At 43.3% G+C, this 288,358-nt stretch overlaps 5 protein-coding genes, 2 long non-coding RNA genes and 1 pseudogene across 24 annotated transcripts in view; 1 reads left to right on the forward strand and 7 right to left on the reverse strand.

Annotated features, from left to right (window-relative positions):
• Nucleotides 1-28,585: 28,585 nt before the first annotated feature.
• LOC307217453 (large ribosomal subunit protein eL31 pseudogene) lies at nucleotides 28,586-28,998 on the reverse strand (annotated as a pseudogene). Its single transcript has one exon. The product of its transcript is annotated as a large ribosomal subunit protein eL31 pseudogene (transcript).
• A 23,599-nt stretch (nucleotides 28,999-52,597) lies between these two features.
• CYP26A1 (cytochrome P450 family 26 subfamily A member 1) lies at nucleotides 52,598-67,136 on the reverse strand. The gene is made up of 7 exons (XM_079977371.1): nucleotides 66,421-67,136; nucleotides 66,082-66,306; nucleotides 64,248-64,544; nucleotides 63,970-64,119; nucleotides 59,737-59,871; nucleotides 54,909-55,061; nucleotides 52,598-53,342 (listed from the first exon to the last, which is right to left on the reverse strand). The coding sequence occupies exons 1-7, from the start codon at nucleotides 66,751-66,753 to the stop codon at nucleotides 53,001-53,003; spliced, it is 1,635 nt and encodes a 544-aa protein (XP_079833497.1). The 5' UTR covers nucleotides 66,754-67,136; the 3' UTR covers nucleotides 52,598-53,000.
• A 10,957-nt stretch (nucleotides 67,137-78,093) lies between these two features.
• LOC307217446 lies at nucleotides 78,094-81,257 on the reverse strand. The gene is made up of 2 exons (XR_013839599.1): nucleotides 79,101-81,257; nucleotides 78,094-78,863 (listed from the first exon to the last, which is right to left on the reverse strand). It is a non-coding gene; the product is annotated as an uncharacterized lncRNA (long non-coding RNA).
• A 733-nt stretch (nucleotides 81,258-81,990) lies between these two features.
• On the reverse strand, nucleotides 81,991-95,099 carry CYP26C1 (cytochrome P450 family 26 subfamily C member 1). 2 transcript variants are annotated; one of them, XM_079978586.1, is made up of 7 exons: nucleotides 94,423-95,099; nucleotides 93,778-94,050; nucleotides 92,843-93,067; nucleotides 91,857-92,132; nucleotides 89,470-89,625; nucleotides 85,926-86,489; nucleotides 81,991-83,696 (listed from the first exon to the last, which is right to left on the reverse strand). In XM_079978586.1, the coding sequence occupies exons 2-7, from the start codon at nucleotides 94,012-94,014 to the stop codon at nucleotides 83,298-83,300; spliced, it is 1,857 nt and encodes a 618-aa protein (XP_079834712.1). In that variant the 5' UTR covers nucleotides 94,015-94,050; nucleotides 94,423-95,099; the 3' UTR covers nucleotides 81,991-83,297. The 2 variants fall into 2 exon arrangements, with proteins under 2 accessions (XP_079834712.1, XP_079834711.1); XM_079978585.1 differs by having other exon boundaries at nucleotides 93,778-95,099.
• A 3,910-nt stretch (nucleotides 95,100-99,009) lies between these two features.
• Nucleotides 99,010-201,516, reverse strand: EXOC6 (exocyst complex component 6; the record flags this gene model as incomplete). Of its 14 annotated transcripts, none has more annotated exons than XM_079978603.1 (24): nucleotides 201,233-201,515; nucleotides 176,519-176,690; nucleotides 175,386-175,433; nucleotides 175,201-175,291; nucleotides 173,918-173,963; nucleotides 165,806-166,010; nucleotides 165,264-165,422; nucleotides 163,887-163,955; nucleotides 160,274-160,357; nucleotides 160,122-160,168; nucleotides 159,325-159,445; nucleotides 157,732-157,803; nucleotides 157,374-157,471; nucleotides 156,691-156,796; nucleotides 155,546-155,655; nucleotides 152,884-152,995; nucleotides 151,951-152,085; nucleotides 146,529-146,708; nucleotides 141,080-141,109; nucleotides 134,647-134,788; nucleotides 129,807-129,880; nucleotides 102,053-102,165; nucleotides 100,944-100,955; nucleotides 99,010-100,203 (listed from the first exon to the last, which is right to left on the reverse strand). In XM_079978603.1, exons 1-24 carry the CDS (start codon nucleotides 201,352-201,354, stop codon nucleotides 100,074-100,076), a joined length of 2,478 nt encoding a protein of 825 aa, XP_079834729.1. In that variant the 5' UTR covers nucleotides 201,355-201,515. The 14 variants fall into 14 exon arrangements, with proteins under 14 accessions (XP_079834729.1, XP_079834727.1, XP_079834732.1 ...); XM_079978601.1 differs by lacking the exon at nucleotides 201,233-201,515 and adding an exon at nucleotides 197,889-198,045; XM_079978606.1 differs by lacking the exon at nucleotides 141,080-141,109 and having other exon boundaries at nucleotides 201,233-201,514.
• A 40,839-nt stretch (nucleotides 201,517-242,355) lies between these two features.
• Nucleotides 242,356-257,060, reverse strand: HHEX (hematopoietically expressed homeobox). Its single transcript, XM_079977100.1, has 4 exons — nucleotides 256,635-257,060; nucleotides 246,562-246,740; nucleotides 245,548-245,598; nucleotides 242,356-243,380 (listed from the first exon to the last, which is right to left on the reverse strand). Exons 1-4 carry the CDS (start codon nucleotides 257,008-257,010, stop codon nucleotides 243,147-243,149), a joined length of 840 nt encoding a protein of 279 aa, XP_079833226.1. The 5' UTR covers nucleotides 257,011-257,060; the 3' UTR covers nucleotides 242,356-243,146.
• On the forward strand, nucleotides 248,958-251,198 carry LOC307216554. Its single transcript, XR_013839144.1, has 2 exons — nucleotides 248,958-249,555; nucleotides 249,989-251,198. It is a non-coding gene; the product is annotated as an uncharacterized lncRNA (long non-coding RNA).
• Nucleotides 257,061-270,572: 13,512 nt separating the features above from the next.
• Nucleotides 270,573-288,358, reverse strand: part of KIF11 (kinesin family member 11) — a 21,738-nt gene continuing 3,952 nt past the window's right edge. For 2 of the 3 annotated variants that reach the window (XM_079978589.1, XM_079978587.1), the window contains exons 3-22: nucleotides 287,457-287,554; nucleotides 287,298-287,376; nucleotides 286,565-286,750; nucleotides 286,345-286,469; nucleotides 284,780-284,870; nucleotides 283,663-283,905; nucleotides 282,657-282,752; nucleotides 282,402-282,490; nucleotides 281,252-281,339; nucleotides 280,512-280,700; nucleotides 279,290-279,497; nucleotides 278,960-279,132; nucleotides 278,115-278,237; nucleotides 277,676-277,834; nucleotides 276,594-276,721; nucleotides 274,907-275,186; nucleotides 273,206-273,428; nucleotides 272,957-273,087; nucleotides 272,464-272,580; nucleotides 270,573-270,894 (exon numbers count right to left, since the gene is read on the reverse strand). In XM_079978589.1, coding sequence (XP_079834715.1) covers nucleotides 270,769-270,894; nucleotides 272,464-272,580; nucleotides 272,957-273,087; nucleotides 273,206-273,428; nucleotides 274,907-275,186; nucleotides 276,594-276,721; nucleotides 277,676-277,834; nucleotides 278,115-278,237; nucleotides 278,960-279,132; nucleotides 279,290-279,497; nucleotides 280,512-280,700; nucleotides 281,252-281,339; nucleotides 282,402-282,490; nucleotides 282,657-282,752; nucleotides 283,663-283,905; nucleotides 284,780-284,870; nucleotides 286,345-286,469; nucleotides 286,565-286,750; nucleotides 287,298-287,376; nucleotides 287,457-287,554 — 2,952 coding nt within the window. In that variant the 3' untranslated portion in view covers nucleotides 270,573-270,768. Of the gene's footprint in view, nucleotides 270,895-272,463; nucleotides 272,581-272,944; nucleotides 273,088-273,205; nucleotides 273,429-274,906; nucleotides 275,187-276,593; nucleotides 276,722-277,675; nucleotides 277,835-278,114; nucleotides 278,238-278,959; nucleotides 279,133-279,289; nucleotides 279,498-280,511; nucleotides 280,701-281,251; nucleotides 281,340-282,401; nucleotides 282,491-282,656; nucleotides 282,753-283,662; nucleotides 283,906-284,779; nucleotides 284,871-286,344; nucleotides 286,470-286,564; nucleotides 286,751-287,297; nucleotides 287,377-287,456; nucleotides 287,555-288,358 lie in introns of all 3 variants that reach the window. The other variant, XM_079978588.1, reaches the window with a different exon arrangement.

Below are 288,358 nucleotides of genomic sequence, written 5' to 3' on the forward strand. Positions count from 1 at the left end.
CCCATGGACTGCAAGAAGATTAAATGCATCCATTCTTAAGGAAATTAGCCCTAAGTGCTCACTGGAAGGACAGGTCCTGAAGCTGAGGCTCCAATACTTTGGCCACCTCATGAGAAGAGAAGACTCCCTGGAAAAGACCCTGATGTTGGGAAAGATTGAGGGCACAAGGAGAAGGGTACGACAGAGGACGAGATGGTTGGACAGTGTTCTCAAAGCTACAAACATGAGTCTGACTAAACTGCAGGAGACAGTAGAAGACAGGAGTGCCTGGCGTGCTCTGGTCCATGGGGTCACGAAGAGTCGGACACGACTAAACTACTAAACAACAACAACATTTGCATAGTCATCTAGACTTAGATTCATGTGCCTTAGGCTCATCCATTAAGTCTATTGGTATTTTTCCATGGTAAGTGCCCAAACATTGAATTGCGTTCTACAAGCTTTTGCTCAGAGTAGATCCCTAAGTAGGCCTAAGTTAGTCAAGGCCATTGATTTCAATGAACCTATTCAGCGTGAAATTTAGTTGAATACAACTCATTGTTTCAACAAAGTGGTTGGGGCTCCATATTGCAATTATAACGTAAGTACCAACCATACATTGGGTGGAGATTTAGCACTGCTGTAGGATCAAATCACATGACCTGGCTGAACTGTACACTTGACTCTCACCCATCACTGCTGCAGATATAGAGTAGTATTTGCCACACCGCAAAGAGCATCAGAGCTTAAGTGCACTAAACCCTGCTGGATTGGGGCCATACCGCCTTGCAACTTTCTTTTAAAACTGTGCATGCTGCTAAGTGAGACAGATATTGAATAACACAGAATGAAGCAAGAGAGTATCAGCAAGTTCACAGGCAGCAGAGAGATTTAAAGTCCTAGCGATGACTTGCTGCCTTGCGGCAGATTTTAACACCTATTTGCACCTCCCAAGGATTACAAAATATTTCAGGACCTACTGATTTATGATTTGGATGGTCCTGGAAAAGCACCAATATGCAATAATCTGGGACTAGGAGCACCATGTTTCCTGTGTGCAACACTTTATTTACAACTTTGAGGCCATGTTGTTTTTTTAACATACTTTCGTTGCCAAAATGTGTCTGTACTGCAAAGATATGGCAAAGATATGCCAAAAGTTGCAAAGCACAGCCCAGCCAATTCCAAGCTGCTATAATTACCATGAGTCACAGATCAAGCAGAACTATTTGTTTTTTTACTTTCTGAGGGAGGACATTCCCACCTTTCTGACCCATTTAAGGTCATATGTCTGCACTATAGTAAATTTGGGGGGGGGGGTTGTAGTCATTACTGTTGCCACCAGAGCTTGTGGAGAAGCTAGACAAAGGTAAAGAATTTACAGAACCAACAATATAAAATGTGTTTGACAGTGTTTAGTGCAAGGAAGAGGGAAACAATGCAAGATATTTCTGTGCGTATTCTGGAACTTTGTTAAAAGATTCACATGGTTGCTTGTTACAAAGCAGAATTATTATTACCTTCACAGTTTTAAATCTGAACCAAGTTACACCAACATACATTCACGGTCCTCTTGTTGACTCCAGCTGACTTGCTTGGGAAACAGAATCACGTGACACAAGCAAAAAGAAATAGGGGTTATCACAGATGCTGCATTAGTGGTAGGCGATGTAGTTTTATGCAACAAAATGAGAGAAAATTCAAATGCAAGCATAGTTGAAGAGCTGCATATGATCAGCTGCAACGCAAATGTAGAAAAATCACCTGATGTTTAAGAAAGCCCCCCCCCATCGTGTGTGTGGAATATTTCCCTCTATGTGTCACAGAATAATTATTGTATATAACAAGGATGGGGATTCTACAACCATCCAAAATTTTGGACTCCAGGAAGCAGACACTTTTGGTTTAACTTGTTTTAATGCAGTTCTCGGCCACATTAAATCCTGAGCTGCGTTCTCTAATTAAAATTACCAATGCATTGGTAAACAGCATGTTTCAGAATCAGCATTTTCACACAGCAATTTAGTTAGACCTTATTAAATTCACCATCCATGCTTTCAGACAGAATACTTGACAGTTTGGATTACCTGTAGACATGTGTTTGTGCCAATTCGATTGAGAAAGATTAAGACCAAACCTGACAATGCATAAATATTTTCAAATTGCAGCTTGTCTTGTTGGCAGAACTTTGCCTATGTCTTTCTTTCTTTCTTTCTTTCTTTCTTTTAACATGATCATATTTTTAGCCTCCTGGGCAAAAAGCAAAGTCAAGAGTAAAGAAATTGGCAGTTTACATTATAGGTCTTAATAATATGATTCGATTTTCAAGTCAGATTATGTGGTCTAGTTTAGGATGAAATCTCACTTTTCTGCAACTCATGTACACAAGATGGAATGGGAAGGATTTCTGGGATCTGTCGCCAGGAAATTATGATGCACAGATGTGGAAGACATAGTAGCATCAGGTAAAAAAAGGGCGGGTAAAGGTAAAGGACCCCTGGAAGGTTAATTCCAGTCAAAGGCGACTATGGGGTTGCAGCGCTCATCTTGCTTTCAGGCCGAGAGACCTGGCATTTGTCCACAAACAGCTTTCCAGGTCATGCGGCGAGCATGACTAAACCACTTCTGGCACAACGGGACCCAGTGACAGAAACCAGAGCACACGGAAGCGCTGTTTACCTTCCCACCGTAGCGGTTCCTATTTATCTACTTGCACTGGCTTGCTTTCAAACTGCTAGGTTGGCAGGAGCTGGGGCAGAGAAATGGGAGCTCACCCCATCGTGGGGATTTGAACCACCGACCTTCTGATCACCAAGCCCAAGAGGCTCAGTGGTTTAGACCACAGTGCCACCCGCTCCCCCCTAGCATCAGGACATGCAGTTAGTGCAAAACAGTGGAATGTCTCCCTTTAGCCCACTTCAAATATTTGACATTTATATTAACAACATGTGAGCCGGACCCTGCAATGAAGAGCATGTGAGCTTTACATCCCAGTTGCCATGCTGGTCACCGTCCATGAATTGGTCACCCTTCAGAAATGGAACATCTCCTGTACTGAGGGAGGCTCCCCCTTGTGCACTAGGACTTTTGCTTTTTGTGCGTTTTTTCAATGCAACAAAATAAATAAATAGCTTCATTGCATTAGTTTAGTGGAGAGGACTTTGGTTAGAGGCATAAAAGCCTTGTTGTTTTTTTTTTAAAAAAGTCAGTTTCTTGTCTTTGTAGGAAAGGTGAACAGATTTAAAATTTATCCAGTATTGTTTTTCTCTCTGTTGCATTGAATCCAACATTCTCGGCCCTCAAGCCATGCATTGGATCCCCCTGGTCTGGTTCTAATCCATTACTCTTGGTTCCACCACTAATCCATTACCACTTGGTTCTCTGGACCACTGCAGTTCTTCTACAGTTCTTCTACATCAGGCATGTCCAAAGTCTGTTTCGGGTGTACAGTCCGGTTAAACCTGGCCCCTGTGGCAGTTTATTTTCTGAGGTAAAATCCTAAAAAAAACCTCAACAACTTCACTTCAACCCTAAAAAAAGCTCAACTTTGGTTGGCCCTTTGGCCAGCCCTCACGGCCCTTCACTTCAACAAATCTGGCCCTCTTTGAAAAAAGTTTGGACACCACTGTTCTACATGGAGATGTAATTCTGTGCTTCTTCTGTCTTTTCACATATATTTCTCAGTGTCTTCTGAACATACTGTATTTGCATGCATGCACCATTTCCTGCTATTCCTCAGTTGCCTTATTGAACACACAGAGCCCCTTTGGTACATCTCTTGTTCAGCTGCATCTCCGTATCTGTTTTCAGCAGGGTTCAGTAGAGCTAATCTCCTCCCCCACAATGCTTGTATTAGCTGGAGAAAGGAGCAAATCTGTTACCTTTACAATAACAGATCACACAGATATACTTACCCAGGCGCAGATCCACACTTCTGAACTTAAGCTACCGATGCTAGGGCTTGATATATCTCTGGAAACCCCCCACGCTTGTGCAAACAATACACCTGGGGATTTCCATGTACTTGAAAAAGCTCAGCGTTCAGTTTCAGCAAATTTTGTGGATAAAAAAAATAAACTGCCATCACCCTACAAAATGACATCTTTGTTTGCATTCTGATTGGGAATAGGAATGGTGTCATAATAGTCAGTTTGCTCATTCTTCCAACACAGTACAGTGGTACCTCAGGTTAAGTACTTAATTCGTTCCAGAGGTCCGTTCTTAACCTGAAACTGTTCTTAACCTGAAGCACCACTTTAGCTAATGGGGCTTCCCACTGCTGCCGTGCCGCCAGAACACGATTTCTGTTCTCATCCTGAAGCAAAGTTCTTAACCTGAAGCACTATTTCTGGGTTAGCGGAGTCTGTAACCTGAAGCGTATGTAACCTGAGGTACCACTGTAGCAGGAAATAAGAGGTGTGGGTCTTGCAATCCATCGCCCATTTCCAAAGAGACAGTTCTCTAAAAGGATAGACAAAGAAATCTGGAATGTGGAGTGCCTTCTTGTACCTGGACAGGTTGTTTTTCTCCCTCTAGCCCAGTATTCCCTACTATAACAGTACAGTACTGGCTCTGCAGGATTGAATCTTTCCTATTTCCTCTGTGCATTTGAGGAATCTGGAGTCTTCCAGACGTTGTTGGACAGTCAATGGTCAGGGATGCTGGGAGTTGTAGTTCAACAGCATCTGATAGGCCACAGGTTTCCTATTCCCGGTATACTGATTGGCTTTTTTACCTGGAGATGCCAGATGCTCTAAGTCTTTCATGACAGACTCTCTGTTGTTTTTTTCTGCAGCAGACTAACACAGCTACCTCTCTGGAAACCATATAGAGAAGAATCCTTTTGAAAAAGGCAGAAGTCTTAAGGAAGGCACACTCTTTTTTGGGGGAAAAGGCTAATCTCACCAACAGAGGCATAATCTTTCAGGGAAGCACCTACAATTCCTTTCTCTTTAGTTGCACCAGCGCCTTTCAGGTTACCTGGGTTTGAAGTCATAGCACAGTAAACAAACTACTAAACACACCATTATTAACGCAATTACCAGATGAAATTGAAATATCCTTGACTTGATGACATGCTGTTGTAATTCTCCTTTTGAAGTCGGTAGGAAGCAATTCATTCCTTAATGGCGGTGGGTGGGGTGGGGGCTGCACTGCAACCAGGGAAGATAAATAGAAAGCACTCTAAAGCAGTTTTCTTTGATCATTTGTGCAGGTGTCCTACCAAGCTAAATGGTCTGCAAATCACACCTTTATACCTCATTTTGCAAATATATATATATATATATATATATATATATATATATGGGGAAGTCAACTGATTCACACTTTAGTCCTCAGATCAGGCAGAAACCAAGTCTGCAAACAAGTAATATTGCACAGATCACCCACAAATTTGTGTAGAATCTCAGTTCACAAACAACCTGCTGGAATACTGCTATAGAGAGAGATGCAAACATCAAACTCTAATCTACCAAGTACTAAATCCAAGGTCCACTTTCTCACTATATGTATGCATCTAGCATACAGGAGCTGACTTTCTGGCTGTAGCCAGTTGGCCGCACACCTTGGGAACTCTGCAAAAGTGTTTTAAATTGAGCTTTTTTAATTCAGAAGATATGTCTGCATAGAAAACTTCTGTATTTCCTTTTCCTCCTTTGCACCACCGCCACCCCACTTTCAGGTGGATCATAAGCTCTCAGTAAACTTCCATTATAGGTTGCCAAATTATAATATAAGTCATTTCATCATGTCTGTCACGTTTCTCCTGCACCTTCTACTCTGGGGCTAGCAATAGCTCCACTGCTTCTTCTGCTTCCTGTAAACTAGAGGCATCTTCTGCAGATGGGCTATTTAAAGTGATGGGGAGATCAAAGAAGAGTTTCAATGGCTAAAGGATGGCACTTCATTGTGGACAATTATTAGCCTCTTCCGAGTCCCTGCTGCTATAATCGGTTGCCTCAGCCTAGCTTTCATTACTTCTTCTCTCTACATCTCTTCCAGTTCCTGAACTCTGAAAAAAGAGAGAGGGAGAAACTGAAATCTCTGCAAAAGAAAAAGAAGAATAACTGAAATCAAGGTGGAACCTACAAATTAAACAGATGCTAATTTGCAGTCTGCTCTGCAGTCTCAGAAACAGGATTTTTTGTTAAGAGAACTGACTTCCATTAACACTGAATAGCAGGCTGCTGCAGACAGGTGGCAGTTGTTGTTTTTCAGAGAGTTGAAAACAGTTTGGGAGGAGGATTGCTGCTCAGAGTGTGTGCAGCCACCCCACTTTGACCTCCGCTCAACAGATTTGGCCTGTGTCCTTCTGAACATTTGAAAGGCCTGCTTGATCAGATGTGACAATGTGTCTGCATTGTGGAAAACAATCCCTCCCTCAAACCACAATCCCCTTTTAATGAACAGATAAGTAAATAACTAGTGTTCTGTTCCAAACAGGCCCAAATATTCATTGCTTTATTCAGAACCTGGCAGGAAAAATAATTACAGGGTGCTTATAAGAACATTAGCATCCTCTGATCAATTCCTTTGGTGACTCAATGGCTTTATAACATGTGGGAGGTCAGCATAAAATTGTCAGAGCTTCCACCTGCAACAGATCCCAGTGGAGTAGTTTTAGAGGGACTTGCAAGGGACTATGGAGGGAAGGTGCAAACAAAGTACAGGGTAAATAGAACTCCTCTCATATTTCTCTGAAAGCAAGGTATATTTCAAACCGTGTATAGAGTGTTCAGGGAGTGGTTGTACTTCTGATGAGGGACACATTCTGCTCCTTCTGTCCACCTTTGGTCCCCACCCTGCATCCAGCTTTCACCCATGGGTCCTAGAAGCTGTCAGGATGCGACAGTGGCCACAGCTTGGGAATTGCTTCAACTGGCTGGCTAAACCAGGTGAGGGTGGCTGATAGGACAACTCCTTGGAGAGTTAGGCTCTGATGGATTGAGTGAATGAGACCAGGGCTTTTTTTCGCCAGAACTTGCCAGGACTCAGTTCTGGCACCTCTCAGGTGGGTGCCATTGCCATTCTATAAGAACGAGGAAGATGTTATTGGTGAGTTCCAGGCCAGCACCTCTTTTTCTAGAAAAATAGCACTGGATGAGACCAGTAGTGGGTCAAACAGTCAAGAAGGTGATTGCTGCACATGCTGTAGAGGAAAGTGAGGGGCAGATGGGGCTCATCAACCTGGGAAGGTAGCCCATCTCGGAGAAGCAAAACTCTGGTAGTAAATGTCTGTAGCTAAACTAACTTGTGGGAAAGGTTTCAGGAGTAAACCCCAAGGGAAAATCTGTACCCACTGCCTTGAACGACATCTTCGGGAGAAGAAAAGGCTAAGAAGTCTGGCAACTCCTACAGCCAAAGTCACGCAAAACTGTATCACCAAGGGCAACTGCTCCACAATTAGGAATATAAACAAAGAAACAAACAAATTACAGAAGTAGTCTTTTTCTTTATCATTTGTTTGATAGAAGCAACATCAACTTGTGAGTCAACACCCAGACACTGTTTCAGTACAATCAATGTTTTTCTCCACAAAGGGGCTTAATCATTGAACTGTACAATGAAGTCTAAGCAGTATATAATCAATAGTTTAGAAAAATGGGCAAATGTGTCCCTGTAAGCCTATATCCCAAGGGAAGAACAGAAAGAGGCTCAATTTGTTAGTCTTCCTTGTTAGAGAAGAAACACTGTACCCAAACAGCGTCTGGGTGTTGACTCACAAGGTGATACCTAAACAGTATAGAAATCTTTTTATTTATGTGACTACAGCGGCAAGAATGTTACTTGCCCAAAAATGGAAAGAAGAAGAAGAAGTCCTGATGAAAGAAGAATGGATACAAACCTTATGGAATATGCAGAAATGGTGAAATTTACCAGAAAAATAAGAAATCAAGATAACAAACTTTTTATAAAAGAATGGAAATGGTTTATTGAATAGTTGCAAACAAACTGTAAACATGATTATTGGCAGGATTATTGTAATAACCTGCAGTTTCATAACAGCATATATTTAAAGTAGATGGATAAAAAAATAAGTCAAGTTAATAAGTTAATTTAGAATATGCAGGAAATGTCCAAAATAAATTTAAGGGACCGCAGAAAGAGGAGAAAGGAAGTCGAGTTTTGCAATGTTAGAATGATTGTAAAATGACTGAAATGTATATAAATGAAAATCATAAATAATAAAAAAAAAACTATATGCCATTAAAAATTGTACTTTTTGCAAAAGAATCATATGGTTCAGAGTTGAAGTATGGGTGAGGAAACCTGTAGCCCCCCTGTTGTTTTTGTACTAAACTTCCCATTATTCCTAACCATTTTCTATGTTAAAAACATAATCTTACTTGGCTACAAATGATTGCCAAAGAAGAAAGAAGGAGGAGGAGGAGGAGAACTGTCAAGCTATTTATTATTTCCACTTTACTTTAGCATTAAGTAAGGGTTCTGGTCAAGATCATATTAAATTGTTTTAACCTGTTTTTAATATTGTGTTTTAATTGCTGTAACCCACCCTGGGACCTTCGGTTGTAGTAGTAGTAATAATAATTATAATAAATAGGGGGAAGTTGATCTTATAGAAACTCCTTTGCTCACCCATCATATTGGAATTAGGCTGCACATAGTATGAGCACATGACCCCCCCCCTCTCTCTCTCTCTCTCTCTCTCTCTCTCTCTGCAAAGAAAATGTAAATATTGCAGACATTGCAGTTATCAGTGAGCTGCTTTCACAGCAATTCCAAGATGGTTAACTGTAAAGTGACTGTAAAGTGACCAAAACAGAAGTGACAGCAGTGCAGAAGCAACAGCAGAAAATCCCGTTCAAATGCATTGATTCCTGCCAGTTCCCAGATCTTGAAGTCAGGGGTGACATTTGTCTTTGCCAGGACAACAGTTTGGTTCACTTTGTGGTTCGCTCCAAGTTAGAATTTATATGCTTGCAAATCCCATAAGTGGGATGTTGGATTTTAAAAACATTGTATTTAATTGTTGTTTTTTCAAAATAGCTCTTCTTTTTTAAACTTGTACAGTGAAATCCTATGCATGTCTGAGGACAACTAAGGCCCCATTTAATTCAACAGGACTTACAACCAGGTAAGTATATTTTAGGGTTGTGAAAATCCGTTCACAGAAGTTGTTGAGCTTTCTTTTTTCTTTTGCCAAAGTTGTTGAGCTTTTTAGAGTTTTTGAGCTATTTTTAAGGAAATTCAGAAACATCTAGACTTCCGACATGGGTTGCCATGCATCTAGATTTTCCTGGACATTTCAGCAATTTCTGCCCGGACACGGCTTCCGACTGCCATATTACACCTTTGTCCAGGTAATTCCGGGTGTGTGGTTACCCTAGTTAGCATTGCAGGCTCAGTAACAAAAATATATAGTAACAAGTGGGACCTGCAACAAAGCATTGCAATGTGGAGGACTTCTGTCCAGAATTCCAGCCGTGCCTGTTTTTAGGGCACACCAATCCATTCTCCCACCTGACTTTTATGATTTCCCTCCAACTGTCCATCAGCATTCCATGATCACTGAACACAGTCATCATTTGACTGTTTTTTTAAGGATGTCACCCTGCCTTATTGTCCCCCTGCTAAAGGGGGGGGGGGGGGACACCACTGTTGAAATCTTCCCTATTGTGTAGGACTACAAGAAGTTCTGTTAGGAGTAATTTAATAAATATTGTAAAAATGGAAAGGAAGAAATGATTTGTTAGAAAATATAAAGGCAATATTAAGTTAAGAATTGCAGGAGAAATAATTAAGATGGAAGACTATCAGAGATGCTGAAGGAAGTCCAAATAAGGATATGTGTGTAATAATTTGTGTGGTATGTCTTTAAAATTTTTGTATGCTAAAAATTAATTTAAAAATCTTTTTAAAAAAGAAGAAATCTTCCCTATTGTGAATTGGATGGTTTCGCATTAGCTATATAAGGATCTACACTCAACTCTGAATTTTAGAAATAGAAGAAATGATTAAATTAAATATACATTTTTTACACCCCCCGGCTTATGGCTCAATAGAAGGACACTTGCTTTGCATGCAGAAGGTCCCAATGATCAGAAGTATCATGGCTGGGGCATTGGCAAAGCCATGATGTTATGACAGCCGCCTGTCCTGTCCCAGAACCAAGCTACCTGTGACACGATTGGTCAGTTCACTGAAACCATGCCTATTGCTCTGTCAGATTGCCAGTTGCATTGCTAGAATGCTCCACAACATCATCCAAGTGACCTCAGTGGGCATTTCAATTTCAAATATTCTGATTATTTCTATTTTTAGTTAAGTATTTTTTATTTCTTTACTTGATTTAGGGGAAGACTGCTGCTCCCCTTCTGTGCCCCTGGCTACACCCATGGGCTGGGAGGTTGAGAGAACCCTATCCAAAACTTTGGAGAACCACCAATCACAGTACACAGTACGAGCTTGACAGACCAATGGTTCAATTTAATGTAAGGCAGTCTCATATATTATCGCTGCCACCATCATCACCATCATCAATTCCCTTCTACACAGTGATATCAAGGCAGTGTGAAAAAACAGCAAAAAACAACAGCAACCATAAACCAAAACCCCCAGTTAAAATTTAAAAATACAAATTTAAAACAAAACAAATACAAAATCAACGCTCATGGCAAAGACCCATTCCTCCAGCTGGGCAAGCCTGTTCCTGACTCCCCGCCACAAAACTCAGAGTGACGTGCTTGGGGCTATCTATTGGCATGTTCCTTGTGAGACAGGATAGGCTAAAAGGTTCAAGGTCAAGGATTTAAACTTGGCTCTCCTTGATTCCAAGTCTTCCATTTCACCGCACTGGGATCTTCACCTAATTAATTGCTTTCATAGAAACTGATCTTCAGACATACCATGTTGTGTTGTGTGCGTGTGTTTTATTTTTTTACAAGCATGTTCGACTTAAAAATGAAAACATATGTTGGTCGATTCATAGGATGTATATATTTCCTCCATGTCCAACGTGCATGCATCCCTCAGTTCTTTTGTGAATTCATGGGAGACCTTATACGGTGCTGTGTGTGGCTTGGAGTCTACATAGCAAAGATGTTAAAAACAGAGACTGTATAATACAGACAAGAAGCTGCTATCACCAGTTCGCCAATGATGGGCATTTCAGAATGTCTGCAAGCCCATCACTTGTGCTGTGAATTGCTAACTAATAAGAAAGCAATAGGTTTACCTGGAATGAATGTGAAGCTCTGTAATCTAGCCCACACGAAGACTTGTCTCAGATCTCATGATGACGGACACTGCCAAGAACACGCAGATGAGGTCTGCTGGCTCACCCTCCGGTGAACTACGCACTGCCAAAAGCAAACACATCGATTAAATAGCTACAATGGGTTTTGGCAAAAAGACTGACCCAGAATGCACAGGGATAACAAATATTCAAAGCTGTTACATTCACCTTTTAAACCCGCTTGACTTAACTGTGTATGGTAACAAGTTTGAGCTGGAAACCAACAGCATATGACAGTGAGGGTTTCTACTCCTCCTCTATTCCTAAAGGTGACATTTTAGAAGAACACACTTGTACTTGTTCTTTATCTGCAAAGTACAAAGCATGAAGAAGAGACTCATCAAACTACTGTATTTAGCAGTATTTAATTTATTGTTAAATTTTATAACTAAAGTTTACTACCAAATGTTTAGCTTCAGAGCTAAATTCGGTTTATTACTCCATTTAGCAAAGTCACAGGTGCAAGGTAGGTGGCTCGAAGTTTGTGGATCTTACTTGCTGAGGTTGATCCAAATGCTTTTGATCCATCTTTCAAAGCATTGTCTCGTCTGGTGTTTTTATGACATCTGGCTACAATTTTAAAACGGTAGTATTTGTTTAAAGATAATAAGAGGAATGAATGGGAAAATAATGTCTGTAGTATGTGAATCTGCATATGCAAAACAAAACAAAACAGAACCCAGAAGCAGTTTCTGAACCAATTTTTTTAAAAAAAATAAAAAACAGTAAACTAAAAAAATATATTCTGCAACTTAAAAAAAGAACAATTTCAAAATCATAAATGCCACCATTGTCGGGGGAAGACCCTTTTATCTGGCATTTGAAAGGCATAGCTGTACAGTGTTTCAAGAGCAAACATGTGTCCTACTTTATAGAGTACAATATTCTGTTCAAAGGGTTCTGGGAAGACAGTCCTCTGTTTGAAAAGCCCAATATTTTAAGGTCTAAAGCTGACTACACATGACTTAGCCACAATCCACACCAATCCTATAATTTATTGAGAAATACCGTGGTTTTGATGCATTTCTCCCAAAACCAGCTTCAATATGATTTGAAAATGCAAGCCATATGAAGACATTCACATCGCCTCTCTTGGAAGAAAGTAGGTAGGTCACCTGCTTACAGTCAGCCCACTATGTTGCAGTGTATTTTGTATTGAAATTATAGCAATTATTCCTAGATTTGCATCTATGCATATGAAAATTGTATGCAGATCTGTGTCCTGTTTTGCCCTCTGTTTTAGTAAAATGGTCAAGGGACGCGGGTGGCGCTGTGGGTAAAACCTCAGTGCCTAGGACTTGCTGATCGAAAGGTCAGCATTTGAATCCCCGCGGCGGGGTGAGCTCCTGTCGTTTGGTCCCAGCTCCTGCCCACCTAGCAGTTCGAAAGCACCCCTAAGTGCAAGTAGATAAATAGGGACCGCTTTATAGCAGAAAGGTAAACGGTGTTTCCGTGTGCGGCACTGGTGCTGGCTTGCCAGTGCAGCTTCGTCACGCTGGCCACGTGACCTGGAAGTGTCTTCGGACAGCGCCGGCTCCCGGCCTCTTGAGCGAGATAAGCGCGCAACCCCAGAGTCGGACACGACTGGCCCGTATGGGCAGGGGTACCTTTACCTTTACCTTAGTAAAATGGAAGTGGTCGTCATCCTATTACTCCCTTCCCTCCGCAATCCACACCATTAAAAATGGCTTTAGCTTCAGGATGGAATCTGCTAAAGGCACTCATGTGTGTGTGTGTGTGTGTGTACGTACACACACACACACACACACACACACAGGCACTTCCTTGTTAAATTATTACTGTGTTACCCTGAACTGTAAGTGAACCCGTTTTGCTTGTAAAAGAAGCAGCTGTTCTTGCAATTGAAACCATGGTTCATTACAAACTGACCTCGAATCCAGGAGTAAAACTTCCTCCCCTTTTACTACAACTATTCAGACGTGGTCTAGTTATAAACAATAATCAAAATCAGGATGAAACCTGACTGGAGGGAACTCTGTATACTTTTTTGGCAGACTTACAACAGCTCTTGTATCACCGAGGGCGATACAATGTTAAGTGACCCTCAAACATTCCCTTCTCAAATGTAGTAAGTCTGTGCTGCCAACTCTGGGACAAACAAAGGCCAATTGTAATGAATCCTTAAGCATATAAGTATAGAAACACTAATTAACACATTTTTCACATTAAACATTTGCAGAGGTTCAAGATAAAATGGGGTCCTCCAATTGTTTCCGTTGTATAACATTCTGCCTGCGATTTGAAACTTTGGAGGGTGCACAGGTCTTCCATTTGTTATCGTGGCTCTCTTATTTTATGTCCAGTCATTATTAAATATATCAAAATATTACGAGTACAGTGGGACTTTCTGCCAGGAAAATGCATCTAAGATTGCAGCCTTTATCTAGTTACGCAATTCCTAAAATGAGCGCTGCCTTTTAGAGGGACATCAAGTTTGTTGTCACTTTATAGAAACTTTTTGAAAGTTGAGTCAGCCCATTCCTTTGTTGTGCCTGAGCCAGCTAGTGATATAGCCTCTTCCAATCTGCCCAGGCTCCATGCTATCTTGACTGCATAGATATAAAAGCAGAGATCTGCTAGCATTTGCTGGTTTATCAGGGGGCCAAAATCAACTGCCCTAGAGAGTTTGATGTCCAGAAATGATGAGATCACAACACTTGCTTGAGATACTTGTGGGCACATTTGGTCTTTTGAAAGAATGCCCTGAGCATATTCTTCTCTGGTAGCTTCTTGTCCCTTCCTCTGGCTCACACTCCCCACTCTGCCACCAGGAATAGTATGCACAAACACTTTGCTTTTCCATGGGATCTGGGTGGGAGTCAGATCCAGTAGAATTCAAACGGATCTCTTTGAATTTGCATGACTTTACAGCGAATCGGTTGGGTTGAACATCTTCCACAAATAGCACCTCCAAAATACCCATTCATTTATATTGTTTGAACCACCCACTGTACTAACACATTCATAGGCTTTATATTTACATTTTAAAAAAAAATAAACTGATGGTGCTTGTATCATCAAAACACTATCAAACCGTTTGTCACATAAATGCAAAACTGAACAACATACACAACGTGACAGGCTGTATGTAATTATATGAATTCTTTCTTAATTCTTTTTTAAATACAATTCAACATGTCATATCAAAATATGTGGTTCTGTAGCCCAACTTAGTATATAAACAAAATATATTATAAGAAATTAGTGTCTAGCAGATTGACCAGCAAATACAATCTGTTCAGTTTTTATGTTGGTCTTGTAATGTTCCATGGGAAGATGCTTTTAAGAATTCTAGCATTCTTTGTATGCAGGTTTCAGACGAAAGACTTAGAAGAGTGCCAAATAAGAATTTTTAAAAAGAATTCATACAGTTACAAACAGCTTGTCATGTTGTGTATGTTGCTCAGTGCTTGTATCATCTGCAAGGTACCGGTATATAAACAAGCCTTACAAAGAAAGGGCTAATGGGAGGAGGGGCTGGATGATGGGGGTGAGAAGCAGAGGTGTGGCAGTGGTAGTAGTGCCACTGGTATTGCATTGAGAAGTGGGAAACTGAATCAGAACTTCAATGATACTGTGGAAGTTGATACTCCTGAGAAAGACTTTAAGGAACCTTAAGGAAAGGCTGTTGCTCAAAGGTAGAGCATCTGCTTTCCGCGCAGAAGTTTCCAGGTTCACACCCTGCCATCTCCAGGGAGGGCTGGGAGAGACACTTGTATGAAATCATGGAGAATCACTGCTAGTCAATGCAGACAACAATAAGCTAGACAGACCAGGGTTCTAACTCATTGTTCCTAAGAGCTGCATGAAACCTTCAAAATACTGTGTACACATATAATATTATAATGGGTGTGTCTAATACCTGAAGCTGATAGGAGCTTCTGGAGACATCTTGCAAGAACCTGGAAGCTACACCTGCAGCCATGCACCCCCAGTAAGTGAGGTGTCAGCTGGGAGAGGGAAGCAGCACCTTTCTGTGGGGCCTCAGGCAGCAAAATGGGATGTACCGCCCCTGCTTGCACACACTCTTTTTGGAATCCTTTTGTGCTTCCCAAAGCCCAAAATGGTACATCTTACCATTGCCCATGGGATAATGAATAAGGTCCCTTGATGAAATCATCTGAAGTAGGCGAGGAAGAGGAAATAAAGGGGGGAAAGTAGAGCACACACCTGCTCCTAGGTTACGATTGGAAGGTCTAATTCATAGGATTTCCTTACAAAACATTGCAGAACAGGAAGTGAGGAAACCACTGCCTTTAAAACATAGTAATGCTTTCCATTGGCATCACTTATTTCTGAGACACAAGAAATCACAGGGACCAGACATGGTTATTCCCACAACTATCTTTCCACCCATCAATCCTCCAAGTGATGGGCAGGATAGAATGGAAAGTTGCCATTTCACTGACCAGCATCACATGATTCATTGTATTCTGGAGTGCCATGGGAAAGCAATAGGGCTATGCACCGGCTTTAGACAAATCCCAGACCCAAAACCAAATTGGTCAATCTGGGAAGTACCTGGAGCTGGTCAAGGTAGCCTTGGACCACCCAGAGTGATCTGGGGCTGCCGAAACAGGAGTGATTGACTGACCATGTGTTTAATGGGTGTTTAAAACCCTAATTAAACATGTGGTTAGTAGCACAGAGAAGGGTAACAAGGAGACACAGGCAGAGACTTTGTCCTGTCCTCCCCCCGCCACTTCCACTCTGCCAACTGCATGTTTAGTCTGGTTATGTGGCTGAGAGTGATTGGGAAAAGAAGACACAGGTGAACCACATTGGGGAGAGGGACATGCACAACCCCCCCCCCAAAGCAACAAACATATGATTATTCAGGAAGGCCAGTAGATTGGAGAGTTTGTGCACCCATATAGCCAATCCCCACCCTAATTTTTCTCCATTTTTAGGTTATTGTGAACCCTAGGGCTGACTAATCTGCATTTATTCATGGTGCTCTAGAACACACCAACTAGGATTTTGGAACAGGACCATCACAAACATTATGGAGATGATACAGGCCGTACATTCATTATGCATGCCTCAAATATGCACTTAGTCATAGCAAAGCTCCCCTTCATTCAAAGCCTCTCTGTTATAACAAGGGACATGATGAATCAGCCATCTTGTGGTACAGACATTGAGCCTTCAAACAACTCCGCCTTTCAGATTCACTGAAGGGCCACTGAAAGGCCAGACCAGTGGACCTGTCAGCAATGGTGGAAGGGACCTGCCAGAAATTCATCATTATGAGAAACTAGCCTCCTCCCACCTTCCAGTGATTTTAAGCCAATGCATGAAGTCTTGACAATGGCTGACATTTAGGAAAGCAGATCTAGCCAATTAGACAAAGGACAGGTCAGGGTGACAGATACATAATCTAGAGAAAGAACTTCTTGGAGGAGGAGGAAGATTTGGGTCTCCCCTAGTGGAAAAGCAATCACTGACCCATAGTGGGGAAAACAGATATCCAGGATTTTAGTGTATCTGCGATTGTTCAGTAGTATGCCTAATTTTTTATAGATATAAAAAAAACTATTGAAAGCCAGAGAGGCATGATCTTCCTAACACAGGTCTTATTTCATACCCCAAATATGTGCATTTTTCAGAGCTTGAAAACATTTTAAAAACATTAGTAGAAACAACCAACCAATGGCAGTTAAAACCATCAGTGCGAAAAACAAAAAGACAGAGCATAAGATGTGAAGTAACCAATCAGAGAGTAGTAAAAACAACAGCAAAGTCCATTCATAGGACAGTCGTACCTCGGAAGTTGAACAGAATCCATTCCAGAAGTCCTTTCGACTTCCAAAACGTTTGGAAACCAAAGTGTGGCTACTGATTGACTGCAGGAAGTTCCTGCAGCTAATCAGAAGCTATGGAAGCCCCGTCGGACATTTGGCTTCCAAAAATAGTTCACAAACCGGAACAATCACTTCCAGGTTTGCGGCGTTTGGGAGCCAAAACATTCTATAACTAAGCTGTTTGAAAACCAAGGTATGATTGTATTGTTAAAATACAAACGGCTCAAGCAAATAGGACCAACTTTTCCCGGTCCCAAAGAAAAAAAGAAGGTCTTGCCAGGATGTCTGTGTCAGCCACAAAGAGGTTTGCACATAATGTTAGGCCAAACCATGGTTTACTGAGACTGTACAAATGTGAAGACTCCAGGGGAGAAGTTCACAGATGCTTTGCTCTTCTTTGGTTCATTTTACCGCTGTGCCTCACTGGGCTATGCCAAGGTTTGGCTCAGTGTGTTGTCATGGTTAAGCTCTCTCTTGGCCACAGCTTGTGGTTAGGTCTTAGCCACAAGTCCAGGTTCAGCACCGGATGGAAGCAAAAAGGACTAGGGTGAGTAAGCCATCGTTTGGCTTCCTATGGCATGTGAACCAGACCAAGAACTGCTTCCCATTAGAGGAGTAGAGCAGAAAAGAATTCTGGAAATTTCTAACATGACGTCACTCAACATAAGCCTCTTTTTATGGAGGAAGGTTAGGTAAGGAAGATACAAAGGCTGTGTACACATACCTGTTGACCCTGGTTTGGGAACAATCTACTGTACATCTCTCATGTAGGCACCCTGTCATTTCTTACTTGCTTTTCTGCAAACCAGCTTCCATCCAAATTGAGAAGAAGAACTGCCTTGATGTATTTTAAGCCTGTAATGTGTCCACAGCTGAAGTATATGAACAGGACAGATATGAGGGACACTTTCCTCAGTGGACTCTTGCTGCTTGCCTTGGTTTCTGTGAACGAAAGCTGGAGTGCTGTCCATAAGTTGAGTGGTTCTTTAATATTCTGGAAATATTCAATGCTTCGTGTCTATAGTTCCATAAAATTTAATCTGCTTTATGAAAAGGGTGTGTAAAAAAAAAAATTATTGAATATCAGAATGTTCCCTGAAATTTTGCCTGAAGCATGACCAACGGGCTGAACTTCACTGCATGTAATGCTTTGAAGGAAAATGTAATGAAAATGATATATAGATGGTATATGACCCCAGTTAAACTTGCCAAAATATACCATTTGTCTGATAACAAATGTTGGAAATGTAAAGAAAATGATGGAACATTCTTTCACCTCTGGTGGACTTGCCCGAGAGTGAAGGCCTTTTGGGAAACGATATATAATGAGTTGAAAAAGGTATTTAAGTATACCTTTACTAAGAAACCAGAGGCCTTCCTTTTGGGTATTGTCGACCAGAAGGTGTTAAAGAAGGACCGAACATTTTTTATGTATGCAACAACGGCAGCAAGGATACTCATCGCTAAGCACTGGAAAACTCAAGATCTACCGACACTGGAAGAGTGGCAGATGCAACTGATAGACTATATGGAACTAGCCGAGATGACCGGCAGAATCTGAGACCTGGGAGAAGAGAAGGTTGAAGAAGATTGGAAGAAATTTAAGATTTACTTAAAAAAGCATTGTAATTTGGTTGAATGTTAAGATGGAGGCTAGATCATAAATAATTGACCACCACTAAATTAGATGCAATTAGGATGATAAGTGAGATTGAGGGAAAACCATAAACCTTTGGGAGAACTATTAGATTATATTCTAAATGAATGGGACATAAGAATGTAAACAAGATGATAAATTGCGGGCAAGAATTGACAAAGATGCAAGTGGGAGCGGAAGACGTGAGGGAGTCCAAAGAAGTTAAGAAATTATGTTATGATATATGTTACATTGTTTATTATATTTGCATTTATGTTTAAAAATCTTAATAAAAATTGATTTAATAAAAAAAAAGAAATTTTGCCTGAAGCAAAATTCTAATTAAATTTGGAGTCACCCTATCTGATCCCTAAAATGTCATCCAATTTTGCACAAAGTGAAATTTGAATTTAGAGATTCTTCTTCAGGAAAAACATCTGAATAATTTCAAGTGAAAAGATCAAGGGTGGTTTTTTATTTTGTTTTGTTTAGAACCACCAATGATTTAAGATTATATTTTGTTCTTAGAACAACCCAGGAATGTCCCAAGAACTTATTCAGTTCTTCGCCAGTATTTCAGTCAAATATCCCAGGAAAACATTAAGGATTTGCCATTCAACTTCAATGCTGGTTCCAGTTTTGAAACTGCAAAATGGTCTCGACTTTTCTCTCATTTTAATGTAATTCACAGAGATCCTCCGATACAGATGCTCTCCCTCGGAAGCTTTCCCATTTGTCCTTCCTTACAACAACAAAAAAGTGGCAAGAGATGTATTTGCTACAGACATCTGTTAGGCCAGTAGAGATGCTAGGATGTGTTTTCCCCCTGCAATATTTACTGGGTCGAAAAGTGCTTGTCTCTCTGTCTCTCTTTGACCCCAAACCTTGGCAAATTCAGCAGACCATTTTACTTACAGTAAAAGCCTTCGTTTCATCTTCTCCTCCAGCCAAACAGAGGGCTTCTCTATGAAGAATGAAAGACTGGTTCTCTGAGGCTCACTTGACATAGGAATGAACCCATCAAATATGGAAGGTAAAGACAAAGAGTGTTAAAACAGGGGTGAAATGTTGCAAGGAGCGTTTCCCCTTAATGAATTACTGGGAGATTTGTAGCAGGCCAGCCGGGGGAACTCTTTCAGCATGTGTATCCCAAAGTGTCATGGGCTTGCTGCACTATATCCTTGCTGCCCTTTCCATGAACTGGGCAGTTTCCTTTCACCAGTTGATTTCCACTTGTATTCTAGCAGCTGTCTACAATAGCAGATATTTATCTTAAATAATTTGATGCCTTTTTGAGAATTTGTGCCAGCAATTTTTTTTAAAAGCTTTAGAAGGAAATAGCCAATCTGGGTGCACCCGGGTCATAACAAATTGAAAAGGGAAATTCATGAGAGTTGCATTGCTCTCCATGGACAAAGAGAACAGTGCAAGCAAAGTAGTAACTTTTTGCAATCACCTAGCGTTCAGAAGGCTGGAAACAAGCTTCCATGTTCCACAAAACTCCTCTTCAGCTGTAAGCATTCACAGCAGAAAACTATGCAGAGAGAGTGTGAGTGTGTGTGTTACATATATACATCTGTACATCTGCATATACATTACATGGACCATTGCTCCATGCAGTTCAGTGTTATCATTTCAGACAGGGATCTCTCCCGGCTTTAACTGGAGATGCTGAGGATTGAACCCAGGACATTCTGCATGCAAAAGTGATGCTCTACCACCAAGTGACAACCTTTCCCCATGTATACATACATAACCAGTGAGAGAGGGAAGTCAACATTACAGTCGTACCTTGATTTTCAAACAGCTTAGTTCTCGAATGTTTTGGCTCCCGAATGCTGCAAATCCGGAAGTGACTGTTCCGGTTTGCAAATTATTTTTGGAAGCCAAACATCTGACATGGCTTCCGCAGCTTCTGATAGGCTACAGAAGCTTCTTGCAGCCAATCAGAAGCCATTTGACTTCCAAGGTACGGCTATATAATATTGGGCAGGTGTTAAATCAAGTGGCCTAAAAAACCAAAATATAAATAGTTTTAATGGAAAGATGGAGGGGAAGAAAGGCAGAAAGTGAAAGAGAGCTTCTACAGGATTCATTACCACTCTACCTTGCTGCCAAGCCAATGAACTGTCATGGTGGACTGAATGGTATGAAATGTGAAATATATTGAGTTGGGTCCGGACTAAGCTGCACTTAGATCCCATTGAAATCAACATGAAAAGTTAGGGTGGTGTGCAGCTAATTTGTTCTGCCAGTGCAAGGATTATCCCCACCTCCTCACCCATGCACCTCCTCAATCCATTCTGGGAGTTCCCCAACCCTCCACAGCAGCTTTGGGAAGAGTGTGTGAGGGGTGAGAGGAGAAAGGCAAAGTTCCATTGTGGATAGAATGGGCTAGTTGAATAATCCCCTTCATCATTACTTAATGTTAACCCTACTGAGATCAGTAGGAACTAAGTGCAGTGGACTCAACTGGATTGGTAAAGAAAAAGCATTTCATAACTGGACACTATGTGTACTTTTCTTTGTTTGTTTGTTACACAAGAAAAGCTTTAATAAAAATGATTTTTACAAAACTTGTAACAATAACTATAAATCAGAGATGGGGAACCTGTGATAGGACTTTGATCTACACAAAATCAGACTCAGGACCGGCCCAGCCATGAAGTGAGATCTACCACTTGGTCACCTCAAGCGGTAGATCTGTCCTCCTCTGTCCCCATTCATTGCCACCTCCTCCACACCCAGTCGTTCCCTTTGCCACAACTTGTCACCACCACAAAAATTACCTCTTCAGGACAGTGACATGTAGAGGCAGAGGGAGCAGCCAGGGACAGAAGACGAGGCAAGGGCTTTTTCTGTTTTGCCTGAAGCAACGAAACATCCTGGGCCAGCCCTGATCAGCCCTGATCTCATAGTAGAATCATTCCAAAGTCATGTGACTGGGATGTGGCTGCACACATTACTGCTACTGTACAAGTCTCCTGTGGCACAATGGGTCTTGGTGTCTGGCTGTGAACCAGAAGGTTGGTGGTTCAATCCCACCTAGGGATGGCCAAGGGCAGGGTTCCTTGCATTGCAGGATAGATGATCCTCGGGGTCCCTTCCAACTCTATGATTCTAAATGCTGCTCCATTGTCACATACGGATCACGTGGAAATAGGCTAAAATGTCAAAGGAAAGGGGGGGACCCATAAATGGCTTTGATCACACGTACATGCAACTGTTAAGGACATTCCCCACACAAGGAGTACAGAAATGAAACCTGCCATACCCCAGGTCAAATCTTTCAGATGAGTAATATTTAAACAGTAAAGGTGAAGGAGAGAAAAAGTCATGATGCATTGCTTCCCAAACATCAGCAGATTGGGAAGGTCAAGTTCACCTTAACCACGGTATGGGTGAGGTCTGGCTGCCTGATGTAAAATCAAAGGATCAGAAGGTGGTTTTTTGCTTTCTATATAGTCTGGCAGACGCAAAGCTGTGGACTGCCCTCTCCATAGAGGTGTGTCTCGCAAATTTTGCCATGTACTGAAAATGCACCTCTTTACCCTGCCGTTTGGCTATCTGTCTGTCTGTCTGTCTACCTATCTGAATGAAACCACCCTGTTTTAATCTTGTGTTTTTATGCTTTATCATTTTAAAATATGTTTTATATATTTATATATTCAGGCTTTTATAATCCGCAGTGGGACCTGATAAAGAAAAGCAGGTTTTAAAAAAATGCAACAAAATAATAAACAAACCAACAAACCAAAACCTCAAATAGGTATTGCCAAGGCTCAATCCAGTAGAGGGCAGACAGACTGCCAGTCTCTGGAGTCTTCTGTCTCAGCTGATCGTCCTTGATGTTGCTTCTGGTTTATCTGCCCTTCCTGAATAAGCAAGCAGTGAGAGGAGCGAGAGGAGTAAGAAGCAAGGCCAGCCATTTGCACACTTTGTCCTAGGAAGTGTTGTTGATTGGGCACAGACGAATAGACAAGCAAATGTGCCATAGAAGAAGAGGTAGCCACACAGAGAGAGGGAGAATTTCTTCTGCAGATGCACCCCCCACCACTCCCCAAAAAAACCACCACTGGAATCAGCTCCGTACGTTCTTAATAAAGCATTGCACTATATTTTTTCAAAAGCATTTTCCTGCAGACAGTCAGGTTGTGCATCCATAGCAGTGACCAGAGGAGGAATGACGTCTGAGAGGAGAGCAGAGAGGAGAAATGCCATTGTGCATCTGCAGCAGCACAACTGGACACCTTCATCTGCCCCAGCTGCAGCAAAACATGCCTTATCGGTCTCTACAACCATGGCTAGTACTGTAAACTTCCAACAGTTTGACTTCACCCCAAAAGGCACACTCCTCCGTTGTCTCCCAAGACAGACAACAAAACCGCTGTAGGAACTGCATTGACCTGCACTGAAAGCACCTATGTTATGTATGAATCTGCCTTATTCTGAGTCAGACCATTGGCAGCATAAACTGGGAGTGGGACTCCAAGGTTTCAGACAAGCCCCTTTCCCAGGTCTACATGGGGAGCTAAGTCTGGGGCCTTTTGCATGCAGAGCATAAGCTCTGCCCTTGAGCTATGGTCTCCTCCCCTGACCCAGAAGAATGCGTTTTCATTGTGACCTGGAAAAGGAGGAGATGGCCAAAGGCAAGGCTGACGGTTCTTGAAGAGGAACAAAGTACACAATGTTCTGGTGGGCAATAACACTAACAGTCCTCCCCACCCACTTCCTGCCTCTACACTTGTATCCAATATATGGGCCTCAGCAGAAGGAAGGAGAGTGAAAGGGGAGGGGAGCGATATAAACCCTCTCCCAAGTACTCCAGCTTCCTCCCTCTTTCTGTCAAAGGAAATATCTTCTTCCTAATAAGAAAGAAGCTCTTGAAGGAGGGCAGAAACCAATGAACAATGGGTGAACAGGAAGCAGGAATCTCTGAATGATGTGAGGCCTTGCGAGTCTCAAAGAGAGCTTCTCCTAAGACTACTTGCATGGTTAGTAAGTGAAAGTAGGCAAAATATTATTGAATATTTCTGCTGGAGCCAAAACTAAATTGAGAAACATGGAACTGGAAGAAGAAAGCTGAGCACCCTGGAGAAATGATTCATAGAATCATAGACTTGGAAGGGGCCATGAGGGTCTTCGAGTCCAGCATGGGGCTTGAACCCACAACCCTGGAATTAAGAGTCTGGTGCTCTATCAACTGAGCTAATGAGGAGAAGTCATGTGTTGAAGTACTCCAGGAGATGAGTAGCAGAGTGGATTCAAACTCTGCTACTCATCTGCAAAGGAGGACTACTTTTCCGTTGCACACTTTGACATAGCAGCTTTGTTAGATTTGAAAATGGGGAAAAATGGATCAGAGTGTGTTTAATCAAGCCCATACTGAGGAGGAGGACAGGGAAGAATGTAGTTTACCTAAGGCTATATCTAGTATGTTTGTGGCAGAGGTGAGATTAAAGCAGGAACATGCTCCCATGTCTGCTAGCACAATACTCAGTTCGACATAATCTAGCGTAGGCATAGGCAAACTCAGCCCTCCAGATGTTTTTGGACTACAACTCCCATCATCCCTGACCACTGGTCCTGTTAGCTAGGGGTGATGGGAGTTGTAGTCCCAAAACACCTGGAGGGCTGAGTTTGCCTATGCCTGATCTAGCGCTTCGCTGTTGTCTCTGATGCTACCAGCATCTTTCATTTGTTTATATCCTACTTTTGGGAACAAAGTTCTTCCAAAGTGGCTCACAAGTTTTAAGAAATGAATTCAATTAAGCATATGGCAATTAAAGCATAGTGCATAGTAATGAAAACCAGTCCAAGAAAGAAAGTCTTATGAGATAATTCTGAGAGATAGACAGAGTATGGCAGAGCTCTCTAGATGTTCATAGCATCATAGAATATTAGAGCCAATGGTCATCTAGTCCAACCCCCTAAAACACAGGAATCTCAGCTAAAACATCCATGACGGGTGGTCATCCAACCTCTGCTTAAAAACCTCCAAGGAAGGAGAGTCCACCACCTCTCATGGGAGTCTGTTCCACTGCCGAACAGCTCTTACTGTCAGAATTTTTTTCCGAATGTTTAGTCGGAATCTCCTTTCTTGTAACTTAAAGCCATTGGTTAGAGTGCTACCCTCCAGAGGAGAAAACAAGCATGTTCCCTCTTCAGTGTGGCAGCCCTTAAGATATTTGAAGATGGCTATCATATCTCCTCTCAGTCTCCTCTTTTCTAGGCTAAACATACAAGTGCTCCTTGTAAGGCTTAGTTTCCAGAACCCTTGATCATCTTGGTTGCCCTCCTCTGCTCACGTTCCAGCTTGTCAGCATCCTTCCTAAATTGTGGTGCCCAGAATTGGAATGTTGTTTGACTCCAGCTCCTATTAACCCCAGCCAGCATAGCCAATGGCCAGAAATGATGGAATCTGTATTCCAGCTATACCTGGAGGGCCACAGATTCTCCATCACATATTCTAGCTGATTACATGGCTCTTCTGCACAGTCATGGAGAAGAAGACCTTAGACAGGTGTGTCTTGAGATGCAGCAGGGATGAAGAAAACTAACCCTGCTGTCATCTCCTCTTCTATGAATGTATCTGGTCGTCCTGGAACTGAATTAAGTTTCCAGTCAAAATCTTGGCACAAGTCTTGAGAGATTTGGTTTCATTTCTTTCTTTCTTTCTTTCTTTCTTTCTTTCTTTCTTTCTTTCTTTCAAACTCACAAATTGCTTTTTTCAATTGCTTTTTGTCTCCTCCACATTTTTAAAAAATGATGATGGTGAAAGAAAAAGGGTGTCCCGTGACTGAGTTTCCTGACTGAAGCTCCATGTACCATTGTGTAACTGTTCGGTTCAAGAGACTGTATCACTACAAAACATGGATTCAAACGTTTTAAACAAATACACAGTGTCATGACCCGTTTGTTTGGATACTCTATGCTGTCCCAGACAGGAGGGAAGCCATCGCTGAGCCCGTGAGGCATACAAGACTTCACAATTTATTAAGAAGATTAGCTGGGTTTAGCTTGTGCATTAAGAACTAGCCACTGAATGTGTGTTGTTTTAAACCATTGTGAGGTTATTGGGTTCTTTAGAAAGACCTGTTCTTTCTTCCATAGTTTGACCTGGCAAAACCATCTTTAAGTTAAATAAACAATTAAAGGCGCAGAGTAAACAAAGGCACCCTAATATTGCAGGAGATCTCATCTCACCTTCTTTCTCCCCCCCTTCTCCCCCTGCCCCCGTCCTGCTTTTGGGGCTATATTTGTAGAACAGCCTGCTGTGAAATGACAAAGTTCATGGTTCATCTGAACTTTTGAACTCAAATGAGTATTTGACACAGCAAAACAATCTAATGTGAACCTAACACAAAGTTTTCATAGTTTTAAAACCTGGCTTTCAGTTCTTTGTCTGGGGCAATTGGGTAGGAAAGTTCTTTATTGATGTTGTAAAAACTACCCATTTAATATCAGGCAGTGAGAGGGAGAGAGAGGAGAGAGGGGAGATCAGTAGAACCTTAGCATTTCTGAAATAGTGCTGGGCTGGTAGATCATTGAACTCTACCTGACCCCATTATGAAGGCTTCCTCAGGACAAGTTGCAGCAGCATTTGTGACAAGACCAAAGCTTCCTATCCTATTTCAAATGCTCCAGGCCTGGGAGTTAATGGTAAATGATATATTCCCTTTAAAAAAATAAAAAAATGTACACACTAATCACAATTGCCTAGTGCTGAAATTCCATGTATTTAGTTCTCTTTGGGGGACAGAATAAAAGGGGAACGGGTGGACAAAATGCACTGTCATGTGCTTTGCTGACATCTCATAGTAAATGATTCCCCTCGCCTTTCTCCAACCCTTATGTTGGAACTTAGCATTGAGCGAGGCATTCTGAAGGCAGTGAAGATGGGCATGAAAGTATGTCCAAACAAGGCTTGTTGCAGTCTTCTCTCCATGCAATCTCCCTAGCCCCCTCCCCACAACTAACGGAGAACCAAAATAAGAAAAAGAAATACATGCCAATTTGATTAATTTCCACAATCCATACAGGAGCATATAATCGACTGCATTCCATTTACACCGACTGCTCATTTGTTGACTGTGTACAAACCAGGCACTGAAAGCACATGACATTAAAGCCTATAACTTTCCCAAAGAGATCCTTGAAACCATAGTTTGTTCGGGGTGCTGGGTAAACTACACTTCCCAGCAGGGATGCCAACTTGAATAAAATAGAGGGGCAGGTAAGCCCCGCCCCACATAATCGATCACATGACACAGTGCACACACATCATTTGAATGGCAATGCCCATCAACTTGGAGGGGGGCCTCAAATATTTTATTGGAGGGGCTGAAGACCCCTCGGCCCCTAGGAGTTGGCTTCTATGCTTCCCAGGATTTGGCAGGGGAAAGCTGTGTGCTTTAAATTCATGGTATATACGCAGCCACAACAATTTAACGTGATGCTGACTTTTCAGAACTCAATGGTGACTTAGGACCAGGTTATCTCAGAAAGACTGCGGTGCCACCCACATCCCTACCACTGAGCCTCTTGGGCTTGCCAATCAGAATGTCAGTGGTTTGAATCCCCGCGACAGTGATGAGCTCCCACTGCTGCGCCCCAACTTCTGCCAACCTAGCAGTTCAAAAGCATATCAGCACAACTAGATAAATAGGTACGGCTGTGGCGGGAAGCTAAACAGTGTTTCCATGCACTCTGGCACTTGTCACGATGTCCTGTTGAGCCAGAAGCGATTTAGTCATGCTGGTCACATGACCCGGAAAGCTTTCTGTGGACAAACGCCGGCTCCTTCGGCCTGAAGCGAGATGAGCACTGGACCCCATAGCTGCCTTTGACTAGACTTGATCATTCAGGGGTCCTTTACCTTTACTTTTACCTATCTCAGAAACTGCCTGCTCCCATATGAACCCATGCAACCTGTAACATGGGCCTCAGAGCCCTAAATAAATCTGTATGGTTTACATTTTCTACCATGCTAATGTGTGTTTGAGTCTGTACAATTGAATTAAATGAATACATAATCTAGGATCCTCTGTTGCTACTGCTACTGTAAGAGTACAGGGGAAATATCACAATGAGAAGTAATCTAATTCTCTGCAGTCATCCAAGTTCATGACCTGTCTCTGAACTGACATGCACGGGCAAAAATTTGGAAGTATTAGTCATATAACACATAGTTACTCACACATTCTTTAAGAAAAAAATCTAACTATTCCTGGCAAGCATTTAAACAATCTATGAACTTGTCCTTTTCAAAGGTAAACTTGTAGCACAAGTATGACACTTCAGAGGAAACTCCTCATCATGAAAAAGTTTGGAAAATAAATCAAAATCAATAGCTGTTGTTGTTTTCAAATTGCTGATATGTTACATTGCTCAGCCAGCTACTATATATGGGATTCTTAGAAGTCCTATTTTAAAGAACTCAAGGGCAAAAGCTATTGGAGCAAATCAGCTCTGATTTTTATCGAAAGGAGGCTTATAGATAGTTTTTGCGCGCACACACACACACACACACACACACACACACCAATGTCCTTTTTATTGTGCATTCGTGAGGATGATGGCTCATGGTGGTTATGTGCAATCATACTGTATCTAACAAGCATGGACTTACTTTTCCCTCCATCAAATGCCGGCAGGTACACCCCAGAACAAAGGGCAGGGATACAATGGTGTGGAGCTTCCATTCATGGAAGAAGATTTACACTCCTGGAAAGACCTCTTCCAGGAGTGTAACTCTCCTTCTGTGAATGGATACTCCTTCCATTCACAAAGTGGCTCTATTGACTCCCACTCAAAGATCTAAAATAAAGATCATGATGAGGACCAAGCCCCTTTGCTTTTAGCACATTAGTTGCAACTTAGCTGAGGTTTTTTTTTATGTCATAACATTTTTATTGTAATGAAAGATTAGTTTTCATCCACATTAACAGTCTGTAGGCTTTTGAAAGTGGTAACTGGCACATATGTGACCAGTGTATACAGTTTATTAGGCGAATTCCCATCTTCATTGCGTTTTCTGGATAAACGCACACGGATACGATAAGGAACATTCCTTACTGCTTTTGCTCAGACAGCCTTGTTCAAGCGGGTGTCAATGCGTACATCAGGAGTCCCCATCGCCTTCATTGCAAATTTACGGATCTCCTTGAGAGCACGAGGAGCCCACTTCTTGAAGCCCAAGCCATGGATCCATTTGTGAATGTTTATAATATATTCCTGAGTAACCACCTCATTGATGGCTGATTGTCCTTCTTTTCACCACCTTTCTTTCCAGGAGCCATCCTGCTCAAGACCAGACCAGAAAGCCTTAGCTGAGCTTTTGATGTTGGTGGATTTTAGGCCTGACTAACTGTCTGGAGCAGGGCCGGATTTAGTTTGATGAGGCCCTAAGCTACTGAAGGTAATGGGGCCCTTTATATGTCCAGCTGTCCTTTGTCAACAACAAATTGTCACTGTTTTTTTTTGTTGTTGTTTTTTTGTATTGAATATATGCTATATGGAAATTGATGGACCTAATAAGTCTCTAAAGACATTTGCACATAACAAATAGGAGCCTACACATCACAAAACACTGTTGCTGTATGCAGGTTTTATTTTGTTTTTTATCTTACATTTTGGAAATGTACATCCAGTGTTGTTGTTTTTCCTTTAAAAAATTTTTGGGGGGCCCAAGAGAGTGGGGCCCTAAGCTATAGCTTGTTTAGCTTATACGTAAATCCAGCACTGGTCTGGAGGAAGAGTTTTTGATGGAAACTTGTTCAAATATCCTGAGAAGGAGCTCCTTGTCCTTTGTTTCTCTTTCTCTTTTACAAAAATGTCATATTGACATGAATACTAAGGCAGACGACTTGACAATGACTAATGCTGGATAGAGGGCACCCTTCCATCCCCCCTCGTAATGCTCTGTGGAGACTGAGAGCGGTGTGTCAAGGCCACTTCCAGTCTGAAACTGCTGCGTTCTCCATCCTACTCAGGAAGCCAACCTCCAACCTTGCCTCCTGCCCTCTCCTGCTCCACCCTTTCAATTGTCCTGGGACAAGCATTAGCAGCTTATTACAGTAGCCTCAATCAGATACAGCCCTAAAATGAGTGGCTACCTCTGTTCCAGCATGCTTTTTCCAAATAAAAGCCGTAACATGGAGGAAACAAACGGGGCAGACAGTGGGCTGGCAGCTAATGAAAATCTTTATCGAATAAGCAAATAAATATCCAGCTGCCAAATCCTGGTGGTTTTTTTAAAAAAATAAATCCGTTCTACCATTTAATCATTTAGAGAAACATTACAGGTACTTATGATTTCATCGTGCAATCATCAGATGGTGAACTTTAAAATTTGTTCCTGCTACAGCTGTTCATGGGCAAACTGTTCTAGGAACTACTGGCAGGCGGGGTGGGGGTTTTGCAGGAAAGTTCGGCTTCAGAGCAGGAATGATGACATCATCTGGCAAGTGAATGCAGTGATAAGGAGGCTTTCAAGTTCAAGAGGCCGATTCGCACAGAGGAAGTAAAAGAATGAGGTAAATAATTGTCCAGAGGTTTCTTCTCTTCGATGGAATTCTTACTTCACCCTAGCAGTTTAAATAGTAACACTTAATGTAATGTTGTAAATGGATATATGTATGGATTTATTGGTGTGTTTTGTTTTTTCTTTTTCTTTTTTGTTTGTTTGTTTGTTGTTTTTCATTTTGGTTGGCTGATATGTGTGCGCTGGTTTATATGTGTGTGTTGTTTTGTTTTTCAACTTGTATTGAAAATCAATAAAAAATAAAAAATAAAAAATAAAAAATAAATAGTAACACTTCTTTGCAAGATGGTTTGCATTACTAATTAAAAGCTCACTGGAGAACTCCTTGTTAAAATTCAATGTGTTTGACAGGTTGGACTTTCGCTGTCGAAAGTAAGGACCACTGAGTTTAATGGAGCTTACCACAAATCAACTGTGCACAGAATTGCAGTTGCGTTGATCTTACAAAATTGGAGGAACTGCTGCCTGCATTTTTGGACCGCCCTTGAGACTGTGGTTTTGGCAGGTCTCATAAGGTGCCTCTGCACTTTGAAACTGATCACTGGGAAATACTCTAACTCTTCAAATGGGATGAGCCTCTCCAATGATATGGAACTCCTAGACAGCCTACAGCAGGGGTAAGCAACCCAAGGCCCATGGGCCACAAGCAGCCCACGGGGGTCGTTTAACCAGCCCATGAGCTGCCTCTGACCAAGCTGCCCATTTGGCGAGTCCCTGCATGCTGCGCTAAACTGGCACAGTATGGGGACTTGCTTCTGTGGCGCCGGAAATCGTCTCTGTGCAGGCATAGACACAGGCGCATGCACAATCCGGCTCACAGAGGGATCTCTGCTGGAGTGAACCAGCCCAGGCGAAGTAAACCTTGCCAACCCCTGGCCTACAGTATGTAGAGAATTGTTGATATTGCATTATATCAGTGAGCCATCTAGCTCACTTGGACCACTCTCTAGGAACTGGGAGTGTCACACAAAAAAGGGGCAAAAGATCACACAGATTTGCATGACATCTGCATTTATGTGTTGTATATTTTTGACTTATATGCAAATTTAGAAATAGCTACCATAATCTGCATTGGAATACAGCTGTGACATGGTGACCTATGTGCCCATTCAGTCTGCTCTTTGGGTGCTGTAATGGATGACTGTGGGACACATGGACATGCTCATTGGAAGAGTTGAATTCAAATCTCATCAGCATGACCGCATAAGATTGCTTAACGGAAAATGCCAGGGATCAAATCATGTCACTCATACATGCAATGATGCAAAAGCTTGCACTGAGAAACTGCCACTCCTTCTGTCCTATAGTTCGAACTACTAGTATACAACCAAAGGTTTTGAGGAACCTACACTGTGAGCACAATGCTAAAAGCATTTCTACCCATTTCTCACACATACCACCCCACTCCCAGGCTGCAATTCTATACATGCCTACCTGGGAGCAAGCCCCATTGAACTCACTTGGACTTTTGAGCAGGCATGCATTAGATTGCAGTTAGTGGAACACAGCCCAGGTGAGAGCTGCCAGAGGATTATAGCTGGTTTTATTTTAATAACAATAATAATTTTATTATTTGTACTCCGCCCATCTGAATGGGTTGCCTCGGCAACTCTAGGTGCTTTCCAACATAAATAAAAACATTTTTTTTAAAAAAAAAATGTTCACTTTTCTGTACTTCTCTAAATCCACATGACCCACCCTTTTTTTTAAGTCACAGAGACGGTGTCCTCGCTTGTGGTGTAAGGCTGCAATCCACTTATTGGGAGTAATTCAGTTGAACTCAGCAAACTTACTTCTGAGTAGGCATGTATAGGATTCCACGGCAAGTTTCTCGGGGTATCTAGTTCCCCACCTGCATTTATTCTCTCTGAACACCTTGGGAACCAAACACTTCCTTGCTATCTTATTGGTTAAGGGCACCGTCAAGTTAAAAACAAAACACCTTCGAGCTATTGGGATCCTTTTTGTTAATCTTTCGCCCTAATTCTCCTCTGAAAAGTATTACTCCTCATTTTATTTAAGACATACACTGCTGAACCAGCTGTGTCTTTTTAGTTGGTTCTATATAAAAGGGTTATGTTTCAGGCCTCTTCAAAGCGCCCAGGAGGCTGGCGTTCCCAGGCGGCTGGGTCTCCCTGCCTTCTCCCTCCTGTGTTCCGGTTTGCTTGCAGAACATATAATTCTTTCAGGCTCACAGCGCATTGTTTGCTGTCAAAACAGCTCTCCCAGCCCCAACCGTTCTCAGGCCCGAACATCCGGCAAAGATTCTTTCCCATGGGGTGATATTACAAAAGGGTAGTATCAATATTTATTGCCCCTTTGCTACATCTTTAATCCGCATGTACCTGGGGTTCAGATTCCCACTCCAGGCTTGCTGTATCACCTGCTCCTTTAACACCTTGGCTTACAGTCTTTCTCCGTTTGATCACAATCCCTGCCAGTCCGGGGTCTGACTTGCTCCCTCTAGCATGTGGTTAAAAAGCCATTGGTTCTATTTAACTTTTGACGACCGCTTCCTCTTGCTTGCCCTCTGTGTGTGACTCAGTTTCCCCAATAAAACATGGCACCTGGGCCCTCAATTCCCTCCATCACAGGTGTCTCCTTAACCACCTTCATAGCTGTGTTTATCACTCGCTTCCAGAGTTTATGTTTTGGGTCTTATGTCTTTAGAATATGCCTTAACAGAGAAGGGTCACCGTTCAGTGACAGAAATTATGCTTCTCAGGTGAAATGCCCCTGGTTCAATTGCCAGCATCTCGGCCTGGATTTGACCCCTGTCTGAAACCCTGGAAAGCCATTTTCAATCAGAGGTAGACTGCGGGTGGCAAACATTTTCAGACCAAAGGCCCATCTTCCCTTCTGGGTAACCTTCAGGCAGGGGCAGAAGAACATGCCAGTGGTAAACAGGGCAAGAGGCAGAAGTGGCCAGAGCCATAAAGATGAATTTTACTGTTTTTAAAATGTATTTTTATTAAATATTTTCTTGATTTACAAAGGTATGTGCAATGTCTCTCTGAATTTTACTTTTTATGCAGTAGCAGGTTGGTTTCTTCACGTTTGCACATTCCTCTTTATTATCTACCCAAGCAAAGAAGAAACTATTATTATCAGTATTACATTCACACCCCATATGTATTTTATTATTTTATTTATTGCATTTATATTCCACCTTTTTCTTCCAAGTTGCTCATGGTGGTGTACATGGCTCTTGTATCACCCTGTTTCATCCTCACAGCAACCCTGTGAGGTAGGTTAGGCTGAGAGGCAGTGACTGGCCCTTGGTCACCCTGTGAGCTTCATGGCTGAGTGGGGGATTTGAACCCTGGTCTCCCAGGTCCTAGTCCAATACTCCAACCATTACACCACACGGGCTCACAATATCACTACTTGGTGGCAGCAGGGGGGAAGGGAGAGATGCATCAGAACTTTCAGTTCACCCTGGTTCCCACATTGCTGGCAGGGCCAGTGTGAAGCCTGCACAGCTAGCACTCCAGGATAAAGGTAAAGGTAAAGGGACCCCGACCATTATGTCCAGTTGTGACCGACTCTGGGGTTGCAGCGCTCATATCGGTTTACTGGCCGAGGGAGCCAGCGTTTGTTCGCAGTTTTTCCGGGTCATGTGGCCAGCATGACTAAGCTGCTTCTGGCAAACCAGAGCAGCGCACAGAAATGCCGTTTACCTTCCTGCCGGAGCGGTACCTATTTATCTACTTGCACTTTGACGTGCTTTCGAACTGCTAGCTTGGCAGGAGCAGGGACCGAGCAATGGGAGCTCACCCCGTCGCAGGATTCGAAACGCCGACCTTCTGATCAGCAAGTCCTAGGCTCTGTGGTTTAACCCACAGCGCCACCCGTGTCCTTAGCACTCCAGGATAAGTGTATGTGTGTGTGTGTATATATATATATATATATATATATATATATATATATATATATATAGTTGCAGCACAATAAAAAAAGAAACAAGAAACAGTTACATATCTCTTGTGTCACTGTTACAGTATTGGAAGGAATTGGTAAGCATTTCAGATCATCAGACAGTTGTTTTACTGATTGTTCTCCAAAATAAGTATTGAGATTTTGGGGGTGGTGAAGAGCTTTCATTTTCAGAGGACATTTTCTCATTTCCCTATTCCTGCCACTGCCCAGCTAGGAGAACAGCAAAGACTTTTCTTATACCTGTACATTCTGGGTGCAAAAGTGGGAGGCATTCAATGCCCTTTTCCTCCACTGCAAGTATCAGCATTGCCCTGCTACTTCGCTTCTTGAAAGCAGTCACATTAAATGCAAAACACCTTAACAGACATGCAATTTGGCTCCAAGGTAAAAGTCCCGGACGTGCTTACTAGAGAGTAAGCTCCATTGAACTCAGTGTGTTTTACTTATGAGTAAGCATGTCTACACACTGCATATCTGCCTCGTTGGCACACATCTGTCTAGACACACATTGTCTCTGTCAATCTGCGCCAAATGATAGGAAGATGAAGCGGCAGAACAACTCTTCTAGTGTAACCTCCTGCATCATCAACTCATGATAGTTGCGTAGCAGTTCACCATGTTCCAATGGCCTGGTGACAAAAGACACCTCCTTCAAATCAGTTTCAGTTGCACAACCAAATACCACAGGAGTGGGGAACCTTTTTGTATCCTGGGCCATTGAGGATGTGTACCCTGGAAAATAAGGTAAATTCAAAAGACAGCCTTGATATCAAGATGGACAACCCTCTAAATTGCTACCATCTACTGAGAGATAAACTCTATTCGGGCTCAGAGGGACTTACTCCCAGGTATGTGCATATAGGATTGTGACCTGAATTTCCTGCACAGGCTACATATTAATATTGAGGTTTCAAGTGTGAAGTAAAACTTACGTAAATGACTAGGCCATATTATTTAATCTTACAATTCTATGTACAAAGGAACATGCTTAAACATTTCTTGGGTGTTTGCGAGAATTTGTCCTCTCATTTTGGTACCCAAAAGGTCAAATGTTGACATCTTCATGATGGCAATTAACATGGGTAAAGTACTCCAGAAAATAGATTAAACATCCTTTTTTCATTATCCCTTAAACATTTCCACCTTTCATGGGGATGCCAGAATGGCCCATCTCCATAAGTGAATTAAAATGTGCTGGAAGCAAAGTACACACACCAAAGGTGTTCACTTAGCAATGTTTTAGCACCTCCTTTAAGACTGGAAAATACATTTCCACCCCTGAAGGCAGCATCTTTCTTAACATTTCTTTTTCCAGATAAATCCTGTTATTGTCCCTGACTTGGGCCACAGGTGCTGAAATGCAATTCAAATTAACAAATGGAAAATACAAATTATATCCTCTAATTATGCTAGGATTGGGGCCAGGCTGGCAGAACTGCTATCAGTATCCTACACACAGCTAGTAAAGGTAAAGGGACCCCTGACAATTAAGTCCAGTCGCAAACGATTCTGGGGTTGCTGCGCTCATCTCACTTTACAGGCCGAGGGAGCCGGTGTTTGATTGCTTCCACAGACAGTTTTTCCAGGTCATGTGGCCGGCATGACTAAGCCGCTTCTGGCAAAACCAGAGTATGGCATGGAAACGTCATTTACCTTCCCGCTGGAGCAGTACCTATTTATCTACTTGCACTTTGACGTGCTTTCAAACTGCTAGGTTGGCAGGAGCAGGGACTGAGCAACGGGAGCTCAGGCAAGCCCAAGCGACACAGTGGCTTAACCCACAGTGCCCCAGCTAGAAATTGCAAAAAAGGAATAACAATGGCAGGGACATCTTTGGAAACACCTCAAGTGGCAACCAATCAGGGATTGTGCTAACACTGCCACCCATACACAAGGGGAGCCAATGAAATAATGATGGAGAGACACCCATCTGCCTTTCTTAACCTTTGCTCCTTAGATGTTGTTGGACTACAGCTCCCATCATCCCTAGCCAGCAAGGCTAGTGGTCAGGGATGATGGGAGCTGTAGTTCAACAACATCTAAGGACCAAAGGCTGCCCTGCATCATAACATACAGCAGAGCACCATAGCACCCCGCTCCATCAGCCCCCAGTGACTGGCCCAGCAATGGCCACATGACTACAAGACCCCAGGGATCCCTACATTCACCTCTCTGGTCCACCTATGCTTTCTCTATCCTCTTCCAGGATTTTCTAGCAATGGTGATTTTTGACTTGTACTCTTACCATTCTAGTTCTTAGTTTATATTTAGAAGACAGCCATTTCCACTTAGTTGCATGAGGTTTCTACAGAAGTTTCAATCGATAAAGCTCATAAAACAATTAAATCATTTTCTTCCTTTTTCTTTTTTTTCTACCCTGGCGTAGCAACAGCCTTAAAGTAAAGCTGTTGTTCTGGGAGGAGATTCCAGAGGCACAGCTATTTCTTCCTCCTCAATGCAATGTGTGTGTGTGTGTGTGTAATTTCAAGGCATACCCAAGCCATCAGGCACACCTAAAGTAGCTCCTTGGATCCCAGCCAAGGGAGGGAGCCTTTGCAGAAAGCTTATAGAGACAGAGTGCTTCTTGTGTTAAGTATTTCCATCAGGCAATAGAGATAATGGTGAGCATTGGACTGGTACATGTGCAGGGGGCTGGACTGAGGAGGAATGGTGGGGGCTGCCCCCCCCCTTCTCCTGAACCTTCCTGAGGAGGACAGTATTTAGAACAGTGGTTTGCAGAAGGACATAGTTCAGAGACTTCAGAGGGTAAAAGCTGGGAAATACTGGGAGAGAAGTAGCAGGAAGGAGAAACACCGGGGAAGAGACAGCTGACAGACTCTGTGTCTTTGTAGAGCATTCCTGACCCCCCCCCCCCCCAGGACTAGGTGTACAGTGAGAGCAGCCAAACAGAAAGCTCTGAGACAGAAAGCCCAGATCAGCCAGCACAGGGATGACGTCGAATAAAAGAGACGGAGGGGGTTGGGCTTTACCCAGAATAGGGACTACATTTCTTTGTCTCCCTCTGTGAATACTGAATAAATTATGTGGTAAGGACTTTTCTTGTTTACCTGCTTTTTTGGCTGCCACCAGGGGAGGGATAGGATTCTCTGAACCTTGACAGCAACAGGGCTTCCATATGTTTTATTGTTTCTTATTCTTTTAGGAGCACAGTGTGTTTAATGGTTCTTCTTACTTGGCTTCTGTTCATAACCATTCTGTATAGAGTTGGATATAGCAGCACCTCTCTAGTTCCTGTTCTCACACGGCTTACCAATTGCCCATGGAAAGCTGTTGGGTTGAAATAAACGACAGACGAGTGACAAGTGTCATATGGGAGGCATCTCTTGAGCATGTCTCGGGGAGTCCCTTTTATTGAATATTACAGCATTGCCACATATGTGCTTGTTGCTGATTGGTTAACACAAATACAATGCAAGGGTTGCATATAGGCATTAATCATCAATAGATTAAAGGCTGGGAAAGGGAACACAGAATTAGGCAGGCGTGAAAACCTCCTTATTAAACTATTACTAGTGATTAATATATAGCATTCATCCGTAGATGTGGTCAACCAAGCACTAAGAACAGGTCAGGATGCAATGTCTCATGAACTCAATGTGAACTGAACATTCTAGGGTGATGAAGGAATGTCTCAGCTTAAAATGGTTTAGCCAGAGTCATGTGTAGAAGCAAAACTTCCCATCAGAAAGCCCATGAGCAGGACACTTGCTTAACGGCCATCATCACCCAACTGTTGTCCTCCAGCAGCTGTTCGTCAGCAACATACAGCTTCAGATGCTGGAGCTAATGGTCACAATGACTAGTACCCACTGTTAGCCTTATCTGCCATTAATGTTCTTATGTATATATACCATAATCTAAAGCAGAGTTCCTCAACCTTAGACACTGTTGAACTACAGCTCCCATCATCCCTGATCATTGGCTAAGCTGGCTCAGGCTGAGCTGATGGGAGTTGTAGCCCAAGAATGTATGGAGACCCAGAGTTGAAGAAGGCTGATCTAAAGTACATTGAAAGCACACTTCCCCCTCTTAGAATCCTGGGAACCGTAGTTTGCCTTTCACAAAACCACAGTTCCAGGCACCCTTAACAAATTACAGTTCCCAGGATTCTGTGGAGGGTGGGAAATGTGTTTCAAATGTGCTTTAATCTATGGTGTGTGCACCACCATTGCCTATTCCCTGGTGGCAGCCATTACTGTATCTTGCAGTAGCAAGGTAGCTTGCTTCTTATGAGTGTAGGAGTCTATGAGTTCCATGGGGATTTCAACATGGGGCGTACCCCACCCAAATCCATCACCTCACACCAGGCCAATAAAGTTCTCAGCACTTCCAGCTTGACTTTGTGACCGACACTTCGCCCTTCACCTCCAGGAGCCCTTTGCAGTCTGGAACAACTGCAAGGCCTCCCTACAGAATTTAGCTAATGAGGTTGTTTGTTTTTGGTAAAACCTTCAAAACCCATTAATTTGATCATGAACTCATTAAAAAGCCCATTAATGGGAATATGCATTTATTGATAGTGTAATATAAAATGCATCACGGTTTAAAATTTAATGGTGAAACAGCAGAGATCATTAAAAATGCCATTTGTAAGAGAAAAGTGGATAGTTCCTTGTCACCTACAAGCACGCACTAAGTACCTCATCTGCTTTCAGACATTGACTTTGCTGGCTTTTGGCTATCATATAAAAGACAGATTAAACTCCCATCCATCAAGGTGAAAGCTAATGATTGCCAGTGTCAGACAACACCTGTTTTTACAGCATTCCTCAGCTTAAAACTCCAGACATGCTGAAAGTTTCCAGTGAATTTTTCAATTGCCTTAGGCAATTGTGTCTGTGAAATACCCTTTTTGAATACACTCCAACATTTGACGGATGAAAATAGGGACATCCCATCCCATAATGATAATTTTACTATTTATACCCCACACATCTTACTGGGTTGCCCCAGCCACACTAGGCAGCTTACAACATATATAAAAACATAATAAAACATTAAATATTTTTTTAAAAAACTTCCCTATATAGGGTTGGCCTCAGACGGCCTGGTGGTCAGATAACTCCATACCCTCCAACATTTCTCCAATGAAAATAGGGACATGCTAAGGAAAAGTGGGACATTCTGGGGTCAAATCAGAAACCAGGACGGCTTCTCTAAATCAGGGATGTCATTGGAAAATAGGGACACTTGGAGAGTCTGTTTCTGTTCACATTTTCCTGCTCTTGTTCTAAGATTCTTACAAAACCAAGCACAACTTGTTTAACAGTACAGTATAGTGGCAGAATGTCTATAGAACGATGAGGCTCCAAACCATGATCCTCTGCCAGCATGGCAGGATTTATAATGGTGCGAATGGTGCCACTGTACCAGAGCCCATGACTCTGAGCTTTCTTCGTTTTTAAAGGCCTACTATAGACATGCTAGAAGAAAAGTTATAAAGCAAAATGTGCAGGCACCTTCTGAGCAATTTCTATGAGATAAGCCAGCCTGGCTGCTACTGCTTTTCAGTGTTTTTAGCCAATGAGTGAAGTTGGAACTGTGACTGATGAATGAGTTATTTGGATACCAGACTACAGAAATCTCTGAGGTCCTAAAGGCCTAGTGTTGTCACCTCCTCTTTAGTGCACGTTTCCTTCCTGCCTCTGTTCATTTTCTTGTCTTTGGAATCTCTGTAATTCTAAGTCCTTTCTTCCTAACAACCAAGATACATCTTTCCTCTGGTGCGTTCATCTAAGATCAGGAACTCCCTACAAGTTGTTATAATCTGAGGGCAATGCAGGCACTAAATTGCTGAGGGTAAGTCCATTTTTTGTCTGGTTACTGCTTGGATGAGAGACACCTAGGCACCTCATGTATGTTGCTTTGGGTTCCGTGATGGGAGAAAGGTGGAACAGAAATGCAAGAAAACACATAAATAGTACTAGATGACAACAATCATGACATATAACACAGTGGTTCAAAACAGTTAAATCATAGTGTGTGGGGGTTTTTATTTTAAAAAGCCTGGGATAAATTTATTTTTTAAGTATTCACCTGGTATCAAAAGGACCATAAAAATAAGTCCTTCCATTTTCTTGCAAAAGTTAATAGAGCAGTTGTTCTATTTAGTAATATCTATTCTTTCATATTTTTCAAAACTGATGTTTTCAATTCTATAAGAGTGGAATAACCATGCAATCTTAGTCCTGTTATCTTTGCTTGACCTTTATTTTCTGCCATTGGCAAGAAGAATCAAGATGCTTTCCATTCACTCTAATACCCATAAAGTATAACTCTTGCTGTGAGCAACTGCTTTTTAATGCATTTCTCTGCAAAACATTCCACTCTTGGGAACTCCAATGTCTGCTTCAGAATGGGTCATATACGCATTTCCTCTTGTCCAACGTCACCTAAGGGTTTCCCCTTTTCCCACTGTACTTCCGTCCTGTTCAAAGAAAGAACAGGTGGTTTTGTTTTTGAAAACCAGTTGTCTAAAGTTAGATGCAACGGCTGAAGTTTTCAAATAAATTAATATTTTGTCTGGAGTTCAAATTCAGGTCATATCCACACCATATATTTAAAGCACACGGCTTCCCCCAAAGAATCCTGGAATCTGTAGTTAAGGGAATTGTAGCTCTGCGAGGGGTAAACTACAATTCCCATGATTCTCTGGGGGACACCATGTGCTTTAAATGTATGGTGCGCATGCATCCTGGGAGACAAAAACCTTGGGAGAGCTGCTCTATAACTGTCATGGCTTATATACCTGGACTCCTAGTATCATTATGCTCTAAAATAATAACAGCCACTTAAAAGATGAATTTGACAGTGTAAGCCACAGTTAAGCTGAGGGGTGTGTGCATTTGAGACAGCTGTTGTGAATGTGCAGATGACAGCTGCATTGAACAGGAGTTTGGGGAAACAAATCAAGGAATGTGCATGGGGAGAAGACGTCCCTGCTCCATCTCTGGTCTGTAAAGCAACATAAAAATGTGGCTTGAGATGCAGTGGATAACCTTGCTGGATTTTAAGCTGCTAATACAGTGGTACCTCGGGTTAAGAGCTTAATTTGTTCTGGAGGTCCGTTCTTAACCTGAAACTGTTCTTAACCTGAAGTACCACTTTAGCTAATGCGGCCTCCCGCCACCATGCAATTTCTGTTCTCAACCTGAAGCAAAGTTCTTAACCCGAGGTACTATTTCTGAGTCTGTAACTTGAAGCGTCTGTAACCCGAGGTACCACTGTATATACATAGATAATGTTGTAGGCCCCACCTGTTGATTCTAACCTCTTGAGTATTGACTGTATTCTACTTGAAGATTTGATTTTTGTAATAGACCACCATCTAAGATTGGGGAACCATTTTGGTTCTGCAGGTCAAAGCCTTATCGGATCCTAGCCCCGTGGGCCAAATTTGACAGGTGGTGCCTTAAAGCGCCTAGGGCTTCAGCTTCACCTCCTTGTCAGCTGATGGGTGGTTTCGACTGCGAGCTGTGAGCGAATTGTGTAACCTGAATTTGCTGGTATGCAGTTGAGTCCTGCCCGCAAAATGGCAACAGTCTGGAAGCAGACTGCAACGTCTGTCTGCTCAACTATCTGTCGGGTGGGGAAGGCAGGGGAAAGATTTGATTATGAAAAGATTTATCTACAATGTACGATTGACCCATAGAAATGGAAGGTGAAGATATTTCAGTACAAAGCAGTTCTTAACTTAATGGTCCTTAGGCAATCCTCGGGATAATTCAGCAGGCGCCAACACTAGGCGCCAGGTTAAAACTACGCTTTTCTCCTCCCAGACATTTAGTGGTATTTGTATTTGAGTTATTCACTTTGTGGTCATGATACCAACGCTTGCTTTAAAGGTTTCTCTGTAACTGTGTATTCTTTATTTGTGAAGTTACTATGATTGTTTCTAACATTTTATATGTATGTTGCCTTGGAGTCCTTGCGATCAAGAGGTGGGAACCAAAAAAATGTTAACCAGCAAACTTTAAAACTAATCTTTTTGAGGACTTTTTAGCTAGCAAAGTGTGTCACTTTTTTCTTTTTCTTTTTCTAAAGGAAATTTAAAGGTTTTTGTTACCCAAAGTTTTATGGCATTGGTTTTCTCTATGGATAGTTTTGCTGTGTTTCTTTCTAAAGAACTGGGTCTAAGGGGTTAGGGTTTAAAACTACAATACTGTGTTCAACTGGATGATATAATCAAAAGCACATAGGTTGGCAAAATAAGCTTGAACAACCAGTCCTGGGAGAAACATTAACTTCTATCCATTTAAATATAAATGCTCCATTAACACAATATAAAAAATTAGTGAACGAATTGCCGAGAGGTGAAAAGGGTCTAATTTCAATAATATGTTCTCTTTTATTAAACGTAGCCCTTAATTCTACAGGCATGCTTTAAAAAGCCTGGGAATCAGACACTGGTGCAGAAATTCAAGCTAAGGCAGGGGACGAAACATGGGAAACCCACCCACTGAAATAAGTATCTAGCTTTATATGAGGGAACTCGTTAAAATGACTTCATAGGCAGTATTGGGCTACAGTTCAAATGTCAAGAAGAGTGGTTCCCAATTGGTGGTCTGCGGACCTCAGGGGGTTAGTATAACCTACCCAGGGGGGGGTCTGTGGCACCATTCAGATAACAAAAACTACCAAAGAGATATCAAAATTTTCAAAAGCAGGGGGGCCATGGCTTGGCTTTTGAAAAACTGGGGGGTCTGCAGTATTTAGCTAATTAGGAAGCACTGGACTAGAATGTTTTCTTCAATATCACTGATTTGCTGGAGAGGATGTGGAAAACCCGTGTCTTATCATCATTTATGGTGGGACCGTATGTCTATTACTGCCTCAGTGGCATGTTGCAGAATACACTCACAAAACAGAAAGGAAGAAACTTTGGTGTGCAGGGCCCTCAGAGCACCTCAAACGAAAGGAATTTGAAAATTTTGAAAGTGGTCAGAATCTGTTTAAGAACCAGCAGAGTAAATACAACAAGTATTGGGCCACCACGCAATACAACTCTCTACTGCTTGCAAATCTAATAGCTCTTGATATCAGGCCCAAAAGTAGTCCAGTGTACGATGCTTTTCTGGCATGGAGAGAAAGTGATAGACAGTGGTGCCATTGAGAAATTTAAGATTTTGAACTAAATGGCCTCGTGGAGGGCTCTCTTTAGATGGTATTACTGCAAAATGTGTTGAGCTATGTCTGCAGCATTCAAGGCCATCTGCTGAGTGGGGCCTGGACCCCAAATCATACTCTGATGGCACCGCTGGTGAAGGGGAATAGACACCACCTGCTAAATTTCTACATAGCATTCTACTTCTAAAGGAGCCAGTGTGGTGTAGTGGTTAGAGTGTCAGAATAGGACCCGGGAGATCAGGACTCAAATTCCCACTCAGCCAACAAAGTTCCCTGGGTGACTTTGGGCCAGTTAACATCTCTCAGCTCAACCTACCTCACCAGGCTGTTGTGAGAATAAAACTGGGAGGGCTCCTAGGAGGAAATATGGAATATAAATGTAACAAATAAATAATACAGTAGTACCTCGGTTTAAGAACAATCCGGTTTAAGAGCAATTTGGTTTACAAACTCTGCAAAACCAGAAATAGTATCTTGGTTTGAGAACTTTACCTCGGTCTAAGAACGGAATCCGAACAGTGGAAGCGCACCAGTAGCGGGAGGCCTCATTAGGGAAAGCACGCCTCAGTTTAAGAACAGTTTTGGTTTAAGAACGGACTTCTGGAACAGATTAGGTTCATAAACTGAGGTACCACTGGAAAGGCAAAAGAGCAGGGCCAGTGAAGAAAGTTGGTGGCCATAGTTCAAGTCTCCCCTCAGTCTTTTTTCTCCTACTCATGTTTACCAAAATCCCCATTTCTTGTCTTTATGCAGCAGTGGGGCTGAATGCTGATGAGCAGTCCAACTAATGCTGATAATTTGGGATTAAATAAGCATTTTCAGGATAGAGTTAGACTGTGTCATGTAGCTACTTGGAGCTGTAGAGTATAAGCTAGTAACAGCCAATACTGGTCATTAAACTAATAGTGTTTCTTGTCTGAGGAATGGATATCGTCTGCTTTTAAAAACGGGAATATTCCCATTGCCTCTTCCAATTTCTTTTGCTTAACGAAGCTTATTGTGGGCCTTTGTATACTTCCATACAGTGTACAGAAGGCAGACAAAGTGAAAACAAGCTCTGCTCTTTTGAGGTTTTCAATTAAGTCTTCTAAATAACATGACAACACGGCGTATAAAGCAGTCCCGTGACAATGTAAGGCGGTTGGCCATTACGTTGATTTACTTTGGACCATTTTAAGTTCAAGGAGTGGGATAAAGAGGGAAGGAGCTTAAAACTTCTTTCACTCCGATGTAATAAATTCCGAGCATTGCTTTAAAAGATAGGGCAAAATGGCTAGGAAGCGAAAGTCAAGGGTGGAAGGAAAAAACTTGTTTTGTATTCCACTGTGATGGAAAACAATAGATTATGGGAAAGTTCTCCAGAAGGTGATCAGAGGAAAAGTTCACCAGCATCTATCATGAGCTGTGTCTGTGAGGCCTGCTGGGATGGGAGGGAGGGACATAAAGGTGTCAGCAGTGGAGCTGATACTGTAAATCACAAACATGCTAGTTAAGTTAAATGGCTGGTGAGGAAAGCGGCCTTCAGAATTCAACTTCTTTGCTGATGCCCAGAATGTATTCCTTCCCTGAAAAACCACCACCACCACTGGACTAGCCTTGCGTCATGTGTTAGTCTCTCTCTTAGTTAATTTTCACATCAATACCTATTTTCATGTTCTAAAAGAGGTAAAAAGATGAACGGCACAAAGACCACCAAAGTGTTCTGATAACATCCTTAGGATATGCAACATTACTTCTCACAGTCTTTCATGATTCTTTCTCCTCTGGTTTTTCTCTTCAAGCACACCTATATCTATAGGTGCATGTACACACACACACACACACACACACACACACACACAAGTACAGAACAGGATGGCCAATTCAAACTTTTATTTTTTTTAATCCCTTCTGTACTTCTGAAACTGCAACCCCATGCAATCTTAGCTGAAAACAAGCCACACTGTACTCAGTGGAACCTACTTCCAATTAAACATGCAGAGGATTACACTGTTAGTTGTTTTCAGTGAATACCTTTAGGTGCCATGTGTAAAAGTGACAGACACATATGAGCAAATATGTGCATCATGCAGGTACACTGAACTGAGAAGGAGTCATAGTTGGCCATTGGCACACTAACCAAACCACTCTGGATGCCATTGTCTGACCATCTTCACTTCCAGTGCCTGGTAAGGGCATTAAGATCAACAATTGGAACCTGGATAGATTAATCGCAGCATGGTGATTATCAGCTTGCGGTAACACTGAGGCAGGTTTTTTCACTGGTGCACTAGGGTGGTATGCTTCTGTGTTGAAATGCAGGATTGCAATACATCAATATGGGCATTCCACTGGTTCTCGAAGACACATCTCTTTAGACAAGCACTTCCCTAATCTCTTGACTTGACTCTCCTGCTTTGAGTGCTGTTTAAACTGTTATGCTGTTTTACTGGACTCGTATATTATATATTTTAATTATGGATGTTTTAATGTAGTTGCTTTACTATGTATTATGGGTAGCTGCATTTTTATAATTTCTTGTTATTTTGCTTGTTATAATCCTTGCTATTTTGCTATTGGCTTTTGTTTGTTTATGAACCACCTTGGTATTGCTTTTTGAAACTAAAGACAGTATATGGAGCCTATGGCAAATGCAGGTTTGTCCCTGCATAATGCGTGAAACGGCCTTTAACTCTCCAAACGTCAAGGAAAATCATCTTGATACATTAATTGGCCTAGCCCTTGATATATCTTCTTATTAGGCTAATGAACTTCTCCATTATGCTAGATGTATAATGCATGCACTATCTTGTCTGTGACTCTGAAGGCAGAACTGTTAGCATCAATAATGCATAGTTGTTGTGATGCTAGGTGGTTATAAAAAGGGGAAATTAGAAGAATAAAAGTTAATTTACATCCGAGGGTCCATTTTAATAAGGACTCAGAATCAGAACAGTAGTTCCATGCCCTTATCCAATAGCCTAGCATAGAGCCATATGAAAAGAACATAAGATTAACCCTGCTGGGTCAGGTCAAAGGCTTATCTAGTACATAGCATACTGCATCCACAACTAAATGCCTCTGAGTAGCTCACAAACAGGACATGGGCACAATATTCCTGAATAGAAGAAATCAATAAAGATACGGAAGAAATCTATACTAATGTACTCTATAATGCATGCACAGAGAGGTACAAACAGGCTTCATCTTCTAAGAGTCGTTGTATACAGCGACTGGGCCCACATCCAGAGTCAGAATGATTGGGTGAGGTCCACGCCCCTCTTGAGGTCCATCTCTCATGTCTGGCCCAGTCTCCCAGCCCTACTGTCTCTGAACACACAGACAGTGAGGAGAATGAGAAGAGTGAGGAGGTGGAGAAGCATCCTCCACTCGTACTCTCCCACTTGGGTTGGAGAAAGGACCATCACATGAGTAGTGGAGACTGTGGAGAGGAGGTCAACAACTCTGAGAAGGGATTCCACCTGTGACCTCACTGGCCATGCCCCTGTGACCTCCTAGCAGTCACAGTGGGCACCAGCTGCCACTACCACAAAGGGATCTTGCCCAACGTTGCAGCTCACACTATGAACCAGCTACTACAGCTGCCAGGGGTGCCAACTTGAATAAAATATTTGAAGGGGCAGGTAAGCCCCGCCTCGCATAATCAATCACAAGAGGCAGTGAACACACACCATTTGAAAGGCTATGCCCATAAACTTGGGGGGGGGGCCTCAAGCATTTAAGGGGGGGCAAAGGGACCTCAGCCCCTAGGAGTTGGCTTCTATGATATGTAAAGGTATGGACCTATGGACAGTGTAATTGTATACACATCTTGTTGTTGTTTAGTCGTTTAGTCGTGTCCGACTCTTTGTGACCCCATGGACCAGAGAACGCCAGGCACTCCTGTCCTCCACTGCCCCCCGCAGCTTGGTCAGACTCATGCTGGTAACCTCGAAAACACTGTCCAACCATCTCGTCCTCTGTCGTCCCCTTCTCCTTGTGCCCTCCATCTTTCCCAGCATCAGGGTCTTCTCCAGGGAGTCTTCTCTTCTCATGAGGTGGCCAAAGTACTGGAGCCTCAGCTTCACAATCTGTCCTTCCAGTGAGCACTCAGGGCTGATTTCCTTCAGAATGGAGAGGTTTGATCTTCTTGCAGGTATACACATCTACTCAGAAATAAATCTGATTAGGTTCAATCAGGCTTACTCACAGGGAAGTATAGGGTTGCAACCTAATCAATAAGACCTTGTCTCAGCTGAAATATATGAAAAGAAATACTCTAGAATTACTTTTACCGTTTAAGTTCTAAGTATCACAATAAATCATTCACTAAATCAATAGTTCATTATCATACCTCAGGACATTCACCTTTGAGAGGCAACAGCTTTGATCTTTGACCTTCACATCCTGATATAAGCTCGTGTCTTTAGACGACTTCTCCAAATTCTCTCTGTTCTTTTTGACCGTCACGGGGAAGGGCCTTTGATTTCATCTCTGCTTCACCAAAGTTCCGGCTTGATTACTATAAGGGAATCAGCTGGCTGTATCTCAAAAGTAATTGTACTTCTAATCATGTCAGATAACAAGTTCAGATGCCAACCATTCTGACCAATAGGTGTGTATGAAGAAAATATTGTGGGGAGGGGAGGTAGAGAGATGGTTCTGTGGAAACCATGATGCAGTTGATACAAAACAGACACAACCACAACTGCAACCTAGGGCTGAAAGCTTTAATCTATGTGATCCGTCAGTGAAAACTTCAATTGCACATTAAAATCTAGTCACTGAAAAAGTGGTACAGCTGACAAGTCCAGTCTCTGCATTCCAAAAAACCTTACAGTTCCACAGTCTGCCTGAGCTGCTACTATTTCCCTGAAGGGAAATTGTTGTTTCTTCAAGATCCTCAACAGGGCAGTTATTGAGACAATTACCAATGGAGAGAGAAAGTAGAAAGTAGAGACTTCTAAGGTTCCATATCAAGACCTGCTGCTCTCAAGTCCTGCTTGGGGGTTGCCCATAGGCATCTAATCAGTGGCCACTGTGAGGACAAGATGTTGGACTATGATGGTCTAGTGAGGTTCTTCTTACATTCTTAATTCAAAGTCTGCCTATGTAGGGAGGCTGTGCTATGTATATATATTTTAATGTCTAGTTTAATGTCTCTTGCTGGCACATGCCACTTCTCTGATGCACGTGACAAACTTCCTTTTTTGGGTGGAGCTTTGAGCTGCCCTGCAAAAGGATCTTTATTCTCCTGCCAGCCCCCCACCCTCTGAAACAGAATCATTTGGAAGTAATTAAACACTGGTCATGATGTTCCTGTGCCTTCTCACACCCAAACAGATTTGCTAAATATTTTATCTCACACCCATCCGAGAAAGCTGCATTTATTTCCATTCCACAATGAAGGCTGCATAATTCATACAGCTCTTCAAGTCGTCATTTTTCATGCCGATTTGTTAAACAATTTGGGCTCTCCTGTCCTGAAACGAGCCTTTTCTAAGCTTGCTGCCATCTACTACCTTCCCTGAATTCTTATCCATCATGTTAATAGATTCTTGCCCATAAACATAGCCTTTTAGGAGTGATCTGTATATTTCTTGCAGTGCATGTGAGAGTGGGGAGAGGGAGATGTTTAGATCTAGAACAGGGACCGCCAGCCAAGGCACGCACCCCCCCAGCTCCCACTTACTTTCCCAGCCTTTGGTGTTTGATGGAAAATATAGCCTCTTTTCTTAAAGTAGTGCCTTTGATCCCTAAGAGTTTTACAATCAGGAATTATTCTATCCACTGAAGTGGGGAGGGGGTTTGACAGTTGTTAAAAGTACACAATATTGCAAGCATATTTGTGATGAACTTAAAATGCTTAAACTTCCTTAAATGGGTCAGCTTGGGCTAATCAGCTTTTGTGATGTATTTAGCAGATAAATTCTAGACAGATAACTGCATTAGGCTATTGGAGCAAAAACTACAAAGACTCTTGTACCATATAAAAGATAAACACATTTATTGTTGCAGCTTGTTGGCTGGCGCCCAGCTCATCAGTTGCGTGAAGTGGATCCATTCAGTCTGGAGCACCAAACTGCATTGGTGATCAAATTTAAATACCTAAAATGTAAACACCTAAATGTTTCTGATGGTGAGTTTAGTAGATTCCAGAAGTCTGGAATGCTATTGTTAATTAGCAGTGCAATCCTATGTGCGTCTCCTCAGAACAAGTAAGGGAGCGTGGGACTGCAGTCTAGATGGTTTTAAGGAAAAGGTTACACTGCCTTTTTTAGATGTGATGACTACCTGGATCCATAGACAATAGAAGAAATGGGACAAACTGTTCAAAGCAAGGTTTGCAAATGAAAACACATATTTGCCAGAGCTTCGCATAAGAATTCCATGAAAATAATACCATGTTGGATTCTATTTCAATTATTTCAGAACTTCTAAGCCGTCCGGTAAGGAGCATGAAGGGAAAATTGTAATGGTGAGCTTCGGAAAACAGTTGTAGCCCTCTATAGGAAAGGAAAACCAGGAAGTATTTGAAAGAGATGCTACCGATTGGCTTTTAAGTTGCAGAACTGGGCAGCAACTGTTAAAGTGTTGAAAGAGGACCTGGGAGACCAGGGTTCAAGCATGAAGCCCACTGGGTGACCTTGGAACAGTCATTGTTTCACAGCCTAGCTTGTCTGGATTGAACCTGAGATGTTCTGCATACAAAGGGGATGTTCTATCACTGAGCTATGATCTTTCTCCTTTGATGCTATCAGACAAGGAACAGAAGCACATGATGCAGCTCTGATTTGGCTGTTGCTTCTCAGAATATTCAGCCTCCCTCCCTTTTCGCTTGTTCCCAGCAGTACATGACAGCAACTGCTTACCCGGAAGGCAACGGGAGTCAGTGCTAAAGGAGTATAACCAAAAGCACCCTCAAAAGGGACCTCCATTGCAAGATTTGTTCTGATCAAATGTATTTGAAATGAGAGAAAAATAAGCACCATGCATGCCACCCAACACCCCCATCTCTTTAAATTTGGGGTATGAGATAAATACTTATTGCAACATGCACGGATCATTAATTAGGATTTCCTGGGGTTATATTGTGTTCTAAATAGCTTACCAGCGGGACAGGAAAAACACACTTTACAAGAATCCCCCATCACTCTGTGAAATCCAGGTCCCCATTGAAATCAGGACCAGAAATGCACACTGGGGAAATGGCTTCTGCAGTTTCTATGGGCAAACGGGAATTTCCACTTCCCTCTGAAAAAGAAATAAAAGGAAAGTCACATCCATCGAGTTATCCAGAAGGACCCAGAGGTTCAACAGTGGGTGCTTTATTTGTGTGGTGGAAGTGATGTATGGTGAGAAAGTTTGTGGGGTGTTTTGTGTATGAGTGGGGTTTTTTTGTTTTTTGTTTTACTATTGACACAACTGAATTACCTTGGTTAATGTTTTGGTGCTTAGTGAAAGCCATGACCATAGCCAGGACAGAAATGTGACCAAATGTGTAAGTCTTTAAGGTTAGCCAAGGTTCAGAGGGTCATTCCTGGGCCATTTTATCCATCATGGTCATGCTTGTGCAGGATATTAGAAGTGTGTCTGCAGAAGGGTTTTCAATTACATCAGCAAACTGGGCGGGAGGGGCAGAGATAATAGTATCTATGTGAAGGGTACTCTAGAGCCAGGAAGATGAAGGTTGCAATCCCATACACACTAAACTCCAATAAAGCACAGAGACATACTTCTGAGTAGGCATGTACAGGATTGCACTGTTCAATAGCTCACTTCTCTGCCTATTAGTTATTTGTATGACAATTTGCACTGAACAGCACCCTTTGAGCACAAGCTGACCTCAAAACCATTTCTTTTGATTTTCATTTTAGGCTTTAATAGTTTTTCAGCAGGAGGGAGGGGAAACAGAATCACTTCAACCTTAGGAGTCAAACCAGAAGTTCAACATCCTATCCAATTATCCAGCCTTTCTTCCAATAGCTCAAAGTGCCATACACTGTCCTCTTCCCAGCTCATTTTCTCCTCACAAGAACCCTGTGTGGTACGTTAGTTTCATAGTCACGCGAGGCTTTGAACTGGGTCTCGCTGTCCCATTTCCCTGATGCCTCCAGAAGGCAAGACACAAAGAGTATATAGCTCTTTCCTGGTGCTCTGCCCCAAGCAATGGCTATTCAAGGGTATACTATCTCTGACCATGGATGTTCCATATAGACTAGAGTGATCATGACTGATAGGCTTGTATTAATTGGTTGTACACTACAGCTGAACCCATCCATGGGACAAGAGTGGGAGAGAGTGATGGTGTGAGCTAGCCTTGGTTTCATACTGTTATGGCAAAAAGCAATGTCCTACTTTGCTCTTAATTTGCCTCCAGCTGCAAAAGGAAGTTGCTGTGTGCTATATGCACAGTAATTTTTCATAAACAAATCCTGTCTTGTCTCTCTTTCAATCCAGTTTTGGATCATATGCAATCATCTGCTTGTCTCCTTTAGTAAAGTGCAATGAAGTGCATCCGAGTTTTAGTTACAGCAGCCACACTGCTCAGCCGAGATGGGAGCTTTTCAGGGGAGGGAAGAGTTCATTTCAAAGGTGACCTGTAGCAAACTATTCAACCCAGCCTTCCAAGCCTATATTTGCCAAGTATGTTGATCTACTTGCCTGTCAGAGAGTCAAGGCTACGGATGACTTGCAAGCCAGACCTGGCCCTAAGGCAGTTATGTATCTCACCTGGCCCTCAACCAAGTTTTCAGCATGTAAATATTGCTCAGCTTCTTTTTGTAGGAAAGTGATGACGAGCGTCTGGAGTCTTCAGATAAAATTTATTTTGTTGCTTTCTTGCACATGGCAAAAAAATAATAATAGTCAAGTAGCTCTTGGAGGGATTTTTCAGAAAGCCCACTAGTTCCTCAGTCCCCCTGCATCAATGACCTCATACCATGTGAGCACATGAGCTCTTATAACCTTCCTTCAAGGTGGTGTCAATTTTATTTATTAGACGCTGGCCATTTATGGAGTGAGTCAGATAATTAACTGCCCCCCGCCCCAAGGTGCAGTCTGGAGAGTAAAGAGGGATGAAGGGACAAATCCATTTCCAGGCCCATCTCTGATTTTGGCCACTTTAAAACACCAGCACATTCCACCAAATTCTACTGTTTTCAGTGGAACTGCCAAGTCAAGTCTGCTCAGGATCAAGGTGTTAACTTGGCTGAACACACTCTCATAGCAGGTCAAAATTCCCCATATAAATGTAAACAAACACCAACATTCTAGCTGCAGAATTTTTTTTATTTATGACATAATTTGGTTCACAGTATACATATAATTCCATTTAACTTTTGACCATGTGTCTGGATACACATAAAGGTCCTTAAATGGTTTCAACATAATTAGTAAACAAGCTTTGAGTACGATTCTTAAATAGAAGGAAACTTTATTTCTATAGAAATAAAATTATCCATTTATGAATCCCAAGGACTCATAATTACAGTGCTTGCCTAAAAAAAAAAAAGGTTTAATACATGAAATAGCTTTAAAAATATTCTTAGAAAACACACTTATAAATAACTATTACACATTATAAATTTAAATATATAATATTGAATTTAGGACACTATGAAAAGCCATTGTGCATGTTTTAAATTCACCAAAACTTAAGTTAAGATCACAGTGATACTGTCCCGGAATTTATTAAACCCGACCATTGAAACTTGTGAATTTTGTTGGCAGATTGTCCTCTGGGTACACAGTAGGGCCGGTCTTCATTGTTGGTGGTCCATTTAAAAGTTGCCAGTCACAGTTCCGGGCCAACTCTACAGTAAAGATTTTTAGAAGAATCTTTGCAAATTCTTTGCCTACACAGCTTCTCAAGCCACCTCCAAAAGGGATGAAACTGAATCGTGAGGAGTCTTCTGGGAAAGCAGACATGAAGCGGTCGGGGTTGAATTCATCTTTGTTGGTAAAAAGCTCCGCAACATCATGTGTGTCACAGATACTGTAAATGACATTCCAACCTTTAGGAATCTGGTAGCCCTACAAGAAACAAGAGATGGAATGAGGACACAAAACAGAGACAATGGGTCACATGTATGGAGCCATTTAAGAGAGATGAACGTCTTTTGAAAGATGATGCACCTCATCACAATGGCATTGGGGAAATGGATTCCAAGGCATGGTCTGGGTTCTACTCACTACATAGATTTACAGGCCATCTTCTTCTATAAAACCAAGGATTGATTTAACAGTGCACCTTTCTGATTTGTCTAACAGCTCCAGCAAGATGACCCAAGCCACCCCCTTACTCACTAAGGGTAATCTACACATGGGAAAGATGCTTCTTTCACCATTCAAAGCTGATCACCCGCTCAGGGAAGTCAGAACGAATTCCATGCACCACTTCCTAGGCACATAGGACCTCTTAGGCTTTGAACCTCCAGATGTTGCTAAACTACAAATCTCACCAGCCTTTGCAAGCATGGCCAATGGCCAGGAGTGATGGGAGGGTTGAGTTCAGTAACACCTGGAGGGCCAAAGCTGCCTACACCTGCCACAGGTGATCAGTACCAAGAAAGTTCAGAGGCTACCATGTGTATAAAATGGGGAACAGCTGGTCCTACCATTAGGCAGAGTGAAATGACTGCTTAAGGCAGCAGATATGGGTGGAGAGCAGACAGGGCTTTGAGAATCACATGGCCTGGCCTGCACCCCAATAGCTTGTCTGCTGTGGACGAGGATTCTCTCAGCACTGAAGTCAGTGCTGGTATCCCTTGGTACATGAAACAGAGCACTATCTTGCCCTTTGCCTCAAGTAACAAAATGTCTTGGGCTGCCACACTTTCTCTAGAGCTACAGCTAATCTCTGAAACATAGCTCCCTAATTCATAATGCCTTAGGATGGCAACAACTTTACTATTATAGAAGGGGGAAAGAGGGCTGCTAGTTCCATACAGGTATTCCTGCACCTTTTGTAAAGCTGCATAGTGGAGATTTTCAGCAGGTAGACTTTCTTCCTAGCATCACGCTGGAGAAGTTGCAACTCCCAGAATTCTCTCTTGCACATTTGCAAGAGCACATTGTGCTCAGACTGAAAGGCAAGCATTGGCTAAGTTCCTCATACCAAGGCATAGGAACAGCTTCAAGCACTTACTTTTCTGGCATGACAAATGTCATGAAAAGAGCTAGTTATGTCTGACTTATTCCAATACCAAAAGGAACAGGCTTAAGCACTCTGGAACAGAACAATTTCAATAGGTGCCATTTCCTCCCACACTGTGACTCTACAGAAACTACATCTGTGTAACTTGGACCCACATCATAATCCAAAAAGGACCATTTTCTTTCTCCCCAATCATAGAATCAAAATTGCTTCAGAGAGGGACAGATAAAGCTTATCCCAAGGCATTGCAGCGATGCAGCAACTGTTGGAAGTTTGCTTCTTATAAAAATTCTAACTGTACTTTTTATTATTAAGGTATGAGCAGTCCAGTTATTGCTGCAATATTTTGTTGTGATGCTAAGCACTAAAAAAGGATCTCCATGGAAAATCAGCAGAACTGAGATGTTATGGAGACTTAATGAAAATGGGCTTTGCCTGCTTACATTTAGCTCAAAAGTCTTGAGAGCCACTCTGAATCCTCCAGGAACTGGTGGACTCAAACGGAGAGTCTCCTTGATGACACAGCCAGTGTACTTCAGTTGCTCCAAGAGTTCCATTTCCAAATGCTTCTCTTGGCTCATGTTGCCCAGCAATCCCTGAAAACAAAAGATGTGTCTTGAGTACCAGTGTAGAGAGAAGGCTTAGTGATCCAGCACCCACACCCTACAGGACCATCTGCATTCATGCAATAGGTCCCAAAGCAAGATCCCACGTAGTCACAGGAAAAGAACTTCCAGGATAAGGTCACATTCACGCCATACATTTAAAAAGCAGTATCCATGCAGCATTAAACAGCCATGGTTTCCCACAAAATATTATGGGAGCTGTAGTTTGTTATGGGTGCTGTGAGTTGCAAGGAGACCCCTTAATTCCCCTCACAGAACTACCATTCCCAGAGTTCCCTGTGAAGACAGATTGTTTAAAATGGCATGTTAAAAATGACATTTCCTGCCACTTCCTTTTGCACCTGAAAGTGAAAGCAAAGATTTTAGCCCCATTCTGACTTCTTTCCTCCACATACTTTTGTTGCCACTTCCTGAATGGTGTTTTGTTTATTTTGTATTTTTAGTAAAGATTTCTGCCCACATATTTCCTGGCACAATCTACATGCCACTCAAATGATGTACTTCCCAATAGCCTGGGAGACCCTTGCTCGGTTTGAAATACACACCTGTAAAGTTTACCACATGCACGGCACAGACATCTGTTGATTAATGACAGTCACAATAAAATGAGATTTAATCAATTAAATATGGATTGAGGCGTGTTAACAAAACTTATGTAACTATAACAGACTGTTATATTGGTTCCTGGCAGAGTTGGCCCTGCCATTAGACAGCCTCAGGCAGCAACGCCCCCAAGGCAGGAACCCCTCAAGTGGCTTACCTGCCCCACTGCCTCCAGAAGCAGCGCCAGTATCATGCAAGATCTTTTTTTTTTTTTAATAATATTTATTAAACTTTCCAATAAGAACATACAAATACAAAACAACTACAATGAAAACAAACACACACAAAAAACAAGTATAATTTTGGAACTTATTTTCTCAACCTAATTTCCCTGACTTCCTCATACCTCACCGTTTTGTATTCTAGTTTCATTATTCCATCAGCAACTCCATTCCCTTATTTCCCCAATTTTTTTTTACAAATTCCATTCCTTTTCTTACTCTAATGTCTCTGAAAACCACAATGCTTTTAAGTCCATGTCAATCTAACATTCTTTAATCTTATAATATTTGTTAAGATAGTCCTTGAATTTCTTCCAATCTTCTTCCACTGTCTCTTTCTCCTGGTCTCGGATTCTGCCCATCATCTCTGCAAGTCCCATGTAGTCTGTCATCTTCATCTGCCATTCTTCCAGAGTGGGTAGGTCTGATGTCTTCCAATACTTTGCAATAAGGATCCTTGCTGCTGTTGTTGCATATAAAAACAAAGTTCTGTCCTTCTTTAATACCACATGGCTGCCCATACCTAGGAGAAAGGCCTCTGGTTTCTTCAAGAAAGTGTATTTAAACATCTTTTTCATTTCGTTATATATCATTTCCCAGAAAGCCTTTATCCTTGGGCACGTCCACCAGAGGTGAAAGAATGAACCTTCATTTTCTTTACACTTCCAACATTTGTTATCTGGCAAGTGGTAAATTTTTGCAAGCTTGACTGGGGTCATGTACCACCTATAGATCATTTTCATAATATTTTCTCTCAAGGCGTTACACGCCGTAAATTTCATTCCGGTGGTCCACAACCTTTCCCAGTCAGCAAACATAATGTTATGACCAATATCTTGCGCCCACTTGATCATAGCTGATTTAACTGTTTCATCCTGCGTATTCCATTTCAGCAGCAAGTTATATATTTTTGATAAATTCTTAGTATTGGGTTCTAACAATTCTGTTTCCAATTTAGATTTCTCCACCTGGAAGCCAATTTTCTTATCCATCTTATAGACCTCCATTATTTGGTAATAGTGAAGCCAATCTCTCACTTTATCCTTTAATTTCTCAAAACTCTGCAATTTAAGATTACTACCCTCCTGTTCTAAAAGTTCCCAGTATTTCGGCCATATACATTCCATATTAAGTTTTTTCACAGCTTTTGCCTCCATTGGTGAAAGCGACCTTGGAGTTTTATTCTCCAGTAGGTCTTTATATCTAATCCACACATTGTACAATGTTTTTCTGACAATATGATTTTTAAAGCCTTTATGAACCTTAACTTTGTCATACCACAGATATGCATGCCACCCGAAGAAATTATTAAAACCTTCTAAATCTAGAATGTCTGTGTTCTTGAGGAGCAGCCAATCCTTCAACCAGCAAAAAGCTGCTGATTCATAGTAAAGTTTCAGATCTGGCAGGGCAAATCCCCCCCTTTCCTTTGCATCAGTTAAAATCTTAAATTTTATTCTGGGTTTTTTGCCCTGCCAGATAAATTTAGAAATATCTCGCTGCCATCCCTTAAAACACTCCATCTTGTCAACAATTTGTAATGTTTGAAACAAAAATAACATTCTGGGCAATACATTCATCTTAATAGCTGCTATTCGACCAGACAAAGAAAGCTTCAAGTTTGACCAAATTTCTAAATCTTTTTTCACTTGGTTCCAACATTTCTCATAATTATCTTTAAATAAGTTCAAGTTTTTAGCTGTCATATTAATCCCCAAATATTTTACACTCTTAACCACAGTTAAACCTGTTTCATCCTGAAACCTCTCCTTCTCTCTTACTGTTAGATTTTTCTCTAATACCTTAGTCTTTAATTTATTTAATTTAAATCCTGCCACTTGACCAAACTCTTGAATTAATTCCAAAACCCTTTTCGTACTGGATTCCGGCTCTTGCAATGTAAGTACCAAATCATCTGCAAATGCTCTCAATTTATAATGTCTCACTCCGACCTGAACCCCCTTAACCAGCTGATCTTTTCTTATCATGTTCAGCAACACCTCCAGGACCGAAATAAACAGTAATGGGGAAATTGGGCACCCCTGACGTGTCCCTTTTTCTATCCTAAATTCTTTTGTAATAACATTATTTACGATTAGCTTTGCTTTTTGTTCAGAATAAATTGCGCCTATACCGTTTTCAAAACCTTGGCCTACCCCCATCCCATGGAGATTCTTCTTCATAAAGGTCCAAGAAATATTGTCGAAGGCTTTCTCCGCGTCCACAAATATCAAAACCGCTTTTGTATTTATATTAACTTCTAACATTTCCAAAATGTCTATTATATTCCTTACATTATCTGATAAATGTCTTCTCGGGAGAAAGCCCGCTTGATCCCCATGAATCTCCCCCATCAGAACTTTTTTCAATCTCTTAGCTAAAATGTCAGCAAAAAATTTATAATCCACATTTAGTAAAGATATTGGGCGGTAGTTCTTCAGTTGAGTCTTTTCAGTCTCTGTCTTCGGTATAAGCGTGATATAAGCCTCTTTCCACGTATCGGGTGCTTTTTTCCCCTCAAAAATTTCATTACATACTTCCTTCAGTGGTTGTATTAGCCATTCTTTTAAAGCCTTGTAGTATTTAGACGTCAATCCATCAGGTCCCGGAGATTTGCCTAGTTTCACCGTATCATGCAAGATCTTATGGAGAAATCTTACGGTTTGGGTGAGATCTTGCCTGAAATTGGTGCAGATGCCAGTACTGCTTCTCCACCACTGATGGAGGCAGCAGGATGAATGAAGAATGGGCACCATCTCCAGCAGTGGCGGCAGTGGCAGGGCAAGGCGGTACTTCCTGTTTCACCTCTAGCGGTGAAACAGGACACAATGCCCCTGGTTCTTGGCAACAATTTCCTTTTAAGAGAACAGGGAATGTTTCATCTGCCAGTGATATTTTCTTATATTTGAAACATTAACCGTCTAGAAAAAGACACTGCCCATTTAAGTGGGGGATGTCTTTTTTATATTAAAAAAATCATAATATTTTAATTAGTAAAGCTAATCTTTATCTCTTTATATCAGTACTTCTACAAAGGGAAATATTTTATATACACTCTAGTCGATAAGATATATACAAAGAGACTGGCAGAAGTTTGGCATATTCAGTACAGACCTTGGGCAGCAGTCAACTAAATAGTTGCATTACCATACCAAAATCTGCTCCAGAAGATTGGGGAAAACCCCAGAACAGATTTAAGGGGTGAGCTGGGGGAGGTCATTCTGTTGCACAAAGGAGAAATCACCTTAAAAACGTAAAGGTAAAGGACCACTGACAGTTAAGTCCAGTCGCGAATGACTCTAGGGTTGTGGCGCTCATCTCACTTTACTGGCCGAAGGAGCCAATGTTTGTCCGCAGAGTTTTTCCAGGTGATGTGGCCAGCATGGCTAAGCCACTTCTGGCAAAACCAGAGCAGCACATGGAAACGCCATTTACCTTCCTGCCAGAGCGGTACCTGTTTATCTGCTTGCACTTTGATGTGCTTTTGAACTGCTAGGTTGGCAGGAGCTGAGACTGAACTGAGCTGAGCTCACCCCGTCACGGGGATTCGAACCGCCGACCTTCCGATGAGCAAGTCCAAGAGGCTCAGTGGTTTAGACCACAGCACCAAATGCAACCCCTTTAGCATCATACCTGAGCATCATTCCACCTTTTTATTAATAGCTTTGTTAATATGACCAGCCTCATTTGTAATCTGTGCCAGCAGGGTTTCCAAACCAAACCAAGTCTCCCAGCTCCATTTCCAAGACTGTCTACAGGATCACAGCAGCCTGCTTCATGCACGGTGCAGCCTGACTTCCAAACACTTAGACAACACCCACCTTCTCCTGCAATTCCTTCCTCACTTTCTGCAGCACATCTTGGTGAAGGCCTAGGAAAGTAATCAAGGACGTTGCAGCACTGGCAGTTGTCTCATGCCCAGCAAAAAGAAGCTCCGTCGCAGATTCTTTCAGCTCCTTCAGGTGGAGACGAAAAACAGGAGAAAGAACATCAGCCTGTACTTTGCACCAGAATCCTTTTACTTCAAGGCTATCACACACACACAAAGCGGCTGCAGAGGCAAACTTCCCAGGGATACAGATCTCAGAACTTAATGGCCATGTTGTTGTGCTAAGTTCATGGGTGCCTATTATTGCTCTATTATTATTATTTGTATTTTACAAATGTCCAGAGACCACGTGTCTTTGGACAGCATAGCATCATTGTAACATATATTTTGCTCAGAGGTTTGCAACAAAATTTGGCTTGTTAGATTGGAAGCAGTAGGAGGGACAGTGGTTACTTCCTGCAAATACCCATCACTATCCCCTTTCAAAATGTGGCCTCCCAAAATTGCTGCTGATCAGTCAATGATTCTTCCTTTCCCCTAAACCCCTCACCATCCAAGCCCCCTTTCCTGCTTTGTCCTCGAAAATCCTCACTGACAAACAGGTCTTCTTCTTCCCCTTCCAGTTCTGCCAGTCTTAACGGTCTATTCTTCTCCCAGTGCTTTCTAGGGCTACCACCTTCCCATTCCACACCTTCCCCCTTGGCTTCAAATTGCACACTCAATATCCACCTGCTCTTCTCCACCTGAATATACTGCAATCCACTCCCTTTACTTTCCACATTCCTTTGACATCTGCATTGCTGAATTAAGAAATGACGGGAGAGGCTGATGCACATAGTTATCAGCCACTCCCTAGTCAGCCATTTTACCCTACTAAAGATGACACCAACTTGCCCTAAAGATGGTTTGATAATGCACAAGAACATGAGGCAGGAGGATAGCAGGTCACACTGCATGGTCTATGGCAGGGTTTCCTAAACTTGGGTCTCCATATGTTTTTGGACTACAATTCCCATCACTCCTGACTACAGGTCCTGCTAGCTAGGGATGATGAGAGTCCATACAGAGATGGAGAGCCAAATTTGAGAATCCCTGGTCTATGGGATGGCGCAGGGCATGTGAAGGGAGAAAGAGGGGAAATCCCATTGTGCCAGTACTAATCCTTGCACTAGCTGGACTGCCACTTCTGTTCTCTACTGTCACTTTCCATCTGGTTTTCCCACAACAATTGCATCTTGCTGAGTCAAATTCATTAACTATCTGATAATCCCTTGCAATGAGAAGTGAGAAATCTTCCACTGACTAAGAGCAGAGTTGAAGAAGGTAGGATACAGAGGGAGCCAAGCAAGTAATGTGGTGATAAACTGGGTCTAAGGCAGTAGAGAGATCAGGGAGGATGGGAGCACGGTATTCACCTTTAAATCGGGCAAGCAGCAAGGATATCATCTTTGAGCTTAGTGAAGTCCATTGCAGAGGAGAAGAGAAAGAAGTCAGGTTGTAAGGCAGGGATGGGGAACTTTTGGTCCTCCAGATGCTCCTGGGCTTAACTTCCCATCAATCCTAGTCAGCACAGCCAATAGTCAATAATGATGGAATGTCCACCAACATCTGGAGGGCCACAGGTTCCTCATTCCTGTACTGCAGAGTCAAGACAAGAGCGTGGTTGTAAGAGACAGTAGAAGCAAGCACTTTCCAGGAATTAAGAAACATGCAAGAGAAAATGGCTGGTAGTTAGATGTCAGGTTAACACTTATCTGACTCAGCCCTCTAGGTGACACTGCCACTATCATTTCAGATTGCTCCGTAACTGCTGCTCCTATTGCGTGATTTTTTATTGGTATTGTTGCATGTTTTAGGAATTGGTTTGGTGTTGGGGAATGTTCTCATTGACCCACCCAGGTGTAGAGCAGGATATAAATGGGCTAAATAAATAAGCAAGAGTGGAGCACAGCACGGGTCTCAAACCCTGTTGTGAATTGAGAGAACAAAGCTGCCATAGGTTTAGCACCCAAGTGTGAACTAGTCCCATGGCTGGGCTGCTCCACTTGTGAGTGCATGAATATTCCTCCATGCCAAACATAAAAACCCGGCCGCTTTGAAAACTTGGATGTCCAGGTGATGGGTTCTAACCCAGTTTTCCACAAATAGTGATTTCATGGGACAAAGGTATATTATGCATCCTTCTGTGCGTAGTCTAAAAAAACTAAAAACTAAAGACTAAGAAGTTTTAGGAGAAGGGCAGGGTAGCTAAGAAAACTGGAGAGCAGCTCCAGTTGTGCCCACTTCCTACACACTGAGCACTGAGATCCTTATGAGAATTTGAGGACCATAGCAATTCATTGATCAGCCAGTTGTTTAATACTACTACTACTACTATTACTACTACTAATAGTAATAATAATAATGTTATTATTTGTACCCTGCCCATCTGACTGGGTTACCCCACCACTCTGGGCAGCTTCCAGCATATACAAAAACATCACTAGGATGCAACTAGCATTTTCACATTGATTTCAGAGGGGGCCAACTAACCTTATGCCTGTTGCAACAAGAGGACATCAACTAAAACAAATTAGTCATCATCACCGCCACCACTATTATAATATTCCAACTGCCCACCCCACCCCATGTGCTGAAGCCAGAGAACACAGATCGCTCCTCCTCACCATTTTACTGTCACAGCGACCCTGTAGGATAGGCTGAGAAACAGACTGACCCAAAGTCACTCTCAAGTGGCTTCATGGCTGGGTGGAGATTCAAAGCTCTCTCACTCAGAGTCCAACACTTGTAACCACTACAACCACACTAGCTCTCAAAGAATTCAAATTTCCCTTTAGAACTATGCCTTGTTCCTACAGAACATGCATGCAGCTTTAAAAGCAGCCAATTAAAACTCATGTAATCAACTAAGGTTTCTTAACAGGTGACAGTCCTAATAGGCGGCAACCTTACCTGTAAGCTCAATGGCACTTATTTCTGAACAGACATGTACAGGAATATATATATACCCCTAGAGTCCAATGAATGAACATTACTTCAATTCAAAGAAAGGTGGAGTTTTTTATTAAAAAAAACAAAACCCTGAATGGGATGCTAAACATCCAGGCAGGTCACCACCTGAGAAGGCCAGCCCACTGCTTTTCATCACAACATAAAAGGTAAAGGTAAAGTACCCCTGACATATTAAGTCCAGTCTCGGTTGCGGCATTCATCTCGCTTTACTGGCGGAGGGAGCCGACGTTTGTCCGCAGACAGTTTTTCTGGGTCATGTGGTCAGCATGACTAAGCCGTTTCTGGCAAAACCAGAGCAGCGCACAGAAATGCCGTTTACCTTCCCGCTGGAGTGGTACCTATTTATCTACTTGCACTTTGACGTGCTTTCGGACTGCTGGGTTGGCAGGAGCAGGGACTGAGCAATGGGAGCTCACCCTGCTGTGGGGATTCAAACTGCTGACCTTCCAATCAGTAAGCCCTAGGCTCAGTGGTTTAGACCACAGCGCCACCCATGTCCCAGCACCACCCATCACAACATGCCGCACAGTAAATAATAAAACACCCCTGCAGAAAAAAAAATTAGGTATGTCAAGGAGAACTATATTTTAAAATCAGTGTTTTGAATGATCCTGGGGAAAGGATGCTTTCTAAAATGAGCATAAAATAGGAACAAAGGGCATCAAAGTCTGCTGGGGGGTTCTCCACACACACACACACACACACACACACACACACACCAATACAATCTCTATTTTAATGCTGCACAGACAGGCAGAAAGCCTTTCTCAGACATGGAGATCTAACAGCAAAAGAAGAATTGTTGAGTTTAGTCCGTCCTGTCACTACACACAGAAACCCTGAATGCTCTAAACAGGACACCTACTCTGATTAGACAGATATTTCCAGCCCCTTTACAAAGTGGGGGGGGGGGGACCATATTTAACTCCATCATTTGAATGGAGGAAATGTCGATAGTGCTTTCTCCGCAAGTGAATCTGCCTGACCAGGAAAGGCTGCACCTGGTGACTTTCTGCCTGCTATGCAGCCTTTAAAAACCCAGCCTGGCAACCCTAACTTTGAAAGAGCAGGTGCTTGACTCGGGGGCATTCTAGAGTCCCTGGTGGCTACTAGACCACCTCCAGCACTGGAATCCCCGGCCCCCAAAGCTGAGAGAGAGAGAGAGAGAGAGAGAGAGAGGTCAGGATCCCAGCACCTTGCGACCTCTCCCCACCTGCATGTTGAGCTGCTCCCCGTTGCCCTGCGTGTGCTCCATCAGCAACTGCAGCGCGTCCTTGTAGCCGTCGGGGGGCTCCTTCCCGGCCAGCTTCGCCTGGATGCTCTCCTCGATCTTGGCGTGGATGACATCGCGCGCCCTCAAGCCCTGGAAGCAAAAGCGGGAACCCTTCAGAGAGGCGGGCTCCCCTCTCCTAAGCGCCGCTTGCCATGTCCGGGCAGGGGCTCCCCCTCGGGCCACCTCCCTCCCCCACAACCTCTCAGACCACCCTTTACCTTGTAGAGGCCGCTGAAAGGCAAGTCGATGGGCAGCGAGAAGAGGTTGCGGATCATCTCCTCGAAGGCCTCCATGAGGTGCTGCTCGCCGTCCGAGCCCGCCGTCGGGCTGGGCCGGAAGCCCAGTAGGATGCGCATGGCGATGCGGAACATGAGGCGTTTCACCTCCGGGTAAACCAGCAGGCAAGAGCCGCCGCCGCTCACCAGGAGCCATTGGCGCAGGCAGGCGCTCACCTCTTCCTGGATGACCGGCATGTAGTGCTGCAGGGCCTCCCGGGAGAAAGCGCGCATGATTACCTGCGGCGGAAGGAGAGGCGGTTACTTTTAAGGGGACCCTCGCTCGGGAAGAATTTTTTTAAAGAAAAAAACCCCCACAAAGCTAAACAAGTGCTCCAAGTCTGGCGGAAAGCCGCAGCGCTTCGTCCTGCGCTCTTCTGCTTGCCAAGCGGGTCCTCCCACAAAAAAATGGCGAGAGGTATTTTTGAAAGAGGTCTGCGCGCCCGCGGCTAAAAACTTTGGTGGCGCGTTTGGCAAGGCCGTGGATTCGAATCCAGAGGGTTGTTTCTGCCTTGCTGCAAGCCAAGACCAGGGGCGCGGAGAGCCAGCCCGATTTGAAAGTCACTTGCGTCCAAGTAAGTCTGCTCAGGAGTCGACCCAAATGCAAACAGGTTCCAGGCGCTAAACTCGGCGATTAAGGCTGCAAGCAGATGGCTGGACATCGGAGTAAATCCCACCGAACTCGACGGGGCGGATCGAGGCTCCAAAAGTCCCCAGTTCAAAGCAGAGGAGAGAGAAAGCTGCTGTTTCGCGGTTTTGAGTTAGGAGGCGCCTTTCCAAAAGAAAACCTTCGGAGAAGGACTGTGGGGAGTTGGGGGGGCGTCAACAGTGCGGTTTCCTCCAAATGTCGCTTCGCATTTTGGCACTCCTGCGCCCCACGACTTGAAAGGGAAGAAAGCACCTTTGAAATCAAGGAGACTTCGCCGCGTGGTGTGGAAGGCCGGGGCGCCAAGACCTCTTTTTATGGTCTCTCGATTGCTCCTTTTTACTTCTCGAGGCTATTTATGGAAGGCGCCATTCGTTTTATGGGAGTCGCTTTTATTGGAACGGACTTTCCCCCAGATGTGTTTTTAGCACCCTGGCCTTCTAACCTCGTCCTCTTTCCCTTAGAACTCTTCCCGAGAAAGCCAGAGCCGACCTGTGTTTACGCAGAAATAAAAGCCCATCACCGAACACGTCGGGGATTTCTTCCAGGAAGCAGGCAGGCAGAGAAACGCGCGCGGGCTTGCAATCCCTGAACACGCTTCGACTGCAGTCCTGTCTGGGAAGAACCCGACGTGAAATCAGTGTGACTTCTGAGTATACGTGCCTAGGATTGAGTTGCTACTAAGAAGCGCGTTCCACAGACCTGCGTGGAATTCTTAAGATTCCAAGTTGAGGCTGAAATCTAGAATTTGGGGGCTCTCTCATTTCAATGAAAATCAGCGCCCTCTCCAAGAGCCGATGGCAGACTTCTGGAGCAGATCCCCCCGCCCCCACTGGCGCCATCGGGGGCAGAAGTCCAGGCCCCCAGTCCGTAAAATGAGCAGAAAGAGGTCCCCACTACACAGCCGGGCTAAGAAAGGAAAGGAATCTTCAGAAGTCCAGAATCCAAAGTCACCTAACGGCTCCACAACTTCCCTCACCCGCGGGCTAGGAGCCACCCCAACCCGCTACACGGAGCCCTTCTCCCTCCGGCCCCACCGAGGCTGGCGTGCCTTTCAGAGAGCTGCCCCCCGCCCCCGCCCCGGAGCTACGGCGGTGCCTCCTTCGTCCGGCACAGCCGCTCCCCGCTTGCCTTCTTGCGGTGCTTGTGCTGCCCGTCGTGGAGGTTGGAGAGGCAGCCGGCGCCCAGGATGGTGCGCACCGACGCCGGCCACTGGACTGCCACCAGCCGGTGCTCGCCCAGCAGGATGTGGCGCACGTTGTCCACCCCCATCACGCGCACCGTGGGCCGCCCGAAGAGGTGCGTCTTGTAGATGTAGCCGTACTTGCGCCGCTTCAGTTGCAGGAATTTCCGCCGCTGCAAAAAGAGAGCGAAAAGAAGAGGGGTGGATCAATCTGGGGAGCCCAAAGGCACCTGTTTGGTTTGTTTTCTCTTTCTCTCTCCCCCGTCGTCCCTCTTCCTTCTCCTCACCTGCAACACTAACTGCAGCGTTTCCCCGAAAAAGGGCAGCCCCATGGTGCCCGGGGGCAGGGGCAGCGGGCAGCTGGGATCGCGGCTGCGCAGGCAGTACAAGTCCCACAGCTTCACTGCGGCCAGGAAGAGGAGCAGCGGCAGCAGCACGAAGGTGAGCACAGCGCTGGGCAGCAAGGCAGAGAAACCCATGCTGGCCGCCGGGGCCGGACTGCAGCGAGCGGGGCGGGCACCTGCCGTCAGGCGGGCGGGCAGGCTGGCAGACTTCCCCCGGGGGTTGGTGAGTGAGCGCAAGGGCCAAGCGCCGCGGCGGGGGCCCCCTTTTATAGGCATCCTCGGCCCAGGTCGCTGCCCACTTTACCTTGGGCCGTGCGATCAATTAGTTCACCGAAAGTTCATCCTTAATTGCCCCTCGGGCCCGGCAGGCTCCGCCCCGTCGATGCACTCTGCCTGCCTTGGGCGGGCTTTGCGCTTTCCCCGTCTCCGCCTCTCTCCTGCGCTCTGCAGAAAGCACTTGGGAGCCAGCCGCAGTTGCAAAGCGGATGCTGAGCGCCTCTCCTGCCTCCGCAGATGTCCTCGCAGCCCCCACGCCAAGCCAAGCCAAGCAAGCAGCTTGATTGGGAAAGGCAGGTGCGCTTGGGTCAAGCAGCCGTCTAGGACGAGCCTAGGCGCAGTGGCTCAGAGGGAGACCTTCGCTGGGTTCCCAATAAGGCCTACTCTCCTGTAAAGGCAGCCAAGTGCTCCGGGGCACATCCAGTGGCAGCCAGCAGGAAGGACCCTGCGGTTGGAGCGTTTGTGGACACTTATGCGCGCAACGAGGCTGCCGTCTTGAGTAGCCGTACACAGTTGGGTTGCTCTGCTCTAGTCCCAGTTGGTTGCGCTTCAGGCCACTGAAAAGAACAGGATTAGTGAGTTGCTCCTAATGCCTCTTCGGATCACTGGGTGGTGGAGCTCAGCACTTTAGGAAGGAAGCAAGCCCAGTGGAACTGGCTGGTTGGTCGGTCGGCGGCGCACCCCACCGCTTCGAAGTGAGCATGCCACACGTTGCGCTAGATCCTGCGCGCACTTGCGCAGATGTAAGCTCCACTCCATTGTTTAGGACTGCATCGCAAAAACAGGCCCGGCGACTCAACCTAAGGCAAGTCAGTCGCGTGCATCCAAGAGCCATTTCAGACGTGCTCCCAGCTCCAATCAACCGCGATGTTTTGCAATACATCAAGAGTCTCCCCCTTCCTCCCGTGCCTTTAAGCTTGGGCTCCAATCCTGTGTTATTTATTTACTTATTTACTTACTTACTTACTTACTATATGTTTTTATACAGCCATTCATCCGTAGATCGCAGGACGGTTCATAAGAGAAAAACACAAAATACATCATAAAAGCATAATTAAAAATGAACCGATAGCCCCCTCCCCCCCGTGCCTTGTCTAGTAGTTCTCTTCGTTTCCATGGTTTGGGAGCCTGGCTTCGATCTTTACTCCGGAGTAAACCATGAGGTCTGCTTCCCAGAGAGGGGCTTTATCTGCTCCTTGTTTTACTGGAGGAGTAAACACGCGTAGGATCGGGCTTGCCCCACTTCGCAAACGGTGCTGTGATCCTGCAGTCCTTCCCTTCCACCCCCGCTAGTAAATTCATTAATTTTTGAAGTTGCCCACCCTGCAAAAACACCAATCCGCACTCGGACAAATAATCCGGTTTCTGTACTAAGGCACCGCTTTGTATTCCTAGACAAATGGGCTTCCGCATTAAGACGGTGCAACCACAGCCAACTTCTGTTTCTCTAGGATTTATTAATTTGTAAACATTTATTGCTATATCTTTATCCCGCACACTCGAGCAGTTCGCTTCTCCTCTTCTTCTCCGAACAATCCTGCGGTGTAGATCTGGCAGAAAGGGCAGGTTACCTTAAAGCCGCTTTCAAAACAACTAGACAGGGTGGCCAGACCTGGATGAGGCAGCAAGAAGCGATCCCGACTGGCCCAACGCTGGTTCCCTGCCAAAAATCTCTCTCTCTCTCTCTCTCTCTCTCTCTCTCTCTCTCTCTCTCTCTCTCTCACACACACACACACACACACACACACACACACACACACAGGTTTGACCCGAGGGTGCTGCTGCTGTTTGAGAGATCGTCCCAAGGTCACACCGTGAACAACGTGGAGAGAAAGTCGTGTGTACCAGGGCAAAATCAACTTTTTTCCATCAGTGGGCAGCAGGCACTCACCTCAAATACCAGCTGTTCCTCTCTTTTTAAAAAATACTTCCCTGTTCTAGAGGCCTTTCATAGTCTCGGCACTTGCTGATCCGCATTGTAGTTAAGTCAAGGTGCCTACCTGTATTACACGCGCGACCTGCACCCTACAATTTCCATTGACTTCACTGAAACTTCGGTCAGTATCCTGGCCATAACAGCCTGGGACAGAAGTCTTATGCACTTACTGGAGAGAAAGTTGGACTTCTTGCTGTGCAAAGATGCATTGGATAGAGCCATGAGGATCTAACCCTCTGTTAGTAATTCCTCCCACCGAACCAATTGCTTACACAATTAAATTCCATGGAGCTTTCTCTCAAATACTGTATATAGAAAGCTTTCTCTCAAATAACTAGAAAGCTCAATGGAATTTAATTGTGTAAGCAATTGGTTCGGTGGATGGAATTACTTTCTAGCTTCTTAATTTTGCTCCCTCTCCAGGCAGCCAGTTAGTGTGTTGCAGGAGATACTTAAATTTAGGCTACAACCTTGCAAACACTTACCTCAGAGTAGCCACACACACAGCCCCAACTGAATACTGGGGGACTTATTTCTGAATAGGGAATCATCGGATTAGGTTGTCAGTTCTCTAATCTGCCCCGATCCAATAACAGAGTTGGCCCTTGATTTTTTCAAAGACTTTGGGGGACCCTGGGAACATCTATTTGAGCCTGCGCAGAGCACACTACCGCTGGTACCCACCCTTTGTTTTGTTTGCTTTTGCTAACATCCAAGCAGAAGAAGAACGCTGTGGAACAGCAAAGCTTGCGAACTTCTTTGCGTTCTTTTAGCTGGGCTCCTAACAGAACCTTTCTCCTAAAGGATCGCTTGAGCCATTTCTTCTTCAAATGAGGGGGGTCCAGTTTGGAGGTGGAACCTTCTATAGTGAGGAGGCTGGAGTTGCGGTGACTTAAGTGCCCCTCTGTACATGCCCAGAGGTACTCTTTTCTTCGTGTTTCTCACAAAGATAGTCCTATCTCCCCCTGGGTGGAATTTTAGATTGTAAAATCCTCGGGGCAGAAACCGTAATACTCTATAAAATGCCCAGCGCACTCTTGGCCTGTAAAGAAAATAACAGCGCAAACCTGACCATGGATTGCTGACTGCATTCAGCGGCCCTTACTCTCAGGTAAGAGAGGTTAGGCTGGGCCGCAGACCATCAACCGAGTAATAATGTCCCCGAACCGTACATTAAGGTTGAAACAAATTTCTGCGGCCAAGCATTGGGGGTGTTTTTTGGGAGTGCGGAGAGAGCCCCCCACTACAAGGAACCGATCCGGTTGCTGAACCACTGTAGTTCCTGCTTCTCTCTGCCCCCGAAGATTTAGGGTGGGAAAGCCCTGGGCCTGCCCCCAATCCACGGCTCTCCAGCTCCGCGCCAGCGTTGCCTCCGCAGCAGCCGCTGCCTTGCAAAGGGAGCGCGGGATGTTTCCGAGGCTCGAAACCATAAATGACGTCAGCTGCCCGGGGAAGAATGGCCGAGCCCTGGCCGCTTTCTCTAAAATTAGTCCTTGGCCTGCAGTTCACCCCACCGACAGGGGTTGGATATTTACGTTCAAGGGACCTGAGAGGAGGAATCCGCAGCAGCAGCGAGAAGACGGAGTAAATTCTCCAAGCTGATGGCGCGGGGCGAATCGTAGGTTCAAACGCAGGTCAGCGAGGGAAAGGGAGGTTGTTGGGGCGAAGGATAAACACACAGAGTCGCCGGGGGGGGGGGCAGCCGGATCTGCGAGGGCGGGCGGAGAAGGTGTGAACTCGGATTCTCTCCAGACCTGCGTAGCGGGGGAGGGCGAATCAGGCTTCACTCCGCAGCTATCTTGACCCCGAATCCCCAGAAATGTCAAGTCGGTTTCTCTGGGGCCAGCCAGAAGCTGGAACGGAAGGAAGCGAGGGCTGGACAAGAGGCGGGCACACGCGTGCACCGGGCGCAAGGCTGCGCCCCGTTCCGGTTCCCAAAGTCCTGTTGGATGCTACGGGGCTTGAGCGCACTTGCCTTGCGCTACTTTCTCCTGGAAGGGAAATAAACCCCATTCCCCCTGCTGCCCTGCACACAAAAGAAAACCTCGGGCAGAGAAAGGTGCAAGTGTAGGAGCCGCGCGGAGTGGCTGGGGAACCACTCTGGTGGGCGCAGCAAAATAATAATAATGATGATGATGATGATGATGTACCCCAACCCTCCCTCCAGGCACCAACCCCAAAGGCCGTTTTATAGACTCTGACCCTGAGCTCCACAATCCTCACGGCCTACTGACTTGGGGGAGTAAAGCCTCTTTTAACCGACCGCTCTATAAATCTGCCGAGAATGGCGGGGTGGTGCTTCGCCTGGCCTTTAGGATCACCCCCTGCCTACTCCGGTTTAAAGAACTACGATTTAAAGGCCCAACTCGAAACCTTTGCGCCCTAGCCTTGGGTTCAACTTGGTAGCTTTCGCAGCCTGATCCCTGGAAAGAGGCCAGCAGAAGGCGACAGACACCTGTTTGCACAGAGCAGCCAGCTGCCAGTCCCCTTGCCTACTCGGAAGTAAGACCTGTGGGCTCCAGTGGGGGCAGTGACATTGTTGAGGGGCAAAAAAGCTCTCTGGCTGCTTGGCCAAGGCTGCGACGTCGACTCCCCGCCCCCATTTTACTTGCCCACTGAGACATACCCCGGACATACCTGCGTTGTTACCCCCGTAAGACTATGCGTCAGAGGTGACCTGCGGACATCTTCCCTTCATTGGTTTCTCCAGCAGATCGTGCTTGGGAGCAAACTGGAAGGGAGGGAGCGGGGGTGTTCCTCGCTTAGCAAATAATAATAATAATAATAATAATAATAATAATAATAATAATAATGCTCCAATATTTTGGCCACCTCATGAGAAGAGAAGACTTCCTGGAAAAGACCCTGATGTTGGGAAAGATGGAGGGCACAAGGAGAAGGGGACGACAGAGGACTAGATGGTTGGACAGTGTTCTCGAAGCTACCAGCATGAGTTTGACCAAACTGCGGGAGGCAGTGGAAGACAGGAGGGCCTGGCGTGCTCTGGTCCATGGAGTCACGAAGAGTCAGACACGACTAAAGGACTAAACAACAAAAAGTTTTAGTGGGGTTACCAGACCAGAAGATGCCGCTTCTCTGGAGACCCTCTGGACGCCCCCGCTGCCGCCTTTCTTTCCCTCTCCAAGAGGCTTCCCAAGCCAGGCCGAAATTTCCCTTTCGTGCCAGAGGGCGCTGGGTGCTCGCCAAGCGCTGCAGACACGCATAGCACTTGCATAGCCCGGGAGCGAAAGAAGAAGGGTCAGGGAGGTGGTCCCGCTGCTCACAGAGTCGCCACCCGGGATCGGCCTGCGGCTATTCTAGGGAAAATGCGGCCTAGGTGCCGCATTTTTTCTCCAAAGGAGAGCGGTGGGATTCGTGCAGGACTCGAGTAAATGCATTAGCGCACTCCGTTCCACTGCAAGGCGAGGGAATTCAAGAAGCGCCTTGAGCAGCCAGCGCTTGCTTGCTGTCTTTTTTGCAGCTGATCATAGATTTATATCGTGCATTCTGATTACGCGGCTAGTTTACAGGGAGATCCCTTTGAGCTGAAGGGGCAAGGGTGAACCTAGAAAAATGCAGGGGTCTATTGGGGACGGTCGGAAGGCGCAGGGCAGTGGAAGTGTCTAACTGGAATTCTTCCAATTCCTCCTGGAGTTAAGAATGGAGAGAGAGAAATCAAACCACTGCACTTTGAGAATCGAGATGCACCCTTGGAGCAAGTCGCTCTGGAGTAAATTCGTGGACAGCAATAAGTCTGCTCTGCAGGGAATGATCCCCCTATTTGTGGCTAAGTGTGCAGATTTCATTATCCTGGGGAGTGAGTCTGGTGGGGCGGGCACAGTGCCAGAGTGCACCTGGGAAGAAGCAGGTTCAGATGTCACTCAGCCATGAAACTGTTGCCTACCTCACCGGGTTGTGGTGAGGATGTCATATGGGCCAGGCCGGGAGAAGCGTTTTGCTCCTCGTTTTGTTGTCTGGCTGAGGAGCATAAAATGGGACCGAGCCCACCGAGCCCAGGATCCTTTGCAGGAGTTGCAGGCAGCAAGCCACATACACAGCGGGGCAATCGTACACGTGTCTCCTCAAAAGCTTTGTCCTCTTTTCAGGGAGCCGAAGAAAACGCAGCGCCCGAGAACTCGCATAAACAACGTTCACACGCACCCGAGCATTCTTGGCGTGCCGTGCGAAAAGGACGAGGCAAGCCCCTCTTCTCGGAATCGAGAATCGGTGCGCGTGGGGAGACTCGGGTCCTTTCTCTCTGCAAGCTGCGTGTCATCCCAGCCTGCCATTAACACTGGCCAAGTCTCTTACTCAAATGATTATACGTAATTATAATCTGGCTAGGGGTTAACAAAAGTGCGTTGTTCAGTTCGAGGGCAGCTGAAGTCGGTCCCGATCCTCCGGCTCCTCCTGGCTCCTTCCTTCCCGACCCCAACAAGCACTGCCGGAATGGGAGCTGATTATATTAATTATGTTGGAGGGGAAGAGGCGAGGACGGACTCCTGGCCTGTGTCGTTCTTCCCCCACGGTTGGCTTTGTTTTTAGTAGACTTTTTTTTAAGGCTCACTGTGTTCCCTCCTCGCCCCCTCGCCTGACCTATATAAGCCCAGGGCCCTGGAGAGCTTGTGTGGGGGGGGACCTGGATCCTCCTCCTGCGTGTGCGCCTAATGGGGGCGGATGCCCGTCCGGTGGTGCGTCTGCGGCTCCGCGAACAGTGGCCTAACCCCGGGGCACTTGCGCGTTCCCATGCGCTGACCTGCCAGTGACCTACCGCCCGGATGAATGAACCCTGCCAGCTCCTGCGCCAAGTTCACTGTCCGCCAAATAACGAGATACGGTGGTCTGAGCACCGTTAATTAACACAGGAAACCTTTATTATCTCCGCAGCCGTCAATCCCGAGACTGCGGGGGGGGGAGGGGATTCTCCAGTGGTCAGAGAGTGAAAGGGATCATTAAAGACATCTTGGAAGAAGGTCAAGAAATTAACAGCCTAATACGAAGGGACTGGGGCGGTGGGGGTGGCAAGTTAACGGTCATTACGTTGCACTTGCGAAGGGGGAAGAAGCGGGGACGGAGTGGGGTGGGGTTCGGACTTCTACCGTGGGGAAAGGTCCGGGCTTCTGTTCTCAAAAAAACAAAAAACCTATTAACTCCTGCGCAACCTTAGGCGAGTTAAAGGTTGCCGCGACTCCCGAGCTAACCCGTTTAAAGCAGCAGTAGCAACATCACATGCGATTTTTGGCACCTCGAAAGACTAACACGTTTGACTGTGAATGAGCTTTCGGGGTCCACTTTACCAAAATCCCCTTCAGCAGATGCATGAAGGGAAATAATCCCCAGGTCTGGTGGTGGTCCGTGAAAGCTTGTTAGAATTTGACCGTCCATTGCTTTCAGTAGGTCTACTTTGACTACTTTGGGATATAAACCCACCCTTTGTCTTTAACGTGCCAGGAGACTTTTCATGTGCTTATGAATGTACGAATTCACACACATATATATTCAATCTTGTGAACTGCCCTGAGATCTTCGGAGGAAGGGCGCTATATAAATTTAATAAATGATAAATAAATCAATGTTTTCGGTCCAACACACTAAGAGGGCATTTTTGAAAAAGAAAACGAAAATATTCCAAACGAAATATATATGATCTTCTTATGTTGACCAATCCTATGTTTGTGTTTATTCTCCGAGGTAAGTCAACCGGAATCAAGAGCGCATTAGGCTTCCGCGCTATCCGGTTTTTAAACGGCTTTCCCGACTCTCGGAGTTCAACGCGCGCACTTCAGAGGCTTCAGAGATTCAGTTTTCATTCCAAATTTCATTTCAATCTGACGCGTCCACCAGCTTGAAAGCTGGATCTATCCCTTTTTCAGTCTTGCTTTTGAAACGTACCAGCGGCTGCATTGGAGCTTCAAGTGCCCTTCGCGCCTTCGCTTGTTTCCGACCCGCAGGTTTCTCCTTTTTAATCGGGCCAGTGAATCTGAGGCTTGCAGTGTGCCCTGGAGAGCCTAACTAACTACAGTACAGCGGTGTGCAGAGCATGTCTCCTCAGAAGCAAGTCCCAGTGGGGCTGTCTCCTAGGAAGTAAGGTACAGAACTGCAACCTGTGTCCTCAATTCCGTGCGCTCTTCCCCTTTCAATACAACGGGACTTACTTCCCAGCAGATGATCATAGGAGTGAGTGCTCTGCAATAGGAAGCGCTAAGATTCGGGGAATGAAGGAAAAGCGAGAAGAATGAATTTTGTGTCTGAAAGCCCGAGTTAAGTTCCCAGGCTCTTCCGGAGGAGGAGAGGAGAACGAAAGAAAACTGGACCAGGAACATCTATAGATTATACCCTCTCCGTGCTAGATTGAATGAAGGCGGTATCATGGTAGGAGACATTCGCTTTTTCCCTGTCCTCCACACTCATGCCGGCAGGTTAGTCAACGCGTGGTAGAAGAACCCCTTCACACGATTCACACCCGCGTTTAGGACCACCAAATTGGGTGTGAACCGAAGCGGTGGGGTAGGTGTGAAACAGGTCTCCAAAACGAAATCCAACAGTCCCGACGCTTCTTCTTTCCATTGTTTTTTTTTTTTCTCTTAATCAAAACCATTTGATTAAAGGAGGGAAATCTCACCATGACTTCTATCTGTAGCATTTGGAAGGGGGGTCGTCTAGGGGAGCTGTGCTAATTAAAGTTAGTCATTGACATTTGGCTGTTGTTGTTTTTTTCTCAGTTTACCACAAAGATTCACCTTAAAAGGCAAGGTCAAGAGGGCAGAGGCTTCAGGTTCACTCCAGGGTCAGCCTGCCAACAGCATTTAACTCAGCATTTAAGGGCAACCTTCCCGAGGGGGGGGGGGGGAACGGTGGAAGAGAGAAAAAACAAAGGGGGAATTATCTTACACAGGATCCGCACCCTGAGAGTTAATTCGGAAATCTTGCTTTCCAGTTGGTGCTTCTGTACCTCCAGGTAAGTGAGTCTACTGATGGTCTCTCTGACTTATTATGGAGGTCCAAAGGTATTCTATAGACACCCAGTGCCAGTTATCTAACAACTCCACTGTTTTCAGACAAGAGTTTTTCACAAGAAAAGAAGGATGAAACAGAACAGAAATCTGTTTTGTTTTTTTTAAAAGTTTTTAGACATTTAAGCCCTTTCTTCCCCAAAGGAGATACTTGGAGGACAGGTAAAGCACCTCTTTCTGAAAAATAGGAATTTCTGGTGGCGGCTAATAAGTCACATTCAAGTGAAAAGTCAATGGTGAGTATTTTTATCCCCTCTTCTGATCCCAGTTTATGATGGAAGACTAGTAGGGCTTTAATGTTTGCTTGAGTTATTGTTTAATCTAATTTATTTAATTCATATTTTTTTTAACTGCTTGATTGTAGGGAAAAGCCTCAAAGCAGTTTACAGGAAAGATAAAACCCAAAAATTATCCCTAAAAAAATTGCAACCATAATTTAAAACATACAGAAAGTTAAAACTGAATAGACCGAAACAAGTTAAAACTCATACAAACGTTCTAAAGCTTCTCAACTTCCTACATTTGAAATTTAGCTTAGTCTACTGAAAAGGTGGCTGGTTACTCAGGCAGCAATTTTTTTTAAAAAAAAGTTAATATTTATTTATTTATTTGTTTGTTTGTTTCATAAAATTTATGTACCACAATTTTAGAGGGGGGAACACCCTCAAAGTGGTGATATACAATTATATAAATAAAACCTGCAGCTTGGGAGAACTGTCCCCTGTTCTTTCTCATGTGGAAAACAGGTCTTGTAAGGGGGTGCCTTGGTCACATGTTTGTATGCTTTGTTTGTTTGTTTGTTTGTTTGTTTGTTTGTTTGTTTGTTTGTTTTGGACTACTTAGCTGTAAGCAAACTTATAAAAATGCAGTTGATTGAACAATGACTTAATCAACTAGAACTCACAGAATTAATCAACTACAATGTTTTACTCCTGGGACAACAACCCCAATGAATATTAATAAAAAGTCAAACGAAGAACGACAGTATAAATTCTGCTGATAGCAGTGAGACTTGATTCCCAATAAATCTGTTTCAAGCCATGGTGTCAGGCACATGAAGACTCCCTTAATCAGACACTTTAACTAGATATGAATGAAGTTTATTTAGGCCAGGGTTAAAGTCCAGTGAACCCAACAGGCATCCTCCTTTCAGAATGTAAATGAAATCAGGGCTGGTATTTTGACTCCAGAGGCCCCTGATAGGAAGCAGGATTAACAACTGCAGGACTACCAAATATTCTGCAGATGTGGGTTTCTGAAACATTAAATATTATACAGGTAGTGCTCCATCTGCTGAATTTCTGTTCTGAGTGTCTTACAGTGTAAGTAAAAACAGTGGCAATCATAGCAGGAAGCAGAAGAAGATAACCTTATATAAGATAAGATATTTTAAAGAAAACTGTATGTTTAAATGCTTGTTTCATTTCATGATTGATTATCTGGTGATAAGAACAAAGCAGAGGATACTTTCACCTCTGATAACTCCATTTTAAGCCAGCCATTTACTGGCAATAACACTGGAATATTATGGTACAGCTACACACTATCAATTCATCACAGGCAGTATTCAAGATAATATTTTAGGCAAATTTTACCTAGGACAGGGGTTGCAGCAATAGTGTTTCTGTTTAAACATAATAACGGCTAACAAGACCTCACCATAATGAGAAGTGACTGTACTGGCTACCAATTAGTTTCTGGGCCCTACTCAAAGTGCTGGTTTTGACCCATAAAGCCTTAAACGGCTCAGGACCTCAATACCTTAAGGACTGCCTCTTTCCATACGAGCCTAACCGGACCCTGAGATCATCTTCTGAGGCCCATTTTTGTGTGCCTCCTCCTCGAGAGGTCTGGAGGGTGGCAACATGACAGTGGGCCTTTTCTGTAGTGGCTCCGCATCTGTGAAATGCTCATCCCAGGGAAGTTCGCCTGGCGCCTTCATTATACACCTTTAGGCCCCAGGCAAAAACATTCCTTTTTAACCAGGCCTTCAGTTGACCTGACTGACATCCTATACCCTTTTAAAAAGTGACTCTTTTTGGGGGGAGGTGTTATTGGGTTATTGTTCTTATTTTGATTTTATATATTGTGATCTTTTCTGTGAACTGCCCTGAGACCTCCGGGTATAGGGTGGTATATAAATTCAACAAACAAATAAATAAACCTAGTATTTGGGGCCCACAAAACAGAAGCATGAATATATTGCCTTAAAAACTGGCTCTGGACAGAAGAATGGATCCATTCGCAGTTTTAAAAATTGCACAAAGGAAAGTGCCATGTCCACCTGATGACATGGTGAATTGAAGAGCGTTGGAAGCTGGGTAGGTAGCAATTTTTATAAATCTACAGGGAGGAGTTAGAAATGAAGCTTTTTACAGACTCAAAGTTCAGCCTTTTTCAAAATTTAAGGTTTGCTTTTTGGCTTTGACATTTGTCTTTGCTTATTAATTTTAAGGCAATACTTTCCAGTATTAATTTGCCAATTTTGTTTTTCTCCTTAACTCCTCCTCCTAAGCCTAAGAGTATTCACACCTGTCTCTGTGAGTGGATTCAAATTATCAGAAAACAAATTCCTAACATTTTGTAAAACACAACTGAGTTAGGACGATGTTTTCCCGAAATTTGTTTCAGCTGCAAGAGAGGGAATATAACTAAAATCAGGAGTTAATTTCAGACATAGTGACCATCTGAACCATCCTTCCCTAACCTGAGACTGGACTGGACTGGAGCTGGTAGAAGTTGTAGTCCAAAATATCTCAAGGGCACCAGGTTGTGGAAAGCTGGTCTTCAGTAAAAATTGGCAGGAGTGGAAACGATGGGATGATTCATCTCTCCATCCACTGAAGCAAAGAGGTGTAAAATTGATCACAAAGAAAGTTTGTTTTGTCTCCTCTTGTTATTAATCTTAATGCTTAAAAAAATCCTCTCCTGTACAAACCACAGAGCAATTAGAAACAATCAACCAGTTATTATACAGTCACAGACCCCTTTAAAGTGATTAGAAATAACTGAACTCAAAGATGCATTCTGCTGTAGTTTGTTTTAAATGCCACCAGGTGGAGAAAATGGCGATATTTTAAGTTTGACAACTGCTTCCTACCTGGAAATAACTCTCTGTTGTGTGCATATAACTAGTAGGATGAACTAGTTATCAGTAATGTCTGTACAGTGGTACCTCGGGTTAAGTACTTAATTCATTCCAGAGGTCCGTACTTAACCTGAAACTGTTCTTAACCTGAAGCACCACTTTAGCTAATGGGGCCTCCTGCTGTCGCAGCACCGCCGGAGCCTGATTTCTGTTCTTATCCTGAAGCAAAGTTCTTAACCTGAAGCACTATTTCTAGAGTGTGTAACCTGAAGCGTATGTAACCTGAAGCGTATGTAACCCGAGGTACCACTGTACTAACTTGTTTTGTTATTTATGAGAAACTTGTGGTATATAGTTGGCATTCGTCTGTCTCAAGAGAGAATGGAGCGCATGGATATGGAGGTTCTGGGCTGCCAAGATGGCAAGACCCCCCTCTCAGCCTCACTGATGTGGTCCAAAGGAAAGCAGAGCAATATGTTTGGCAGCACCTTAGGCTGCAGGAGTTGCCAGAAGGAGGCTTACAAGGTGCCATCCAACCAAATAAAAATCTGGAACAGATGCTGTCATGCACAAAAGAACAAGAGCATCAGTAGCCATTACTTAGAACTGAAATGACATTAAAATGAGCATCCATACATCCATTGGTGTCAAAGCTGTGCATTAAACAAAATTATACCCCAGTACCTATGGCTTTTGCAGGGAGGACTGTGGCCTACTGTACAAAGTTAAAGGTCATGTCTGCTGTTCTGTCTACTTTTGCCTCACCCAGCACTGGCATGTGGTCCTCAGAATATTCGCCATGAAGGAGTGTGGCCCTCAGGTTGGGAGATGCCCCACTCTTGGCTTACTTCCAAATCCCACTGAGTTCAGTGGGACTTATTCCCACGTAAGGATGTCTAAGATTGCAACCTGAGGGCTTCTTTCATAGGACACTAATAGGCATGCTGTTCTGTATTTCCAAGGTTGTAATGCTGAGCTATCAAGATCTCCGATATACTCGGTAGATGGTCTCTTCGTAAGGAGGAAAGCCTCCAGCTTAGTTCTACAACTTTAATTTGGTGAGCTCCACTTTGGGGGCAATCCAAACTTTAGCTTTGCTGCCAACAACAGAGAAAGTGTAGGTGGATGGGCCAGGATGTTCAGATCTCAATACAGAAAAGAAAAAAAGGTTAGATTGAGTGTGGGCGAGACTTGGTGCCCCTGATGCAACCTAACAGGTTCAATATTTTAAAAGCTGCATTTCCTCATATTTCACATAAGGGAGAATGTGCCCTTCCACTGTTAACACAGACTGTCCTGTGAACACCTGAACTAATTTCAATAGTTGTCAGAATAATTTTTGTTTTTTGTTGAGAATAAATCACACCAATGGTCTTTAGAAGACCAAATTTTTCAGCCTTAGTCATTGGTGCAATGATAGATGGGCTTTCTTGAGAATTAAGGCTGCAATCCAGCCCCAACTAACCTGTCCATAAGACCCATTTAATTCAATAGGACTTACTTGTGAGAACACATGGTTAGGATTGCAGTGTTAATTGCTATGCTAAAAGGCGAACAGGCATACTTTCCTTCTCGTAGTACTTTTGACTCAAATTAAAATCTTCTTGTTTTGTCAGTATACAACAAGGATCATTTTTTGTGAATGTCAGCCACTGTTAACAGAGATTATTTCTCAGGTCTTCCCTGGGAAGGGAATACATCTGGTTGACTGCTCTGGGAACAGGAAGCTGGACTAGATGAGCCATTGGCCTGTTTTGGTGGGCTCTTCTTGTGTTTCCTAAGGCATGATTATGGCAGAGTTAATGGGTGTTCTGGCTCAAAAATCAGGTGAAGTTCTTATCAGAGTGCTCCAAGGCAAGTCCAGCTCTCAACTACTCAGTGTGTCATGACAAACATTTTTAATAAACAAAACTAGACAGGACATCTTTCTGACACGGTTCATTCCTGGTGAAAACTTGTACAGAATTTCACCTGGGGGCTATGTTCTCTACAGCAAAGTTACCTCAAACGTTTATTGCTAGTCTGTAGCAGCATGGTGGTCACCACAGTACAATGTTGAACACACAACACCACTATACAACATCTGATGCATCTAGGCTACTTGAGGTGTATACATCCTAAGGGAAGACAGAATTACAAGGACACCTTTGAAGTGCTGCTTATAAGGAAGACCTTGTTCTCAAGGAGGTGGCAAACATGTGCCTGGAATGCACTACTTCAGGCTGCTGGCAGGGGGAGCCCACATGATTAAAAGTTCCTCAATTCAAAAAAGTCATGTGCACAGAAAATTGACATGTCAAAAACAAGCGTTCTAGGCTAGCTTTCTATCAGCCATGCCAGTTTTTTGCTTTGCTTTGTTTTTGTATGGAATAGCATTTAATCAAGTAACCCCCACCTGAAACGTGAAGTGTATACAGGTGTACAGCAAGAACTAAACCCCTAACAATACAGTATTTCTTGCTGTCTACAAGTACAGTGGTACCTTGGTTTAAGAACAGCCCTGTTTATGAACGATTCGGTTTATGAACTCCACAAAACCAGAAGTAGTGTCCTAGTTTGAGAACTTAACTCGGTCTAAGAACATAATCTGAATGGTGGAAGGGCACTTGCGGCATGAGGCCTCATTAGGGAAAGTACACCTCAGTTTAAGAACGGTTTCGGTTTAAGAATGGGCTTCCGGAATGGATTAAGTTTGTAAACCAAGATACCACTGTAATAGGAATGCCCATTGCAGATTCATACCGCCTGCATGTTTCCTTTTTTAAAAAATGTCTTCTTTCGGAGTTTCTAATTCACAGCCAGCAGCCTGGTTTTCTTCTTCTCAAATGATCCTAAATGCCGCAATCCATGGGCCACTAGAGGTGGCAATTCCTAGCAGTAGCTTTAAGCAGATCTCCATCAGAAATGGAAGATGCTATTGCAATATTGTAAGCTACCAAGACATCTTGTCCAAACCATGTCACTAAAGCAGCATCCTACACACTTGGACATTTGCATGGGAGCTGTCCACAGGTTGAAATTAACCACATATACCACTTCACTTCTACAATTCCACTATCCACTCTTCCTTGGCTCACACCAGCAGCATAACCCACTCACATTTTTCCCCATTTCTATGAAGTGCTTTCATAATCAGCTGGAGAGAAGCACTAAAAGCACTCTTGAGCCAAAAGATTTCCAGAGGACTTCAGAGACACCTCTCAGGAATAAGAGATTTTATACAATACACAGCATTGGCCTATAATGAACGGGGGTACAGAATTAAAGCTATGTGCTCATAAGCCACAATCTACAAACCAGTTGCTTTGTGAGTTGGAACTAATTTAAACCCAACCACTGCTATTTTCACGGGGGGGGGGTTGGGGGGCAGAGTGCCGTCATTGTGGGAACTGTACCCTGTTGGCAGTTTGGTGTGAGCTTCTAGAGAGCATCTTGAGCAGACCAATGACCAAGTGAAGCTTGATTAAGTGCATGATCATTGTCTAATGACTTGAATTTACCAAGGAGCCATCACAGGTCAGAATGCCAGAAATAGGATCTATATAACACCTCAATGTTTTCAATGGAGTTGGCTCATACATTCAGCTATGAAGTATGAAGAAATAAGAAACTGAATAACATGTATGCATGATGCAAACCATACCTAAGAAATCCTCCCCCTATTTCTCCTAACAGCCTAGCATCCCTAATCCATAACTAGTCTGCATTTTGAAATGGTGTGAAATTAAGACCAGCCCATAGCAATGCAGTCTGGCAGATGAATCAGGCTGCAATCCCAGGCACACTTAACCTGGGAGTCAGTGCCACTGAACTCCACCTGAGTAGACCGGTATATGTATTCACATACCATCTTCTCCTTCACCTGCCCTCTGATAGGCACTACCACCACCACTCATCTGACAGTTCCCATGCCTGCCTTGCGATATACTTACAGCATATCTATTTGGCAGGCAAGTGGTTGATTGACTTTCCTTCCCATCAGAAACAGACCCACCACTACATTGTGATAACAGAGGAGCGATCTTGTCCTAAGCTGCGAGGAGCTCTGAAGAATCTTTTCCGGGAGCAGGTTAGGTCTACTATCAATGCAGAACACTCTCAGGTAACAAACCCTCTACTTGACCTACACAAGACCTACTTGACCTACACATCCTTTGCTTCTCCTAATAGAAAACTGACAACAATGTTTCCTAGGATTCCTTCTGAGACATCTAACTTTGGACCGTGATTTCTCTAACCAGATCCCAAAGTGGCACCACACACACACACACACACACACAAAGTGCAACTAAGAAAGATGCATGTCTCTGAATGGATGCTAATAGGAAACACACAGCCCATTAAAGACCACAGACAGGGACTTATCCTTTCCCCTCTCACAACCAACCAACAGGGAATGGGCTTGCACCAGCTGAAAAAACCTACACTGGGAGAGGACGGATGTTTTGTCCTGGAAACATGTTCTGCCATGATCCTCAGCTGGAAATGCATGTGAAGTTTATGGTTCTCAAGTCTCTGTCTTGCTGGTTCCGCTGCTTTCTCTTCCCTGCTTCAGAGGATGGAAGTAGAGCTGCAAGCCATCCACTGGGTGCACAATAGGCACCGTTTGCATCTTAGGGAAGTGCGCTGTGGCCAACTCCCAGCGGGCTGTGCTGACTAGTTCAATAGCAAGCAACTTGAGGACCATCTGGGCCAGTTCTTTGCCTATGCAATTTCGGACTCCCCCACCAAAGGGGATATAGTGAAAGCGGACGGGGCCAGCTCCTTTGTGCTCTTCCCGTTCCTCCTGTGACACCCAAAACCGCTCGGGGTCAAACATGTCTGGTGGACTCTGATAGATGCTGGCGGTCTCATGTGTGTCCCGAATACTGTACATCACGCTCCAGCCCTTGGGAATCTGGCAGCCCTGCAGGAGGGAGACAACAAAATCAGCACCAGAGACAGCAACCTGCAGAGGGCAGCCTGCAAAGGGAAGGAGAAAGGAAGCGACTTCTAGGCTAGAGCATCCACAAGGACAGACCCCCCCCCCCATCTTTGAGGAAGCTTCACAAATTCAACTCACCCATACCATTACCCTTGAGCAGAAGCTCAAGCCTATTAAGATGTTAAGAGACCTATAATGGGTGGTGCAGAAATACCACGGTTTCAGTGATGTGTGAATCACAACTTCAGGGAATGTACACTGAAGTATTCAAAATCCCGTTTAACAGTCGAATAGAAATGGGTATGCAACAAGTATTTGACAGAAAATCTGTTAATTTCCCCCCACCACATCGACCTCTATCTTTGATGAAGGGTGTGGGTCTTGCAACACCTTGAGAGCATGCTAATCCTAACAGTGTAAGAGCCAGGCAAGAATAAATCTAGCTGACACAGCACCTAAAGACTACTCTGCAGCAATGCTTACAATATTTGGCACATAATTTAATTCTTATGCAGTGTGACACCTCCCATTATCGGTGAGGCATAACTAAAAAGTGATTTCAGGCAGCAGGGCTGGGGAAGACCTCTGCTTGAAGCCCAACTAGATGGGTCAACAGCCTACGTTAATATTCAAGGGGTGTACAACTCTCGGATGCACATTATCACACTTTCTCTCCTACCTGCACATATGCAGGCAGCCAAAGGCAACTTAACAAGCATGTTGTGCTACTTAGTGCTTTGAGGTTTTGTAACAATCAAGTCATATGTACATTTTGCTAAATAAATACATACTGGACGGCGCCTTCTATTTGATGCTATAACAACAACAAGATAAGGCTTGATCCAGAGCCCACACTTTTCTGGGAGTTTATTTAAATATATAAATGAGACTAGTACTCCATGTCCTGCACAAGAGGTCATTGATTTGGCATGAATGTTTTGGGGGGGTTTTGTAAAGGGAGCAATTTCCTCTTTCATGCCTGCAATCAAGTTTACTTGAAATGGTATCTGAGCTGATTAAAAGAGCAGTTTGGTAGTTCTGTGAGCCACAGCTTGAGGTGGAATCACCTAGAAAATTATAACTATGAGGAGTTTGTTGCAGCTATGGAGAGTTAGGTCCCTTTTAACCCTGATGCTAAATCAAGTACTTTGTGGGGAACACACCTGCAGCAATCTTTCAGCTTATGAATCTTTAAACATTCTCCAAGCACAGCTTCCATTGCCAACTACTAGTCTCCACAATAGATGCTCCAATTGCAATACTTGTAATGGCAGCAATCCTGCTAATTGGTCTAATGAACATCCAGGGTGGCCATATTCATTTTGGTAAAAGGTAAAGGACCCCTGACAGTTAAGTCCAGTCGCAGACGACTCTGGGGTTGCGGCCCTCATCTCGCTTTACAGGCCGAGGGAGCCGGCGTTTGTCCACAGATAGTTTTTCCGGGTCATGTGGCCAGCATGACTAAGCCAATTCTGGCACAACGGAACACTGAAACCAGAGCAGCGCATGGAAACACTGTTTACCTTCCTGCCAGAGTGGTATCTATTTATCTACTTGCACTTTTGGCATGCTTTCGAACTGCTAGGTTGGCAGGAGCTGGGACCAAGCAACGGGAGCTGAACCATGTCGCGGGGATTCGAACTGCTGATCTTCTGATTGGCAAGCCCAAGAGACTCAGTGGTTTAGACCACAGCGCCTCCCAATACCTGAACAATTGCACCCTACCAATCCCCAGCTGTCTATCTCTTGAGGTACTTGTCTCAGTAATCAGTTCTATGGTTTATACACTGAAACTTAATGGGACCTTCTTCACAACTGCTTTCATTCTCACAAGCCATCCCAGTTAGCTATCCACTACCAGGGTCTCCTGTTCATTGTATCTCTCCTATGCTTCCATGCCCCCCCCATTCCAGTTTCTGCACTCTGTCAATCATACTTTCCCACAGCAAACCCCAGGGGCCATTAGGTTTCTAACTTGTGAACCCCAAGTGCCCCTGTGGTTTCTTGCAACATCTTCTGTCCCCAAGTAGGATAAACACATAGCTTCACTGGGAAAGGAGGGTGTTTCCCATGGCTCCCATGATCCCTATAAAGGTGGCTGCCATGGCCCCTATGAAGCGGTCAGACTAACCTTGTGAAACCCAACTCAACCCAGCCCAAATTCCATGCACATCCACAAAAGCAACCCACGCAGCAAGCCGCGCAACTCACATCCAGTTCAAAGGTTTGTAAGGCTGTCCTATAGCCTCCGGACACTGGGGGCAGCAAACGCAGCACTTCCTTGATGACGCAATCCAAGTAACGGAGGCGGCTCATCTTTTCCAGGGTCAAGTAAGACTGACAAAAGTGCTCATGTCTTTCCAGCTCACCAAGGACTTGGTTTGCTTCTTCTTGTTTGGCTGCTGAGCAAGGGCAGCTTGTAGTCTCATGGACAGTTCCTTGGGCTGCTCTAGCAATGGGACCCAACTTAGGGACTCTGACTTCCCTCTTTGTCTCTCTGTCTAGTTCTCCTTCCAGCCTGGGAGCAAGAGGTGGATTGGAATCCCTGTCTTTCTTCTCTTTTCCATGGATAACCAGAGTCTCTGGGCAAGACTGATGGTTTCTCAGAGAATCTCCTGCAGCGAGGCAATGACACTGCCCAGTGAGATCATGGGACACCAGCTCCTGCTGAATCTTTTTTATGACCAAGGGGTGTTTCAGCAACAGGAGGATCATGGAAGTAGTAGCACTGGCGGTGGTGAAGAAAGCAGCAAAGATCAGTTCAATCGCAGATTCCTGCAAGATAAGCCATTGGGAGAGAGATTAAATACACTTTTTTTGGCATGACACCCACAAGCCATTTAAGAGTCCACTTGTGCGTCAAAGTCAGGAAGGCACACACATTGTGATTAGAATTCAAGTATAACATTGTTAGAGCTTTCAAGCTGGGGGGAACCAGAAAACTCGCATCATTTTTTGATTCCAACCTGGTCTGGAAAACATGAGCATCCATAAGAAATTGTTGAGGTGACAGTTTTGGTGATCAGAGCCATGGGCATAGCCAGGATTTTTGTTGAGGTGGGACAGCCAAAGTTGTTGAGTTTTGTTTTTTTAAAAAAAGAAATAATAAAATAATAAATAATAATAATATTTGAGGATCTAGCTGTCCCCCTTAGTTACAACCATGATCAGAGCTATAGTAAGGGGTTAATTACTTATTAAAAAATGGCTTCTCATCCCAACTGCCTTGGGCTACCAATTGCAACAGAGAAGCATTCCTTACAGGCTTGTGCAGTCCCTACTTGTTACACATCCAAGCAGTGGTACAGCGGGGCCTAGGACCTTGGGGCAGAAGCCTCGGGCTCCACTCAGCAGAAGGAGGGAGCAGCAAGAGATTGCTTACAGCATTTTTGAGTGAATTGATGCATGTTACCATCTAAGGACGGTACCATCTAAGGATGCACATTACCTCCATAAGACTATTAAGTCCAGAATCAAGAGCCCCTCTCCATCCATTAAATCCAGAGTCTAACCTGTGACCCTCTGGGTGCTGTTGGACTACACCTCCCATCATCCCTGGCCACTGGCCTCCTGGCTGAGGCTGATGGGAATTTGAGTTCAGGGTCAGACAACCCATGAGGCCAAGTGAGCTGACCACCTCAGGCGACAGGATCCATAGGGGCAGCAGATCCCCATGTCAATCTTTCTTATATCATTGTTTAAGCCAGGCTTCCTCAAACTCAGCCTTCCAGATGTTTTGAGACTACAATTCCCATTGTCCCTGACCACTGGTCCTGCTAGCTAGGGATCATGGGAGTTGTAGGCCAAAAACATCTGGAGGGCCGAGTTTGAGGGAGCCTGGTTTAAGCAACAAATGTTGGAAAGTTTCTCTATTTGCTGATAAGAAAATATGAAAATTATGTGTGCTCCAATCAATCTCTTTTTGCATCACAGGAGAAGTGGGGAACATGTGGCCCTCCAGATGTTGCTGGGTGGCACCTCCTATCACAGGAATTCCCAACCTTTGGCCCTCCAGATGTTTTGGACTACAGTTCCCATCATCCCTGACCACTGGTCCTGTTAGCTAGGGATCATGGGAGTTGTAGGCCAAAACATCTAGAGGGTCAAAGGTTGGGGATGCCTGTCCTATCATCTCTGGACACACTGGCTGGGGAAGATGGGAGTCCAACAACATCTGGAAGCTGCAGGTTCCCCATCTCTGGTTTACAGAATAGACCAATTCACACACAATCCTAGCAAAGCTAATTTGGCAAAATAGCCATGCAGATGGGTAATCGTTGACTTCAGTGAAGTCACCACCTATTACAGCGGAGTCAGCATGGCATGGCACATACTTCATTGTCTGGAAAGAGGCCTTTCTAGTTTAGACAGCTGCTTATGTCATATGGAATCCCATCAACCAGCTCATGTGGTTCTGTTTATCGTTTGGATCCTGGAAACACTTACTCTGACCATTCCAATCGATTTCAATTGTCAAAACAAGAATGACTTAAAATTAAAATTAAAACAATACAATCCCCAACTGTATTCTGTGCTTTAAAGATTACTCCTATTGATGTGGTTCCTGATGGGTGATCAGAGGCACAGAAAGAAGTCTCACTTCTTTGAAACTGATTTTTTACCTCTTCCCCTAAAGTGTGTTTGGGACTGTACTGAATTGGCCCTATTTTCAAGAAAAAATAGCTTCTGCTCAAGGCTGCTATTTATAATAATTCAGTTCAATATGACACATGGAGAAAGAGATCTGGTGTAGAGCAATCAAATAAACTCCACTTCAAACCATTTGCTGCAAAAATCTCCACACCCAGCCTTGCAGGGCTGCCATGAGTCCTGATTTTCCAGGCCATGTCCAGGATTTTGCCTCCGAAAATTGCATCTGGATTCTTTTTCGGAAATCAGTCAAATGTCCTGGAAAACTGTAAATGGGGATTAAATTGTGCAAAAAATGCCATCAAAAAAGCTTGGGGTGTCCTGGTTTTTACTTTTTGAAATATGGCAACCCTAAGCCCTGGATTCTATTCAGGGTAAGTGCAGGAGGCCATATCAGATCTCCAGACACCAGATTCAGCACTCAATATATCCTCTTCCTTAGCTGAAATTAGGAAAGTTCTCCTTCTGTCAATCCCACCCAGTGAAACCCATCTGTCCCTGTGGCAAGTGGGAGAGTACCACAGTCACCACAGTGACTGAGTGCGAGTGCAGTACTGACATTCATCAGCTTGAGGTAACAGGATGCTGTCACAGTGCTAGAGCTAAGAATCCCGGAGGATGTAATTTGTCAAGGGTGCTAGGAATTGTAGTTTTGTGAAAGGTTAAAAACCACAATTCCTAGGATGCTTTGTGTGTACTGCCAAGAAACCACTTCGAATTTCCCCAAGGAAAAGCGTAATACAACCATAATAAACAAATGGGCATGATCCTGATCCATGCCTGGTTCAAAGTCAATGTGAGTTAACTGAACACCACAGAAAAGATGCAGAGCAAAGATCATGCCAGACAGAGTGGAAATAATTATTTCATCATATGTGGTTATTATTTCCATAATATGATTGGAACTAACTTGGAAAGGTGCTTGGAAGTCCTGTGTCTTGCTTGTAGACTGTGTGGGATGGACCTAGAGAAATGACCTTTGCACATGGTCAGAGGCACTTACACCTTTTTTACTTCTTTACATGGTCATTTTGGAAAGGACCATGTTTGGTTGTGTGAGCTAGGGGACAACTGTGGCCACTCCAGGCAGCTTAAAGGAAATTACCTTCAGCTCCTGCATGGTAAATTCTTTGCCATGCTCCTTGGCACTGTTGATAATGAAATCCAGAGCGTCGCTGTGAGCCTCGGGATCCTTCTGCTTCAGTTTCTCCGAGATGGCTTTTTCCATGTACTCGTGTAGCAGATTCCTGGCCTTTATTCCCTGAAGGGTTCAGAGAAAAAACAGCAATGGCTAAGGAGAAAGGCTCAGACGCAGACACATACACACACAGGTCTAGCGCCTTTGGAGGCCGAAGAAGTCAGAAGTCGCCTATTGCTTGGAACCTTCAGGCAATCTTTTACCGTACTTCTCCGGATAGGAGCTCATTATAATTAGAAGCGGCGCTTAATATATCCTCTTCCTTCGCTGAAACGGGGAAAGTTCCTGTCAATCCAGCCCAACGAAACCCATAATCAGTGCAGTGAGAAAGGAAATCCCGAAGCCTTCAGCCGCTGAGCTGCCAAATTTTGAAAAGGCGAATAATAAGAGGAAGCCGGGAACTCCAACGGTGGGGGTGAAGGAATCCGAGATCCTGAAAGTCCACTGGTTGCTAAAGAAAAGGCCAAATGAATGGCACCACACCTGGCCCAAACTTGCGCTAGGCTTGCGTGTGTTTATGTGAACAATCCCAAATTATACCAAGAAGGGAATTGTTTAAATCCTTAAATTGTAAGGCGTCGCAGCCGGTGCAATGGGAGCACGGATGAGACAGTGTTTAAATGGATCAGGCATGACCGACTTTCTGGAAGCAAAAAAATGGGAAAGGGGAAGATATTCGAGGAGCTCTCAATGCCTTTTCCTCCGCCACCAGGCAGCCACCGTGACCGTACAAATGCACTCTGCCTTGACGATGCCTTTACACCGCAGGACATAACTTGTTCCTGCTTTTTATGTAATGCGAATGCGGTCCTCTTAACTCTGAAGGAAAGAGTTCAAATGGGATTTGCTTCCAACTCAAATAATGCTGTTTTGGATTATTGCTTTACTTGTCGGGGGAACCCAATGGATTTCTACGAAACTCGCTTGGGTGTGGGTGTGATGAGACAGCCTTAAGCTGCGATCCTATGGACCTGGGAAATCAATAAATAAGCCCCAATGAGCAATGAAACTTGGTCAGGTCTACTCAGAAGTAAGTCCTGTTAAATTCAACGGGGCCCTTAGGCTGCAGTCATAAATCTCTGTTGACCTGGGAGTAAGACCCAGGGAATTCAAAGAGACCAAGACGCATTGAATTCAAAGGGACCTAGCTTTAGAGGAGAGGTGGTCGGCACTGCGTTCCGCGTCCACCGGCGCCGCCAAAATCCCTTCACAGCCAGTAAAGGTTTTGAGCAGAAGCCGCAGAAACTGCTCCGTTGCAAGGAACCGGTTGGCTTCGACCAGGCTTTGAATCTGGACCAATAAAGAGCTCAGCCTGCCCAGTAGCCTGTCGTTCAGGTTAGAACTGGCGCCTGTTCTTTATGGGCTCTGCTGGGTTTCGAATCGTTTGGGCGCTGAATGCAATGCTCTGCTCAGGTCCAGGCAGCGCCCTCCCCCTCCTTTGCGATCTGGGAATGAGAACCAATTTGCAGTTCTGCCGCTTGTCAGGCAGAAAGAGCCTTTTTTGTGGTGGCCCCCTATGCGTTGCGATCAGTGTTCCAGCAGGATGCGACAGATGCCGGAGTTTGTCCCTTTTAAGCTGGACGCCTTGGGCAATTGAGACTTTTCCAACTGAATTTCGCACCGCTCATTCTATATTAGAGTCAATGTGCAACTGAACATATAATGTTGCAACGCGTGTGAATATTAAATCCATTTAAAATAAAACCTTCCTTTTCAAAAGCTTTAGAATAGGCAGCTAGTTATTTTGTTTTAATTGGGATTTTGTGCCTTTAAAGGTCGGTTGCTGTCTCATTTGTGCTATAAAACTTAATTGCGTCCTGCTTGGGGGGGGAAAGGGGGCGTTAAAATAGCCTACACAAACAAATACGCAAGAGCTGCATCTCTGAGCAGGTGCAGAATACCTTTCCAGCAGAAAATTATTCCAGCTGCTTGGTCTGAATAGAGGATGGGGCTCCCGAGAGCTCAAAGCCAGAACCTCACCCCACCTCCGACCCCCAAATAGGCCAGAAAGGGGTCTTTCACTCACTTTAATACTTGCTATTAAGGAAAGCCGCCTTGGGACACCCATAGTCTTGAAAGGCGGCCTAGAAAGATGTGAATTATAGTAATAAATAAGGTCTATCCGATGTAAAGGGTAGGGATACAGCCATAAACACCCTTTAGACCAGGGGTTCTAACTCATCAGTGGCATTAGCGGGACTTCAGAACAGATCGGGGTAAGTGATCATGGTCGGAGTTAGTTCTTTGGATGGCGATGAGGATGGGGACACACACACATGCGCACGCAGCCCTACCTTCCGCAGCCCGCTGAAGGGGATGTTGAGCGGCAAGGAGAAGAGATTCTCCACCAGCTGCTCAAAGGTCCGAGCCAGCTCCTTGAACTGCTTCTCCTCCAGGCTGAGTCCCAGCAGGATCCGCGCGGCGATGCGGAAGGTCAAGGTCTTGGCGGAAGAATAGACGGCGACGGGGCCCGGCTGCCGGTACCAGCCGCGCAGCTCCCAGCGCACCACCTTCTGGATGCGGGGCAGGTAGCTCTCCAGGGCGGCGCGGCTGAAGACTCTGACCAGGATCTGACGCGGCGAAAAGAGAAGGGAGAGAATCGCCGCGGGCGATGTAAAATTACTTGGGGGGGGGCGGTCGCTACTAGGGACATCGTGCCCCAAAGCCATAGACCCATTTTTTCCCTTCACCAGTCCCCCAATTCTTTCCGCCATTCTGGTCTCTTAAATGGGCCAGTCGGTACAAACACCAGAACCGCCGAGATTCTTCCCCAGACTATACCACTTTGCGCGTGTTTGAATGTGAGCTATGGGGTGGGGAAACTTTCCTAAGCAGGGAGACGTTGTCTGTGTTCAGTTATATGAGAGAGGGAGGAGAGAGAGAGAGAGAGAGAGAGAGAGAATGTAAGAATGGGGGGTTGCAACCCTGGCCACCAGCAGTAAGTAGCCCTAAGTGGTATAGTCCTAGCAGCAACCAAGAGAATTGCGTAAGGCGCGGGTCCTAAACCTTTGCGTGGCTACTGGAATCTGCGACAACCCCTAGCACAAACTTCGGCAGCCAGCTTTTAGCTCTAGGGCTCCCCACCCCTAGATTGCTGGACCGCATCTCTCATGGTTCCTCGCCATTGGCCGTGCTGATTGAAGCTGGTGGGAGTGGGGACCCAACAACACCTGTAAGGGGGAGATGAATGCCAGCGAGCTGCCTTCTCTTCCCCAGAGGGCGCCTAGGCTCGGTTTCAGGCTGGGTTCCCTCCCCAGCGACGCGCCCCTCAGCCCCCTACCTTCCTGCGCTGGCGGTGCGCCTCGGCGCTGGCGTTGAGGAGGGTGTGCGAGCCCAGCAGGATCTGGGTGCTGAGCGGCCACTGGGCGCTCACCAGGCTGTGCTCTCCCAGCAGGATCTTGCGCACGTTGTCGGCGCCGCTCACGCGGATCACCGGCTTGCCCAGCAGGTGCGTCTTGAACACGGCGCCGTATCTCTGCCGCCGGGAGCTGTGGAAGCTGGAACCCTGCACAGCCAGTCAGATAAAGAGAGGGATGGACACCCAGGCCTGGGCTCAAGCTTCGCAGACAGTTGGCGAAGAAAGTCGACGGTGTCTCTGAGGTAGTGAAGAGCGCTTTCCCCACGGGGCTGAGTCCTTTATGGTTCCAGAGAAAGAGCACCATCGGCCCGAGCTCGCCTCCGAGTGGGCTCAGAGTGGGGAATCGGTTTATTATGATTCCTAAACTTCAACCCTGGGACATGTGAAGAGTGTCTCTGAGCCTCACAAAAGTGCTTTCCTCCCTGCATTGAGGAACACCTCTGGAAGTGATACAGCCTTAGGCGTACCTGCTTGGGAATAAATCCCACTGAACTGACAGCTGGGCAAATGCGTCGTAAAATCATGCAGTTGTAGAGTTGGAAGGGACCACAAGGTCGGAACCCACGACCATGAGATTAAGAGTCTCATGCTCTACCGACTGAGCTACCCCTGATTTACCCAGCCCCCGTCCCCTCCAGTTCGAGGGCTTTTGTTTTCCCAATCTGAGAAATGGGCGACTAGCGGTAGGACTTTCCTTTGAGCGGGACACCCTCGCTAGAACTCTTTTTCGGCGCCCTGATCATGTGCAGAGTGCCTCTGGGCTGAGCCCCCGCCCGCAGCCCTGGCTGCGCTAAGCCCAGGAGGCTCATCCTTTACCTGCCCCGCCCTGCCCTGGCCGCCGTCGCCCCGGTGCTCACCTGGACCAGCCAATGCAGCGTCTCGCCGAAGAAGGGCCAACCCATGGAGCCCTTGGGCAGTGGCAGGGCGCTGGCGCGGTCTCGGCTCAGGCTCCAGCGCAGCGCCCACAGGTGCCGCGCCAGCGCCAGCAGGAAGGCCACCGCCAGGCAGGTGGCCAGCGCAGCCTCCAGCCAGGAGAGCGCATCCTCAGAGGTTGCCACCGGCGGCAGCATCTTCGTGCTCGGGCTGGGCAGCATCGCCCGGAGGAATTCACTGGCCGACTGTGGCTTCAGCTGGAGATGGAGAGAGAAAGGGAATATTGGAGAGGGGAAATCTGCTACCAGATGCCAGGGCATCCTACTCCGGATTAGGATTCCCATAGATGTGGGTTCAACTCACCATACTGGAAGCAAGAAGCCAACCCATCCCCAAAATGCCACTTTTTATTCAAAGATGCTTTCCCTCGCCACCCATCCATTAAAGTCCCCAAAGGAATCTTGCGCAAAGCTTGCGATCCAAAGCGAGTGCGCCCGCGCAAAACCTGAGATTCAAACCGGGAGGGAGGTGTCAAGGAGACCTCCAAGACACCTCTCCTGGTGTGTCTCCCCCCGCCCCCCAAAAAAAACATAAAAGGAAACCCAACAGCGCAGCCACTTTGCTCTCACCTCGACGGGGGTCTCTTCCCGTTTCCACTGCGCGTCTGAAAGAATCGCAACCTACTTTGAAAGGATCGGGGACACTACAGCGCACCGTCGTTTCCTTTTGCGGCCAGGGAGCGAGAGGGGACCATTCTGCTCAGAACCGGCGTGCCTTTGATCGGGATCCCTCGGACCCACTTGCAAGCACCACGAGCCCCATCCTCGACGGTCAGCCCCTCGGCATCCAAATAGGATTTGACCGCCCAGGCTGCTCGCGCGTGGGGTGAGGACTCTGAAGAGGCTTCTTCTTCATCCCCCTCCGCGTTTCCCCTTCTCTGCCGAGCTGTCAAAAACTGTCTGCGCTCGGACGCTCCTTCTCTCACCCTTTGGGAGCATCCGAGCGCACAGCCCTTTTAACTATTCTCTGCCTTGCACAGATTTATATAGATATTGGCCAGCCACCTTCGCTGGGGGTTGCGCCTGCTGACGTCTCCGCTGCATATTTAAAACGGGGGACCGAAAGCGCTGCGATTGGCGCCTGAAAGGGTCCGCGATGAAAGGGGGGGGGAGGAGGAGGAGGAAAGCGCTGCTGGGACGGACCTCTCCTGTCTCGGGAGGGGGAGACTTGCCTCGCAGGTAACCCAAGAGCAGCCCACTGGGACCCTACCCGCCCCGCCTGGATTTGGAAAACCAGGCGTCTCACTGGAAGCAGAAGGCGCTGCTTAGACTGGCTCCGTGAGCGATGCAGGACTTTATGGCAGGGGAGCTGAGACCTGGGAATAAGCCCCCCGCCCCTACTGATCCTAGACGGGTCTGCTCAGAAATGAGCCACCCCCCGCCCTTGAATTCAGTGGGGCTTACTCCCAGGTAAGGGGGCGCGTGATTCAGAGCAGGGGCGCGCAGAAAGATCTGTGGGTAATAAGACTTCTTGGTAACAAAGGCAAAGCATTTAATTCACTTCAGTCAGCCCTTTCTAAATCAGCAACCTGGGAATCTGCCTTATACCAAGCCAGACCACTGGTATATCGAGGTCATTTTTTTCTACACTGACAGGCAGGCGCTCTCCAGAAGGCCAGAAGTCCCAGGCCTACCCGGCTTGAACCCGCGACCTGTAAAGCGGGTGCTCTATCACGAAGCTACAGAGGTTGTTACCTGGTGGGAGGAATTTGCACTTTCAGAAGCAGCGGATCCCAAGGTGCTGTGGGGGCTGCCTCTAGCTTCCTGGCTCCTGCTGGCGTATCTCCGGGTTTAAAAACTCTAAGCAGATCCCACCAACCTGAAGTCTGTCAACATCTGGTTTACGGAAGATCAGGCAGGAACACTCAGCTCCACGCTCCCTAGGTGGCCTTGGGCCAATCTTTCTCTCCCAAAGCTACATTGCAGGGTTGTTCGGAGGATTAAATGAGGGGAGGCTGGGGGAGGGGGGGCCTCTATGGATCACCCCTCAGCTACTTGGAGGACAAGCGCGATGTACATGGAATAAACCAACTGGGTTTCTTGTGCCGCCCCAAAGAGGATGGCTAGGTGTTTTGTGGATTGGAAGCCGCAGGCGGCAAGCCACGCGTCTCTCCCCGTCACCCCCTGAAATAACCCTTCTGGGCCCACTTTGGTGGGGTGTAAAAGTTCCCTCCGTGGGCAACGGCGAAGCAGAGCTACTTCAGTCCGACGGAGTTGGGTCCTGTCGCTCCAGGAGAAGCGGGACTGTCATTTCAATCAATATTAAAGAGAGAGGCGAAGACGGGGAGATGAAAGCCTTTGCTTGCTAACTCCCAAATATCACCCACAGGTAGCAATGGGGCGAGGCGCCCAGGAGCTGCCCTGCAATCTGTGCTTCTTCTCTCTCACTTTAGTATGCGGATTGTAGCTTGTCGATTCCGGCCCCATCTCCATTTACGCGGGCCGGACTTCCAGCTACCTTAGCTTGGAGGTAGTGAGTAGGGTGAGTCCCGGGGAAGGCTTAGTAACTACACTACCGGCCCCAATCCACACAGCTTTCGACAGGGGGAAGTTTCTACTACCAACTCTGCAGCGCTAATACAACGAATTCTAGTGATTCTTATTAGCAAATATTAATAATATGCACCCATGAAGTTCGCAAGGTTCTCTAATGCCTGTGGTTTGCGCCGCTTTCCTAAACATTTGCAGCCAAGTTCTGGGTGGGATGACGCCGAAGCCACGCATCTCTTTTGCAGAGATTCGCTTGGAAGGCGGCAATTGCTCAGCAAATTTATGTCGGGTGCAGCCGGCAAAATTCCTTCAAGGAACCGGCAACGGCAGGGGAACAGCTCTCCTGGAGGGATTAGCGAAGCAAATGCCGCTGCTTTCCAAGCCGCGTTTTGAAGTCACCTTCCAGCTAATTTGCGTCTGCTTTATTGAACATAAAGTTAGGAAATTACACGACACACGTGCTCTTGCGTGGGCGAAGGTCTTAGGTTGCATTTGTGGCAACAGTAGCGGTAAGGAAATTGAACGCTGATAAGTTCATGTAAGCAGCTTGGTGACCCCCCCCCCAATTGTATCTCGCCTTTACTGCATATTGTAGAGGTTTATTGCACTTGCTTTTGTATTATTATTATTATTATTATTATTATTATTATTATTATTATTATTTATATCCCTCAACGAAAAGACCACAAAGACATGGCCTGCGGAGAGAAGACCCGAAGGCCACAAGCGAGGAGCGAAAGGCCATCTTAGACGGTGACAAGAACCTCAGGCTGAAAGACCTGAACGACTAGTTTTGAACCCTAAGGCACAGTCGGTTTTTCTTTTCCTGTTCAATCCAAGCGGGACCAGAAACATGCCGGTCCATTCCGCACACCCCATCCTCTCTCCTAATAGCCCAGTTCCGTACTCACTGAACTTGCTGAGTTCTGTCCTCTCCGTCCCCCGTTTTTTGCGCTTATTTATTCAGAATACTTAGACCCCGGCTTCGTCCCGCTAAGTGGCTCTATCTCAAACCACCTTCCTAGCCCCAGAGGTGCCCATAAGAATGGCTAACGAGTGACATTAGCGGAAAAAGCTACAGGATTTTCTCAATACTGGTCCTTAAAAAAAAAGAAGAAGCGTCTTTTCTGCTTCCCAGATAGGGCTGCCCCTTAGAGATCCAGATCAGAGAAGCATCTGTCCTTTGTGCTGGAGCGTGCGGGGCCGGGGGCGGGGGGCTGAAGAAGTGAAGCTGCACCACTTTCCCACCGAGATAAGTGCGCGGTGCCTCTTTCCCCGCTGCAGCGCCTGCCAGCTCCTGTGGATGCATAAAGCTCGGGTCTCTGCCTTCATTCAAAGTGCTTGCAGGATGTCAAGATCAGAGGACACCTTTCCCTGTTTCACTTAATGCCAAGGGGGACTCTCTGGCTCTCCAGCCATCTATCCTACACCCCAGTTTCCCTGCTGCATTTGTCAAGAAATGATTCCAGGTGCCCGGCTTAGCGCAAAGCAAGCGCGCGGGGCGCTCATCACGTCTCCCAAGACTGTGAAGGCCAAATTCCCGTCGTTCTGAGCTGCTCTGTTGGCTCGTTGAGTCTTTGCAAAGCCAAGATTGCTACAGGCGCGTCCTTAGCATGTAAGAGCAATTAGGGGCCTGGTCGAAAGCCTGTTCTCACAGTGGCCAACCAGATGCCTGTGGGAAACCAGTAAGCAGTATTCGAGCCCAAGAACACTCTCTCTCCCCTCCTGTGGTTTCCAGTAACTGGTATTCAGAAGCATTGCTACAGCCATCGTGGGTAGTAGCCATCGGCAACTTAGAATTTGTCTAGTCCTCTTTTAAAGCCATAGAGGTCACCGCTGCCTCCTGAGGAAGCGAGTTCCATAGCTCATCCTTGCGCGGCGTGAAGAGGCGCTTTCTTTGATCTGCCCTGAATAGCTTCGTTGTCCATTTGACCCTCTCATTCCCAATTCCGCCCCCAAATTGCTGGAACACCAGCAGCAAGCTACGGCCCCCTTTTTAGCCAGATCTGCAGACCTCCCTCGCTAAGAAGCAAAAGAACTTACCCGGCTGCCTCATGAGGAAAGGTGGGCTGCAGAGGCCTTGTCGCAGGGCAGATCAAACCCTCCGAGGATGAGGCCAGGCTGGCCCCCTCCATGCCCTTTGGGGGCCATCGGTCTTGGCCAGCAAACCCGAAGCGACAGCTCTCTGTCTTCGGCTCCGATTGATCCTCCCGGCAGCTGCCCCCATCCCTTCCTTAAAAAAAAAAGGCACAACCCAACACCCCCAGAGTTCCTCCCTAAACAATGCACGATTGAATGCAGCTTCAATCTTGTCTCCTCTAATGAGAAAAGAGTGGGAAGAAAAGAGAGAGAGAAAATAAGCAAGATGCTCCGAGGTGCCCTGACTTTCCGGTCGCATCTCCAAGGCTGGTGGACTTGGCTGGGAGGGGGAAAAATCTTCCCCGGCTGCACACTCCTTGAAATCGCGACTGCTGCTCCCACAAACCGTAGAGGCCGCCTGGACAGGCAGGAAGATCCGAGGGCGCGGACGATCTCGACTGTGCCTGAGCCCAAGTCAGAAGGAGAGATTCGTTTGATCGAAATCCCGATGAGAGAAGGTCCAACAGGCTGAGACGCAGCATTCCCCCATTAGGAAAAAAAATGAAACAAGCCACACCAAAGGGAGGGTAAGGTTTATATTACTGTATTCGGGACTGTCCAAATAACTTAATACACGGAGCGCATGAAAAGAAGGAAAGAAAGATACATTCTTGATGCAAGTCCCTCGGTTCATTTGGTTTTTTTGGAATTTAGGATACATTCGCTTTGCGTTTCGAACGAGGCTGCTCCAGTGCAGAAGTTGAAAACTGAGGGGGACGGAGTGGGGTGGGGAATAGCTAGTCCTAGAAACACCCAGATGGACACACAGACCTACCTACACAACTACACGCACAACATTGGCATCGCGCTGCCTTATCCCTTACACAGGCAGAGGAAAGGGGGGGCTGGGGGCCGCCGCGGGGGTTTAAGAATTGTATATAAAAGTCCCGTCGCTCAAATACCCGAGAAAAGTCCAGTTGTTCAAAGACCACCAAGGCCGGAGTTTTGATTCAGGTAGTTTGGAAAGGCTCTCTACAAAAAAAAAAAAAAAAAAAAAACCCTCTCCTTTTTTGCCCCCCACTACAAAAAGAAAAGAAAAGAAAAGAAGAAAATCTGGTATAGAAAACCTGTTGGATCTCACTTAAGGCTAATAATTTACAAATAATACAGGAGAGTGTGTGTAAATATATATATTATATTTATATTTATATTTAGAGAGACAGGCAACTATTGAAACAGAAAAAGTTCCTTGCTTGGGGAAACATGATCTCGGGGTTAGTGTAGGGAGCAGCAGTGGCGATTGCGTGGCAATCTCACCCCCACCAAGTCATTTGGAAAAGAAAGTTATTTACAATCCCTCTGTTGCATGTACAATTTGGCATTTTTGCCTTGGTAAATATACAGCCCTATTCCACCCCTACTAATGTATGTGTGTGTGTGGTTTTTTTTTTTCCTTCCTTTTTACAAGTTGTTGTTGTTAAGATAGCATTCATTGATAGCAATGCAGACGCTCAGGTTCTCTCCGGCTGTTTCCATAGGCCGGTCCCTTTCACAGCATCTTTTCCAGTTGTCCATGGAGCAAGGACCCTAACCGGGGAGAGGCAGGCTTAGTTTTCGGCCTGCGCCCGCCGGTCTCCTGAAACGCCCGGCGTTCAGGAGTGCTGGGACATCCCGTTCACCAAGCCTCGCAGCTGCCTCACCACCGTCTCGATGAGCTTCTGCTTGTCGCGGTCGTTCTTCCTGAACTGGGCGAAGATGTTGTTCTTCTTCACGTCTTTCATTCTGAAAGCAGAACGGGAGAAAAGGAAAGAAACAGAATTTAAGTTAGTTCGTTCGTTTTCAAAAGAAACCCAAATTTCCTCCTCATTTGCGTTCGTTCCCAACGCAAAGGGCTTAATGCCCGCAGCCTCCCCCCCAAATGCGCAAAAAAACGGCGCGCTCGGAACCTTTGAGGTTCTCAAGCAGCCAAGTTTATGGCACCAGCTTAATCCGATTTTCTTCCAATCTGAACGGCGGAAAGAGCAGTCTAGGCGAAAACAACAGAGAGACGCGTGAACTTCAAAGGCTAAAATATTTTAGGGTGGCATAAACTTTCCGGGACCTGAGTTCATTTTCCAAATCTGAAATTTCTGAGCTGGGATGACAAAGCAGGATTTTCCAGTGCAAACAAGACTTTTTTTTAATAGGAGATGGAGGCTACCCTAAATATTATAGATGTGTGGAAGTATCCATGGAATCAAAGGGAATTCTGTTACAGTTGTTTTTTAAGTTACTTGTACAAGGAACAGAATGCAGTTCATTGTAATTCGTATATGGGCAACTTCTTGTAACCATTAAGACACTTTAGTTTGGCTTGAGTTGTTTTTTGTTTGTTTGTTTGTTTGTTTGTTTGTTTGTTTGTTTGTTTTAGTCAGCCTTCCTATTAATCTCTTCAAAGCGGAACCTTGGGTCGTTTAATACCAAAAGGAATAAATTCGGAGTGACAGTAGAAGTAAAACCAAAAAAAGTACGAAAATACATACCCTCTGTGGACTCTGCAAAACGTTGGGGCGTTGCGAGGGGGGAAGAAAGAAAACGAATCAACAGTTAGAAAGGAAGGGGGTAGTTTAAGGCACAGCTAAATATTTATAACGCCTTTACATTTCAGGGTGTAGCTGCAAGCGGTGTGCCTTGACTCCTAAACGCTCTTTCCTATTCCGCATTTGCGGCGAGCTTCCAGAGAGCCTCGTTGCTTCTACCTAAAGAGGTTTGCTCAGACGTAAGTACCATTCAGCTCAGAGGGACTTCGTCCCAGTGAAGCCTGCCCAGGACTGCACCTTCCTCACTCTCTTTCCTATTTTCAAGGCAGCTGCCGCGATCCTTGGAACAACTAGACTGTAGAGGCATCCATCTTTCTCCCTCTCTCTCTCGATCAAGGTTAGATCCTCAGCCAAGGCCTGCCTGCACTGGGGGGGGGGGGCACACTGGATCAAATGGATCAACTTTTTTGTAGCAATCTGATCTACTATCCGGTTAAATCAAAGCACGTGGACTCCTTGAACAGGGAGGTTGGTGATGGGAATTTTGCATAGCGCAACGCAAGCAAAGATCCCATACTGAAAAGAATAATTTTTAATACTGCAGTTTAGTCACATTTGTGTGGGCGTTTTTGCTGCAGGTTTCTCTCTGTCTGTCTGTCTCTCTCAAAAAGAGTAATTACATATTTTTGGAATAACTTTAAACCAAAAGGTCCTGAAAATCAGGACGTTTACCAATTGCTCCGAGATCCATCCCACACTTTGCCATCTTGCGTGGGCTTCTTTTGGGGGCGCCAATGAAAGGGGACTCGTCCGTCCAAGGAAATTTAGGATGGGCAAATTTCCTAAGCGGGAAGATGCAGATAGTGTCCAGTCCTAATCACGAGAGATCTGGATGGAGCTGTTAAAACTAAAAGAAGCATTTCCCCGTTTGCAAAGGGACAGGCGGCACCTAAGCGCTCGCATTTGGGTTACAACCTAACCTTTCCCTATGCGTCTCCTGGGGGGGGGGGGTTGCCCTAGCATTCGCTCTCCTGCAAGGCATTGGTCTCCTGATAGCGCCTGCAGAGATGGCTAGAGGAGGAGGAGGAGGAGGGCGGCTGTGTGTGACTCACTTCTCCAGGAGGGCCAAGGCGGTGGTTGGATTGACGCGCAGGTACTTGGAGCTGGGCTGCCCGTAGTCTGCTAGGTAAGTCGACCAATCCCACACCATGAAGAGATCCAGAAGCTGAAGTGGGGAGGGGGGAGAGGGGGACACACACACAGTGACGTTAAGGGCCTCTGGGGTGTGGAGTTTCCTCTCGATTTTACCCCGTCTCCTTCGACCACCAACTTTCATCCCGCGTTAGGAAGTACTCAAGATGCACAACACGAGGAAGGAAGCAAACGAAAAAATGGAAATATGCTTCTTTCGTCATTTTAAAGCAAGCCATTAAAAAAAATTAATCCCCCGTTTTTTCAAGGCAGAGAGCTCCTCGGGGCCGCCTAAAGACGAACCAATTTCTAATGGTATGAGATTCATCAAATGTAACATCCGCTAATGCTAACGAGCTGGGCTTTGGCCCCTAGCAGTTTATGCCACAAAATGTATCGCATAACCCACCCTCCCTGGTGAAGGGCGCGAAATAAATAAGTAAATAGGCAAAATCGAGCATAGAAGGAAGGCAATCACAGAAAACAGGCACGAAGGCGGGACCTAGAGGGGGCCGAGAGACTTCAGAAATGCACTTCAGACTTTCGATAAGATACGGAGACGTTATAAAACACGTCTATACAAATAAAAACCCCACTGGCATGGATACCCCTCATTTTCCAGGGGGAGATGAGCTGCATTTCCAGAGAACCTTCGTTTGTAAAGCTCTGCCTCTATTTCTGTTTCATCGTATTTTCCACAGCTATTCATGGAGGGCGGGAGATTGTCTATGCTCTGTGTCATTAATGTGAACAACAATAAAATCACACCAAATAGAAAGAAATTGGTTCTTATTTTGTGGACCTCTTGCGGTTCTAAATTTATATGTCCATTTTTCACGTAGGATCGATTCCCACACCTTCGTGCGCCATTAAGAAATATCTTCATTTGTTGAGTACTTTTAAGCTTGCCACAAGGCACTGCTGTGTTTTTTTGTTGCAACACAGAACACAGCTTAGTACCCCTTTTGGGGAAGGGCGCATTTCAGCGCTCCGCCTTACAAAGCCTCCGTTTACAAACGCTGTTCTTACACCTTAAAGCGGGGGAAAGTGATCACTCAAGTTCCACAGATAATGCAAGCGAAATACTTGTCAATCAGAAAAATTGTTGGGCTCCTCTCCCTCGTTTTAACGGGGGTATGCTTTTCATACCAAAATTAAAACGCGTCTGAGTGGAATAGGAATGTTCGTTCCAATGCCTCTGTACGCCCTGCTCTTCCCACAACACGCTTCAAAAGTAGCCTTTTGAAAAAGTACCGGCACAAGGAAACTGGAGGCGAGGAACAGAAGGAGCCGAGTTAAAATAAAATAAAATGGGATAAAATAAAATAAAATCCCTCGGGAGGGACCTCCACCCCCGCTCCTTCCAGCTGCCTTTGCTCGGCTCATAATATCCAGCCGGAGCTGCTGTCAAATCTGCGCGTAATCTTTTAAAAGGCGGCGTGACTCTCGCAGGAAAGCGCCGGGCCCCACCGCCAATTTGAAGCCCTAATCCCCTCTAAGCCACTTAAACCCAACTTCCGATCCACGTTTCTCATTGTTTCAAAACTGCCAAGCCCTTCCCTCGCTACTTGGGGCGCGGATCGTCTTCCTTCCAGCCCCGGCGGTTTCTGGAGAGCAGGTTGTTTTGGCGTCTTTGAAGGAGCCAAGGAAAAGGTGGGGAGGGGTGGCGGGGTGGCCAAGAGGAGTTTCTCGCACGTTTTATCTGCTCATTATCAGGGCTCGGTTTGCCATTTCCTTTTCGCCTTAACCTGGAGACCGTGGGGCAAAAGGAAGGCGCGCGTAGGGGAGGAACGGAGGGGTCCCCCCAGCCACCTACACTTGCGCCGCCTCCGGGGGCTGTTTGACACTCCCAGAGAGAGATTTGCAAGGAGCTCCGGTCTCTCGGCTTCCCAGAGAGAAGGGCCATCCGGGTTTTCCCACGGTGGCCCTCCCAAGTCGAGCGGAATCTTCTTCAGCCACCTAAACTCGAAACCAGTTTCCACCGCAGGAGGAGGAGTGGGAAGGATGAGCGGCGCTGGATGCCAAGCAGACAGCGGCCGGGGACGTGGGAAGGCTGACGCTAGAACTGTCTCACTAAACCAGGGATGGGGTGCTCAAGTCCCATCAGCCCCAGCCAGCGTGGTCCAACAGCTAAGGGTAGAGGCAGGCTAGACCCGCTACACTTTGCGAAGGCTTTCCTCCTTCCACGCCCCCAGTCCCAAGGCTGGGACTTTCCTTCTTAACCTACACCTGGAGTTTCATGGAAGCCCAGGCAGGGATGAAGGAGGAGTGGGTCAAAGCGGTCCTGGGACCTGTTCAGGGTGCCATCTTCCCTTGCCACTGACTGCACAGCCTGAGTCCACTGCAGGGGTGCCAATTTGAATAAAATATTGTGGGGGCCCAGGTAACCCCCCACCCCGCATAACCAATCACATGATGCAGTGCACACATACCATTTGAATGGGAATGCCCATCAACTTTGTGGGGGCCAGCCCCTTCAAATATTTTATTGTGGGGGCCAAAGCCCACATGGCCCCTAGGAGTTGGCTCCTATAGATGGCAAGGATGAAGGACAAGAGGTTGCTTCCAGCTAGACTTGAGGCCCGGCTTCTCCTTTGCTTAGAAATTAAAGCACTGCCTATCCCTCATGAGGTCCAGAGTCAGGGGAGAGGAGACTTCCCAAGCCTCCTCCAGCTCATCTCCCACTGGAGGCCGGTTATTTCCATGTTTTCCTAAAAAGAGGCCATTCCATAGATTATTGTCACAAGTCACACTTCAGTCCGGCAGACACTACCTAAAAAGCCAGAGTCTCACATCTCTCTCTTGCTATTTGTGCCCTGCGCGGTAGGACAGATGGAACTTCAAGCCAGTGCAGTTTTTCCACATCTGCCTCAGAGACCAATTTATAAAAATAAGAGATGTCCCAAATTATGAGTGGGGTCAGAGGACAACATAGGGAAGCACCTCAGCTGGGCAGAGCCATCTGCAACCTTCTTTGAGCCATTTGAATTCTCTTGGCCACAGTGGGCAACTCCTCATTCCTGATCACCTCCCCCATCCTACCCTATAACCTCTTGGCTTTAGAAACTGTAGGGAAAACGAGCCCTGCATTTCCATAGCATGCCAACCATACCCTTTTCTGCAAGGTCTGAAGGGAAGACACATGTATGCAAACATGTTTTAACTGGTATGAATGTGGGCACTTGGGAGGTGGTGACGATAGAAGGAGGGGGAACCCGACACCTGAGCAGTAACACTGCAAGCTCTGAAATGTCATTCCACCACCCCAAATAAACCTTTAAGTCTGATTGCTACATACCTGGTCTAATTCACAGACCCTGGTTTCTTACCCATCATTACTATTCTTACCCATCATTGCACCCCTATTCTACTCTTAGAAAACAGAAGTAGGAGAGTGTAGTTAAAGTGTCAGAAGGGGTAAATAAATCATGTTTGGTGTCCTTGGATTTTGCTTTAAGAAGAGCAAAATCCAGGACTAATCTGGATTCGTCCATGACCCTACAGAACAGCAATTTCATGTGTAGGACATTTCTTCTGCTGAGCAGCAAGACCCGTAAGTGTAGCATCATTCACCACATGCTAAACAGGTTTCTTGACACTATTCACCTTGGTCGGACTACTCAGCCTATGATAGTAAGCACATTGACTTGGAAGTGAGCATTGGGATTAATGGGTCTTTACTTCCAAATAAGGTGCTTATGACTCAGGAGTTCATTTTTGTTGGTAGTGCATCTTCTTATTTAAAATTAAAGAAAAACAAGCAAGAAAAACAAACAAAATGGCCAGAAGAAGCAAAGCGTGGCATGCTGATGAATCAAAAACCCTCAAGAAAAGTGTTGGTATACATCAGTAAAAATAAAATAAAATCACATTCAGGATTTGGAAGACGAAAGCAAGTTCAGAGGCATACATCTTACTTAACATGCAATTTTTCACCAAAGCTACCCAAAGGGGAAATAAAGGAAAGTTTTACTCAGTACGGTAATATTTGTCCGTATGAAAATGTCCAAGAATCAATTTATGGTAACGTCTTTTTATCTATCACCAAAACCAATATTTTGCCCACAGAAGCTCCATACAAAACTCTCAGCCATGAAACCCTTCTGAAATTTGGTGACGCTCACTTTACTAGCATCACTTTCCAATTTTAAACTGATGTAGGCTATCCTACATAAATGGTTCACATGCTGCTCATATACATTTGGTTCAGTTTACAGTACAAAGTTCTGGAATAACTTTCTGTGTAAGCTTACAGCAGGAGCATAAAGAGCAAAATCGTACAGGCATCAATGTTTCTGTCCTACAAACCGTATTAAGAGCATGCTGCATTGGAAAGCAATATGACTTACTCCTAGGTAAACATTAATTCAACAGCAAATCTGAAAATCCCCGCTGTGGAATTAAAATTTCTGTTCTTGCAATGCATCTCAGACTTCATAGTCTCTCCATTTAGCAATCCAGGTATGAGACTGCAAAATAAGATGTTTCCATTTTCTAATGCAGGTTGATTAATGTAGTGGGTTTCTGTATTTGTCATCATTCAGATAGATCAAATCAGTGCACTGGATAATGGAAAGCTTTGGCATAGCAAATGACTTCCCCCTGTTTTCAGTTCTTCCCTTGACAATCTCTAAATTAAAACATTACTCATCTAGTCTCAGAGATGCACAATCTGGTAACGAGCACAACAGGCCACCCATTCTTGCACCTCAACCAATTCGCCTGACCCACCCTTTAATGTGTTTCTTGGTGTGTTTTTATAGTAGACTAATTAGCGCAGCAACAGTTTTTTCTGGAGCGCCTTCTGACAGTGCAGCTAAGTAGGCTCAACCAGTGGCGTAGCGTGGGGGGTGCAGGGGGGCCGGCCGCACCGGGCGCAACATCTGGGGGTTAGGGTTAGGGGGCGCAAATCCACGGGTTAGGGGGCGCAAATTACTTGCCTTGCCCCGGGTGCTGACAACCCACGCTACGCCACTGGGCTCAACCAAACACCAGATTTATTTTGGTGAGGTATACTGAAGTGCCTGTGCTCTTTTTGTTTTCAAACGGAGAAAATTAAAACGGAACCTGCCCTGCAGGGCCATCCCTGCCACTAGGCATAACTGAAATGAGGCAACTGCATCAGGTGGCAGATACAGGAAGCATTGCCAGTATCAAAATAAAATACAACTGCTAGTCCAGTTGGCTTCTGTAAATGGAAAAGGGTCTTGGGGTAGCCCTGTCTGCCTAGTTATAGCCCCATCCAAAGAGGGTACCATTCGCAGTGTTTGACGTTTCCTGGGATACTGATGCAGCATATTCCCATATACTTTATCATGCCTCTATGGTTGTGTTAGCTACTGCACCACCTCTGCAAGTATCCAAGCAGATATTGGCAAAATGTTTTGCAGAAGGCTGATTAATCAAGTTTGGTGTGTGGGTGTGAATGTCACACTTCAGACTATCCTGGTGTATCATCCTTGGATATTCTTGAAAGAAAACTACACATATCCATTCAGATATAATGCAGGCCAACTGTGCAGGGTGGATATTTGAAGAGTAATGCAGGTTCCACTCCTCAGATTTATCATGATCTATGCAAGAAACATTAAAGCTGCACTACTCAAAATACTTCAGATAGTTCCACTGTTTAAAATGACAATGACTTTCACATCCAGTTCAAAGACAACCGAGGATCCTATGCATGTTTACCCAGAAGTCTCCCTCTGTTCCTTAGAGTTTACACTCTTAGGAATGTAGAATGTACAACACGTAGGAGAGGCATACAAAAACCAGCCTTTAAAAAATCGCACGCATTCTGCATCAAGAGAAGCAGAACACATTCTGTAAAATGGGCATATTTTTGCACAATTCTGTTTGCATTAGTAATGGGAGAGAGCAGGGAGCTAGGCAGGACGCTGAAGCTTTGCCCCCGGACCACAGAAAAGACCAATTATCCCCACATGCTTTCAAGAAAATTTCTGCAGCCACACAAAATGGGGAAATTGCTTTAAAAAGAAAAAGGAAATTAGGAATTCTCAGGGTGCCGAATGTGCATCCTGCGTCTCCCCTTTGTGGAGAACAACCAAACAGACCATATAAATATTGAAAACATAAATAGATAAGCAAAATAGATGTACTTGAATGGCATGCATGTGCCACTGTATTTTCTGCTTTTGGTACATATCCTATATGAACAGGAACAACCTTCAACGCCATCACATCAGCTCCAGCCTCAAAGAGGAGAAGCAGGAGGAGTGTAAGTGACGGCAGAGGATGTAATCACATCCTATGCTCAGCTGAAAGGTTACACAGCAGCCTCATTAATTCTAGAAAGTTTCTTTTTTTCTGAACGCCACAGCTTTACATGCTGCGGAAGACCAACACGCACAAGCAAATTACATAAGCAGTCCAATTATAAACTTCCCTCTCCCCTCCGGAGGGCAGGTTCAGGGGTTATGTTGGGACAACTCCCGGGTGAAGATGGTGCAGATAGAACAGCGAGCTGCAGCGACAGCAGGATGGCTGCTTGGTGCTATTACACACTTATTCTTTGTCTCACTCGCAGCTTCGCACCTTGCTGTGCGTAATGGACTTTGACAGCATGTATACTGTATGCTGTGGGTGGGCAAGAGCTGCCTGGTGGCCTAGTCTTTGCAACCATGTCCTGGTCACCTGCATATGATTTGGCACTCAGGCGATGCACCGTCAATACAAGCAATTGGATAGGAGGCAGCATCACTCCCATATGTGCCTGTAAGCCATTTCAAGGAACATTCGTATGGTGGGAATTGCATCTGATACGAAGAACCTTTCCCTCAGTTCAGCTTACATTAATACACACAGAAAGACAGGGTATTAACCATCCTTCACAGCTTCTCAAAAAACAAACAAAAGATTTGATCCACTTTACTCACTATTAACACGACTATTTCATGCCTTCCTGTTTGTGGTATGAGGTTTCAAAGGCAGCTGGCAGTAACGTTAGTTATTTTGTCCACACAAGGCTGCAGAAGATAATCAAAGTGGTTTACTGGTACGTATATATATCATTTGAACTCTCAAGTCCTTGAAATGTGGATTGACACCTGCAATTGCTATTAGCTTTCCAGACTTCCTATGTAGTTGTCATCTGATTAGACTTCAGAGTCAATAGTAAATACAGTGGTTTAAAAATATGTCATATGTTTTAGCCCTAGGCACAATAAAACCCAGGTATTAAAACATCTCTTTAACAGGATGGTTCTGGGAGTTAAGATGAGGGGGACTGGGCATGAAGGATTTCAAAGATTTGTAATCAGGCTCTAATGCAGCTACTGGGGGGGTGGGGCGCTAGCTAGGATTTTTTGCCCCGGTGAATCCTTCAGAGGGGCACCATTGAGGCTCCTAGTCTGTGTGTGCGCATGCAAGTGTGTGTGTGTGTGTGTGTGTGTGTGTGTGTGCGCGCGCGCGCGCCGAGTGTAATAAAGCCTAGATTCACTCATCAAATGCATAGACTTAATTTAGAAAATGAAGCAAAACTATTTCTATTCCTTTGCTATATAGAATAGGGAAAATACACTTTACCAGTATAATCATATACATGCTTAATCAGAAGTCAGTCCCATTGTATTCAATAGGGCTTACTCACAAGTAAATAGGCATGTACTTCTAGGGTATCTAGTATTCTCATTTCAATGAGCAGCTTTCACAGTTAGATCTAGTATTGGTGTGACATTTTGCAGTTATGTCCGTGGAAAGGTCTAGGTTACAGGATCCAGGTATTCAATAGGATCTAGGAAGTTGTTAACTCACTTCACTTTTTACCTTGCTTAAAACAAAAATAAAAATGAGAGAACTGTGTATAGTCCCTAGTTCAACATTCTTCATAACGGGCCAGCACTCGCTGCATTTAAATCACAAATTATGCTAATGAATGTCCTGGATGGGTCCTATATTTTAAAAAAAATCAAGTTCTGGACAACATTTGCTTAAATCTAACAACACAAAGGAAAAGATAAAGTGGTAAGCATGCTATATGCTGCATCTGAATGAATTAAGTATCAGAAATTTTAAAACCAGCAGGACTGATATCACTACTATACAGTAATCCATTATACAAGATGCTAGAAAGTCACACACTCAATTTGCTTATGACTGGATATGTATAGCAATCTATTTAAAAAGACTGTCAGTAGGGGCAGGGAACAGGGGAGGCCATTGAAATATATATATTAATATTTATTGGCCATCTTTGGGGGTGAAAACTCAATCAAGTTTCCATAATACGATAACCAAAGCTTTTTTGTTTTTTAAAGTTATAAAACCAGCAATAACAAAAACATACATCAATATAGGAGTGTTTGTGTAAGAGAGAATGTGTGGGAATATGCATACGTGTGTGTGTGTGTGTGTGTGTGTTTATATATTTGTAAATTAGACTGTCTGTGTGTGTGTGTGTGTGTGTAGTTGTGTTCTCGAAGATGTACATGACGTAATGCCTGTAATCTTTTCTGATTTGGCTGAAGATGCTACTGTGACTCAGAATTCATCAGAGGAAACAGAGTGCACATGTTCATTTCCACTGAAACAGAAGAGGCATATAATCCTAGGAGATTTAAGTCCTGTAATTAATATAAAGGTGGAACAGGAAAAGAATTTGAGGGCAAGTCCAATCATAAGGCAGATACATCTGCCAAAAATATATACACCAGCTTACAATTGTTTATGGGGATGTCAGTGTTTTGAACTTTTGTCTTAATTGTTTCCCAGACTGTGGCACACAGATCTAGTTGGTGTGAATACAGGTGCTATTAACATGGTTGTGCTCTACACTAGTTCCCAATTTTGAGCCTTTCCACATTAGCAAATGTTGGCTCTGGGACACAGTGTTAACTTTAAAGTATTTACTTGGAGTTGCTTTTTAAAAAAGTGGTTGCCCTTAACTGCCTAAATATATGCTAAATGCATTGGGTTGTATCCATAGGAAGTTAGTTATGCACTACTCATAACAACTTGAGTCCCACTGATTTTGGAAGAACTAAAGCACAACTAACTTCCTCTGGATCCAACCACTGATGACTTGCTAGATGTGCAGGTTAAGACCATCATTTTCCATAGATGAAAGGAGCCTGCTGCAACTTCATCACCCCTCTCAAATTCAATGCATTTCTCAAGAAAGCAACTGCATTAAAGGTATGTCAGACAAAGAAAAGATGGGGAAAATTAAGACAATTAATGGGAAATTAATGTTATCTGTCCTCTCAGGATTCATTTACTTATTGCACCTAACAAAACAGACAGCTAGAGAAGGACAAGAATAGAGGGGCAAGTAAAATCCTAGTAAAGGAAACACACAGAATCTATACATACTTCAAAAGATGCTAGAAAAAAAGGCATTATATGCAGGCATGTTTTGCATGATCAAAAAATGAGGTTTTAGGATGTCCATCTTTCCTAAACAATGCTTAGCTAAACCTGAAAGGCACATTCTCGTGCATTTATTCTTTTAAGACACCAAAAAAGTAACAGAAGCGTGAAGTCCAATTTAATGCAACAAAAGTGGCAGATAATGCCACATACTGTAGAAGGAACAGGAAATAATGGGCTAAATTACTAAACCACAGGCACACATTCTCTGACCACATTCATCTTAGAGTTACTGAAGATTTCAGAGTTTGAAATCGAAATAAGGAAAAGATTTCCTGGATTTCAAGATCTCTCACATTCAGCTGCATCTGAAATGGTCTTTCAAAAGTCCCAGGTCTGCATGAAACAAAATTATGGCTAAATCTGCTTTCGTTACTGTGTCTTTGATGCTCTGGGAGAAGAGTTCTCTGTCGGCCCTTGGATTATTCATAAGCAGAGCAAACAATTTTGCTGAACGAATTTATAAGCTTGCTATAATCGTGAGCTTTTAAGCAATCCTGGTGGTGGTTTTTTTGTTGTTTTTTTGGATTTGCTCCATCAAAACACAGCTTGTCAACCTTGCAAACAGTTCCTGGCATGTTCTTAATCCAAACGGTCAGAGCTTTGCTATGAGCAGCTGCTTCCATTTTAAGAATCTGCCTTATATACCAAGTCAGTCTATTGGTCCATCTGGCTCAATTACGCTCACACTGACTGGCAGCAGCCCTCAGACAAGGAGACTGTCTCTTCCAGCTCTGGAGATGTCAGGGATGTTTCCTGTCCAGTTCCTCTCCTCTCACTAAAAAGGCTGGTATAATACTTGGAAGAGACGGGACTCATTCTCTTACTTTCCAACTGCTTGACATTTTCACCACCCTCTCGCCTTAAATGCAGAACTCTTTAATGCTGAGCAGAGGGAGGGGGATTAGCTTCCAACATTTTACAGCTGCCATCCTAACCTCTCCCGTATTCTGTTCCTCCCCACCATAAGCTTGCCATAGGTAAACAGACAACTTTCAATGATAATAATTTATGACAAGTTGCTCACCTACACAAGGAAGTGCCCAAGACTTCCAAGCAGGCATCTGATGCCCATTGGTGAGTGGGACACTACAATCATATCCTCGGCATAAATTCAAAGTAGTCTAAGAGAAAACAGGTAGGAAATGAAGCCCTTCTAAATTGACTACTATACTATCGATATAAATGTCAAATGGAAAAAGAGCAATAACTCAAGCTGCCTCCTCCTCCTATGGAAAAAGATACGCCGTTTGTAAATAATCCCTTTTGACCGTATCATGGGAAGGAAATTTCTTGCAACAGGTCTGGGGTATAGTTGAACTATCAACAGAAGCATGGCTATGGAATGGAGGAGGATCATATGAAGTGGGAGAGGGAGCTCCTTCCATGCACCACCCATGATTGTACTAGAAGTGGATGGTGGGGGCTTCCGGTCCCACCTGCCTTAATGGAGGTAGCTCCCATGACAGTGGAGGGGGATCGTCGGTGAACAGAAAGCAAGGACGACAGAGGGTAAATCACCCTTGCAGATTCCCCCCCAGGGACTGGGGGGAATGGGCTTCACTCACAATTTGTCTCGGTACCTGGCTCTTGCTCCGGCATGGAATGTGGGAGGCAGGGAGATGCCGAGTGCAAAAGCACTTCGCCTGGCGAAAAGGAAGGCCGCCATTAAGGAACAGAGGTTCTCCGTTTAATTGGCTCTTTAAATGACTTTAAAGTACCAGTGCGTGATGGAAAACAGTTGCAGCAGCACATTATGGAACATATCAGCTACATATATTCTAAAAAAATGTTTAGGGGTACTCTCATTTTCCTACTCATATTGAATTACTGCCCCTCAATGAGGGCAAACTTAGATTCACAAAATGTTTAGGGGTATGCGTCACCCCAGAAAAAAAGTGCTGGCTACATGGATCAAAGGATCAAAGGTTTGAATCGATATAAGATTTTATTCGGTGTGAGAGTCAGTTGGGGAGAGGGAAGCCCACAGTTTGTTTTTTCCAAGTTTCTTTCATATATTTAGGATTCATCAACCCTCTCCAGAATACAAGACAAAAAGATACTTACAAGTGAGGAAGGAACATTGGAGTAATAGTGATATGAACTGTGGGAAAACTGTGTGTGATCTGAAATGAAGAAAGGAGGGGAAGCTCAAGTATGTCTGTTGGAAAGACAGCATAATTCCCCTCATCTCTGATTAAAAACAAAAGACAAGGAAAAAGAGACTGTGATTTGTTTGTGCTACTGATGGAAAGCAATCCAAAATAATGTTTAATTGGGCCATAAATCTCTAACTGAAGGAAAAGAATTTGGGGGCTGTGATAAGAATGCTGCAGATATTCTGGGAGTTGGAAAGGAGTATTAAATCTTCAGTGCGTTCAAAAGCTGCCCACCTTTTCCTAGGCTGAGGAGAAAATGATGAAGATCTGTGACATGTTTTACTAGAGAGACAGAATGGTTTATAGCAAACAGTTGCCTGTTCTGAGACATTGAAGCAAGGGATGAAGAGACAAGACCTCTGAAAAACGTCTAGATTCAGTTCCGCTCCAAGTCACGATTGGAGAAAACAACAGCTGGGAAGTGAGAGAGACACCATACAGTGGTACCTTGGTTTACAAACTTAAACCGTACTGGAAGTCCGCTCTTAAACCAAGCCGTGCTTTCCCATAGCAGCGGGGGACTCAATTTACAAATAGAACACACTCAACAGGAAGCAAAACATGTTCTTATTCCAAGGCAAAGTTCGCAAAGCAAAACACCTATTTCCGGGTTTGCAGTGTTCTTAATCCAAGTCGTTCATAAACTAAGCTGTTCTTAAACCAAGGTTCCACTGTATATGGACAGAAAGAATCTCCATGAACATAACAGTTTTCACACACAGGGCAGAATTAAGATAATAGTTTGAGTTCCTCACTTGAAGCTATAGATTTACATATTGTAACATGACAAATGGAAATCATTAAATATGTAGCTGTTGACTAAGGGATTATTGTTATAACTGAAATGGAACTGACATGGAACGCAGTGATATAAGATCGGAAATGCACCCAAACCATCATGCAGGAGCCACTTTAACTAAAATGTATTAATTGGAAGTTGATTGGCATTTTGATAATTATATAATTTAGGAATTAATTGTTATTGTTATAATTTGGCTATTATTGGGGGTATATTGGAAAATAATTATTAAAAAATATATATAAAAGTAACGAATGGTGGGGTGGGGAGTGCTGGTGGTTCTTATTTGACCTTCTGTGGACAGGGAGGTCAGCACTGTGCAAACATACCAGCAGGAACACGATGTTGGCTCTACCAGGGCTTTCGCACAGCGCCACCTTCCTTGTTGCCTTGCGCCTCCCACTTTTGCTTCCCGCAAGCTTCCTGCTTCCCGCAAGCAGCGACTCCGCGATTAGACTGTACCAGTCTTTAGCTATGCTACCAGTGTAAGTTTGCTGGCAGAGCTATTCCAGCTCTGCCAACAGAGCACTATGCCAGCAACTGTTCCACAAGATGGAGATGCACCATTGGCCAGCACAGCAGGTACCTGCAGGTAAAGTCCTTCAGCTAGTGGACCTCAATTATAAGATTGTGCCTTTAATGTAACGTATTATTTTCTCAGTGGCTAACTGGAGCCACCCAGGTGTCTTAATTGTTTTAAATGGTCATTGTCATGGTTTTTATGTTTTTAAGTTGGTAGATTTGTTTCAATCTGCTCCTAATATAATTTGCCACATTTGTAATTGGATTTGTTGTTTTTCAAGGATTAATGCAAGTTCCCTTGAGTACTACAATACAATATAAACTAACTAAATAAATAAATGTATAAAAAAATAGTGTAATAAGTGTAATAAATGTTTTTAACAAAAGTACATTAAACCTCTATTAAAAGACTTATTATTTTCATGGATCTATACATCTCTCCTTATAACTTGTTTGCCCTAGATCTGATCAAAATCATTTTTCCTTTATAAAAATTCCTCTAAAGTTTCTGATTTTAATACAGTTAAAATTTTAACAAACATTTTGTTGTCTTCATTGCATTATGCTTAGTACTGTAAGTATTATTCACTGCAAAGGTCCTGGTGTGCCTGTTAATTTATAACAGTAAATAAAAATACAATAAAGTACTCTCTGTGAGAGAACATCTACAAAGAATTGTACATGGCTTTTATACATAGGATTTGAACACAACTTCATTTTAAAATAATATTTTCTAATAATGATTCGTTCCCAATGCATTGGTTGAAATCAGTGGCAATTGTTTCCCTGTAACATGCTTAGGACTGACATTCTGCTAGTCTGTCTATATTATAAGAATAGTTATCTTAGCTACTGGATGGTCAAGAGACAATCTGGTAAACCTGATCCCATAAATTAAAAAGGCATCTTCGTGCAAGGCATGGGGGTAAGTGATAGATCCAAGAGAAGTCTTTGAATTAGCTATATTTTTAAAAGTTCTGTTCCTTTCTAACATATAGGTGCTTGGAAATCCATTTGTTGTATCGGCTGCCCAGTAATGAGTTAACTCCCTGCTATTTGAACCCTCAAAGAGCTAAGGCTGAACCCTGCAGCCTGACTAGTATCAAAAGAACAAAAGAATATGTGGGAAGACATTTGTGTGAGGAATTCCTATAGCTGACCCCAAGTTATGTGCCCCACTATTTGAACCTAATTCACATCTTCAAATACACCACTCAGCAATTTAGTTGCAAGATAAAAAGGACATTTGTTGCTTGCTTTGAATAACCTTTGTGGTTTAGGATTTTCTTTCCTGTCACTAGATTCCTTTAGGTTCAGTTTGAAGACTGTAGGTACAAGGCTGAATTTTGATCCAGATTATTTGTTAACTCTCATTGTCCTTAAGTGATTTTGGCCAACATTTCAGCTATTCTTCAGACATAGGTGACATTGTACTGAATGTCAATTTTTTAATGTATAAATGAGAAACTCATTACGATGCATTATATAGGAACACAGTCATGTGTAAGCTACTCCACATATAGTGAGGTCCCACTAGCCTGCTCTTTCAGGTATATTCAAGTCCCACACATAAAAGCCATACAGTATTCTTTGTAGATAGTCCTTTGAGGAGTACAGCTCCTTCAAGACAGTTGGCTGGGAAAGAAAAGCAACAATGGAAATGCCATATGTGCTGGATTCATTCATGATCAAACTCCAAAATAATTAAAGAAGATAAGGTTCTATATGCAACTAGAAGCGCATTGCAGATTAATTTTAATTAACAGAAATGGACTGAAATGTCCACAAAGAAGTTGTCCAATAGAATTTGTAAGTTGCATATCTGTTGTTGTTGTTGTTTAAAAAGGTTATAAGTTAAAGTCCACATCCCAAAATATTTATACCCGTGAGTACTAGTTATTCAGATTTATACAACTTTCCTCCAACCAAAAAATTGTACCCAATGCTAAACAGTTTTATTATTAACCTGTAATCAATCAGATACTTCTAGACCTGATTGCATGTGTAATTACCTTTTGTCAGATACAATTTGCCTGATAAACATGTCAGAACACTTGCTGCTTAGTCTGTTTCAACAGGTAAATGCTGCCTTTCCACAGCCTCCGGGCATAATTAACAGAGGGGGGGAAAGGCTGTTATAAAAACACACAGAAGCTGATTCACTGAGCCAGGAGTTCACAGCATGCAACCTGCCAAGGCCTATTTCATGGCCCTCCATGCTTGCCTGAGCACTTATTGAGTTCCAGCCTGCTGTGACAGGGCAGTGGTGGCAAGCTCTGAAGGACGACAATGTTTGATGGGGTTGGGGGGTGGGATTTCCACATGAACTTCAGGAAGGGACAGGACTAGGGCTCTAATGAATTCTTTGAAAGAATGGATGATAATATCAGCTAGTCCCCCTCTAGAAACAAAGGAAGCACATGTTAAAGCAGAACCATTTTCAAGGGGCAGAAAGCATGTATGTTTGGCATTCCAATCCTAAACTCAGGTACTTGTAAAAATATGCACACCCATTCCCCTCTGTGTTCGTTAATGGGACATGATTTTCAGCCGCTTAACGTAACATATTAAAAGAGGATAAAAATTGCCCATTAGTTGTGGGGTGAATCCATCCTTTGCATGCAAAAGGGAGGTGCACGTTCAGGGGTAACTAAATGCACACCAAAGTTGAGATCCAAGGTGCACTTTTATTTGGAAACAAGCTCCATTAAAATAAATGGGGCTTACTTGCAGTGCTCAGGGATAAGCATGCTGTTTTCCTTGGCAGATAACCGGGACTCATCAGGGTAGGGAAGATTTGGGCCTCAGCCCAACAAAGCTTGTAAAAGTGTATAGCCCTGCACTATGGGGAGCGAGGAAAGAAATCCCTACCTGACCTCTGGATAACCCAAACAGGAGATTAGCCCATTTCCAAGCAAAGTAAGTTGTCACACTGTTAGGCCAATTGCTTCTATTGACATTTTGCATAAACATCTTACACAGGATGACCAGAAAGGACTGTTATGCCATTAACGTCTCCCCCCCTCTTTTTCGCTCTTCTTTCTTTCTTTCTTTTTTAATACCTAAGCTTTTACAGAATAAAGGCCTTTCTGAATTAGGGATAACAAAAGGGTCAAAAGGTCACAAACATTCTTTTAAGTAGGTACAAATCTAGAAAGTTTAAATTCATTGGAAAGTGCAAATTAGAACTTTTTTTAAAAAAAAGTACAAAACTCGGCACATACCCTAGATTGTTGAAAGAACCCATCAATTCAGCTTACTTTAACTTCGATGACATGAATACTTATGTCAAAAACTTTAGGTTACCGTAGACTGCATTTTTATTATTTACTTTAAAATATTCAAAGCTATTCACATACTCTTTTTAAAAAAAGGAAAAAGGAAAAGGCCAAATTGCTCCACTTGCTTAACGGAACAGATAAGTTGTCACCATTCATGAAGTACTGGCCCCTACACATAGAATGTTAAAAAATAAATCAAACCAAAAGATAGCATTAAAAAATAAAAGAAAACCCTGATCACTAACACAGCGGTATAGTGTGCTGCATAAGACACACAGAATATTTTATAATCTTGTTAGTTTTATTTTGGCTTTGATCAGAGATGGAAACAATCTCTTTTTAATAGTATGAAAGCCTCCCGCTGGGAACTGCAGATTACAGCTAATTGCTAAATTCTTTGAAATTCAGCTATAATTGATTGTGACCTTCTTAATTAAAAACCTAAAAGGCTGGCCAACGTTTCCTCCTAAAGTAACCCCTGTTAAACATATGCAATTGTGAACTATGTTCACTATGAGACTTTATGTCTTTATATGCAAGACAATTTTATATTTTTTTGGCCAACAACGAATATGGCTAGCATCCTTGCTTTAATCAGAAAACATTTCAGAGCCATTACATACAGAATTTGACAGAGAACTGAATATGGGATTACTGCTGTCTCAAACACGGCACAACACAAACCCATTCAAAACTGTAGAAACCAGTAGCACTCAAGTAAAAGAGTCTTTCAACTACCTGTTGAGCCCTGTAGGTTTAGATTGCTAAATGTTTCCGAATATTTATACACCATTTACTAACCAAGGTTCTTGAGGCATCAACAAAAACAGAGAAGGGTTACTAGAGAGGGGCAAAGGCATTCATAAGATTTCAGATGTTCCAGCTGCTGTTCTGCACTGGAAGCTCTGGGTCACTGCAGATCTCAGAGGAAATGGCTGCTGTAGCAGACAGTTGTTAGTCTAGGGGTAGGGAACCTCAGGTCCAGGGGATTTGACTCTCCAAACCTCTCTATCTGGCCCTTGGGATACTTCCCCAGGGCATATTCCCCACTGGTTTTGCTTATGCAAAAACACATCTGTTAACCTGAATGCCTTATGACAGGTGTGGAGAGCTTCTGGTCCTCCAGATGTTGCCAAACTCAAACTCCCATCATCCCTGGCCAATGGCTGTACTTACTCCGGCTGGTGGATGTTCAGCAACATGTGGAGGGCTAAAGTTTCCCCATTCATGCCTTAGAAGGAAGGGCAGGCAAGAAATGTAAATGAATAAAAGGAACAAGTCCCTCCCTCTCCAAAGGAACAGGTCTATGGAATGATGAAGATAATGTTTTAGAAACAGGGAGAAAGGGGGTATGTGTGTTCTGTCCAGTTTCTTCATTGTTTCTTTATGTAAGTTCAGATACATCAGTCTTACTAAAATCCAGATATTCTCCCTGACAATATATAATTTATAACAAGGACAAATTGTTCCTATGCATAAAGCACAACTTACACAATGTTAATTTGGGTGAGATACGTCAAATGTATCAGGAGGGATGTATTTTCAAAGATATATTTCATCAGACTTTGTAGTTTCATCTTAAGTGTCAATAGAGTCTTAAACTGGTCTACTAAACACTGTGAGGTACATTAGCTATAAATATGAGAACAGGACAATCACATTAACAGGAATGCATTTTTTAAAAAAAAAATTCAATAGTAAAATCTATTTAGATTCTGCAAAGGGCAAGGATAAAGTCTGAACATTAACAATAGATTGCCCTTACTTTCCTTTTAAGATATGTACATCTGTTTCAAATTGACATCCTTAAGTGAAGATATTAGCTGTCACTATAATGGGGATATAATCTCTCACACATTTGTAAGTGTATATAAATACATAAACTCAGGGGTTATGACAGCTGAACCACAGGGAATTGTTCTGCTCTGAAAAAGTCAAAAGTTATTTGGGTTCATACTAATCCTTAACAACCTAAATTCCCCCAAAGGGCAGAGTGCTTTCTTTAAATCTAGACCTTGAGGTAAATTCTGAGAGATGCCTGGTCTTGTTATATTATATACTGCTAATTCCTTAGGACTTCTAATGAAGTATGCAAGGGGTGGGGGGTGGGGGAGAATGCAGGATGTTAGGTAGGAATTGTGCAAACAAGGCGGTTGCTCTGCTAGAATACCCAGAAAATATTTTGATGCTACAACTTTTGCTAATCCTGTTTTAGAAGTCAAGCATTATTATTTTTTTCTAAAGAAAGGTCATAGAAAGTCGCAAGGTTGATAAAATCGAGTAAGGCAGGCACCACTTATGCTATAGCAACCCTGAATACAAACACAAAGAAACATTGTTTAATTGTAGTGCCTCCTTTCTCATCATTAAAGAATAAGCTGGACCGGTGGCAAAAGAACTGTCTTTTTGAGTTTACAGCTTGAAAAGGAGCCGTCTGGCAGACAGTTTTCAAAGGGCAAGGGGTCTGGACAAGTTGTTTCTGTGTAGCCCGTTAGCCTGTACACAGAGTCCTTTTGCACAAAGCAACAAAACAATTTTAGAGGTAAAAGTTGGTTGGATTAGTAGTGTTTTAGGTCACCATTTTGCAGAACTTACAACACAATGTTTAAAACAGTGCATGGACAAATTCCAAACATATTTCACTCTCCACTCATCAGAAGAGTTGCAATAATCCACAACTGTTGGGGAGGGGAAATGTTGCTGCAAAGTCACATCTTTATTTAATTTTGTGTTAATTAACACGATTTATATCCCTTTGCTGTTTTGTTTGACAAATAAATGGGGAATGTAACAAACTGGGGTTTAAACAAATTGCTGTGAAAACCACAGACAGTGCAATCCTATACATGTCGACTTAGAAGGACGTCCTATTGAGTTCCACAATATTTACTCCCAGGTAAAAGTAGATATAGGATTCCAGCCCCAAAAACATCAGGTTTAAGCTTCAAATGCTCATTTGGAATATTGTGCCTGCAATAGTATGGACACTTGACAGGGACTAAATCCCGATGAATTCAACAGGGCTTACTTCCAGGTAGACATTATAGGCTTTGCACTGTAAAAGTTTCACACACACACACACACACACACAGAGCCAACAACTCAACATAAGCTTTGCCTGTAAAAAACTTAATGAAAGAAATGGGTTCTTTCACAACATGGATGCCTGATGCTTGGTCCTCACACTGGAGTTGCTGTGGCCTATTGGTGGCCATGTGAATTGCAATGTGACAACAGCATTACAATTTTATTATATAGTTGTAAACCACTTAGAAGACATTTGGGCATATACACAGTATATAAATAAAAAGAAATAAAGTAATAATAAAAAAGTAACTTTTGAGACTACAATGTTTTATTGAAGCAGTTCCTACAATGTATCAAATTATTAACACTTTGACCAAACCTATTTGATTGCAGGCTTGCAAGCAGCATTTAAAACCTCAGTGACTAATGGTAATACCTCCAAAACTACTGAATATTAAGCACATGCATCATTTACAAAATGATTTCTCATGACAGAATTTTCATTCAGTATCATCCTTCAACCATAATGTCTCCCTCACAAGAATAGTGCTCTTCAGATGATACTGAAACACATTATTTTGGGGCAACCAATAACTTCTTTTCAGCATGTGTGTGGAGAAACCAATGACAAATGATCACACCAACATGTAGATTCTTAGGAGAACACCCTCAAAATTGTCAAAAGAATTAGTACAACAGATCTGTGGGGATGGGTGGTTTTTCCTCAGCTCTGTAGTTTGCTCAGTGTCATTTTTGTTTGTTTTTTCATGCTTTGTTATTATTATTTTTCCACATTTATTCAGCATGTCTTCAGTATAGTAACAAAACAAAACAAAGGTAGCAAACAGTAATTAGTTTTCTTTATTTATTAAATTTCTATCCTGCTCTTTCTTCCAAAGGAGCCCAAGACAGCAAACAGTTATTCATTCACTCATTCATCCTTTATTGGCATAATGAGGCAAACATCAATGTGGTGTTTTTTTGTTTTTAAAGGCAGTCACTGGAGTTGGGTCTCCAGGGTTTCAGCCAATGAACTCTCCCAGCCCCACCTGAAGATGCCAGGGATTGAACATCTACAGCAAAGTAGATGGCTCTATTACTTAGTCAAAGCTCTTCTGCTAACAATTAAAAATGAAACAAAAACATGTAAACAAACAAACCAACAAACCACATACCCTCACAGTCAACAACTTCAAGATTACCATTCAGCCATCAAAAGCCTGGGTAAACAGGAATGTTTATAAGTTGCTCCTAAACATTAATAATGAGAAGGACAGATATAGGCCAATGCCAACTGGGCGGCACTTAGGGATGACACCACCAACAGTGCCTCCCTTGCTCATTGTAAGGCCCAAGATGGTTGAGACTGCTTTATAAAGAACTTGGGCCCAGAGCCCTTTAGCTTACAGTACAGTACAGTACAGTAAGCCTGCAACTTACAGGCATTTAGGTAAGTTGCAATCCCACTTGCCATTGCACCCATTGTGTTTTGACTACACACCATTTTGGCTCTAAGCACCATCCCCAGAACGTTGCTATACTAACGTTTTGGACCCAGTAGCCGCTTGCTGTGCTTTCAGGACTGGTGACACAAAGTCCTATCAGGCTGCTCTGCTTAACAACCCACCAGCTAGGTTCTGCAACTAGCTGATGTCTCTGGGCTGCCTTCAAGAGCTGCCCCACACAGAGCACATTACGGCGCTCCAGATGGGAGGTCACCAAAATGTGGACAACTGGGGCTAGGCTATCCTAGTCCATGAACAGCCACAGCTGGTGAACCAGCCTAAACTGGTCGTAAGCACTCCCAACCACACAGAAGTCACTTGAGACTCCAGTAACTTTAGTAAGTGAAGCAGCATAAGCAGACAGTAGAGACTGTTATTTTCCAGCACCACTAATAGCAAACCTTGAATTAGGAACACTAAAACTTGATAGCATGAGTAGCCAGCTGGCACTAGATTGAATTCAGTGGCCATTAAGCCCAGTACGAGTGGTTTGAGAAAGAACAGGGATTCAGCACATCTGGTATTTAGTAAGTCCTGGCAATTCCTCTGAGGCATCTTGTGCTGACTGATATACCAAAGCACTGAAACCAGATGTTTTGACACACTGTAGTCCTCCCTACAATCTATGGCAGATACAGAAAGCCTCTCCAGAAGGCGGGTGAAGTGCTAAGATCCAACAGCTTCCAAGGCAATGAACCTGAGTGACAGGAAAAGGTGACCCGGTATGAGGGGAACTGCAATCTCCCTGAGGTAGAAGGGCTTGCCAGCCAACATGACTTCCATCTTATCATGATTGGGTTGGGTTGGATTTCTCCTGTGCAGCTCACAATTGCAGTTCAGTTACTTGGTAACCACTGTCACTATAGGAACTTTGTCTGGAGAAGAGTCATCAGTAAATATTGATAGGGTGGATCCCTGTAGATACTATACAAGAGGTCCGTGGAATCTCTTTGCTTCCACCTTTAGAAACAAAAAGGAACACTCAGGTGCGCAGTCGTGACAGGCTGTGTTCCATTAATACATTCAGGTGAACAAATGCTTGAAATTTAGCATGCAAACTTAATGGCTATAAATTTTAAATGGTTAAATTGTAAGATTGAATTGCTACTTTTCACTCTAGAACTCTGTATCTGCTGTCTTCCCGATGCAGTACATTCTCAAAATATGTAAATGACACTTTCATATACAGGTAGTTGATTATTTTAATTTCCCCATATCTTTCCAATATTGACTTCATGAATGAGTTGCCTTTGGCATCCTGTCAGCTAAAGCTATAGGGATTGATAAATTCAGTTATTTTTGCTTTTGTTGAACTGTGCCAAAAAGAGAAATATTTTGCCCTCACAATGGAGAGATAATTTCTTTCCCTCATTCAAGCCTGCTGCGATTTAAAGGGAAAAACACACATCACTTATGACCTGCCTCTACTTTGAAATAGCATCCATTCCTGGCAAGTAATCCTTTGGTAGATTCTTGTGTTCCCTAAAACCATATTATTCTAACCCACTATTGATGGACTCCATCCATTATCACTTGGAAGTAGTGTTAATCCCTCAGTAATTAACACCTTCATTAAAGTAATTTGAGCTCAAAAGAAGTTTAAGGTGTATTATTGGCTTAGTTAAATTAAGCTGACTGGGAATAATTTCTACGTCATTTGAACTTTCAGCTCCTTTCAGTTGAGTATTTCTAGTTTGTACATTATTCTGGATTTATTTGAAAGTGGGTCTAGCTACACAGAACAAGTTCCATTAATTGTAAACTTAGAATGCTTCTAATTACAGGAAGTATCTATGATTTAGGCTGCTTCCCAAGCTTATTAGAAGAGCAATGAGATGCAAGTCAGCAAGAATGCAAAAATAGAGACCAAACTTTATATTGGACAAAGGAAACAGAGTTGATCTTATCTTCTGCGCCTTTAAGCAAAGTATATAGCACAGTATCCGACAGCAAATTACTTCTTAAATTGAAAAACAAGCATATCAGTATAAGTATAAGATGGGCAAATAGTGGGGGGGGGGGGGGATGAAGTTTAGAAGCCAAAGCAGAAACCCCCTCAGAGCAACCAGTAGCCAAAGCCATTAACCAATACATAGAATCATAGAACTGCAGAGTTGGAAGGGAGCCTGAAGATCATCTAGTTCAACCCCCTGCAATGCAGTTATATCCATATGGAAATTGAACCTGCAACCTTGGTGTTATCAGCACCATGCTCTAACCAACTGAGCTATCCATTGACTATGAGAGAGCCAGTGTGGTGTAGTGGTTAAGAGCGGTAGACTCCTAATCTGGTGAACCAGGTTCGCGTCTCCGCTCTTCCACATGCAGCTGCTGGGTGACCTTGGGCTAGTCACACTTCTTTGAAGTCTCTCAGCCCCACTCACCTCACAGAGTGTTTGTTGTGGGGGAGGAAGGGAAAGGAGAATGTTAGCCGCTTTGAGACTCCTTTGGGTAGTGATAAAGCGGGATACCAAATCCAAATCCAAACTATCAGTACAAAGACCACAGTATCTGGCAAGCATGTGAACACTTAGGCAGTGAGCTATTTAGCATGTTTCAGCATGTGTTAATATTTCTATTCAACATTAGAATTACACGACGGAATGCACCTACAAAAATGTACACTTGTTCATAACCTTTCGGCCCTCTGATAAACAATTGGGACTGGATTTCACAAAGCCACTGTACCTTTTTCTCACATTAGCTACCCCGAAGAGGAGTGTACATCATACTGAGTGAATGGATAACAGGTCTTAACCGCAGCTGTTTTGAACAGCTTCTAGAACCCAGTATGGCCAAGTGGATAATAATTGGTCCTTGATGCCAAATACCTGGCTACTTAAGGAAATCCTGCTAGAATCTCTAGAAGGACAGCAGATGGGTAAGAACATAAGAAAATAAGAAGAGATCTCCTGAGCCTGCATAATCTGGTTTACCACAGTGGCCAAGCTCAAGAACACTGCATGAGGGCAATAGCTTTCTCCCGCTGTTGAGAGGCATTCTGCCTGTGATATTGGAGGTGTCGTGATGGCCATTTGCTTCATTGATAGCCTTATCCTTCATGAAGTAGTCTAAACCTCTTTTAAAGTCAACTAAGTTGGACCATCCTCATCACATCTTGTGGGACAGCAAATTCCACAGTTTAACTATGTTAAGTAGCACTTCCCTTTTGTTTATCCTCACTCTTTCAGCTTCAGTTGATGATCCCAATGGCTTCTAGTATTGTGAGGGAGGCAAACTTGTTTCTGTCCAGTTTTTCCACACCACAGATAACTTCATAAACCTCTATCATGTCCCCTCACCTTTTACTCCCTTTTTTCTACGTTAAAAAGTCCTGACCATTGTAATCTCTGAAGAGTTGCCTCAGTCTCCTAATCATTTTGGTTGCCAGTAATTTCCTGCACCTCTTTTTTTTAAACATGTTGTTACCTTGGGCACTTCCCAGTCTTCAGGTAGGAAGGCCAATCTATGGGACAATATATGTTTTTTTTAATGTTAGGTCAACTATTTTACATTTGAGTTGAGCAGGAGTTTGACAGTCACAGGTAGATCCATTTGTGGCCTTCTAGCTCTGAACATCTAGGCTTTAGTGTCTGTGTGGCACCAACAACAATTATACCAGCCTTCTCCTTCTAACACCTATTTGCATAATCACAGTTTCCAATCCTGGCAAGCAATTCCTATGAATTTCAGTCTGTTAAAATCGAAGGCCTGCCTACCAAATCAATTGATTGTGCTATATAGCCTTTTGGTCACTTTTGGATATTTAAGGAACCAGGCTTTGAAAAACAAAGAATTGTGCATCTCTGTACATCAAGTTATAAATCACAAGTCAGTCAGCACTGGGTTCAGTTGTGCAGCACTAGATCATTTTAGACCCTGAACTTAATGGTTTTATAGAGATTCCCCCTTTAGAGTACCAGAATGTTACCAGTTGTGAAGCATACAATTTTCTTTCCCTCCCACCGCACAACCAACATTCCATGCTATCCAACTGTTTTGACATTCCTAATCTGTTACAGCAGAAAAAACAACAGCAGCAGCACACTTTTAAAAAACAGAGTTGGCAAGTTCACAACATTGAGTATGTGCAGTTTCACATTATAAAAATTCACTTAAAACTTGCTACCATAGCTACAGGAACAAAATGGTGTTTGCTTCTGCCTCCCTGATACTAAAATACATTTACTTAGGAATAAGGACCATTTGCTTGTAGAAAAGAATAACTGATTTTTCCATCATCCAATCCCACCCGTACAAACAACTCTGGGCAAAGTATTTATTTAGGATGCATATATATATATATATATATATATATATATATATATACACACACACAATATATATATATATACACACACACACACACACACACACATACATATATACACACAAAAGCTTGCAATCAATAGCTCAAGAAGGTTTTATCTGTGGATTTCTGCAAGAATATGTCTGGAACTAGAACAACTTTGCAATAGTCATTCCATAAGGAATTACCAATTAATTTTTACTTCTCACTTTAGTCGTTCTAGATCAGCTATGGAGGAATATATCCGGTGCAACAGTTAAATTATTATTACAGCAGGTTGCTGAGAGCAAAGGAGCATGTTTCATGTGGTTCTTTAGAGGCAGCCATTTTTATTTTTGGATGCTTGCCCCAGTTTTCAGCCACTATGAGGCCCTTGTCCACTCTGACAAAATTTCTAAATGAAAATAGCATGCAAAATGGCATGCAAAACAACAGTGTCAGTCAGCTGTGCTAGCTGGTGCTGATGGGAGTTGTAGTCTAAAACACTTGGAGGGTACCCAGTTAGCAAAAGCTGATATAGGTAGTCATGTATGTTACAGCACATACATCAGCTGTTTCATGCTATTTCCTAGGCAGAAGTGCTATCTACATCAAGCCTGAAACAGCCTTGAACATGTCTTCAAAGCACCAAAATTTGCAGTTAACTGCAGTGCGTGCTACGTTTATTAATTTGTGTCAGAAATAATCAGCAAAGGCTACCCCACGCTCCTACTAATCTTGCCCGTTGCCATGAAATCACACAGAAAAGAGTAAGCTGTTGTTGAGATAACTGGCTTCCATTAGTAAGCATGTGATTGGCAGGACGATAAAGTCTTTTCCCTCACAGGTCAGCTACTTTTTAAAAAGAGGGCAACCCTGCTGATCCATCTTTTAGCTACAGTCTCTCACTGAGTCCCAATTCTCTTGCCTTTTAGCTTTGATATGGTTCAAGCTTTCCCCCTTGTATCAGCCCCTACCTGTCATCAGCTCCTCTGTACCAAACAGCAAATATCAGGAGTTTGACCTCAGGGCACAGTCCGGGTGGGCAGGTAAAACCTGACCACTGGACCCACTTCCTTATCTTTCATATCCTGCAATTCATGAAACAGTATCGAATTCAAACTAAAAAACAGAAGCATGACCTCTTTCTGAAAAAGGCTCTGTTGCCTTTCTAAGTATGCTTGAAAAGAACTGTCATTTGGCCTATTAAGAAAGAAATGGATCATAAATAGAAGGGAGAGGAAGAGTGTTAAATCCTTACTAAAAGCTAAATGTTGCTCTTTGTAAGGTTTGACATCACTGCAATGAGCCGCTAGTAGATGAGGAAGAAAACAAAAAGGGACTGGTCTTCATTTACGTTCTGGATTCAGAAGCAAAGCAAAAATGATTGCAATGAATTGTATTAAAATACTTGTTGCTTAAATACCTGGAAGGCATTCAATTTTTAACACATAATGGTGCACCTGGAACTCTGAATGGCAGATATAGGGAACCTAATGAAAATATTATGTCATACTTAGGAGAGGCACAACTGAGTTCAGCTTTTTCTTACGTAAAACTAGGATTTATCATAATGGTCTACCTTCACTGGGTAGTTGTGAAAATGAATTGGGTAATGATTTTAAAGCAAACAATAGACTAGTTATGTAAAAGAGATTACTAATAACAATAAAAATTAGAAACCCTATGATGTGAGGAAATGCAAAAGGTGCACCCCACAAAAGGTAAATTAAGGAGAACATATATATATATATATATTCATTTCCCTCTCCTCATAAGGCCCTACTAGAATCATGCAGTCTCAAATATGATTTCAGCCTAAAGTAAAAGATCGACAAGAGATTATATTCTACAGAATAAAATGTTGCTTTTAATGATGATGCATGGTAACTCTAGCCTTAAACCTGTTTAAAAAACAAACAAACCCATATGAAAGCCATCATTTGAACTTACTTACCACTTAACTATTTCACATAGCACCACACAGAAATATGGACTAAGTTAGTTCTTGGTATGAGCTTTCGTGTGCATGCACACTTCTTCACACTTCTTCACACTTCTTCTTGTGTATCTGAAGAAGTGTGCATGCACACGAAAGCTCATACCAAGAACTAACTTAGTTGGTCTTTAAGGTGCTACTGGAAGGAATTTTTTTTGTTTTGACTATGGCAGACCAACACGGCTACCTATCTGTAACAGAAATATGGGTCAAGGTTGTACTCAATATGAGATCAGCGTATATTAAAACAGCCTTTTCATTCAAATTTACAACCCTGCAAATACATAATAATTCAACCTCACATTCTGACAACTGAATAGCTATACCCTTTTGCTTGTTACACGTGAAGTAGTGGGATAGTCATTTCCCCAAATTTCCCAAAATGTCAGACGGGTAGTCGTGCTATGTCTGTTGCAACAAAATCAAGACCAACAAACACATTTATGGCATAAGCATCTGATGATGTGGCTCAGGAGCACCAGGGTTTCCCCAGCCTGGCTTCCTGCAGCGGCATCTTGCTTCTCCCAAGCCACCCTCTAGCGAACCTACAGAGAAGCATGCAATGCAGCCGGGGATGGAGGGTCAACAAGTCATTATGTGAGTGGACTTCATGTCATCTGCTAACACATAGGGTTGCTTGGACTATGAATCAAAGGCTTGGTGTTCAGTAAAATGTGACCATTAACAGGCATACAAATAATGTCTTACTTGTCTGAGGTCGATGAATGCTAACTGTAAGGTTTCTCCGTGGAACCCAGGTACAGGCTCAGAGCTGGCGAACACTGTAATAACAATAACAATAACAATAAATCTTTTCAATCAAGAATCCAGAATTTCTTTTCACTATAACATGGATCACCAAGCACTGGGATGTTGACATTTTTAAGATCAATGATCTGGAAACACACCTTCATTGGCATATTCTCCCAACATTTCACCTCTGTCCTACAGTGCAGAATTCCTGTGTCCCAAATAGCACGAAAAGGAGGCAGCTTTTCTTTGTTTTGCATGGTGAATTTATCAGAAAAGCCTTTCAAAATTATTATCAGTTCCAAAGCTGTCAACATCTAATTTTGTCATTATAGCATTTGCTCTATAAAATCTTCTTAGCCTAAGCAGAGGCAGCACCCTGCCCACCCGATCCCTTCCACCACTAGCAGAATATCCCCTTCTCGCCAAATTTTGGGGGGAGGAGAGGCGTTCTGGTGTGCCACCTGGGGCAGAGAAGATGAGCAGGAGCACATTGCAGAATGCCCCTTCACTCAACAGCTGTGGCAAGGGGAGAGGCATTGTGGCAGCAGTGGAAAGGGGGGTGGCATGGCCGAAGGAAGGCAGTGGCACATTCCCATTTCACTTCCAGTGGCAAAATGGGATGGTTAGTCCCTAAGCCTAACCATGGTAGAAGAATGACAGTAAGCAGGAGGGAGCATAAAGATCCAAACAGGCAGAATAATCTAAGCAGAAAAGATAAAATGTTGTGTTTATGCCTTTAACAAGTTGTTTGTAATGGAATTCTACTCTTAAAATTCAAAACAGTGTAAAAGCTATGTAAGAAGACCATACATTAAAATGCAAACTATACAGAAGCTGAGCAATTAGTATGCAGGTTATGTTACAGACCAGGTAAAGGGAGTAAGCAGACAAGCTGCAATATGACCATTTTCACATCACAGTCCTAACTATGCCACTTGAAAATCTGTCCCATTGATTTCCAATGGATCTTACTTTCAAGGAACATGGTGTAGGCTCAGGTATTTGAATTTAAAGGCGCTTCATCCAGATGTAATAAAATTTTATTATTTGAGGCTTTGTAGTAAGAATTGCTTTTATGTCATAGTTACAAACAGATCTCCCTGTTTTGATCCATATTAGGCAGAGTCCCCAAACTCAGAGGTATCTCCATAAGACATCTCCATAAGACAAGTTTCTTTCTTTCTTTCTTTCTCTCTCTCTCTCTCTCTCTCTCTCTCTCTCTCTCTCTGTGTGTGTGTGTGTGTGAGAGAGAGAGAGAGAGAGAGAGAGAGAGAGATAGGGATAGAGATAGAGATGAGAGAGAGAGAGAGAGAGAGAGAACAAGTGCATTTGTCCATAGCATCCCAAGCAATTTCTATCAGTTAATCAGACCCTGACCAAGTATTGATAGATGTTCTTCATGGTCTAAAGCAAGCCCTTGGTGCATGTGTATAATGGAGACACTGTCTAAATACATTGGGCACCTGCTTTAGCCAAGATCTAGGCAAGGGCAGCAATATCAAAGGGGGGCTACTTTAGGTGAGTCTATGGAGTATGGGAAGGGACGCAGGTGGCGCTGTGGGTTAAAGCCTCAGCGCCTAGGGCTTGCCGATCGAAAGGTCGGCGGTTCGAATCCCTGCGGCGGGGTGCGCTCCCGCTGCTCGGTCCCAGCGCCTGCCAACCTAGCAGTTCGAAAGCACCTCCGGGTGCAAGTAGATAAATAGGGACCGCTTACCAGCGGGAAGGTAAACGGCGTTTCCGTGTGCCAGAGCAGCGATGTCACGCTGGCCACGTGACCCGGAAGTGTCTCCGGACAGCGCTGGCCCCTGGCCTCTTAAGTGAGATGGGCGCACAACCCCAGAGTCTGTCAAGACTGGCCCGTACGGGCAGGGGTACCTTTACCTTTATGGAGTATGGGATTGATTTTCCTCACAGACCACCACTGAGTTTCAAATATAGTCTGCCACATGGAATAAGGTGTTGGGATTCAAGAAAATCAATTCTACACCCTTATGGTTCATGGTTTGGTTCCAAGGAAAAAATATCACATCAAGGATTCTCTAATTATTCCAATGGGTTTTCACATACACATAGATGTCACTGCTATTATGCTACCAGAACTCGCCTCTTTAGCAAAGGGCTCAACCTTTGAGGAATTGTCCACTACACTGTGGTTTGTTCAGCACCAAGTTAAGAAGCTGGCTTTTTCAGTAGGCTGTTGGTCAGTGTTTTGTTTTGTTTTTTTTACTTGTCTGGCTTCTGACTGTAACCTGAATATTGTAAACTATTTGTAATTTTATTCTGCTGCTATGTTTTCTGATATATCACTTGGTTGAGGAATAATGATCAGCTGTCATGTTTATGATACAGTTGCATGGTCCACTTCAGCTTGTGAGACAAAAGGAAAAACTGAATTTGCTGTAGCAAGCTGCAGTAACACATCTAGGGTATTACCTCCCTGCAAAGCTGCCATTCAGAAGTTCAGAATGACAAAATGAGTATTAGCCTAAAACATGAACATCTGCTGCTAAAGTGAACACATAATCTATGAATCACTTTGAATGGTTTTAAAGGCAGAAAGCAGTTTACACATTTCTTAAAGAAAATAGCCACCACACTGCATGTGTGGATTTGTTAAGTTATAATGCTATACCTTAAACCAACAGAAAGCCTTGCCCATATTGTTTGGTCTGCTAAGACATCCCTATGATACGAAAACCAGGAATGTTGCAGAGGACACTAAGTGATGCTTCACATTCAGTTCACATGGCATTCTAGTAACTGGCCAGGTCTATCATTCTATGTAAACTGAGGCTGCATTGTGTAATACTTCCAAAACTCTCCTGTGGTTGCACCTTGCAGAGAAAGGTTTGGGAACAGTGCATAAGCTGCCTTTTAGACAACTTCTACCAGTTGTCTCACTGGACATTTCAGTGATGCATAATGGTGAAATCAGGTAGCAGCTAGAACGCCGAAAGTCAATTAACAATTCCAAAAGTTTTCTGTATCAGATGCAAGAGTGCTCATGGAATCACATCTTGGTATATTGGCTACTTCCTTTTTCCACATCATCTAATTGCATACAGTAGCAAGACACTTCCTAGTGTAAATGGCACTGTCACCAAGTACCAAGCTCAAAATGTTGACCCAGGAGGGGCGAAGCTGAAGGGAGTGGGTGGTAAGGTCATAAATCACAGCTGGCACAGTGATTCGTGGAATGTGCCAATGGCACAGCTTGTGAAAGAAATGTCAGAAAGAAAGCAGATTCAGCACATTCTAGAGAGAGTATGAGTATGTGTGTGTGTGTGTGTAGCACACCCGTTAAGCAAGGCTGCCTGTGTTTTAGTTGAATTTTTCAGGGAACAGCTCAAGTTTACAAATGTTGAATCACCTATTTTGAACTTCTGGAAGTGAACTTAGACCTTCTTTTTAATACCTTAAGTAATGAGTCAGTAACACTTGTATGAGTGACCTGAAACAATGACATTTCCTACCAAGCAAAGATTCCGGCTGAATTTGAAGCAAGAGCATATTTTACTTGTGAAGTTAGGTCCTACCATCCTCACTCTTCATTACTATTTTTTCCTTTAAAATAGTATCAAAGCACTTGCTTTAATATAGCCAGTAACAGCTGACTGACTTATCTTACTAAACATGTTCCAGTATTAAAGTCATGGTTTTACTTTCTCCTTCCAGTACAGTATAATCTGTAGACCCAAGGTTACATTTTTCTACAATAATATAAATATTATAAGGTTGGAAGGAACTCAAAGCCATTATGTAATGGTTCCTACCACACAAGATATTCTGTATCAGAAGCATCGCAACAGATGCCGAACCACTATGTTATGAAAAACAAAAAACCCACAATGATCTCTTAGTTGTTTAATATGTCAAACAGGAAATGTGGGGGGCGGGTTTACAAACTGAGCAAATTTAATATAGCTTTATAAAACAGATTAAGGACATTTTAGTATATGAGAAGCAAAGAGTTGGTTTTACTGCAATTCATGGCAGCCAAAAATGGAAATGTCCAGTTGTTTGCTTAAAATCTTTTTTTTAATTAGTTTTTATTACAGATTTTATTTTGTGTTACAAAACAAACAAATAACAAGACCCAGTGGAGGGTGAGAGAGATGGGGGCAGGGCATTGTGTGATTACAATTTTGAAGAACTGAGATTCCCTATTCCATTTGTTCCACTGCTGAATTAGTATAATATATTTATAAACTTTTTAAATGTTAAGACCTCTCAATTGGTTCTTTTAGAGTTCTGTTGAAAAGAAACTCACCAGAACAGTTTCTGAAAGACAAATACTAACAAATTTAAAATGAATGGCAAATAAAACTCTCTTTTTTCAGTTGCTTAAGTTTCAAGTGATTTACAGACTGATCCAAAGACTTTCTCTTTTAGGAATTAAATACTATCAGAAGATATTGCCTACAACTGCAAATGTTAGAACCTATAATGTTTTGACTGCAGTTCAGAGGAAAAACCAACACATATTAGTGTAAATGTTAATAAGGATTTTAAATGGTTACAAATCTATTAAGTTACTCTCTCTTATTCCAATGAATTAAACTACTAGCCTTCTAGAAGGTATCCAACCAATGTTGTGAACTTCAGATGAAGGGTGGCATACAAATTTAATAAACAAACAACTCTTGAACCATTGCTTGAATAAACAGAAAGATCTCATTGATCCCCAATTTCCACATTTATTTATTACAGTAATGCACATATAATGGATATTTACATCCTCCCGCTAAACAAAAATGACTGTCTCATAACTTATAGCTCAGACTCTCATACTTACATTCACACTGTATGACATCTAAATTAAACTGCTGAATGGCTCCCATGCTAATTTGTTTTAAATCATTATCCAACAGCATCTGCATCAGGGAAGTTGACAGATGCTGGCAAGCTGACATACAAGCAGTCTGTGCCACTTTTCCCTATTAAAAAAAAGGCAAGAAGTTGTAAGAATAGGTAAGTATGTTTTGTCAGAACGGTCATTTTCTCCCACATTTACAAAGCCTGAGAACAAACAGACAGTAAATGCTACATCTTCCTGTTGTACAGTAATTTTTTAAAATTCTGTTTACGAATAGTAGCTTTATTTAGAATAGTATTTTCAAACGACAATGTTAATATGTAAACACACAACTGAAACCAACAAGTTATATACATTCAGCAACACACATCATAAAACAGGTTTACAGAAAACACTTGCCTTAACACTATTAAAATGGATTTCCTGGAATGCTACACATTTCAAGCTTGACAATTCAAATATTCCCTTCTCTTATCTATGCACCTATACATCTGGGAGAACAATAATTCTAAAAATAATTAATCTATGAAGTCATATGAAGCCCTCTGCTGTTCAAGTATACATACATGTTTCATGTTAAACATTTCTGCTCCAGTAATTATAGCATAAATGTCAGTGCCAGTGATGGAAAAGGCAGGTTAAACACGCCAACACAACAGCTTATACACATTTCCAGAGAAGCAAGTCTCACTGATTTTAATGGGAATTATTTCTAAATAAGTGGCTGGATCAAAGCACAGGTATGAATTCTAATCTAATCAGAAGGAATAGTTAAAGAATGTTAACAAAAGTTACTGCTAACATTTTAGGGCTCCTCCTCATTTCTAAATTAAATACGTTGGAAAATATAAGAATTTGCTTTAATACTTTGGTAATTTGTGAGTTTAAACACTAGTATGCTCGACAGTGTAATCCCGTGCATGTTTACTCAGAAGTAACTCCCCTGGGTTCAATCAGGTTTACTCTTAGGTAAGAATCACTGGGTTGCATCTTAAGACTGCAATCTTACACATCTGGAAGTACGCCCTATTGAATACAATAGGATTTACTTCTCTGGAAACATGCACAGAATTGCGCTATATAATAAGAATGATGTCATTCCTAAATAAAGCATTAAATTGCATTATATGTCCAGGTTCGTGTGTAACGCTAGGCCATACTGAAGGTAATGTCAGTAAGCCAAGAACAAACCATTGCATTTTTTTCACCAACAAACCACAGTAATAGGGGCATAGTTCACATGTAATGCTAATCATGGTTTATTAACAAAGGCTTACTTAAACCATGGTTTGATGTTACATGCAAACCAGGCCTATATCTTGTTGCATACCAAACATACTGATTCAAAAGGAGAAAAATAGAAGATAAAGTAAGTTTCTTTGGTTTCTATAGGCAGGTTAAGCTGTTCATTATAGATTTGAACTATGACTTAAAGTTTAAGGTTATTTGGGGCAGATAACCTACTTAGCATCTGTATGTGTTCAGCTACCTTTAGAACCAAACAGACAGAAAAAGACTCAATTTTGAAAATTCTCCTATTTTTTGTTTGTATTTATTATTACTGGATACTAAAGTATATGTTCTGTTCATGGTCCATGACACATCCTCTTTGGTGGACATTTAAAAACTGAAAGCTTTTATGAAACTAACATTTGGCAGGTACAAACCAAGTGTCAACAGAAAAAGAAATAAATGAACACACACCGGAACATGCTTGAAATGTCTGAAACCCAGCAGTGACCAGACTGGGGGACATGCAGTTCTAATTCCCCAAATGGAACAATATCAATATGAATGGGGGGAAAGGAGAGAATTGGGGCGGGGAGAAGGAAAGAAGAATCAATGGGCTTAATTCAATTATGATGTAGCTGATTTAAGATACTTGATGGAAATAACATTTTGATTTAATGAAGCAACTGCATTTTGATTTAATGCAGCACCCCATCAAATCAGCTCCATGTCCTATTTTACATAATTTTTTGGATGCCACTGTAATGTAGTAACAGTAAGCATATGAGTGAAGTTATCAAAAAGCATAACATCCAATTAAATCCAAAATGCAATTATATTATGGACTATATTGTTATACAAATACTCCATTTCACATTTCTCACCAAACCTATGCATTCAGTTGTTTAAAATTGGTTACAATAGTACTGGAGCACAAGGTAATGGTTACAATACACAGCATGATAATTTCTGTGGCTTTTTAAGAGTTAGGTTTCATACAGATACATTAAATGTTTGTTATAATGGTAGACAAATGCTAACCCCCTAAAATGAATTTTTAAAATTGCTTTCAACTATGCACTCGGACTACAGGCTTATTGCTCTCATGGCACAGTCAAAAAAAAAAGCAGAAGAGGGAAAAGGAACATGTTATAACCATTTGAGATCATGTAGGTTTTCATTTTGGACCAAGATAAAGAAGTCAAGTCTAAACATTTGAACTTTTAACTGTAAGTCAGAGGTACCTGAATCTGTTTTTTACTGATCAGTTTACCAGTAACTTTTAAATTGTTGTAAGTATACAGGTCTTCCAAATTAAAAATGCACAAAACTGGCAAATGAGGGTGGGTTAAAAGGAGCTATTTGTTCAAATTCATCTTGAGCAAGTGAGCTCATGTCTCTAGACTTAACAGGGCAGTTTGAAGCATCTTTTGTTACCCAACGCTTTCAATTTCTTACATGTAAGAAACTATAACATCATTGCACTGATTCTGAATGAATGTTTATCATTGGCCTTAAAAATCATCCTTAATCATCAGCACTGGATCCCTGTTTGATGCTCTTACATCCATTATGTATATTTAACTTAAGGGGGGGAAACGATTTTATTTTGGTTCCCTACAATTACTACTACCCAACAACTACTAACACATTTGTCTTGATTCATCAATTACAGCTATCCATATTTTGTATACCATCACGGCAAAGTTCAAGAAATAAGTATTCTCTTACATTAAAAAAGAAACCACCAATAACACCTGCTAGAAGATAGGACACCTTCAGCTTACCCACCCGTCACATTTGCTGAAATACAAGTTTGGGAGAAAAAGAAAACCCTTAGACAAACGTCTTAGATTTCAAAGGAACTTGTAAAAGAGAATCTGCTGACATGTTAAATCCTTTCTGTAGTATCCGAAAGCTTTTCTCTTAAGAACAATTGCTGTAAAGAGACATTTGGCTCCTAGGAAATTCCCAAAGGGTCAGCCATATGCATCCTTCTTGCATGGCACCTTCACGGTGCTGCTTTCTAGACTCATAGCTAGCTGTCTCAAAAGCAGCTTTCATCATTCAGTAGTGTGTCAGTCAATATGATTTATGGACTGCATTCAACAAAGTCAAAGCATATAGGATGAGAAATATGACTACAATCTGCTAATTTGTTTTGTATTGAGCCACTTAAGAGTCAAAGACCTGATGTCAGACTGAGACCGGCAACACAATTAACCAGCCGGTGACAGATTCATCCATCCTCCCTGCCAGGCTATGCCAATCAAGGACAGCATGAGACGACATTTGGAAGAATCAGTAAGAAACTCCATTCTCTAAGTAGCCTACGTGGGCTTTTGATTGACAGTTTTTGAATATAGCTTGTGGAGCGCCACCACCCTTTATCCAATAGCTCCTCGCTGCAAGCTGTGAAATAAGGCCTTTACTGCCAATCAAGGGAACAATAAAACACAATCCACAATCCCCCAAGCAAACAGGGAACAACAAGACTTGTCTGTTACATCTGAAAGTCTAGCTTCATAATTAGTTTAACAATATTAAATCACACATTAAGCAGAAGCTTTCTTTTCAATGTATCGAATCTAAAGGGTAACTCACATATTTAAGAATGCTAAATCAAGTATTCTCCTGATAGCAAGAATTGAATCTTCCTGTTGATCTAATAGCAGCACTAAATTACCCCTTCTCATAAAAATATCAGAAACAACAACAACAATCATAATAATAGATGTGTTTACAACCGTGTCTCTTAAAAACTGATCTAAAAGGCATGCTGGGAATATTTGCAATTTCTATAACACAGAAGCAATTGATTAAGATGGTCAAACTAACATCCACATGGCAATAGCTGCTAAGAAATAATTAGGATGCTTTATACGAGAACATCATAGGCAAATATGCTAGCAGCTTTTTAGGTTCATGGTACATGATTGTGATCTTAAAACAAAGGTCTGAATTCTGTGATAATGGTTTCTGAATATATGTTATGAACATAAAGACTCTTGGAAAGGCTTAGTTATCAGACAAACTTTAACCATTTTCATTCCACCAACATCTAATTTTGCCAGTGATTTTTTATATATAATTGTTGAGGGAAAAACAGCATATCCCACATTTTTTTCAGAATATTAAAAGTCTGTTTTAGACCACACAAGAATTGGATTATGTTAACTCAGTTGTTCACCTCATTTGTGTTACCTCCACCATTGCTAACAGTTAAATTAAAGCATCTGCAAATGTTTTTTTCTGAGGAACTCCAAGGTGAAAGCAAACACATAACAGCAAAATCCTTAGCAGAGCCAGGGGAAGCCAAATGGCTCTGGAAAGATAAGGCCAATTAGCTCTTAGCAAATCAAGGTGACTGTAAGTTTTACTTGAGAAAATGGATAAGGCTGCTAGGAAATCAGTTGAAGATCAGTTTCTAACTCCAGCATATTGACTTCCTCTGCAATGCTGGGCAAACCACCCAATTTCTTTTTTCTTAGTGGAGAAATTATAAATAAACAATCTAATAATACTTTCACATTCTTCATTGTTAGAAGTATTTGCAGATCTCCCCATCTGAAACCCCATAGAGCCACTGCAAGTCAATGTAGTTCTGAGCTAGGTAGACCAGTGGCTTGATGCAGTACAAAGCAATTCCCTATGTTCATAACTATCACCAGTACGGCTGGAAGGTGGTTGTAAGTAAGCCTGGACTTCTTCCATACATTAATCCTGTTGCATGTGATCATGGGGACTGTAGTTCATGACAGCTTATGCTATAACGCCTTTCTGTAGTCTATAAGGTAAAAGAAGACTCGTTTTCATTGCAACAGACTAACATGACTAAGTCACTGGAAAATTTGCATCCCTTCAGTGCCTCTATCTGCTGTTTTAGAGATGGGTCTCAATATCCAGGAAACACATTAGTGTCAGAGGGCATTTTTTCCAGTTGTCCTCTCTAAGCAAGTTAGGACACACACTGCATTCTTTCTACATGTTTAAAATGTACAGAAATTAAAACAGGGGCAGGGATTGGGGAGGAATAGATTTGCATGAACAACTGAATAAAATTTGAATCAAACAACAGAAGCAATGACTTAGAAGCACACTTTTTCAACTAGATTGAAGATCATGAATGGTAAGAATTATCAATACGTGACTAGAGATAACTGGAGAAGGCATGGCTGCCATATGGTAGCCATTTGGGGGACTGCTTTGCACTTGGGACATCAGATTTCCTTATGGCTGCCATCATGACTGTCAGCCAGAATTACCTTTCATGTTATCAATACTTTCATGAGCTTTTTACCCCGGCATTATCTGCAACAATATCTTTAAGCATTTTTATTGTCCTCTAAATTTGTCTTCAGAAAGTCAGATGTCCCAGTGGAATGAGTTGATCCCTTGCAACTATTTATGCTTATAGCACAACACGTGTGGAACTAACATGATCATCATATCGCGTTTGTTGCATACTTTTTCTACCGAAGTGTTGATGCAAAATCATTATAAAGTAGGGAAAGTGTCCTGTGGGTAAATGAGTAGAACACAATTCTGCATCAGCCTTTTAAAAAAATAATAAAGGACGAAGCTTTCCAATCACTAGCAAATCTGAAAGTAGCAGTTATTCATTATAATGCAAATATTTATGTTGGACCAAAGTAAACTACTCAAAATGAGTTGGTGACCTGAAAATAATTGGGGCATGAATCTTTTAAAGCAATCCATCATCTTTTAAGAAATACATTTGGGTGCAGACATTCTCCTCACTTCAAAAAGTATGTTTTTGAAAGAGACTGTCTAAAACTTTCACCAGCTCTTTATTCTCAGCCACTATCTAGCCATTTTAACCTTATTTCGTATGCACATCCCCATAGCTGCATTCTGACACCTGACCTCCCATCCAAGAGGTCTTATGGTCTCCTTTGAATGATCTCATTTCAGATGCAACACATGCCCTATCATGTTTCTATGAGGCTTTAAAAGGTTCCTTCTGCCTTGATGTCCAAAAACCAAGGTTAGTCTTCAACTTGGATTCTGCATGCAACTACACAATTTAGTATAGAGTCAGATCGGTATAAATAGAGGGGTTTTAAATAAAGTCACTCAGAATTGAAGCAATAAGCCTGCAGGCAGTTCATAGTTTAAATTTTCCATGTGCATGCTTTTTCTTCAGCTTGCATCTACTTACCGACATAGCTGCATGGTCATTGTTGTTATTCTGAGAAGGAAACCAGTAAGGCAATCAAAACAAAACAAAAAATAAAAATGCACTGTCAACATTAAATTGCATTTGGTAGCAGTCAGAGGGGGTAGGGGAGGGCTCTTGAGAAAATAGACTTTCTTTCCTGAAGATGGGAATGGTTCGAAATTATTATTTGAGATTGATCTGCCATGGTTCAGCCAAATTAGTCTTCTGTTTGCAGCTGTAAGAGCCAAATAGACACAATTTTTAAGTGATATTCTGAAAGTGTAATGAATTAATACACAGCACAGTGCTAGAAGCCAGAGAAATAAAATATCCTGCATAAGCAGTATTTTCCGGAAGACAGGCTGGGTAGATTTCGTTTCAGGTGCTATTTGAAGAGCTTTGGGAACGTATAATTTCAAAACTCCTTGGATTAATCCAAATCTCTGCAGATGGTCTACTACTGTGCACTGGGGCTTCTGGGATGCCCCTTTATAGCAGCAGCAGATCCCTGTAACACCCCTTGCCCCGGCAAAATGTTGTTCTCCAAGATCAGTGCTTCTCCAGAGCAGCATCCCTTGAGTCATGAGAAGCCACTGACAGAAGGAAGCATCAACCCTTGTCTGTGTGAATGGAGAAGTGCTTTCAGCTCACACATGGGGGAAATGTTACATCGCAGCCATCATCAATCTGTTATTTTGCTACTTTGCTAAAAATATGTGTAAGGAATAGTAACAGACAGTGTTTAAAAATAAATACATCCATCCGTTAAATGGATCAGAAATGTAAAAAGGCTTGTTTTCAGTACAAATACAAAAAAAAACCCTGCCCTAAAAAACAACAACAATGCTGTTGCTATCAAGTGGCAACACAGACAAATATAATACAAAGACACTTTTAGGGAAACGAAGCTAAAGAAACATATCTAGCAACCAGATGACACCACAGTAGCTACAAGCAATAAGGATAATTGTGCAGATACAGTATCTCATAGTAAAGACAAGATAGCTTTATTGTGGGCTGCAGATGTACTTTATAGTTAAATGCTATGAGGCTGGAGTCAGAGGTGTTTTTTTGTTTTTGTTTTTTTTTTAAAAAAAAAATCGGCTGGAGTCAGAGTTGTGCTCAGTGGTGTTCCACTCATTCTGGAGGAAGATCGGGAGACAAACTTCACCTAGTCTTCCTTTCCTTTGCAGCCTCCAGAGCAGTGTGAGAGATGGAATAGGGAGCCTCAATAGGAAGGAGGGGTCAGCAAAGATCACCTGCCTAGGTGCCTCAGGCAGGAAATCTCCACTCCAGGTACTCATGTGCCCAGAGAAACCTCTCCTGGTGTGCATGGAATCCACTCCCTTGACCAAAAGTAGCCTCAAAAGAAGCATTAAGTTGATGTGTACTTCATTGCAGTGGATCTGTGTGTAGTGCCAACCACAGTTTCTCCAGTTTCCAAAAAAGTCAGTGGCTCCTATTCTACTCTACTGGATCTCAGTGCTTTCCATATATGGAAAGAGCATTTCCATCCATAGACTAGCTAAACCGGATCAAATCCATTCATTGTATGCGAAAAGGTGCTAAGATATTAAGAAACTGACCAAGCTACACACTTATGACTAAAAGGCTTTCACAAGCAAGTGTAAAACACGCACACCTTACATTGCTGCCTCTACATTAATGTCTGTTTTAGATGTTTTCATCCCTGAAGTCAAAAGTAAATAAGTGACACTTGCTTGAAAAATGATATTATAGAAATTCTGGAGAAAGACTCCTCTGGAATCTGTTGTCCAATGAGACCATGCCAGGTCACTTCATGGTTATGCTTCTGGTCGTGTTTTATAGTATAGATGTAGCCAGGCACAAGTCAAAGAGCATGGCTGCATAATATATTGTGTTCACTAAGGACACTACAAACTCACAACTACTACAACCCTACAGAAGTGACATATATATGGGGAGATTTCCCCTACAGCCTTGTGGCCTAGGAACTTACAATCTGATCCTAGAAACACACTTGCTTCAAGTGTCAATGGACATAGTATTTAATAGTTTAAGATACATTTCCCTACTGAATAAGTGGGGAACGTCCACACCATGGGCTAAATTAGGCCTGCCAGGCCTCTCAATTTGGCCTGCAAGTCCATTTCCCCCATGCCAAGCCTACCTGTCACTCACGTGACGGCATATGATGTCGGGTGCAGGACAATAAAGGAACAATTGGGAATCTTAGAAAATACTCCCAAATTGTTCCTTCACAAGAGCAGCTTACATTCACAGCTGTTGAAAATTGGCATTAAATGCAAACCCAAGCTGCTTTTAGCATAAATCAGACACACCGAGAAGCTACCAATTGGAGCCTATTGGACCAATAAAGTCTGGCCACTCCTGCACTAAAACAAAGCCACCTTTATCTCTCTGATAATCTTCTTGATAACAACCTACGAATCCCACTTTCCAGATTAGGAGGCAATGGGTACTTGCAGACCCTGGACAGTCACAAGTGGACTAGATGGACCAATTATCTGATTCAGCTAGAGCAACATCATATGGTCACTCCGTCTCTCAGCAATAAAAGAAGCTTTCCCCCTACCTGCAACTACCTGGGAAGTGCAGAGCATGGTGTGGATGCTGTCTACAAACTTGGCTTCTATCAGCATCTCTGCAGGAGGGTGTTTTTGTTTGCTTGCTTTTTGGCGGGGAGGAAAAGGTTTTTTCTAAGGAAACTTCACCCCACCCCCATCAACTCCCAAACAAAAACTTTTCAAGAGATATAGATTTGCCCTCACCCCTCTGTACACACACAGCTGCTTCAGGTGTAAAACTCGCACGGCACCTAAGTCTTTTCAGTGCCAGATGAAGGTCTTTTTGTTTTTACAGGCATTTTAAGATCTTTCTTTTTGTGCTCTGGAGCACTAATGTATGTTTCCCTGCTATAGGTTTCCATTTATTTATTTATTTGGTTTCCTAATGCAGTTGATTTCTCACTGTATGATTTTTAGAGCTCTCCCTGTTTTCATGGATTCAAACTTCTATCGTTAGCCACCAGAAGACATTGTTCATTGGGCAGTATACGAATGATGTTGTAAGTAAAATTTCCTTTACTTACCAACCAAATGTCAAGACCTTCACCTAAGGCTTCTCATTGATCTAGTCAGCCAAGCCTTTCCATGAATTGAAATCCTGCTTCTCTTGGAACCAAGTCTTGCTACCCCCATCTTTTCAAGAAGGCAACCCTCCTTCATACCTTCAGCATGGTATGCCAGTCCAGAATACATCTGGAAACTCCCTGCAAATTGAAAATCAGCACAGCAGGCAAAGGCCTGGAACAGAACTGTGAATCCTCATGAGCTAGCTTTCTTAACACAGGAAAGATTCATCAGCAAAGTGACTGTCTATAATCTTGCTGCAAGTGAAGATCCAGGCAAAGCCTGCCAAATAATTCTCAGAAGGAACTGTCCAGCATCCATCTCCTCCTTCTCAACTGCTCTTGTTGCTCTCAATCCCTACTAAAGTGCTTTCAGCTACAACCTGATATTTGACATACTGACTTCTCTTCCATTGCACAACATCTGCAGGCTAGCCATGGTGGAACATGTGTCAGTAAACATCTGGAGAAAGCCAGCTTGTGGGAAACTCTTAGTACAAACATGGCCATGGTGAATCACATTGGTTAGATGTATCTCTGTCACTTGCCAATGCAGCCAAACACAATCCACTGAGGAAATCTAACATGTTTGCACTGTGCCAGAGCATAGCACAGAATTATAGATTTTGAATGAATCTCAGAAGTTTTCCAGCTTAACTTCTTTGATTCAGTACCGTCTAGATATAGTGTAAAACACTCTTACACAAAACAAGAAAACAAGTTGTACTGGACGGGATGGATCGCAGAGACCAGACATAATTTTTATTCTTGAAGCACTCCTGTAATATAAGGAGTCCATTGCCTTCAATGAAATAAAATTTAAGTCAAACTCGAGCAGGTTAACTTATATTTATTTTCATAAATATAACCAGCCAATTAATAAGCAGCCAAAATAACAACTAGAACATAAAATAGACAATGACCACATACTTGAAGCAAAGGAATATTTGACTTGATAACAACAGTTTACATACTTCTTATATTTTAGGGGGAAGAAACTCAAAGTGGTTTTCAACATAGTTTAAAACTTTTTTTAAAAAAAATCTAGTCTGGGTACAATTTAAAAAACAAAACAAAATAAAAGATTCAGGGGAAAAGTTTAAAATCTTCCTTGTAAAACCTGTGTTGCGGTGTTACAGTCGTTTTACACCATGTTTCCCAAAAGCTCTGTAAACACTAAACACTTTCCTGTTGTAGCAAGGTAGGCAGTGGAAGAACAAAATGTAGAAAACGTTATTGTGTGCAAACGTCCATTTTTAAAAGAACTTAATTGTGCAGTAGCTGTTTCACTTGCAAAACCATTCACAATATGGGAGATTGTGCTGGTTTTATGCTATCCTATAGTTTATTTCATTTGTATATACTGTTGGACACCACCTTGATACTTTATATGAGGGAGCAGCAGATTAATATTTTTATAAACAAAACAACTCATCTCACAGCAAGTTATTATAAACCTCAAATCGACAGATTTATAGAAAAGCAGTCAATGTTTATGAACTTCTGGAATGAGAATTTTCATAACATGCAGTGTTTTCCCCCAATGCTGTAAGGAATTATTATTGGTTCTCTGATTTTCTAGCAATTATAAGTGAATAAGCATTGGTTTACGGTGCATTTAAAAATGAATTTCTTTAAAAGAAGAAAACAAGAACCAAGCTTTATTTCACCACTGTTGTGGATTCAAATGAAATATAGCAAGTTTGCAGTTTCATTGTTAGCTGTGGCAGAGAATAATGTTGGCACTGGCACCATGATTAACATTAGCCAGGGCTCTTTAAAAAAGGAGGAGGAGGAGAAGCAAAAAAGAAGAAGGCAGGACTGGAATCTCATTTGCGAATTCCGATAAAGCAAATTCTGGTTAGCTCCAATGCAGATGAAACACTACAGCATGGTTAATTCTGGCAAGGGAAAGGAGGGAATGGACCAACTTCTGCTTAGAAGATCACAGTGGCCCTGATAAGATGGAAACAAACCACAACAAGCCTTGGGTTTGCACTTTCCCTGTAAACAGACAGTGTGCTTAATTATGATTAATTGCAAATAGAAAGAGGAAACTTCTGGTACTCTCCAGCGGCCAGACCAGAGAAGGGCTTGGGTGGGGAATGCATAATCCTGAGACTAAGCAAGACCCAATCCTGCAATGCTGAACTCTTTTTTCAAGAGTTCAGCCCATTTCTGAACTGGGTCTATCTGTGATCGAAGCAAGTTTGATACAGGTCCCAGGACTGTTGTTTCTTCCACCACGTGTGTCATTCGCACCCTTAGACTGTATTACAAATAAAACCTGCAATGACTTGCAATTTGTATACTTACAGGCAAGTGAGTGAAAACCTGAAAGGTGCTCCTCAAGAAATTAATAAGATCCATTAAATAGCCACTGGCTCTCCCATCTGGCTCACTCATTGTCCAATCATAGTCAGCAAGCTGGATGAATTCATCAATCTTTTGGTTAAGTTTGGTATAAATTTCTCCTTCAGCAGCATGTCTTGCATCCTGGGGAGTGGGGAACAACAGAAGTATGCTGAAGTTTTAGTATCCTGGAGATTCTTCAAATGCAGCAAATGAGGGTCAAGAAGTGAGGGAGTCAATCGTTGTTATTGTAATTCAGATCTATCTATATAAGGAGTCCATGTCTAAACCACTGTTTTATTTTTCTGTTCACAGCATAGAGACATGCTATCCCTCTGCTGTGAAGAGAAAAAATAAAACAGGCAACTCAAGGAACAACAAACGTTACAAAAATGTGCCTTCGTTTCATATATAAATGATACATTAATACATATTACTAATATAGAGAGACTGGTTTCGGGTTTTTCTTCTGACACACTTCCCCTCTCAGCTTACTTGCTCTCAGCCAGGACTCTGCACATGCACCTTGGCTCTCACACCTAGGGCCCAAACAAACACATGGTTTGTGAGGAAAGTGCTTTTGCAGTCCGATTTTCCCTGGGCATCCAGATAGCTATTGCGGGAATAGGATGCTGCATTAGGGTGGCCTAATCCAGCAGGGCTCTGCTTATGTTTAATTTGATTAAACTGACAAACTTTGTGAGAGGACGGTAACTGTTTCACGTTTTTAATGTTTTGGAATGATAAACTGCAAGTAATACACAACTGTATATTCTTATTGGTAAGGATGTATTTTAGACTAAATAGGGATTGCTATAGTTATTTATGTAGAGCATCTAGACACTTCACTAATAACATTTTTTTTAAAAAAAAGACACTGGAAACCAATAAATTTGAAATCACAGAACACTATTTTGCATAAGGTGTATCATTTAAAAAAAACAACAGAATGGCAAGAGAGAAATCCAAGTTATATTTTTTTTAACATATTAAGACTGATACAATTTGCCTCCAGGAGATGAAGTTAACAAGAGCAGAGCATGCCAAACGGCAGGATAGCTAGGCTGATGAGATGTATTCAGCTTTCCATAAGAAGGTACACAAGGATTAATAAAAAAAGGATTTTCCATCACAAGTGAAGCGTATGCATTGGTGTGATTCTCTGAGGTAAAAATAATACGTTTTTAGTAATATAGAGAGCAGGAGGTGGGGGGAAGAATCTACAAAGGGGTATGCCTTTATAACCTGGCTGGGCTTTGTTTGCAATTAATTTTGGATTTTTGTTTTGTTTTGTTCCAGGAGCTTAGATACTGCAAATGACAGTCACAGCATGGTTCCACAGACAATTAGATAATGTGCATATAGTTTGATATAGAGGCCCTTCATCAATACTTCTACTTAATCCCAGAGTGAAAATAGAAAGAAAGAAAAGGTTAAGCCAAAGCACAGAAGACAGGCTAGTACATTCCTTTCTTGAGTATACACAAGATGCAGCATACACATAGGCAGCAAACTGTGAACTCTCACAGAACATAATAACGACACAGGAACAAAAAACAGCTGTTGCTACAACTGGTTTCACATGGAATATCCATTAAAACTTTCACTAAAACTGTCTGGGTTCCAGAGTTCCACTCAACCAACCTTTTTACACCTAACGCCCACTAATGCATCTTTCTTGATGGTAAAATTTCTTTACCGCCCACCAGTGCTGCAGTAACATGTGCCCTGTTCCTATGACCTGTTGGGCTTCCTAGTCCTAACGTCAACATTAAACATGGCACATGGGAAACCATAATGAATTTGTCTGAGTAAAAGAGTGAAAACTGATGACTGTCAGGAGGATGGGAAGGGAGAGCCAAAGACTCTCTTCTCCTTCATCTACCTTCTCTCTGAATCAAACCCCAAAAAACAGGGTCCATGGGAGGGAAGAATAGCTCTGAGATCTTTTCAGCCACAAAGGAGTAACCCCTCCATCCATGAACAAAACTTTTCTCAACGATCATAGAAAACAAGAGTTCATTAGCTTCTTGAAAGCAGTCTCGCCTGACAGCTCCTTGCATCATCTGAAGAGAAGAAGGCAGTGCCTGCTTCCTTTCGGCAGGCACAAGTTTACCAATTCTGCCCCCCACCTGCCACCACTCTAATTCCGGGCCCAGGTCTAGTAATGTTGAGTCCTGTGCTGCTGGATTCCCTGATGGCCCAAAGGAAGTTTGCCATGTGTATCCTTTTCTATTTGGGGGTGTTTGAGACACATAGCTGCAGAGACAGCCACTATTTTTATGTGTGGCAGATTCCCAGTAAGAAACAGTTATAATAAATATTTGTATTAAGCAGATACAGCAATCAGTAGGATTCTGACGATTTCTCCAGTGCCCTGCTAAGCAAAGGCTGGATGGCTGTCTGTCATGTATGATGATCTAGTTGCAGGGGGTTGGACTAGATGGTCCTTGAGGTCCCTTCCAACTCTGCAGTTCTATGATTCTGTTATATATATGAAAATAAGATTCTGTTTGGAAGTTCATAAAATGTGGTTCCATATTCCAACAGAACCAACCCATGGGATCAAAGCTACAATGCAGCAAATCCTGTAGGAAGATCATGCACACATGGAAAACGTCATCTTTGCCATTTGCCCTGGTTATAAAATTCATAACAGTGCAACTCCTCAAATTAAGTGTCCCAAGGCTGAAAATTCAGGAGCATGGTATTAATTCCTTTGAGCATGCCTTTATCCTTCTTATGTCCTCCATTAACCTTGACAACAGAGATTAACACTGGAATTTGATAGGTTTATTTTAAGATTTAGTTACAAAATTAAAAGTACCGAAGACAGAACTAGCCTCAGTAGGAATAATCCTGTTTAGTTTGTTGTTCTGTGAAATCCTGTCGCATTTGGGTGTATACACAATAAGGCAATTATTTGAAATGGAAGATATAGCTGTCATGGAACCAACCAATGCCTGTTTTTGTGTGTTCGTCACTTATTTTACAAAATGCAACAAATTTATAGGACTAAATGAATCAACTTTGAACCTATGCTACGCTTTACATTACCACTCCACATATTTTATTTATTTAACATACTCAACAAATATTTTTTGCCTCTGGGAAATACCATTTCTAGGATTGAATAATCCATAAAACATCCCATACGCCCAAAGGGTGTGTGAACCAGGTTTCTCAAAACAACAGCTCCTCACTCTACCTACCAAACTAAATTTGTAGCTGAAGAGTTTGAAAAACAGTATGTGAAATGGGGCTGGGACTGAGGGTTAGAATGGCTATTCAATGGTTGGGGGGGGGAATAGAACATTAGCACAAGCCATCTTGTATATTCTTATTTGGGAGTAATATTTGTCAAACATTGAGAGCCTTTTGCAGCACAGAACAGAGCTGCCTGCAGCTCTAATAAGTCCTGGTTTGCACTCTCTAAAATATTCATCAGTCAGCTATTCCCGCCATTTTATTTTGGCTCCAAATTGCATTGTTTTTGCTCAGGTGTAAAATATGAATAACCTGTACAAAGTATATTTGCCTCATTCTCTGGCAAATGGATAATGTTCACTGTCTTGCAGACAAGGAAGGGGAAAGCTCTCTCTCTCTCTCTCTCTCTCTCTCTCTCTCTCTCTCTCTCACACACACACACACACACACGAGAGAGAGAGAGAGAGAGAGAGAGAGAGAGAGAGAGAGATATTCCACCAGAAATCTGCCAGGGTGCTAGGGTATAAGTTATAAAGAAACTCGCCTGTACTGACTTAAGAGACATGAGGTGGTATTCAACTACGTCAAGAATCTTCAACCTTTCCAGATCCAGGACACACTTTTAACGCCAATATGCATTTGGATGCCAGTTTCTTAATCTTTCCCCATGTATTTGCATGGTGGTAGTGCTCCTGCTGTTCCCCACGCTGGATTAGGCCAAGACCTACCAGTGGGTCCCGACCCATCAGCTGAAGACCAGCTGAACTAAGTTATGCACAGAGTATACCCACTGAAATTAATGAACATGACTAAGTTAGGAACATTAGTTTCAATACTGTATTGGCCTGGCCTGAATATAAGCCTCACTTTCCCCCCAAATTCCGACCATGAAAAGTTAAAGTGTGGCTTATATTAGTGACCTTACGGTATGCAGCCAGGAGCGCAGGGCAAACAGCGCCAGGAGCGCAGTAAAGCGCCACCCGCCCCATGCGTAGACCCCTGTCCTCTCCCCCAAGGCCAGGAAGGGAGAGAGTGAGGAAGGGGAAAGGCCGCCAGCAATGCAGCGCGACCCCCCCCCCCCCCAGTATGCAGCCAGGATCAGTGAGGAAGGGAGCAGCTTATATTCGGGTATTTTTTCTCTTCTTTTCCCCCTCCAATTTTAAAGGGGTGGCTTATATTCGGGTGTAGCTTATATTCAGGCCAATATGGTAGATTTGCTCTGAGTAAAACTCGATGCTAATCATTGTGCATACAATAAGGATACCAGACGTCCCCGTTTCCTGGGGACAGTCCCTGGATTTACAAATCAGTCCCCTGACAAAATCCTATCATTCCTACTGAAGCTGAAAAGTGTCGCCAGATTCATTGGGAAAAAAATCTGGTAACCTTAGCATACAAGGAATGAGAAACTGCTTCTTATTCCAAGCCCTAATGGCAGAAGAAGTTTGTTTGTGGCTTTCAAACTTCCAGAGAAGAGGGCAAATCTAAAGGACCACAATGATGTATGGAAAGCATGCGATGCCAGTGCAATAATTCTAGCCAGGCAACCTGATTAAAACATTCTTTCACATGTGTTTCCTTGGGAAACAATGGCATGCTTTTGCTAATTAAAAACAGTATGAGATAACTACCAACATGTATGATCAAGTTTGAGAAATATGTAGGTGTAGCTTTGACAATATTGGGCACAAACATGTTCCAGTTTTGCTTCCTTCCCAATATGACCCCATCAAGACCTATATGGCACACAGTTCATCATGGATTAACTTTAATGAGATTATCCCAATTTAAATTAAGACAACCATCGAAAAACAATGACATCTGCCCCACAATAATAATGAACTAAAGCCACAGTAGTGTTGCATAATATTTTTGGTGGAGTTACACATTCCTGGCTACAGATAGGAAGCCGTGTTGGTCTGCCATAGTCAAAACAAAATAAAAAAATTCCTTCCAGTAGCACCTTAAAGACCAACTAAGATAGTTCTTGGTATGAGCTTTCGTGTGCATACTGGAAGGAATTTTTTTATTTTGTTTTGACATTCCTGGCTGTTACATTCATAACCTGCCTCCCAAAACAGAGCACGAAACCAAGCTATACCTAGAAAAGAATAATTTTCTTCCTTGTGGACCTGTGTATTTAAAAATGTTAACCAAAAGATGGTAACTCTTCGCATACCTTAAACGTTGATAGACCATATAGTCTTGCAGTATGGAGAGTTTCTTGTGAAATATTTGTAATGTTGGTTATAAAGTCCTCAAGGTATTTACACGCTTGTTCCAAATGCGTTGTGTTTATGATAATTTGCACCAGCTTTAACAACCACAGAAAACACAGAAAAGGAACAAATTCTGATAAAATACATTTGCAATACACAACTGAACTTGATTCGACTATAGCAGAAGAGGCACAACTAATTTAAAGGAGATTATTCAGAATGCTTATTAGCAAAAGCTACAAGGTTGTAAATGCATTGCTACAAGAAGCAAATTTTCCACCTTCAGAGAACCTACTATTATCTATTAAGGATTATCTAATACATTATCTACTATTACTAATAATAATAATTTATTATTTATACCCCACCCATCTGGCTGGGTTTCCGCAGCCACTCTGGGCGGCTTCCAACAAAATATTAAAATACAGTGGTCTATTAAACATTAAAAGCTTCCCTAAACAGGGCTGCCTTCAGATGTCTTCTGAAAGTCTGGTAGTTGTTCTTCTCTTTGACATCTGGTGAGAGGGCGTTCCACAGGGCGGGTGCCACTACATTTTGCCAACTACAGAATTCCCATTTCTTGGAGAGGACAATGCATCCTATATCATTCATCACAGTTCATGCAGGGTGGTGATAACTTTCTGGGCTTGTTAAGTGCCACCATTATCCTGGGTGAAAGCAAGAGAGGGCTCTAGATTGAATGTGCCCCAAACTCCCCTTTGTAACTGCAGAGTAAAAGCAAAGAATAGTTATACTGGTGGGCATGTTCCCTTTCAGGAGCTTCTAGTTGAGAAGCTTTGGAGGACATGCATGGCTCTTAGGGAAAGTCTGAAGAATCAGAGAACTACGCACAAGAGCACCCAGAACACTGAAGCATGCATTTCAAAACTTACCTCCGTCAAACCTATGTGAGGCTTTTTTATGAGGTTCTGTAAACAACTGCTTAAAGTTCGAGTCAGCAGCAAATTTGTCGATTTTCTAAGCATATCATCTATCTCTGTTGAACTGAAATGCAAAAATTTAAGATGCTTTGAAAATGAATGATTAAACCACTGATGAAACTTTAAAATAATTGTGCAGCCTTTTTTCTCCTTTCCCAGATAACTAAGTAGAAATCTGTTCAGCTCCAATAGAGGACAGGCCATCAGTCAAGCAACTGCTTTGTTAACAGTTTAACAAACTTTTAAGATATGCATTTATGAAAAACTTGAACTATGTTCATAGCATAACTGGGAAAGGGTAATCATCTGCATATTTTAATAGTTTCTGGTTAGAGATGAGGACGCAGAAGTCTTATTTATTAGTTCAGTATGTGTGAAGGGAGAGCAATTTACAGTTGTCAACAGTGCACAAAGCTTGATGACAAACTGGAAATAGCTTCCAGATTTCTGAAAGCAAAAGGGAACTGCACATTTTATCCAGTTAGAACCAAGCGATCTTTTTCAGACTGGCTTAAATGGAAGCCTCTTTTTGTAATGAATTTTTGTAATGAATTTATCCCATCTATTAGAACCTGAATGTCTTACTATTTCGAATGGTTCGTAAAGTAAAATGTAATGCTGAAGGATGGGGGAGGGGGGAGAGAGAATAAAGGTGGTCCCTAAGAAGGAGACATACAGAAGCTACTCAGGTTTGCCCCAGCTTTCCCAAATTGTATCTGTCTCCATGAATAGCCTTGGACGATCTTCTGCCCTTCACACCCCTGCTTTTCCAGGTGGAGGCTGAATCATTCTGTGCCCCAAATAGGTCAGCTTTTAACCAACATGGTACGGTATATTACTCAGGGTTACCATAAGAGAAGGGACACAGGTGGCGCTGTGGGTTAAACCACAGAGCCTAGGACTTGCCGATCAGAGGGTCGGCGGTTCGAATCCCCGCAACGGGGTGAGCTCCCATTGCTCAGTCCCTGCTCCTGCCAACCTAGCAGTTTGAAAGCACGTCAAAGTACAAGTTAGATAAATAGGTTCTGGCGGGAAGGTAAACGGCATTTCCGTGTGCTGCTCTGGTTCGCCAGAAGCGGCTTAGTCATGCTGGCCACATGACCTGGAAGCTGTACGCCGGCTCCCTCGGCCAATAAAACGAGATGAGCGCCGCAACCCCAGAGTCGGCCACGACTGGACCTAATGGTCAGTAGTCCCTTTACCTTTACCTTTACCATAAGAGAAGAGAGTACGTTGCGGCTTTTCTTAGTCACTCTGGAACTGACATGGTTGAATACGATGCTATGGGTTTCACAAAACTAACTTTGCTACTGATGTGGAAAGGATTTTGCTTCCCGGTTCATGTTGACCTGCCACTCTATTTTCCTTGGAACCAGCCAACATTAAAGTTTCTATCTGTCTATCACTTCACTAACAGTGGAGGGCTCTATTCCCAGGCCCATAAAAACTTTCCCTATAGTCCATGTTGGGATGGCAATGAGATGGTCCACAGAGCAAATTCCAGAAAATCCCATGAGGATTTGGGAAAACATGACTGGTGCTAGCCATATTTCCATATCATAGTCCATCCTGGCTGTTTCGTGGTACAGACCAGGTCATCAGTCTGGCTTCTGCAGCCACCTCCCTGCCGTGAACCACTACTAGCGGGATTGGCAGCAACAGCAGCAGATATGTTCTATACTTATTTTTATTTTTCATTTAAATTTTATACCACTTTAAATAGTTATGGAACGAAATATCAAAGCGGCTTACAACCTACATTAAAACACCAAACAATCTAGAAGAAAACATTACAGAAGGAAGTAAAATATACATTCAAAACAACATAATTATGACAACGCTTTCTCCTCTCAATAATTGTGCTGCTCTAAATGTACATTTTATATTTGACTTCATTTAGTAATGTTTTCTTTTGAAATGTTCAAGATTTTTTTTGTTAACTTGGCAGCGTTAAATGTGCATTCTGTAGTTGCATTAAATGCTTTAAACGTGCATTCTGTAGTTGACCTCCTTCATAACGTTTTATTTTGAACTCCTTTAAGATAATATTTTCATTTCCTGTTAATTACATAGCTTTGAATGTATACTTTGTATTTGCCTTTTTTTCTGAAGAGCATAGCCAAAATAAGTATAACGTCAGAAACAGGAGTTCTGTGTACAGCTACCTGATCGGATACTAGTTAAGACATTTCAGCACCTCTATATGTTCATAACCAGGCTGCAAGATCAGCAATGACCCCACATGCTCCCTAGTTGCAAGGAGACTGCCAGCTGTTTGATTTTGATGCAACTTGCAGATTCCTTATCTGGTAACGCAGCTATCTTCCTACATGCATTGTTATACTGCATCTTACCATATTCGCAATTGCTCCATCTAGCTCAGCATTGCCTAAGCTGACTGACAGCAGCTCCCAGGGGTTTTGGAGAGGAGCTTTACCTTTACCTACCTGGGATACAATTGAACCTGGGACCTTTAGATAGCACACCTTGTGTTCTGAGTTCCAACCCTTTCTTCTTGTGTATATATATATATATATATATATATATATATATAGGTCCTACATGTCTTTTACACACACACACACACACAGACACAGCTTTTGTAAATGCTTACCTGCGATGAAGTGACTCTGAAAATTTAAGGCTTGCATAAATGAATTCTTTGACCTGGATATAAATCTGAGGCACTGACTGAGACATTGGAAGTTTCTTTGGAAAACCCTGCTGCGGAAACAAAACACATATGTGCCATGTTACGCTACATTTCAAAGTGACTAAAGCTAAGCAGGTTGGAGAAAAGGACCTTAATATCATATGCTAAGCCAGGCATCCCCAACCTGTGGCCCTCCAGATGTTTTGGCCTACAACTCCCATGATCCCTAGCTAACCAGTGGTCAGGGATGATGGGAATTGTAGTCCAAAACATCTGGAGGGCCAAAGGTTGGGGGTCCCTGTGCTAAGCTGTATTTGGCTGTGATATCTCTATAGTCATAAGAGTTTCCCCGCCTCTCTGCATAGGGAGAGACATGCCATTCCTAATTTCTGATGGGCAAAGCCGCAAGAGACTGACAACACAATTCATCATATAAAAATATGCTACAGTATTCAGATCTCTCCTAGTTGGGACCACAAATACAACCATACATTCCAAGCTGTATAAATTGAATTTTAAAAGGCGAGGGAGGCTATAAGTATGTTAAGTTTTGCTTTTTTAAAACAAAAAAACAAACACACTAATTCATCAGGTTATTTCTCCTTTTGCAGGATTCTACAAGCGTGTACTGCTGTCTCAGTGGATTAATGCCCAGAACACCTAAGGACTGAAAAAGAGGATTGTGTGTAGATTTCCTACACACAAAAGAAGATGAGCTGAGAGGAAGGGCCCAGGCACACAATCCCATTGTCCTCGCCTTCATCCCTAATTAATTTTTATATCTGCACTGAGACAATAATATTTACTTATTATTTATTTTAAGTATCTATACTTCACCCCAAAGTCCCAGGATGGAAATACATACACTTCAAAAACAAAACTGTGCATATACACCAGACACATATTGAAAATTGATCCTAGTTTGCAGGCAAACTAGGATTTGAGCAAACCAGTTTGCTGCATTCAGACAAAATTACAATGGTTTGCCACTAACTGGAAGAAGCCTCCTATGTGTACATGGAAAAGAGGAAAGAGGGAGTAGACTTGGTTTGGAGGATCATCAAAATGCCTCCCCGGGTGCTTTTGCACAGTGTGTGTTTTCTTACCTTATCAAGTTCCGGATCTTGAAAGGGAAATTTGCTAATGACAATTTTGTACTCTTCTTCATTTGAGACGGGAATCGGGCTGCAATTATCTGCTTCAAAAATATCCCTGTGCAATCAAATGAGCATATTAGAAACATAAATACTAAAGCACACGGCAAACGTATATGGGCACAATCTAGCCAAAGTGAAGCACTTCTACAGCTTTCAATGTTGAGAGCTAAGCATGTGCTGAGCTCTGGTGTCACATACTGCTCCCGAACCATCTAATTGCTAGCGCTCAAAGTCTGAGGACAGAAGCAGCTGTGAACCGCTGGTGGGAAGGAATACATAGAAGCAGAGGCAGCACTATTTAAAAGTGATTGCCTGTTAGGCAGAGTGTCCAAGGGTAGGAAATAGAAACCCGTGGGACTTCAGGTATTTGTTTATTTTGTGTAATTTAGACAGCTTCTGTTAGCCATGGAGATAAACAAAGACTATGTAGGACACTGTAGTCCTGCTCCATCTTTCACACATTTCACACACACTTTCAATTGTAACTTTGACAATAATTATAAAGAGCTAGAATTTTTATCTTTAAGTGAAATCCCCTGGCTGGATATATGCAACTATATAGCCATCGAAAGAACAACCAAAACTGGTTAACATTACTTTGAAACAGGATCTTCATATTCTGTGATACTAACCTGAACAATACAGCCCATTTTTTAAGCAGCGTTTCATTGTACTGGTCCCTTATTTCAAATAAAAGATCAAAGAGCCTGTTCACAGGAAACCCGTAGCCCTAGGAAAACAGTGTTTAAAAACAGTATTTTAAAGGATGCTATCGCTGCAAGTGAGTATAAGTGAGAATATGATACTGCAAAATTTTAAGAGTTGATGCCTGCAATCAATACATAAAGGCATCCTTGGTATATATATGTCCTTAAATAATACATTTCCTTGGCCTACTCTTTAGACATTGAATTGAATTGAGTTGGCCAACAGAAGGGCTGCAAATGGACACCCAATGAAATGCTTACAACAAAGTATTTTACCACCAACCTGCAAGGTGTCCGCAAACACGACAATCAGATTCTTGAGCTCCAAAACAAGATCAGGATCAGTGCAATAGGACTGAAAGGTAAAAACCACATACTGTGTTTCAAAAATCGAATTTTAACCAATGGAAGGCTTGGAGTAGATGACCCTTGCAGTCCTTTTCAACCCTACAATTCTATGAGTCTATAATTCTAACTATTCAAAATGATCCATCTACAAAACAGTCATGCAACAAAATGGCATGAATGAACCAGGCAAAGGGCCTTCTTGGTAGTGGCACCCACCCTCTAGAATGCCCTCCCATCAGATATCAAGGTAATAAACAACCACCTGACTTTCAGAAGGCAACTGAAGGCAGCTATGTTTAGGGAGGTTTTTAATGTTTGATGTTTATTGTGCTTTTAATATTCTGTTGGGAGCCGTTCAGAGTGGCTGGGGAAATAATAAATAAATAAATTATTATTATTATTATTATTATTATTATTATTATTATTATTATTATTGGAATGTCCTTATATTGATGGATTTGTTTTTGAAATAACAATGTTGTGTTTTAAATTGTTGTTTTGTGCCCTGGGATCTTTGGATGAAGAGTGGGTAATAAATGAATTCTATTACTACTATTTTTGTGAGGTGGTGTGAATGTTATTTTTTAATCACAATGGACACCACACAGGTTGCCACAGTCCCATTCTGTCAGCAACGGTTAGACAATCTGCTTTGCATGCAGAATGTCCCAGATTCAATCTCTGGCATCGCCAGGTAAGACTGAGAGAGACCCAAATCTGAAACCCTGGACAGCTGCTGCCAGTCAGTGTAAACAATACTGAACTAGATGGACCAATGGCTTGACTCATATTATAGGGCAGTTTCCCCAATTTGAATGCTCCTAAGCAACTGAAGCTATTCCACTCTTTCTCATGCGGGTATTCAGCTGGGCAAATTGAGCAAAAATAACTTTGCATTAAATGACACACATTCTATAGTGATTAATTATCCCTCAACCAAATAAAACAAATATTAAATTAACAACACTGTTCCAGTTTCAAGTAGCTGGAAAGAGATCCAAGGCATTGTGCCTATGTTGCAACAGAAGTACCAAAAAAAAAGAGGGCAGCTCTAAGGGTTCCGCTGGTGAAGTTTATTTTGGAAACAGGGGTTTTGGAATGATAATTAGGAACTATTTCCTGGTGCTGCTTTCAGCACTAAACTAATTCAATCTGATCTAATGAAGAGGTCAGTTGAAACTAATTAGGACGGATTGCAATAATAACAGCAGATTAACTCTGCATATTCTAAACTGCCGGACTAAGGCCACAGTTTGGAAGACCCAGGGAGTTGTAAATCAGCAAAGGATTATGCAGATAGCCCAGGGCTGTGGCTCACAGCCTGAGACTGGTGGGACAAACAAAAGCTTGGCAGGCTCTCCCCCCAATCTGAGCAATTTTTAATTACAAAAAAACCCACAACACCCTCCCAATAATGGACCTGGATTCCCCACCCCCTTACTTTGACATTATCCTTCCTTTAAACACACTCAGAAGTTCTTTAAGTAAATAAACCTAAAGGGCATCTTCGCAACACCTTCTCACTTACCGAATGAGTTCTAAGGACCGCAATAATCTTTGAAAGCGCCATGTTCCAAAGTTCATCAGTGTAAGCTCTCGTTATCAATCCTTGGGTTACGTGTAAAATGTGATCTTCTACTACAAAAAAACTGAACACATAGAAAATAGTTAAGAGGAATAATCGCCGTTAAAATCATAAATAACCAAACAACAACCCGCTTCTTGTTTGTTTCTTGCTCTCTCTCTCAGGTTTAAACCAGTGTTACCAATTTTTATGGGGTTTGCTGCTAGAGGGTGTTTAACAGGATTACACAAACCAGCTTGAGGGTGAAAGCCACCCTTTGTCATTTGCCTTGAAACTAGTAACTGAGTTGCAGTAGCAGTCATAAAGCTAATTTGTGACCCCAGCAGTGGGGGCAAGGTTGTGGGACAGAACCAATTTCTCCTATCCGAACAGACAGTCAATGAGTTTACAGTACACATACACTGATGAGAGTGACAATTCTCTGTGGGGCCAGGGAAAAGAGAAGGGGGCGGGGGTGCACTGGAAACCCCATTCCGAGAGTAAGCACAAGATTTGCTTTCAAGCAAGCTTAAGCTATTTTGGGATGGAGGTTGAGCATGAGTTATTTGCTCTCCTCCCCCCCCCCCCACTGCCTCCCAGGCATCTGGCAACATCTGAAGCAGGCAGCAGTCAACAGGTTAGGCAAAAATGCAGTTAGCATTGCTGCAAATCAACACTGAACAAGCTGAAGAATCAAAAGCTACCACAAAGAAAGGCCTATAAAGGAGGAGAGCAACATACACCCATGTTTTGGAACTCACCCTACAATCTGACTGAAGTATCTTCTGTAACCTTCCACTGTTTCATGCTTTAAGAAAAGAACGCAATATATATAAATATAAACAGTTTAAGTTATCTGATATGTTAAATATTTTAAAACAGACCATTCTCCATTAAAAGGAAAATTAAGTACCATGTTTGACTGTGGCTGCAACACTAGTCTTGCTTGTTTCCTTCTTTGTTTTCTATAGTAATTTTCAAATGTCTCTGCATCGCCCTAAAGGGGAAAATAAATATATACATACATCTTTTTCTAAAAAAAAAAAAAAAAATCCTGTGAAAGTGCACAGACAAAAATGTATGTTACGTTTCTGGAATGGCAATACTCTAAACACACCCAAAAGCACTTCATTTGAGACATTCATTTGTAACATCAGGTGACTGGCAGGAGTGTGGACCCGCCCAAATGTCAAAGTGGTCCGCTAGGGGTGATGGAGTTCAGGATCCAACCTACTAGACAGAACCTATTCCTGACCCCTAATTTCACATTTAGTTCAACAAACTCATTTTGACAATACTATTGAACAGCAAGTTGACATTCAACAACTCCTTACTTAGAACAAAAAGAACATTTTCTTTTCCAATTTGCATCATTTATGAGAAAACTTACAACGCTGATTTGTGTCATTTCAATAGCCATGGGAGAAATATTTTGCCTCTCAAGGATTTGTTCACTGTTAGGTTTCCACCACCAATTGATGAAATTTAAAACAACATGAAAAGCTGACAATTGTTCCTGATGTCTTGGGCTTGGAAGGGTATCAACTTTATTGAAGGATGCTTTGCCAAGAATCTTAAATTTAGTTGAAAATGTAAAATGGGGGTGGTGGTGTTACTATGTTGAAAGGTCGGCCAAAAGTACTGACTGTTTTTCTACAGGTAATAAGAAATCAAGGCTAGCTCTTACAGCATTAAAGAAACCCATTTATGATGTTTGAAGTTTAAAGTTTCCATATATGATTTACTACTATTCTGCAAGATGGTTAGAGTTGATTATATTTTGCTATGAAAAAGGAAATGGGTACCCTTTGGTATATAAATTGAGCAGAGTTGTGTTCTCATCCATCTGCATCTAGCACCAAAGCCATATTCTTGCAAAGTACTTTAGAAATTCAGCACTCAAGAAATCTATCCAGATCATGCATAAGTGCAGTTTTGAAAGTGTGGGACCGGGGGGGGGGGGGGTGGGAGGAAGATAGAGAGAAAGGAAAGAAAAAAGAAACCAGCTATTTCTCCCTTACATCATGCTAAATTTTAATTAGATAGTTATATTCAGGTTTGGAAACATCATAGCGTGCCCAGATTTAAAGATGTCACACAGATTGGGGCTACCGTAAATAGAGTAGGCATTGCTGTTAAGGGCATTATCTTCCTTAATAGTTTCAGTATGTTCAGTAGTATAGTTACGTGGTGTGGAATATCAGTTTGAGTAAAATGAGAACAAACCTTTTTCTGGTGTGCTTTTCACTCTCCTTGATTAACACTGCTAAGACTTCATTTAATATTTAAAATAAACATCTATTTGTGGCACATATTTAATGGCCACCCTCTATACTTCATTGGTTTTTATTTTCTATGAAAAGGGGGAAAAATGGTCCCCTGACTCTCAGAGCTCTTCATAATGTAGGGGGGGGGGAATCTATGTAGATCTTTTTTATCATGATGATTCATTCAGAAAGAACCATCTGTCTACTTAAAAACCACAACAAAAATTGACTCATCTGTATATACTGAAATTAATGTAATTTGCATGTAAGCAGAATTTAAAAAACAAAACAAAAAAAACCCTCTTAAACTGCTCAAGTTCAGCTTTACTACTCTTGCGGTTAGCTTAGCTTACTTATTTAGGTTTCCATTAATTAGTAAATTCAAAGCAGAAAGATATATTGGGTAGCGTAATAAGAAATTGCAGACATGGAAATACCCACTACACTCAGATGGCTTTCTCAAAATGCAAAGCTGAAAGATTATTTAAAAATACAAGAGCTGTAAACTAAGCTGGTGGTTTACATTATCAGATCAAGAGAACTATACAGTACTTTCTATTACTCTAAAAATAGATTCAGTGAACGGACACCTACGTATGTAAGTACTTACCATGCCATGTGAGTTTTCATCTTCAGCCAAGAGCAACATGTAATTCTGAAACAACTACTGTAGCATAATTGCAAATACAGCACAGTATTTACCTAGCGGGAGCATTTACGGTTTTCAAGTAGCATTCTTCCTAAACGCACAAAGTAAATAGCAGCTGTGGGGGTGGGTGGTCCAGATCAGTTCCACAGCAGGGGGGAAAGGGTTAAATCCCTTCCCCTGTCATGGTCCCAGTCCTGACCACTGCTCCCCATCACCATGACTATTCAAGAAACAAAGCACCCAAAAGCTAGTTTCCAACCAGTGAAAAGGCTTGTGATGCCTAATCAGCAACAGTAGTACAGTATTTTAACTGTCTCAAAGCTACTAGTTACAATTTTATCTTTGGAAAGCTCTAAAGTTTCCATTTTGCCACTTGAGTTGTTCGTGGTGTCCCCCCCCCCCACCATATGAGTCATATTTGTCAAATTAGTTACATGAGCAAGATCTTGCAACTATCCAACAGAACACACACTTTTCACTCCCGTACCTTTCAATGGGAGCGACTTAAGCTTATGCTTAATTCTCCCACTGAAATTACATCTGAATTTAGGTATATTTATCTCATTTGCTGGAGTGTGCTCTTTATCCTACATCAGGAATAGGCAAACATCGGCCCTCCAGATGTTTTGGGACTACAACTCCCATCATCCCACACCACTGGTCCTGTTAGCTAGGGATGATGGGAGTTGTAGACCCAAAACATCTGGAGGGCCGAGTTTGCCTATGCCTGCCCTACATAGTGAGCATATTCTTATCTAAAACAACACAAGAACCATAATTAATTTGATACGAAGGATGTTCTGTTGGGATAGCAATTATGGTTGCTCTGTTGCTACCAAGAAACAGGTTCTCTCTCTCCTGATCACCCAATAACAAAAACTGGAAATCTCTCATGAATTCCTACCCAGGATAGAAGGTGCATATATGGACACAACCTCATAAAAATCCTGCTACAGATATTAATGGATATAAACTAAAGGATGTGTCAGGGAACTGCCATCAGAGCCAGAGGGAGAGAGGGGGCTCCAGAGGGATTCCGGAGAGTGTCTCGGGATGGGGAGAAGCACCCCATCTTCTGGGGAAGGAAATCAGCGTAGCACCAGTGGAGAAGGGGGGCAGATGGGGGAATCGGCGAGGCGGTTCCATGACTCCTCGCCGGGGACCAGCGGAGAAAGCACGGGTCCTCCACTGCCCACACCCTCCTTGCGCAGAAGGCTTCCGCGCAGGGAGAGTAGGCGGAGACTAGGTGTCAAAGAGCTTCTTTGCTGAAAGAAGTTCAAGAAACGCCCACTGACGGATTCTGCCAGCGATTGAGACAGCCATGGGCGAGTGGCTGTCCAGACGGAAAAGGTTCACTCAGGCAACCCAGCCAGGTGTGGCGCCAGTTTACGCACGAGCATCCCCTAGAACCATTACAGGATGTCAACAGAGTCTGGCAGAAACAGCACACTCACATTATTTTTAGAACACAGGTGGATTTCTGTTAAGGTAGCTGCAATGGTCTTACAAAAACTCATGTAGTTTTGAGACACAGAGAGAAAACAGACAAAAGAATAACAGGACTGTAAAAATAAAAAATCCCCACACACAAAAAAGAATGATGTACGTACCAGAACTGAGTAAATATGCAAGCATCGATAAACGGGAGAAAAATCTACCAGATCGTGAGCTGTCAAAACCTGTAGGAAGGGATCCAAACCAAAACACATTCAGCTACAGCATGACATTCATAAGTCAAATGAGCATTAGAAACTAATAACAGTAAGCCAAATAGGATGCCAGCATTTAGACAGGAGGCAGACTCTGCCATGATCGGCCATTTTGGTAATTGTACAGGTGCCCTTGACAGATAAAGGCCTGATAAAAGTATGATTCCCTTCTACAAATATTGAAGTCAAATCAAAATTGCCTGAATAATATTCAGTGAGCCCTTATTTCTCCACTCTTTCCTCATGGGATAAAAATAATGGTTATAATCTGTTATTTATTTAGTAAAAAATAATAATGTAGTGCTGGGACTCATATATTGATAAAAGTGTCATGGCTGTCAGCACAAAATGGCTGCCAGGGCAGCAAAAAAGATGTGCCAGTACTTTGTACAAGTATTGTAAAAAATGATAATCCAAAAACCACTTTCCTCAACCAGCAGCTTTCTCCCCGCACCCCATTTGATGTGGCAAATTGATTTTTTAAAACTGAGGGCTTTTTCATGTGGAAAATTGCTGTTAAAAATGAAAAGAAAGCTACCGTATTTTTCGCCCTATATTTTTCGCCCTATAGGGCACACTGGCCCATAGGGCGCACCTCGGTTTTTTGAGGGGAAATAAATGAATAAATAAATATTCCCCCCCCCCAGCCGTGGGGCTGGGGCGGGGAAAACCGGAGCTTCCCCCGACCCCAGCCCCCAGAACACGCTGCTATCCGCAAGCCTGGGGAGCCCGGCAGGAACTCCCACCGGGCTCACAAGGCTTGCGGACATCTGCGCGAAGCACGGGCCGTGCTCTGGGGCGCACCCCGTGCTTCGGGCTGCAGGCTGCTGCCCGCAAGCCTTGCGAGCCCGCAGGAACTCCCGCCGGGCTCGCAAGGCTTGCAGACATCTGCGCGAAGCACGGGGCGCGCTCCGGGCTGCAGGCTGCTGCCCGCAAGCCTTGCAAGCCCGGCGGGCCCTCCGGCTGGGCTCCCAAGGCTTGCGGATATCTTCCTGAAGCCTGGAGAGGAGAGGGGTCGGTGCGCACTGACGCCTCTCGCTCTCCAGGCTTCAGCGAAAGCCTGCATTCGCCCCATAGGACGCACACACATTTCCCCTTCATTTTTGGAGGGGGAAAAGTGCATCCTATAGGGCGAAAAATACGGTAGATGGTCTAATGGGTTACCACAAGCCCCCTGAGAGACTCTAAGATTCACTTCCACCCATTTCAGGATTGTTTCCTAAAGGCTGAACAATAAGAACAAGTAAAATGAAAGGAAATTATTTGAGATCGAAATACCTCATCTTCATGTTCCTCCTCTTCCTCTTCAATGTTTTGTTTTGAAACAATTTTATTCCTTGGCTCTGGAATGCCATCATTATTTATATATGGACTCTTCCCATAACGGAAATTGTTTTGCTTCTGGAGACCAGTATTAAAGGTTTTCTGCTGCTGTGCCTGTAATAGCAAAACACGCCATTGAACACACACACAAAAAGATCACACGCAATTCGTTTGTGGTCCTACGAAAGCAAAGACAAGTAATGGCCAAGGGAGCAGAAGGAGGGATGTGGCTTATCTCTTCAGGTGGATCCCACAAAATCACACAAGACCGAAATATTTTCCAGTGGAGTAGACTGACACAGGTTGGATTCATGCAATTCTTAAATTTTGAAAATGTGAGGGAAAGTTTGCACAAGTCGGGCCCCATGGGGGTGCAGAGGGAAGGAAGGTGTTTGTGTAGCACCACTTGTCATGTAAGGCCTTGTAAGCAGATGAACTGAGGCTAAATTACGATTGGTTTAGTCAAGCTTGAATATGCTTAGATTTCATAAACATACCTGTTTCATCGCGGTTTCACCAATTTTATCCGAATGCTTCCGAATACTCTCTAGGAAGTCCTTCAGATCCGACATGGAAATCTCTTTAATTTCCTCACGAAGTTTTGGAAGGTTTTCAATCATTATCTGACAAAACCGATACTGACTAACTCTAGGAAAGTAGATGTTTTCTAGCTGTTCCATAGTCTTTAAAGCAGAATAATATCTGGAGAAAAGAAGGGGGGAGGAGTTGTTGTTTACCATCTGAGCATAATCCTAACAAAACTGTTAGGAGTTTCGTGCAAATAAGATCAGGGTCTCAAAAGGAGCAAATGGGGAGGCAGAGGGAGATGAGAAGCTGCCCTAGTACACGATTGGCCACCTTTGTGGAGAGTTCTACACCATATGCCCTTTAGCTGCTGTTCATCCTTCGCTATAATACAGTGATACCTCTGGTTACATACTTAATTCGTTCCGGAGGTCCATTCTTAACCTGAAACTGTTCTTAACCTGAAGCACCACTTTAGCTAATGGGGCCTCCTGCTGCCGCTGCACCACCGGAGCACAATTTCTGTTCTCATCCTGAAGCAAAGTTCTTAAGCCGAGGTAATATTTCTGGGTTAGCGGAGTCTGTAACCTGAAGCGCATGTAACCCGAGGTACCACTGTATCTACTAAGAATCATGGCCATAAATGGTTATTTAGGCTATTGCAGGCTTTGCCAACCTGGCACTCTCCAGATGTTTTTGACTACAACTGCTATCAGCTGTGCTGAATGGGGCTGATGGGAGTTGCAATCCAAAACATCTTGATGGCACCAGGCTGGCAAAGATTGGGCTAATCCCTCTGTTTTGCTTCAATAAATTCTCCAAAAAAATGTAAATGCAATGCAGTGAATATACGTGTATTTCATGTATTGCCATGTGATGCGTGCAGCTGGCCTCGCTACTTTGGCAATCTGGAGCTAGCTGTCTGCTTGCAGACTTCACTCCTCTTTTGGCACGTTTTGAGTCTGAGTTGTGTTTGCCCCACCGTTTTGCAGCCGGCCACATCACCCGACTCCGCCCCTAGCTCCACCCACTCATGCTCAGAACTGTACGTTGTTTCATCTGTGAAACTTTTTCAGTTGTGCAAAAAAATGAAGTGCAATCTCCTGGCTAGAGTGCTGAATTGCGGTTATGCATAATGCATAGATGCAGCCTAACAAGCTGAGATGCTTTCCCTGGCTCTTCATTGCTTAACTTTTAATCAGTGGCATAGAAGAAAAGTGCATGATCAGCAGAAGTGACCATCGTATGCAATGATGATCAGGCTCCTCCTCCTGCTGTCATCTACAGTCGCTATCCAATCGGGCTGTGGGACAGGGAGAGAGCTGGGTTTGCAGGACCTCTCCATCAACTCTTCAGAAGGACCAGCAATTTTTTGCTCCTCCTCTCACTGAAATTTTTCTAGGAGCTAGTCATTACAGGAACTCTAACTAAAAAAATAGCACCAGCATTTTCTTTTTTAAATAATAATAATAATAAATTTTATTTATATCCCGCCCTCCCCAGCCGAAGCCGGGCTCAGGGCGGCTAACAACAATAACAAACAACACTCTAAAATCATTCATTATAAAATTAATTAAATTCAAGCCACTGGCCACCATTGGGCCAGAGCTCCGCAAAAATTGCCGAGGGAGGGAGTCAGGCTGTGCCCTGGCCAAAGGCCTGGCGGAACAGCTCTGTCTTGCAGGCCCTGCGGAAAGATGTCAAGTCCTGCAGGGCCCTAGTCTCTTGTGACAGAGTGTTCCACCAGGTTGGAGCCACAGCTGAAAAAGCCCTGGCTCTAGTTGAGGCCAGCCTAACTTCTCTGTGGCCTGGGACCTTCAAGATGTTTTTATTTGAAGACCGTAAATTTCTCTGTGGGGCATACCAGGAGAGGCGATCCCATAGGTACGAGGGTCCTAGGCCGTATAGGGCTTTAAAGGTTAAAACCAGCACCTTAAACCTGATCCTGTACTCCACCGGGAGCCAGTGCAGCTGGTATAGCACCAGGTGAATGTGATCTCGCAGCGAAGACCCCGTAGGGAGTCTCGCTGCAGCATTCTGCACCCGCTGGAGTTTCTGGGTCAGTCTCAAGGGCAGCCCCACGTAGAGCGAGTTACAATAATCCAGTCTGGAGGTGACCGTCGCGTGGATCACAGTGGCTAGGTCAGGGCGAGAGAGGTAAGGAGCCAACTGCTTAGCTTGGCGGAGATGGAAAAATGCCGCCTTTGTTATAGCTGCAATCTGCACCTCCATGGAAAGGGAGGTGTCGAAGATTACACCCAAACTCTTAACGGACGGTGCTGGCACTAATTGCGCCCCCGCAAGAGATGGGAGTTGCCCCGCCCAATCCCATATCATCCCGTCCCAGATGATGTCTTCGAAGGATTTAGCTTCAACTGGCTCCCACGTAACCATCCAGCCACAGCTTCCAAACATCTGGTCAGTGTGTCTGGGGCCGAGTCAAGATGGCCATCCATCAACAGATAGAGTTGGGTGTCATCGGCATACTGATGGCAACCCAGCCCAAAGCTCTGGACAAGCTGGGCGAGGGGGCGCATAAAGATGTTGAAAAGCATCGGGGAGAGTATCGCACACTGAGGTACTCCACACACCAAGGAGTGGCGCGATGACAATTCCCCCCCAAGCGCCACCCTCTGTCCCCGACCAGAGAGAAACGAGCGCAGCCATTGAAGGACTGTGCCCTGGATCCCCACGTCGGCAAGGCGGTGGTCCAGAAGTTCGTGATCGACCATGTCGAAAGCTGCTGACAGATCTAGAAGAATGTCCATGTCAAACCCCTTTCCCTTTGTACCATGTCATAGTCCTTGCCTTCAGGCTTAGAATCTGTAACCTGCTATGCCCTCCCTTATTTTGCTGAAGAGAGGGGTTGAAAAGTTTTTTTTTTTTTTAATAATATTTATTAAAAATTTTCCAGAATAAAAAGGAAAGATAGCAAGAAAGAAAGAAAAAACAAATATGATTTACACTTGGTTTCAGTGGCATCTTTCCCGGACTTCCCCCCCCCTCCCCCTCTTGTATTCCATTTCCCTTAAATTGATTCCACAGATTCTTACCCCAAATTTTAAAACCTTATTTGTAATTTTAAATAACCCATTTATTCCAAATTAATTTATCTTATTTATCTTAATGAACCATTTCTCCTTATATTTTATATAATTCCCTAAGATCGACCCCATTTCCCTTCCACGAATTCCCCTATTTTCAAACAACAAACATGAAAAAAGAAAAGAAAGAAATAATATATAATTTTACAGCCTTTGGATTCCAAATCTCCCCCCCCCCCCCCATTCCCCGGTTCCAATCCCCAAAGTTCATCCATTGTCTACTGCCAGCCTGGTGTATCCACGTCTATATCTCAACTCCACTTTGGCGTCTTTTGATAGCTTTTAATTTCAGAAAGTCCAATCTCGAAAAAACTCTCAGAAAAAGTCATTGTTCTTCCATCCAGACCTCTATGTTTAAGAGTCTAACTTAAATTCTATTTCTTGGTCCTTTTAAAGTCTGGATGTTCCAAATACTCCGGCTTCAAATTTGGTCCAGCTCTTATTCCTCAGGTTGCTTTTTCCTGTTCTGCTGCAGAAACCTTCTAATTCAGAAACTTCTTGTTCTCCACAGAGGCTTTTGTTATTCAGGAACATAACTTGCGTCAAGTCCCTTCCTTTCATCAATAGATAAATCCATTGTCTCCTTTAGTATAGAAACCTCTGTAGACAAAATAATGCTTCGTTTTTGCAGCTTTCCCAAGAGATAACAGATCCTGCTCAAATTCATAGTATTTTTCCACTTGCTGCTACTGTTGCAATGTCCCAGCCTCCCTCTAGAGGGAATATGGTAACTTAATTTCTTTCAAAATCAGACCCAAAAGTCAAATAACTTGTTGCCTTTATTTCCAATAATTTATGTCCAAATTGTAACAAATCTAACCAGCAAAGCCATCGTAACAAAGTTCTCTTTTATTTTCCTGCTTTGACAGCTACTTTGACAGCTGTCAAAGTTTCTGTGTCTCTTCACCAGTCTCTCATAGCGGATCGTTCCCGGTTCCCGGGGGGGTTGCATTTTAGTTCCCACAAATCAGTCTTCTCCTCCAGCACAATTATTGTAATTTCCCTTCATGAAGTTAAAAATTTTTCTCAGGTAAACAAGTTCATCTCTCGATCTTAGTTGTCAAATCCTTGCGTTGAACCATCTACAACAGGGGGGGGGGCGGACTTCCTTTTTGCACTCCCCCCGCTCGCTCCAAATTCAAAGATCAAATTTCCCTTTTAAGTCCAATCAATTTACTCACGGGTTATTCCTTTTAGTCCAAATCCGAAATTTTCAAAGAAGAAGTCGTTGCTCTCCGCCGAATGGCATGCGGCTTCGCTGGGCAGGGGAAGCATTGGACTCACAGCACCACACACACCCCCCGTCACCCGCTCCGCAGCCTTTAAAAAGGCTCCTTCGCGGGTTGGGGGGGCGCAAACGGTGCCCGCCGAGTCACCAAGTCCATGGGCATCTCCGCCCATGGTTTTTGAGGGTCCCCGTGTCGCCGGCACGGCAGGACCCGACCCCTACCCAGCCAACTCCCTCCGGAGCTCGGAGGGAGTCCGCCATTCAGCGATGGCGCCGACCCAGAAGCCTGAAAAGTTTTAAATAAATAGTCACAATTGTAAGAGTGTCAGAGACAAAAAGAGACAAGAGAGAGACTTGCAGGGACTAAATATTACAAAGCTGCCAAATTAGCATTTTTATAAGTTGCCTTTATACCTATAACTACCTCTCACCAGAATTCATTCATTTTTTAAAAATAATATTTATTACTTTTCCAACAATTTAAACACTACAAAAAAACAAGAACAATACAATACAATACACAAACACTACATAACACTAACACATTAAACTAACAACACAAAACAAAAACAATTTAAAGCACATCAAATAATTTCAATATCTTATTTCCACGACCTCCTCACACCTCCCTTTTTGTATTCCACTTCTGTTAATTGTTTCAGCAATTCCTTTCCATCTTCCTCTGTTTTCTATCCTGTAATTATCTTAGCACATTCTAACCTTATTTTCCCTTTAATACTCTATTAATCTGTTTATACTTCATTCCTTATAACATTTCTACTAAAGCCGTATAACTTCATTCCAACATTTTTCTAACATTCATCTTTAATACTCTATTAATCTATTTATACTTAAATCCTTATAACATTTCTACTAAAGCCATATAACTTCATTCCAACATTTTTCTAACATTCATTAAATTTACAGTATTTCCATAAATAATCTTTAAACTTTTTCCAGTCTTCTTCCGCCGACTCTTCTCCCTGGTCTCGGATTCTGCCAGTCATTTCCTCCAGTTCCATATAGTCCGTATAGTCCATCAACTTCATCCTGGTGATCTTCTATCCGATGCTCTTGGCTCTTTTCCGAGTCCCTTCTGCAGATCTTCTTCATATTTATACAAAAACTTTACTTTATCTTCTACTGATCTTATTTTTATTTTCCTTCCTTTGAAACTGAAGGATAGAATTTGGGGAAACTCCCACCTAAAGATGATTTTGTTCCTTCTCAGCAGGGCAACAATATCTCCGTAGTTAGCCCTAAAATCCAAAAGATATTTCGGGACGTCTTTAAAAATGTCCACTCTTGACTGTTGTACTTCTAGGTTCTTCTGGTAATGCCAACCCAAGATTCTATCTCTCTCTTCTTTAATTCGAAGGGTGATCAAGCAGTCTCTTAATCTATTCTTCTCTTTTTTCCCTCCTCTTCCAAGTCTGAAGGCCTTCACAATTCTAAACTCTTCTTGGCCCAAAGTCCAAGTCCCAAAAGTCAGCAGATTCCTGTATGAGAAAATCTGTCAAGCTTTCCTTCTCCAATTCAGGTAGGGCTCTGATCCTCAAAATCGTCTGTTTTTCTTTAAGTTCAATCATAACAGGCATCAACTTATGTTCATCAAGTTGCCTCTGTAGGGCTGGGACTCTCTCTCTCTCAAGTTGTGTTACTTTACATTCAGCAGCAACGGCTTTCTCCCTGGCTTCCTCCGCAGTCTGCCATATCAAAGTAGATTCCTGTATCAATTTCTGGATAGTTTCTGTATTGGTATTCACCTTTTGTCCCAAATTATTTATACTTTCTGTATTTAAGTCAATTTTAGTAGTTGCAGCATCCACTTTCACATTTATCGCGTCTGTTTTCTTGTTAAGCTGTTCCAGTGAATCATTTATCTTAATTAATGCAGCCGCTAAGGCTTCTTCTGTCGACATTCCTCTTGATTTTGAGTGTACTGATGCAAAAGCAGCAGCAGAAGAGGCAGAGGGGCCTGATGTTGAGCCTCTCCTGGATTGCTTCCAAGTCCTCCCAGACCTTAATGTTTTTTCAGCAATTGACTGGTCTGTTTTTTCCTTTCCAGTTGCCATAACACTTAAAAAATTCAAGGTCAGTCCCAGAGTCTCACAGTTCTTTATCTTGCAGCTGGAAATTCCCCTAGCCCAGCTCTTGTAAAGCAACCAGTTTCAAAGGCTTCCACTAGGGGGAAACAGTTTCTATTTATATTAATCCGTAATGTCCTCTTTTAAACACAGTTTCCAACAATCCAAAGTTAGTTTCAATTTTCAGTTACTTTTACTCCTTTTTAAAAGCAGCCGGAGACAATAGAAACAATGTATTTCTCTTATTTAGCTAGCTGTCAATGAACGTTCTAAACACTGTCAATAAGCATTCCAAAAGACGTCAGTCCTGCTAGCAGCCCGTTTCCAGAGTCAGAGCGGCAGTATTTTAGCTCTCTTCGCTCTCTCCTGCAGGCATACTCAATCCACAATTTCCCCCCTCTTCTCCTGCCTCCAAGGGGGGTTTAATGTTCTTTACCAGTGGAAATTTAGTCCTTTACAGTAGGCATTCCAAGACTTCAGATTGCAGCCTCATTGCTTCAGTCTATTTACAAAAGGGGAAGGCGGACTTCCTGTATTGAACCTCACCGTTACGATGCCAAATCAAACTTTTTAAAAATCCAATTCTCCCGCTTCAGCTCTACTCATGGGTAATTACTTTAAGATCAAATTGTCCACAGGAAAAAGTCAGCGCTCTCCGGCAACAGCTATGCGGCTTCGCTCCGTGGAAGAAGCAGACGATTCGAAGCACCGCGCCACTCACCCCACGTCGCTCCGGACCCCCGAAACCGGGTTTCCCCGCGAGTAGGGGAGGCGCAAAAGGTGCCCGTCGCATCCCACGCTCACAGGCTTCTCCTGCCTGTGATTTTTTATGGGTCTCCACCTTCTCCGTGGCAGCCAGACCCAGATTCCCATGGGGCAAATTCCTCCCGATCAGAGGAATTCCGCCATTACCGGAGGCACCAACCCGGAAGTCCCTCACCAGAATTCATTCAGATTCTTCATGCAAATACACAAACATCTATGTATATATACCCCAAATTGACAGATGTAACAATGTGCTTTATTGCACAGCTCCACAGGAGTTATAATTACAGCAATTGCATTAATACTAAACAGGGTAACAACAAACACTTTTAATGTATAAATAGTAGAAAGGATTAATAACTTTTTCTTTCTTTTTTACAGTTATAATACTGCTTTGGAATGTGCTTTCAAAGAAAAAGTGCAACCCTAAGCATGCTGATTCAGAAGCCACTCCCACTGCATTCAATAGGATTTACACCTGTGTAAAATGTTCAAAGGACTGCAGCCAAAAGCAAATTATGAGCAAGGAAAGCTTCTTTGCCGTTCCTACACTGTATCAGTTATTTGTAGACTTTTCTAAAACACTAAAGCAAATAAAGTGATAAATACTGTGACAAACAGAACTTAAAATGTTTTCGTTTCGTATTGCACAAGACAGGGCTTCTTTTCTCATTAAACCCTTCAAAAAGGTTAATTTTTCTCATAACATCTGTTCATTTGTAATGACAGGCATGAAACAAAGACATGAAAAGAGTACAAAGAGCAGACCACGATTCATTATATGTCTTGACCAGAGTAGTCTTTACCATCCCATCGGTAATTGCAGAAGACAAGTGGATGAACCCATTCATTAATAATAATAAAAAAAGCAATACTTCGGCTTAAAAGAATTGTACTCACCTTTTCACATTCATCTGCTCTTTTAGTTTGCTGTACATCTCCAGTACTGTGTAAAACGAAGATATTAAAATACATAAATCCTACTACAAAAAAGTGCAAAGGTTCCAAAATACATATATGTCCTCCAGTTCTATATGCAAATGCACACTTGTCTCATGGATGTTTTACAATGAGAGGATGAAATAATATGGGGTGGGGGTGGGGGGAGGGATGTAAGGCAATGGAATGAATGGTGAAGGGGGGAGGGGGAGTCCATGAACAATCAGAAAAGTTAAATCAAACAGTAAGTTCAAACCAACATCAACACAAGCTTAACCTTCTTTTTTAAGTTAAGCCATTGGAAGTACTCTAGGATCCATCACAAGCTACGGGGAGCAGCACACTGTATGCCAACAGTACCACCTACTGTAATCCTTGCAAGTTACAGGGCACACACACGACAAAAGAAGGTCATTGCCTTCTACCAGAACAGCTCTTAATAAGCAACGCACTACGTGGGACAACACTGACATATTCAGCACAGCAACGTGCAAGGGTTCGGCAGCTAAAATATCCACAAACAGTGATTCAGGACAAGGGAGGTGGTATTTATTTTAGCTTGCCCTAAAGCCTTTGCTGGTACTTATTTCCAATATCCCACCCATTTTCATCTGCAATTGTATGATGGCACTGTATTTTAATTCATGAACTATATATATTTTTTACTTTGTTCATGGCCTCAAAGCTGTTGCAAGAGGAGGCATTAAAGCCTCCTAATAAACAATTTAAAATAGCTTCAGATTTCAGCTATTTTTATTTATATACCACTTAATGCCAAAAATAAACCTCTAAGCAGCTTACAAAATATAAAAGAAGCACGCAAATGTGAAAAATCCTGAAAACATGAAAACAAACATCCATCATTAAAACATGCAATAAAGCAGTCCCATTAAAACACAGCAATTAAAAACAGGAGACTTGGGTCAAGAGGTCAAGGGAATGCCTGTGTAAATAGAGGTCAAATGACATTGCAACAGCATGACAACATTATATATGCATTAAGCCATTATCATTAGCTTCATCCATAATCTTTCACCAATAGCCTGGATATCAAACGGGAGCAGAGCTAAGTGAGCTACATCTCAGCTGAAATGTTCCGCCGAGGACCACAATGACGATAATTCCTTTTTAAAAATAAATAAACGAGAACACATGGAGGTAATTTTAAACTAACCGTACTGAAATGCACATCCTTCTAATTTTGCCAAGTGCTGCTTAAGTACTGCACATGATTTGTAACTCACCCGGAAGACACAACTGCAGCTTCTCAACCACTGTTGTAATATTCCTCTGCTGGAGTCTACAGTGGATGATTTCTTCCGTCTCAGCAATCACCTTGGATATTTCCAAACATACCACAGTTAAATTGCGCACCTACGGTGTTTCCTGCAAGTATCCATTAAGCACATAGGAAGCGCCATTTTCTCACCTCTCTCCCAGCATCTTGAAGCCTTCGGTTGGTATCAGTAACTTGGACCTTAAAAATAATTTCACCTTTGTTAGACAAATATGCACATATTGCCCTGATGCAGCCGCTCACCCTTGTAATCAGATCATGCTTCATGAGAAACTTAGAACAAAGAAATGTAAATCCAAATTAACTCTACAGCTTGAACTTGAACTTTTGATCACCAAGGGTTTTTGTTAACTTCAATTAGTTATGACAGTTCTTTCTAACAGATTCTGTGGCAAACTTCTCAAATTTACTTGGGATTTTTGAACTTTTTTTGTTTCTGTAGGTCTGTCAAACAATTCAAATCATTGACCCAATTGACCACTGGTCCCTTTTTGATAACCTCAATGAGCTCTATGTTCCATTCATTGTCTGCAAGAAATGGTGATTGCATTTTACGGTAATTAAACATTCATACTTTGCTGAATGCAAACACTGGGTGGTTGATTAACATCAAACGTGGAAATCTCCAAGCCACAGCAACATTTTAATGCTGCAGGTGCAGGCAGTGTTCGACCTCAGACTTTCCCACATATTAAGTGACTCATTAGGTCATCATAATAAGGGAGCACATTCTAGTTTATTAAAAAACTCATTAATTTCTGAACAAAGATGCTCAATGACCTCATTGATGTTGTATTTGGTCTCTTGTTATCTGAATATCCTTTATATAATGCTGTTCTAATCATAACCTCTGGTGAACTATGCTCATTCTGTCTGGTGTGCATATTTTTCTTGCAAATGTGTAAAGAGAGCTAAAGGGACTAGTTAAACCATTTACTTCGGAGGAAATCTCACAACATCTTTCTAAAGAATCCCAACAATTCCAACTGCCCTTTGAGAGAGCAGAGAAGCATTTGCTTGAGAAAGGAGAAAGCCTGCTAAATTTTGGGTACTTGTTAAAAAAATAGATTAAACTTCCTAAAATATTTACATCCACAATCTTGCTATGGAACTACATTATTCTGTCTTCACCACTGTGATATTTACACCAATTAAAATGTTCCAGGCACAGAAATGTATCAGTATATTCGAAAAAGGAATGTGTGATTATGAAGAATATTTTTTTCACTACTTTGCAGTAATTGTAATCATAACTAACACCTTACCTTGAGTTTTTCTGCATCAGCCCTTACTTTAAGAAGTTCTGTAATAGCATCTACAAAGCCTTGGTGGTGAAAATTGCACATCTTTTCAATCTCCTTGTCATGGTTACGTATACATCCATCTAGCTTTTCCATAAACTTTTGGTGTGCATTTGGTTGATCATCATATACAGACCTGTCAAGTATATATAAATAATTAAATTTGAGTTAGCAATTAGCAGGCTTTTAGAATTTTACTAATAACAGTAACTTTTCCAAATTTGTTTTTAAAAATAATAATCCAAGATTACACATGAATTAATAAATTTGCCACTTAATTCAGTTATCAATACCGTCAAAATTGCCTTTGGGAAGTGAAACACATAAACCAAGGCTTGAAGAATAAACTAAGACTTAATTTCATTAAGTCAGGTATTCAGCCAATCAAATCTCAGCTCTATTATTCATACCTTAGTGCTCTTCTCTTAGCATGCCAAACAACAAACATCTCCTAAATAGCCATTTATTAAAATAGATGAATTGCTGCTATATAAAATGTATGGCCTTCAACTATGCTAGATCATATTTCATCACTTTGCATGCCACTAGGCAAATACAGTTCAAAATCAGCTTGCACAATCAGCCCCCTAGCGGAGAATGAATGCGAACTGCTCAGTGTCTAAAAGTTCAAAAATTGGCTCCATTGTACTGCCTCACTCCTTCCAGGAAAGCCTGCCTAGACAAACAGAAGTAAAATAACATAAATAATATAGGGCAACACCAATTTTTAGCACAGACATGCTCAAAACCCAGATATCAGATTCAGCATCACTTTCTTAGATGTTCTTATTTTACAACACTCTCTTTTCTACCCATTAAAAGGTACACATGGCTTATGGAATTTATATGTATATTTTTAATTGCATCAAAATGGAGCATTAACCACAGTGATTCCATTAGGCTGTAACCAAAGCTGTCTGAGCTAGAGTGAACATGGCTTCTGCTTCCAGAGTGGAAGCAGTCCCCATGGCTCCCTGGCATACCCTCATGGCTCCCTGGCATACCCTCAGAATCTGCTCTGGCAATTTGAGGGATCTTCCAGTGAAGATTTTGGGGGTCCAGAGCAGATTTTGGGATGAGCTTTTACTCCAGTTATGTACGTATAAAGCCCCAGATGGGAGTCAGCCAGTGCCCATGGAGACTAGTAGAACGGAAGGCATGAAATAGCAGAGCAAACTAATTCTTGCTTTGTTCACATCCTCCACCCTGCTCATAGACCGATAGAATTTTAGAGTTGGAAAAGACCCTGAGGATCATCTGGTCCAACCCCCTGAAATGCAGGAATATGCAGCTGTCCCATTCAGGGATCAAACCTGCAACCTTGGGGTTGGTAAGCACCACGTTCGATGCTGAGCTCTAGAAAAGCAACACTGAGACTAAGGAGGTGGACAGTAAGGTTAGTCAGGTGGGAGGTGGCCTGCTGAAGACTGAGTTTGGTGGGGTAGGAGAGTCTCCGTTGCCCCCTAATCCAGGATATCTCAATAGACCTTCCTGTCAAAATAAAGGTAAAGGTACCCATGACCGTTAAGTCCAGTCGCGGACAACTCTGGGGTTGTGGGGCTCATATCGCTCTATAGGCCAAGGAAGCCAGCGTTTGTCCACAGATAGCTTCTGGGTCATGTGGCCAGCATGACTAAGCTGCTTCTGGTGAACCAGAGCAGCGCACGGAAATGCCGTTTACCTTCCCGCTGGAGCAGTACCTATCTACTTGCACTTTGACATGCTTCCAAACTGCTAGGTGGGCAAGAGCAGGGACTGAGCAACAGGAGCTCACCCCATTGCGGAGATTCGAACCGCCAACCTTCTGATCAGCAAGTCCTAGGCTCTGTGGTTTACACAATGCCACCCACGTCCCTTCCTCTCAAGATACCAGACACATTTTCCCCTTTGCACCAACAACAATGACTCAGTGAGTCTTGCCTGGCGTTTGCTGTTCGCATCAGTTTCTAAATGTCTCTGGGTAAATGCATATACACACGCATATAAATGGCATTGACTCTGCTGCTGAGCAGAGCAGGGAAATCAACCAAGTGAGACTGTAAAAAACACTCTCACTCACAAGCCAATGTGTCTGTTGGCAGAGGGAAGCAGAACATATGCAGGAAGGGCATTGGTGGAAGAACAAAAGAGGAATGGAAGTGTGGCCGAGGAGCATGGGAAATGAGAACAAACAGAGATTGGCAGACACGGGAAATTTAAGTCAGGCCACTGGAAGCCAAAACACAGTAAGAGGCAAAACAATGCCAAACAATTACAGCTGCTGTCATGGGAGGTTTAGAGGATGCACCAGTCAGAGAAGTAGGGGGGTAAACATTCCTTGTCTTCTCTGAAATAGAACAGGAAAAGATACAGGAAACTCACAACTCTACCCAAATACAATCAAGCCCACTGCCACCCAGTGACTGAACAATATAACACCACTATCCACAGTTAATGTTTAATGAAATGCAAGCTACTGTATTGCCCTCCAGATGTTTAGGACCACAACTTCCATCATCCCTTACCATTGCCAGGCCAGCTAGGGCTGATGGGAGTTGTAGTTCAACACATCTAGAGTGTGCCAGGTTGGCGATCTCTGGTTAAGAGGAGCCAGCTTCAAAATGTGGTACAGGTATATGGTTCGTTTTAAACTAACAGTGGTTAATGTTAAACAAAATTTGCTGGTGCAGGAAGTGATGGTTAGTGAAAACTGAGAGCCATACAGGAAAATAGAGGGATTCTGGAGAGGAGACTAGATTCACTCACATCAAGCTAAACCATGGTTTGCCATAACATTATGCATCCAGAAATGACTTTGTCCCCAAATATCTGAAAGATTGCCTCCTTCCCTACAGACCCTCTCCAGTATTAAGATCCACAGAATGGTTTCTCTTGGTAGTTCCACTGCGCTCAGAGGTTCAGGGTGGTGGGGGCCCAGGAGAAGGCATCCTTCTGTGGGGAATTCCTTCCCCACAGAGGTGTGTCTGGCTTACATTACATAGTTTCTGCCATATACTAAAGATGAAAACGAAGACCACCACAGTCAACCACAAATGAATGAATAACCACACCATAGGCCCACCCCAACCTCTCTCACCACCAAAGGAACACAAGTGAACAACGAAGAACCTGCACAAGCAACGCTGACACCAAACCCTACATATAATAAGTAAAATAGAAACATCGCCACCCGACCTCATCCCCACCCATCTTTATAATAAAATAAAATTAATAATAATAATAATAATAATAATAATAATAATAATAATAATAAATTTTATTTATATCCCGTCCTCCCCAACCGAAGCCGGGCTCAGAGCAGCTTTCCCCCCCTCCACCCCTTTCCCTCTTTTCTTCCTAATGTCTCAACAAATGAAACTGATTTGTAAAAAATGTTACATGGGGGGGGGGAATACGAGAGAGAGACATTGCACACACTTTTGTAAATCAAGAAAATATTTTAAATAAATGATACACCCCTGGCCTTTGACACATAAGGCCTTCTCTGTAGTCATGCCAACCCTGTGGAACACACTCCCATCAGATGTAAGGAGATAAACAACTATCTGACTTTTAGAAGACATCTGAAGGCAGCCTTGTTTCGGGAAGTTTTTTATGTCTGGTGTCTTACTGTGTTTCTTATTTATTGGAAACTGCCCAGAGTGGCTGGGGCAAACCAGTCAGATGGGTGGTGTACACATCTATCTATCTATCTATCTATCTATATCTAGCTATCATTTTCAGGGCCCACTCTATTCCTATGTGTGTAATTCATTAACTGTTCCTAATACTGAATTTTAATTTGTAGAAACCAGCCCTGGAACCTCATGGTGAAGGGTGGGTAATAAATTGAAAATAATAATAATAATAATATTGTAGATACTTATCTATAGAGGAATAACCAATTATGGAAACTAAGGGGGAAATATAAAACAGAGAAATCAACAGTGATTTACAGCAAAGGGAAGGCCAGCCAGAAAATTATCGGAAATACATACTAATAAAACTGATACAGCCTCCTGAATACAATTACTTAAACCAGTTGTTTGTGATCCTTACCTATATGTGTACTTACAATGCACCCCACATTTCTCAAAGCATTATTGGCCGCATTTTGCAGGCAGAACACCAACACAGAAAAAGAAAAAGAAAAGAAAATGGGTTCCTGATAGCAAAAAGAAAAGTGAAAATCCACCATGTATAAACTGCAGGAGATTGTAGTTTTATACTGTATAATGAAGGTCCTCCAAGTTTTCAATATAGATGTAATGTGTTGCCTCAAGGCATCCTGTCTTTCCAAAAAGATCATAATATACAATGTATAAAAGTGCCCACCATTTCACAGGCCATTTGCTGTTCAATATGAAGGTAGTACAGAATAAAGCAATCAACTGTCCATAGCCGTTTTGTGCTACACATGGAAATAGCACCATCTTGTGGGAGTTATAATACATCATTTCTTGCAGTGTCTCATGAAACAAGAGAACCTTTTGCCTATCAGCACACACAATAAAGTATTTTTTTGTATTGTCTCAAACTCTGTGATCCAAGAGAAATATGAAACAATATTTAATGGGTATGAGTGAACACAAATTAGAAATTAGTATTTTCTTTAGTGAAAGAAGAAGCAAGAAGTTCGCTAAACACTACCGCTGTTCACCCTCCAGTCACTTAGAAGAATAAAGGGGTTTCTTAAAAGTCTGGTTTATGTTGGGTTCATTTTAATGCACTCTGCATATCATGTGTGCTGTTGACAAGGAGGCTTTTTAAAAAAATCTTAAATTAAAATGAATTATTGTGCATTACCCCATTCATAGCACACACAAGTTGTTGAAGTTACATATGATCAGTCTTAACATTAAACTGCTGACCCATTTTCCTTTTCACATGTTTTAAAACTCTTGTTAGGCAGTTTACTTTACACAACCTTTGTTTATACTTCTTTCTGTTGCCCATCTAAACCTACTATGCAGTGATTTCTGAACAATGCCACATCTTCTTTTCTGCTCCTTTTCCATTTGAATTAACAGATAATGCAGAGAAGAACCCATGTTCTTTATGAATTTGCCATTTCCTCCAAGCCTGTACTCCTGAGAAAAGAAAGACTTGCAGCATTTCAAATTCATAGGATTTGTTGTCTTTTCATCTAAATACTTCATTACCTATCCGTGAAAAATTCTGCTGATAAGAAAGCCCCACAATAGTAGGATTTCATGCAGTACAGTGGTACCTTGGGTTACATACGCTTCAGGTTACATGAGCTTCAGGTTACAGACTCCGCTAACCCAGAAATAGTACCTCGGGTTAAGAACTTTGTTTCAGGATGAGAACAGAAATTGTGCTCTGGCAGCGCAGCAGCAGCAGCGGGAGGCCCCATTAGCTAAAGTGGTGCTTCATGTTAAGAACAGTTTCAGGTTAAGAACGGACCTCCAGAACGAATTAAGTTTGTAACCAGAGGTACCACTGTACTATGCTTTTGTTTTATTATTCACTGAAGTTCATCAATATCGTGTGAACACCGGAGGGCAGCACTCCTTCACACAAGGTGTGGCTTACTGAATAAAATGAATCAGCAACACTTAAGGGAACATATAAGCTGCTTTATACCATTGGTCTGCCTAGCTCAGGGTTGAGTGACTGGCAGCAGCTACCATTTGTTTCAGTCACGACTCTTTCCCAGCCCTATGTGGAAATGCCAGGGATTAACAAGATCTTGATTGGGATACTACAGATGCACATTAGGCCAGATTATGGGATAAAGCACCACTTACATTAATTTCTGCAGGGGTACAAGAAAATTCTCCGAAATGTTATTCATCATTGGCACATGTACCCTTGTTTATTTATTAATTTATTAAATAAAATAACTCAATCAGAAGATGCGAAATGTTGGCAAATGCAGGGATTTGGGATCTCACTTTCACACAGTGATGGACCTCTCCTTAAACAGGTTCTGGGCAACTTTTTGGTTTTTTTAAGGCGACTGAACAAATCATTCTGCTGGACCCAAAGCGCAATCTCATCTCAATCCACAACTAGACAAGGAGATGGTCGCATAAAAACCCCAATTACATAAAAATCCCTCTTGACAGAAGCCAAACGTTTACCATCACTAAACACTTGAGGTCTTTAAAAGCTGACTTAATGGGAGTAAGCTGGGAGCATACCAGAACACAAATAATTGTGGCCTGGCTATCCCAGTCCACAGACAGATGGAGCTAGTAAAGCCAACTGGTAAAGGTGAAGGTGAAGGACCCCTGAACGGTTAAGTCCAGTAAAGACGACTATGGGGTTGCGGCACACATCTTGCTTTCAGGCCAAGGGAGCCGGCGTTTGTCCACAGACAACTTTCTGGGTTGTGCGGCCAGCACAACTAAACCACTTCTGGTGCAATGGAACACCGTGGCGGAAGCCAAAGTGCACGCGAACGCTGTTTACGTTTCCGCCGCAGCAGTACCTATTTATCTACTTGCACTGGTATGCTTTCAAACTGCTAGGTTGGCAGGAGCTGGGACAGTGCAACGGGAGCTCACTTCGTTGTGGGTATTCAAACCGCCGACCTTCCAATCGGCAAGCCCAAGAAGGTCAGTGGTTTAGACCACAACACCACCCGCGTCACAAGGGCATGGGCACTCACATCACCAAGGCCACCTGGGCCTCCATACGCAAAGCTAGATCCAGGATATGCTCCTGCTCTTTCAGAGCAGTGCAACTTAGTCAAGAAGAGGACATCTTCCCAGTTCTTGAACATGAGAACAGCCACCCCATCACCTCCTTCTTGTCAGATTGAGCCTCAGGTTATTGGCCCTCATCCAGCCCATCACTGCATAAGTTAAGCACCTGCATAGCCTCACCAGATTCAAACTGAGAGATACTGGGCCTCATCAGCATCCTAATGATGCTGTGTCCCGAATCCCCGGATGATTACTCCTAGTAGGTAAAGGTAAAGGGACCCCTGACCATTAGGTCCAGTCGCAGATGACTCTGGGGTTGCGGCACTCATCTCACTTTACTGGCCAAGGGAGTCGGCGTTTGTCCGCAGACAGCTTCCAGGTCATGTGGCCAGCATGACTAAGCCGCTTCTGGGGAACCAGAGCAGCGCATGGAAATGCTGTTTACCTTCCCACCAGAGTGGTACCTATTTATCTACTTGCACGTTGACGTGCTTTCAAACTGCTAGGTGGGCAGGAGCAGGGACCGAGTAACGGGAGCTCACTCCGTCGTGGGGATTCGAACTGCCAACCTTCTGATTGGCAAGTCCCAGGCTCTGTGGTTTAGACCACGGTGCCACCCGCGTACCTAGTAGGTACATATAGATATTAAACAACATGAGTAACAGGACCCCACAGCATAAAAGCCAAGGGGTCAAGCAGGAGTTTGGTAGCAGCCCTGATGAACAAGCCTACCTCCATGCCTATCCTCAGGGCTGCTAACAAACTTTTGTTTGTTCTAACTACCAAATTCCCAACGTTGATCCAGCCTCCTCATATATACAACCAGTCTCTGCTGAAACACAGAAACAAAAATAACAAAAGCTTATCAAAATGTGGTTCTAGTTCCATGCCTGTCTAACAAAACTGCTATTAGACCGTAACCTTGAATTGTGCATGCAAGGGGAAGTTTTCAAATATTCAAACAAAGCTCACTGGACCCTGAAACACACACACAAGATACTGCATTTCAAATTGGATGCTGTCCAAACCATAATTAGCATAACCCAAATGTGACAGTACAAAAAACAAAAACAACATTACATTATTGCAGCAATTTCTCAGGAAGCCTTGCCACAGTTTCTGCTCTAACAACCTACCAACATACATTTGTGACTAATCACCAGCTCCTGATGCTAATTTTTCCTGTATTTCATGTAGCTTTCTGAACACACACCCTTAAAATCTTTCCTAAAATGGTGCCCAGGTGCTTCCTGCAATTCAACAACCAATTTAATATGGTCATATTCTCAATCCCTAAACAGACTTTCTACTTGCAGACATTATCTCTTCCATCCCTGTTAAAAAATAAGTCACTGCTCTACTTAGAAGATTACAACATGCCTAAAGAATGGAATCTGCTTAAATTTTGCAAACAGGGGAAGATAATTTATTAATCTTAGTTCTGCCTGATTTGGCACGTTTTCCTGTATGTGCAGTTTCTGTGAATTGTTCTCACTAATAGTATCCTGTTTCTATGAGCAGGAAAGGGCTGAGTACAGTTTGTTAGTTAACATTGCTTCCTATAACCAGGGTCAATATTCTGTAGTAGTGACACTACAGCAGTTATTGTTCAGTCTGGATAAGCATGTATCACACTGATGGCTGTTAATGGATATCCTTTGTAGTGAAATGTCAACGGATAATCAGTAAACCCAGATTTGCAATGGACTTCCTTCTTCCTGTTTTTACAGCGCAAAACAAGGAGATGCCTCTTCCTGCAAAGCTTTTGTGCTACTTACCAATTTTATACAATAAGCCTTCCCAGTAATAAGCAAGTTTGCCATTTTGTAACAGAACAAGACATTGAAGCCCACATTCTGTTTGCAAAGATTCCCTTCAACCGATTGCATCCAACATGAATCCTACTCATTGAGTAAATCCACTAAAATGAATGAACCTGAATTTATCATGTCCATTCATATCAGTGGGTTTGCTCTGAATCAGATTAATGTTGGTTACATCCCAAATGCAGCTCCAGCTTTGCAGCAAGTTATCAAACTATTCCATTAACGGGAAAGCTGTTTACAAATTTAAGTGTTTGCTTTAAAATATTCACAAATCTTAATTCCTCTTGCCACCACCCTTTCAACTTAACCCCTGTAAGAAATCAAGCCAGACAGAGAACACCCAAACACACCTAGCGATGTTGTGCTTAATGCTTAAGCTCCTCTTGATATGTCGATAAAAAATGAACAAGAAGTTTACGAATGGGAAACTGGTAGAATAGGTTCGGACATATACTACCAGAAAAATATCTGAAAATTGGCCTTGATTCTACACTAAAAGATCTACATTGGCTCCCAGTATGTTTCTGAGTACAGATCAAAGTGTTGGCGTTGACCTTTAAAGTCCTAAATGGCCTTAAAGCCCTGTATACCTGAAAGAGCATCCCCATCGTTCAGCCCGGACACTGTGATCTAGCTGCGAAGGCCTTCTGGCAGTTCCCTCACTGCAAGAAATGAAGTTACAGGGAACCAGGCAGAGGGCCTTCTCAGTAGTGGCACCTGCCCTGTGGAGCACCCTCCAATCAGACATCAAAGACATAAACAATTATACTACTACTCGAGTGATTGGTTGGGAGATGTATTTTATATCCCAAACTCTCACTATTTCTGTTATCTCAACCTTGCAATGAATAGTAAGATTCACAAGAAACAGATAGGGTATTAAACTGTAATTTATGCTGTGACAACTAAGCTCATGCTCTTTTCTGGGCACAATGATGCAAACGCCGCAGATCAATACTTGAATAGTGACAGCACGGAAATCTTTCCAGCAAATGCAGTCACAGGATCCAGTAACATTCCTGAATGGGCCTGGAAGCATACCCATTTCCACATAATTTACTTTCAACACAGAAACCCCAACACAAAGCAAGTTCCCATAACTTACACATTCACTTCTTACAGCAACCTCTTTTGGTGGCTTATCTTACAGTGCCATTTCTTTACCGGCTTCCTACATGAAAACAAGCTTCCATGATATCATCGTTCAGGCATTAAGAGCAATATTACTTCCTAGCACGCTTCTGCAAAATGGACATTTTCCATTAGCATCCAGCAAGTAATACAGCAAGAAGAAAAAAATGAACCTTAGGCCATTTAGCCTGCCCAGCTCTCTTTTGGCACAAGCCAGTAAACAAAAAGACCAAGCTTTGAGAAAGGATGTATAGCAGGAACAGAGCTGTGTCAGGAACAGAGCAGTCAGTGTGCCCATTTGAGTCCTGCAAAACAGCCACTGCCTGCTACCCATTAGCGGCCCAGATTTCTACTTGTTTTATTTTAAAGCAAGCAATGAGATTTCCGTGCATCTTCTCCACCTGCCGCATGAGTGGGTTGGCCCCTGCAAGGAAGAGACACAGACCCCATTCCCACCTCGAGTCCTCTGATACACACAGAGGACTTGTTATCTATGTTTGGGAGCAGCCAGAAGCACGAAGAGACTATCGCTAACTACCCCTAAAGGACAATAAGAAAACAGTCCTTCTCCTTCTATGAGTCCTTTGGATTCCACAGAAGAGAAATGCTTTTGTGCCATGCTTTGGAGCACCTGAAAGTGGCCAATGAGACATTTGCTGTCTTAATTGTTTCATGAAATGAGAGGTTGACTAACCTAGCTCAACCCTAGTGCCGGAGGTGAAAGGAACCACTGAAGGGGAAAGATAAGTGGCTTCACCAACAATGAACATGAGGATGCTTGGAGAGCAAGGGGAAAGAGTCTATTTTCCATGTATTCAAGGACATCACCTATGCCACGTTTGCACATTACAATACTCATCCAGATTCCAGGGTCAGTTGCTATCTAAATGTACATTCAGATGGAATGAGGGACACAGGAGGAGTGGGGGGTAAAAGACTAAACCGGTTTGGTGCAATGAAGAAGCATTTACTAGGATGCATGGAAAGTCAGAAAGACTGGAGCATTTGTTCACTATTTCACAGTGCATAATAAAAATCTATCGAGTTTAGTTTTATCAGGTCTCTGATCTTTTTTAAAAGGATAATCAACATTTCATATTGTTTGTTGGCAGCTCCACATTTCTCTGAAGTCTTTAAAGCAAAAATAAAAACTTTCCTAAAGCACACATGGAAAACACATAAAATATTATATGATTGTATAGGCATGATTATGCGCATCACACCATGGCAAAAGCAAGTTTGCCCTAAGTATACAACCAACAAGAGAAATATAGCCAAACATGACTTGCTTCCAGGTTAGTGTACACCCACCATTGCAAATCTTCACATTTACTCTTTATACTTTTAGACATGCACTTAAACAATGTTAGTTAACACAGACCTAAAAAACAAGTTATAAAGCATCCTTTACTATAGTCACTTATTAACTAAATGAAAGTACTGTGTGGATGAACTGGCAGGGGCAAAACTGAACCTTGTGCTTTTTCTGCTGGCAAAGAAAAACTAAATTACCGGTACTTCGTTAACATTTTGGTGACCAAATCAACAGTTATAAATCAACATTTATAACTGTGGGAATCAACTAACATCATCTCAGATCAAGATTTGGCCACAACTATTGAAACTATAGCAAAATAAAAAGCTTTTAAAGCACAGCACACAGCATGTTTAGACAGGACTTTCCCTAGCTGTTTGTGTGGAGTATATCAGCCATGCACTTGAACTTGCTATACTTGATCTCTAAAACTATTAATTTCAGCTTAAGAGCTAGAGGACAGATTAGACTCTAGATACAACAGCTTTTAAGACTTACTAACAGCAACCCACTGACATCAAAGAGGCACCTGTAAAATTACGATTGTACACAATGTATTATCAGACCAAAACATTGAAGGCAGTGAACTTATTCTACATGATTTTCCCAAATACCAGTTACTTTCTAGACCTAACCAAGTGTTAAACACACCAGCCATGTCACACTACGTAGTCCTAACAAAAAACTGTGCTTGCTGACTAGTCCCACCTCCTAACATCTGTGCATACAGTACAAACGTATGCAGCTCAGATGCCAGTCTTGTCCATAACACCATCAGGTAATTCAAGATTAGAGGGGTGTGTGTTATTGTACCAGTTTAGCAATGAGATTTATATCGCCTCCATCCCCCATGGTCATTGTAACCCGCTGGAGTTCTAGCTTCAAATGTTGGGTTGCAATTCTGTGCCTCTGTCACTTATTAAAAGGAAATTTACATACATAAGACATTGCAAAACCTTAACAGCTGAAATAACAGAGCTTGACAGAACTTGAATATTCTGTGGAGGTCAGCAAGCTAAAGAAACCGAGACTGACAGTACCCAAACCAGAGTAATTCTTAAAGGAAGCAAAGATGACCTTATGTACACATTTGTACAAAGCAGAACCTAATCCTATGCAGTTGAGCGAGAGTTCCATTGCACAGGGAGACATTTTTCCTCTTACTCTAGCACTGACAGAGGAAGCAATGGTAAGACTTCCGGGTTGGCGCCTCCGGCAAAGGCGGAATTCCTCTGATCGGGAGGAATTCGCTCCGTGGGAATTAGGGTCTGGCCGCCACGGCGAAGGCGGAGACCCACCAAAATCACAGGCGGGAGTAGCCTGTGAACGTGGGATTCGGCTGGCACCTTTTGCGCCTCCCCTACTCACGGGGAGACCCAGTTTCGGGGATCTGGAGCAGTGGCGTAGCGTGGGGGTGCAGGGGGGGCCAGCCGCACCGGGCGCAACATCTGGGGGTTAGGGTTAGGGGGCGCAAATCCACAGGTTAGGGGGCGCAAATTACTTGCCTTGCCCCGGGTGCTGACAACCCACGCTACGCCACTGATCCGGAGTGACGTGGGGTGAGCGACGCGGTGCTTCGAACTGATTGCTTTTTTCACGGAGTGAAGCCGCATTGCTGTTGCCGGAGAGCGCTGACTTTTTCCTGTGGACAATTTGATTCTAAACAACTACCCGTGAGTAGAACGGAAAATTGGATTCTTAAACGTCTTAATTTGGCACCGAAATGGGGAGGCTCTAAACAGGAAGTCCGCCTTCCCCTTTTGTAAATAGATTGAAGCAAAGAGCTTGTAAGCTAAAGTCTTGGAAAGTCCTCTGTAAAGGATTAAACTTCCATTGGCTAAAATCATTAAACCCCCCTTGGAAGCAGGAGAAGAGGGGGGAAATTTTGGATCGCGTAAGCCTGCAGGAGAGAGGGAAGAAAGTTAAATTACCACCGCTCTGAACCTGGAAATGGGCTGCTAGCAAGACCGACGTTTTGGGAAAGTTCATTGTTGCTGACAGCTAGTTAAATAAGAGAAATACATTGTTTCCATTGTCTCCTTCTGCATTTAAAAAGGAATAAAAGTAACTGAAAATCGAAACTAATTTTATTGCTTGAACTGTGCCTAAAAGGACTGATACAAATAGAAATTGTTTCCCTCTAGAGGGAGCCTTTGAAGCTGTTACAGGAGTTGAGCTGGGGGGATTTCCAGCTGCAAGATAAAAAATCGTGAGAACCAGGGATTGACCTTGGATTGGTTAAGAATGTCAACAGAAGAAGCCTTAGTGAATGCATTTTGTAAGATAAGTGATTCATTAGAAAAGCTCCACAAGAAGATGGACGTGATGACTATTAAAATTGATATTTTGGGTCAAAAAGTGACTAATTTTGGACAAAAGTGAATATCTATACAGAACTATTCAGGAATCGACACAGGAATCTATTTTGATATGGCAAACTGTGGAGAACGCGAGGGAGAAAGTTGTTGTTGTTGAACCTAAAGTAATACAAGTGGAGAGGGAGAGAGCCCCAGTTTTACAGAGGCAATTTGATGACTATAAGTTGTTGCCTTCTATGAGTGAATTCAGAGAAAGTCAGATTTTGAGGATTGGAGCCCTGCTTGGACTGGAGAAGGAAAGTTGGATAGATCTCCTCATGCAGGGATTTACTGACCTTTGGGACCTGGACCTGGGTCAGGAGGAGATTGGAGTTGTGGAGACCTTCAGATTTGGAGGAATTTTGAAACACGTCCTGAAATATCTTTTGGATTTTAGTTTTAACTACAGAGATTTGGCTGACCTGTCGAGAAGGAATAAAAACATTGCTAGGTCGGAGCTTCCCCGAGATCTGCTCTTCAGCATCAAAGGAAGGAAATTAAGAACAAGATCAGAAGACAAAGTAAAGTGCATGTATAAATATGAAGAAGACATGCAGAAGGGACTTGGAAAAGAGTTAAGAGCCTCGGACAGAAGATCACCAGGTTGATGGACTATATGGAATTGACGGAAATGACTGGCAGAATCCGAGACCAGGGAGAAGAGACAGTGGAAGAAGATTGGAAAAAGTTTAAAGTCTATTTATAGAAATATTGTAAAATTCATGAGTGTTAGAAAAATGTTGGAATGAAATTATATGGCTTTAGTAGAAATGTTATAAGGAGTTAAGCATAAATAAGTATTATAGTTTTAATGTTAAAATAAGGTTAAAATAAGATAATTATAAGACAGAAAATAGAGAAAGATGGAAAGGAATTGCTGAAACAATTAATAGAATTGGAATACAAAAAGGGAGGTGTGAGGAGGTCGAGGAAACAAGGGAATGAAGGATAAGACATTGAAATGGTATGATGTATGTTTTTAAACTGTTTTTGTTCTGTTTTGTTTAGTTTAATGTGTTAATGTTGCGTTGTGTATATTGTAATGTATTGTTTTTTCTTTCTTTTGCTTTTTTCTTTTCTTTTTCTTCTTTTTTCTAAGGTTTAAAAGTAATAAATATTATTTTTTTAAAAAAAACAACAATGGTAAATACACACTGCAGGGTTATTTACAGGCAATTGGGCTACTAGAACTAGACAGCTATACCTCGCTTGTCTGGTAGATGCCTCACTTACCTTGCCTAGGACAGTTTTAGCCATTCCATTACTCCAGGCAGAAAGGCAAACAACAGAATCTTGTGGCCCCTTAAGGACTAGCAGATTCACTGTGGCATAAGCTTTCACAGACCACACAGTCCACTAAATTTGTGCCATAATTTGGCTCAGTGGTCCTCAGTGGTTCACTGATTTCAATAGGTCGACTCCACAAAAAATCTTAGTTGAATGCCACCTTTTGTCTTTTAAGTTGCCCCAGGACTCCTGGTAGCTTGTGCTACCCTTCTGGAAATGGTTACAACAGAAAAGGAAATCCCTTACAAAAGAGATTTTCCTTCTACAGCAAGCAAGAGGCCTTGGAAAAATGTTCTTTATTTGAGTTCACAAAGCAGTGAAAGTCAACCCTAGCTGGTTTTAATATAAAAGGGCAGGGAGGAAGAAAGCCGAAGGCTCTGTAACAATATTGCTCAGCTTAATCGTCTTTGAAATAAAGGAATATTTACAGAGCTTCAGCAAAAATCCTCCTCCCCCAGTATTGTGAAGACCACCACTCAAGCAATATGATAGAACTTAATAAAAACTACAATTATTATTTTTAATTTCTTGCTCTTCCATTCTTAAGTTATTGGGTTATTATCAACACCATGAGTCCAAAAAGATTATGTTTCCATTCTAGAGATAACCTGAAAAGAAGAAAGGCTCCAATACCTTTTCTGTTTTGTATCTCTCACAAACAGCACTTACTTGAAAGTATATCCAAATGTATTCAACTGGATTTCTCCCAATACGAGTGTGTGTGTGTAGTTGTTCCTTCAGTTCTAAGCAATTGCTGAGAGAAAGAACAACAGGTAAATCGTCTCCAGCTATTGACTGCTAAATCCTCTGCCAGTTCTATTACCAGTTTCTTATATTAGGTTATCTTAAGCTGTGGAATTAGAAATTACACCCTTTCCCACTGCACATCTAAAGTTAATGTTTCTCCTATCAGCTCACTCCAAAACCTTTATTATTTCTGATGGTTGCCTCAGATTCACTGAAGAAAGCAAAATGCAATGCTGAAATCTGAAGTGACTCCAGAGCTTAAAGTAAAGGTAAAGGTACCCCTGCCCGTACGGGCCAGTCTTGACAGACTCTGGGGTTGTGCGCCCATCTCACTTAAGAGGCCAGGGGCCAGCGCTGTCCGGAGACACTTCCGGGTCACGTGGCCAGCGTGACATCGCTGCTCTGGCCAGAGCCAGAGCCAGAGCCAGAGCCGCACACGGAAACGCCGTTTACCTTCCCGCTGGTAAGCAGTCCCTATTTATCTACTTGCACCCGGAGGTGCTTTCGAACTGCTAGGTTGGCAGGCGCTGGGACCGAGCAGCGGGAGCGCACCCCGCCGCAGGGATTCGAACCGCCGACCTTTCGATCGGCAAGCCCTAGGCGCTGAGGCTTTAACCCACAGCGCCACCTGCGTCCCCTGACTCCAGAGCTTAGTGTGGCTTAAATCCATCTAAAGAAGAGTCAAAGGAAAACATTGGCCCTGCACATATTTGATTCTATATGGTGTTGTGCCAATTCTGAGCAAAGCAGACATAAAACAGAGAACACAATCAGCAAAGAGGCTACTGTGAAGAATAGTAGCGAATGGTATACTGGGTGCTGTTAAGTGATGAAACCACCGGGAAAGAATCATAACAACATCCCAAGTGCCTGTTAGAACTGCTTGGTCTCCCTGAAAAACAAGCTTCGTGAAATCTCACTTTCTGTTCAAAGAACCCTAGAGCCACTTTTGAGCAGGACCATTGTTTCTTGGGGCCTGAGGTAATGACTGTCCTTATACCATCCTTCTCAAGTTCACTGAACATCCAAACATCAACAAAAGCAATGTGTACACAGGTGCCTTAAGCACACACATGACTTTCTTTGAAGTTCTGTTGTGAAACTGAGAATTACAGAGCATTAAGTGAGGCATCGCCACATAATTTGAATGCAGTATTGTTGCAAGAATGTACTGATGTTTTTGACCTAGAAAACATGGGCCCATTGTCTTATGCTTCCATCTTTCACTAATAACCTAGAGTCAATGAAGCCCAGGTATCAAATACAGTTTTTTAGTGTGGAAAATGTCTTCAATAACTGTAACCTGAATTTAATTTAATTTAATTCACACAGCAGTAGCAAATATACAACTCTGCATGATTTCTTTTTTTAAAAAAAATGGTTATTGGGGAGTTTTAGACTATAAGAAAAAATAACTTTCAGAAAAAAATAACTGGGAATGGTTAGTGTGTCAAAATAGGACCTGGGAGACCAGAGTTCAAACTACCACTCATACATGAAGTTCAATGGGCCAGTCGGAACATCTCAGCGTAACCTACCTCACAGGGTTGTTGTGGTGATTAAATGAGGCAAAGGAGACAGCAGCGTAGCAACCCCTGCCAGCACCTGGGGTGGACCAAAGGTGTTGATCTTTTTCCACATAGCTAGCATTTTTGAAGGATGAACAATGGCTCTGCCCCCCTGCAGCTCTCCTGCTGCCAGGCAGCCCCCCCCCCCGATGCCCAGTAGCCACTGTGCCACCCCCCGCCCCTGCCTAGCTGCGCCACTGGGTGGAGAACCATGTACAGTGGTACCTCGGGTTAAGAACTTAATTTGTTCTGGAGGTCCGTTCTTAACCTGAAACTGTTCTTAACCTGAAGCACCACTTTAGCTAATGGGGCCTCCCGCTGCTGCCGCGCCGCCACTGCGCAATTTCTGTTCTCATCCTGAAGCAAAGTTCTTAACCTGAGGTACTTTTTCTGGGTTAGTGGAGTCTGTAACCTGAAGCGTCTGTAACCTGAGGTACCACTGTACTGCACTTTGAGCTCCTTGGAGAAAAGGTGAAGCATAAGTGCAACAAATAACATAAAAGGTATTCCAGCAGAGAAGTACAGGAGACAACAATATCAGATGCTTACTAGACATAAATTGGGGCAGGGGTGGAATGAAGGCCCTGAAATAGGCTCTCCAAAGAATTTAACCATTATCCAAGCTCCCGAAAGCTAAAGTTAGTTCCCCATCTCAGATCATCTTGTGCTAGACCCCTGCCTTATTTCACTATACTGTATAAAGTTGGTGAGTAGTAAATTGAAAACATGGATATACGTGGGTGGCAAAGTAATTTTCACTTGTTCAACTTCTTCCCAAAGCTACAGTTAAAAAATGTATCAGTATCTAGTTTTGCAAAGTCACTACTGTACATACTATGTCATTCTACCTGCAGACTTGCAATGCACTTTAGTGAATAATACTGTGTTTCAGTCTCTGCAAGCAACTTCTTATGACTCAAGGTATACCAACTGTATTAGAAAACCAGGTCCTTATGTCTAAATGATATATCTGCTAAAGGCTGTTTGTACTAAAAAAAAAAAAGTGTGTGTGAGTGTGGGGGGGGAGAGGGGGGAGGGAGGGAGGGAGGGAGGGAGGGAGGGAGGGAGTATACACACATGCACACACAAACCTTGTTCACAGTAAATATTTAGCCTAAGTTCCAATACACTTTTTGCCCTATAATGCAGAAAGTGCCTTAAATACTTTTCATACTGCAGTAGCGCATATATATATAACCTTATTAAATACTGGTGGGAAGCAACAGGTTCAGCTTTGATAAATATCTATCTATTTCAAAAGTTTTAAGAGGGTTTCTACAAGCCTAGTTAAAACAGCCATAACACTGATAGGAACAAAATATATGTTTTAAATGCAACATAAGTTGTTCAACATATCCAGTGCTAGTAGCATAGTTGGTTGTAGCAAGATGTAACCCATTACTGTTTCAAATGCATTGTTACAATGGTTATATAATAAATTGTTGCACACACAAATCTGAAGTCGTAAACTTTACCAGGCAAAGAGTGGATTTCCTATCATATTGTGCAAGAATCTCTTCCACAGAAAATTTGCCTACACAGCTGACTTACGCACAGCATTTCCAGTGGTTCATAATTCTACAAGAGGCAAATAAGCAGTGTGCACAACATGAACCTCCTCTGGGCATATAGAACATTTGTTTCTCTTTTGTAGGCGAGAATGGGAAACCTAGATACAGTAGATAGGTATAGATAGATAGATGATAGATAGATATAGATCAGGCATAGGCAAACTCCAGCCCTCCAGATGTTTGGTACTACAATTCCCATCATCCCTAACCATTGGTCCTGTTAGCTAGAGATGATGGGAATTGTAGTTCCAAACATCTGGAGGGCCTATGCCTGAGATATAGATAGATAGATAGATAGATAGATAGATAGATAGATAGATGATAGATATGGCCAACAACTCAACAGACACTTTGCCTGTAGAAAACCTAATGAAAGAAATGCGTTTCTTTCAAACCTTGTGCAGCTGGTGTCCCTGCATCAATCCCTCCTACTGTAACGGGGAACTGAACGAATTGCTTTTGGGAGACTTGTCTAATCATAATGAAAATAAAAGTTTCATGAAGGCAAGTATTGATTTGTTTTTCAGCTTTAAGGAACTTCAGTTCTGGCGACAGAATGAGTGTGCTCACTTTTGTAATGGGCTTCCAACCTCAGTGGAGCTTGACAGCTTGTTTAAGATTTTGACTGGATTCAGTATGCCAGAGCAGAAGAGAAAGAGCATAGAGCCTGCATGTACCACAAATAGAGTACGGAAGCAGAGTTTTTGGAGAGGATCTTGCTGGCAATCTAGCCCCTTGCTGGATGCAGGAAATGCAGAGTTAGAGCGCGCACACACCCACACCCAACAGCTGGCTGTCTAACCTCTACTTGAAGACCTCCAGCAAGACAGATACCTCTGCTCCCAAGTAATTGGTCCCAGTGCCAAATTTCTCCATTAAAAGTTTATCCTACTGTTCAACCAAAATCAAACATCTTTTAACTTAATCCATTAGTTCTGGTCCTGTCCTCTGGGGAACAGAGAGCAACTATTTGCCCTCTTTTCTGCAATGGTCCTTAGTTAAGTGAGGAGTCCTATCATGTAACCCCCCCCCCCATCCTCTTCTCCAGCCTAACCATACCCAGTTCCTTCAACCTTTGCCAACAGGGAAAGCAAGCCCTATCTCTGAACATCACCCCACTTTTTCCTCATCCTTACACTCTTTCATTATTTCCCAATTTAATATTTCTTTTGTGAATTCAACAAGCAAGCACTGAGAAATGGGGCACAGCATCTTCTACCTAAACACAATATTAGAATCGAACATATCCTCAGTCTAGACCAGCCTTTCTCAACCTTGGGCTCCTGCGTGTTGTTGGACGACAACTCTCATCATCCCTTGCTAGCAGGACCAGTGATCAGGGATGATGAAAGTTGTAGTCCAACAACAAGGTTGAGAATGACTGGTCTGGACAGATGACATAATGAAACATCAGAACCACTATGCGATGAAACATCTACCACCAAAATATATCCTAGCTTCATGCTGTAGAACTGTCCCATGGCACAAGAGAGGTGTGTTGCAAGCAAGATGAAAGGGGGAGGAAAATCACTAAGACCTAAAGTTATTCTAGCCACCAGAGAGCCACCTTTATCCTTGCGGAGATATGCCCACTGGATGGTGCAGCAATAAGTAATTAGTAAAGATTTGCCCCAGTTCTTTGGCACAGGTTGCAACTATAAAGCATGTAATTAGGATCAGGACATTGTAGTGAGAAACAATAAGAGCAGCCTTGTTTCCACATAAGATTAGTGAACACAACACTTTCAAAGGAAGCCGATTTACAAGTCCAGTGACTACATAAATAGCAAGACACACCCACTAGCTTTCACAGGTCCCAAAAAAATACAAACATCCAAACTGTTCCTCCAACCACAATGGGTAATACGAAATCCAACTCTTATGTTCCTTCCAATATATTTCACAACTATTTCACACAAGATGAGGCAAGAACCAGAGTCTATCAGATGTAAGCTTTGCAAGTGCCAAGGAAAACAAAAAAACAAAAATGGCAGAAGAGAGCTACAAAAAAATTAAAAACAAACGTATTAGAGTATCTTCATGATAGCTACAGGGATACTCTAATTAAGCAAAACAAATACAGTGCCAGAAAAAGTCAGGCCAATATCAGTTGCAGAGGAACTTCAGTAATAAATCTAAAAGGTGGGGGCATTTGTCAGGACAAATGGATAACTACCAAACCCATTTCACCCTAGCATTTCACCTAACAGGATTTTCCAAAAAGGTGTCTCCCCTCTTCATTTGATAGGTCATTGGTCTCCAAACACAGGCAATTAGTACAAATTCAGAACTCAGGAAACCCAAATGCGGCTTCTCTAGAGGAGTGCATTTTCTCTCTCATTTAAAGGAGCACAGAACTGAATTTCTCAGACTATTGATTAACCCGATATGCCTGTCTTGGGAGGCCAGGTGAGCTGTCAGATAATGAGGAAGGAGGAGGAGGAAGGCAGACCTCTCCCCCTCCCCTTCTTTTCGGTTTAAAGAAGAGCCTGCAAAGGGCAGAGGTGAAGTGTCAGGCTGAAGTAGGTACAATAGACAAGATACACGAGAGAAAAAGACGACAGAGGAACGGGGGAGGGGGGCACCAGCAAGACAGACCACCGCCCCAAGCCCTTGGGAAGGGCAAGAAACTCCACAGGAGGGAGGACTTCAAAGGCTCGGAGGAATCTCCCTTCCTGAGACTTGGTAGGAAAGGGGGCACCTCTCCCGAGAGCCTGCTCCCCGCAGCCAATGTGCGCGTGTGCCTGGGGAGGAGCTGTCATTGCTCTGGCTCCTGCTGTGGCAACCAGAGAGAGAGACTGGGGGCAGCGCACAGAGGGGGGAGCCTGGCACGTGCAGCCCCTGCGCCTGGCCGGGGAGAGCCTCCCCCGCCCCCTCACCTCAAGGTGGGTCCCACACAGGCCGTCTCGGTGCTCTCAATCTCCTGCAGGATCCGCTCATGCTCCGGCAGGCTCTCCGCCATCTTGGATGGGAGGGAAGCGAGCGGAGGCGCGCAGAGGGAAAGGGCGAGAGCGAGGAAAGCGAGGCAGCCCGCGGGGGAAGGAGGGAGGCTCGAAGGGGCGGGGCGAGCCGCTGCGCAGAGGAAGCGAGCCAATCAGCGAGCCGGAAGGAGCCGTCGACCTTCGGAGGTGCCCGCCTCCTGCAGAACTCCCTCGGGCGCGCGGTTGCCCGGACTGGGGCGCGGGGCGCTCCTGCTGTGGCAGCCGGGCAGCTGGGGCAAGGAGCCTTCCCTCGCTGCGGGCCGGGGAGGCGCTGGAAGGCGCGGGGTTGCTGAGCACCAAGGAGCTCCTAATTTGGAGTCAGTGGCACAAAGTTCAAGGGGACGTCCTTCCCCGCCCAGAAAGCCTGTTTCCAGCCAATGGGCTGGGGGCCTAACTCTGCGCATAGCGCTAGGCTCTGCCCAGCTCCGCGCCTGTTAATTCCCTTTCTCCAACCTGTCCCTGCAGCCCGATCCTGTGCGTGCGTATTTGGAAGCCAGGGTGCTAACTTGAATAAAATATAAGGGGCAGGTGAGCCCCTTCCTGCACAATCGATCACGTAACGTGGTGCACGTACACCATCTAAATGGCAATGTGCATTAACTTGGGTGGCCGATCCCGTCAAATATTTTATTAGAGGGGGTGAAGCGACTTCGGCCCCCAGGAGTTGGCACCTATGCTGGGAAGTAAGTCTTGCTCGCCCTTACTTGGAGGTATTCGGCAAGAAGCCTGCTTACATGGAATTGCTGAGTCCAACGGGACTTACCCAGCCTGACAGCCCAGTCCTAGGCAGAGGTAGGCGCACCAAACCCCAACCGGGGAGGGAGGAGGGGTATCACACACTTAGATGCTCCTACCTCTGTACAGGACTGGTCTGCGCTCGTCTAAAACGACTTGGAGGCGCTTCCAGACGACCTGATCCCTGAGCATTCGACCTGATTGGTCTGCAGAGATATTAGACGGACGATGTCGGCTGTTGAATGAGCATTCCCTCTTGTTTGTTTACGGGGAGGTACTTTGCGTCGCTTTCCTTATTGCAAACGTCCGAGGTTTGTGGTAGAAAAACTCCCACTCCTCCACAACCTGGATTTGTCGGTATGTGGGCTGAATCCCACCTGAAAATATCGGCAGTCTGGAAACGCCCTCAGATGGTCGCTGAAGTTCTGTCTTTAGAAGAGGTGGGTGGAATGGGTGTCTAGTTATCCTACACGAAAGCGGTACTCTGCACACTCTCAATGGGTCTCTCCTTTTTATAACAATGCCTTCACATATCCCAGAGTAGAACACTGACAGCGCAAGCACTTTCTTGATAAATACTTATTTGCATTTATCACTTTGAGCCACTGTATCTGGAAATGGGTTGGTAAATACCTCATAGGTGTAAGAAGGAGAGAGGATAAGGCAGTACAAGCTCTTTGAACTGAAAAAGGCAGGGACCAAAATAAAAATATACATGTTAAATTGCTTTGGTTTCTCATAAAGCTAGGCCCAGTTGACGTCCTCCTATGCTTACTTGCAGTTCAACATGAAACACTATTCAGATGAGGAAAGGGTAACAGGAAGAAACAGGTCAACTGGATAGAGGGATGTTAAAGGGTAAAGGGACCCCTGACCGTTAGGTCCAGTCGCGGATGTCTCTGGGGTTGTGGCGCTCATCTCGCTTTATTGGCCGAGGGAGCCAGTGTACAGCTTCCGGGTCATGTGGCCAGCATGACTAAGCCGCTTCTGGCGAACCAGAGCAGCGCACGGAAACGCCGTTTACCTTCCTGCCAGAGTGGTACCTATTTATCTACTTGCACTTTGATGTGCTTTCAACTGCTAGGTTGGCAGGAGCAGGAACCGAGCAACGGGAGCTCACCCCATCGCAGGGATTCAAACCACCGACCTTCTGATTGGCAAGCCCTAGGCTCTGTGGTTTAACCCACAACGCCACCTGCATCCCTCCAGAGGGATGTTAGGGTTGCCATATTTTGAACAACAACAAAAACAAAAAAGACACATTTGCCAGTGCCTGAGGCAGGAGGGGAGGGGGAGCGGGTGCAATCTACAATGTCCCTTCAAAATATACCAAAACAACATAAAAAGTAGCCTGCTCCCACACCCCCGGACAGTTCGGCAAATTCAAGAATTCCACCCAGACAGAAAATTTACCCCTTAAAAAGAGGACATGTCCTAGAAAAAGAGGACATATGGCAATCCAAGAAACATCCTCCTATCCTCACAGAACCAGGAGGGAAGGAGGCAGTGTTGCTACTATGGTTCTTCCATAATTTTTCAACAACGTTCTACCTTGACTGAAATACAAATAGATATTAAAAAATTGCTTTTCCACTCTATTTACATCGGGTGAAGAACATATGAAACGGGGGAAGTTAAATTTGCTAAAACGGTGACATGAAAATAAAAATATCCTGGGTGATGTGCAATGTTTGTCCACTGCTTTCAATGGATCTACTCTGAGTATGACTTAGGGTAGTTGGCTCTCTCTCATAGTTTTTCTAGCAGAATCATCTTTGTAAACTGATCCTTGTGGCAGCAGAGCCATTCTATTTTTAAAAAAATCTCTGTCGGGTACTAAAAATAAACTTGAATATGATACCTTGTAATCAAATATATAATATGGCCATGGAAACGCAAATGTATTTTCTTTCTTTTTTATTTGCTAATTGCTGTATTTTAGCCTATGTGCTACTATGAATGTCAACCGTTTCGGTAATTCACTCTGCACTAGCTGCACAAATACTTTTTAATCATCAAAGCTATATCTGCATGGGTATGAAATGTAATCCACTCCCTGGGGGTTGGACGGGGGGAGGGGGACACACACCTATTTTTCAAATATAACATTTTCTTAGACTCCAAAAGCAGGGGAAATAAAGAGTATACATTCACAGAAACCAAACCAATACCATCAGCAAATCATGTGCCCCAATGCAAACCTGCTTCCAGCACAGAAATCCAAATAACACCACTAAACAGAAAAACTGAGTCTTAGGAAGAATCTCGCCTTAACTTATGGAACCTAAATACCGGTACTTTTCATGGAAACAACACATTTCATTAAAATCAAGGAATATGCTTCAGTTTCAGAGGTGTCCATTTTTACTGGTTGTTTTAGGAACAGCTAAACCTCTACTGAGGTCGGAAGGAATGATAGGATAGCTCTTATAACCAAACATAAATAAATAAAACCACCCCCCACAGGACAGAATAAAGTGCATTCTTCGCGATATGATGCTACTTACCCTAAAGTGATTCCTAGAGGCAGCTCCAAGTACTTGATCTCGCCAAGAACAGTTTCATATACGTTATCTTTGTTTTCTTCTGCATAAAATCCTGCTGCATTTGGGCTGGTATTTATAGCCATGGTCAAATATTGAACTGTTTCAGTGTTAAGGGAGGACCTTCTCCTCTCTTACTATTACCGCTGAAATGAAAAATGGTCAGCAATGAGAAAGTTAGGGTGAGAAAACAAACCCTGGATTGACTCTGGCAGTCCTGAAGACGTTCTGCCCGCAAGTGCTGTCACAGCTGTCGTTCCTCTGCCAGCGCTGGTAACCTTTTGCTTATGACTCCAGTCTCGGTCTTCTCCTTGAAGCCAGGTCTACTTAATACATACCCATTTTGATGTAACAGGCAGTATATTAGCTAAAACACTGCATGTGCAAAATATTTTTATACATCCATGAAGTACAATAACAACATTGTAAAGTATACAGTTTTGGGGGGTTTCCCTCCCCCCCCCCCACTTTATTTTCCCTTCTACACAGGTTCTGTTTCTTTCTTTCTTTCTCTCTCTCTCTCTCTCTCTCTCTTTTACAGTGTTACTTCAGGTTAAGAACTTAATTCGTTCTGGAGGTCCGTTCTTAACCTGAAACTGTTCTTAACCTGAGGTACCACTTTAGCTAATGGGGCCTCCTGCTGCTGCCACACGATTTCTGTTCTCATCCTGAAGCAAAGTTCTTAACCCGAGGTCCTATTTCTGGGTTAGCGGAGTCTGTAACCTGAAGCGTATGTAACCTGAAACGTGTGTAACCTGAGGTAGCACTGTATTTATGTCTCACCACGTTTAGTGCACATATAATTATGTACTTTTTGAACCTTCAATAAAGATATTTTTAAATTTAAAATAACACATCCATAAAATAGAAATATACCCCTAGGATAAGGCAAAGCAGAGGGTGCTTTAAAATCAATGACATTTTTAGCTTCTACATCAAGCTCAGTCTGACCACTACTGCCACCCATCCAATGGCATACAGTCATATTTTCCATGCTTGGCTTTTTCCTGTTGCCTTAATAAAAGTCTGCACAAGTTAAGGAAGCAGATTACAATGGGGGAAATACTGCAACATGTACCAAGATCAATATGCGCTGTTCTGGGAACTTTTCATAGTGATCTCAGAGATGCATCTTGGCAACTATTATGCTAAAAACCAGAGGGGCTGCAACAAAATTTTGCAGCAGGGAGTGCTTATTTTCAGAATTCCAACCACTCCATTCTATTCTCGGTAGTGGTGCCCTTCCTGTGGAACACCCTCCCTTCAGATGTCAAGGAGATAAAGAACTATACAACTTTTAGAAGACACGTGAAGTCAGCCCTGTATCAGGAAGTTTTTAATGTTTGATGATTTATATATTCTGTTAGCTTCTCAGAGTCTGGGGAAACCCAGGCAGATGGGCAGGGTATTATTATTATTATTAATATTAATATTCCCCCTCCCATTCAGTTTTCTGTGTCTGTCTCCCCCCCACCATGCCAGTCAAATTACATGGCCATTAAAAAACATGGTCAGATCTCACTGGGCTGGTTTTTTTGGGGGGGGTCCCCTTTGGGTAAATTTGCAGTCAAACACAACTATGCATGATTGCTAGTTAGTGCATAAAGGGGTTAAGGACCCCAGAACTGTACTTCCAAGACACTCCTCCAGTGAAGGAGGAAGTGAAGCCTTGTCTTCCTGTTCTTCTCTCTCTCTCTCTCTCTCTCTCTCTCTCTCTCTCTCTCTCTCTCTGCCTCATGTAACCAAAGAGGACAGACACGCTTAAGCTAGCTCTGAACTTAGAGCATGTGTTTGGAAATATCTTTGCTGTATTTTCTAACCAAGAGTATTTTGCCATTATTATTCTTGCTGCTGCATGGAACAATGCATTACTGAGACCTTGAATCTGTAAGTAATGCATTTTAAAGTTACTTAACGGTGTGGCATCTGCTCATTGCAAGAGGGATAGAAAGAGAGGTCAGCTGCTATGTGCAGATGTACGGGATAAAAACGGGTTAGCAACCTATATTCCTAACACTATACTGCTGCTTAACTTTTGTGAGTTTAATCTCTGCTACTGGAGAGTGTGCAAAGCCCCTGTTTATTAGTTCTCCACATACATGGGTCACAGGGATTCATTTTTATTCCCCAACACCCTTTGAGGATTTTAAAAATAAAAAAGAAGTACTTCTTCAAACCTTGGGATCCTATCCACCCTACTAATGCCTCTCTCTTGTGTGTGGGTAGTTCTGTTTGGGCTGCATGAGCAATGGTATTCAGGCTGAATATTTAAAAAAAAAAAAAACCCAAAAAAAGATAGAATTATGGAATTTAGCATGTTTATTTCTTAAATGGATCTCAGAAAAATAAAACCCCAAATCCCATTATCATCCATGATGTTTTGCTATAAGCAAAACATTATTATTATTTTGGCTTCATTATTATTATTTGCCATTATTATTTATTATTATTATTATTTGCCATATTATTTTGGCTTTATTATTATTATTTGCCATTCACCCCAAAGTCTCAGGGCAAGTTGCTACAATTAAAAAACAACAGCATGCTTGTTTGAGGCATATCTTCCCATCCTGCAGACTCCAAGAAACACCCTGACTTCTAATTATTATTTCAAACTACAGGCAACAGTGAGAGACCTATTTAACAAATTTAACAAAATAAGCATGCCCCATCTGCACTATACATCTATGTCACTTTAAATAGTCATGTCTTCCCCCTAGGAAACCTGGGAATTGTAGTTTGTTAAGGCTGCTGAGAGTTGTTGAGAGACCTTTATTTCTCTCCCAGAGCCACAATAACCGCAATGGTTTTCCTGGGGAACTGTAGGAGCTATATACATTGTGACAATGAAGAGGCCTCTGTCAACTCTCCCTGTGGGTTTAAGGTTGCTCCCTTCAGAATGATGCATACTTCAGTAGGACACAAGTAAGTTATCTTAGCCACATATGCTTGAATTCAACTGTATGTGCACATCACAGACAACAAGGTGTTTTAACAAATGTAAGGGGGAAATAACCAGAGGAACTACTGGTTTTGTGCAGAGAGAATGACCTCTTAAATCATTAACCGAAGACAGCATGCTTGTGGCTGATCCCGCCAGCCACTGGATGTCACACAAACACAGATGAAAGGATTGCTTGACAGCAACCGTTGCCATCTGGAGACTGAACATGAACATGCAAAAGATTAGGTATTAACTTCTAGCTTATTGGAGACACCTCATGAAGTTTGATGATTATAAAATTATTAACCATAACAAAATAATGGCTTACTAAGGGCATGATTCAGTCGTTGCAAACAAGAGTGAGAAACACAGGTAAGTAGTTCTGCTTTGACCCAAGGCCAGTCACTGCCTCCAAAGAAAGAGGTATAATGGGGTGGAAGAGCTCATGGGGGGGGGTTTCAAAGGATTAGTCAGGTTCAAGTTCACCCCCCCCCCATGGAGCATCTAGTTGTGGAACCCTTGAGGACTCTGTCTAACTCCATCTTAGTCTCCTGCAAGCCCCCTCTGGTACAGGGATGGAGAACCTGTGGACTACAAATGTGTTTCTGGACTACAAGTCCCATCATCCTTGACTATTGACCATGCTTGCTGGGGCTGGTGGGAGGGCATCTGACTTCAAATTCCTTCTCATCCATAATGCACATTGGACAATCAGGCCCAGCCGGGGGGGGGGGGGGCATATGGGCCACTTGGCCCGGGCCTCCGATTCCAAAGGGGGCCTCGGTCAGCATTTTCACAATCGCAGGGGATGCACTGGGGCGAATGTGGAGGCTTAAAGGTGGCAGTGGTGGTGGGCGGATTTCCTGGGGCCATGGCTGGCAGCGCAAGAGAAAAGCTTCCCTGGCGTCTGGGGTGGGGCCTGCGATTGGCTCCGCAGAGGAGCACGGAATGGGCGCCAGGTGGGTGGAGGCGACCGGGGCCGGGGGCACATTATCTACCTATCCTGGGCCTCTGCCTGGCTCTGCAAGGCCCTGTGGACAATCTTTGGCTAGTCTCACACACATTTTCTTGGCCCAACCTATCACACAGGGTGGCTTTAAATATAAATGGGAGTAGCTTTCATGTACACTAACCTGACCTCCTAACAGGAAGGTTGAACTAGAAATGTCAGAAAGCAATTGTGAGCCCTGGGTGTTAACCTGTAGTGTCCAAAGTGTTTTTCTCAGCTGCTTTGATCTGGCAGAAATGATGGCGCCCATACACAGATTATCATATTTTCCACTTGGTTCCTGGCTCCCTGCCTTATTTAATGCACAATTGCAAACACACATTGTCAAAACAGTGGTGATTATTTTGTTCCTGGATCAGTATTGCGTGAATGATCGGTTATGCAGCTGTGAAGACATGTTGTTTTTCATTAATCTAGCATAACGGTGACAGACAAGCAAGCCCCCCACTGGTCCAGTTACCAGACATGAGGCAAAATATGCGCATAGGATGGAGCAGGTGACAAAAGTTGAAACTGCATGCCAAAATGGCACAAAACCTACCCACACAGCCAAAGGAAAACTGTCGCTTACACTCTATAGCCTGGCAAAGGGCTGGTGATGGATGTTCTCTTCTCTATACTCTCTGGGGTATACCTTTCTAACGTGAACATTGTTTATTGTAGATATTACCCACAGTAAATTTTAGTGCAGATTTTCCGAGGGATATGTGGCCAGGGTAAAAATGACGAGGGGGCTTGGCCTGTGATACCACAAGGATTAACAGATTTATTATTATTTATCTACAGCGTTTATATCACACCCCTTAGCCAGAAAGAGACTTACAAAAATCAATTTCAAGACAAAGCATGGATAGCTCAGTTGGTAAGAGCGTGGTGCTAATAACGCCAAGGTTGCATGTTCGATCCCCGAAAAGGGATAGCTGCATATTCCTGCATTGCAGGGGGCTGGACTAGAGTTTCCTCAGGGTCCCTGATTCTGTGTCTAGGTTTAATTCCTGCCATCAGTTTCACAATCTAAAAAGACATATCACAAGAGGAAAAAGGAATGGGAAGGAGGAGGGGAAAGCAAGCTCAAGCACATGTTCTGAAGTTTACAATTCTTAATGTCACAGCTTATGTCAGTCATGGTTCTGAACCTCCTCCAACCCTACAGATCCTTTTGGGGGTTACATTCAGAAGAGGGGGCTCTCCGGATAGTTTCACCACCCTCAGAAGTTTGGAGCGGGGAGTGGCAGCCTCTAAGCCGTGGAATGCCCTCTCCCAGAGGTGTGTCTGGCACCTTCGTTATGTTTTGGAATCAGGTACCCAAAACACACCCCTTTACCCTGGCCCTTGACACCTGAGCGATACATATTTTAGCACCTATCCTATGGTCTTGTCTTGTAATTTGTTTTGAATTGATTTTCATATTGAATTTTTAAAGTGCTGTACCCAGACTTTATGGTGAAGGCCAGGTAAGAAAGAATAATAATAATAATAATAATAATAATAATAATAATAATACCCTTGATAAAGAGCACTGCACTGAAGCACTGCTTCCTCCATATGAGATGCAGGAGTGGAGCTGGTGACCACACCCAGGCCAGGAGGCCCAGGCAGCTCCTGCCACTCACTTCTTCCCTCAGAGAGCTCAATTAGTATCCTCACAGGAAGGGGCTTGTTGGAGCTGACTTCTTCCCTCACTGATATCAAGTGGCAGTTCCATAACCCCAGTCCACAATCCTATACCCACTTACTTGGCAATAAGTCCAAAGGAACTCTATGAGATGGATGTCCAGGTGGACACACGTAGGATTGTGCAGATATTGTTGTATATGTTTTTGTGGACTAGGTGCCAGATGTTGGTGGATAAGAGGGGAATTGTAAACAGTATAGGGAAGGCCATTGAAACAGCAACCCCACAATTAACACTCCTTCATACCTGTGAGGGGTGTGCTTGTGTTTGTTTGTTTGTTTGTTTGTGTGCGTGTGTCTGCCACTATCTAACTCTTCCTGCATTAAATGAAGGGACTTTTTAGTACAAAAAGGATTGGGCCATAAGAAATTTCACAATCCTTAAGGTGCCAGAAGACAGCCATTGTTTTTGTTTTTGCTATAATAGTTCTGTTTGGTAAGAGTCCTGAAAGCATCTGTGAGAGATGTGTATTAGGTCCTATGGGAAATGGGTTAGTGCAAATGTACTGTTAGCATGTGATTCCTCCCCTAGTTAATAGTATGTTTATTGCTACCACAACTTCTGAGTAATATAATGAGGGCTGCTGTATCATAGTAAAGTGGCAGCTTTATTCATTTTAAACCCTTTTTTATTGCCTCTTCGGACAGAACCCTTTCACACACATACCCCTCCTCAGCCAGGATGCTCACTAGGTGAGCTTCAGTCAGTCACTGTCTCTAAAGCCAACCTACCTCACATGGTTGTTGTGAAGATAGCTGGAGAGAACCATGTTCATCGCCTTGAGCTCCTTGATGGAAAGACTGGATAGGAATACAATGAATAGATATAATTATATAGTCATTATTGGCTATAATTTGCAAGGTAGTAATCAGTGACTTGTTTGTTGTTGTTTTTAGTGGCTGTGTGTACCTCTAATGCACTAATTGTGGAGTGCTATTGCTTTTTTAAATGTAAAAGGCAGCAAAGTTTTACATTCACGTTGCACTGCACATCTGCTTCGGGAGCTATGCTGCACAAAGTCTGTGCTCCCTGTTAGGAAAGAAAGACAACAACAGTAGCCTGGCTTTCGCACTCAGAGAGACCCTGCCTGCCTACCCTCCACATTACAGAGTTAGCCCAAGACATTCAGCAAATGGCTGCCTGCTCCCCACTGCATTCAAGGTCCCCACACCACCCCCAAAACTGATTGTTTCCCCATTTGTCTTCCTGGAAGAGCTCCATTTAGCAGCTCTGGTGGGCGTCTACATCTGGAACTGCCACTGTATAATGAGCAAATACGTTTTCTGCAGCCTTTTTTTGGAAGTAGCATCCCGTATGGTGCCAGCCATATGAAACAATTTAAAAGGTCCTCTGCATATAATCTGCCATAATCTGCCACTCAAACAGGCAATGATGATCTCAAAGGGGGCAGATAAGGAGGTGGGAGAGATGGGTGTCGAGGTGATTGTGTTGCTCATTATCTATTAACATCCTGCATTAGCAGCTCTTCATTATTCAATTGGCGAGGCACTAAAGGAAATTTTCAGAAGAAGAAGAGTCAACACTGAATAAAATATCTTTTAGCCTCTGCATTGTTCGGTTCTCACACATCATCTCAGAGAGGCTTTCTGAAGGAAAAACAAATCCAGATGCTTACCAGATGCCAGGGTAGCTAGGGACCATTTAATGTATCACACAGGGCAACACTCTAGACAGGGAGTTGCAATCAGCGCTGCCTCCCTGATTGAGTCCCTGATGTGATATTCGTGTTTGCAAGCATATGTTTGTCACATGCATGTGTTATATTTTAGATGAAGTGGGCCTAAGCCATGGGGATATTGAGACTCCAGATATTGCTGGACTTCAGCAATATCAGCCCCAGCCAGCACATTAGGCTTGATGGAAGGAGTAAGGTAAAGGGACCCCTGACCATTAGGTGCAGTCGTGGCCGACTGGGGTTGCGGCGCTCATCTCACTTTATTGGCCGAGGGAGCAGACGTACAGTTTCCAGGTCATGTGGCCAGCATGACTAAGCCGCTTCTTGGCGAACCAGAGCAGCACACGGAAACGCCGTTTACCTTCCCACCAGAGTGGTACCTATTTATCTACTTGCACTTTAACGTGCTTTCGAACTGCTAGATTGGCAGGAGCAGGGACCGAGCAATGGGAGCTCACCCCGTTGCTGGGATTCGAACCGCTGACCTTCTGATCGGCAAGTCCTAGGCTCTGTGGTTTAACCCACAGTGCCACCCGCATCCCTGATTGAAGGAGTAGGCTAGCAATATTTGGAGGGTCACAGATTCCCCACTCCTGCCCTATGATAAGGCTAACCTGGGAGAAGGTTTGTATTTAGGTAGCCACTATTAAGGCAGTCATACTGAAGCACCACTAAGAAGTGAATGCTTCTGCTAATCATTCTAAGAATTCCTCCTGAGTGAACACATTGGGGAGCTTATTGTCCTGCCAAACAAAACGCATGACAACGTGAAGCTCAAATGATTTTTCAAAAGCACTCCATCTACAGGTCAGGTTTTAGTTCCTCTTTATTACACACCACATAGCATGCTTCCGGCTTGCTTCATGCATGATAATGAAGTAACCATGGAACTATAGTCATGCAAAATAAACATTGTTGTGGGAAATAAATGGGCTGTGTTGCTACACACAAGAATGCCAAAACATTGAGCAACGCCAATCACTTAAATGTCAGTTTAATGAGGGCATGACCAGATTGTGCGTTCCTCCTTCAAATTAATTTATAGCTTGGTGTAAGATGCTAAATTGACTCAGACTCAAGGTTTTACTGTTCTCTGAAAAAGTGAAAAGGAATCTTATTAATGAATGCAAGCATAAGTATTTTCTCCGAAGTTTCAAAGCACCTATTCCCCCCCCCACATTATTATATTTATTATTTGCAGACAGAAACGGTTTTTGAAAACAAAAGTAGCTGCAAGTAATTTCCCATGTTTTTTTAAAAAAACTATTGTGCACTTTGCCAGACTCAAAGGAAACTAAAATGGTACTGAAGGAAAAATAGGGACATATTGAAAGGAGTGCCTGGCGTGCTCTGGTCCATGGGGTCACGAAGAGTCGGACATGACTAAACGACTAAACAACATTGAAACTTCCACATATTCCACAGAAATAGCAGGGCTTCTCCTGTAAATATCCGAGAGAGAGAGAGAGAGAGAGAGAGAGAATGTTTATGGAAAGTGAACATCACATTTGAAAATATGTCTACAACAGTTCATTGAATTGTTTAAATTGGTGTATCAGCTTTTTAAAAAAAACCTAACTAAATCTTGAATTCAAAATGTTGGAATGGCAAACAGATAACTGAAGTATGTGCCCATATTTTAACACACATTTTAACTTTCTGCAAGTGCTTCAAATAATCCACATTGCCATCTAAAGAGTTTCGAGTGGAGAATGAGACCATTAACTACAACATCTAAGACTGCAGTCCCAAGCCCACTTACCTGAGAATAAGCCCCATTGAATTCAATATGAATTACTTAGAATCATCAAATTGTAGAGTTGGAAGGGACCCTGAGGACCATCTAGTCCACCCCTGCAATGCAGGGATATTCAGGTGTCCCATACGGGGACCAAACTTCTCAACAGACATGGCTAGGATTGCACTGTAAAACTGCCTAACGGAAGCAGTAGCTATATTTTCATTATCCTTGATCAGGGATTGCCAATGTGATACCTGCAGGCACATGTCCCGCCCCCCCAAAAAGACCTTCCCTGTTGCTATAGGGTTCTCTCCTCTTTCTGAAAATAGGCTTGAAAGAAGCATTATGTTGTAGTCAATATAATATGCTAAAGTATCTGCTTGGTTATGGAGTGTGAATACTACCTGAAACAGTTTGTCCTGTTTGGCAATGTGCCATGGGCCCAAAATGTGCAGCACTGTGTAAGTTTAACAATTTGCTGTTGTCAAATTGCTTTTTACGTAGAATCATAGAATTGTAGAGTTGGAAGGGACCCTGAGGATCACCTAGTCCAACGCCCTGCCGTGCAAGGATATGCAGCTGTTCCATACAAGAATCGAACCTGCAACCTTGGTGTTATCAGCACCACATTCTAACCAACTGAGCTATGTTCTGCAGGAGAAGGGCAGGATACAGAATTGTTGGACAGTGTCAATTCAGCTGTCCATACCACAAGAATCTGAAAGAATTTGAGTGAAATGTCCATATCCTAACCAATTAAGAGCTTTGTGTAACTCAGAAGCCTACTCATTCACCAACAGAAGCCAGTTTTGTATGAAGTATCTCCCTGAGCTTATTCAAGGTAATATCCATCTGATGCCCATCCCCTAACAGAAGAAATGGGGCGGATTATTTTTCCTGATTCCTCCTCAGCAAAATGTCTCAAAAATCGCTTCTGGAAGCTCCCCCAACCCTCCAAAACACACCAGGAAGGGCAGCTCTGAAGGCTGCAGAGGGAGACAACAAAATAAAAATAACCCACCCACATTTCTTCCGTTAGTGGATGCCTCCGCTGGAGGAACAGAGCAAGCAGCACCAAGTGGATTCCACCTTCTGTGTTTCTGGGTCTCCAGATATCGAGTGATTCCTTTTCAAAGCAGGTACTGAGGTTATATAGCACTTTAAACACTCAGCTGTGTCCTCAGTGTTTGGAGGAGATTAAGTTCAGAGTTCATTGTGCTGTCTGTCATTTTCAAGATTAGATAATTTAGCTAGGCTCCTACTGGCAGTGTAAAAGTCTCCGTATTTATTGACTGTCTGGAATTATTATCAAAGCTTCTAAACCCCATCAACACCTTGTAAACAAAAATCCCATTATTTTAGTGGGCCTGATAAGATTTTACACGGAGCTTACATTTGTTTTTGTTTTTTTGTTTTTTTAAATAATATTTATTAAAGATTTTCAAATATAACAGAAAAAGAAAAACATCCAAATTAAAAACCTTATTTTCATTGGCATCCTTCCAGGACTTCCCCTCCCCTCCCCCTCTTGTATTCCAATTCTTTCAAATAGATTCAACAAATTCTTACCCCAAATTTTAAAATTATTATCATTGGCCCAATTTAAAAAATATTTTCCCATCCCCTAAAATCGACCTGTTCCCTTCCACGAGTTCCCCTCTTTAATATGCAATACAGATTAAAATAAACAGAAAAATAGAAAAAAGAATAAAATGTAATTTAACACCCTTTGGATTCCAAATTTCCCTCCCTCCTTTCCCGGTTGCGTTCCCAATGTCTGTCAATATCTACTGTCATCCTGGAGCTCTCACATCTAAACCACAGTCCTTCACCAGTCCGCTTTGCCGTCTTTTTATTAGTCTTTGCCGTCTTTTGGTCATCTTTGATTTCACATGTCCAATCTTGGAAGGAGTCTATCTTCCGACTTTGTCCAGTTCTTGTTATTCTTGTTGTTCTTGTTGTTCTCTCTCCTCCTCTTTTTTTTTTTCCCCGCGCTCTCCTGCACAAATGTTCTAATTCCAAAAAGCTTCTAATTCCTCTGCAGAGGCTTTGTTATTCAGGAACAAAACATTACGTCAAGTCCCTTCCATTCTTCAATAGATAAATCTATTGTCTCCTTTAGTGTGTAAACCTCTGTAGACAAAATAGTGTTCCATTTCTGCAGTTTCCCAGGAGATAAAAAGTCCTATTCAAATTCGATGCCAACAATACTTGTAGTGTCCCACAGCTCCTCTAGAGGGATTATAGTAACTCAGTTTCCTTCCCGATCACACCCAACAGTCAAAGTAACTTATTATTCCTTGTTTTAAACAATTTATATCCAATTTGTAACAAATGTGACCAGCAAAGTCCTCGTAACAAAGTTCTCTTTTTGTTCTTCCACTTTGACAGCTCCTTTGACAGCTGTCAAAACCTCTATTTCTCCTCTCCCGGTGCTCTTACAGATCGCTCCCGGGGTTTCCGGGGGGGGGGGGTTGCCTTTTAATTCACATTCCACTTTTCTCCTCCAGCCCAGTCTTATAATTTTCCATCGCGAAGTTAATAATTTTATCAAAAAAAGGTTGCACTCGATCTTAGTTGTCAAATCCTTTGCTTTAGCTCCTCTACAACAGGGGGAGGCTGACTTTTTGCACCTCCCCCGCTCGCTCCGAATTTAAAAAGAATTTTTCCCCTTTTTTAATCCAAGTTCCAATTACTCACGGGTTATTCTTTTAAAGTCCAAATTTTCAATGGAAGAAGTCAGCGCTCTCCGTCGAATGGCATGCGGCTTCGCTCGGCAGGGGAAGCGGAGGACTCACAGCACCACCACCCCCCTGTCACCCGCTCCGCAGCCTTTAAAAAGGCTCCTTCACGGGTCGGAGGGGACGCAAACGGTGCCCGCCGAGTCACCATGCCCATGGGTTTCAGCGCCCATGGTTTTTGAGGGTCCCCGCGTCACCGGCGCGGTAGAACCCAGCCCCTGCCGAGCAGGCTCCCTCCGGAGCTCGGAGGGAGTCCGCCATTCGGCGATGGCGCCAACCCGGAAGTCCTACATTTGTGTTATGTTGGATGTTGCTGTTGAAGATGTTAGAATAATCTGCGGTCAGTATGATGAATGGCTGAAGATTTCATTAGCAGCTATGGGTGCTTTCACACATGAGGCTTAAACTATGTATTTATTTATTGCTTTAATTAGTTTATACAGTGTGAGACACACCTTACATTGCTTAGAGCAGCAATTCCCACACGGCAGTTGAATTAACTGATTGATTGAAGACTGAGTACAGGACATTTTTCATTCCAACTGCCAGCTCTACTATTGGGCAGAGTGAGGTGGCTGCCCCAGACAGCAGATACTAGAGGGAATTGTGAGTTGCTGAAGCTGTGTATGCAATGGGACCTGCCCTGCACCACCTAGGCCAGCCTGCTGCCCTCAAGTGCACTGTAGGATGCTGTCCCATCACACGTGTTGAAGTAAGATTCAACTGCCCGTCTGGTTGGCTTTTGTACAAAATGGGAGGGTGCACCATCTTTCATTTGCTTCAGGCAGCAGTGTGCCTTGGATCAGCCCTGGGACAAGTACATGCTCTGCATACAGATGATCCCTCCCTCATTCAGTCCCTGCCACCTCTAGCTACAAGGACCATACAGCAGGGCAAGACCATGTGCTTGTACAGTGGTACCTCAGGTTACAGGTACCAGACTTCAGCTTACAAACGCTTCAGGTTACTGACTCTGCTAACCCAGAAATAGTACCTCGGGTTAAGAACTTTACTTCAGGATGAGAACAGAAATCGTGTGGCGGTGGTGCAGCAGCAGCGGAAGGCCACATTAGCTAAAGTGGTACCTCAGGCTAAGAACAGTTTCGGGTTAAGAATGGACCTCCAGAACGAATTAAGTTCTTAACCTGAGGTACCACTGTACTAGGTGTGCTTGGATCATTTAATTTATTCTGATATAGGGATGCGGCAGAATTTACTTCCTGATGATGGTGGTGGTGTCTGTACCCAAATTATGGCTGTGGAATGGCAACGGAGGCAGATACTATATTCCATGTAGAGTGAGTAATAGCTATGTCTAAACATGCTGACAGGACATGGCATGGTGCTCTCTAGATGTTATTGTGTCACATCTCCCATCATCCCTCATCATTGGCTATGCTGACTGGGGCTGATGGGAGTGAGAGTCCAACAAGATTGGAGTCCAGTGTGGTGTGGTGTTTACAGTGTTGGACCAAGACCTGGAAGACCAGGGGTCAAATCCCCAATTATTCAAAAAGCTCACTGAGTCACCTTAGGCCAGTCACAGCCTAACCTATCTCACAGGGTTGTAAAGGTAACGGTAAAGGGACCCCTGACCATTATGTCGTCATGAACAACTCTGGGGTTGCAGCGCTCATCTCGCTTTATTGGGCAAGGGAGCCAGCGTACAGCTTCCAGGTCATGTGGCCAGCATGACTAAGCCACTTCTGGCAAACCAGGGCAGTGCACAGAAATGCCGTTTACCTTCCCGCCGGAGCGGTACCTATTTATCTACTTGCACTTTGACGTGCTTTCGAACTGCTAGGTTGGCAGGAGCAGGGACTGAGTAACGGGAGCTCACCCCGTCATGGGGATTCGAACCGCTGACCTTCTGATCGGCAAGTCCTAGGCTCTGTAGTTTAACCCACAGCGCCACCCATGTCCCATCTCACAGGGTTGTAGTGAGGATAAAATGTGTAGCAGGTACCATGTATGCCACTTTGAGCTCCTTGGAGGAAATGTGGAATAGGTATGTAATAACAAACATACACACATACATCTGGAGAGCACCAGCTGGTCTCCCCTGCTTGAAAATAAAACCTTTTAGGGTGTGAGATTTAAATGTGCCTCCAATTTTTATTAGGGAAAAATGTGGCTTAGATCCAAAGGTGTCTTCCTTTTGCTCTGACTCTGAATTTATGATTTGCAAGTAAAGTTTATTTAAATAAATCAAGTTATTTCAAGCTGAAAGGACTGGAGAACTAAGGTGTCAGTGGATTATGTTAGTTTGTGACTATGAACGAAACCCCACACACACTCACAGAAATCTATTGATAAAGGAATCTTTAAAAAAATAAAAAAATAAAGATCACTTCCAGGCAAAACAGTCACTATAGGAGATAAAATGTTCTTTTTTATATATATTTCTTGATTGGTTGCATCAGGCATAGGCAAACTCTGGCCCTCCAGATATTTGGGACTACAATTCCCATCATCCCTGACCACTGGTCCTGTTAGCTAGGGATGATGGGAATTGTAATCCCAAACATCTGGAGGGCCAGAGTTTGCCTATGCCTGGATTACATATTGAGTTCATTGTCTTGAGCAGATAAAAGGAAAACCGCACTGTGAAGCCATAATGCTTGTTGAAAAAGAAAAAGAATCACATGATGCTTTTTTTAGGTGGGCGATTATGGTGTTGGGCTCTTTAATACCACGTCAATTGAAAATGAGTTTTTAGAGAAGAGGTCACACTAAGTGTGCTGTACAAAGTAATTAAGCAAGACAACATAGAAGCCCGTTACAGATTATTCACATCTGAGACCACAGGAGTTTCTGTGGTATGGAGGTTAAGCAGCTTGCAAGTACAAGACACATAACATCTACCACACCTCCTGTTTAAAGTTTTCCACACCCGGGTGAGGCTTGGGTCCAGTTTTTCATCAGAGTGCAATGCACTAAATATAATTTATGAAGTTCTGCATGGCTTGGGTCCCAGTTGCTGTGCAACACGTTCTTCTTCATACAGCCTCAGAAGTAAAAAAAAAAACAACCCAGGGTAAATGGGACTTCTTTAGATTTTGTTTGGAGAACATTGTACGGTAATTTTTACTTTGCTCTCAATAAATTCGTGTCTTAGGAGGATATGTTAAGGCATTCTATTAAAAGACCCATATCTTTGGAACTTGTTTCCTGTCTGGTCCATCATAGTCCTTCCTCCTCCTTCCCTGGCTTTCAGAAATCACGCAAGTTTATAAGCACGTTAATTCTCCAGTTGAAACAGCTAAATTGGCCTCTTCCAACTCTAAGATTCTATGATTGTATGTCTTGTTTCTAGACCCAATTTAAAGTGCTGTTGGTTGCATTTAAAGCTTTTTTTTTCAGTTTGGCACACGTTAGCTGAAGGAACACCACCACCACCCAGCTTTCTCAAGTCATCAGCAGAGGGTACCCAGTTGAGGAAGTCTGACACAGGGACAGAATGCTCTGTTGATTAGCTTCAAAATATTTAATTCCATTTTCCATTTTCATTCTCATTCCATTCATTGTTTATGTTTTGTTGAGTTAATGTGTTTAAATGCTGCTAACGTTAATAGATCATGTTTTTTTTTCCTGTGACCACAGTTCAATATGTTGTGTTACAGTTTCATTACAGAGATTACTGGGCTTGATGGGTCAATGGTCTGATTCAGCATAAGACAGCCTTGTATATTCAAGTATATTTTGACAGGGACAATTTCATCCTGGTAATGAATGTAGATTAAATGCATGCCAGAACCATCATTGTTTGCCAGAACCCCAAACCTGTCCATTCCTGTCTATATTCACTAGCACTGACAAAACAGGAAGAAAATAAATCTACTCTGCCTTATGAATGTTGGGTTTATTTTTATTATAACTAGACAAATCTTAGCATATAATTATTATTTTTTGCTTCTCAGCTTTAAATGTAATCATTTTTGTCAAAGCATTGGACTGCCTTAGACTTCAATCACTTTGCTTAGGTAGCAGTATCATTCCCTGCTATAATAACCTCTTAAACAATTTGTAGCATTCAATGCAAAGTCCTGTTTAATAGGATTGTAAGCCCACAGCATCATTAAGAGCACTTCAGCTACATTTACTTTTTTTTACTGCTTTGATTTATTGCAACCTAGTAAAAGTGCCGGTTTGGACGGCCACACACACAAAAAATCTTTACTTCAATTTATAGAGTAGCCTTTTCTTGAGAGAGATCAGAACTAGCATGATATGAGAGAGAACGAAAGAATTCCGTCTTCTTTAATTAGTCTGTAAAAGGTAGGAGCCCCTAATACAAATATTTAACTGTGCAGTTGTACACCAGCGCTCAAGTCATCAAGGAGAAATTTACAGGCAGCTCTAAAGCCACTTGACAATGATTTTCTTGGGTTACGACTTCTCAAATTGCTGTTTATTGCCAATAGCGCTACATCTGGACATAAATAAGGTTTGTGGGATTAAGGCACTGTCTATGTTAAAATGTTTAATCTTCACTTTACATGAGTTATGAAGGCTTTTCTTTGTGTTCAGGTAGAGTTTTCAAGTCAAGTTAGCTATTTTTACACACACTAATGAATCACTAGTTAAACAGCCTTTTGGATTAGAAGCCAGATTTGTCTTGTTACCTGGTAGTTTCTTTCGGGGAAGAGAGTGGGGAGCATCAATCCTTTGTTGAAAGATGTTGAGAGGGGGAACCAGATTGGCTATTTAATTACACGGTGGCAAAGAGATGCCTGATCACTATTGATTAAAACTTTTTAAACACTGAAGTGATAGACAAAAACAAACATTTTCTTTTCTATTTCCTGGCTGGTTCTTTCTAATGCAGGGTTGCTTGTTGTGGCTGAATGTTGCTTTGTTTCCTTGTTCAAAAAAAGCCTCACCCATTTAATAGGATCAACCAAATAGCAGCAGCAATAAGAGCATGCAAGCGATATTTGACATCCCCGACCAAATAAAACACCCACTTGTCAGGCGCATACTTGGAGAAAGAGATATTACCAATCCCTAATGGAATTAACAAAGTTAATTTGGAATGTGGGGGGACTTGTTAACGCAATGGCAAATAGCACAGTTAAGCTTCACAATTCAGAGAAGTTCTTAGTACATGAAAGCATTGGTTTAGCTAGGACTTTGTCACACAAACCCCTGCTCTGCGCCCACCTCATCTCAGAAGGTGACAGCCATGCTCATATTGAGGAGGAGGCTCCACGACACCACCACCCCACACCAGGTGCCCCTGAGGGTGAATTAACTGAAGAACATTAGAAAAAAAATATTAAACAGACTTAGTATGTGAAGAAAAGAAAGGGCACTGAAGGGTTAAGAAGAGTGACTGCCGACACAATAGTTAATGGGGTGATGTTCTTAAACCCACAATAGAGAAGTGATTCTATGGCTTGTCAGTCATCTGTGGCACAATAAAGAACAACACCAACATAAGTGTTAAATTGCGTAAGACAGCCATACATGAGATGCATCATCACTTTTGTAGATAGGAAGGCCACATTTACCAAACTGCGAAAGGAAGCACTTTGTGGATAGACCTTAGAACCGTGTGGTTTGCATCACACTTGGGTGTTCAACAAAAAACCATAATCTCCAAACGAAATTTTTCTCTAAAGTCTTTGGTAGGCAAGTTTGTAGGCTGTCATTTCAATTTTTCTGCCTATCACACATGTACCCCAGTCTTGCTTGTCTTTGCTGAATTCAACACAGTAGAGCAGCAGCTGGAAAGGTGGAATAGGCCAGTCCCATCTGCTACAGTAGCGAACTCAGTTGACCAAATGAGTTAATATTAAAATAAGAATTTGAGTAGCACACATTTTACAAGACAACACACAAGCTGAAATTCTCTGAATTTCATATACTAGGGTAAGTGTTGCATATAACTGCAGAGTGAAGACCAGTATACAAAAATGCATAAAATATGGGAAATTGTGTATACCAGGAGAAATCTGCACTAAAATACTGGTGAATTTCCATGAGGGCTTTTTTCCAAATGCAAACAGGTATGGAAATATGGATCAATTAATTTAAGATTAGATTAATGACATATTTGCCTGTTTGCACTGACAGATGCCAAGCTCAACCCCACCTTACAAATCTCTGGCCAGAGGCAACACCCTTTGACCTGTGAGCAGCTGGCACATGGCATCATGCACCAAATGCCATCGCCCAAAACAGACCAGTCCCTCTCAGTCCCAATCAATGCAGCATGCTGGCTCTTGCTATATGGTTGCTGCAGTGGTGGACCTACACTTGGGGGGCCCTGAAGCTCAAACTTATGAGGGGCCCTTCTCAACCAGCAATGAGGTCTTAGTAACCCCTGTTACCTTCTTCAACTGGGTTGTTCCACAACAGATCACAGCATTAAACAAACAAAAAAAAACACATTAATACATCTCAGATTTTGATTACAATGGCTGTCCTGGATTATCTCACTGGGGTGAATAAAAATGTCCTATGCCTTATAGTTTTTGAGCCCCATGTTGGACAAAAGATTCCTGCATTGCAGGGGATTGGGCTAGATGATACTCAGAGTCCCTTCCAACTCTATCATATAATTCTAGGATTCCTTTTCCTCCCTGATTTTTTAAGCAACATATTCACATCCAGTTTCATCAGTGGAGAGCTTCCTTGCAATGTCATTTTCTGGAGACAAGATGGGGAAAGAATTTAAGTGCTCTTCAGCAGAGCAGCCAACTTACTTTGCAGCATCCATGCCACTTACTCTCAAACTTTGGGATTGTCAAAATATATACCACAAAAAAGTAGATTTGAGTTATGTGACTCTAATTGGGTCTACTGGTGGTCCTGGGGGGAGATTTCACTTTCTCCTAGACACGTTAGTTTCCTGCATGAAAGTAGATTTTGATGCGAGGACACTTTCAAAACCACAAGCCCCTGAGTACATTCTGATGTGGCAGCTTTTCATGGAAAGATTGCATCGTTCAATTAGGCCATTTGACCAAAGTCGTACTAACAGGATCACATGACAAAAACATGCAGACTCAGAGCTGGAAAAGAAGTACCAAGCCAGCATTCATCGTTGCTGTTTTTTACAGTGGCCAAGCACGGCTACACCATGAGGGCTTCAGACAGCTCCGACCAGCTGCTGGCAAGGTTCTTGAGTAACAGCACTGTGGGGTTTTTTTTTCTTTTCCAAGGAAGAGTTCAGAGTGGCTGTGCAGAGGTAACACTGCCACCACATGCACAGAAAAAGAAAAGAAAAACCCTAGAGTCAGCAGAGGAGGAGATGGGCCCCCTCACTTGAAGCAGAAGTATTGCTCCACTACACAATTGAATGGGTTTCCTGTGGCTGGCAATATAAGCTAGCATCTGGTAATGCAAGCCTGCGATAGGAAGAGAGAACTTCTCTAATAGAAGGAAAAGAAAATAGAAACAGCAACCACAAGGGGAGAACAGAAACTTTCTAAACCTTCCTACACGGGCCACAATTTTTGCACTGCTGAGCACAGAAGTAGGTAGATCTGAGTTTGAGAGAAGTTCTCTCAGTGAGACTCCTCCTCATTCAGAATCAAAAGAAGAGTGCTTATTTTTCCAGCAGAAGCAAAGGTGGCAGCAAAAACGATTCAGAGTGAAAGCTCCTTTCTTTGCAAATGATAATAGTTAAGTATTTTGATTTACATAGTGAAATCAGCCGAACCATATTTCTTTCCTTTTTTCTTTTTTTGAAAGGGGAAAAAACAAGGCTTATGAATGTATATAAAAAAAGAAGAAGTGAAACAGCACAGATACCTGAAGCCCTACCAACCAGCCGCCCCCACTTTCTGGGCCTGTCCTTTGCTGCACAAACCAACAGAAATAGCCCTGTCCTGTTGAGATATAATTTGTTTTGCTACATAGCCGCATATGCAGCGAAGTGATATCGAGGCCAGAGAGGGTCCGCTCCTTTGATGAGTTAAGCACACAAAGGCCCACATTTTGATGCAATCTGATCTCATATTTAAGTCCTAGGCAAACTGCAACTGAGAGGAAGTGATAAAGAGAACTTCCTGCACAAAACAGCCTGAGATAACACTTTCCATAGGCTGGGAGGGGGCAGACGGGGGGGGGGGGCGACGAGGACGAGAAGACAGACACAAATTGCCACATAACTAAAAGGGAACTCATTCTGCTCTTAATAAATGACCTTTTCTTTTTTCACGTGGCTGTTGCAAAAGCCAGAAAGCACTAATTACCTACAGTCAGAAACGTAAGAGCCATTCTCTAACATACTGCACAGCAACACTCAGAGGGGGTTGTGTGGATATATATTTAAAATGCACTATATATTTAATGCATTTTTACCCATCTCTGCAGCGTAAAAGGGAGAGTTCCCAGAGTAGATCAACAAAAACCGTAGCAAACAAGATACTCTCTTGCCCATAAGCTTACAATCTAAGAAACATGACACACACAAAAGGAAAAGCAGATTGGGACGGAAGAAGAATAAACACAAATTCAAGGTACCAGTTTGCCAAGGGACCATGTTCTTATAATGACTGGTTGGAATCAGTGGAAAGAACTCAGAGTGAGGAGGAATCAAATGGCAACTGGTCTTTCTGCTGAGCCAATGGAGTGGGCCCTCCTGCTCCCTCTCTCCCTCTCCTAGGGCCACATTGAATTAGGTTGGCTGCTTTGGCATCCCTGAAAAAGAGGAACTGCATCATCAAAAAAGAGGAGGAGACAAGACACATATTTGCATAAAATTTGCATGTGTGCACAGGTGCAAGTTTACAAGTAACTGCTACAACGTAAATAGAAATGCAATTCGTCTCACTGTAGTGGTGTGGAATGTGGCTGTTCAGGTGCTAACTGCTGGTGAGCAATATCAAGGCCTCAAAGCTCTCTGTTCTTTGGGTTCTTTATCTTTAACCCAGACTCGGACCAGCCAGTCCTTCAAATAAGATTGTCCTCTGCAAAGTAGTGCACACGGTCACCTTAGAAGATGGAAGGGCTGCCTATAGCCAACTGCTGAAGGAAGAGAGGAGTCAAATGGAGCTGGTCTCCCTGCAGAGCTGATAGAGCAGGACGTCTTGTCTCATCTCTTCCTCTGCTGCAGCCACTTTAGTTCTGGATATGAATTTATGCTGCAGTTAAGTGTTACATGTACAGAGTTGCGGCCCTTAATTTCAGGATGTACAATGAATTATTCACTTACTGTCCTTTTCTGTTCAACTAGAATTCAGTACCACTAAGTGAGGTTGTGCTCATAGAATCATAGAAGAGAACCTGAGGATTATCTAGTTCAAACCCTTGCAGGAATATGCAGCTGTCCCATGTTTTGAAAATCTCAAAGGGTGGGCAACCTCCAGCAAATGGGCCAGTTTGTTTGGTCCACAAGGCCATTTCTGCGAAAATCACACCCAGCAGTCAATCAGTTGGATCCAGATTTATCAGTGCCTTCCTTATGGGGAAAGCACTGGCCAAGCAGCCCCCTGCAGTGAGAAGGACTGAAGTCCCTGTGCATCAGCTGATGAGTGGACAGTTCAGTCCTATTGAGTGCTGCTTTACCTGGGGTGGGGAAAGATTAAGATTGCCCTGCCCTAAAGCATTGGAGATTAGAGTGCACAAAACAAGACAAAACACAGAGGTTTAATTTTAGCCTTTGCACCTCTAAGCTGAGCCTCTCTAGATCTGTGACATGATGCAGTCTCGCGAAATCACAGCCTGCTTGAAATATATATTTTTAATCTGCTGCAACTTCAGCAATGTACAGTGGTACCTCAGGTTAAGTAGTTAATTCGTTCCGGAGGTCCATGCTTAACCTGAAACTGTTCTTAACCTGAAGCACCACTTTAGCTAATGGGGCCTCCCGCTGCTGCGGCGCCGCCACTGCGCAATTTCTGTTCTCATCCTGAAGCAAAGTTCTTAACCTGAAACACTATTTCTGGGCTAGCGGAGTCTGTAACCTGAAGCGTATGTAACCTGAAGCATATGTAACCCAAGGTACCACTGTATTTATATTTTGACATATAAATGCAAAAACTTGCTATTTTTAAATGATGTGTGCCTTATTATGGTGCCATGCACAAAAACTCAATAAGTAAATAAATCTAATAAGTAAGGACATTTAAAACATCGTTAGATAAGTAATACGTTTTTAGAAACCTAAAAAGAAATAAGCAAGTCTATATAATCAGCATCTAAATAAAACAGATCAATACCAAGTTTAGAAGTCTGGAAAATTAAAAAAATTATTCGGCTACACCAAGTACCAGAAAAAGAAGAGGAGGGCATTTCAAAACCAGGATGCCACCCCTGGAAAGACCCTCTTCCCATTTGTTTTCTTTATATTATTGTGGATTTTTCATCTCATTTATTCTAAGTCACCTAGAGTGTATTTTATACAGAATGACAGGATATAAACAAAACCAACAACTTTAAAGCAATGTGTCCATTTACTACTTCAGCTGTGAAGTAGTTTTGCTTACAAAAAAATCATTGCCATTAGATTTATTGATAATAGATTCCAAGCTTGTTTTTGCAGGCATAGGAAATATTGATGAGCTAATTCCCAGGTCTTCCCAGGCAATACAATGGTGCTTACTCACTTGGATTAAAACTAAATGCATTGCAAAATAGTGGAGAGAGACAGAGTGGAGAGAGTGCGAAGGAAATGTGAGTTTTAAAATAAACATGCTTCTCATCTGTTGAATGGATTCCAATGAGTAAAATATACTTAACAAATAGCACAATTTCATTACCCAGAGCAGATAACCAATGATGAGAGGCTTACTGGAGCAGCCTGTTGTGAAAAGCAAACAGTAGAGTACAGGATAGGAAACAAATGCATTCATGAATACAATTGAAAGATTTGGCAGTGGCAGTAATCTTGTAGTGGGTTTTTGAGCATTTTATCTTAACCATGAATGACTTTTTGCTTTCTTCAGCTGCAAAAACAACACCAGTTAGCAGACTTTCTAAGAACTCCAAGGAGAGTCCTTATCCCATGCTAGACTGTGGACAGCAAAGTGCTGTCTGCGTCAGAACTTGATGCTTAAGGGATCAAATCTAATGCTGAGGCCCTGCTAAGAAAATACGACTATAAGAGTTGCAGAAGGAGCCTTTTCTTTTTACAGTAGAAGATAAGGGTGCTGTGGTTTTAGATCAAGGAAGTGCACAAAAGACCTCTCGTCCTCCCATCGTGCTTCTGATCATTTAGGTTGCCAGCTATGTCACCTATAGGTCAGTGGTAAACCACATACTTTGCATGCAGAATGCCCCAGGTACTATCTGTAACATCTCCGGTTGAAGGATGTCAGGTTAAAAAAAGAGAGAGAGAGAGAGTCTTGTGGCACCTTGTATGGTTACAAAAGCTTTTCTTGCGAACTGAAGCTGCCTACACAGAACATTTAATTCTAGAATCGATTCGGACACTTGTTTTCTCTACAGCTATTGCATTTTTTTGTGTGTGTCCCTGAGAAACTGGTTTCCTTCTGAAAATAAAAGCTCGTTGCAGTTTGTTTCTGCATCACCCACAGTGTATCCATTTGAAAACAGATGTAGGTGGCAATAGGGGGTGTATTTACACCTGCCCAGTGACATCCTGGGTGGGGACATACCAAGATTGCAATCGCCACTTCCTTCTTCCTTCACCTGGGGCTTGTGCAGGGAGGAGAAGGCAGAGATAACCAAGCCAAGGGAAGGGTTCTTAAACTGTTTCTGCTGAGGAATAAGGTGGGAGAGGTTAAAGAGGCTGCTTAACCCTTCCCCTTGCCGCCGTTTCCTGCTCAAAATCACACTGCCGCAAGATGCTTGTCATCCCAACGAAGGCAATATGTTTCATTCTCCCATTGAAGCTCACAGCCTCTGGAAGATGTTTTCCGATAAGATAAGAAAAGCCCAGAGTGGGGGCAGATACACAACATGTGGTCTTGTCCTTGATGCCTGGCAACTAAAAGGAGCCAGCATTATATTATAATTTACATTATATTATTTATATCATATCATAATTAGTGGAGAAATTAGGAAACTGTGTTTATCTAGATGGGGGGGGGCTCCATCAACCCCAACCGAGATGACGGATGTCAGCATCAGGAGGGTCACAGGTCCCCTATTCCTGGTATAGTGAGATGGTGCGACAATTCTTCGTAAAGTGTCTGATCTGTGGTGGTTCATTCACATAATGCAAGTCATCACTTGGACTGAATATGCATGTGTGATTGTGAACAAATCTCAGGTTCTAGTTCTGTAACTGCTTTGGTGATTGTCAGTGAGCGACTGGAAGTTATTTGCAAGTGGGTGCTTATGTCTAGAGCAGGCAGAAAATTCTTTTATGGGTTTTACCACCTTGGTGGGAAATGGAACTTCATCCTGTCAAACCACGTGCCACAGGGAAATGTCATGCAGGGGCAGCTGAAGATATTTGGCTATCGGCAGCTAAGGACAAGATGGTGCAGACAAAACGCCATTCCACCTATCGTAGTGGACCAAACTGACAGCTGAACTTTACTTCAGCACTGGAGATGAGAGAGGGCAACTAGGTTAGGGAGCACAGGTCAGGCATCAAGGAGGGTAGGCAAGAAGGAAGCTTCACTGCCACTGAGGTGCTGGCTCAGAAGGAATGGAATGGCAGCTTAGAAGAAATGGACAGGGAAAACAGCTGCTACCTTCCAACATCTGCCACCTTACTCTGCCTAATGTTAGGGCCAGCTCAATAATAATAACAATGCACACATATATAATGCTGCCCAATATTTCTGAGAATGATCCCACAACAAACGCAGGAGTGTCTAAAGGAGAACAAGGAGGAGAAAATCCATTGCACTGATCCCTGCATACAAAGAGACAGTACAATGGTGCATGGAAGAGCAAAGGCCTTCTTAATACTCTTTCCAAACTTTTCTGTTTTCCCCTGAAGGCCCCATAGCTTCGCATTTTACAATTCTTGCCTGCAAAATGGAGCGAAACTAATAATGTAGCCCACAAATGACTCGTATATCCTTTAAAAAAGCAGAACCATCATCCAGCACTCAGGCACACACACACAAAAAACTCGTGAAATTTGTTCATGGTGTTTCAAATGTAAGTTCTGTTGATCTTCTCTGTTGACCCATATTGGGACGTTCTGCACATTAAGCATACAAAGTAGCACTTAGAGATCATTGAGGCAGACATCAGGTGCTTTATAAAGGAATGTCTATCATTTGTCTTGTATTATCCTTGGCTTCCCCTACTCTCTAATAGCCAGAAGAGAACTTAAATAAATCTGTCACTCTTCTTGAACACTGCATTAGCTTAGTCAACAGCACAGTAGCCCCTCCACAGTGCAATTGACCATCATTAATGGTTGCTCACAGACATACTAATGGGCTTACTTTACGGTTAAAAAAAATGTTATCTCTGCCCAGGAGTTGTTTTGCAAATCCAGTGTCTGGAGTCAATTTTAACTAGCTCTTGGAGATATACAGAATGGCATTACAAACAAAAGCTTAAGGGGAAGATGTTCGTAACATCGGATTGGATCTTTTCAAGTACAATTATTTCCAGAATATTGGTGCATAGGGACAACCTTTGCCAATTTAGGAGTCATAGGTAACATCTATCTGAGATTAGAACAATTGCAAAATCCATCAGCCTTATCCATTGTTAGCAGTTCTTAATCCCAATTCAATTTTAACCCTACAGACACATAAGCTTGGTCTTGACTGAATCATTAGCCCCCCCAAATCATTGAGCAAGGCAATACTGAACATTTTAAGGTGCATGCACCATCCACCTCATTTTGCTTACTAGAAAAGTTAGTACTCTCCTGCACGTTCAGAAAACTTTGAAACTTGGTTCAGTGTTATATCAGTGTTTAATAAGGTGCATGCTTTTAAAATCCAAAACCTTTAATTCTGTCAGCCAAGCTCTTGGCTTTACTTTAATGTGCAGAGTACCATCTTGTGTATGTTAGACCAAAAGTAAAACTAGCATTCCTTCTTGGGATTTTAACCAATGATATCCCAAAAGAAAGAACAAGATTATTTCTATATGCAGCTACAGCAGCTAGGATACTGGTAGCCAAGTACTGGAAAAGTGAACAGATCCCTACTAGAGAAGAATGGGAATTAAAGTTAAGCAAGTACTTGGAACTCACAAAAATGACCAAATCATTAAGGAATAAACCAATTGATGTAGTCCAAAAGGAGTGGGAATGCTTTAACACTTATCTATTAAGTCAAGGTTCAACAAGCAAAATTTGGTTGTGCCTAGAACAAATCCCTAAAAAGAAAAAATGTTTCCTTATACCAAGATGAGGACATGAATTGAAATACAGGAAAAAAATTGTATCAGATAGATAGAATGAATTGTGGTGAGGTAGATGGAAGTTGAAAATAAATAGAATAACAAAAAAGATCTATTCCAAAAGAGAAAGTATTTTGTTTGAGAATTGATGTTTTGGGATAGTATTGTATAGTTAATTGCACTACATTTATGTTCATGATTTTGTTTTTCCTTTTTTTCTCTTTTTTTCTTTTTTGCTTTGTTTCTTTGTTTTCTGTAGATTTGTTTGATATGTCAAGTCTTCTTTGTATTTGCACAAAACTATAAAAAATTAAAACTAGCAAGTAACTGCTCAAGCTTCTCATATTTACAGACTTGCTCTGCTTGTCAACTCTAAAAAGCTAACTTACTGCAAAACATCCTGTGTCTGTTCTACCATAAATGTGGGACTTTCTATGTAGAAGGATCCTGGTTTGGTTCCTGGCATATCCAAATAGAACTAGAAGGGACTCCTACATGAAATAATGGAGAGCCACCACCAGTCAGCATTGACAAAACTGAACCAAACAGGCTGACTCAGTATAAGACGGCTCCCTCTGTTCTAAACACAGGGGAAGGCAGAGACCAAATGAAGGATATCCACTACCCTACTCCAGCCCAGATCAGAAGAGGAGTAGCAGAGTGAGGCAGGCTGGCTTCCTCTGCTCTCTGTGCCTGCTGGCTCCAAGGGGATGGGACAGCAGCATATATTGGATAACATGAGCTTGGTAGAAATTAGCCATGGGGTTGATCTGCTCCACAGGTCAGGGACTCCATATCCCAGTGGTAAGTGTGCTCACCTAGTTGATCAACCACAGGACAAGAAGTACCGCAGAGCAGAAAATAAACTTACTTGGCAAATCTCTTTTGACCTCTTAAATTATAGGTTTGCCAAAATGAAGACAAGAGAAAGAAGTCATACAAGTAGGTTTAAGCAGCACGTGATTCACGAATTACTGTTTTATTAATTACGTGAACGTTCTATCATTTCTGCTCTTGCTTTTTAGCAATTCTAAATAACGTTTGGAATACCAGAGATTGCAAGGTATTCGTTTTGTAAAGCAGAATATATTTATTAACAGCCATGAATTAATTAATAGCTGTGAATGCTAATTCACTAGATAAGCAAACCATTTGCCTATCTAGTGCATTGATAATGCATGGTTACAAATGAATTTTTCACCATTCAATACCTGCAAGTTAAGCTGATATTCCATGTGCTACATTGCCTACTGACAATTTGGGGAGGGGGTGCAAGAGGAAGGCCCTCAAGATTATGTTCTGCCCCAGGTTGCCTCTCTGTGTGGTATTCTGTGAGCTCCAAAAAGGTTATCTTGCCACTGTCATAGGAGCTTCCTATCATCTACAATCTAGTGGCAAACAAAGTAGATTTGAGAACCTGGGCAGGAGGGGGAAAAACCTCAATCAGACAGAAATGAGAGTAGCAGGATTAGTCAGCACGTAGCCTTCAGAAAGAACAAACACTGCAATGTTGAAAACAACTTCCATTGCCAAGTTGTTCCTAATGCTGATAGTTCTCCAGTACACATTTTCCTACTCCATGCTCTCTTAAGGGCAGCTATAGCCACAACTTACTTGCTTGCTTCCTCCACCAGCTTATTCAATATTTTTACAGTACTTTCCCATCCCATCAATGGGGGAAATAAACAGCGGCCAACATCAAAAGTTTTAAACCGCATAGTTTAAAAGAAAAGAAATAGACAAATGCAGCAGCTAAAACAGTTTGCAAAAAAAGGGGGAGAAGATAAATCTTCTATAATTGGTCATCCCTTAAGTTAGGGATGGGGAACCTGTGACGTCACCTGCCAACTGCTGTTATTCTCAAAATCCCATCATTCTGGACCATTGCTCATGCTGGCTGGGGCTGACGGGAACTGGAATCCAATAACATCTAAAGATTGTCAAACTTTTGGGGAGAAACTGCATGCGCGCACATGTACCACCTCCAAGAATGCATCTCAACCTAATCTATTGGCTGCAACAGATTTTCACAAGGAGAAAAGGTCGGAGGGAGGGGACCTTATGATAGACAGGAGAGGCCTTTGTGGGGTCTATGCACCCAGGAGTGCCACACTGGCAAGTCCTGATCTAGAGGGCCACAGATTCCCCCTATACCTTCACTGTACAATATTTGCGAGGGGGGGTTGATAGGCTCTAGTTGACTCTAATGTTGACTCCATTTGGATGGCAAGCATCAAAGGCCAAACTACATGTTGTATTCAGTTGTGTGCATTTTTTCTCCTCCAGGAAGGAAAGAGCATCATCTGGAAATAATAATAATAATAATAATAATAATAATAATAATAATAATAATAACAATAATAATAATTTATTTATACCCCGCCCATCTGGCTGAGTTTCCCCAGCCACTCTGGGCGGCTCCCAATCAGGTGTTAAAAACAATACAGCATTAAATATTAAAAATATTAAAAATACAATAAAACATCAAACATTAAAAACTTCCCTAAGCAGGGCTGCCTTCAGATGTCTTTTAAAGATAAGATAGCTGCTTATTTCCTTCACATCTGAAGGGAGGGTGTTCCACAGGGCGGGCGCCACTACCGAGAAGGCCCTCTGTCTGGTTCCCTGTAACCTCACTTCTCGCAATGAGGGAACCTCCAGAAGGCCCTCGGCACTGGATCTCAGTGTCCGGGCTGAACGATGGGGGTGGAGACATTCCTTTAGGTATACAGGAAAGTCACAAGTTCCCCATCACCGGCATAGGATAAAGAAAATAAAAGTTTTTACTTGGCATCTGAACACTACTGGATGTCCTGCATCAAGGAATATCAATGGTCAAGCAGGTACATACAACAGAAGGCTGTCTTTCAGGTAACCTCTGTCCTGACTACTATGTAGGACTTTATAGGATACAACCAGCACTTTGCTTTGAGCTTAATAACTGTTGCCAGGCTATCTCTGCCTAGATCAGCCCATTGCTGGTAGGTCAGCTGAAGCTTCTATGTGATACGAAGGCTACCTGAGCCGCAAGTGGCCATGCTGGATTTAAAACCACTCCCAACAAGGGTTCCTTTAGCCTCCTAAAGTCCAACCCCATCCAAGGCAATCTGAACACCACTCAGCATGGGTATCTGCAGGGGCCAGCGAGGGTGTTCCCTCAACCCTAAAGGTGTTTATTTTAATGGACATAGGCACATACACATCCGGCTAGTCAAGAAGAGGTTTAGAAGGACCACTCCTATTGCGAGTGGCTACCAGACTTGGACTCTCTTCACTTTTCTGGAACAGTCTTCTTGGGCCAGCAGGCAACTGAGGAAGGAACTGAATGCTGCTTGTTCTGCTCTCACATTGCTTCTGCAAATGTCCCAAGGTTTGAAAACCCAAGAAATATAATGGCATTATCCGTACGGGAGTTGTGGTGCCTTTCGTGATCAGGTGAAGAACTTGAGGCAGCCTCAAGACCACACCAAACTGCCCCTGCTATTGAAATGGCTGAACAAGAAACACCCTCTCCTGTGAACTCCTGCTTCTCAGTCCCAGGTCTTCTAAGGACCACCCTTCTTTTATGAACCCGTGTATCACCCCCTTGGGTCAGTCACACTCATTCAGTACAAATGAGCTGAAGTTAAAGTTAGGTTCTTCGGCTAGTGTTAGGAAAGCAATGGGGATCAGATTCAAGCTAAGACACTAAGTACAAATCAAATTTCAACAGACTCCCTTTTTTGTGCGATCTTCCCGAATTTTCTCTCTTCTTGTGATACATCTAAATGGATGTATTTACATCTTATACCAGGCATCCCCAACCTGCAGCCCTCCAGTTGTTTTGGCTTACAACTCCCATGATCCCTAGCTAACAGGACCAGTGGTCAGGGATGATGGGAATTGTAGCCCAAAACATTTGGAGGGCCGAAGGTTGAAGGTGCCTGTCTTACACAATAGTTGAAACAGTAAAATAAAGTTCCCCTTTACACATTTGAGAGGAATGTAATTGATTTCAGGGGAAATCACTGTGTAAAAGCGAAGAGGTAAGCTAACTGTCCTTGCATTTCCAAAGAGGCTAAAGTTCAGGTTTGGCTTGAATGATTGCAATTCATTCTGATTAGATAAACTGTAAAAATGTCCTAGACTGTCTCAATGTACACATATTTGGTATTTCTAGCCAAGCTTCTACCCCTGTTTTCTCTAGTATCACGCAATGGACTCATTGATTATCCAGCACACAGCAAGCCTGCCAGGTGAAGACAAAATCTGTGGTAAATCATTCATCCTCCTCCAGTTACTTGTGTTTACTGATCCTTTTTCATGCCTGCAACTCAGTTATGGGTGCCTGTTTTGTATTTTTCATTTTCCAATCATAAAACAGGTTGTTGTTTTTTACTGTAATGGTTTCTTTCATCTTGTTTTTTGTTGCAAGCATGCACTCTATTTTTTTATTTTACCATTTATGGAAGCCACCCAAAGATCTTGACTGGCTGGGTGGTATACAGATGTAATAAATTTAAAAAAAAATACAGATGTAATAAACAGGGCTTCATATTGCAGGACTTTGGGACTCAACCACTGGTCACTGTTGATTTGGCCTTAATCTCGAATCTGCTGCTTCTTTCCCTATATTGGTTGTGGGGATAGTTATGTTGCCTTTTGTTGCAATATATATGCTTTGATTATTTTGTCATCCTATTTCACAGTTGTTGTGAGTCTATATGCAAATAGGAGTCATTTGCATTATGTATACAGGTTGTGAAATTCAGTTTTCCTTGAAACTGAATTTGGGTGGAATCTATGTTTAAAATGACAGAATACTAATACCCCAAATTCTGTGATGGAGTGAGAAAGGTATCCTCGGTTTAAGATATGAATCATTAAGCTATTCATTTTTCAACTGTCTCCTGAAATATCAGTGTGTGCAATAAAATATAATAATAATAATAATAATAATAATAATAATAATAATAATAATATTTATACCCCGCTCATCTGACTGGGTTTCCCCTGCCACTCTGGGCAGCTTGCAACAAAATATTAAAAATACAATAAAACATCAAACATTAAAAACTTCCCTAAACAGGGCTGCCTTCAGATGTCTTCTAAAAGTCAAATAGTTGTTTATTTCCTTGACATCTGATGGGAGGGCGTTCTACAGGGTGGGTGCCACTACCGAGAAGGCCCTCTGCCTAGTTCCCTGTAGCTTTGCTTCTTGCAGAGAAGGAACCACCAGAAGGCCCTTGGAGCTAGACCTCAGGGTCCAGGCTGAACCATGGAGGTGGAGACGCTCCTTCAGCTATGATGACAATTTACTATTTTCCTTAAAATAGACAACTGCAGATTTCTTTCCATGGCACCCACAAAGCCTCCCTGCCCCCTTAGTCATGAGATGGACTACCTTGAAAAGAATATATAAAGCTCTCTAATGGTCAGACCATTTTAAATACCATAGAGAAGTGAGCAAGCTTTTGAACTTCCCAGAACCCTTCTAACAGTTATTGGTTGATTGTGGAGGGAAGGAGGGGGAGTCATTTGTGGATATATTTTCTACACTTTTATTTATTTATTTATTTACTTACTTACTTACTTACTTAACTGACTGCACTTTCACATAAAATATCACAAAGCAGTATACAGACTAAAAACCACAGCATTCCAATAAAAACATCAAACAATAAAAAACATCAGATGTAAAAATGTATTTCACCTAGTGGTATTCTACACAGGTCACGTGCGATATACAAAGGACTAAAAAAAAAGGTATATGGTTAAGCAGTGTGTGATCCTTCAGCCTAACAATGCATGGACACAGAAATCACTATAATAGCAAAAAATGGGTCATTAATCAGCTCTCTGTTCATATGGCAAAGCCATATCAAATGAAGCATTAAACGACTAATCTTGAAAACGATGACAAACACTGGCTAATTGACTAGCATAAGCCATCTTGAGTCAAATATTTAGTTTTGCATTAAATCCGTATCCAGCATTAGAACATTTCCTCTTGATTAAAACAGCTAAAATGTGGTTTTTCTGCTCCATTTCCCACATCTAATTAATGCTGAACATTGACTCATTTTCTAATAACATTACAAATGTATTGGCAAACATGCAGAAAGAGGAACCAAACTAGGCCTGTATGATTAATTCCTATTTCTCCATTTGCAAAGGGTGCTAATATGGCATAAGTGAGGCTATTTGCAGACACTTGCCTGAGCTGTATGCAGTTGAGTCCTCTGATTGCTAAGATAAACAGTCATCTAGATCTGGAGATAAGCACTGCCAAGAACACACTGCTGCTAATTTAATTTTAGGCTCATTAGGAGTTAAAAGGTGATCTGCTGCTACATTTGCAGGCAGTATTGGCAGAGCAATTATATCAGCATCATCCAATATGGTTCTGAATAACCTTTAGTAGCAGAGGAAATTTTAAAGAAGAAAGCCAGTTTAAGAGGAATATAAAGGGAGATGAGTGATCTGTATCTAAAGAGGAGTGTGGATGTGGTCAATAACATTTTAGCAAAAATACTTGCCAGAACTAAGAACAGCTATACTTTATCTACCTACCTGTTTGTGTATGCTATAATGGAGGTAGCCAACAGGGTGCGCTCCAGATATTTTGGACTACACGCAGTGTTTCCCAAACTTGGGTCTTCAGCTGCTTTTGGACTACAACTCCCATCATCCCTAGCTAGCAAGACTAGTGGTCAGGGATGATGGGAATTGTAGTCCAAAAACTGCTGGAGACCCAAGTCTGGGAAACACTGGACTACAGCTACCATTATCCCAGACTGTTGGTTATGCTGGCTGGGGCTATTGGGAATTGTAGTCCACAACAACTGCAAGGCTTCACCTTGTCTACCCCTGCACCCCACACTGCCTTGATCATATTTTGATGGAGATACAGTGGAGAGGAGGGAAACAGATGGAAATGGCTGGTGCGGAGCCATTACACCCCAAAATTTGAAAGGTGGCTGTAGCTGGCTCATGAAATTCTGAATGGGGGTGGGATTCATTTCTGTCATTGTTAGTTCCAGTTTTAGAAGCCATCTCAAAGCAGCCCAGTATTGGAAAGTTTTTAATGTGTGATGTTTTATTATGTTTCTTTGTGTGTCGGAAGCCACCCAGGGTGTCTGGGGCTGGGTGGACAGGGTATAAATAATATTCTTTATATTATTAATAATCATTTTTCTTAAAATGCATCCTTCAGAGCAGACAACAGGTGAGTACAAAGGGTCGTGTGCCAAACAGATCTGCTATGCCTGTACCTCTGTTGAGCTCCTGTTTAGAATACTGCGGTGAACTTCTTGAAGGCCATCCAGAGTGGAAGCTGGTTTCACTCCCATACTTAAAAAAACCCACTGCAGTGGTTTCCATGTAGCTTCCATGTGCTTTTCAAAATGCTGTTTCCTCTGTTGCTTAAACAATCTAGGACTAGTATATATCAGGACATGGATGGAGAGCTTGTGGTTCTACAGAAGTTGCTGGACCACATCTCCAATCATCCCCGACCACTGGCCTTTCCACCTAAGGCTGATGGGGATTAGTGTCCAACAACATAGGGCCTTGGGGTAGGCATTCTTGCATACAAGGTCCCCCTCCTATGTTTGGATCTGCTTCAAGAGCCAAGAAATGAATCTGGGGGCTACAATGAGCAGAACTGTTCTGATTTCAGCAGCCATTCCTTGGAACTCAGTAACATCCACCTCTCCCAAGTCAAGGTGCATGACAGACCCAGGACTTGACAAGATATTCTGGCATCTGAGGTAGAAAACCCCATAAGTGACTCTTATTGGAAATAAAAATAGAATTATAATGAATTAAAAACTAACAAATGTTCTTCCATGATACCAAAACTCTCCATGGTGGCTCCCTCACTCTGCCTAATCTAAGAGCCAGTATTGACATTCTCCAATACATTTAAAGTGCATGATTTACTCCCAATAATGCCAGGAACTATAGTTTGTTGAAGGTACTGGGGTTTGTAGCTGTGTGGGGTAAACTATGGTTCTCAGGATACCTTGGGGGGGATTTAATGTGCTTTAGGTGCATTGTGTGGCTGTGACCATACACTGCTTTGTTTTTAGGTGGTGGTGAAAAGTCATCTCTTTTGATCAAGTTGTTTCCATAAGCCTGCTGCTGGTTTATTCAGTTTTTACGGTTGTAGGGCAGAAGCCCAGTTGAGGTGTCTGAGCCCATAATGTTTCCAGACAGATTTTTTTATTTTAAATCTATAGAGAGTACAGGATGCAATTGTGCACCAGTGTTCAGGGAAAGAGGAAGCCTACAGCCATGGAAGGTAAGGAGTAGCAGTTCCTTGCTACCTAAGACCAAGGGCAAGGACCTGCTCCTGCTGTTCCATCTCCAACATCCATCCTCATTGGCAACTGAATCATATTTCAGCAACAGTGGCTGGACAGCATCCTCCATCACATCTGAGGGCAGCAGGCTAGTTTAGGGGGCATATGGAACACAGCTCTGTCCCGTAAGACCTCACTGATGCTCCCCACCTGCCAACATCTACTAAAGGTAAAGGTAAAGGTAAAGGTACCCCTGCCCGTACGGGCCAGTCTTGACAGACTCTGGGGTTGTGCGCCCATCTCACTTAAGAGGCCAGGGGCCAGCGCTGTCCGGAGACACTTCCGGGTCACGTGGCCAGCGTGACATTGCTGCTCTGGCGAGCCAGAGCCGCACACGGAAACGCCGTTTACCTTCCCACTGGTAAGCGGTCCCTATTTATCTACTTGCACCCGGAGGTGCTTTCGAACTGCTAGGTTGGCAGGCGCTGGGACCGAGCAGCGGGAGCGCACCCCGCCGCAGGGATTCGAACCACCGACCTTTCGATCGGCAAGCCCTAGGCGCTGAGGCTTTAACCCACAGCGCCACCTGCGTCCCGCCAACATCTACTACCTCTTTCCAATTGTCCAATGGTTGGGCCAACCCTAGGACTTCATGGAAGCATTTGGAAAACTGGGAAGTCACCTTCTGCAAAGTTCTTTATTATTTCAATCAGGGATTGAGCAGGGAAACTTTTATTTATTAATTGAAAAAAACAACAACTGTCAGAGCTGCCTCTAGGTCCCAGCTCACAGAGGACCAACGCTAGGCTGTAGTAATGTACAAAAGTCTTTATTGAAGTTCAGTTTCCATTTCAAAGCCACAGCGTGCAGCCCTACATCTTAAACCCTAGATCGGCGAAGTCCCGTCTGAGTCTCCTCCCCTATGACACCAGTTTAAGATCCTAGCCCTGCTCCACCTTTTACGCTGCTCTCTCCTCCTCTGGGTCCTCCTGCCCGCTGGGGCATTGCCCTTTCTGGACTCTTCCGACGCTGAGTCGCTTAGCTCCTCCCCCTCCCTCCGGCGGGCTTTAGGACCCGGTTCCCAATCCTCATTCTCTGCTGTCCCGCGCTCCTGTACATTTGAACTTGCCTCTCACGCCAGCCCAGTGACCTTTCTCCTAACCATTACAGTACTTCGGTCACTGCTTCCCTCTTCCGGGACACTGGCCGGATCTGACCTCTCCTCCGTTGTCCGACTTTCTGATGGAGGCGTGGTCAGCCCTGCCTTATCTTCTCTCCCTGGTGGGGAATGCACTGGCCCCGATCCTTGGGACTCTTCCCCCCCACTCTGCTCTGGTGGGGAAGCTGGTCCTGATTTCCAGCTACTGCTCTGGGAGTCCCTGCTGCCCCCTTGCTCCTGGGGCATTCCCCTTGGGAACCCCCTACCCCTGGCCACTGGCGCCCCCTTCTGTGAATCTTCCGATTCGCTGGAGAGGCTCATGGAATCCCTCGGTCCACTGTCCTCTTCTCCTACGCTCCCCTCGGATTCTTCCCCTTCGCTCTCCATCTCCTCTCTTCCCTGTGCCTCTGCTCCTGAGCCCCTGACAACAACAAATGAACTCAAGGTTCTTCCTTAGGCTTTATACATCAAGAATTCAGATCCATACCTCCATCACCTTGAAAGATCCCCATATCTGATACTTAAGGCAGCCACCCCACACAACTGCCTGTTTATCTGAAACCAGGCCCCACTGTGGGGCTTACTTCTGGGTAGGCATGCATAGAATTTCGCTGTTAGTCATTTTTGCAACACAGCAATTAATGATGAATATAACCGAGGCCTAATATTATAGGTTAAAAGGGAGAACAACATAATCCAGTGACTTCTTACCTCCTTTCCTCTGCCAACTTGTGATCCTTGAAAATATCACACGTCCTTAATGAGGAAAGCTGTTCTCCCATGTTTGCACTTGCTATTCACCATTAGCCAGATAATTATCCTAATGTGCTAGAAAAATATAGTGACAAGGCACAGCTGCTTCAACCAGGATTGTATGTTAGTGAGTTTTAAGGACTTAAAGAGAGTAGGTAATTGACTAGCAAAAGGCTTTAATAATACTAAAAAGGAGGCTCTATCTTCAGTAAAACAATCAACCGTTCTGTACTTCAATATCACCATCTCACCACAGCCACGTACCTGTTATCAAATCTATTTGTGGGAAACCGTTGTCTAAGAAACCACTTCCTCTGTGCTTCTAAACCAGCACTCTGGTCCATTTTGAAAGCATTTGTTCAATTAATCTGTTGTAATTTGCAAATAATGGAATGTGGATTCCATAAGCAGCTAAGGAAAAATTGGACCCCAATTTGCAAGACGGTTAACGGGTTGATTAACTGTTAATCACGCACTTCCTGGTGCAATTGACTATTCATTTTAATCCTTGAAGCTGTAGTGTGGGGTGTGTTTTTCCAGAGCCTGCAATGTGGCAGATACTCGCAACAGAAGTCAAGGTTGCATCTATTTAATCATGTGGTTAGCAACCAAGCCGGGTAGCTGAAGACAATCTCCATAATTTGACAAAATCATTAATGGATTAATCAATAAGCTCAACTAGAACTACTTTGTTTTGTCCTTATCTCCTGATGAAAGGTTTGATGACGAATTGAGATATATCTGCTCTTGCTGATAAGGTCATCTGTACAGAATTTGTGAAACACTGCAGAATAAAAATAAAGGGTACTATCAAGTGTTAGCCACACTCAGAGAAGGCATATTGAAGTCAGTAGACTTAAAAGTAGCTTTTAGTGGGACTACTCTGAGTATGGTTTTGTTGGCTACCAGCCAAAGTTCTTTCAGCAAACAGGCCTGCTCAGGCGTGCCAGGCCTAATGAGGACACCAACTCCTCATAGGTCTTTCCCCTATGAAGCAGCTGTGGAGGCTGAAGGTCCCTGCCTTCCCACATCTGCCTAAATCTCCTGCTCACCACCTGGGTCCTTCCTACACCAATGAACCAGCCTCTGCTCCTCTCTCTTCATACCTCTTCTAGTCCTGGGAGACCAGCAATGTCATCGCAGTAGAGGTGGCGACACCATCCTCCTTCACCAACCTGACTCATCTCTGCCTCTTGGCCTCCCTCCTTGCCTGCTTCTGCTTCTAGACTGCTCTCTGCCATAGGCTCTTCCTGCTCACTAAACCCTTCAGCTTCCAACACTTCCTCCTCCCACTCTTCCTTATTAAGAGTGGTTGGCCACTGTGATGCTAGGCTAGATGGGCCATTGGCCTGATCCAGCAGGCTCTTCTTACGCTATTGACAGGATAACCTGAGTATCTGTGAAGAGCCAAACTACTGAACTGATAACAGAACCTGGTTTAGGGCTATAAAGAGAACACTTGTACTCTCATGTGAACAGCTGTTTTGATTCAAAACTCCCTTTTGATGAAAATGCTTGTACTTTAAACACTGCCATGCCTGTTGAGAAATCATGCACCTTTCCACATGCCAGTCACTTGCCTCAATGAAAACCACTCTGTTCTCCCTCCCTCCCTCCCTCCACCCCCTCCAAAATCTGTGCCAGGCACTTTGGTCCAGCTAAACTGTTAGACACTGTTGACAGTCTTCAAAAGTGGGTGTTGTTTAAGGAGTCAAAGTACACTATCCAGCAAAATCAATATCCTATTAGGCTAGAAAGAGTTCTGACTATCAAAGGCCAACGAACCTAATGGCTAAAAATATAAGTACCTGACCCAGAAGATTAATCACACACTGCCATGCTGAAATTGGTGCAATTCTTCCAATCATTAACGTTTTGCTTGCAAAAATGTGCTTCCCGTGTTTGTTCTCCTGCTAAATGATAACCGTTTTCAAGTTGAATCTCCTGATAAAATGAGCTCCAAAACAAAATGGGAGCCATGCCGTAAAGGTCACCCATGCCAATTCAACCAAAATAGCCAACCGTCAACCAGAGAATGGTCCAGAAAGATGGAGAATAACACACCAACATACAGATCTTGGGGTCAGTGAGATGAATAAGAGACTGCATGAAAGGGAATATACAACAGATGGTCTGGTGCTACAGTATTGTTGTAACTGATTTCCACACTTGCAAATAGTAGTGGGGATTGCAACTATTGCTACAGTGCTGAAAGTTCCCTGTTCAGAATTCCAGCTATTCCTTTCAGTCTCCCATTCCCTGTCCCTCCCCACTCGATTTCTATTTTGAGGACCCTGGGAAGAAAGGTGTATGGACACACAGGTGCCCAACGAGTAGAACTTACTTTCCAGTAATCATGCTCAGGATCAGTCCTGGTCGTCATTTCCTAGCCTGTTAACATGACCTGTCATCCTGTTTGCAAACTCAAAGCAAACTGAGGGGTTTTCCAAAAGATCAGGCTTGCTTCCTCTCCAGGATCACCTTCCCGGGAACTGGTGGAAACTCATGTAGGCCTACAAATAGCTGCCTTGTCTGGAAGTCGTTCCGTATACTGCCAACAGTTCATCATGAAGCAAGGGGTTGGGGGAATTTACCACTGTGCTAGACTTTCTATCACATCTGATTCATTTTAGATGGCAAAGTGGTGGTGGGAATTCAGTTCGAGCCTTGATATGGCTCCTTGGACATAAGTCCCGCTGAGTTCAGTAGTGCATCTCAAGTGCACGGAATTATATTATTCAAAAGGGATTGCTTCTGAGTAGATGTGCCTAGGATTGATTGCGCTGTGAAAGTCTTGGTATGGGGGACTCCCTCTAATTCTTGATCAGGAACAAGACAGATCACCAATGGCTTTCCTTTTTTTTTTAAGAATAATTTTTATTAACCGACCAATCACATCAAATCAAACCAAATTACATAAATTCCAAATTACAAAGCCGAATTTTAAATTTTTGTTGGGGGTACCCATATTTCAAGCTCCGAAGGGGATCCAATCATCTTCTTGCTTCTTGCTGCTGCTTTAATGTCCACAAATCTGACCATATGATGTTCACAGTACTATCCAGTCCTTTCTTATTGTTACCAATGGCTTTCCTTTAGCTGACTTGTGCCTCCTTGGGATCATCCAGCCTTCAGCAGTTGAGAATATCAGACAGGCTGCCCACTTAATATTAATTAATACCTAAGTTCTTTGCAAAAAATGTGTGTGTGTGTTTCGATGTACAGTGGTACCTTGGGTTACATATGCTTCAGGTTACATATGCTTCAGGTTACAGACTGCACTAACCCAGAAATAGTAGCTCGGGTTAAGAACTTTGCTTCAGGATGAGAACAGAAATTGCGCGGTGGCAGCAGGAGGCCCCATTAGCTAAAGTGGTGCTTCAGGTTAAGAACAGTTTCAGGTTAAGAACGGACCTCCGGAACGAATTAAGTTCTTAACCCGAGGTACCACTGTACAAGGGCATGAAAGTAATCTCTTTTGACCTTTAGAATAAGTACAGGGATGTGTCCATAGCAACTGATGAGTCTCAGTGCTGGATCTCAAATCTTTGGGGAGGAGGGGAAGTTACAATCAAATGGTGTATAATTTTTATGAAATGAAATAAATAAAGCTAACTCCTAGAGGATGAGTTTATTTGTTTTAAACAGTTTACCCCACCCTCCCATTAAACAGAGTTTGAGTTGTTCTTTGCTTATGTTTTTTGCCCCATCTCCTCTCCAAGGAGCTCAGGGCAGCATATATGGTCTCCTTCCTTGCAAATCTTATACCCACAAAAACCCACCCAGTGAGATAAATTAGGTGGTGGCATGCGCTTCATGAGTGAGTGAGGTTTGAACAGAGGTCTCCCCACTCCTAGGCTAACACACTGACCACAAGCCCCCACAATACACATGTGTATATCCCACAATAGGGAAGAATCATTTAGAATAATAGAATGGTAGAGTTGGACAATCCAGCCCCCCACAATGCAGGAATCTCAGCTAGATCCTCCTTGACAGATAGCCACCCAACCTCTGCTTATAAACCTTCAAGGAAGGAAAGTTCAGCACCTTTCGTGGAAGTCTGTTTTACTGTCAAACAGCTCTTACTGTCAGAAAGTTCTTCCTGATGTTTAGTCAGAATCTCCTTTCTTGTAACTTGAAACATTGATTTGAGACCTACCCCCCAGAGCAGGAGAAAACAAGCTTGTTCCCTTTTCCACGTGAGAGCCCTTGAGATATCTGAAGATGGCTAACATGTCTTCTCTCAGTCTCCTCTTTTCCAGGCTAAACATACCTAGCTCCTTCAACTGTTCCTCATAAGGCTTGTTTTCCAGACCCTTGATCTTCTTCGTTTCCCTCCTCTGTGGATGTTCCAGCTTGTCAACATTCTTCTTAAAGATAAGGGAGTTCTCTTCCTGCCCATGCCATTGTTCCTTCCCGCACTCATATTCCAATCATTTAAGAACTCACTTCACATAAGGCCCACATTGATCTGACCAACAGCATACAAATCAATATAGCTAACTTGAACCAATAACATCCCATCCACACACAAGCAAAACACACACAAACAAAACTTACCGCAGTATACTGAAGGCAAACAACCATACCCTGGGCCCACAACCTCTCTCACTGCCAATAACTAATAAAGGAATAGAAAGAGAACCTACCCACATTACGCCGACACAAAAACTTGCACATACACCATGTAAAAGAATGAAAGTTTACTACCCCCCTCCCCCTGCTCTCTCTCCCCACCTCTCTTCTTCCCCAACCTTATACTGCATACAGCATTAATGTCTCACATTGAATATAGCTGATATGTAGAAAGGACTTTATGAGCTGAAAATAGAGACAATGTCCATGCTTTTGTAACCCAAGAAAATCTTTAATAAAAACATTTTTTTAAAAAAATCATGATACCCACATTGGTTATACATTGTTTTCAGTCAGTGGGACTGGACTTTGGGGCAGAGGTCAAGGTGACCCTACTGAATGAACCAGAGGGCCCTCAAATGCATTAAGGCTGGTTTACCACCTTTTGAAGTGATACATATTCCCAGCCGAAGAGCATCCCTGTAAGACCACTGGAATTAAGTGTTAAGTGAAATAATACATGATACGATCTAAGGAGAAAGTCCCACAAGCCCAGCATCTAACATTACCTAACTGCACCAGTGTTTTGAGGAGATGAAAGTAAGGTTATGTCGATGGTATCTGCTACACTCTCTCCCCACTTTTTGGACCCCTGGGCCCAAAATTCTAAACATTTTGTTTCAGTCCTGCAACATTCAAAAGGTCTTTTTGCAAAGGTTCCATCCCAGAAGTGAAATTCTCCTTGGGGAATCAAAAGGGCCCTTTTCATCCAGTTTGTTTGGTGTGGGTTTTTTTTCCCCTCTCAGCCAGTTAAAGGTCTTCAAAGAAGGTGTAGTAGTAGTTATATTCCCAGGAGGATATAAAAACTGATCACTGTACAAATCTATCAACAAGCACAGGCTCTTTCCTGTCATTTCAAAGTAAAAAGATCTGCCCCATTTTTCAGGTGATTGTCTCAACAAAAACACTGACTTAGAGTTATATTTCCCCTCCTCATTTTTGTCAAGCCAACTCCTCTTAAAGTGCAAGCAGAGGGAAAGTCCGTCCTCAAGGGGACCACTACTGATGAGGACTATTGAAATAGCCCTTGTCACCTTCAATGTCCACCTCTTGGTCTGAATCATCAGAGATGTCAGTATCCAGCTCTTCCTGGGAGGCTGGTGATGGGGTGTACAGTGGTCTCCCTGGAGAAGTCTCCTTATTGTGGTCGGGACTCAGACAGTCCTCTTGTCTTGAATCCTGGTGATTGTCCCCACTTTCAGTTTCCTCTTTTTTGCTAGCTTGAGGGTTCTCCTGAAAAAGTCAGGGAGAAAATGTACAATGAAGGATCTCAGGTGAAGGAAACACTGGGGCAGTCAAGTAGGAGGGAAGGGAGGCAAGGATGGAGGTGTTTATTTATAAAAACCATTTTTAACCTTTCCACTATCTCACAGAGATACCAACCAATTAAAATCACAACTATTTTCCTTCTCACAAGTACAGGTGGGGGTGGGGGTGTGATCAGGTAAAAAGCCCAGGACCACTTACTTGGTTGCAAGCCCTATGGAACATGGTGGAATTTACATCTAAAACCATGACGATCAGAAGGGTTACAGGATTAGGCTCCAATTCTATGGAATACAGTGGTACCTCGGATTAAGAACTTAATTCGTTCCGGAGGTCCGTTCTTAACCTGAAACTGTTCTTAACCTGAAGCACAACTTTAGCTAATGGGGCTTCCCGCTGCCACCGCACTGCTGCTGCACGATTTCTGTTCTCATCCTGAAGCAAAGTTCTTAACCCAAGGTACTATTTCTGGGTTAGCAGAGTCTGTAACCTGAAGCACCTGTAACCTGAAGCATCTGTAACCCAAGGTACCACTGTACTTGCTTACTAGGAAGCAAGTTCCATCCATCTCAATGGGGCTTACTTCTGAGTAAACATGCAAAGGATTGGGCTGCATAGTGTCTGTTTTGGATTGTGGCTGACCATGCCCAAAACTTCTTGGTACTGCATTAGAGATTGTTTTTGATTTTCATTAACAGATTGTGGAGTTTGTTCTGAGGATGTTGGTTTTTTTTTTACTCTTTCCTTAAAGCAAAGAACGCAGCCTGCCATTTTTGCATATAACCTATGTTCACAGCTCCAGGGAGCATGTTCTATTACCAGCATTGCAGGGTGTTGAACCAGATGACCTTCCAATTCTGATTATATCTTAGCACTTCTAAGGGCCACTTTGTCATCTGAATCAGAGCCCCACTGGGTTTGTCAGTGGGAAATGATACTTATGCATACTGAACCCCAAGAAAGCAAGGAGCCCAGTGACTTGGGCTGCATCACTGGTGTGATCCTAAAGCTGGTTATGATGGTGAAGGAGTTCTGCCTGTTTCACTGGGGGTGCTCAGAAATAAATGACTGGAGGGTCACATTCATTTTCCTAACACGTTCAGTTCATGGGTCAAGCCAGATGATCAGTTAGTCAGGGACAAGACAGGGCTAAGTTCTCTATCCCTCTCAATCTCCAGAGAGCTGTTGCCCTCAGGTCCTACTTGTGTGCTTTCCATATGAGAAGAGGATACTGGAATAGGGGGAGCACTGGCCTGATCCAGAAGGGCTCTTCTTATGACTCGGAGCGGCTCCTTTTCCTTATAATGTGGCCATGTCTTTTTCTAGGGTTCCCAAAATAAGTAACATAATTGGCACCCATTGCAAAGACAGAAAGCAGAGCCAATTTTGGGGTGTGGCAGGGGGAGGAATAAGGTTCATGCTAAACAGCAACTCAGAGATCCCAATGGGACTGTTCGTCATCTTAACAGTAGTCACCCAGAGTGGCTGGGGCAACCCAGTTACGGTAGATAGGTGGGATACAAATAATAATAATAATAATAGCTGAAGAGGGTAAACAGCCTCCTCAGCACTCTGTGTGTGTGTAAAATGAGGATCCAGGAGTACAGGATCAGGTTTAAGGTGCTGGTTTTAATCTTTAAAGCCCCATACAGCCTAGGACCCTCGTACCTACGGGACCGCCTCTCCTGGTATATCCCACGAAGAAACTTACAGTCTTCAAACAAAAACATCTTGAAGGTCCCAGGCCACAGAGAGGGTAGGCTGGCCTCAACTAGAGCCAGGGCTTTTTCAGCTGTGGCTCCGATCTGGTGGAACGCTCTGTCATAAGAGACTAGGGCCCTGCGGGACTTGACATCTTTCCGCAGGGCCTTCAAGACAGAGCTGTTCCACCAGGCCTTTGGTCAGGGCACAGCCTGACTCCCTCCTTTGGCAATCTTCACAGAACTCTAGCCCAATGTTTGCCATCAATTTGATTTGAATTAATTTTAGAATGAAATGATTTTAGAATGTTGTACTATTTTATTGTTGTTAGCCGCCCTGAGCCTGGCTTTGGCGAGGGAGGGCGGGATATAAATAAAATTTATTATTATTATTATTATTATTATTATTATTGGAATAGGAGCATTTCTCTTACCTGCTTTAGACGCCGCCATTTAGCCCGACGATTCTGAAACCAAGTTTTAACCTAAGCAATCCAACAACAGCAAAAAGAGAGAAAGGGGGATATTAAAGAGAGACCGATGAAAAGACTACAGTCCTCGATACACCCACAGTGCAATGGCAATCATGCCTACTCAAGAAGTGGGACCCACAGAGTTGGCTAGAGAGCTTATTTCCAATAAAGTTTATACAGGTTTACAGCTTTAATTCCACCCCTTTACAGTGGGACATGAGACTGCAGTCCTGTGCCATGGGCTCCTGTTGGGAGGAAGAGCATAATAAGAAACCTATGCACATTTGCATAGCCTCGCTGAAATCGTTGAATATTGTTTCCAAGTAGGTATGTGTTTGTACTCTTGCTTCCGAGAGAAATTCGGAGAGGCCAGGCTGCATATTGGGCGTATAGTCTACTCCCTACTTCTAGAAATTGCTCCGGATCTTCCTTTATTGTGATATCAGGTAAAGAAAAAGGAAGACATTTCTTGGAATTTAGCCTAATTTTTTTTAATGTCTTTTTATTCAAGATCTTCTTGATTTGCAAAGGTATGTGCAATGTCTCTCGTATTTTTTCCCACGTAACATTTTTTTAAAAAGCAAATCGGTTTCATTTGTTGAGACATTAGGAAGAATAAGGGGGGAAGTGGAGGGCGGGAAGATGAGTGGGGGTCGGGTCGGGTGGTGATGTTTCTATTTTACTTAATATATGTGGGGTTTTGTGTCAGCGTTGCTTGTGCGGGTTCCTTTGGTGGTGAGAGAGGAATTTAGCCTAATTCGAACCAGTTAATCGTTAGCTGCCAATGTAAGGTGGCCAGGAACCTGTTCCTAAAAACCAAGGTATGTCAATATAATATAATAATATATCAACCGAACCCAGGTGATTGCACCGTTCGAGCACGATTGCTAAGGAGGTGAAGGGAAAGTTACTGAAATTTAGTTGGACTCTGTCTCGGAAGGGTCACCCTCAATTGCCTCCCTCGCGTCGCCTCACCTGCCTCTCGCTCAGCTGCAGCATCTTGGCCAGGCGTTTCCTCTCGGGCGGAGAGAGGTACTTCTGCGTCTCGAACTTCTTCTCCAGCTCGAGGGTCTGGTCGTTGGAGAAGCGCACCTGGCCCCCTTTCCGCTTGTGCAGCGGCCTCTGCATGAAGGGGCTCCACAGCAGCGGCTTGCCTGCGGGAGACGGAGAGACGGTGGCGCTGTTAATACTACATTGCAAGGGGAGGCACCTCGGCGCCCGTGGGGCCTCCGGAGCGCTGGAGCGTCCAGGGGCAAAGCTTTCCACATCCCCATTTGTGCCAAGATCGCAATCCCCCCTTCGCCGAAATTGATGCCCTCCGGCTACAATTCCTACCTGCAGTCCGCGACATCTGGAGGGCGCCCTCGGTGGCGAAGTCTGATTTAATCCGAATTTCCCTCTACTTGATTCAAGCCCATGGAACGTTCAGTTTACCCCATAGAACGTTCAGTTCACCGGATGGAACGTTCACTTCACTCCATAGAACGCTCAGCTGGTTCAACTCCAAGGATATTTAATCTGGAATAATTTCCAGCTCTCTCCCACCACCACCGCCCGCAAAACCGTAGTGCCCTTTCTGCTCAGGACTTTGGAACAGAAGTCCAGAGGCGGGTTCAGCAGAATGAGCAGAAGGGCACCCTAAGCGCAGCAGGGCTAGCTCACCATATTTTGACAAGTAATGTGCATTGCCCACTAAAGAGACAGAGAGATGAGCCGGGAGGGGTACCCCATAAAACCAGAATCTGAAAATACTAAGAAATAAATTCCCATGGAGCTAACTTGTACTGAAATGCCTATTTGATGCATAGGCAGGTGAAGGGAAAGTGCGAAAAACCTTAGCCACATTTAATTCACTCTTATTCTATTTCATTATTTTGGAAATCCGTTCAAACGGCATACATCGAATGAATTCTCCCAAGAAGGTGCCCGCAGACAACACACTCCACAACTTTTTAGCCTTTCTGTTTTTTTGTAACTTCAACGTGCGCCTCTTCGACACTACGGTGGGAAGCGGTCTATCAACCGTTGAAATGAATGAATGAGCAAGATCCCTAAAAAGACTCTTAAGAGGGGGCTGATGCTGCAATGCCTATTGAACTTCGTTGAGCTCAATGGGGCCGAGCTCCCAGCAGGTGCAGAATGGATCATTTTCTTCGCAAAGGCTAATAAATAGACCGGTGTTAGCAAATGGGTCCCACTTTTTGTCCTTCCCTTCACACGAACGTCGTTCGTTCACTTTTGCTTAAAGAGAAAGCCACGTTCCGATACTTAAACCGCTCACTTCATTCAGGCGCCACTCCGATTTCTGGGTCCGCTAGCCCGGCGTTTACACGAGCAGCGCAGGCCGACGCAAGCAGAAGCCGCTTGAGACCCAGCCGACTCTTTCCTGTTCCAAGGACTGTATTCCCTCCAGGGATGCCGACCCAGATAAAATAAAAAGGGATCCTGCCTTGCCTGGGTGGTTTCTTCCCGCTTTCTAGATCCCTGGTCCCGGTCACTTCGACTGAAGCCCGGGACATATCGAGGAAAGGGCGGCGTTTTCCGATTCGGACAGCTCAAACACCTCTTTTCCTGCACCCAGCCTAATCAAACTGGCATGAATTACCCCAAAGTAATCCTCCAACCTATGATTAGGACCTGCCTTTTACGACGCAGCCAGTGTTTAGTTGACTCCCTAACGATGAAATACTTTTGCGGTGCTACCACTATCCAAAAACAAACTTAAATCGGAGTCAGCCCCATTGAGTACAGCCGGACTTTCTGCTGAGTGAAAATGTCCAGGATCGCACCGTCAATTAAATAATCTAATTGATCAATTAATTAAGAAACTTAAAAGGGGAATGAGCCACCACTGAGTTCCTTCGGAATTCCTGCTGAATGAAAATATTTTTCATCAGCAATTAATAAATCGCCGGTCTAGGAGACGATACCGCAATACAGTGCCTTTTGGAGACATTGAAGGAAGTTCAAAACAGCTGACATGTTAAGAAACAAAAGTCATCACTTATTATCAGAAGAAGAAAACACCTTCTGTGTTTCATTCCCTGTTACGGTGACATACCTGGACTAACATTTTCTAGATTGATTCAGGTGTTACTGTAGGAGGGAATGAAAAATATACACCTGTACATCGCTTCATATGCACACACTCATACACTTGTATGTGTTTGTACATACATATATGTGTACGCACATACAAACGCAGGCTTCCTATACACTGTACCTGTAAAATGCATTCAAATCACATTACCACCACCCCCAAAAAAGAATCACGGGAACTGTAGTACCCACCCCAGCTACAATTCCTAGCACCCTTCGCTTCCCAAAATTCCGGTCGGAGTGAGTTTATGTATATAGCTCCTACATACACCCACAACAAAAGTATCCTGAAATCGCTTGCCATGCCTTTTGGGATTCAAATACAGTAGCCCTCTGAGGTTGACGTGGGTCCTTAACTGAAAGCTGGGGGCGGGCAAAGTGAGTCACAAGATTCCAAACCGGAGTCACTAATCCGGGGCGGCTAATCCGCGGTTGTGAGGTCGGTGCTGCGCCCGGAGCCGGCTGGGGTTCCTCGCGGCTTCACTTTCCGCTCGAGCCTCCCCCGATTTGTCACATCAGCCAGAGGGCAGTTTAAGCCGCTCTCCGCAATGGGCTGATGGCAACATTTCCGCCAATGTGTTTCCTGTTGGTCTCTCTTGCTCAGAAGAAGAAGAAACACCCAAGGCTTCCTCTCGGCTCTCTCGCGCCCAAGGAAGCCGCCTCCCAAGGCAAATCAAGGCTCCCCGCAAGCTGAGCGCGGCCAGCGCAGCGCAGACCCGGAGGCGGCGCGCCCACCCCTAGCCAGCCAGCCTGGAAGCCTTGAAACCCCCGGGGCTTTCCTCACTGCTCCGTCCCTAGCAGAGAGGTCTCGGAGACTTCCGAACGCGAAGTTTCCACTTAGAGACCGCGTCTAATAGCTGTCCGCCATTGGTTAGTAAACACCATTTTTAGTTGATTAATTCGATGTGTTATTATTACACGGGCGCACCCGCCTTTCTTCCCAGGGACTCAAGGCGGTGCACACGTTCTGTTTGCCCCATCCCCGTTCTGATCCTCACAACAACCCTGTGGGGTAGGTTAGGCTGATAGGCTGTGGGTGGCCCAAGGTTACCCAATGAGCTACAGTGGCTGAGTATGGATTGGCCCGCTGGTCTCCCAAGGTCCTAGTGCATCGCTCTAACCCAGTGTTTCCCAACCTTGGGCCTTCAGCTGTTTTTGAACTACAATTCCCATCATCCCTGACCACTAGTCTTGCTAGCTAGGGATGATGGGAGTTGTAGTCCAAAAACAGCTGGAGGCCCAAGGTTGGGAAACACTGCTCTAACCACTACTACACCATATTGGCTTTTTAATTTTATTGTAGATCGCAGCTAGGATGGGCGCATCTAAACCCCTTCGAAAGTCATCTGAAACGATCTGCACTTCTTGTGACATTTCGGACACTTAATTATACCTCGTGCGCACTTTGTTTCCGCAGTTCTTAATCCAGGTGAAGGGAACCTTTCGCGCTCCGGATATTGCTGACTACAACTCACGAGTTCTATACATGAATAAAAAATTCTGTTCACACGCTTAGAAAATTGGCATCATCGTGATGGTCTTTTTCTCGGTGTTTATTTTATTTTATTATTTTATTTTATTAACAAGCTACTGCTTTATTCTACTCTTTCATCGATTGCATATTTAAAAAAAAAAATGTTCCGGAAGCAACTTGAAGAATAACGAGTTTATTATCGTTATCCGTGGATTTAAACCCACTTCCTCAGATGCATGCAGTCAGCTACATAAAGGGAAAAATTGTAAGGTGGGAGCTGAATGGCAATGAGATGCGAACATTACAGTCCGTGACAATCACAGCTTGAATGTACTGTATATTCAAACATCTTTTACAGCAGGCATGGCCAAACTTGGCCCTCCAGATGTTTTGGGACTACAATTCGCATCATTCCTGACCACTGGTCCTGTTAGCTAGGGGTGATGGGAGTTGTAGTCCCAAAACATCTGGAGGGCCAAGTTTGGCCATGCCTGTTTTACAGAAACAGATTTGGTGATCATGTGCTCGGCACATAATCGTATCAACACCCTAGTGGGGGTCTGGGAACCATTCGCAAGGAACAGCAATAGGTAGCACAGATACCAGGGCAGATGGATAAGCCTAATTAACAAATGTAGAGTATAATAATAATTAATTCGTCCCAGTTTTCGCCCACAAGAGGACTGAAGGACGGTCCCGTAGGTATTCCCGATCAACAGCACAATCCTGGGCGCTTACTAAACAGGCAAAGCTGCAATCCACTGTACCCGAATGTGGGAATAAGCCCCAACTGGCGTTGCATAAACGTGTTAGAGAATTGCACTGCCAGTGCAAACGTTGTTTAAGCCGGACACTTAAATGTGGGTGGTTTTTTTGGGAGGGAGAAGTCAACATTCTAGCTGTTTGTTCAAAGCATTTTGCTGCTTTCATTGTGGATTGCTTTGTGGATTTTTAAAGGAATCGTTATATCTATATCATCTGTCTCCGTATCTAGATTTTACAAAACTGATGCTTATGCTCTTAAAAATGGTTTTAAGTAGCTTGGAGCCCTTACGTGTGTGCGACTCCTAAATAAATTCAAGATAAGTAATAAGATCATTTTTAAAGCGGTGATTGTACACTGGGAGGGAAAAGGAGAGTGGAATATGCTTTGAATCCATGGAGCGCGCTTGCTTGTGTTTAGACTTGGTGCCACAAATCCTGATGTGCACGCGCTTAGTCCGAGGAGGGGGCCCCATAGGCCTTAAGCACTAGAGCACGTCATAAGTTTGCCCTGCAAGGACCGGGAGTCCTTATTGTTTCAACGGAGCCCCAGGTCTTTAACGACCAAGCCCGATTCGTCTAGGCAGGAATGAAGACGCGCTTGAACGGCGTTCTCACGAGCTCGGCGGTAGGAAGAGGCCGTTTTCGGTGTCAAGGGATCCCGAGGCACCTGACGCGACGGCAGATTCTCTGGAAATCGCTGGAAATGCCCAACCACGTAAAAGCTAGACGGGCGCGCTTAGTCAGATGTAAATTTCATTTTAGCTGGTGGGCTTTCCCTCCATCTAAAGGTGCTACAAGGCTGAAACCTTGAATGAGCAGATTTGCCTCCCGATCCTAAACTCATTAACCTGGATCTCATATTCAGGTTTAAGTTCCGCAAAAATAACGCGATAAACACAGAACCAGCGGGATTCCTTTTCAAACAATGGAGATCGAAATAACAAGAATAATAATTCCTAGCTATTATACGACGTTTTCAACTTGCAAAGTCGTATGTATTATCATGGGCGTAGCCAAGGTTTTTGCTAGGGGACGGCAGGCCTTTTGTTGGGGGGGGGGCAGAACCTCAGTAGCTATGTATTTTTATTGATTTAGGGGGATCAGCTGCCCCTCCCTGCCCCCCTCTAGGGTTTTATATATAGGCCATCCGTGCAACGAACCTATAGACTTCCATTAACTGGTTGGTTGGTTTGAGTGGGAAGGTGAGACGAATTATTAAAAATATGGTATCACGCAAAAACCCAAGTACTTTGGTTTGTAGAACGAGATGTAAACCAGTTTAAGTGGAAGCACGCGGAACTCCACCCACTGAGTCCGTGGCATGCCCTGTCCCCAAATCTTAATGAAGGCACCTCAGTTCAGTTTCCTCTGGATTAAATTCGAGGTGACTTCGATTCTGGTGCACAACACCCTATCCCTTAAAGGATTTTTTTTTTAACCGGGGTTTTAGGCAGTGCAATTCTGCACAGGGTCTACTCAGAAATTAAGTTCTTCGGAGTTCACGGGATTTACTCCCAATGAAGCGTGTGCAGGACTGCAGCCTAGTCTTCCACGTGATTTAGGGCTGCTTCCTCAAGGAAGTGGAGGACAAGAACTGTGTAAGAGGAAACAGAGAAGAGCCTTTAGTTTAGCGTCTGCTGCCAAGAGAGCTTTGGGGCAAAACCCACGTTGAAACACATGGATTTGTTTTCGTCTCCACGCAAACGGTTTTGTTTGTTTTTTACTATGGTAGGGTGGTGCAGAGGTTAGAGCACTGGACTAGAACCCTGGTGACCAGGGTTCAAATTAGCCATAAAGCTCACCGGGTGAGTGACCCTGCCCGAGTCTCTCAGCCTAACCTACCTTACAGGGTTGTTAAGGATAAAATAGAGAGAACCTTATCTCTGCCGAGGGTGGGGGGGAAGCAGGATAAAAATTGTAGCAATTAATTGCTACATTTAATTACCGGTAATTGGTAGGTTCTGCATCATATCAAATAATACAAAAAAAGGTTGTGTGTGCATATAGAGAGAAAGCGTGGGCCTTCAAAAACAGCAGTTTCCCCGTTTGTATAACGGGAAATCATTATTTTCTGAGATGGGCTCGCCATTCCAGTGTTGCCGCAAGAAGACTATTTGATACTGACGCTTTTAAAGTTTTTCCACGAAATTAAGAGCGCACTACTGGCCCTGTTGAATCAGACCAAAGAAAGTTCCACCTAGACCGGCGGATCTGGGGCCTTTACAAGTGCCGCATAATTATCCATCGGCAGAGGGTACGCTGTGGAACTCCCTGCCGATTGAAAGCAAGCAGGCTCCTTCGCTGTTTTCAGCGCCTGCTAAAAACTTTTTGTTGTTGTTGTTCCAGCAAGCCTGCTGGGGCGTGTGATTTTAGTAGGCATAAGGTTTTTTTTAAAAAAAAAATACCGATTTGTATTTGTATTTTTAAAAAATATAACATTTCATTTCATTTTAAATTAGCATTTTAAAGGTATATTTTAGACTTGTACACCGCGCAGAGGTCTTTCGTTCTACTAAGCGGTGTATAAATTTTGCTCGATAAGAAAGATAGAACAACCGTTCCGTCCTCAGCAGCAGTCAGGCTTCCGAGAAGCAGGATCTTGCCTTGGCTCGTTGCTCGCCCCCAGCGTCCCCATAACCAGCTTCGGTCCATCAAGGGCAGCCAAACTGATATCCTCCCGGATGTTAAGGACTACAACTCCCATTAGCCCCACCCAGCATGGTCTAGAACGATGGGAGTTGTAGTCCTAAAAAATCTGGCGGGCACCATGTTGGGTGCTCTTGCAATCTATGGCCACCCTCACAAGTAACCCTGCGAGGTAGGCTGCTTGTTCCATTACTACGGTGCTGTTTCCCGTGCATGGCTTCTGTGGGATTTATCGGCTGCATAAAATCGCAGCCAGGAAACAATAACAGACCAATCCTATGCATGATCACTCGGAAAGAAGTTCTATGTCTGTAATCCACTCGGATGCCTGTAATCCACTCGGATGTCTATAATCCACTCGGAAATCAGAGCTCACAATGACTAACCCGGTGGGGTTTCCCTTAAATATATTTATATATATAATTCATGTCTAACGCGATCCTAACGACGTTTACGGAAATCAGTGTAATCTACCATTGCTACTGTGAAGTTTAGGATTGCAGTTTAGGATTGCAGTGGAAACGGGAGGTGGGAAGTTTATCCATAACCTTTTGGACTGTGCGCCCCATATACATCTAAAGCGCATTTAAAGCACATTACTTTCCCCCAAAGAATCCTGGGAACCGTAGCTTAAGGGTGCTGGGAATTGTAGCTCGGGGGCAAACAAACTACAGTTCCCGGGATTTGGGAGGGGAATCTATGTGGCTGAAAAGTACGCAGGCTAGTAAGGTCATGAAACACATCGCTTCAGAAGGCGGCTGCCCTCCTAGCCGATCCACTTGGCAGAAAGCCCCCTTAGGAGACAGAAGGCTTACTTTCAAGTAAACAGGCCCCGCATCGGGAGTTTATCCTACGCCATAATAAGGAGAGCGGGCGCCCGAGTTTCAAAGGGCCCCACATCCCCTCACCCTGTCGGTCGGTGTTTGTGTTTCTGTCTGGCCGAAGCCTTTGAAAAATGCAAAAAACATTGTTATTCAAGATTTCGTTTGCGTCAGGCCTTAGTAATTCTGGTGAAAACAGGCTTCTTTTTTCTGCATGTGCTGATTTTTTTTTTAAGGAAGCAACGAGTTATTTTAGCTGTCATAAAGCCCCATCCCACACAGAGGAAATGAACAATATCAGAAAAACGGATCCGGGCTATCAGAAGCCGAGTGTTTCCTGAATTTGTCTGTATTGAGGATGTCGATAAAATAATCAGCAGTGTGCACGACTCCCGGGGAAGAGCCTGCTCCGGGCGGCCAGGAAAACACTTAACAGCTTCTGAACCCAGATTTACTCCTATCAAGAGCTCAAGATATCCTGTATGAACGGAAAGGGTCAGCCAACCCGCTCTCAGACAGCACGAACTCGAGCCAATCCGGCAAATCTTAGACGTTGCAAGGTCTGCTGGCGGCCTGCGGTGACTGGGGGGCGCGAGGAGGTGAGGGAGAGAATCGGGGCCCTCGCAAGCTTCAGTTTTACACCATATGGGGCACAGCCTCCCCTCTTCCGGTTCGAAAGAGAAACAAGCGCAAATATAGACAAATAATCGAGAAATCGTAAATCCGTTTCGCCTCCGGAGTGACTCCGCTTTTGCAAACCACCTGAACCACCCGTTAGGCTGGATCCCTGCTTGGAGGAAAGGTTTTTTGAAGTCGATGGCACTTAAATTGGCCATGATTAAGGTAAGTCAGTTCCATTCATTTCAGCAAGAAATGAATCTGGAGCAAGACTGAAAGCCCGGAGGATCCCGCGCCTGTTGCAACTGGACGTCGAATCCCGCGGCTCCGAAGCTAGCAAGTCCACCAGCGCGCGAGAGATCGCAGCGGACTACCGGCGCACACCCCAGCCTCCGATCCGAATTAAAACCTAGAGAAATGCTTTTGAGTCGAATCGGTGCCCAAAAGAAAGAAGAAGCGTTCGGCCTGCGCGCTCCCTCGTCCTAAGGCCCATCCGACGCCGCGGAGCTGACTTCCGAGTAAGCACGCCTTAGCGAAGGAGGAGTGACAAGATCCGACGTTTTTAAACGCACGTACTTAATTCCCAGCAAATCCTCCTGCACTGCAGGTCGGATCGTGGAGGAGAACAGCGCGGACACACCCTGCGCGGGGCTGGCTGCTGCTGCAGCTGAGCGCCACCCAGTCCCGGCTGCGGCGGTGGGGCGCCTAAGCTCGCTCTTTCACTGCCCCGCCGCAAACCATAGTTTCTCCCTTGCAGCCTCGTTAATCAGCTGCAGCAAAAAGCAACAACCCCAAAAGGTTTAGCACGACGATGACCCCTTAGAGATCAAGGCTGCAAAGTCCTCGGAGCCCCCAGCGGAAAGCCACGGGGACTATGAGTCAACATCCACAGGCTTGCACGCTTCGTGCAAAAGCAAGAGGCCAGCTGAGGCTTCGTGTTTCGTCCACTTTCCTGGGTTCTCTGGCCCACGAAAGCTGGTGCCGCAAAAACACAAGCACACGCACCGATTTCAAAGGCCCTCCGAAGGCCACGGAAGAAGCTGAGCTAGTCTTGTCACATTTGCCGTGGAGGCGCTCGATTCCTCTCGGGAGGCCTAAGGCCCAGGAGGAGCTGATTTTTCCTTTTCCTCCAGAATCATCTGCACCCTTCAATGCAACTTCTATACTGTCCAACCTACTCAGAAACTTTTTGGGGTCCAATAGTCACTGGCTAGTTCCTCGGTTATTTTAATTTAAATATATATATATATATATATTTAAAAAACTTAGCTTGATCCTTCTTTGACAACCAAGAAAGTTTCCAACTCGGAAGCCCGCTGCCCTCACCACGATCTCAATCATTCCTCTGGATTTCTGGGAGCGCCGGCTTAAGGCGCGTGGTAAGTGGGTCAACTGACCGCGGGGTAAGGGGACCAGGAGGTTAGGGGTTGGGGAGAGGACCCCATACCTTCCCCAATCCTCTCCCCCCCCCCCGCCCCTTAATTGGTCTATCAATCCCATCCTTCTTGACCAGGAGCCAACGGATCTGGGAGCGCAACCAATATGGAAAGCCCCCTGCTTCTTACCCCGGGGTTGAGCGCCCCCTCCCTGCACTCCCCCCCCCTCCCTCCGCCTGCGCCGCTTACCCAGGGGGTCGTGGCGGATGAGGGCGTGCGCGTAGTCGCTGACGGCGCGGGGGAACGGGTAGAGCGGGGCTCCGGCGGGCGCGCCGTAGGGGCCCGCCCCGTAGGTGGCGGCAGCGGCCAGATGGTGCGAGAAGGCCGGGTGGATCGGGGTGGGCTCGTAGATCGGGGTCCGGTAGGAGGCCCCCGCCACCAGGCTGGTGAAGGACGAGTTGGGGGACGGCAGTGTGGGCGGAGGAGGCGGCAGTGGCGGCTGCGCGGGGTGGGGGAGCCCCGTCGGGGCGCCCCTGCCCAGGATGTCCTCGATGTAGAAGGGCGTGGGGTGCACGGGCTGCAGCAGCGGGGTGGGCGCGTACAGGGCGGGCGGCTGGTACTGCATGGTCGCGATCCTGGCACCTCGCTCTCCTGCCAGCCCTGCTGCCCCAGGCGCTGGGAAGTTTGCTCTGAGTCTTCCCTCCGGGCAGCAGGTTTCAATCGGAGGGGGTGGGGCCGCCTCATGTCAGGCCGCCGGCTAGCCAATGAGGGCGCTGGGCAAACGGATAAGCCACGCCCACCGCCTGTGGCCAATCCTGCCCCCTCCCCTTCTCCAACCCCACGGTGCCAATCCACAGCAGCCGATGGAGCGGCCGCAGAGCGAATCCACAAGGGAAAGTGGGGGGGGGATGTTGCCCGGAGGATCAGTCCGAGGCCCCAGCTGCGCTCCTAAGTGGTTCTTGACAGCAAGAGGGACAGTGAGGGGTGAAAGTACTTGATCCCCTGCTAAATTTGGCCGTTTGCCCTCTGATGAAGAAATGACCAGTCCATAATTTTAATGGTAGGTTTATTGTAGCTGTGAGAGACAGAATAACAGGAAAACCCACAGAAACCCAGAAGTCAAAAGTCACGAGATTGATGTGCATTATAATGAATGAAAGAAGTGTTTGATCCCCTATCAACCAGCCAGATGTCAGGCTACCTGGTATCTTCACTGTATGTAAGGAGCTGAGATTAGAAGCACCTGCTGTAAAAGAGAGGTCTTACCTGTCATCTCAGTTCGTTACAGTACCTGTACAAAAGACACCTGTCGACAGAAGCAATCAATCCAGCCGATTCCAAAGCAGCCACCATGACCAAGAGCAAAGAGCTGTCCAAGGATGTCAGGGACAAGATTGTAGACCTGCGCAAGGCTGGACTGGGCAACAAGACTATTGCCAAGCAGCTGGGTGAGAAGGTGACAACAGTTGGTGCAATAATTCGCAAATGGAATAAACACAAAATAACTGTCAACCTCCCTTGGTCTGGGGCTCCATGCAAGATCTCATCTTGTGGAGTTGCAGTGATCATGAGAATGGTGATGAAGCAGCCCAGAACTACACAGGGGGAACTTGTCAATGCTCTCAGGGCAACTGGGACCATAGTCACCAAGAACACCCTTCCCCCGCTTGGATGATCTAGCTGGCTGGATCCTGCCCGCGGCAGCCTTTTTGAAGGGCTTCCCTCCGCCTCCTCTGCCTTCTTTCTACCACCAAGCACAAGCTTTGCCCGGATCCTGTGTGCTCATAGTGGTTGGTTCAACGCCACCTGCCACCTGAACAGTCAGAATGGATGCATTTTGACCTGGGAGTAATTCTAGCTGAGTTCAATGGGACTCCTAAGTAAAGGTGCACAAAATTCCAGTTGGATTTTGCCAGCACGGTTTGGGAACCAAACCTTCCCGGGGGGGGGGTCCCTTCTTTTGCACCTCTTCTGTAACAACCTCGAGGGGGGAGAGGAAATATGTGTCCGAGACATATTTTCTTGCCTTGGAAGCCGCTTCATCCTCTAAAGCAGTTTACTCCGATTACCGCAGCAACGCGGGAAAGGCGCTCTGCAGTCGCGCAGGGGAACGCTTACCTTCCCGCTCTTTTCACAGCTCATCCCAAATATTGCAGAACAGGTTCCGGGGCTGAGCCCAGGTTGGGCGAATAATAGACTCCGTTCTCCAACGGGCCCTTGTTCCTTCTCTCTTTCTTGCAGATGATTTTGTTTAAAAGAGTTTTTCCTACTCTCCCACTAAACAGCGTTTGAGTTGTTGGCTGCTTATGGGGTTTTTCCATCCCATATTTTCTCCGAGGAGTTCAAGGTGGTCTCCTTCCTCCCGAATCTTATCCCCACAAACACGCACCTAGTGAGGTAGATCAAGCCTATAGGTGGTGACCGGAAGACACTTCATGAGTGTGTGAGGATTTGAATTCAGGACTCCACACCTCATAGGCTAACACACTGACCTTCGTGCAATATGGAGGAACAATTCAGAATCATAGAACGGCCGAGCTGCAATGCAAGAATCTCAGCTAGATCATCCATGACAGGTGGGGCCAGCCGACATCTGCTTAAAAACCTCCAAGGAAGGAGAATCCACCACCTCTAGTGGGAGTCTGTTCCACTGTCTCCCTGATCGTTTCCTCTCTCGCTCTCCTGCAACTTCTTCTCTGCCCATTAATTCTTCCGTTCGCTCGCCTGCCTTTAATCCGACAGATCATTGTTTGAAACTGCCGGCTCCTCCTTCCAATTTGGGAAGAAGCTGCGGATGTCTTGAGGCTAAGCTAGGCTCGTTCCTCCCCACTTATCTCCTGGCTGGGTGCTAACTGAGCCGCGAGGACCTTTCACCTCCTGCTCCTCCTTGCACCCGGGCCTTCCGGGCCTGGCGGGGGCGTCAGACACGGATCCATACACCTGGGATCTCCGCTATGCCAAGCGCAGAAGTCACCATCAGATCCACGCGGGGGTGTATTGAGTAGCAGCAGGATAGGACCAGGCGCGAGACAAGTTGGATCAAACGCAGTTACCTTCCTCCCTTTGCTCCCCAGGTGTTCGTTCTAAGTTTATTTTTTATTTTAACCCCCGGAATATTCTCCAGGACCTCCGTCCACCCTCCTGCATTAAAAAAAGCCACTATCCCAAACAGATGTTACAGATGTCAGGGGCGTCAACACACAGGCTTCTTTTGGAGTTAAAAATCCCTTTACTTGGGGGGACCTCGCTTTCAAGTGAAATAGCCCTGAAATAGCCAAATGTCCTGACTGCGAAAGGATTCTTTCTTTCTCAAGTCCATTCTGGCTTGCTTTTTGGTCAGTTGCAGGCAGACGAAACCTCGGCCAGTGAAGTCGCCTGGTTCGTTTCCAGTTTGCGCATCTCGTCGAGGGCGGGGGGTAAGGAAATGCGAAGAAACGTCGCCTTTCATGCTGGGCCAACTTCATTCAGAGAAAGGAAGGCTCCTTCTCCTGTTCCCCACCCTCTCCAACACGCCACGGTTTTGCTGGTTTGTAAACCAATTTCCTCCTCCAGCCGAGAAGGAAAACACGCCCTTTTCGTTGACTCAGAAGGCTTTCCCGCCGCTGATCTTTGGGAAACTGACTTTTCTCGGCTATGAACATTGAGGGCTGGATGTGGTGCGAAATGAATCCTGCTTTATTCCCATTGCAATCAATGGGACTCGCTGGGCCCATAGATTTCGATGGAGTGTGCTTAACTCGCGAGCCCAACCAGGGCTATTCAGAAGCAAGTCCCGCTGAATTCAATGGGGCTTAAGCCATAGCTGTCAACTTTTCCCTTTTATTGTGAGGAGTCCTATTGGAATAAGGGAATTTCCCTTATAAAAAGGGAAACGTTGACAACTAAGGCTCCTAGGGAAGTGGGGCTAGTATTGCAGCCTCCAAACCCATAGTTTCTCTTCCTGCCCACACCCCCATTCTGCCAAGACTTGGCTAACATGAAGTATCATGGGGAGGGGGGGAGAATTTCCTTCCCTTGGCTTCATTCATGAATATGTGAACATCTTTATTTATTTATTTATCTGTCTGTCTGTCTGTCTGTCTGTCTGTCTGTCTGTCTGTCTGTCTGTCTGTCTGTCTGTCTGTCTGTCTCAGTAAGTCCTCATCAGAAGACAAGCAAGGGCAGCTGCTCCGTTTGCAGTTCTTCCGCGTGGCTCCTATCTTAAATCCACGAGGCTCATCACAAGAGAGCAAGCGAGGAGCCCCCAAACCGAGATGCAGAACGATCAGAAATCGTTGCGTTTACAGAAGCCCCATTTAGTTGTATGGAGCCACCGAGGCTTCATCACGCGCGAGAGCCTCCCCCCCCCCACTGCGTTTGCCAGGGTCTTATAAAAATCTGGTATAGGTAACCGAATCCCTTTCTTTGATAACTTTTTTCTGCCTACCTTAGCGCGCACTCAAGGTCTTGCCTTGTTGCCCACCCCAAGAGAACCGGCTAATATTTTCACCTGGAAGCTTTGGATTTGCAAGTTTAGTTTCCTTAAGACGCGCGCCGTAAAAGAAAAAGGAAAAAATAGCACCCAGCTACCCACCCCAACCTCGCTGCCCTTTGGGGATAAATAAACAAACGACGGGTATGATCGGAACTCATCCAGCCTCAGCCCTCCCTCGATATTTTTACAAGCCACCCAGTTTTTTATTTTAAAAGGCGAGAGACTCAAGATTGAAAGAGATTCAAGCTCAGGTTTGTTGTACTCCTAGTGGTGGGAAGCAAATAAAGAGGGAAGTGCGGGCGGGGGGGGGGAGATTATTCTTCGCTGACTTTTATACAGGCAATAGGCCTTGTTAAAAGGAAGTTTCAATAGCCGAGTTATTGCATTCCTGGGCTGCTGCATAAGCTCTAGCAAGAGAAGTAGGAGGTTTTTTGGGGGGGAATCGGCACTTAATTTTTAGTGCCCCCCCAAATAACACCCCCACCACCATCTCCGTTCGCGATCCCAGCGCCCTTTTTCTAGAGGCTGAAAGCGATTAAGCCCAACTCTCCACAAAACGCCGCATTTATGGAGCTACATAATTTTTAATATCACCCTCGCAGGTTTTTATAGTCGATTGTATTATGTTTTTACGGCCATTCGGGGCTCCAAATACCCTGCTCTCCCCACCCGGCTCCCTTCCTCCCTCTAAAACTGTCCCCGTCCGTTCTTTTCACACACTCAGAACTCATAAAATGGAACAGTTGTGACTTTTTAATGCAAGAGGGCTTGAAGTTTCAATATTTCCACTCTGCTGGATACTCGAAGCAATAAAAAATACAGGAGATTTTAATTATTTTCTGGATAAAATAAAACTTCCTCCCTCCCTCCCTCTCTTCCCCTCTCCTTTAAACAAAAAAAGGAAAGAAAAAGTATGGGGGAACATATGTTTGGTTCTGTCGTGGTTGGGAAGGAAATTTGCAACGCCTCCTCAGGCGGCCGCCGAGCGGTGCAGGAAAAGAGGCTGCAGCCCAGCGCGCAGAGCGAACGTCGCGCGAGGCGGGTCTCTAACCCTTGGGAGGTTAAACCCAAGTGAAAGCGCAACACAGACGCTCCCCCGCGTGGTAGCCAACCAGTGCAGAGTCTCCCGGTCCCCTCCTTATCGACATCCATCGCCTCAGTCTGCAATCAGAAGCAATAGCCACTGATTACCTAGAATTTGGCTCCCGGGCCCCGAGAAGGCTGGCTCTCTTTGAGGAGAAGGGGACTGGACTCCTCAGAGTAAAACTCTCTGCTTCAGGATGGTTAGATGAAAAGGACCCTTGGGGAAACAGGAATGTTCGAAACACCGTGGATTTTTCCAGGCATCGTGCTTGGGGTGGGGTAGGGCATGGGCGTGGGCGTGGCCAGGATTTTTTTGCGGGGGAGGGCAGACATGGGGGGGCATAACCTCAGATTTGTATTGATTTAGGGGCCAGCTGCCCCCCTGTCTAGCCCATGGGATGGGGTGGGGGGTGTTATTTTGTTTTTCAAGCAGACCACAACACAATCTGCACAGGAATTTCACACTCTTCTCCACCTCTTCCTTTTAGAATAAAATAGGTTTCAGGTTTTCCCTTCCCCTTGCTGGTCTGAGCTTGTAGCCATTATACAGACGTCGGGATCTGTAAAATTAATGGGAGGTGGGCAGGAGAGCAGAGTGAGCCTGTACTGTTGTTGTTAAATTTGTATGCCAATAATACAGATAATAATAATAGATATGGGAAAGACAGATGATGATGATGATAGATATTGATAATAATAGATATGGGAAAGACTAATAATAATAATAATAATAATAATAATAATAATAATAGATATAGATAATAATAGATATGGGAAAGACTAGTCCAGAAAGCAGTAGCAAATAATAAAATTATTATTATTAGTTATTAAGGAGGAGGAGGAGGAGGAGGGAATGGGAAATACCTGCTTCCAGTCAAGTAGGCAGCTAGTGAGCTAGCTGGACTAATGGTGGGATCCAAGTGCTTAAGGCAGCTTCTGATGATGAAACCATCCCTCCTAGCAGTCCTCTCTTCCCCACCATTGCCCCGCCTCTTTTCTTCTCCTTTGTCCATCCTCCTTCATCACTTAAGACCCAAAGGAGAGTACAGTATTGGATAAACCAGGGCTGGGAAACTTAAAGATCTGGCACTCCAACCCGTGACACACCTTGGCCACATATAGGGTGGCTTTGGGAGATGAAGATGCCCAGTGGCATCCTACATGCCACTGTTGCTGTCCTACATGCAAAGTTTTGCAAAGCGGGACCAATGGGGCCTGTTACAAAAGACCCATCGCTCAGTGCCCCAGGCCCAATCCCTAACAATACCCCCACAATAAACCTATGTCCTGTACCCTGCGACTCAATGGCAAAGGTTTTGCATGCTGCTTGGGTTTTTAATTTAAATGTATAGCATCTTGCAAAGTTATCTATTTAAAAATAAGTAAAAGGTAACTACAAATAGAAGAGGTGAGATAAGGTTGCAGCCTGCCCATTTAATAAAACAATAGGCTATAAATCTAAAAGCATTTTTAAAAATTGATTTATTGAATTTATATGCCCCAAGGGACCAGAACGGCATGTCAGTAGAGGGGCAAATGGCCCTCTATGAACTTTTGGAAAGAAGGTGGACTAAATGAAAATCAAATCAATTAGCAATTGTTAAAAGCTGGTGTATTTCCACAGGTTTATTGAGCGGAATGTCCATTTATCTTCTCAGATCATTTTAGCTGCAGCAGGGGCTGTAGTCAAAAGGAAACCTCTTATCTCCGCTGTTTGGGGCCTGTCTTGTCCAGAGAGACTGTCTCCCCTCCTCTCCAGTGCAAACAGTTCACCTGCCTGGGTGGTGCCATCTCACCTTGTTGACTTTCTCCTGTAATTGCCAGTTTATCAGCTTTGCCCCTTAAGCACCCAATCCGCCTGGAATTAAAAGCAACAAATAAACTAAGGCACAAGTGTGCATGCCAAGATAATAGAAGGTTGACATTGGCCATCTTTTGTTGGAATAAGCAGGTCATTCTTTCAGCAGGGGATTTTTTTTGAAGGTATCACCCAATGGAACAGGTCCCAGTTCTGAAATGTACATAAGATTCCATTTTCCTTCTGCCATCTTTGTAATAGTAAGCTCCTGCACACTCCCAAGTTTCTAAAGGAATTTTCTTTGTGTTCCCAGTTGTTTTCTATTCCAAATAACAGGAACTAGAGTTTGTTCTTCAGCTTCTGCATATTAGTATCAAGCATGCCTTTATCCCATGTGTATTTGTGAAATGTGTTCAGAGGGGAAACATTTGTAGGACAGTGTAGGACAGTGTTTCCCAACCTGGTGCCCTCCATATGTTTTGGAGTACAGTTGACAGCTGACTGGGGGCTGATGGGTAGAGCTATGCATAGATACCCAGCCAGATGGGAGGGGTATTGTCAGGGGTTCAGGAGCAGAGGCACAGGGAAGAGAGGAGATGGAGAGCGAAGGGGAAGAATCCGAGGGGAGCGTAGGAGAAGAGGACAGTGGACCGAGGGATTCCATGAGCCTCTCCAGCGAATCGGAAGATTCACAGAAGGGGGCGCCAGTGGCCAGGGGTAGGGGGTTCCCAAGGGGAACGCCCCAGGAGCAAGGGGGCAGCAGGGACTCCCAGAGCAGTAGTTGGAAATCAGGACCAGCTTCCCCACCAGAGCAGAGTGGGGGGGAAGAGTCCCAAGGATCGGGGCCAGTGCATTCCCCACCAGGGAGAGAAGATGAGGCAGGGCTGACCACACCTCCATCGGAGAGTCAGACAACGGAGGGGAGGTCAGATCCGGCCAGTATCCCGGAAGAGGGAAGCAGTGACAGAAGTAGTGTAACGGTCAGGAGGAAGGTCACTGGGTTGGCGCGAGAGGCAAGTTCAAATGTACAGGAGCGCGGGACAGCAGAGAATGAGGATTGGGAACCGGGTCCTAAAGCCCGCCGGAGGGGGGGGAGGAGCTAAGCGACTCAGCGTCGGAAGAGTCCAGAAAGGGCAATGCCCCAGCGGGCAGGAGGACCCAGAGGAGGAGAGAGCAGCGTAAAAGGTGGAGCAGGGCTAGGATCTTAAACTGGTGTCATAGGGGAGGAGACTCAGACGGGACTTCGCCGGTCTAGGGTGTAAGACGTAGAGCTGCGCGCTGCGGCTTTGAAATGGAAACTGAACCTCAATAAAGACTTTTGTACATAACGACAGCCTAGCGTTGGTCCTCTGTGAGCTGGGACCTAGAGGCAGCTCTGACAGGTATGTATAAACAAATATTATTATTATTATTATTATTATTATTATTATTATTATTATTCCCCCACATCCACCCTGTGCCCTCCCAAATCAAGTTGATTCACCCTATGCCAACCCCAGAGGGCATCCACCCTATACTGAATGCATCTCTGAAGCAATTCAGGAAGCAGAACTAAAGGTTTTTTTAACCGTATTTTACCATCAAGTTAAAATATGGTCTCAAAAAAATCAGGGGTTGCACTGAGCAATAGATCTAGAACAAGCAGAAACCTATGAAACCTCAGAGGACAGAGGTTGCCCATGATTGTGGTAATGTCAATTGCCCCTTGGCCAGAAGAAAGTTACTTTCACTTTGCAGAGGCTCCCTTATAAAGCTTTGCCTTTGCCTCCCGGGGGCGATTGGGTGACCTCTTGTGGTGGGTTGAATTATTACGCCAAAGCCAAGAAGCATTAAATGGGGATAGGGCCCAAACATAGACAGAGCTACAGGCATACATGCATCATTCCGTTTATCATCTGGTGTCCTGGAAACAAGTAGAAATAATCTGGGTTTTGTCCGCCTTGAGTGCCATTTTTAGCAAATATCAGGCAATGCCAGGGCACTTTATATTCAGAATAATACTGCAATGGGAGATCAGTTTCATAATCGATTACTCCTTGTGTATTTGGTAGATTTGTTTGAATCTCTTTACTTAAGCAATCCAATCTGGCTTTGTCCAGATTGAGTTATTCCTGGTAATTTCCCCCTTTATCCCTCTTAAAAAAAATAAAGACACAACAGTCTTCTATAAGAGTAATAAGAAGTTTACTCACATTCAGTTCACAGTTGGTTCCCTGAAGGCAGTCTTAAGCTTGTAGCTACAGAACAGAGTTTGAGTTCATCCCATATGGGAATGAGCCCATGTGCTGCTGGCTGAAAGCCAGCAGACAGCAAAATGTCAGTTTCAGCATCAAAAGAAGAAGAAGAACAAGGGAAGATGGCTGCATGACCGGCCTTTTGATGGGGTCTCTCAGGGTCATGCCCTTCGACCTGGTCACATGCAGGGGGAGGAAGCTCCAGACTAGAAGTCCTCCTGGCTGGAGGAACACACTCCCTGCATGTCCACTCTGGGCAAAGAGGAAGTGTTGTACTTGACTGCTTATGTTACATCCCACAAATTCCACTAAAGGCACACCTACCATTGTAAGCAAGGGCATTCACCATTCTGGAATAGCAACATTGGTCATTAAATTTATATCCTGCCCTTTATCCGAGAAGCTCATGGTTCTTCCACCTTTTTTTTCTTCTCACAACAAACTTGTGTGGTAGGCCATGGACGTCCAACTCCCAATAGACTGCGATCTACTCACAGTATTATGGCAGTGATCCACCCATTGTTGTTGGATGAACCAAAGTTGTTGAGCTTTGGGGGGGGGGGAGATATTACTGAGGTGCCAAAAATCTACCAGGATCTACCAGGAATACCCCACGATCTACCTGTTGGACATGCCTGTGGTAGGCTAGTGACTGGCCAAAGGTCACTCACCAAGCTTTATGGTCAAATGGGCACTTGAAACTAGAACTCCCAGTCCTGGGATAGACAACTTTGCTGTGTATATGATATTTGTCCTTCCCACTAATGGTGAACCTGGAGGCCTTTAAAAACAAACCCTTAAGTTATATCTACAGCTAGCACACAGTGGGCTTTGCAGTTTTATATATATATATATATATATATATATATATATATATATATATATATATATATATATATTTAATGCAGGTGTTATTTCACTACATCACATGTATAAGAATATGCCCTAGAACAGCACCAACTTTTTCCTAGGTGACAGAGGTTAAAGAGCCTGAACTAAACTCTGGGCAAGATAATGAGAGAATAACTAACATAGACAATCAGTAGATCATTCAAATTAATTGATTCGGTTTTGTCTGGCGTCTTTTTCTCTGGCTAAAAGCAGCGTTGAAATCTGTAGGAGGGGCTGTTATCTGTCTGTCTCTTCCTGTTATCTGGACCCTGCAACATAAGAGAAGCAGAGGGAGGAGGCAGGGGAACATTGCCTTTGAACAAGATCCTGGCTGTTCACTTGAAGAGAGTACAAAATGGCATCTGAGCAATTAGAGACCATTACAAGGAGGATAACTGACAATCCAGTTATGGGGCTGATTAACCTGGGAGTACAAGGCAGTGGAAAAAAATACTAGGGCGCAAACAAATTCTGCTTGCAGGTCAGATGTGCATGAATGAGTGGTACATATTCTCTCCATAGCTACATTCTTGCAATATTACAGACTTTCTACCAAACCATTTGTATCCTTGCAGTACATCTTTTTTATGTAGCCTTACCATCTTCATACTTAGGAGAGAGACTTATATTGCGGTATAGCAGCCACCTACAATATCATTATATATAACCTTCTGATGCCAATCCTTTTGGTGAGCAAAACATGTGTGCTGTACTAAATTTGAGACTACAAAATCCATGATGCAGAGATTGCAAGCGAAATACATGCTCAGATATTTGATTTCTCCTTAAAATGATATGTAGCTAATAGTGAAATCACTGATGTGCAAGCAGAACTTGGTGTCATTTAAACAGCAGCCTGATTTCCCCTGATAATTATCTGTTCAACTTTACACCTATCCCAAAATATACTGCCTATGTCTCCCATACTTCAATTTACTTCCTATCAGCTTGCTGTTCCTCTTACCAAACAACCTTTCCTTTACAAGCAGCAGAAAAACAATAATCTCTACTGCTGCTTAGTGGACTGCTGAGAAGATTTGCTAGCTCAACAATTCTGGACTGTGCTCCACAACTCTGACTTTTGAAAATGAGCAGTGCTGTCCCCAGTGCCCATCCCAGCTAAACAATGCTTCCTGCCACCCTGGGTCCATCTTCCTTTACCTCACAGCATTCTTCAGGCTTCCTACATTTCAATCTTTTGCTCAGCCTACGAACAGGTGTGTCCTTCAAGTCAGAGGTGGGGAACCTGCTAACTATAACATTCATCATGCCTGACTACTGGTCATGCTGGCTGAGGCTGAGGGGAGTTGGAGTTGAATGACTAATGGAGGGCTACAGGTTCCCTGCTTGGCTCAAAGCTTTCCATTATAGGCCCCCATTATATATTGCCACTGTCCATCGTTGTGGTCCATCTATCCGGGTCCTGATGCAAATGCATCCTGTCTGCCCTCAAGTAAGTTATGCTGTAACACAGCCAAAGGAAGGTAAACGTTAGAAGCCTTTAAGTTCCAGCTCATCAGCTGTTAAAATCAGCCAGTGTTTTTTTTTACTTGGTAAAGTTTCCAGAAAAAAGAACTGTTTGCAATCTTTTCTGCTCTGTACAAAATGATCCATAAGAGCAATTTCATGATCTGCAAGTACAATCTGTGTTTAACAAGCAAGGAGGTGGAAAGTTGAGCCAATGACATCTTGGAAGAGTTCACCAGCCCAGTAAACCAAGCCTGAACAGTTTTATTAGAGCCACTAGTAGTCCAAAGTGTATACTTAGATCCTACAAAAATATATTGGGTAGAAAAACTAGCCAGAAAGCAACACACATCACTCCAACCTGGACAGCTGAATCGTTTCTTTCCTTTGTACAATTTTGCAGTGGTGTAAAATGGCAAGACTCATTTAAAGAACAATGACAGTACCTGAAGAACAAGAGGGACAACCATGTCTCAAAAACAAGTTTTAATAGGCACTGTAATAACCTGTGAAATCAGAGTCAGGGCAGAAAAGCTCAGAGGCCATTAAATGTAATGAAAGCAGCTTTCACTTTCCACATTTCCACTCTGACAGCAGTTTTACGCGAGCATTTCGCAGGCATAACATTTACAATAGTAACTCTATATAAAGCCAATTTAATTATCTTTATCAAATGGCAGATAATAAATTTCACTGTTCAACAATGAAAATCAATTGTCAACATAAGCTATGGATAACAGCTAATAAAATGACCTTCTGTAAACCTGGGATGAACAAGACTGGCTTCCGCGTTAACAGATGTAATAAAATTTCCTTGCCTGCTTTCAGGCCACCTATTCAGGTGCTAGCTTGCTGGATTAAGTTACATTATAGATAGAATATTTGTTGTTACAGATTACTGAATCAGTGCTACGTTTGGAAACTATTGGTGACCCTGGACCCGAGAAAGAAATAATGAACTGAAAGGGCACATGTAGCACCCTCCAACGCACGGTCAGTGCATAGTTACAGAAAGATCGGTTGAAACACCAATGAGATTTGATTGTGTGGGATGTGATACATAAGTAGCAGTCAAGTACAACGTTCCTTGTTTTCCTAGTGGACATGCGGGGGAATGTTTGCTCCAGCCAGTCAAAAACTTCCTGTTTCCTTCTGGCTGGGACATACTTCCTTTGCATGTGACTAGAGGTAGGTGTGACCTTACCTGTCCAGGTAACAAAAGGACAAGGCACGCAGCACTCTTTTTGACTTCCTCCCTTGTTAGAGCAGTTTTTAGCTGGAGATGCTCCAACAGAGGACACTGGAATTCTCCCCATATGGGATAGCTCCACTTGTATATACTTTGTAACTAAGTCTGCCTTCAGGGATCCAACTGTGAACTGAATGTAAGTAAACTACTTTTATATACTTTACACAATATTGTGGTGTGTTTACTCTTTTAAGAGGGATATAAGGGAACTTACCAGGAACCTAATAGTTAGAGGCTTATAGAAGCCTGCAACCAGTTATCCACTGTGCGTTTAAAAGTGGAATGTGAAACTCTGCTAAGTAAAGGAACTTGCTAGCGCAAGATAGGAGGAATATTAATAAACAATATATCCTCTCCTGCCTCCCTGAACATTCCAACAGATTAAATATGGGTGATGAGAGAGTGAATTTAAAAGTGATCGGAGCTTGATAGTAAAGACAGTCAGCATACATACTTTTAGATGTTTTTAATTGTTCTTAAATGTTCTAAATAGGTTAATACCATTGGAGAGTGTTTGCCTGACAGCAGGAGCATAGGAACAACTCGGTAAGATCCACACGCGTGCTCTGCTGTAGGGGGCAAATGTCCTGGCTTAGCTTCAGGTCTCAGTTGTGGAGAAGACTTGCCTTCTTGTGCTATGCAGAGTAAGCCTCAGGAGACAGAGCTCCAGGGTTTGATGACTCTATACACTGCTGCCAAGGAATCTAGGATCCTTAAGATACAATAGGGTTAGTCGAATATCTTCACTTAATGAGTCAATGCGTTATGTGTATGAGGATTGTATCCCTGAGACTGAGAAAGCCCATCAGAGCAGAGGCCAATCTGGGGAGGAAGGCTTGATACTAAAAGTGCTTTTGGTCATTTGTTAGAGAAACCCAGGTTAATTCAATTTACAAATAAGGCACACATGTTTGATATGTTCAAAAGGCCTATTTCCCACCCAGCAATGTATGTTGATTCCTCTTGCAGAAAAATAAGCTTAACGATGCTGGACATTTTATGTATTTATTAGAAAATAAGGTGTTAAAAAAATTCAAAAATAGTGAGTTAAAGCATTTATTAAGAGACTGGTATTTTCAAACTCTCTTCACAGCTAATTTGGGACACCAACATTATAGTACTACATACAGAACTCAAACTAATAAGCCGTGAAACATTGAAGAAACAAAGACAAATGCTGTACATCCTTAGTTCTGTACTCTAAATGGATATCTTGACTTTGAAAAAGTTGGGTCTCCTTTATCTTCTTCCCTGGTCTTTTCCAGGATCAATGCAGATCTGTTCTCTTTATCCTTTTTGATACTCCTTTTATGCTGTAGGGTTAAAGAGCTCAGCTGATCATTTATTCCACTTTATGTTTTAAAATTTACAGTACGCACTACGGTACACAGTTCACTGACTGGCAAAACCACACAGCAGATGACACTGGAAATTTGGCTCTTTTGAAAGGTAGACTTATCACAATTTTAGACTGGCCTAGCAACTTAGTGATGATTTAAAGCTGGGTCAACAAATGCAAAATGAAGTGATAGAAGAGATTGTCCTACAGGTGGACAATACCCCTTAAAGGGGGGGAAAATTCCAGTGAACAAAAAACTAGCACAATGTAAAAATGTTTAAGTCCAGGTCTGGGCCTGTCACGCTGATTTTTTACCAGCAAGGAGCTTTGAAATATAGGGGAGCATTTTTAAAAAATAGCATTCCTCATCTGGAGTCTACCTTACCATCTCTTTCGGCTTGTTGGGCAAACCATGCCTTAATATAGCTGTTTACCTTCCCGCTGGAGCGGTACCTATTTATCTATTTGCACTTTGACGTGCTTTCGAACTGCTAGGTGGGCAGGAGCAGGGACCGAGCAACGGGAGCTCACCCCATTGCGGGGATTTGAACTGCCAACCTTCTGATCGGCAAGTCCTAAGCTCTGTGGTTTAACCCACAGTGCCACCCGCGCCCCATTGAGACAACTATAGGTGCCAGCAATACCAGCAAAAAAGTTCTGTTCTGTGGCATAGCCATTTAAGGTGGATTATCAAGTCTTAGCAGTGATCTATGAGAGAACCACACCAACACCACCCAGAAAAAGAAACTCGTAATTATATTCTTTACCAGACAGTAGATTAAAAGCTGTTTGCATTTGAAGTTACAAAAACAAATAGATAAATATTAGAAAAGCTTTAAATTAGTAGCCAAGGACACACCAATGGTTTTTTGTTTCAAGACAACTGTATTTATCGGGTTGGTCACCTAACATACAGCTGGATGTAACCTGCTCCAAATTCATCCAAGACCTGTAAGTTTTGCAACATTACCTGTATTTATTCTCCATCTGCTAGTCATGGGGTGGGACAAGGAGATACACAGCACTGAAGCCCCACTGCCTGATTTTAGCAGCTATCCAAGTTTTATTTGCAGCCAATAAGGGTAAGATTCTTGTTTTTAAAAATGAAAGCTACTTTTCAAGATTAACTCTCTTCCCAGTACCAAATTCCATACTTCATTCAATTCTATCTAAAATCTTCTACAAGCTTATGCCGCCTAAGGATTTTTGCTAGAAATTCTGCAGAGATTCTTGCTTTGGTTTGAAAGTGTGATGCTTCAAAGGTACAAGGGTTGCACCACTTTCGTTTTGGACAACTGCAAGTACACATTCAAGTTCACTTTACCTCTTCGTGAGAAGCCAGACTTTCTACAGCACAGCCCTAGGCTTGTCTACTCAGAAGTCAGTTCCAGTGAGTTCAAGGACTACATCCCTAATCTTCTACATTTCCAGTGTGCCTGTTATACTGAACTATGCCTATCTCCTAGCTCTGATTAGTCCCGACAGACTTGTAGATTGTTACAACCTTGTAATTTTCTTGTTCTACAGAAAATAAAACAGTTACCTGGAAGAAAGGAACTCCTCCACTGATACACACACTTGTCTCCAAGAAGGATTTTTCACTTAGCGGGCTCCCGTTGGTCTCTATTATATCCTCCTCATCCTCCTCCTCCAAATCATCCTGGGAACACAACAGTAAGCCTGCTATATCAGTGAATACAGATAGAAGCCCCGTCATAAAGTTAAATGCACAGCCGGCAGGAGGTGCTTTTGTAACAGGCTAGTTTCATGAGTACATGACAAATGAAAACCTTTCATTCCTTGCTGTGTGCACTTTTGCCTCCAGACCTGCCCACCACTGGTATGTGGCCCTTAAAAAAGGTTTGCCCCCTTGCTCTGCAGCTACTTACCAACCCTAGACCTGCAGGTATAGGGCGGTATGATAGATTAGAGAGATAGATATTTCACTTCTCTTTATGTACTTCTGTGTCCCTGCCATTAAGAATTACACATTTGAAGATGCATCTTTCCTCCCCCCTTCTAACTTCCGCAAATACCTTTTCAGGAGCTTTGGGCGTAGCTGCGACTTCTGTCTGCTTTTGCCTTAATCTTTCCAGCAGGACATCGCGAGGTTCTGTTTTCACAACTGTCACTGGGTACTGGTATCCTCTCCTTTTTGGGGTGGCTCCTTCAGGAGAAAAGTAAGTTTAAGTGACACCGAAAACCGCCATCTTTTGGCACAGAAAAGCTGCTAAATTCCACACACTTTTGGATTTCTCCATGACTCATCGTTTCCCTCCAAATACCTGTCGGGACATCCACTTTAAGTTCCTCCTTCAGGAAGCCATTAATGCGAGTTGACCCATCCTCGGTTTCTTCAAGGAGTATCTCTTTCTGCTTCAGGAGCACATTCTTATCATTCCTCATCCTGTCAAGGAGCCTCTTCAGGGCTTCTGCTTCAGTATCTTTTTGTCCTGTAATATGGTCTGTGACCTTAGTAACTGATGAGCTGCAATTCTCATCTAAATCCTGAAAGCAAAATGCAAGTCTTAAAACACTCCAGAGTTGTAGCAACTGGTAAACATTTTCATTTTTTATCATATGGTTCCTACTAACCACTGTAAGAAATCTAAACACCACGCATACAGAGCTATTTTTTTCCTAATTAATTCACGAAAACTCCTAGATGAGCTTAATACTAGGAACTTTCTTTACAAAATGTGGAATTAATAAATATAATGCTGGACAAAAAGGGCTAAAGCTTGGTTTTATACATACAAAGGTCCATGTTCTCAGAAAACCAAGTTAGCTTCCAAGTAGCAAAAATATTTAAGCTTTCTTCTTTGCCAGTTCTCCTCTACAAAGGCTTCTAAAACTCTGGAAAACCACTAGTGGCACTGCCCAGACGTCTCCTGACTTCTTTGTCAAATTATAAGCAGCAGCAGGTGTGGGGAAGGAATGAAGCACTCCAATTTCAGCAATGTGCCCCAGCATGCTGCATGCTCATCCTGAACCACCTAGTTTGCTTTAACTATGCTTTAATGTATCATGTGAACCAGGTCCTGTTGCTTTGGCAGGAAGGTTGACTAGAAAAAGTTGGTTCAGAATCACGCCAGAGGGCGAACATTTTCTAAAAGCGCTATATTGCGCTTGAAAGCACATCACACTGCACACAGAAATGATTGTACATCTTGGCACAACTGGAGCTCAAAGCAAGGGTACTGCAACTTCATTTGCCTTCACCAATATCAGGTGGCCAAATCTGATAGCGCTGCCACTTGTCATCAAACTCTCAGAAGGCCTCATCTGCGCTATACAGTTAAAGCAGCATTATACCACTTTAACAGCCATGGTTTCCCCCAAAGACTGTAGTTTGCTAAGGGTGCTGAGAGTTGTTAGGAGACCTCTATTTTTCCCACAGAGCTACAATTCCCAGAGAAGAGGGATTAACTGTTAAACCACTCTGAGAATTATAGCTCTGTGAGTGGAGTACAGGGTCCAGTACCCTTAACTAGCTAACATTTCCCAGATTCATTGGGAGAAGGCATGGCTGTTTAAAGTGGTAGGGTGCTGCTTTAAATGTATAGTGCAGAGGGGGCCAAAATGTGTTTGAATTCTTCCATGTAAAGATGGGCAACTCTCCCCAACCTTGGCCAAATACTGGATGTTGAATAGGCCCAGCCTTTCCAACTGTTCTCGACTGAGAATCAAGTAATTTTCACACCCAAATTTTATCCAATCCAAGATGTTTTATATATGCTAGCCACAGACTGGTCTTGTCTATCTAAAGCAAGAGTGGGCAACCTACAGTATTTGGCCTATTTTGTGGTTGGCAAGGGGTGGAGAAACAGGAAGGTACACAACAACAACAAGAAAAAACAGGAGGTCCAGCGCACCACTGCCCCTGACCACCCAACACATTACCCCCAAGAGATTCTCCACCCATGGCCTAAAGTGGTACAGTACTTTTAGGAAGTCTGTCATTAGGCTGTAAGATGCTAAGTAACCTTGTATATTCTTTGTAGGTGTTCCTTTCTGGTGCTGAGGAAGGCTGCCTGTTGATCAACAATGCAGTCCATCTTTGTAGCCGCAATTTCACTCCACTTATTTGTTTCCAGGCACATGTCTTTCAGGAGCCTGTCCAGGTCCCTGCAGTGGCTGGCTGATTCCAGCAATATCTGAACATTTTCTTCGTTGGATTGCCTGATCTCTTGTGAAAAATCATTGAGAGGCAGCGTTAATCTGCTGTGCTGCGAAGTTGTAGAGTTGACAAGGCCAGTAGTCTGCCTGTATTAACAGATTTAGTAATAGATTATTAAAACTTTTGATCCAAGTACAGTCGTACATCGGCTTTCAAACAGCTTAGTTCTCAAACGTTTTGGCTCCCAAACACCGCACACCCCTAAGTGAATGTTCTGGTTTTCAAACGTTCTTTGGGAAGCCAAACGTCCGACAGGGCTTCTGCAGCTCCTCCTGCAGCCAATCAGAAGTCATGCTTCGATTTTTGAACGTACTTCAGGAACGGATTTCGTTTGACTTCTAAGGTACGACTGTACTTGCTTTTAATGGCACACAGCAGGCATATTGCGTTGGCTATCACTTCCTATGTGTTGAACAGGTCACATTATTACTGTGGATACTTTCCTGCATTTATATAGTGTATGCGTGCTCAATGCGGGTGGTGCTGTGGGTAAAACCTCAGCTCCTAGGGCTTGCCGATCACATGGTCGGCGGTTCGAATCCCCACGGCGGGGTGAGCTCCCGTCTTTTGGTCCCAGCTCCTGCCCACCTAGCAGTTCGAAAGCACCCCTAAGTGCAAGTAGATAAATAGGTACTGCTTTATAGCGGGAAGGTAAACGGCGTTTCCGTGTGCTGCGCTGGTGCTGGCTCGCCAGAGCAGCTTCGTCATGCTGGCCACGTGACCCGGAAGTGTCTCCGGACAGCGCTGGCCCCCGGCCTCTTAAGTGCCTCTAGGCGCACAACCCTAGAGTCGGACACGACTGGCCCGTACGGGCAGGGGTACCTTTACCTTTACGCGTGCTCAAAAGCACTGAGCCGCAGTCCTTTCTTGATACAGTAACTAGTAATTTTGGGGGACCTCTGTAGGAGAAAGCCTAATCATAAATACAGTGTTTCATTGTGACAGCATCAATGAGTATCCTTAAGGGTAGGCTGAAGAATGTAGCAAAAGAAACAACCTTCGGCAACTCTGTTACACGAAGTTTTATTTCATTCATCCAGCAGGCACACCACAGCTTACAACTACCAAGAGCTCTCTGATTTTATGTTTTATTAAATATATAACCTTTGGACAACTAACCACAAAAATAGGTCAGGCACCCACATTGTTCAGAAACTAATTTAGACCATTTGATAATAGTTTGGAAGCAGTCCTAAACTTAAGTTTTATTCATTCAGCTCCCACAATTACTCATTACTAAGTTCATAGCAGTCACAACTAATTAATGCAAGTCCCAAAAAATGTACAATAAGTCAGTCAGTTATTACTAGGTGCTGCATTCAAGCATGCTTAGGTTTTGAGATTTTTAGAATCAGACTTCTACATTTAGAAGGCTCACACATCTGAACTCTTACATAGCCTCCCTGCAAAATTATTGCAGGGTAAGCCTAAGGAACATGTGCGTAACCTTTAAAAGACATTTAAGCGATAAGCAAGTTGAAGAGCTTCCTTACAAGGTTATGCTTTCTTGGGCAGCACCAATACTCTTCTTCACCATTTCACCTTTCTCCAGCACTTCACTTAGATTCTGCTGGGTTTCTTGCTCTAGCAGGCCCAGAGAAGTAAGAAGCTGGGAAGAGGCCTAGAACAAATGCAGAGAATTAAAACACAATTCTACTGTTTTTTAGAGCCACAGCATAAAAAGAAAGCCAGTGTACTTTTTGATGAACATGGGGAAACATTTAAAATATTCTGCTGCATGGAACTTCAGTCCCTCGACAGGAGCTCGTGAACTAGGAATGGGGACAGTTACCTGCTGCACCACACAAGTTGTACATTAGGCCGACAAGCATATTCAAAAATAACATCTGTTCCTACAGATACTGGAACCTATATTTAAGTACACTGTTCTCCAGCACTATTTGCTCTTATGCACGCTAACACCTCATTGTTTCCCTGTCTCAGATGCACATTCAGGAGCGCAACACTCAACTCCTTCATCTACCTAAATAGGGTGCAGCCAGCTGGCTCTCACATGGTTTCACTGCACACTGCTGTGCAGGAAGGTATCAATGGCAGCATGTTGAATTCATGACACAGCAGCAGCTAGGCCATATTGCACAACACACTAACCCTGTTACAAATTGGGGGCAGGGCAGTAGTGCCGAGGGAACACAGCACACGAAAGTGAAGTGCACAGAAACACACACACCCCAGCTTCAGGGTGCACAAATGAGTGTTTATTTCTTCAATGAACCCTATGAAATAACAGATAAACTTCCAGTTCCCATACAAAAAGATGTGGCTTGTATGGATTGCTCAACACAAAAAAGGGCCAAATGCCCTTCTCCTGCATATTGCGGCATTTAAATGGAACCTGAAGTTGAGAGCTGCAACTTGACTTTCCCCACCTCTACAGGATGGCAAATGTACAACTTGAAACATAAGGTGAAGGGCACCAGAACCAACAACCCTCACCAGTCCAATTTGCCTATCAACCATGGTCACAGTTCTGCCTGCCTCTGTCTGATTCCATTGAGGACCTGCAGAGACTAACTTGGCCTATTCCTTATTGTGCCGCAAAAAGCAGAGATACCTTTTTAAGGGCCACCTTAGACAACACCACCTCTTCTTGTAAGCTCTCACAATCATGTTGAAGTTGAGCCAACTTCTGGGAAATGTCCTCCTGTAGTTTACTCAAAGCAAGAGAATGGTCTTGGAAGAATATAGTCATTTCTTCTCTATAACCTGTCATCTATAAACAAGAAAATGATAGATCAAGGTTCAGAAATACACCAATGTTAGGACTTGTAGTAGGGTTTTTAAAAATTACTCCAGCCACACAATCTCTGTACACATCCACACAATGCACCATCAATTCACAACACCAAAGCATGGGACGTTTCACTTCCTTGCTTAGATACTTTCTTAAAATATTATTGATGTTGCTGTTATATATATTTTATATCAAAGAAACTTTCGCACACACTTGAGTACAATAGTTCAGGATATGGCAGAAGCTGTTTAAAAATTACCTTTTCAGCCAGGGATGAATATTTATGCAAATTATCATGAACTTGAGAGTTCAGATTCAGAACAAATTTCAACACAGGTGACAGACTCCTCAAGGCTTGGTCCAATCCTGATGTGTGCTCTTCCTAGAACCGAAAGTAGATTGTGGGGTATTAGACAGTTCTTCTCCTTTAAATCATTTTGAGTTCAGTAAGAAAACTGATTGTTGTGGAAAGTGGAAAAGGAAATGTTACAGCTCAAAACCACCTATGGCTTCTTGTTCAAAAGCCATGTTGGCTCAAAAATTAAGGCGAGGGCAGCTGTAACCTGGCTCCAGAAAATGGCTATACCACAGTCTGGTATAACTATGCCACAGTCTGGTAGAATGGTCAAGGACGTACAGAAGGGTGGCAGCTGACTGAGCAAGACTTTGCTTGAGAGCTAAGGCAACTCCCAAGATGCCCAATGACCAAGTACCTCACCTATCGCAATGAGGTAGATAGGTCATTTGCAGCAGATCAGTTGCTGGATGACTATATTATTTGTTTTCTGTTGTAACTCAGAAGCTTTTTCCCTACAGCAGCTGGCTGTATTCTTTCCTAGCTTCTTCCCTGATGCCACTCTGCCAAGGAACAGGGAATGGCTGGGGAGACGGTTAATGAGGCTGAACAAGAACCATTCAAAACATCAGTAAGTGGCTTCTACACATCATTTATTTTGCTGACTGCAGAGCTTCTCCTTCCCTGGTTTAGAGAGCCATTATCAGTTACATTTCCACACAGCTGTCCATTTCAAGCAATCAGGATATTTTACAGAAACAATTCAATAATTATTTAGAAGTGTTACTGCCCACGGCACTTATACTTACTAAGAGTTTCCGGAGATCATTTTTATTTTGAGATGTCAGAGACTCCTGATTCAGTATCTTTTCAGAAGCTAGAGAAACTTCAGTGGAAACCATCTCCTGGAGAGAGCCGAACGCTGAAATTATAGCTGATGCAGTAACTCCAAAAGCTGAAGAATTGGCAGACAGAAGATCACCTACCGAGAGAGAGATGGGCGCCACAGTTTAAGTGAGTCACTTCTCAACAGGACAGTCTTCCCCATGATTTCAGGAACAAGTCTGACTCCAAATTCAGTTTCAGGGGAAGGGGGGTCTTCTGAATTACTGCACAGAAAGATGAATTGAGGCACTTACCAACCGAAGAAGTGTAAGAGTCCAGCATTTGTTGGTGTTTCCAACAGTTCTCATTGATGGAGTTCTTCATATCGCAGAAGAAGGCATTCATGTGTTCTGCAAATGTCTTTTGGACTTCCTCATTATGCTGTTCGACTGCTTTTTTACGATCCAATTTTGCATGCAGACCCGAAACATCTGTGGTTGTTTCTTTAACAGCACTAAGCAGCTAAGGCAGAAAAGTTTTGACAGTTTTCAGTTCGCATCACACTGATTACAAAATCAGTACAGATTAGGTGATGTTAAAAAGGTAAAGGTAAAGGACCCCTGACAGTTAAGTCCAGTCGCAAACGTTAAGCCACCTTCAAATCAAACAAGCAATTATTCCATATTGTAGAAGATAGTATCTAGTGTGAGCACCCAAAGGAAAACCTGTGTATGGACAGTTGCTCACAAATGGCTTCCATGCAGTCAGGACTCTCACACAATTGTGTTCTCAGTCATATTAAACCCCTACGTTTAAGCAGTTTAGTGTTTGGGTATCAGGGGCAGACTCTGCAGTGCAGTCCAACACTCAATTTTTAAGCAAGTGCCAACATGCAACACATGAAAAAGCTAGTGCTGTAACTAGAGGTGGCCCAAACTGCATGGAATTGCTGGGGTCCGGAAGTGAAAGTTGAAAAGAGCTATTGAGTTCAGATAGCCTGCTGGGGAACACACTATTTCCTAGCAACTTCAAAGCTTCATTCCAAGGCAACCCTGTGCCTTTTGCTGCAGGGCATGGTGCTAAAACACACTTGGGGCATAAACAGCAGCAAACAAAAAATACCTTCCAAATAAAATAAAAGAAGAGATGGAAGGGGTGGGGTGTTGAAGCTTCAGTCACTATGTCTATGACTAGTTTCTATGCCCAAGGTTCAAGCTACTTCAGTGAGGAAAAGGCAAAGCCGAGAGGGTAACTCTTGAGCGGCTAAAAGGCTCTACAAGCCCTGCCTGAACACATGAACAGTGCATGCCACTGCCCCTCTGAATTCCCTTCATGAGAGAAGTAGACCATTCTCTTCCGTTTTTATCCCAAATCATTAACAGATCATTCTTATGGTCTGGGATGCACTTCAAGATTTTGAAAGCAGCCTGAAAACCTATGCAGCGCCGACAGCGTAAGTTATAATCATGACGTTATAAGCGTATTGCCCATTCAAGTGCTAGTGGGGAGGAAACTGGGAGAGTGAATTTTGTTAACCTTAATTGCAGTGCCATGAAGTTTTTCTTCTGTGTTCTCCAAAGCTGATGCTATATACACTTCTTCCTCAAGAAGAACCTTGGTTGTTTCCAAGTGCTTCTGTGTATCTTCCAGCTCTTTTTCCCTAACCTGCAGGTTTGTCTTGCACTTCTCCATTTCACTTTTATGAACTGTGAATAACTCAGTGACCTGAAATTGAAAGTAATCCAAAACAGTTAAAAAACACTTGAAAGAAATACTATGAGCTGTTAGAGCAGGGGTGGGGAACATCTTTGGCCCAACTCTTTATTTCTCTCCCCCTAGGGTGAACTTTGTCAGGTGGGCGGGACCACCTGAAGGAAGGGACCCAGGGAAGGAAAAGCTTGCTGCTAATGATTATCAGAACAGCAAGCCATGGTTTGTTGTTGCATCTGAATGGAGATATTGTCAGACTGCTTCGTTACACTAGCTTCAACAAATTTAATTTGCATCTCACAGAAAAGCTTTCACGTGAACAAAAGTTGACAATGCTTTAAATATATTGAATCAAGTGAGTAAAGTACATTATTGTCTCCTTTTTCTTACCAACATTGTTCATTCCTGGACATGCTCAACACTGTTGGTTAGATGGGAACATGTCAATGTGAAGATGCTTTATTTTCATCTAGCTATTCTAAAGCTTTTTCAGAATGTAAACATATTACCCCTCCTTACTCCTCCCAAAAGGAGCCACGTAGACTAATAACAGTCTACCAACTTACTCTTTTCAATTCTTCCTCCATTGCGCCAATTTTATCAATATATTCTGCAATTTGTTCCTCTTGAACTGTCAACTTCCCATTAAGAGCACTAAAATTTTAAAAAATAAATAAATTGTATGGTGAACACTGAACAAGTTGACTCTGCCTGCGCAAGACAATTAAATATTTGTAAGAGCAAGGAAAGAAAGACATATCTGGAAATTCCCTGTTTAAACGCTATTATGATTTTTAATTTCTTCTATCACTAATTATTGATACAGATTTCTTAAGATATAGGAGCAGCTCATTTACAATGAAGTCTCTGAGATTAAACAAGTGCAAGTGGCCTGTAACTTATACTGTACTTTAGGCATTCTAATATATAGATAGGAGTGTGTTACTTAAAACAAAATAATTATGTACAGGAATGTTGCCTAGGCAGCATATTAGACAAGCAGAACCTGCAACAAAACGTTGTAAGTGTATCACCTTCACGCTCCTTCAAGATGGCACAAACTGCAAAGGGGTTCACAGTGGTCGATTCATACTCCCCCCCCCCCTTTCCTTTTCCAACTGACACTCAGCAATCTGTGGCTGTCAAAGGCCACGGAACATGTTTGGTCATCATTGTGTTACTGTCATTTTGGGGAATTTTTAAAGAAGCGTTTTACTCTTCTGCATACCTTGGGTTTCACCAGAGCGTGCGGATGCCTCAATGGCACTGTTGCAGCTCCAACCCTGTTGGCACTCAATAACCTGAGTTCATTATTAGAGGATATAAGCAAGACCCGAAACAAAACATCTCAGTGTACATTCACCTTTTACCATTAGTGCTCCTTACTCACAGTTCTAGTTAGCTGTGCCCTCCTCAATAATATTCCATTTCATTCCTTCCCACGTGTTCCTGTTTCTTCTTTTCTAACCATCGCTCAATATCCATTAGCTACTGAGCATGGCCTGTTCTCACTGGGCTATGGGGGGGGGGGTACTCTTAATTTTTTTAAAAAAAATAGATTGGATTAGTATAAAATCCTCTCATGTTGAAGCCTTCCTCTTGGCTTTTGGCACCAATCCTATTATCACTAACCACCTGAGTTCATGATTAGAGGAAGAAACGAAGATACCATGCTGACCCAAAGCGGCCAAACTTTGCTGATTTCAAAGTACTCACTCATAGTTTTCCACAGAAATGTAGACACCGTTTTTCTCTCGTGCAGAAGTAAGATCTCGTTTCAAACGTTCAATCTCTTCTGTATATTCCTGTTGAAACATCAGTACAGTGTTGTTACATATCCTCCAAGCTGACTGGCCTTTGCAAACCCCAATTTCAACAGATCTCGCATTGCAACTAATTGAACTAGATCTGCCCTGCAATGCAGTAGGTAAGATCTGAAGAGAACTTATAAATAATGAAATTATACTGAACCTTAATGAGTGCCCGTTTCGTGAGTTTCTGGTTCACTTCAGGCTTATTCATGATATTTTTAGCCCTGTGGGCATATTCAAGAGTACTCAGAGTTTCCTGTTGTACAAAAGATATAAAAGTGACAGATAAGTGTTTTCTGTTTCAGCAAGTCTTCCTATAAACATATAATCAATCTCCACTAGTCAATCCCAATGGGGAAAGTTGAATTTCTGTATATAGAAATGGCTTCTCACTCTGATCTGCTGTGCATCCTACCAACTTTAATCAGCCCTGCCTACATCAAGCTCTAGGGCTGTAACTCCATTTAAAATAAATCATGGTTGACTAATCATTTGAGTTTTCAAGTTGACAAAATCTGCACATTTGTGTATGTCTAAATAACATGCATTTTAAAGAAAATTTGTATACAGATGATACACGTCACAGCAACCACCAACTCCGAAGAAAAAGGAGAGTTGTGGCACCATTAAAAAAATTACAAATTTTATTATGAAATTTGTTAGCCTTTATGGTGCCATGTGACTCTGTTGTTTTTGCTTTAATAGGCTAACTTTCTCAAAATCCTCCTGGAGGAGGCATTCCTGCTTGTGTCAGAGAGAAGGTGGTAGAAATCATTATTATCATTTTCTAATAGGGATACAATTCTGTGATAGTTAATGTTTTTTGTATTAATTTTTTTAAGCCTCCTGCTCAATGGAGATGGAACCTTACTTAATTGAGAATTTTCAAGTTAATGTAGCTCCTTAATCAACCAAACACTGTAGCTTTACCAGCATCCTATCTCCTATCATCCACAGCAATCTATACGTTCTGAGCCAGTTTTACAATGTTGTAGGAAGGCTTAGATTAGCATGCCCTAACCCGTACCCTGCAGCATACACAGAGTCTCCCTAGAATAGGTTAGGAGTCCAGTGATGAAGTCTTGGAAGGCCACCCAATCACTCAAGTTATCTTTGAAACAAGGTACTTTTCAGCCACTAACAGAGTTTGAAGGCAAGAACCTTACCTCCAGATTGCTCGATGCTGGAGAAACGGTAGCAATTATGGAAGTTTTTGTGCGCCCTCCAAGGGAGTCCTGCAGGATTCTAGTGAGCTTAGATTCTCTGTATGGAACATGAGGGGTTCTTTCAACAAGTGCGGTAATGACTCTTCCCAGAGTCAATAGGGACTGGTTGATAGTTCCGGCTTCACGAGCTCTTTTGTCAACTGCTCCAGAACGACCAATATTCTCACTTCCTGCCAAATCAACCTGGAAGCAATACCGTGGCTAGGTTAATAAGCTGTGACAGTCATAGGTGAGACCTTACTTTCAAATTGTCTAATAAGCCAACACAAGTAGGTAAAGTGTGACCTACTTTTTGCAATGAGCCAAACTCTCCTGTGCTACATGCCTATCTGCTAGGAGTGTATGCAGATCCCTGATCTGCCTTCTGCTGCCCTGGGGGTCACCCACCCTGGATCTGCCCCCAAAACAATTCCAGGGGCAGGACTAATGGTTTTAAGACCCAATTTTAACAAATTTAAAATAGGTTTCAAACTAGAGCCAGGGGATGCAATGGCAACACACAAGAGAACACCTTCTGCTTACTAGCTGGCCCATCCAATTCTGTGTGGCATCCACATGCCACAAGATTGATGCCGCTGCTCAACAGCTGTGTGGCATGGATCCTGAGGGGTGTCAGGCAGAAGGAGAGCTGCAGCATTCAGTCTACCTTCTCCCATGAAGATGCAGCCACTGACCAGAGAAGTCTTGGCTCTTTCCCCATGGTTTTTCCACCTTGCTTGCCTCTCCTTTCTGCCTGATGTCCTGCCCATTCCTTGACACCCACAGATCATTCGGGGCCCATCCAACCAAACTCACAGCCATCAGTGGTTTTTGTGCCCAACTTATCGGAGGCCCTCTTAATATGCTCCATTTGGCTCTGGATCCAGGCCTTGGGCAAGTCTGGTGCATTGCCCTAGCACCTATGGTCTCTTAAGACATTTATTTTAAGCAGATCACTTTGTTAAAACATTCAGTAAGTTTTCACAGTTTTCAAAGCAGCACTGTTTCCCCACCCCTCATTTTTTGTTGCTCCTATATATAATCTATTATTGGGTTAATCCCAAGGATGGGCACCTACCAAGTTTAGCTTCCCAATTTTAACAAGCTCTTCACCATCTGTTGTCGTTTCTTTCATGTGTAGCGTGACAGAGAACACCGAATGGGAGCGACTGCAAATGGAGTGAAGCATTTCAGATAAATATTCCAGTGGACATTTAAAACACACACAAACACGCACACCCAGCATTCACTTACATCAAGTCAACTCAAAGTAGAAGCTAAATTGGCTCATTTTACAGATTTTCTTCAATTTAGAATTTGTGCTGCCACAAACAGCAGGACAGAACTGTTCTACCACTGCATTTTCCAAGCTCTGCAAATCTCCCAGCTACAGTACAGCACCTTCTCTTTCACAAAGCTTCATTAATAAAGCCTTTTGTTTCTTATTGCAAGTAGGACTGCAGGAAGTATTCTGTCTTGGTGGCTCTGGCGCCACCTGCTGGCTTCCTGCCTCCAATGCATTCTTCCATATAAGTGGGCAGAAAGTTCAAGGCCTCATTCAAACTGTTAGATGGGACCCTTCTGGGGGCATAGAACCTGGAAAGGGAGAAGGCTTATGGGTCATGGGAAAAACTGCATCAAAAGGCAGCTTGAGCCTTCTTTCCCCACTAGCCAAAACCTGGGTGGGCTAGTAGCTGACTCCCACTGATCCACACTGGATTTGTGAGGGTGACATGAGCTTGTGTTGTGGCCTCATTCAAATGCAATTTTCAAAGAAGAGAGTTCAAAAAGCGTTCTTATGCTTCTTTGTGAGAAAACACAAAGAAACAGGACAAGCAAACTGCCATGAAAATGAAGGACTGTAAGATCAATAGTATAGTACATTCTTAATGCAAACGCTCTCAGGTTCAATCCTCGGTACAGCCTACCTAAAAACCCCACAGAACTGCTTCCTTGCACTGAGCTAGATGGACCAGTGGTCTGATTCTACATAATGCAACTTCTTATAATATTTTCTACAAAAACTCAACCAAATAAGACAGATGTAACACTAAGTAGTGGAGTACTTGATTGTTCCGCCTGCTGTAGCAACTGCAATGCACTGTGCTAAATGCCCTATGATTTTTAACTGTATTTTTATTGCTTCTTTTATTTCTTATGTGGAATTTTATTGTGTTATAATTTGCATTCCACAGAATTCAAAATCAAATATCTTTTCCTTGGATGGCAAGGGAGTACATAAACTTACGGGGGGGGGCGGGGGCGGGAGGAATAAAATAAACAATTGTATGTTATATTGTTGTAACCTGCCCTGGGTGCTTATGGTAAACCTTATAGTTTAATGAAGCCTGCAGCAGACAAGGACCTCATAATCCAAAACATTGGGGGGGGGGGGGGGCTTGCCTCAGGGAACTATTCTTACAGATTAGAATCGTAGAATTGTAAAGTTGGAAGGGACCTGAGGATCACCTAGTCCTGCAATGCAGGAATATGCAGCTGTCCCATTAATTACAAGATCAAACCTGGCATTATCAGAACCATGCTCTAACCAACTGAGCTAGCTAGGTGTTTTTCTTTTTTTCTTTACCAATACCACGAACGAATAAGATGCTTCTCATGGAGAGAGAAAGACATGTTTCTTACCTGGAATACTGGTTCATTAAAGTAGCTGCAGTGGTTCTTTTTGCTGCTCCCCTTTCTAAAATCTGATAAACTTCATCCTTGTTATGTACCGTTATCTCTTCCAAACCCTTGATTATGACACCTCTCTGTCACAACAAAATGCTAGGTTAGCAAGTAATTTAAAATCCCACAGCCTTCAGGAGAAGCCAAACCAGGGTGGGTTTTTTTTTTGTTTTTTTACCTTGTTACGTGGGTCATCAAACATTTGCAGCTTTTCCCCAACATCTGGAGAGGGATTCAATAGATCAAAGAGCTCCTCGTTGTAGATTTCCAACAGAGATACTTTCACAGAAAATTCTGTGCCACTTTCAGCAAGCTTTTCAAATATTTGATGCAGTGTACGGGGAATAATACCAGCTAATGGATCCTATAATTAAAAGTAAGGAAACATAGCATACTAGCATTAACCGGTTTTCTTTTTGGAGTTTAGGAATCTAACACAAGAATGCTAGCATGAGCATACACCTTTAAAATGCAAGTGTGTCCAATACAATCCATTATATATGGTTGTATCCTGGAGATAGTGCAAATAATGTTATGAGTTTGAGGTGGTTAGGCTATATTCCTGAGCCCCACATCCAATTCCCGGATCCATTACAATTTAATTGCTGGAATAGCCCGGCCAGCCTGGTAATGGCCTGCTAAGTATGAGCTGTTAAGGGAACAAAGGGAGTGGCTGTGTCAGAGGGCAAATGTGTGTGCCTCCTTCCCTGGTTAATTAGAAAGACAAAAGGCCTGAGTTTAGAGTTGAATTGCAGTGATATGACCTAGACCTAAAGCAAGAGAGTCAGAGCAATGTTATGCCTAGAATCTTGCACCACTTGGACAGGGGTATGTGCGTATTTTCCAATAAGACTTCCTTCCAAATAAACATGCATAGGATTCTGCTGTTTTGTTCATTCCTCATATTTTACCTCTTCCCATGTGTATTCTTCATTAGGTGATCTCTCCCCTTCCATAGTGAAGGTCTTTCCTGTTCCTGTTTGACCATAGCTGTACAAAGGAATTTGGAATGTTAACTTCAGGAACATAGATATAGATGGAGTTAGAAGAAAAATAAATATGATACTCACGCAAACACTGTACAGTTGTAACCCAAAAGAACTTCATTCAAAATCGGGCACACAACACTCCGGTACACATCAATTTGTTTAGCCTGAGCTCCAAAAACCTGCAGAGTTCATACAAGGCATCATTGCTACATGTTTTTCAGTTATGAAACAGGAACTCTCCAACTTGCCACATAATTTCACCAGTGTCAGAATTATATTCTGATTTAGCTACAGATTCTCATCTCCCAGCCTGTCATCTCATGCCATTTGCACCTGCTTCCCCCCAGAAAGAGTAGTAGAAGTTCCCATTGTTTTCCAGTCAAGAGAAATTTTTGTGGTGTAGCACAGTCAGTGTGGTGGTGTAGTAGTTAATGTTGAACTAGCACCTGGGAGACCAGGATTAAAATCCCCTCAGCCATAAAACCCACTGGGTGACATTGGGCCAGTCACAACCTTAAGTTACCTGAAGGAAAGATGTGAAAGAAAAGTAATAAAAGGAACTTAATAAAGCTGAGATTCTGTATTTAACCTTTAATTTGTAGGCACTGTCTACCAGTAATTCCATGCAGACATGTGAGCAAGATGGTGAAGGGGGAACAGATCACTCATCTTTCCTCTTGCTTTCTATGGTAGGCATGGGGGAAGGGAGTGGGAGGAAATACTTTTGTTCAATAAGCATGCTGGTAGAGGGGAGATAGAGTGAGTCATCCTTCTTCCTGCAGTCCAGGTAGGCTAAGCACTTTTTGGGCTTGCTTACAAGGTTGTGCTAGGAAGCCATCCTCTCCCCCACGTATCTGAAATAAATACCCATTTTCTATGGACATTTCATGTTCTACAGGCAACTTAAATAAGGCTGATCAGGTTGGTTACCTGTTACATGACAAGAGACTTGCCACTCCCACCTACCTCTTAATTCTTCCCAG

Source organism: Podarcis cretensis (assembly GCF_951804945.1).
Source record: "Podarcis cretensis genome assembly, chromosome: 5".
In the NCBI taxonomy this organism is placed as follows: domain Eukaryota; kingdom Metazoa; phylum Chordata; class Lepidosauria; order Squamata; family Lacertidae; genus Podarcis; species Podarcis cretensis.

Bases quoted from the DNA above. Each gene is read 5' to 3' on its own strand.
- CYP26A1 (XM_079977371.1), bottom strand. From the start codon at position 66,753: ATGCCTATAAAAGGGGGCCCCCGCCGCGGCGCTTGGCCCTTGCGCTCA. The intron at 66,307-66,420 runs GTGAGGAGAAGG...CTCTTTTTGCAG, and splicing joins CGCTGCAGTTAGTGTTGCAG to CGGCGGAAATTCCTGCAACT. The intron at 59,872-63,969 runs GTGGGGAGAGGT...CTCCACCTGAAG, and splicing joins GGGAGCAGCTCAACATGCAG to GAGCTGAAAGAATCTGCGAC.
- CYP26C1 (XM_079978585.1), bottom strand. From the start codon at position 94,137: ATGGGAATCCTAATCCGGAGTAGGATGCCCTGGCATCTGGTAGCAGAT. The intron at 93,068-93,777 runs GTGAGCACCGGG...CTGGCTGTGCAG, and splicing joins CGCTGCATTGGCTGGTCCAG to GGTTCCAGCTTCCACAGCTC. The intron at 86,490-89,469 runs GTAATTTCCTTT...CTTATCTTGCAG, and splicing joins TTACCATGCAGGAGCTGAAG to GAATCTGCGATTGAACTGAT.
- HHEX (XM_079977100.1), bottom strand. From the start codon at position 257,010: ATGCAGTACCAGCCGCCCGCCCTGTACGCGCCCACCCCGCTGCTGCAG. The intron at 245,599-246,561 runs GTGAGGCGACGC...TGGATTGCTTAG, and splicing joins TGCAGCTGAGCGAGAGGCAG to GTTAAAACTTGGTTTCAGAA. The intron at 243,381-245,547 runs GTAAGAGAAATG...TGACTTTTTCAG, and splicing joins AATGGCGGCGTCTAAAGCAG to GAGAACCCTCAAGCTAGCAA.